Source organism: Leptidea sinapis, chromosome 2, assembly GCF_905404315.1.
Source record: "Leptidea sinapis chromosome 2, ilLepSina1.1, whole genome shotgun sequence".
Lineage (NCBI taxonomy): Eukaryota > Metazoa > Arthropoda > Insecta > Lepidoptera > Pieridae > Leptidea > Leptidea sinapis.
The window spans coordinates 3,675,440-3,963,797 of record NC_066266.1 but is presented as its reverse complement, the minus strand read 5'-3'; the positions used below and the strand labels follow the sequence as shown (position 1 = coordinate 3,963,797).

General features: G+C 35.5%; 8 protein-coding genes and 1 long non-coding RNA gene across 18 annotated transcripts; 4 read left to right on the top strand and 5 right to left on the bottom strand.

The window, feature by feature from the left end:
• The first annotated feature begins 18,330 nt into the window (after window positions 1–18,330).
• LOC126975590 (uncharacterized) lies at window positions 18,331–23,751 on the top strand. 3 transcript variants are annotated; one of them, XM_050823565.1, is made up of 3 exons: window positions 18,331–18,412; window positions 21,813–21,988; window positions 22,194–23,751. In XM_050823565.1, the coding sequence occupies exon 3, from the start codon at window positions 22,335–22,337 to the stop codon at window positions 23,742–23,744; it is 1,410 nt and encodes a 469-aa protein (XP_050679522.1). In that variant the 5' UTR covers window positions 18,331–18,412; window positions 21,813–21,988; window positions 22,194–22,334; the 3' UTR covers window positions 23,745–23,751. The 3 variants fall into 3 exon arrangements, with proteins under 3 accessions (XP_050679522.1, XP_050679514.1, XP_050679504.1); XM_050823557.1 differs by having other exon boundaries at window positions 21,813–23,751; XM_050823547.1 differs by lacking the exons at window positions 21,813–21,988; window positions 22,194–23,751 and adding an exon at window positions 18,958–21,656 and having other exon boundaries at window positions 18,333–18,412.
• A 17,751-nt stretch (window positions 23,752–41,502) lies between these two features.
• On the bottom strand, window positions 41,503–60,284 carry LOC126975753 (uncharacterized). Of its 2 annotated transcripts, XM_050823793.1 has the most exons (8): window positions 60,249–60,284; window positions 54,231–54,347; window positions 51,777–51,992; window positions 50,590–51,484; window positions 50,049–50,475; window positions 49,350–49,428; window positions 47,276–47,349; window positions 41,503–43,861 (listed from the first exon to the last, which is right to left on the bottom strand). In XM_050823793.1, the coding sequence occupies exons 1-8, from the start codon at window positions 60,258–60,260 to the stop codon at window positions 43,792–43,794; spliced, it is 1,890 nt and encodes a 629-aa protein (XP_050679750.1). In that variant the 5' UTR covers window positions 60,261–60,284; the 3' UTR covers window positions 41,503–43,791. The 2 variants fall into 2 exon arrangements, with proteins under 2 accessions (XP_050679750.1, XP_050679741.1); XM_050823784.1 differs by having other exon boundaries at window positions 50,049–51,484.
• Window positions 60,285–81,474: 21,190 nt separating this feature from the next.
• LOC126976577 (prostamide/prostaglandin F synthase-like) lies at window positions 81,475–102,745 on the bottom strand. Its single transcript, XM_050824971.1, has 7 exons — window positions 102,527–102,745; window positions 93,865–93,960; window positions 91,416–91,524; window positions 90,076–90,204; window positions 87,088–87,221; window positions 85,469–85,540; window positions 81,475–83,863 (listed from the first exon to the last, which is right to left on the bottom strand). Exons 1-7 carry the CDS (start codon window positions 102,584–102,586, stop codon window positions 83,846–83,848), a joined length of 618 nt encoding a protein of 205 aa, XP_050680928.1. The 5' UTR covers window positions 102,587–102,745; the 3' UTR covers window positions 81,475–83,845.
• A 2,043-nt stretch (window positions 102,746–104,788) lies between these two features.
• LOC126976696 (thioredoxin-2) lies at window positions 104,789–123,281 on the top strand. Of its 2 annotated transcripts, none has more exons than XM_050825205.1 (3): window positions 104,789–104,957; window positions 120,294–120,471; window positions 122,452–123,281. In XM_050825205.1, exons 2-3 carry the CDS (start codon window positions 120,301–120,303, stop codon window positions 122,599–122,601), a joined length of 321 nt encoding a protein of 106 aa, XP_050681162.1. In that variant the 5' UTR covers window positions 104,789–104,957; window positions 120,294–120,300; the 3' UTR covers window positions 122,602–123,281. The 2 variants fall into 2 exon arrangements, with proteins under 2 accessions (XP_050681162.1, XP_050681170.1); XM_050825213.1 differs by lacking the exon at window positions 104,789–104,957 and adding an exon at window positions 113,435–113,594.
• A 1,186-nt stretch (window positions 123,282–124,467) lies between these two features.
• On the bottom strand, window positions 124,468–213,125 carry LOC126975477 (serine/threonine-protein kinase Genghis Khan). Its single transcript, XM_050823398.1, has 47 exons — window positions 212,938–213,125; window positions 212,063–212,273; window positions 204,388–204,567; window positions 202,838–202,959; window positions 201,143–201,229; window positions 199,155–199,259; window positions 197,612–197,760; window positions 196,407–196,500; window positions 195,371–195,427; window positions 194,623–194,677; window positions 192,471–192,601; window positions 191,113–191,199; window positions 189,294–189,415; window positions 188,087–188,237; window positions 183,403–183,514; window positions 183,074–183,183; window positions 181,937–182,059; window positions 180,943–181,056; window positions 179,674–179,808; window positions 179,183–179,311; window positions 178,143–178,256; window positions 177,250–177,363; window positions 176,318–176,422; window positions 169,638–169,740; window positions 168,946–169,150; window positions 168,174–168,283; window positions 159,585–159,632; window positions 157,635–157,744; window positions 156,079–156,126; window positions 154,621–154,737; window positions 152,884–152,988; window positions 150,401–150,571; window positions 149,126–149,347; window positions 147,676–147,816; window positions 147,224–147,431; window positions 146,048–146,214; window positions 145,122–145,308; window positions 142,358–142,543; window positions 141,421–141,513; window positions 140,703–140,828; window positions 138,622–138,721; window positions 137,980–138,124; window positions 137,076–137,148; window positions 133,722–133,803; window positions 132,335–132,434; window positions 131,389–131,501; window positions 124,468–129,634 (listed from the first exon to the last, which is right to left on the bottom strand). Exons 2-46 carry the CDS (start codon window positions 212,121–212,123, stop codon window positions 131,391–131,393), a joined length of 5,415 nt encoding a protein of 1,804 aa, XP_050679355.1. The 5' UTR covers window positions 212,124–212,273; window positions 212,938–213,125; the 3' UTR covers window positions 124,468–129,634; window positions 131,389–131,390.
• Window positions 213,126–217,457: 4,332 nt separating this feature from the next.
• LOC126975697 (protein lines) lies at window positions 217,458–222,787 on the top strand. Its single transcript, XM_050823704.1, has 2 exons — window positions 217,458–217,627; window positions 217,856–222,787. Exon 2 carries the CDS (start codon window positions 217,938–217,940, stop codon window positions 220,362–220,364), a length of 2,427 nt encoding a protein of 808 aa, XP_050679661.1. The 5' UTR covers window positions 217,458–217,627; window positions 217,856–217,937; the 3' UTR covers window positions 220,365–222,787.
• A 6,705-nt stretch (window positions 222,788–229,492) lies between these two features.
• LOC126973033 (dr1-associated corepressor) lies at window positions 229,493–233,858 on the bottom strand (the record flags this gene model as incomplete). The annotated part of the gene is made up of 3 exons (XM_050820164.1): window positions 229,493–231,036; window positions 232,792–232,865; window positions 233,691–233,858. Coding segments are annotated over 3 exons (861 nt in total), but the record flags the coding sequence as incomplete, so codon positions are not given.
• Window positions 233,859–246,201: 12,343 nt separating this feature from the next.
• On the top strand, window positions 246,202–270,236 carry LOC126975921 (puff-specific protein Bx42). 2 transcript variants are annotated; one of them, XM_050824038.1, is made up of 13 exons: window positions 246,202–246,251; window positions 246,571–246,722; window positions 249,556–249,713; window positions 250,617–250,799; window positions 251,893–251,972; window positions 252,798–252,979; window positions 259,111–259,344; window positions 260,843–260,978; window positions 263,286–263,419; window positions 264,137–264,275; window positions 267,114–267,207; window positions 268,522–268,662; window positions 270,127–270,236. In XM_050824038.1, the coding sequence occupies exons 1-12, from the start codon at window positions 246,235–246,237 to the stop codon at window positions 268,660–268,662; spliced, it is 1,650 nt and encodes a 549-aa protein (XP_050679995.1). In that variant the 5' UTR covers window positions 246,202–246,234; the 3' UTR covers window positions 270,127–270,236. The 2 variants fall into 2 exon arrangements, with proteins under 2 accessions (XP_050679995.1, XP_050680002.1); XM_050824045.1 differs by having other exon boundaries at window positions 268,522–268,667.
• A 4,840-nt stretch (window positions 270,237–275,076) lies between these two features.
• Window positions 275,077–281,608, bottom strand: LOC126976749 (uncharacterized). 5 transcript variants are annotated; one of them, XR_007731975.1, is made up of 7 exons: window positions 281,410–281,449; window positions 280,485–280,771; window positions 279,989–280,069; window positions 278,346–278,494; window positions 277,978–278,105; window positions 276,818–276,938; window positions 275,077–276,146 (listed from the first exon to the last, which is right to left on the bottom strand). It is a non-coding gene; the product is annotated as an uncharacterized LOC126976749 (long non-coding RNA). The 5 variants fall into 5 exon arrangements; XR_007731973.1 differs by lacking the exon at window positions 281,410–281,449 and having other exon boundaries at window positions 280,485–281,125; XR_007731972.1 differs by lacking the exons at window positions 279,989–280,069; window positions 280,485–280,771; window positions 281,410–281,449 and adding an exon at window positions 281,511–281,608.
• Window positions 281,609–288,358: the final 6,750 nt, after the last annotated feature.

The following is a 288,358-nucleotide window of genomic DNA, read 5'->3' as shown; positions in this document are numbered from 1 at the left end:
TACTGGGCAAATGAGACTTAACATCTTGTGTCTCAAGGTGATGAGCGCAATTGTAGTGCCACTCAGAATTTTTGGGCTTTTCAATAATCCGGAGCGGCACTACATTGCAATTGACATCGCGTATCGATTACCATCAGCGTAACGTCCTGCTCGTCTCGTCAAGTATTTTCATAAATAAAAAAAAAAAGTTAATCGTTGATCATCCTGTAAGCATCCACACGATCGTTCGAGATCATTTATTGAGCGGCAGTCCTTCAAGATGGACGTAGATTTTATAGCTGCTGCTACCATTCATTTCATTTCAGTATACAATTTTTATGTTAGGGATTCCATGTTTTTGGGTAGATCTGATAAAGTTCTATGAATTTAAATGTTTCTTCATTTGATCACCCATTAGTCATTGTATCGTACTCGCACTATGACATAAAAGGTAAGAATGTTTAGATTTGCAAGAGCGACATCTCAAGTCAATAGACTAATATGCAACTTTTGGTGTTGAGCAGGTTATCAACTGTAAAGTAGATCCTGTAGATGTAGCCACAACTTGAGAGTTGAACAAAGCAAACAAGATTTTATAACGATACGTCACACGAACGGTTAACTCAGTTGGAAGAGCATTTGCACGAAACGCGAAAGGGCGTGGGTTCGAGTCCCGCATCGTTCATAAAATTTTATTTGTGTGTTAATCCCAGAAGTGAGGGTTATCGCTTTAAAAAAACATAACAAATTGTTTAATAAAAAGAAAACATAACAACACCGCGACGACGAGGCGAAGAACGTACGGCTTCGCTCACTGTGACCGGCGATCGTGTGGGTAGTTAATTCCCTTTGATGCGTGCCAGAAAAACCAACAAGTCACCGATCGCCGCTCATTATAAAGATTATAGACAATGATAAAATTAAAGGCGAATACAGGCGAGCACAATCGTGTGCAGGGCTTGTTCGCTTCTAGTCGCCGATTGTGAAGAGGCGCCATTAAGCGCTTTTTTTCATATAATACGCAAGATGTCTACTGCGCGGTCACATTATCTCTGGACTGTGAAGGAATTTGAAGTCCCCTCCCGTTCCCCTTTTACCTCTCGTTGTCGTCCTGTTGCGTCAGTACTGTTTGCAGTTTCAGTCCTGTTACGTCATGATGTGATATTTTCGTGCTTCGTCCTGTTGGAATGATCTTGGTGGCTTAGGCACGGGGAAGGACGCTGGTGTGGGACGTTATTGCGTCAACACTTTGGTTCCTTTTCATGTCCAAGTCACGTCAGCTGGTGCTGGATCTACTGCTTCGACTGCCGAAGACAGCAAGCGTAGCAAATATGTCTCAGTGAGTCATACATCTTTGTACAGTTTGGTGTCGGTACACTTGGGCCGTGGGGCCCAGGGGCTCGGATAATGTACAAAATACTATCTACGCGCATCAATAAGGCTACTGGAAAACCAAGCGCTGGCAGCTATACTTAAAAGATTTGTTTTGTTTGAATAAAAAATATATATAAAAAATCTAACTCGCTGTAAAGCATTACGCATCAATATTAGGACTATATTAACGCTGGTTGTGAAGTATACGATCTGGCCCGTGATGTCACCGCAACAGATAAACATTTTGCGGTATTTCCTGACTTCTGAATGTATTTATTACATTCGTTTTTCTTATGTAAGTTATGTTGTAATAATACACTGTAATCCAAGGGTGGAAGTATGTAATTAAACAAGTTATTTAGTTATCATTCTTTTCAAAAACGTTACTATTACAATATCATAACATAGATCACAAATGCATTGTAAAAGGTTTGTTTCAGTGAATTTCAGTCTCGTGCCAGAATTTGGCAGGTCAACAACCCCTGAGGATGCCTCGTGTTGATTAAAGACAAATCTTAGCGCAATTTACACTGAAGAAAACTCGGATATTATCGAAATTTGGTTTTCCGCAAAATAACGCCCGATTCAATAAATTGTCTTTCAGTGAGCTTTTGCTGGACCCAAATATAGAGCTAAGTGAAAGTCAAAGTTTTATTTTGCATAAACATATTAAATTAATGATTGATAAATGTATCTATGGTTCGCCATATTTATGACTTGCACATGTTAAAAAATGCATTATATATTACTAAATCATTAGTTAGACATTGATATTCAGGATTTAAATTAATATATTATATTATTTTTATTATTAGTAGCAGTATTTTTTACTTTTATGTTTTTATTTTTATATTATTACTAGCTGACCCGGCAGACTTCGTACTGCCTCAATCAATAAATAAAAGAACTAAACTTTTGTATGTACGTCAAATAATGTTGATTGCGTTCAGAAATTTAATTTGTGACTTAAGATATATCAATCTACATAAACATAATCTGATAGATAGTTAACAACCAAATAGTCAAAACCAAGTAGTTAATCTACCAACTATAGTTAGCTAAAATTAAGTTTATTTTTTACCTCCTGAGAAAGTTAGAAATATATAAAAATTCTAATTAGTTATTCATTTTTAACTATTCTTTCAATTTGATTTGATTTTTCAATTTCAATTGAGGAAAAACAAAATTGTTGGTTTTATTTAAGTCCGAGCATTTTCATATTTATGCCAAATCGGTCCAGCCGTTCTCGAGTTTTAGCGAGACTAACGAACAGCAATTCGTTTTTATATATACAGGTGTCCCAAAGTTATGGGACATGAAGGGAAAGTACCTTAAATATCGTAGATAGGTATTTTACTGAAAGTCGACTTTATATTATTTTTAAAAGTTAGTAATTCTGCATTCAAAGATTTTCTAAAAATTACTTGCCTCATCTGGGAATCGAACCCACTTAAATATAAAACATAATATCCCTACTTTTATGATATTTAGATATGAGAAAGTAGTCAATTAAGTGGGCATTTCTTTGTAAATTAATTAATAAAATGCTCAAAATGTGATCCCTCCTGTCTTACGCAAATCGCCAATCTTGGAATGAGTCCACTGCCTTTTGATTTTCTTATCATTGTATGGTGAATACTCAATATGATATGGCACAATTCTGTTTATAACTCGCCCAAGTTCTCGTATCGCTTTTAAACTAAAAAAAACTATGCTATAAAGTGTTTTAATTATGAAGTGGGTACTTATTTACGAATAATCAATGCTATCTATGGAATGATAATATCTCTACTTTTCGGACGTCGTCGTCGGCAATAAATAACTTTCTTGAAATTCGACTCAATTATTTTACGTTGCTCCTTTCTTTTAAAATACTATGTTACTTAAGAAAAGTTATTAGTTTTTGGCCATTCTTGCGATTGGCATCATAAAACTAAGGGTGTTTTTTTTTTACATTTAAGTCGGATCGATTCCCAGACGAGGCAAATAATTTTTAGAAAATCTTTGAATGCAGAATTACTAACTTTTATAAATAATATAAAGTCTTCTTTCAGTAAAATACCCTTTCTACGATATTTAAGGTACTTTCCCTTCACGTCCCATAACTTTGGGACATCCTGTACACTAGCTGACGCGGCAGACTTCGTACTGCATCAATCCGTAAAAAAAATGCCTAAACTTTTGTTTAAAATAAACGTAAAACAAACAAAAGGAATCCTTTTTTATAAAAACAAATAAAAATAATGCTCGGTAAGAATGAAATTTTATTATTATTTTCCAATTTATTTTCGATTAATTACACATGATATTCCTTACTTACATAACAGAGTTTTCCTGAAATACTGGCTATTTATAAGGTTTCAATTTGATATTGATAGACACACACAGTTATGATACAGTCTGTTAATCAATTTAAAGCTTTCTGGTAAACTTTATTTTTGTTTTGTTTTGTTGGTGCGGTTAGGTTCAGAAATTTTATTTTTGGACAAAACTTAAGATATATCAATCTACATAAAAGTAATTTGATGTATAGTTAACTGAGAAAGTTCATTCATTATTCATTTTAAACTATTGTTATAATTTGATTTCTGAACGACGGGGGACATATCAAATGAAAAACAAAGTTGTTGTTTCTATTTAATTCCGAGCATTTTCATATTTATTAACCTTTTGAACCTTCTCTGGACTTCCAAACATAGTTCAAGACCAAAATTAGCCAAATCGGTCCAGCCGTTCTCGAGTTTTAGCGAGACTAACGAACAGCAATTCATTTATATAAATATATAGATAGATTATTTTTATTATTAGTAGCAGTTTTATTAATTTTTATATTATTAATATTGCTATTTCGTGTAACTTCAATCTGTTATCAAATATGTCCAAACTGTTTATAAATTAATTTCCTGTTCTACAGCTTTGTAGTTACTCCTGATATACCGATCAAACTCCACTTTTTCCAAAATAGCCAGAAAATAGACATTTTATCCATAACAAAGTTATCTTTGACATTAATCCCAGAACGAAAACGTTTTAACCAAGTTTGTGCTTCTCAAACGGTCTTACAAATAAACTAGGCATAAAGTTTTACCTAAAATAAACCAAGTATAATGTGCAAAATGTTTACAAATTAACATTATGCTTATGATTGGTTTATTCAGACTTATTACGTTTCCAGCGTTTATTTGGAAGGCTGCTTGACATTCGGGAAACTTCAGAATTATCATTGTATTGGCAGTTTTGTCAGCAATATAATGAATATTTTGCATATTCTTCGATTATTCTAAGCCATAACTTTATACCAAGTTTATTTGTAAGAACTTTAATGGCAAAGCAGTAACCTCCTTTTTTACCCTTTTTGTAATCAAATTTCAAAAACAACATTTAAGGAATGTCATTTTTTTAATGTCATGAAATCCAGCCAATAACAAATAGTACAGCCACAAAACATATTTAATTACAAATTCATACATTCAATTTGCTAAGAGACTTTCTCCGACCTTGTTATATGTATTTCACGCCAGATGTGACGTACATCTCCCGGATATGACGTCAGCACCATAGGAAAAACGTATCATTGCGCTTTTCCTCAGTTTATGAATAGATTTATTACATCCCTATGTAAGTTATGTAGTTAACGTAGTACTTGTACCAGTGGCTCTCCCCTATTTTATTCAGATTAAAATTGCTACATTACCCACAACGCTAAAATACAGCAAACATATTATAACAACACCTTGTGTGACAATATCCTACGAATATTATAAATGTTTATAAGAATGTATGGATGTATGTTTGTTACTCTTTCACGCAAAAACTACTGATTGGATTTTAATGAAACTTTACAATAATATAGCTTATACATCATAATAATACATAGGCTATAATTTATAATTATCGTGTGAATAGTGTGAATTATACAATATACGAAAATAGGAAGTAGGAAAAAATCTCAGCAATCTGCGAGGTATTCATTGTCGTCAGTGTAATTATTTATCACACTATTATAAATGCGAAAGTTTGTAATGTGTGTGTATGTTTGTTATTTCTTCACGCGCAAATGGCTGGACCAATTTTGATAAAATTTCTAAAATAAGACAGAGTTTTCCTGGCAAAATCTGTGAAAACAGGTCTGTATAGTACGTATTTAGAACGTAGGTAGTGTATAGTACCTGTATAGAACGATAAAATGTTGGAAGGAATTATATTTAAAAAATCTACAAAAAAATCCGCGATACACTATTTATATATAGCTATTACGGTTAAACCACAGAAACTGCTTTTAATGTTGTAAAAATTAACAAAATTCTAGGTTTGTTTAATTGGCTTTATTGACAATATCCCACTATTTTTCATTAAATTGAATTACTACATCATAGAGACCACTTAATGTAGATAATATATGTTCCTTAACGGCCGTTTTCAATAACCTATCTATCCTAGTTTAACTTACTAGAGGTAGACAAATCTATCCTTTTACGCTTACTAACATTTCAATAGCCTATCGACATAAAGCATTGGACTACAATTATATTGGACATAACTATGGATAGAATAGATCTTGTCATCAAACAGTGACAGCAATGTATCCGTAACTAGAGATACGTTATTGAAACCGTCCGTAAATCAGTAAAATCTGACCATTAATTTAGGATAAATCATAGGTAATGTGCCAAAGTTGCGTGAAACAGGCTGCTGATTAGTTTACGTACGCGGTAAAGTCCAAATGTTTGTCAATACAGTAGAACTCCTGTAATTTCGAATACTTATATTCGATTTCCCCTAATTCGACTTCTCGGAATTCTCAGTCCCATCGCCTCGAATTAATAGGAGTACTACTATAGATGGCGCGATACTAGAGAAGCCCGCGATCTTTACGCCGAGAAGATGCTTCTTCATGTGTTTCAGCGTTCATTTCCTTGGTAGCGGGGCGTTCAATTAATCAGTCACTTAATTATTTATTTTTGAATAAAGTACGCACAGATGGATAGTAAAATGGATTTAATTCAAATTTTCCATGAATGTTCACAAAAGGTCGAGAAACCTATAGGCTGGATGCGGGCATAGTATTTGTACTGCTTCATAGCGTCTACGCAGAGGACGTCACGGGTATTAGCTAGTGTAGCATATATTATATTGTGTCGACATCTTGTTAATATTCATCATAATAAATAAATAAAATAAAATAAAAAGCCTATATTGTTGTTAACAAGTTTTACACAGAGTAGTTTCGTGTGCCTAAAATTAATTTACTTATGACTACTATCTAAAAAACTGTAGACTCCACCACTGTCAAATGGGTAAGGTCAATGCTCTCAAATCGCAAAGCTCTAATCTCCCTCCATGGGACATCACTGGAGCTATACACTACGCGAGGTTGCCCACAAGGTGGCGTTCTTTCGCCACTTCTAGGGACACTAGCAGTAGACGAACTACTTAGTAAGCTGGCAGAACTCAGAATTGATGCACTAGGGTACGCAGACGACCTAGTTATTATCGTCAGAGGTTTCTGCCAAAGCTTACTAAGCTCTATACTGCAAAAGGCGCTAAACACCATCTCACAGTGGTGTACAGCCAACAAACTGTCAGTCAACGCAGGAAAGACTGTTATTGTGCCATTCACGAGGAAACGGACACTTAACAAACTGAAGTCTCCCACCTTGAACGGCTCTACTTTGGAATTCTCAGCTGAGGTTAAGTATCTGGGAGTCACATTCGACCAGAAACTCACATGGAATTCTCACATCGACAAAGCCGTGAAAAAGGCTAAAACAACCTTGGGTGTATGTCGACGTCTGGTAGCGAGACATTGGGGAATGCGCCCCAAGATCCTCCTATGGCTATTCAAAGCAATTGTGAGACCAACAATCACATACGCCTCCATTGTGTGGTGGAACAAAGCCAACCAGAAAACAACTGCAGACAGACTAAATAGCCTGCAGAGACTTGCCTGTATGTTGGTAACCGGAGCCATGACGTCTTCTCCTGCTGCGGCCATTGAAGCAATGCTAAACCTACCGCCTCTTCCACTGTTCATACAGCAAGAGGCGAAGGCAAGCATGCTGAGGGCAATCGCCCAGGGGGGTTCATGTAACTGGATGTCGCAAACGCTTAGGACCTTAGAGGACTCAGTTCTGCGAGACCACATATTAGGCATGTTACCTGATCAGATGATTCCACAATTAATCTCTGTTAAACACTATATCGTGGAACTACCTTCCAGGGACGACTGGATGAACAACAAAGTCACGTGGAAGGACGGGAGCCTCATGTGGTTCACCGATGGGTCCAAAATGGAAAATGAAGTCGGCTGTGGGGTCTATGGAGAACGCCCCAGGTTTAAATCCAGCACAAACCTGGGAAGCTTTACCTCCATATTTCAAGCAGAGGTGTACGCCATCCTGGAATGCGCGGAAACCAATATCCAAAAAGGCTACTTCAATCATAACATATACATTCACTCTGATAGTCAGGCAGCATTGTTGGCTTTAGACGCTGACTTGACGTCGTCTAAGTTAGTCAATAATTGCGTCGAATGCCTGAATTCATTAGGCATGAAAAACAGAGTGATTCTCAGATGGGTCCCAGGGCACGCCGGAATCATAGGCAATGAAATGGCCGATGAGCTCGCAAGAGCTCGGGCTAAAGCAGTCCGATATGGTCCGGAACCCATTTGTGGACTGCCAAAGAGCGCCATCCGACACGCCCTGAGTAACCAATGTAAACAAGAAGCACTTAAACGCTGGAACAACTCTTCAGGTTTAAACCACTCTAAAGCACTGATAAGGGCATTCAACAGTAGCTATGCGAATGAAGCCCTATCATTGAACAGGAAAAATCTATGCATACTCACTAGGATGCTAACCGGGCACTGTCGCCTAAACAAGCACCTCAGTGTGGTCGGCATCAGAAGCGACAAGGCTTGCAGGTTCTGCCTTGAGGATGATGAAACACCTATTCATCTACTCTGCGACTGCGGCCCACTAATGCATAAGCGTAACACAATCTTTGGCAACTACTTCGTACCACCAGATAGTGTTTGCAACACTCGCGTCAAGGAACTACTGCGGTTCGTAAAGGCGGTAGGGCTTGACGATGAGCTTTAGTATGAGTGGCGGACACAATAGTCCAATTCTGGACGCGGTGTTACTAGGAACCTTTTAGGACCAGGAAATAGCCACCCTCTTCAAATAATAATAATAATAATCTAAAAAACACATTTTGACTATTAACAAGAGTTTAACTAATATAATAACAATTTTAATATCTATTGATTATCGGCAAATCGGCTTTTGTTGTATTCTTTATATTTTTGTAATATTTGTCTAAGGGTGTGTATATGATCTATGGTTGAAAAATTTCGACGGAATCCAGCTTGTTCTTTGGGCTGATTCTCTTCAAGAATATTTGTAATCCTGAATAGTATAATATTCATCATAATTCTAATTAAATATATTTAACAGCCTTCGCATGTTGATATACATTAGTTGCTATTGTTGATGAAGTCAGTAGTAGCTTTTGCGTTCTGCCCGGACACATACAGACAAAAATTGTAGAAAGTAGTTTGAAGTGAAAACTTCATTAGCATCGTTGTGATATGAAACGAAAAAGCGATGAACAGTAAAATGAGACTGATGAGAAAATTCATAAGATTTTGTGGGAGGAAATGAGATAGCATTATACAGTATTTTGGTACCAGGCAATCATGGTTGAAGAAGAGATTGTCTTATTTATGACGCGAGTATACCTTAATATATTCTGACGTCATTTCACGACGTATTACTACTACATAGACACCAGGAGAACATAAATATGGTACCCGGTGATATTAGTGTCTTTCATAGCGGTTGAAATTATGCAAAATGTACCAGGACTTCATATGCAGTTGAGAGGTTTTTGCATCGGATACAACGATTCCGTTGATTGTGGTCTTGGACGGTAAATTTTATTTGAAAATGTGCACCAGTCGCACAGCATCAACAAAAAGATCAAAAACAAATTGACGCAGTATTTCAAAGATACATATGTGAATTGCCCACATGTTCTTTTTTTGAATTCGTATCATTTGTAGAACACACACCAAGTATTAATTAAGAAAATTTCAATAGATGTGCAGATATAACTTGTTACGATTGTATTATATGTACATAGAATATACATTAATATTCAATTATAATATTACATTATACATACAGTATATGCCGATGGAGCTCCCAAGTATGCCTATATATTTTGGTAAACATAATGGCAGCCGACACAAACCCTTAATTCGTCCATTTATTTTCAAAGGCCGCTGCGGCAAGTGTCAATAACACTTATGTGAAAGCAGTTTCCGTGTTTTACGATTATTTGATGGCTACGTGCAAACGGTTTGTCATTTACGGAGCGATTTCAGATCGACGAATTATAACTGTTATTTTCTACAATCTAATCTATACTAATACTAGCTGGCCCTACAGACGTTGTTCTGTACATAATAATAAACTAATAATAGTTCTGTAAATAATAAAATAGTGTTTTTTTATGACTTTGTCAATAATTTTTCATAACATCATGAACTTTTTCTTAACGTATGCTCCTTGTTGTTATAATGAAATTGTTTCACAGCAGAACTGTCAAATCGTGCGTCAATAAATTCTCTCACAGAAAATATGTCCATACAAAACAAGTATTGGAAATAAAAATAAGTTTCGGTCCCAAATCGAAATAAAAAGTATACTATCTCTCAAGTTGGACTATACTGCACTCCATGAAGTTATCCCCATTAAAATCCTTTCATTAGTTTAGGAGTCCATCGCGGTCAAAGAACGTGTCACGTAATTTATATTTATTAAGATTATAAAGAGGTAAGATTTGATTGTTTGTTTGTGTGTATTGAATAGGCTCCGCAACTACTGAACTGATTTGAATAATTCTTTCACTGTTGGGAAGCTACATTATCCCCGGCTGATATAGGGTTGATTAAATTTTCGAAAAAATTAGGGATCCCTACTAAAAGTCCAATAATGTAACCCAAGATGTAAATATAAAAATAATGATACGGAACTACTTGTGCGTTGCCGTACCCGTTTCGTCAATTGAGTTTTCTTGCCAACTCATGGTTCTTCGTTGCGCGAGAATTAGGTATTGTCAAGGTAAAAAATAAAAAATCGTCTATCTTTTATACTTACCTTCAGCTTCAAAGAGGATATAAATACTACGTAATAAGAGGCGAGACTGCCTAAGTAAAAATTGAAAGGAAAATGCCGGAAAATGGGCTATATTTCTCACTCTCATGCGTCTGAACCAGGTATGAATACAAAATTTTCTTTTAAATTATAATTTTGCATATATTTATTTCAGTCAGATGCAAACAGGAGTTTAAAAGTATCTTTTCGAAACAAGCGGAACTGCCATATTAGGCCAGAAACGTCACTGTCACTAAAATATTCACCGAATGATACCAGTACATTATGAACTCTCTTTTTAAAGGGAAAGGCAAGGATAACTACATATTATAGGAAATAAATCGAATGAAAACCGAAATAAACCTAACTTTTATCACACTACTGGTTGAATATTATTTGATAAAATCATATGAATATGTTCCGTTTGCCGAATATTAAAAACTGCACAATGATTAAAAATTAACAAAATGAAATTTCTAAAGAAAATGAATTTATTGTGAAAGAATAGGATAATTTAATACATGGTATGGCATCCTCTGCTACTCAGAACTTGTCGGCAATGATTATTCATTGAATTAATGAGATGTTTATGTCATCTTGCGGTATTCGCTCCCAATGGATTTGTAGCAAATCCTTCAGCTGTTGGGTTGTTGTCACCCCGTCCAAGTCCTTGAAAACACGTCTCTGGAGCATGTCCCATGCGTGCTCGATCGGGTTGAGGTCTGGCGATTGTGCAGGTCAGGGCAATACCCGGACGTTCTCCGTTGCCAAGTATTGACTGGTTCGCCGAGCTGTATGTGAACGCGCATTGTCATGCATTAACGTAAAATCGGAGCCAAAGGTTTGTGCAAATGGATGGACATAAGGTCTGAGAATATCCTCAACGTAATTTTCAGCGTTCATGTTCCCATTAACAAAAACGAGCTCATTTCGATTGTTCTTCATAATACCCGCGAATACCATAACTGTTGAGACGCTGTATGGATGAACTTCCTGAATGCACCTGAGCCTTTCAGTATTTCCGGGCCGACGGTATACTCGTACCCGTCTTGTATCAGGCCTAAACCCGAATCGCGACTCATCGGAAAAATAATTTTATCCCATTGTTCCTGGGTCCATGTTCTGCGTTCTCTACACCATTCATATCGACGAGCGCAATTCCCGTGACGTATCGGTGGGCACCTAATTGGGCGTCAAGCTCGTAGGCCGTACGCATGCAGTCGATTTCGCATAGTTTGGGGACTTACATCAACACCATTTGAATTTTGTAGCCTTTAGCGTTAACATCGGCTGGCGTCTTGCAGTCAGTTGTATGTATCGGTCTTGCCGAGTGGTTGTACTCCTTTTACGGCCTGAATGCTGTTCAGCGGGTTCCCTTATATTGTTGTAGCGCTTGCAAAGACGACAAATAATACTTCTATGAATGCCAAAATGCCGAGATACCTGAGACTGATTACTTCCCGCTTGCAACATCCCTACAGCTCTTTGCATTTCATTTGCCGTCAAATGACGTCGCTCCATGACGTAAAGAATATCTAACAATTCAATTTTGTCGCTAAATTTATTTAAATGGTTGGTAAAATTATAAAATCAAGACTAAACGTTGCTACGTTTAGTCGAATTTAAGTGCGTTTTTATTGGTATAAAAACGCACTTAAATTCAAACAAATTCCCTTCCATTTGTCTATATCTGGATGTTTTGTCATAATGACATTGTCATCAATCAACTGATCACTGATCGACAGACCGTTGGAAAAGAAAAGTATTAAATTATTAAAAGTAGAATTTCACATCTGGTAAAATCGGAAAACCTTGTGATTTTCTGGATTAACTTATTTTTGTGGCCGGTGGTTTGTGTGATGATGATGAGTCCGGCAATCCTACACTAAAACTGACAACAAGTTTGTTGTAAATTGAAATAGAAAAGATCAGATTAGGTACTACAAGTTCCCTGTTTATATCTCAATGATATTTTTTTAAATAATCCTGAGAATATTTCTAATGTTTTACCGATGATTTGTTTAAGACGCAAGAATAGTCCAATTTTTATACAAGGATCGGCATTGTCCTTTAGTTCAGCATGAAACGTACAGTCATATGACATAAGTTTGAAATAGTAGTAATTACAGTATGGGGATTGGCGACGAAGTATAATCCAGCTAAGTTTGAAAGCGAACAGTTGCTTAAAATGTAGTTAATCTCCTTTGTTTACAAGATAATAGCCGTTATCTGTCAAATTTCAATGAGACAGTCACGGCGTTTCATACAATCCAGTTAATCGCTAGACTGTTCAGCTTGGCAAAGAGATTAAAGTATATAAAATAGTAAAAAAATCTATTTGCATTATATTATTATCTTTACGACACTAAATGCCGGCGGTCTTGAGTGGTAGGAGTTTATTAAACGACCGTCCACCCGCCATCTATGTATTACTTTTACCAGTGGGAGGCTCCGTTGCACAGGATGCCGGCTAGATTATGGGTACCACAATGTTTCGGACTGAAGGGCGCCATAGCTTGTGAGATTACTGGCCAAATGAGACTTAGCATCGTAAGTCGTATCTTCGCTCGACCGGTAATCGACTTAGTTTTCTGTGGTGAACACTTAAGTCAATTTCTACATCCACATTCCGAGATCCTCTCGAGCACCAACCCGGAATTGGCCTTGATAGCAGCCCTGGAATGCGCCTCTATGAGTAGCGTAGTATTTAGACCTACGACGGCACGTTCATTTACAAGAGGTCATTAAAAAGATGTTCGCAAAAGATGTCACAGTATAGGGAAGAGCACGAAACCCTTGGGATATCCCATGGTTGAGGATTTTCAAATCGTTTCCCTCCCTGCAGACACGCCTTTAGATATACGGCGGGTAGACATTCTCTTGCGCTCTTCATCATCATCAACATCATATCATGGAGAAAGGCCTCTCCCAAAGATCCCCACGATGATCAGTCACGTCAATTTCGCAGTCTTACGGATCTCCTCATTTCTGATTCGATCTCGCAGGGAAATCTTCGTCTTCAAACACTGTGATATTGAAGACAATATGCGCTCTTATTAAAGTAAAATGAATCTAAATCTCTACAAGTCGATTATTGCAAAATCTGCCTTAAGCTAAACTCTTCATTTAAAGGTGAAAAGTCCATATTTTTCCAAATAAATTCTACTGCATAAATAAACTGAAGCTATAATAAGATAAGGTTTAAAAGTTTATGCAAAGATCGAGAACCTTCAAAACCAGTCAACAACCATTAATCTACGAACCCCTTTTTGCCATGATAAATGTTGGTTTTCCTCATATCACAAAACACAACTCCTTGTATATCAGGAATCGATATTTCGACCGCACATATAAAGGGTTATTTGCACGCCGGATGTGCCGTATATCTCCAGGATATGACGTCACCGCAATAGATAAACATATTGCGCTATTCCTTGGCTTATGAATGGATTTATTGCATTCCTTTCTGAATAAGGTGATGAAATACTTTATGAAATTGTCTATTCTTAGCAATGACGATTTTCTGTCGGAATTTCGATGAATAATTCTATGACTGATTTTATTGTTTATTTTTTTATTAACTACTCTGATAGTTAATAACCAGGGAGACTTCTTTGCACAGGATGCCGGCTAGACAATGGGTACCACACCGGCGCCTATTTCTGTCGTGAAGCAGTAATGTGTGAGGATTATTGTGTTTCGGTCTGAAGGGCGCCGTATAGCTAGTGAAATTACTGGGCAAATGAGACTTAACATCTTTTGTCTCAAGGTGACGAGCGTAATCGTAGTGTCGCTCAGAATATTTGGGTTTTTCTAGAATCCATAGCGGCACTGCATGGTAATGAGCAGGGCGTATCAATTACCATCAGCTGAACGTCCTGCTCGTCTCGTCCCTTATGGTCATAAAAAAATGTTTATATTCTAAGTATTTATTATTTATTATTTTTTTTTATTAATTCAATTATGTTTTGCATCTTCTCTCCTAACTTTGATAGTACGATTTACGATATAAGAGCGAAATTCAGGATTCTTTCGGTCGTCCTCCGTACTATAAGAACAGAACAGGGGTGAAATTATTAGCTTTGTTGAGTTGGTGAGAAAAGTAGATAGTTAGATGGATTTTAGGAATCACTAACAATACTGGGCGAATGTACATGAGCTGGAAATGACTGCGTGGTATGTCTCGCTGGCTTTTCAACTGTTTGGCTATCAAGCGCCACACGCTATAGCTATGTCATTCACGGATCTGTTTTGTCGCGGTGTCACTATATTTGGCTTACCTATTGCAGTGGTCGTAAATACTTTACGGTCGGCTTTCGTTGGCGCGTTGGTAGGCTTTCCATAAATTTTTCTCAACGTTTCGTTGACTTTACAATTAACATGTTTACGGGAGACTGTTGATGTGTGATTCTCTAAAAATTCTACCCTTCTACAAGTTGAAACTATTTGAGTTATGCTGACTAACTAGGTATTAAATATTGGATTTGTGCGAAATTTTTATGATTTCATAGACATAAAGTAAACAGAATGAGGTTTGGTGTCACATATAGCGACAATTAAAAATAATAAAATTCGAACGGGCTCCCGTGACTTATACCAAGTAGGTTTCATTAATGAAAGAATTGTATCATTGAAACTGGATGAAAATGTGATTAGGATATGATTGCGCCATAACCCGACATTTTAACTAACGTAACTTACTGATCGCCCCACTAGGGGAGGGTTGGAGTTGAAGAAGAAGTTGAGAAGTTGAAGAGAAGCACGGGTTTGAATCCCAATCCATCCCTAAAATTTGGTAGAAATTAAATTTATATATTTTATACATTGAGAGTGATCACTTAAAAATAACACATTGTTTAAATTTTGAAAAAGCGACATCTCAAGTCCGTTTGCTAGTAGGCAATTATTGGGGTTGAGCAGGTCATCAACTGTAAACTAAGTGTAAGAGATATAATATAAATCTCATGATGTTGATGATTCATGCAACCGGTTAGAAATATTAGCTACAAGTATTTCCAAGACTATCGCACCGAGGGTCTTGTACTGATGAAATAAAGTAATTGCTCTTGGCAAACCGATATATTATAACTTCAGAATAGAACCCTAAACTTGCACAAGAACATCGATGACAATTGTTTTAACAAATGATTACTTTTTCAATATGGCGCACGGCAAGAACTGTTATGTTCCCGCTCACTTATTTGTAAATCTTTGCATAGTGTTTTTGAATCTATCTGTTCAAAACTATACCTATATTATTCGCCTTCATTCTATTATAGGTTCTAAGGGAAATAGCACGTCATAACAATAAAGTCATTAAGTCGATCGACTAACTCGGTACGCAAGGGGTAAGTTACCAAGCATTTGACGCTGAAAATGCAAAAAATTTGTGAAATGATCAGAACAAACAAATTTTATCAGCATGAATGATACCGTCAAACTAAGCGGTCACTACTAATCAATCGTAGCGGACAGGCAACTGAGATTCCTTTGCTAAAAAATTGCCTCTGACAATAGGACCCAACCCACATTTCTCATTGCCAACCCATTTGTTGTGTTATATTGATCATTACCTGTATTTTATTGTGTCAGTAAACGAATCGGACGGATTTTACCTCTCGTATTTTATTTGTTTAGTGAAATGGCCCGTGCTATTTTTATTACTTGCCAGTTTGTTGGCAAAACTTGGTATATTATCGGGTGCAGTTCAGCTTATTCAAGGATTTTTTTGGGTTAGGATCATAAACAGATTTATATTGGATGTTAGGTCACCGTATGGTACAACACTAATAATAGTCATACAAAATTTACTTTACTATGTGTATATTGGTTCTACTCCAACAGATCCTCCACGTTTCGCAGTGTTAAGAAACCTTTTGTATAAATCAAATCCAAAACCAAAATTAATTTATTCATGTAGGTCAAGGAAATGACACTTATGAATGTGATTCTCTTCTTTTTACATTTTCCGCCACTTCGTAAAAGTTGAGTTTTAATGAGAAGAAGTAACAAGTAACTTATTGCCAGCTTCTTCTTCAGCTGATCAGCGATTGCCAGTACGGTATCGTCTGGGTCACTCAGCTATTGATCTTCTTGGATACCTCACCCATAAATGGGCGCAATCAGTTGAGTTAAAATCGAGTTCAGTTCCGTGGATACTTGAAAGAGAAGGCCAAATTGGCCTTTAAAAAAATTGGTGCACTCAGTAAGGTAGGACAGTACTTCACTACAAGCCACCGCCAGCAACAATATAAGGCACAAATTGGCCTCACATGCAGTACTGTTCTCATCTCTGGGCGAGCGCTCCCGAGTACCAGCTTCTTCCTATGAGCACACACAACGAAGAGCGGATCGAATCATCGACGTTCAAGTCGTCTCCGATCAGCTTGATTCTTTGGCATTATACAGTGGCGTGTTTTGCGAGAAATTTCTCGCCTCGTATAGCCTCTTTGTGGAAGCTATTACCGATTGCAGCTTTCCTGAACAGATACGACTTAGGGACATTCAAGTTAGGAGAGCATACTCTCAATTTAGAAGCTGGCAACGCATCTTTTGACTCCTGGTGTTGTAGATGTTCATTGGCAGTTGCCTTACCATTTTCCATCACTTGAACCTCTTGCCCGTTTGTCCCCTCATAAGTAACATTACAAAAGAAAAAATAATTGAAATATGAGAAGAATTTAGGTGGTGTAATAGGTAGAACCATTGCTTCTCATCACGGAGCCGCCGGTTCGACCATCACCCACCCGGAATCATAGTATCATCATATCATCACCTCATTCGAAGCTTTAGTTGGCAACACTCTTGATTCCTCTGGTGTTACAAGAGAGGTGATGGGCTGCGGTGATCACTCTCTCTCACTCTTTCTCTCTCTCAACTAGTAAGTATAATCGTCGATCTTGCTCAGCATGACCAAACTTGGTATATTTCTTCCTTTTCGGTAGATTTTGAGTAACAGTTGATAGTAGGGAAAATATCAGTATATTTTGGTAGAATTTGATTTTTTTTTGGTATATTGGTGCTATTTTTTCGAAAGAAGATGGCAGCGCTCTCCTAAATTCTATTTTTACGGGAATTTCCCATTCATGGATTTCTCTGTGCGTGGGAAACTCTTCCTAAACACACGTATAAAAAGAACAAACATTCGTAGCCGGCTGGTGCAGCCCCTTAAGTAAATAAACACAAATTTATTTTCTTTCATTACGAAATTTTCTTCAGTAATTAGATCTGAATAAGATTTGGTCTTTGTTGAGCTCTAACTAAATACCGCACTACCTAAGAACAATAGCTTTTTTATTACGCTAACTATTATATGCCTGTGTGCGTGGCACTCAATGGCATCTGTCAAATGTTGTAACATACGCTTTGTTTTATTTTAAACTGAAATAAATAAAATACAAAATTCTAACTGATGCTTTGTAATCCCAGTGTCTTTCTTATTTCTTGTAGTATAACCCGGCATTTTAGTTTCAATTATTAGCAAAGTTTAACAGAACATGACACGTCAACGTCACACATTGTTCGAGACTGGCTCGAGTACGTCCACTTGGGCATTGTATAAGTTGCCGCATTTTTCGACTACGCCTGATACCGCAGGCGTAGTTTGAGCGCAGCGGAGTCCAATCCTAAATATTAGTTAATTGGTTTAACGTTGTAGTTCGACTGGGTTAAACTTCAATATAGACTCTTGCTCTTTCATAATAAACGTCTTCGAATGATTGGAGAAATACTCTATGGTACATTTAAATATTACTTATAACTGGCTGAAGACTACCTAAACTCGATCTTTGACCAAAAATATATTCAACGCCATTATGTCAATTGAGTAAAATTAATCAAGTGATTTTTGTGTTTTTTGTATATATTTTGTGGATGACTAAAATTTAATTTATTTTGTAAGTATCTACCATTAATACCATAATTTATAACATTTTGCATGTTAACTTATTTCTTGATATAATTAGACATACTTCATCAGTAATACTTTATTCAAATTCATAACCTTACGCAATTACAATGTTCTCTAAGCTTCAAAGTATAGTGAGGTGGTAGTTTAAAAGTGCAATATTTATATATCAAGAAAATATATTCATTAAAACACTTTCAAAATCAAACAAAAATAACTTTTCAAACACATTAGTGAAACTTAGATCAGGAGTTTTTTTTGTTATCTTAAACTAAGTTGGTACTCTACATTTATTATACAATTCAGTTTAAGTAGAAATAATACCGCATTATACCTTTTTGTGGTAAGATATATACTAAGACAGTTGTTTAAACTCAATCGTATTACTTTAAGTGCGAAATGATTTAAGCAATTCAAGAAATGTATTCAGATGATGAATACTAGGTAATGATATCAGTAATGCTATTTTTATAAAAAGATATAACAAAGCAGAACGCGAATAATTTGAATGGAATAGAAATATTTTTATTACAGAATACAAGAACGCTGTTTTTAGAAGGCCTTGAAAATCATGGTGAAATGCGCAAGTAATAGAAGTGATAAGACAAAGATTGTATATGAAAATTCTTTCGACACTCTCAAAACTAATTCAAAAACATTGTCAGAATGGTCACAGTATTGCACGAAAGGTATAACAACGCAGTTCAAAAAACAGACAGCTTACAGTCATTACTATGAAGATAATGGTAAACTCAAAAGAGACTTGAGCATTGAAACAGATATATGTATTCTCAGATCGTATTATAGAAATAATAGAAAGAGACATTGCATTATAAATACAATTTCAACAAGATCAAATAATACAATTAATGATTCACAAAACAAAAGTATTGGAAAGCTGGAGGATGCCAGTGCTTGCGGTGATAATTTCCTTGAAAATCATTTGAACATAGATATAACAAACATGGTGGTTGAAAATCTTAAGAAATTATTAAATGAATGGATAAAAAGATATTTACTCGACAAAAAGAACACAAAACAAGAAATTGAAACGGTTCTTGACTCCATTCTTCATCAAGTAAATTTAACAAAATCATCATCGTCTTACACGTCATGTACTTTAGACGTGGAGATATTAAGTGAAACATTAACTGAGAATACAAATGCCGTAGACACACAGGAAGTGTACAATAACGCATTTAAACACATAAGAACATCATATTTGTCCATACCTTTAACGAATAAGAAATTAAAACTAGTTTCAACACTAAGTGTTCCAAAGAACTTAAGTCGTCCAAAAAGGAAAATTAAGAAATTGAGAAACAGGGCTAAACATCACAAAAATAAGATTTATTTTCCAATGGATTCATCGGAACTGAGCAATATATTCGCAATCTCCCCAAAAGTTTTGACTGAAAAATGTGCAACATACAAGGAGCAAAGTGTTGAAGTTAATAATCACTGCACATTTGATTTTGAGAAGAAATCTCAATATGATATTTATCACGTAAAGGATAGTAACAAAAATTTTTATACAGAAATAAATCCACTTAAAAATGAAGATGATAATGCTGAAGACTATACAAACCTGAAGCAAAAATACTATGGAAAGAATATAGAACATAAAGAAATTGATGCATCTGATTATAATAATCAAATGTTGAAAACTTCAAAGGTTCACCAGAATCGTTCTGTAAATATGAAAAACAGCAAAAGAAAACCCCCTGAAAGCAAGGCTAGAAAAAATAGAGCTTATCCCTCATTTCAGTATGTAAAATCAAACAAAAAATACAGTGTCAATACAGCTAACACACATTCAAAAAAATCTGATATTTTACAATCCTTACAGCACATTATCAAATGTATTGAAAAAAGTAAAAACGTAATGAAGGTAGACGTAAAGTTAAATGTATTCCCTATAGTGAAAGAAGATAAGAAATCTATTCCAAACCATTCAAAAACTAATAAAACAAAAAATACATCTCATTTATTTCATAAAGTAGAACCAACTTTTACATGCACAAAATTCAATAAAAAGCATAATGTTAAACGCTTACATAAATGTACTTCTAACAAAGTTCATACAAATTTTCCACTTTGTGGTTCGGGTTTCGAGAAAACAAAATACTTGATAAATAGGCAAACATCCACAAGTAATATTCATGAATATGAATCAAATATTAAATTAAAAAATTTCAATAATAGGGGTACCTGTACTTCAAAATGTTTTGAAATTAAAAATGAAATAGGTGAAATTGGCAGCTTAATAAAATATATTAATAATTTAGCGAAAAACATTCACCAAGATTCTATAGTTGTTGATAAAATTCATAGCAAAATATTGTATATCACGCCAGTTACATTAGAAGTGAAACAAGAAGATGAAAACCCTCATTGTTTCAAAACAAAAAAAAATATAACCAGTCCAATAAAGTCAACGGAACCACAATGCAAAAGCTGTAATACGAGGACTCATTTAATACCAGGACATGAACTTTCCATGGAGCTGAGAGATTATATTGAATTTAATTCAGATCAAGACAAAAAAAGTACCTCGTATCGAATCATTGATAGCGAATGTATACTTAGAGTGACGGACATGACCACAGTTCCATGTGACTTCCCACGACAAATTGCCAATGAGGAAATGAAATGGTCTTTGCACAAATCAAAATCCTTAATTGAATTGACTAGCGAACAAGATACTGGGAATATATTAACGTTTTATTGTGACGACCTAATTCTTCCACATCATCATGGCTGCAAGATGCAAAGTGTACCATGTTCATCCAAAATTTGTCATAATTCCACTGCCTATCCCATCGATTCGTGCATAGCTAATACATGTTCGTATAACTACGTTGAGGAATGCTATAACACAAAAAACTCACAATCACGCTTAAGTTGCGAATACAATCCAATTAAAGAAACACTAGAAAATCACCATACTTGTTCTTCAGTTTGTGTAAATATGGAAGATGAAAGGCTTTGCGAAAATAAGCTTGTATTGTGTAAACGTGAAATGAGTTTTAATGAAGGCTGTTTCTACTGTGTGTTGCTATGGATTCCAAGTTTAATCATATTGTGGTTATTGTATGTTAATATTATTAGGGACCGTATAAAGCCATTACAAAATTTGGGGGAACCTAACACAGAATTAAATACTACACACAATTCAATAATGCTCCATGATTTGGGTTTCTGATATGAAATAAAATTGGATTATAAATTTATATTATTTGTTTGATTAACGTTTATTTTTTATACTCATACAAATAAATTAAACTTCTAAAAACAAAATCAAAGGAACTTAAAGTTATTGGCTGATCGCTAGATACTAACTTAAAAATGTATTTCAGTAATTTTACTTATTGAATATTTTGTTACAGATAGTAAAAGCTAAATCCAGGAAAATGCAAGACAACGAAAATCATTTAAGTTTAGAAAATAGCTCGGGAGAAAAGATGAATTGGAAAGTAGTTCCAAAGTATACTGTGGGGTTCTCAGTAAACGATAATAGCCATGCACATGCTATCGCTGACCAAAGTTCAACGAATGAAATAATGTATGAATATGATGCAAGCGAAGTTCTTGACACTATTTTAAATAAATTTCTAGAAAATGATACAGATTTACAAACGATAAATTTTCAAAGTAATCAAAAGCTATCTCAGGATGCTCTCTCTGGCTCAAATGAGATCATAATCTCTGAGGATGACAGTATAAGTAATAAAAGCAATGATACTTTAGTATTCCAAAATTCATTTCAGATTCAACTGCCTAGCAATGTTATAGTAACTGAAGATAACTCTGAAATTTTAACAAATAGCACATCAAATACATCAAATTTACTTACTGCAACAGCTGAGACTAACATAAAAGATTATGATATAATAATCCAAAGTAATTCAATGACAACAAATAATATCAATATAAATGACTCAACATCCCAGATAACTGATCATGAAAAAGGTTCAAGTTTTGAAAGCTTAGAATCCAAAACTTGCACATCTGAAAATTTGTCATTTTATTCGGAGGGTCACGGTTTAAATACAATTCAGTATAATAACGATGTCATTAATGTAGCCATGGCTCGTATAGATCCATTGATATCCTCACGTGTTAATGAAAAAAATATTTTAAACGCAGAAAGCTTTTTATTACGTGAAAATTTAACTAGCTCAGAATCACTTGCTAGAGACACATTAACAACAATATCGGACGTTTTTGGAGAAGATAATTCCCCATTAAAAACATCGAATGCTGAAATTATGCAGGATGATAGTAATATTACACTTGTTGCTAATATTTCACAATTATCGAGTGGTAATGAGACTTTTACAGTTTCAAAAATGAATTGTGATGATTGTTGTACAAAGGAATCTATTTCTAATTTAACATCTCAATCTGAATTTAATGTAAATATGAATAATACAGTCCAGCAACACAGTACAAAATTGCTTTCAAAAAGTAACATTGATAAGGACAGTGACTATTTAAGTGCTGTATTAATAGCTGATAATATACATACATTAGGGACATTAACAAATAATTGGAAAGAACTGCCCCCACAGGAACTTTCAAGCCCACTTAAAAAAATGTTTGACACCGAAAAGAGAGATATTTCCGTTAAAGGCGTCTCTCTGCCAGATGAAAACACAATTAAAGCAATATTGACAGAAAAAGAAAACGCTCACAAAATGACATGCGTTGTAGAATCTAGGAATGTCCAGTCAAGTTCTGAGTGTTGGGATAAAATAAGTACAACACTTGATTTGGCCATGAGAAAATTAGGAGTGTCATTAAGCGATAAAATTTTAGGAGAACTTAAAAAAACTCTAGCCAATTTCGAAAAGTTTATGCCAAAGCAAATAAAATCCAGCAAGGCTTTATCAGTAGATATGAATCAACTGGAATTAGGATTTATAAAGCTGGCTTCACAAGAAAATTTCGCTCAGTGCGACCTCATTCATAAGCAAGTTATTGACGATTTGATGCTCAAATTAAGCTTAACTCGCAATAAATCTGAAAAAAGCAGTAAAGTCAAGGTGGTTAGTAAAGTGATGAGTTCAAAGAATTCAAGCATTAAAATTCTCAAAGCTTATGAAGATCCTCATAATTCTAAGGTCGGCGAAGGTGACTCGATAAAAATATCAACAACCGAAGCAATTCCAACTAGTACAAGAACAAAAAAGGCTTTGTTCGATTTACCTTTGAGATTTATGAAAGAAAATTCATTTGTTCTTAGTGGCGTGCCGGCTTTTTTCTTGTGCTTGATTCTAATATACGGTTTTATTGTGTTTTTAATAAAGTCTTGGTGAAATACGTTGTGTGGCTTTAAAGTATGAAAATTAGCGTGACCTATATTTCTTTTAGATGGGAATTCCAACGCTATTTAATAAGAACGCTTGAGAATGGAGGAACGTACGTAAGCGGGGTTAATTTCGTCTGTATAATTATTTAAATGCAGTCTGAATGTAGGTTTTATACGGCTGTAATTATAATTATTAACGCACTCAACGCTTAAGAAGTGTGCAATGCCGTACACTATTTAAATTAATTTGCCCAGCGCTTCAAAACATTATTCGTTTGTAAAACTCTTACAGAATTGTTTACTTACTAACTTCTGTTTTTACAACATAATATATTTAAATGGCGTGAGAGTGAGTGTACATATTATTGTTATTCCACGTGCAGGACGCAAAGAGAGAGCCATAAAAAATGTTTAACTGAAATAGCTTAGGCAATAAGTAGTCGGAATTTTATGATCTATTTCAAATTTACTCAAAACGATTGTCACCATGAAATAACGTCAAACCGTGAGCTGCAAACAGGGAGCCTCACAGGATGTGGGGTTGTGAGGGGATTGCCCATGGACATCCGCAACAACAGCTGTCAAGAGATGCATTGCCGGCCTTTAAGGTAAGAGTATGCTCTTTACTTGAATGTTCCTAAGTCGTATTGGTTCGGGAAAAAATCATCAGCCGGAAGACGTCCACTGCTGGACAAAGGTATCCGCTAACATTTATATGACGATCGGTCCTGCGCTGCCCTCATCCGACGTATTCCGACGTTTGTGTACGGATGCTTCGTGAACATGATGGTCATGATTACTGTCACAATTAGTAATTGTATCGAACAAATACAACGACAGTAGCTATAAAGTCGGAGTGCCACCACAAGCAGCACCCGTTCACGTTAATGCATGGAACAGTTGTCGTTCCCGTCGCACATATTTGAAGGAAGGAGACGACACGACACACGACGCCACCGCAAGAAAAAGTATAACAACTTACATCTACATCATCATCAATTAAACTTTTTACGTGATCGCTAATGCCGCTGAAAGAGATACAACAATGAGCGGCAAATAAAATATACTTTTCTTTGATAACTACAAGAAGGAGGTTGAGCTCTTGTAAACAGTATTAGCTCTAAAGTTAAATCCATTACAGGAAATTTGAAGCAGAAAATTCGAATACAATTATGATAGTAAAATTTCAAAGTCAAAGTCAAATAAACTTCTTTCAATTAGGCATAAACTAAGCACTTTGAAACGTCACCATAAATATTTCTTTTTAATTACTGAATCTAGCATCAGGTCGGAAAAAGTAGAGCTCGTAAGAAGAACATAGAAAATACTCAACGGCCATTCTTTTAAATCAAATAGAGTATTTTACAATGGCTTTAAAATAAAAAATAAGTTTATAAGTTATTTAATTATTGGTAACGCCAGTTGTCCAAATAACATACAACCTTTTCTTTAACCCCTTACACCTTTATCCTAGCAACTTAGCCGGTACAAGTTATGAACTAACCGCGAGCCGCGACATCTATGGTCGTATGGCGTAACACACATTTCCGTCAAGTAACCGCACGCGAAGGTTGAGCATCGCAACATTTAATTATAAATCCAGGAAATTCTCGTTCAAAGTGATTTCTTCGTTAACTGTCTCGCAAAATATTTTAATGTCGTTTGCCAACACACACTCAGTCGAATATAGAAGAACCCAGGATCTTTTAGAAGAGGTGAGTACAGTCTACCCTTATTCCAATTCTTCCTGTTCTGTTCACCTGAGTACCCCTTTAATACAGTCCAATTTAGATTCCCTGGCGCAACCAGCCATCAGATCAAAAAAAAGTAATAATAAAATTTAATTAAGTTCAAGGGTAAATTAAATAAATTGAAAAATCGTGAACGTACACTAGTTCGAACAATCCAATTATCCTCCTTGGTCGGAGACTCTCTTCAATATTTCTATCACGTCTTCGTTCTAACGAGACGTCCTAACTCCATTCGGCACCAAACAAATTCTATTCGCAGATTTAATGCTCAGATGAATAGAGAATCTTGTAAAATGTAAAGAACAGCCTTAAGGCATTAAGGAATGCCTTTAGTGCTTTAAGTCGAAGTAGAGTTAGCTGTATGTGCAATGCTGCCTCCACTTTAACTTAGAATAATATCTATTCTGAGCTATAATATTATTTCATGAGAAGCCGCCAATGAGTACAGTCAATAGATGCATCATCCACACATACCGTAAATAAATTATTATAAGTATTTTGCGAGAATTTTCTTTAATTATTAATAATAATAATATATTATCACTGAGAATATACAAGCCTACTGGCTGCCCCGACAGACGTTGTTCTGTAGATAATAAAAAAATACTGTTTTATAGGAATTTGCCACTAAAATTTCTAAACATCAAGAAATATTTCGTAAAGAATGCTCCCTGTTGTTAGAATGAAATTGTTTCACAGCGGAACTGTCAAACCGTGCGTCACTAAATTCTCTCATAGAAAATATGTCCATACAAAACAAATATTGAAAATAAAAATATTTATGGGTCCCAAATCGAAATAAAAACTACCCTATATCTCAAGTTGGACCAAACTGCACTCCATGAAGTAATCACCATTAAAATCCGTTCATTAGTTTAGGAGTCCATTGAGGACAAACATTGTGACACGACACGATTTATATATATTAAGATTGAACACATGACAGCCCGCATAAAATATCTGGAGGTACCAAGGAGGTACGGTAATATTATTTCCTCTATAAAACTTTGGAGTTCGGATCCTTTGTGTCCAGATGCCAAAATGGTTAAATACGCTTAAATACGCAATAATAATAATTCGCGCCTATTTCTGCCGTGAAGCAGTAAAGTGTAAGCATTATTGTGTTTCGGTCTGAATTGTCATTGCGACACATTTAAATTTTTTAAGCTTCCTAAATATGCTGAAATAAACTAATTTAAAGTGATTATTATTATAATGAAATTACCATTCATGATAGCTACCTATTTAATTCCTATATACTGAATAGGTTTGACTATGTCGAGTCTTCCAACGCGTATTCTGCAACTAATGTAGGTTTGACAGCGAAAGAATATTGATTAAAATTACGATTACACACCTATTTATATTATAGAAAAAACTGAGCTATTTTTATAATATGACCTTATACTGGTAGGTACAGTTTTAGGTAAAGAAGTCAACCCTAATGTTGTCAGAAGAGGTAAGTGTCACGCGATAGAAAGAGAGGCAACTTCTAGGTGAATAAAAATGTTGGTTAGTAGCGCTGTGCGATCTGAAGTACACCTTATTGTATGGCCGCGAGAGTCCCTATTTCTTTAAGTGATTTTGCGGAGTCAGGCTCTTTCTTGTACTATTATATATTATTTGGCCTTAGAGTTAAGAATTCTAAAACAATATACTTTCTTATTAACATGAGAGATTCAATCATCAGTGTGATAAGGACAACTGCAACTCCGAATTGTGAGTAAAAAATTCAAATACCATGGTTTCGTTCTTGGTATTTTTCTCCTCCACGAACTACCCAATCGTAACATAAATTTGGAAACTGAATGGGAAGCAAACATTCTACGTCGGATTGTTTTGATTTTTTCGCTTATTGTTTTCGGTTTGAATACGTTAAGGTTGCTATCCCAAGAAATCGCAAAGAGATATATATATATATATATATATATATATATATATTTACAAAAAATATTTATATATCTACAGAATATGAGAAGAAAATTTATTTTTTCATTTCATTTCTATTTTTTATAGACAGTGCGAAAAAAAATCACCAAAATACCCCGAACTTTTACAGCTATGCTAATCATCCAATCTTGTTAAAAAGTGTAGGAAAATTTATTAATTGTTCACCAATACAATTTAACATGCCATAGTTTTGTTAGTTCTGTAAAGAAAATTGTATTATGTTCTAATTCTGAATTATAACTATGGCTATCTTGTGCGAGAGAGGTAACCTTCTCGTAGCAGTATACAAGCTGTAATCGTTAAATGTGACCAGGCGATTATTATACTATATACACTATAAGAGCGCTTTTGCACTACGTCTGATCCGAATCCGATCCGTACCCGTGAAAACACGGTCCGAAGTAGTCGTAGAACAATTTGTATGGTAGTTTACGTACTAGATCCGGCTTCCGTTACCGGATTTCTTTCCGACAACCGTTAGAAATAGTTCTACGACTTGCCCGGACCGTATTTTCTTCAAATATACCAAAAAACTTTCAAGCGATATAGAAAGTACATTTTGTATGAGATTAGCAGATAGATCATTGTATCGTACAATATGGAGGTCACTTCAATTCAAAAATGCTTAAGTATTTATTTAAATTTCAAACAAAAATTTAGTTCTAGACAAAAAAATATTTTTGTCGTATTATGTACTTCAGTAGTTGTATATTATTATGTGTTCAATCTTTTACAGTCCTTAAGCTATGCCTTCAAATTATCGCTTCCCATACCAATATTAAACACTTTTTGCAGACAAGTCACAAAAAAGGAAATTTGCGCCTGTTGATAAATTTACGGCAATTAACATTTGTACAAATTTTGCTATTACATCGAAAAGGGGTTTTATGCTTCAATAATTTGAAAGATTCTATTTTAACAGCTTATTAAACACAATACTTGCTTTGTTATAGTTAATACTTTGTTAACCGACTTCAAAAAAGGAGGAGGTTCTCAATTCGTCGGTTATTTCTTTTTTTTATGTTTGTTACCTCAAAACTTTCGACTGGGTGAACCGATTTTAATAATTCTTTTTTTATCTAAAAGCTGGTGCTTCTCATGTGGTCCTGGTGTCCAGTTTTTTGATATTGGTCCAGGCCCGACAGTGGCATAAATGAGAAAACCATAAAAGTCTTAAATTTGCTATTACATACGTATGGCAAAGTGGATGATTTTACGAATAACTCAAATAATATATTCAAAGTCTATGATTAATCGCTACTTATTTTAATGACCTGACCCAGCAAACGTTGTTTTGCCGCGGACTAGTAAAAAAAAGGACTCCGTTTCAACTAACATAACAGTCTAGCACCAAAACAAGCTGATTAACTTGTAAATACATAGCCCCACGCACACACTTACACTACTACAGGCCGATAGGCGGCCCTTATGAGAATTGTCATCGTCTGTGACAGATCAGTTTGCGTCTTAGTAAAATATTTTAAAAACGCCGTCATGCGTTGTGAAAAAGTGTAAAAACTATACTAACTAGTATCCCCCGTTACCGCACACACACTAGCATACCGGTCGCGGTGCTTCACTTGCTAATATCACGGAGTCCTTCTTTTTTACTCGTCCGTGTGTATTGCCAAATAAGGTAACAAAATAAACTCAATGATTATAATTTTTGGGGTATAAAAAATAGATGACGACCGATTCTCAGACCTACCAAATATATCGTACATAAATTGCCATCTTGCAACCCTATTGCGAATCTGTAGACGGAACAGAATAATATAAAAATAGCGATACAAAAATAGGTGTTGATCGCAGGCGGGTGAAAGTTTTAAGTTGTATGTATTTTTTTATGCTGACTCATATTAAAATAAAATAAAATAATAAAAATAATATATTTAAGTGTGGGTCACCCTTATCATTTAAGGATATGAAAAATAGATGTTGGCCGATTCTCAGACCTACCCTGTGCATATCACACAAAATTTCATACATATCGGTTTAGCCGTTTTGGAAGAGTTTGGTAATACCGGGATTCGAGAATTTTTATAGATAAGAAGACTAGTGGACCCGACAGACGTTGTCCTGTACACAAGTCTGAAATTTGAATAATCGGTCCAGCCGTTAGGAGGAGTTCACTAACATAACCATGAGCAGGAGAATTATATTATATGTACGGAATTGAAAATCTTAACCAATCTCAAATTCACTGGAAGGCTCAAAAAAATCATCAAAATCGGTCCAGTGTGCATGTAAACCATTCTCGAATCCACCTAAAGACACACAGAAAGTTTCATTAAAATCGGTTCAGCCGTTTAGGAGGAGTTCAGTTACAACAGACTATTAAGATAAATGCGAATGTAACTTTGTTTGTTACACTTTTACGCCGGAGCTACTGAACCGATATTGATGAAATTTGGTACAGCGATAGACTAGAGCTTGGGAAAGAACATAGGCATTTTATCCCGGTAAAATCGATGCTTCCCTCGGGAATTGTGAAAAACTAAAATTCACGTGGATGAGCAATTTTGCTCGAAATAAGATTCATTAAATATGTTGGGAATGGGTGCGAAAACAGGAACCGGAACTGGAATAGGACATTAGATAATCTTCAATTCCAAACTTGCTTAATTTATTTATAAACCCTTTATCTACGCGGACGAAGTCGCGGGCATAAGCTAGTAAAATACACGATAAAAAATGACATAATTTCATGCAACAAAAACGGTCCGATCGCCAATTTAAGTTGTACTACAGTGCTGGGAATTTTCAATTTCCTCAATATCGCAACAAACGCCAAAGTATATTGTTTCGAAAACAATACAATATTTTAGAGTTAGCTCTGAAACGAGTCCAACAAGGAACTCAATAATTGTGGACTCACAATTTGTTTTCGAACATAATTGAATTTGTTTAATTCGCCGTATTATTTATTCCTACGAAACAAATTTTATTATTAAGTAAAAGCAAGACGCATCGACCATCTAGACATAACCATCTGAAAACTGATACTAAGCTAGAGGTCCCGGGTTCGAATTCCGGTAGGTGCAAGCATTTATATGATGAATATAGATGTTTGTTTCCGAGTCATGGATGTTTAAATGTATTTATGTATGTTTTTATGAATATATGTATGTTTAAGTAAGTATATTGTATTAAATATGTCATTGTCTTGTAACCCATAACACAGGCTATATATGCTTAACTTGGGGCAAGATAATTTGTGTAAAAAGTCAATATTTGTGTCAATATTATTATTATTATCTACCACTTGCCTCAAGCATCATTATCTATACATATAAATAAAATTGGAGTGTCTGTTTGTAATATTGAAATAACCGTTTTTTACTACATGTACATGAATATATAAACGGTACATACATTTTTTACAATTTTTGTCAGTCAGTCTGTTTGTTAGTAATCTCTTAAATGGTTGGACCGATTTTGACGGGAATATTTTTGACAGGTAGCTGATGTAATAATGAGTAACTTAGTCTGCGTTTTTTTTAGAAAAATCCTTTATTTTAGAACAATAAAGTAATGTTGCAATGTCCTAGAAACGGTCTTATTCTAAAAATAATTTATATGGCAAATAACGTTTGCCGGTCAGCTAGTCTTTAATATTATTAAAGTGATAAATTCTTATGTTTGGGAAAAACCGCTTCGTAACGTAACGCGTAACGGCGCAAGGCTTTCTGGATCGCTTTCTCAATACAAGATTTAATTTATAACAACCTTTCCTTACATATTCGTATTAATATACTTTAAATATAAGTAATAACCTAAGCTTTTATCAAGTAACAATATTAATTAGTTCAACTTATATGAATTTATTCCTTGTGGACAACATTCATATTTTATAAGGTGTCCACAAGGAATAAATCAGATATCAGTAGACTTGCCAGATTTCGATATATTCAATACGTTACCAAACGCGTTAAGAGGTACATTGACGAGGCTATGGATGAGTGTGTGTTCTCTTGATTGCTAAATACCTGAATACTATAATATCCATTCAATTTGTCTTCGTGTATTTATATCTATATATTTTTATTGTATTACTTTTTGATCTTTTTTTTGTATTTTTGTTAATTATTTGTAACACGCATATAGTCTCTTATATGTGAAAACTGTAAATGGTTAATAGATGTACATTTTTTGTAACTTATTTATGTCATGTAATACTGTTTGTTTTCCTAATAAAAAAAAATAAATAAAATAAAATAAATAAAATAAAATAAAATAAAATAAAATAAAATAAAATAAAATAAATAAAATAAAATAAATAAAACTTGCATTAGTTTAAGTTATTACTTAAAAAAATTATACTGTATTATTGGACCAATGGACCAGAAAAATCTTTATTTTTCATAATCGAGGTAACTACAGGAATTTCTTATTGCTATATTAACCGTGAGTGGATTTTATGTTCAAAAGAAAGAAAAGAAAAGATTACTTGCTTGCTTGGCTCTCGTCTAAGTATACTAGTTTTCTCAGAAAAGCTTGGCTTTGACTAAAAATATTAAACAAAGTTTTAATGGAATAACAGAAGTCAAGACATGTATTAGCGCACCGTACGTGCGTTTAAGGTGATTGTACACTCCGTTTTATAAATACTGTGCGTCGTTGACAAAGACATTTTTAAGCACTGCCCATCAATGCTTACCATTACTAACATTGATTTACTCGATTTTTATCCGTTTTATACTAAGATCACTTATCCGTCTAGATAGCCTATGACAGCTGTAAAAGTCGAAAAAAATTGAGTTTGGAGTTAACCTCAATTTTTTTGAAGTTAACGCATTTATCACGCACTTGTTCCGAAGAGCTGTTTAACCTGATTCTTGCCGCCGAATTCCACCTACGCACGACACGCCACAAGTTAGGATATCATCCCCACCATCTGGATGTGTGGCAGTCCTCCACAGTGCGGTTTTCAAGGAGCTTTCTTCCACGTACTACAAAGCTGTGGAATGAGCTTCCTTGTGCGGTGTTTCCGGGACGATACGACATGGGTACCTTCAAAAAAAGCGCGTACACCTTCCTTAAAGGCCGGCAACGCTCCAGTGATTCCTCTGGTGTTGCAAGAGCTTGTGGGCGGCGGTAATCACTTAACAACAGGTGACCCGTACGCTCGTTTGTCCTCCTATTCCATATAACGTCTATTTTGAGCAATGCACGCACACTAACACTAACAAAGTGTCATACAAATCGCGAATGTAAGACGTAGCTTGTCACTCACACTAAAATAATATACCTGGCCTGTTTTTATCGGTTATCTAACAGCAAGAGACTCTATCTAGACGTATACATTATCTAAGTTTTTATATTTGTCTGATCTGTATCTTTCTGTACCACTCTATTATTATAAAGGAATATTTAATGTTATATTCATCACATTAAAGGCATCTGCTTTACATAAATGAAAAAAATAAAAGATTACATAATATTGGTCTTATATAATGACCAGGATAGAAAAAATGGTATACATACGATATAATTACCAATATAGAATTTCAATTGATAATTTTATGTATCTATGGGAACATTAGCGATTTTATTAGAAACTGTTAAAATCATTATGTTAACTCTAGGAACAACCATAAACTTGTTATTCCTTCCACTCGGTTAAGTAAAGATAGTAAATATGTTGTTGGGCGATATATAATTATGCCTTTACAATATCCTGAAAATCTACCAAACAAATGTGTTACGAAATTCAAAATGATTGTTAAAAGATGCTTACGTGGAAAGGTTACTATAACCACGGTATAGAGATGGATACATTCGTATTAACTATATATTATATGACTTTAGAAAATTTATTGAAGTGCGCGCGGAAATCCATAATTATCCAAATGTTTTGAGTATTTCTTTATTGTTATTTCCGCCAATATTTGTCTTTTAAACAATTCGACGCGTGTTTCGCCTCTACACGAGGCATCTTCAGGACATGTTGACTCGCCAAAATCTGGTACGAGACTGAATCAAATGAGACGGAAACCGCTCTTTTACACCCTCGTCCCATGAAATGACGCGCTGTGATTGGTCGGCTGTTGTGACGTATTACCCCCGGAAGAGATACGTAACAATGGTGAATGGACCACAACAAATTTTTTTGTTCATTCAACAATGTAAACATGTTATTTTTATGTTTTACTATTTCCAATTGCTCTAACACATTCATGCGAAATCCTTTTTCACATGTATGTAAAATATATTATAATTATTTTAATATTATATTTTATTATATTGTTAAACGAACAAACTATCTACAGATAGAGTTAAATTACTACCTTCTTCTGTCAGTAATTAGCTGTCAATAATCTGAAGCTGACCCAATATACCCGATAAGTCATTCTAATCGCCTTCGGACGCGGGAATTGCAATTCCATACAAACTTCTATCGCTGGTAAGCTATACGTCGCGACGTATTGACAGACAGCGTGTACGGATAAGGTGAGTTACCGTCGATAAGTTTATAGGGACAGAAAAGTCAACCTTTATCTCAAGTAAGAGATATGAATAATGGGAACGGCCGTTAAAGAACAGAGCATATTTCCTTTGTTAGAAAACCACTGACATCGTAAATTCTGTCAACTTCAATTTATCGTTCAAATAATTATTATCAGTCAAATTCAGTTCATAATCATGCTGAATGTGTCCGTGTGATTAATTTCTGTGGATGAAAAGAATGAATTCAATACCTACAGACTGGAAAAGGTTATGAAAAAGATTTTCCATCGCTAGGAAAAGGAAAGTGCTGGAAAGTACACATATATTGACATGCCATATTACTGTCACCAATTAGATTACTTGGTGACTACCTACGTCTTGTATGAATCTATAGAGAAACCCGAAAATGTAATATATAAAATTCTCATGTCGCGGTGTTTGTAGTTAAACTCCTTCGAAACGGCTTGACCGATTCTCATGAGATTTTGAGTGCATATTGGGTAGGTCTGAGAATCGGACCTATTTTTCATCCCCGTAAATGTTAAGGGTGGTCCACGGCAATTTTTTTTTGTTTGATTATGAGTCAGCATTAAAAAATACATACAACTTCAAATTTTCACCCATCTACGATCAACAGTTACATTTGTATCGCGATTTTAATATCGGCAATACAATGTTTGCTGGGTCAGCTAGTATTTAAATAAAAACACATGTACCTAAAATAATATGATCTATATTTTCATACATAGAACAAGCAAATTAGATTCAATGAATAATTATCAAACTCATGAGTGAGGGTCTAAATAATCTAAATTTTAAAACAAAAATATACAAACTTTCCTCTTAACAATTATTATCCAAATATTTTGTGTACTTGATTATCAAAACAGTATTTTAAATAGTTATTAATATTATAGGTAAAATATTAATAAATAGGTATTTTCCTGATGGAATGACGCTGGTGGCTTGGGGACGGGGAAGGGCGCTGGTGTGGGACGCCACTTGCGTCGACACTCTGGCTCCTTCTCATGTCCAAGTTACGTCAGTTGGTGCTGGGGCTACTGCTTCGACTGCCGAAGACAGCAAGCGTCGCAAATGTGTTGGTCTCAGTGAGTCATACATCCTTGTGCCGTTTGGTGTCGAGACACTTGGCCCGTGGGGCCCAGAGGCGCGGAGAATGTTCAAAATACTCAATAAGGCTACTGGAAACCCAAGCGCTGGCAGCTATTTCGGTACACGGATCAGTCTTGCTATCCAACGCGGTAATGCTGCCAGTATTCTTGGTACGCTTCCACGTAATGATAGTTTTAATTTTATGTAGTCGTAGTATTGTAAATATAGTTATAAGATAGGTAAACTAAATATGACTATAATGAACACCAATATTTTTTCACACTATTTTTAATCGAAGAAAATCTATAGCAGTAATGTTTCGTAACAAATTAATGGCATCTCAAACAAATTATTTTCTTTGATAAACGCGGGTGGTTATTTAAATAAAACATTTTATAACGCAGTCCTCCTCAAAACGTGTTCTGCAAAGGTCACGAAACGTAACTAAAACAATATCTAATAATAAAAATGTAACTTTTACGCAAATCTAAGGAAAAAAACAACAAAAACTTTAAAAAGTATTATTTTTTATTTAAATAAATTATTTGTTTATTTAGTGGTATTAAATTTATGAAATGCAAACTTGAAGAGGAATTCTGATTACGAGTGTCTTGACTACTTACGGACAAGCCTCAACAGATATCTGTAAGGCTTTAAATGAAGGAACACGAAACACACATATGAAAAAGCACGATGAACAATGAAGAGGGAAAACAATATATTTTATTTTATTAATAGCAATTTATGATGTCGAAATAGTAAAAGTTCAGGACGGTGAGATAGAAGATCGATCTGGAGAAGATATCTGAGCTTTAAACGCCCGTAACGTCATCAAAATAAACCGAAACCAATGCTCAACTTAGTTGACTCAACAACGAAACCCATAGTCTGCACATTTCTATTCAACAGTCCTAGAGTGGATCTACCAGTTAAAATTTAGAAAATAGTAGAGCTTTGATTTTAATATCCTCATATTCAGGGAGACTTCCTTTCTGTCAAAATCAGAATTACCTTTTTTTATTTATGACATTAAAGGACGAGACGAGCATGACGTTCAACTGATGGTAATTGAGCTCAAGAAAGTTAGCCCCCCAGATTTTTTTATTTTTTAATTTTTTTTTATTACATCGTTAGTTCGCCATTTGTTCTTGATTGTTCTCTATAAAAATTTGTTTGTTCTCGATTTTTTTTTTAAATTTGCAATTCATTAAAATTGGTTAGGTTAGGTTATGTTAGAACAGTTAAAATAACGCACGAGCCGAGCGTAGCGTGCCGCGGCAGCGGCCGGCGAGTGGCAGAACCAAATAGTAGGCGTTTCCCCCCATTTTCAATTAATTGTTTTTAAATAAACAACAAAAGAACAAACAATTATTTACAGCGAACAATTAAGAACAAACTACGAACTAACGATATGCGATATTGAAAATTCAAAAACAGAAAAAAATTTTTTTTGGGGGGCTAAGTTTGATGAGCCTGGTAATTGATACGCCGTGCCCATCACAATGAAGTGCTCAGGATTCTTGCAAAACCCAAAAGTTCTGAGCAGCACTACAATTGCGCTCGTCACCTTGAGATATAAGATGTTAAGTCTAATTTGCCCAGTAATTTCACTAGCTATGACGCCCTTCAGACCGAAACACAATAATGATTACACATTACTGCTTCACGGCAGATAAAGTCGCCGTTGTGGTACCCATAATCTAGACGGCATCCTGTGCAAAAGAGCGTCTCACCTTCGATCTCTTATACGAATTACTAAATTATTCAATTAAAAAAAATCTTTTAATATTAAAACACTTCACTTAATAGAAAAAAAAACAAACGATTTATGATTGGTCATAATTTATTTGATGTAATAAGAGGAACTGTCTCCCACAATAGGATTGCAGATGTCAATATCTGTAACAATGATGTTAGCAGTAGGTATTATCTATTTGTCAGCAATAATCCCCTACAGAGGTAGGTATAACAGAATAGTTAAAGCGTTTTAAATATTTAGTAACGTTTTCACTGCCGTGCGTGCGTTTAGAGCCAATCTACCACCTCCTTTAAATGTGACGCTTAAAAGACGAGACAAAAGCGACAAAGTTATCCGGCATAGTTTCTCGCGAAGCTCAAACATTCCATACCAACTTAAATTAACGCCATTTTTCAGTTTTTCACGGCACAGAGAGCCCGGTATTCGTCGGTTCAGAATCACCGAAAACTAAGAAGTTGCTGAACTAAAATTTTCCGCTCCAGATATTTTGGTGGAGTAAAATGTTTGAGGCATATTAAAATAGGAATGTGACATCTATTTTTACCGAGGGCTTTGAGTACTCGTATTCTATGCATATTCAAGTGCTCCCCGTATTAGGAGTTGGCTTTTCAATCTATTTGTGAAGGTCGACTGATGTAAATTCCAAACATAAATTTGAAAGTATGATGTAAAGCTGAAATTGAGTATGTCGTGGAATGTTTCGTTCCCTTTCCTAAAATATGGCAAGAGATATGTTATATTTGTATGTGTGGCGTTCCTCCACAGTGCGGTTTTCAAGGAACTTTCTTCCACTTACAACCAAGCTGTGGATTAAATTTCCGTGTGCGGTATTTGCAGGACGATACGATATGAGTACCGTCATAAAATGGGCAGCGTTCCTGCGATTCCTCTGATGTTAGTACTTAAGATCAGGTAACCCGCTTGTTTGTCCTACTCTTCCATGAAAAAAGTTTTTAACAAAAAAACAACCGCCTTCAAAAACGCAATTCCAAAACAATAGATATAATGTCCACTAAAAAGTATAAAAATAATTGCGTATTTTTATACAATCTAATTAATTAATGTTATTCTAGTTACGATTATTGTTTTTTTTTGGAATCAGTATCCTTCCGCCGCGACCCGCTCTCGCCTCTCTCCTCCTCACGACTCAAGCACATCTCACCTATAACTATGTATGAAGTAACAAACCTATCTTGGATGACACCCACTCCAAAAATTACAATAATCGTAACTAGAATAACATTAATTAATTAGATTGTATAAAAATACGCAATTATTTCTACACTTTTTAGTGCACATTATATCTAGTGTTTTTGAATGCGGTTGTTTTTTTGTAAAATTTCTTTTTAATTTATGATTTTTAGTGAATTTGAAGTATACTAACTAACAATTTGTCTAAATATGTGTAAATATACTGAATTTTTCAATGCAAAAATGAACGTAAGTACTTTGCAATTTGATTACAGACAGTGTTCCGTTACTTTGTCATGGATCCCGTGATCAGAACCTAACCAAATTCTCACCAAACTATCTTTGAAGTATATGCTTTTTTCGATGATTCTTTTTTTCCAATAAAAAAAGAAAGTTTTGAGGTGACAAACATTTAAAAAAATACCGACGTATTGATAACCTCCTCCGTTTTTGAAGTCGATTAAAAAAAGGGAAGCGATGGTTAGTCCATACTCTTGAACGGGTTTGTTGGGTAGACGATTCTTTCTCTAAAGTTACTTCACGTGTTGATAATATTTTTGTACAATAAATAGCACACAGATGTAACAAAACAGGTTCTCACACCATGGAGAAAGTAGCAATTTACTTTTAAACAATGTGCACACTGTACAAGTCCCTCAATATCCGGGGCGTTGCAAGCGTACGTTGGTATGAAAATGAAAATGAAAAATATTTATTTCAGTAAGAAAAATGGTACAAACATAATAGTGGATGTGACCTTCTATTAAGTGAGAAACACCCGTGCCAGAAGGCCACGCTCTTCCATATCTAAAAATATAATGTAACAAAAGAAAAATATTATACAAACAGGATGTCTGTCTGTGTGTGTGTGTGTGTGTGTGTGTGTGTGTGTGTGTGTGTTTAGGTGTGCGTGTGTGTGGTGTGTGTCATTGTTACTTTTCGTAAAACACTACTTATTGTACTATTAAGAAGGTATACCTAAAATTTACTACGTGTAGTTAAATAATGGTATAGTATGTTTATATAATGTTCACAAATCTAGCACGGCAGCAGCCAGCAATTTAAATTTGTGACTTTGTAAAATTATACAATATGTGCCTCAAATAAACATTTATTATTACAATTATTAAATTGCTTTTTTAGGCTCAGATCTATAAAGCGTACTTAGACTATGCTTAGACTTTACTTACGTAAAACTTTGCTGAGGGTAATAAAACACGAAATTGACTTTCGCATTGAACTGTCTCAGCTTAGCTCAACATTACAAGACAGGAAGAAGTAATTTTAATCTTGAAGTAACTTTACACTACGTTTAATTTAAGGAGACATAAAGCCTAATGTGTGTCGTGTTTGCTCGCGGAAATTTTATTTAGAGTCTAAGGTGCGAAAACATATGAAACTGAAACATGGCGGAAAATTTTGTTGTAGAGTCTGCAGAAAAGTCGTTGATGGTATACTGTACACCGTCAACCCGCACGAGGCACACGAATCTACTATATGAACCACTACACTATACAAAACTATTCCAAAAACACTTTCATATCACGGGCAATACATACTTACAACACAACCTTCAGTCACGTAGATCTTTTCAGCATAAATAAATCTAAATTCAAATCAGAACTCATAGCTACTTTCAATAATACATCTAAGTAACTGATGCACTAACATAATATATTAATATGTTTATTTATTTTACCACATATAGTATACATATTACCTTTTATGTATATATTTAGTAACAGTTTTTTTTTATGTAATGAAACGACCTATATAATCTCAAGATAAATCTCATTTTTGTTTAGTAGGTATCGCACCATGTTGAAATTTTTCGGAAACCGTAATTTAATATAATATAATATAAGGGAAACCTGTTATTGGCATTATTATTGTAAAATATTATTTATTTATCTAATCTGTTATATGCTGTTGGTTTTCTTAATAAAATAAAATAAAATAGTAATAGCGATTTAAAACAACATAATAAAGTTAGTTTATATGTAGAATTTATTAAATATTGTTTATGAAATGAATTTGTAGTTTTATTGACATTTTGAATTAAAAATACCAAGAGATTTCTAATTGTTTACACATCAGTACAATATGTTTTTTTATGGAAAGGAGGACAAACAAACTACAGTTCACCAAAATATGTTAATAATACAGAGATAAGTTTAATAAAGCCTGAGAATAGCAAGTATCAGATTAACATAAAACTCAACTAATTGTAAACTTAGCGTAATCTTTGATTTGATGACTATTTGTATTCATTTAAGGCGACACTAAATGCCAGCGACCTTGAGCGATATGAGTTCACGGCTGCCAGCGCGCCATCTATGCAGCGAAGCCAATATTTTCAAAATTCTTGCGTGGAAAACAGTTTATATGCTTACAATCCTCGTTATTAACTACTAATACCTACACAAAAAAGTACAAGCTATTAGAATAACTTTTCTGAGAGAAGTACCAAAAAATGCGTCACGCCATGCCAAAAAACTTGTTTAACTTCAAAGAAAGGTGGTGGTTCAAAAAGGCTCGGCAGTGTTAACTATAACCAACAACAAGCATTAGCAACCTACAAATAAGACTTAAGGATATGTGTAACAGGATTAAGTATTGTTCAAATCTCGAAATGCTATACTTTCACAACAAAACTTGTCTAAAAACACCATGTTTTCTTGTTTTCTGCTTACTCATCGCCTTAATCAGATTGTGCTGAGCTTAAGGCTAGAGACCGAGCCTATGGCCTTGAGGAATCTAGCGGAGCTAGGTTACCTCTCTCGCACAAGACGCCATTTTTTTTAATTCAGTATTAGAAGCATATTTATTTTATTACAAACATAATACAATTTTCTTTACAAAACTAACAAAACTATGTCATGTTTATTCTATTTTTTATAGACATTGCGAAAAAAAAATCACCTAAATTCCCCTAACTTTTACAGTTGGAGTCATGCTACTCAATCAATCTAGATAAAAATTGTACATAAATTTATTAATTGTTCAACAATACTATTTAACGTGACAATTTTGTTATTCTTGTAAAGACAATTGTATTCTGTTTGTAATAAATTAAAAATGCTTCTAATTCTGAATTAAGACTATTTCGATCTTGTTCGTGAGAGGTAATCTAGCTCCGCTCGATTGCTCAAGGCCGTTGGCTCAGTCCCCAGCCTTAAAGCGATGTTTTTAAATATGTTCTACTTAACTCGCTAGAACTAAAGTTAACGACATCGCCCAAATGATTGCGAAACTGAAGTGGCAGTGGGCAGGGCACAAAGTTCGACGGACAGATGGCCATTGGGGCAGTAAAGTCCTCGAATGGAGACCACGTACCGGAAGACGCAGTGTTGGTTGTTGGCCACCCACAAGATGGACCGACAATCTGGTCAAGATCGCCGGAATACTTTGGATGAGTGCAGCGTAAGACCGATCGTCGTGGAAATCTTTGGGGGAGGCCTTTGTCCAGCAGTGAATGTCTTCCGGCTGATGATGCCCTACTTGTCCTGTCACCTTTGATCATAAAGAACCTTCTAAATAAAACAAATAACTCAGAATAACTGTTTGACACCTTTATTAAAATTTACAAATTTTGCGGATTGTCGGATTTGACAATTATTAATTAACGTTTAATATGACTTTATTATAAATTGTTACATTAATAAGACATTTAGGTAAAAATCGATTAAGTAAGGGTAGTCTATGAGATATATGATATAATACATGAATATGACGACAATGTTTTTTTTATGTTTCTTACAAATACACAATATTTTGATGAAACAGAACCTTTGAAAGTCCTTTTAAAAATAAATTACCATCATAATTATGAGATATATATATACATACCTAACAATTTATAAATTTACAATAATATCTACTTAAAACAAAAATTATATTAGTAGGTATTCGGTGTTAAATATTAGAGAGAGTAATAAGTTTTCTGTTTTTTTAATAAGAATTTGATATCCTTTTGAAATATCTTTCGGAAATAATTTTTTTTTATCTACAGTCATAATATGTAGTAGTATAGATAAATTGTTAACATTATAATAAAAATACATAAATAATATTAAATAATACAATATGTAAATTTTTTAATGAAACTGAAATTCTAATAACAATATTTGTATTTTATGTGGTATAGTTAAATGAAGTTAAATTTATAGTAAACTAGCTGACCCAGTAAACGTTGTATTGTCATTTAAGTAATAAAAAAAAATCAATAATTAAAATTTTTGGTGTACAAAAAATAGATGACGACCGATTCTCAGACCTAACAAATATATCGTACTACAATAATTATTGTATTAGATTGCCAGCTTGCAACTCTATAGCAGTTTTGTGGAAATAACAGAATAATAAAAAAATTGCGATACAAAAATTTTTAAGGTTTTATGTATTTTTCAATACTGAATCATAATAAAATAAAAAATAAAAAAAATTGTCAAAAAATTTAAGAAATATGTTGAATATGGGTCAGATTTTGACCGATTCTCAGGCCTACCCGATATGCACACAAAATTTCATAGAAATCGGTTCAGTCGTTTCGGAGGAGTTTGGTAACAAGAGACACACCGAGACACGAGAATTTTATATACAGGGTGGCCGAGAAGTTGACATCCAAAGTTAAAATTTTAATTTGGTTCATTTTACTGGCCAATATTCTGGGAAGTTTTTAAAAATAGTTAGAAGCCATAGGCTCCCCATTTTATTTTATTTTTTTGATACCTTGAAAATTTTCATGAATTTAGCTGGAGCAGTTATCTTGAACTTATGACTCAATTCTAAACTAGTTCCGCATTGTCTAAACTATTCACAGTTTCTTATGTGGTTATTGCAACTGTAGTTAATAATTATCAACAATAAAATTAACTAAAAGTGTTTAAAAAAATAGAAAAACGTCCTAAACCACAATTAGGTGAAAAAAGCGGGTAAAAAGGGAAAACAAATATTATCTCCTAAACTACGCAAAATCTTAGAACATACATAGGGGTGATTCGGATACTCATCACCATGAGGCTTTCAAATTTTAGCTTTGGACGTCAACTTCTCGGACAACCTGTATAAGCAATAGTGACAGACTACATACATACAAAAACATAGTAAAACTACTTAATTAGAAAAGAATAAATTTGAATATTATATTAAATAATTGAAATTTTGTACAGACATACACAAGAGCTTGAGAAAGGAAATTGGCTTTTACCGCGAACCTTTTATCGGCAATAAAAGGCTTGGTGGGATAAAATGGGGCTGGAAGTTTGTATGAAAGTTCGATTATCGAAGATAACACAATGAAACTTTGTATTTAGGCAAATGATAAGAAATAAATAAATATCTGTTCTCGCGTTTTTAAAATTTAGACCTGTGTGGGTATGAAAAAGGTGGATGAAAGTTCCATAGTTGGTAATATATATTGGCAAAGTGAGTACATCAGAAAATATAAGATACTGCCCAAAGTAACTTGTTACGGGTAAAAGCTAGTATGTATAAATATATTATGATGTTATTAATTTATTTAGTTCAATTGTGTATTTGTTTTAATATTTTTATAATTATCATGGTTAAGTAGGTTTACCAGTGCGTTCAATTTATGTCGAGATTCTAGTTTGTAGTTTTAGATTAGCAGACATTATATGAAACAGAATCTTTGTACATTATAGAAAACCCTTACTTAAGTAAGATAATAACCGATAATAAAAAAAAACTAGAGACTAATTGAATCAACGTATGTCCAAAAAAGTAAAAATAAAATAGAATTTTGATATAATTTTTCCTGGTAATTCCAAATATTTACAGCGTGTTAGATATTTTATCATTAATTTTTAAATCACTTCTTATTGCTCCTGAGCTAGTACGAGATGTCCTGATCTGTCTACGGTGAACACTGGTCTAATACGTCTTTGTCTGAAAAAAAAAATAATTAAATTACTATCATACATTTGTCAAAAATTTGTTGTCTATCTAATTTTCCATCTAATAATCAAACAATATGAGCACAAGTAATAAGTTCCACCTCCCAACGAGCTCAAGAAAGTTAGCCCCCCAGTTTTTTTTTTATTACATCGTTAGTTCGCCATTTGTTCTTGATTGTTCTCTATAAACATTTGTTTGTTCTCGATTTATTTATTTAAAAAAAATGTGCAATTCATTAAAATTGGTTAGGTTAGGTTATGTTAGAACAGTTAAAACAACGCACGAGCCGAGCGTAGCGTGCCGCGGCAGCGGCCGGCGAGTGCCAGAACCAAATAATAGGCGTTTCCCCCCATTAACAGGGGGAGGCGGCTTACTAAAGGGTATGTTCTTAATTAATTGTTTTTAAATAAACAACAAAAGAACAAACAATTATTTATAGAGAACAATTAAGAACAAACTATGAACTAACGATATGCGATATTGAAAATTCAAAAATAGAAAAAAAATTTTTTTTTGAGGTCTAAGTTTGATGAGCCCTCCCAACTCTAGAGAACACTTTAATTTTTTTCCATTTATTGTTCAAGACCTTAGATCATTTAAATACCTCTAGATAAACTGTGACAGCTGTTAGAACGTCGAAAAAAAAATGAGGTTGACAGTTTGGAGGATAGAGGTAACGAGAATCATCTGTGTTTATGAAAAAGTGTCCGTCAAAATGCATTAAATTAGGGTGGCGCTACAGTGGCATCAGGGTATAAAATAAAAATAATACTAATCACTCTACATGCATGTTTACCTATAATAATTATTTAAGGTTATATTTACTACATTATTTTGTACAACGTAATTTGTTGAAATTTTCAATAATTAACTACTTTAGTCGACAATAATTAACCTGATTCCTGCCGCCGAATTCCACCTTCGCACGACATGCCATAAGTTAGGATATCTTCCCCACCATCTGGATATGTGGCGGTCCTCCACAATGCGGCTTTCAAGGAGCTTTCTTCAACGTACTACAAAGCTATGGAATGAGCTTCCTTGTGCGGTGTTTCCGGGACGATACGACATGGGTACCTTCAAAAAAAGCGCGTACACCTTCCTTAAAAACCGGCAACGCTCTTGTGATTCCTCTGGTGTTGCAAGAGAACGTGGGCGCTCGTTTGTCCTCCTATTCCATAAAAAAAAATCTCGGCATACTTCATTTTCTTTACAATTGATACATTCACCATACTTCATACCCTACCCTGTGCCTACTTCAGCGCCAAGGTGGAAGCTTTTTGAACTGCTATTTACACCATAAGCTGGACACGTTTCAACATTTCTCCCTTTAGAGATGATTCTCTTTGCCTCTACCCTCCATAAAAAGGCATAAAAGGCATTTATTTTCTCAAAATTTATTGCTTTAGAATTCTTTTTGATGTCATTTCTAATAACTACTAGATACTACTACTCCTTCGGAAACAAATGGCGCTCTGTGAGAGAAGGAGCGGCGCAAGAAACTCTCCCAGCATTATTTTTTGCGCTCTTTTCAATAAAAATATACAATATTGCACTTTCACTTTCTACACGTACATTTCTATGGCTATAAAATAATCACAATCTAGTCCCAGGCTGTCCGATGTTTTAGATATTCAGCAGTGGAGTAATAGGATATACGACAGAGCCATTTTTTTATAATAGTTGACAGTAAACCTCTCTTTTGAGCAATGCACACACTAACACAAAGTGACACACTTGTCTAGCAGCAAGAGGCTTTTTCTAGGCTTATAGAAATAAAATTGGTTTCCGTACAAAATAAAAAAGTATAAAACGTGAAGAAATTCTATTTCAACAGTCAGATTGTCTCGTAAGCGAAGACTACGCGGGAAAAGTAGCAAACGCTCTTTCGTAAATAATAAAATACCTCTCGCAAGCTTGAAACTCAAAGAATACTTAAACAAAAGATATAATTCAGAAATAAAACCAACTTAACGATGACCGTTGTTGTTTTTAAAAATTTCGCCAAAAACGATTCATAATTTGATTTTCGCGGAGCCAACTTGTTTTCGTCTTGGCAAGCGTGCGAGGAAGTTATTCACTTAAAAATTAATACTGCGGTACTTGGGCGAATTTCCCCATTGTTTCTTCTGTATATATTTGAAATCATTAAAAGTTAAAACATAAGAAACATAATATTTAAACTTTCAAGTAGGTTGTATGCACTAATTTGAATTATGTTTAACATTTCTGATAACTATAACTAAATTAATTTGTTAACTAACACAAATTAAATTTGAAAACAAATTTTATGAACCATGTGGGACCCGAACCCGTGCCTCTCGGGTGCCGTCCGAGTGCTCTTACCAACTAAGCCAACCGTTCGAGTGACGCATCGAACGTAATTCTTAGTATATCTTGTTCAACTCTCAGGTTGAAACGCGGGTTCTTGTCCCAATTGTGCTCGTCACCTTAATAAGATGATATGTCTTATTTGCCCAGTAATTTCACTAGCTACGGCGCCCTTCACACCGAAACACAGTAATACTTGCACATCACTGCTTCACGGCAGAAATAGGCGCCATTGTGGAACCCAAAATCAAGCTGGCATCCTGTTCAAACGAGCCTCCCACTGGTAGATGTTTTTTAAAAATAATTAAAATAATGAAAATTTTTTGATGTCAGCGAATTTACGACTAAAAAAGATCGATCGAAGATTTGTGCATAGATGCGCTGTCGACATCCCTTCTACTCGCTGGTATGGAAGATGTTCTTCTTATTCAAGGCCGCACGCTACAAATACTTAAGTATTGGTGTTACGGTGAGTCAAGAGCGAGTCTGCTAAGTAAGTATGATTAGAATACTGCATAGATGGTATTCAGTAAAACAAAATGTAAAAATGCTGCACAAAATGTACTTTTAAATAGTTTTGTTAAGGAATCGTTTTTTTTTAATTTTGCATAGAAATGTGGGGATTTGCATCTTCTACAATCTAAAGCATATATTATGCGAGTTGATTACTGTTCGAAGTGTCGGGGATCCAGTACTCTGTGAATGACATTCAGTGTCTTCTACTGCATTTATCACGGGGAGCGTTCCGAAGAGCTGTTTCACCTGATTCCTGCCACCGAATTCCACCGTCTCACGACACGCAAGAAATAAGAACATCCCCACCATCTGGATGTGTGGCATTTCTCCACAGTGCGGTTTGCAAGAAATTTTCTGCCACGTCCAAATATACTATGGAACGGGCTTCCTTGTACAGTGTTTCCAGAATGATGCAACGTGGGTATCTTCAAAAAAGTGCGTATCCTTTGCGCTCCTGTCATTCCTCGAGGTTTGCGAGAGAATTTGAGGTGATAACTTAACATAAGACCATTAGCCTCACTGCTCCTAATCTAACAAGATATACTGATAATTATTTACCTCAACTTGGCACTTTTCCTTCTACCATTTGCAACTGCAGTAGCTTGAGCGACCGCGACGCTATCCTCAGTATTCTAGACAGATAAAACAATCAATTAATTTTCCCAAGTGTCATTACTGATAACAGAAATATCAAATGCCATCTATTAAATTTTAGCTTTTCATTTTTTCCATTATAGATGTAAATGAAGAAGCGCTACTATCCAAGAGACGGCGTAAATCAACTTAATATCTCACATCAGCTATACTCTATACACATACATATAAATAAAATTGGAGTGTCTGTTTGTAATATTGAAATAACATTTACTACATGTATATGAATAAATATAAGGAACATACAACAAAATAATATTTTTTTAAATTTTTGTCTCTCTGTCTTTCTGTCTGTTTGTTCCAGCTAATCTCTGAAACGGCTGGAGCGATTTTGACGGGACTTTTAGTGGGAGGTAGCTGATGTAATAAGGAGTAACTTAGGCTACGTTTATCTTAGGAAAATTCTTTTATTTTATAAAAATTAAATTATTTGGAATGTCCAACAAACTTAAACTCTAACTCTAAAAATAATTTATATGGCAAAACAACGTTTGCCGGGTCAGCTAGTTTTATATAAATTAGTTAATGGGTTGATCGATAGTCCTTATTTATTGAAATAAATCAAATATATAGTACCAAAACCCTTAAAGTGAAAGTGTCGGCAGCTGTACACATTTCATCTTTCACAAGTTAATCGTAACTACTGCAGAAATAAATTTCTCAAAACGTATGTGACAGGTATAACAATAAATACCAACATATTAATGTATTCTTTCATAAATACGGGAGTACGAAATGAGAAAATGGGTCAAAGAGTGTAACCAAACGTGTTGCGAAATTGAAATGGGAGTGGGCTGGCCATGTCGCCCGCAAGCATGGCTCGTGGTGCAAGGCAGTGATACAATGGAGACCGTGGGGTGAGAAACGCCCGAGAGGAAGACCGCAGATATCAAAGGCTGGCGGGAACAAAGTGGTTGGAAACTACTCAAGACCGGAAAAGATGACATAAGCTGAAGGAGACATCTTAGCGGTTGAGAACGGCTAAAGAAGAAGAAAGAAGAAGAAGAAGAAGTACGGGAGTATTGTATCTGAAATCAGGAAATGTGTCTAATTCGTTCCCTGATTGCAGCTGCAACCCTTACCTATAACTCTAACGTTACTGTTGTATGCAAGCCGAGTTGTACCCGATCGAGAATTTAATCTAGTAATTATGAATCTACACGTTTGTAAAATCTTTGCTGGCTTATTGTTATTATATAAATTAAGCTTTAGACTATGTATATAGTATAGCAGTTCATTTTCCAAATAAAAAAAAAATGTCATCAAAGGCATACTAAAATACTACTCGCACGTCTTCGACGATATACGACGCACAGACATGGATTTTCAAGGCCGCAGATAGAGTGATTCTCTTGTGTTGTGACGCCCTTGAAATATCGTCTTGGCGTCGAATGTTCCGCATATATACTTCTTTATACAAATATACTTACTTTACTTTGAACAGAATACTTTATAAAAAAGCTTACAATAAAATAACGGAGTACTTAGATGATATAATAAGCGTGTAATAAAAATGCTTGGGAATGAACTTGCTCTAACTCTGTTTTGATAAAACAAAACATTATAATTTTCTAGAGTAATATAACATTTTAAGTTAGGATATCATCCCCACCATCTGGATGTGTGGCGGTCCTCCACTGTGCGGTTTTCAAGGAGCTTTCTTCCACGTACTACAAAGCTGTAGAATGAGCTTCCTTGTGCGGTGTTTCCGGGACGATACGACATGGGTACCTTCAAAAAAAGCGCGTACACCTTCCTGAAAGGCCGGCAACGCTCTTGTGATTCCTCTCGTGTTGCAAGAGAATGTGGGCGGCGGTGATCACTTAACACCAGGTGACCGTACGCTCGTTTGTCCTCCAATTTCATAAAAAAAAAAAAATGTTATTTAAGAAACCAGAATATTGACGATTTAAAATGATCAAATATGATTTCAATGAATTAAGATACTTTGGGGTAGAGAAATAATACTTTAACTTACATTATCCTGGGCTTGTTCTGTCGTAGTTTGGTAAGCAGGAACTGGTACGCCATACTGGGATATAACGCGCGGTTGTGTCCTGGGTATCAAATAAAAACAACCACAATAATTTTCAACACTCCTAAGACCTCCTCTTAAAGTGTAGGAAATATGGATCACTCGGTGATGGATATATGTTTGTTCCCTATTTTTATGACACTAAGGGACGAGACGAGCAGTACGTTCAGCTGATGGTAAAGGTGACAAGCGCAATTGTAATGGGCAGGGCGTATCAATTATCATCAGCTGAACGTCCTGCTCGTATCGTCCCTTATTGTCATAAAAAAGGATCAAATTTGACATATTGAACACAGAAAAATACTTTAATCTATGTATTTGAAAAAGATTATATATTATATGTCCTGTATGATCGTAGTGCATCTAATAATTCTATAACCACGCAGAAAAAAAGAAATGAATAACACTTAATATTAAGCATTGAGTACGTAGCCAAGATCTATTATTCGTCCCATTACTTTAATTACCGCTATTACAAGCACATGATTCTTACACAACAACCCAATAAGAAATTAAACTGCAATGACTCAACACTTAAAATATGTTTAATATGAACCTCACGTAGTTTATAACAATACTTATTTAGGCCGATACTTACCCATTCAAAACACATGCAAATTACTATTCAATCTATACACTGACCTTGTCCCAAAAGCTGTTGCCACTGCAGTTGCTTTTGTACCTTCATCTTCTTCTCTTTCATCATCATTATCACCATCATCAATCCCGTTATGCTGTGGATCATTCAGGCCACTTTGTAACGCGTCCGGGTTTTGGAACTGGCTTGTCTCAGCTTGGTATTGGTTTGGGTCTTGGTTGAAGTGTCCAGCTTGGTATGGGTTAGGCTGGTAGTATTGAGGCTGATAGGTTTGATACACAATTTGCGGTTGTGCTGGTTGAACAGGCTGAATATTTTCTGTATCAGTTTGGGGATTTGGTTGTGCAACTTGGGAGGGTTGATAACTTCCTTGCGCTGCGAATCCTGGCTGCGCATATTGATTTGATTGGTAGTCAGCTGGAGCTACGTAGCTTGGTTGCGAGAGCTGATTTGGTTGTGCGAATTGAGAAGGTTGATAACTAGCTTCCGGCGTAAGTCCAGGTTGCGCAAATTGAGCTGGTTGATAGCTAGCTGGAGCTATGTAGCTTGGTTCCGGGAGCTGATTTGGTTGTGCGAATTGGGAAGGTTGATAGCTACCTTCCGCTGTTAGTCCAGGTTGCGCAAATTGAGCTGGTTGATAGCTAGCTGGAGCAACGTAGCTTGGTTGCGGGAGCTGATTTGGTTGTGCGAATTGGGAAGGTTGATAGCTAGCTTGCACTGCAAGCCCTGGTTGTGCAAATTGAGCTGGTTGATAGGTAGCTGGGGCAACGTAGCTTGATTGCGGGAACTGATTTGGTTGTGCCAGCTGATTAGGTTGAACAAGAACTTGTTGATCTGGCTTAGATTGGGCGTATTGATTTGCTGGAGCCAATTGGATATAATTAGGTTGCGCTTGGCTTATGGGTTGGGGTTGAAGAGCTACTGGTTGCGCTGATTGAGGATAGGCTTGCTCTGGTTGATATTGATTCACTGGTTCTTGAACAATAATGGGAGCTTGAGGATATTGGTTCTGTACAGCAGATTGCTGTTGGGCTAATACTGATGGAAGGGCGTTAAGATGTGCTGGGCCATCAAAGCCTTGACCAGCCGCAGGTTGGTAATATATTTGGGCTTGCAGCTGTCCAAATCGAAGAGGCACGAGCTGTTGTTGTACCTTCAATTGAGTTAATGGACTTAAGAAAAGTTCTGGCGGATATTCTTGGATATTCTGCTTCGATACTTCAACTGATACTTTTTCTGCATTTTCTTTAGGTTCCTCGTCTAATTCTTCTCCCTGGTTAAGATCAAGGGGTTCAATGGTTGAGTCTGGTGAAGAGTATTTGTATTCAGGTTGATTTGTTTTTTGTTCAGGTTTTTGAGTTGTTGGAACGAATTGTCGTGGGGACTGGTTGGTGGGTAGGCCGTTCCACGGTTGTTTCTGGTGGGCATCGTACTCCCTCTGTCTTGCGAACTCTTGGGCTTTTTGCAGTTGCTGCTGGTACTGCAATCAAAGAGCTAGTATTATTTACGTATACAGAAGGAATATAAAGCAACGCGGTACTAAAATGCGCTGGAGCGCTGAAACAGTAATTATTTATCGTCTAACCAGACAGAACAGTAAATTTTATGGTACCTGTGTTTTTTAAATAAGCTTGTACACACACACATATATTCTCGAAAAGAAAAAAAATCGAGAACGCGATTAATTATTTATTAGTATAAAAGATTATTCACTAATATTGAACTTTTAAGGCCCCATACGGCCTTAAATAAAAATTCGTTCCACTGCTAACCTGAACCTGCTGCAAGCTCGGATCCAAATTCCTTATGTCGGAATTTACTCTGGGTCCATTATATTGCTGTCCATTGACCGGTGACAATTGGAAGATTGGCTGTTGTTCCTGTGTTGGCAAGCCTTGGACGGATACATCGGCGCCGTCATCGTAGTTACGGTTTGTGGGGCGACGGGGATCAACGGGTGGCGGTAGGTATTCTTGTTTTTGTGGCACCTGTGAGGAATTTAAATATGAAGTTTACTGCAACATCTACAACATTTTAAGAACGTTAAACTGCCATTAAATAGTCTGCTAACTTGGGTTCTCTGCCATGTTGGATTTAGAATGTCATCTCACGATAATCATGCATTGTCATACAAACTAAAGGAGTTTACAAGAGTTCGTCCCAATCGGTTGAAGATATATGCTTCAAAATTGGGTTGTAAGATTCCACCCAAACAAACATACATTGCAAATAATATATTAGCTTGTACTCGTACAATGTATAGCCATATTTATTTCTATCTATGTCACAGCTTGTGGCAACTCCTGTTTAAGTTCATGAAAATCTTTAGTACATTTACAGGTTTTAAAACTACACCCAAAAAATGGGGGATTACAATTGGACCATGCCTTGTAAATTGCCAAAATAAAAATTATGCGGTGCAGATTACATTATTTTTTTTTTACAATAAAAATGCAATGCAGTCCGTTTATGACAAACAATAACCAAATAATGTCTATTAATAGCCACTAAAATTATAAAAAAAAAAAAACAAAAGCAGAAATGTATTTCGCCGCAACAGCTGACAGTATTAGAAAAGTTGTTCATGTGACTTTGACCCTTATTGCGTACTGTACATTGCATTGAAATGAAATAAAAACGATTGATTAACAATGGCTTAAGTTCAGTCATACACTTAATATCATATCAATAATTACATAATATCAAACAGATAGAATTAATATCAAACAAATCAATTAAAATAAAATAAATCAAACAATTAAAATCACATAAAAACAAATCATACTAAGGAGAGCAATTCAATTCCAGGCTATTTTATCATTTAAATAATCTTGGATATTGTAATAGCCACTTTTGCTACATAATTTACTTTTTGTGAAGGCTTTGAATTTGTTTATAGACAAACTTGCTATCTGTTCGTGAAGTTTATTATAGAAACGAATACACTGATACTTAAAATAATTACTGACTTTATGGAGTCTTGTGGCAGGTATGGCAAGTTTACCCTTATTTCTAGTATTAATACTATGTAAATCACTTAGTTTTGTAAATTTATTTTTATTCCTTTGCAACATCATTATTACAATGCTGTCTAAAATGTTTACAATAAACTTTAAAACAAATCTGCAACTACAAAATGTTCTGTCTAAAATGCTATGATTCAGTTATCTCAGGGAGCTCTACGGAACTCTTCTGTATTCGGAGGTTGTCTAGTTACAGCCTGTATATATTTTTTATAATATTTGCTCATTTCTAGATTAAGCTTTATAGTCGTACGTAATATTTATTTTTTCTTTATCTTAGGAATAAAATAAGAATTAGATAAAAAACTCCTTCATTTTCTTCCAACTTTTCCATGTCGTCCGCTTTTTCCAGCAAATATTACGAGCGACTCTTATGATACTGCCCAATTGTTTTTTGTCTTAAAGTTTTTCAAACCTGGCAATTCAAGTAATAAGTATTACTGTGTACGAGTTTAACCTACTTTTTGGAAGTCGTTAATCTTCCACTCATTTATTTAAGTTTCATAGAACAAAGACGGTAGTTAGAAACTTTCCTACTTAAATGTTTCACGCTATTATGAGGGTAGTTTTAAAATGACTAATGATTTTAATATCGCTGACTCCGACATCGCAGCACCATTTTTCTGTCTTAAGCCGTTAATTTAAAATCTTATTACGGTTAAACACATGATACTTATAACCTCTGCTCGAAAAATGGGGGTCAGATCCAGATTTTACAAATCTACTCTCTACTAATATTTGTGTTTTACGATTCTGCTTATTACCAACATAAATAGCACTTTTGATTTTTCGTTCGATGTAACAATAAAATACTTCAGTCTTTAATTATCTAATATTTACAATGGTTCAATTATATACATCAGCAAACGACTAAAACATGATTTCAAGTTTATGTAAATGTAATATAAAAAAATTATGAAGGCGTAATTCTGTAGTAAGTCTGATTCAAATCTATACATACACAAATATATAATATATCCCACCACAGAGCCCTTGGTTCGATGCTCGCCCGCCACATTTTCAATTCATATGTATGTTCATTCGACGATTTATAAAGTTGGCAACGTTCTTGTGATTCCTCTGGTCTTACGAAAGAGTACAGGCTGTGGTGATCACTTACGATCAGGTTACCTGTATGCTCGTGTCCTCCTATTACGTAAAAAATTACCAGTTCCAGTTTTAAAACAGTTAAATCCAACTTACCTGAGACGGTACTCTCTGAGGCAGGTCGAAAGCTGGTCCATTGGGTCTCCATCCACTGGGAGGGTATGGAGCCTCTGCTAGCACGCTCCCAACAGCAAATATAGTCACAAGTAATACCTGTGAATTATAATTATTACAGATTTTCCTATGGACTTTCACTCTTATTATCACAAAATTACGCATAGCCACACACAAGCGTCTACACCTTCCTTAAAGGCCGGCAACGCTCCTGTCATTCCTCTGGTGTTGCAAGAAAATGTGCCTCGTTTATCCTCCTTTTCCATAAAATAAAAGCCAATTCAAAACGGCTTTTCATATAGTATTTTCTTTCATTAACGCGAGTGTTACACATTTAAATAAAACACTTTCTAAAGGATTAAAACGTGTGTAATTGTGTTCTTACATTAGATTTTTGCGTAAATGTAACATTATTATTTTAGTTGACCCGATGTTTCGTGATCTTTCCTGAGCACCACCCCCTGAAAACCGGACGTTTGGGTTAACAATCCTTAAAAATAATAATCCCTAATCCTAAAAGTGTTTTATTTAAACATTTTCACAGACAGAGGCTGGAATACCCAGGAATACCTAGTTTAGTAGGTAGAGTCAACAACTTACCAAATTTATTGTTTTCATAAAAATAATCAATATTACGAGATTAGAAATCTAATTAGAACGAGAATTTATTCTTGTTGCAACGTTCAGCGAATCAACAGTCCCTGACGATGCTTCGGGTAGAGATTTCACACACAAACACTTTTCGAAGTGATTTTGTGAAAGTTAGCGGGATTAACACGAAATAACAATTATTATTGCTTCTTTTTGTTGCTATTTAAAATAATATTTTAAATAGAAACAAAAACAATTAATATTGCAGAATAGTGGCTAAAAACTTTTTTTTTTATGAAAATAATGGATGAGACGAGCAGGACGTTCAGCTGATGGTAATTGATACGCCCTGCCCATTAAAATGTAGTACCGCTCAGGATTCTTAAATAACCCAAAACTTCTGAGCGGTACTACAACTGCGCTTGTCACCTTGAGCCATAAGATGTTAAGTCTCATTTGCCCAGTTTGCACTAACTACGGCGCCCTTCAGACCGGAACACAGTAATGTTTACTGCTTTACGGCAGAAAAAGGCGCCGTTGAGGTACCCATAATCTAGCCGGCATCCTGCGCAACTCCTTTGCGCACTCCTCCCACTGGTAAAATATATTATCAATAACTATTTTGTTAGTTTTGTTAATAAGGTCGAACAGCTCTTTTGGTTGAGTCGTATAAAGTTTTCTTTTTCAGGATTAAATGTTACATAGAGTAGACAATCCACCTAATATTAACCAGCATTATCTGCTCATAACACTGTCAATATGAACTGAGTTGTAACGAAATACAAAACTCTCTCTGCTTATAACCCTGAGGCTTACGATGGAATGTGTCTTAAGCTAAAGACGTTTATAAAGAAAGACAAATAATAAGACAATATCTACCAAAGCGGAGAGGAGAGGAGACGAGTGGAGATAAGCGGTGAAGATGTCAGATAATTTCCACCAAATCGGAGAGGAGATGTGAGATGTGCTTATAACAACGCTTTTGCGTGTGCGAGGCGCGATACAAAATTCTATAGACAAATGAGACATCTCCTCTCCTCTCCCGAGACGTGGAAATAACTAAATTTGATTGGTTATCAAAATATATCTCCTCTTCTCTCCGTTTTGGTGGATTCCGGGCCTAAGCTTCCCCCTTCAACCGCACAGCGGTCAAGTGACGGTATTTAGACGAGAACGTGCAACGCTAGACGAAAACCGACAAAAAATGCCGATTTTTTCCATATTATTGCTGCTACGAAATAACATGTATGAATTCTCTATGAAACGCCTTTTGTTGGGCTTAAATTCTCCGAACATTTACCATTGTAATTTATAGTTTTTTACACTATCGGAAAGTAGAGATTTTAACACACAGAAAACAGACCATTTTTTTGAAAAAATCGGATTTCATTCATTTTCGATATTTGAGTCAAAATAAATATTTCAATTCTAATAAATTACAGTGTATTTGGGACATAAAAAGGTAAATTTTCACCAAATTTTGTGAAAAGAAATTGAGGTTAGGTATGTGAAAAGTTGTAAAAACAAAAGATGTAGATCTTTTTATTACCTAAAACATTGCTATTTGACTTATTTCCATAGGATTTGCAGTTTTGCCGGAAACCGAGATAAACCGTTTTTTACTTAATTAAAAACTTAATCCCCCCCCCCCTTTTCCACTTCCCGATCTCAGATCGTAATTTATGTTTCCTTTCATTTTTGTTATATTTTCTTCAATTTCCAAGTAATCGACACTGGTCTAGTATCACATAAAATAGTAAAAATGTCCTAGTGTGTCCTCCTCTTCAATAAAAACTTATTTAGATAGATTTCTATAGTGCATCATATTGGTGTTTAAATGCTATGCGGAACCCGACGAGCGAAGCTCGCTTCGATAAAGGCTTTGCAGACAGAATTCTGCATTCACACTTTTATATAATTTACACACCGATACTAGCAGAGTTAGCGTTGTCAACTAAAATTCAACTGAATTTTTTAAAAGGCAAAATTTAAAAGTATAACGAACTTGGGCCTTTCATAAAATATTCCTTTTTACGATTTCATGCGTTCTTTTTGATTTATTTTCAAATTTCAAATAACCATATTAATCATTAATCGAGCCTTTGATTTACAATATTTTGATGAACAAATACTACACAGATACATTATCTATGGATCTCACTGGAACGTGAAGCACCCTCCCGTTCCCCTTTCACCACCTCGCGCTCCTGTTCCGTCAGTACGGTTTGCAGTTTCATAACCGTTAGGTACATGTCGTGATATTTTCGTGCTATCACTGCTCTGTTTTTTAAGTTTTCATATTTTGACTTTTGTTTTTAATAGTTCTGTAGTTTCTGTTCTTCTGTTAATACAGCCAGAAAATTAAATACTTTTTTTTACTTTACCCAAATTCTTTCACAGATTTTTCGTCATTATAATAATAATCAGCATCACAACACAACACTTTAACATCTATCTATAATACTGACAAAATAAATCGTAGTTTATTTATTAATAAAAATATCCTAGTGATGCTTGTTTTGCGCACCGTAACAAAGCGACGATGTGACGTTATAGACGTCACTAGCTTATAAAGCGCAACCAAAAAGTGTCGAAAGTGAGTTACCATACGAGCATAGCTAATATTATAATACAGTCTAGTTTAGACTCTGTCTCTTCAAATTTAAAGTGCAATGTCGCAGGCACTCACGCATCGTTAGACTATACTGATATACGTCAATATCTCATAACAAGCCTGACTAACTCAAAACTGTTTAATCGACTTGAACACATTTTTGTCGACACACTTTGATTGGGGTATATTGAATCAAAATCAAATATTTTTCTTTTCAAAATAGGATATGATATCACTTCTTGAAAGTCAAAAACTACCACCCATTCCAAAAAGTATGCCTCAGACCTGAGAAGAACGGGCGCAACAAACTCAATAGTCTTCTTTTTGAAGTTATACTTCTTTAGGCACTTTATGAAAAAATGATGAGAGTGAAATTTTAAGATGCGCGCGAATCACTGTGACACAAAATTAACAGGGTGAAGTTGGTACCAAAAATTTTCTGACGTTTGCGACATTCGTTTTTTTTTTTGGTTTCTTCGTCCATTATTAGGATACGTAAAGGTTTCGAGCCCGTACAGCAATATTCGTTACTAAATAATTAATTGTCAAAGCCATCGTTGCAAGATTTTTACAATATTGTTATTTCTACAAACGTAGAATAGCACGAGAAATAAATAATTTTAAGGATTTTGCCATGTTAGGCCAATGTATAACAACTTGCGTGGATACATAAGTACACACTTTTTATTTTTACACGCTTTTTATTACCTTCACCTGGCTTTTTGTATGTGGTCCTGTCCTGATCGTATGTATGTTTGTTTACAATCGACTAATTTGGGCGCGATTTTACCCACTTCAAATGGCCAGATTACGTTCCGATGACAATACACAGTTTTTACACAAATTATCTTGCCCCAAAATAGGCATATACTCTGTGCTATGGGTTGCAAGACAACGATATATTTAATACGATATACTTAAACATGCATAAATACACATAAACATCCATTACTCGAAACATACATTCATATTCATTATATAAATGCTTGCACCTACCGGGATTCGAACCCGGGACCTCTAGCTTAGAAGGTTTAGTTTTTATAGAGCTAACCGTTACATTTTTTACTTCTTAACTTCGGCCACAAGAGGTCAGGTCGAGTGACTAAAAGTATCTAATAAATGTACGAATGCCACTTCGGTAGCAAGGAACTCGTATAAAACCAAACTTTAGTAATTAACGGAACCATATAACGGATAGGAAATGTAATTTCATATATTTTACGAGCTCAGTTGTAACACAGTAATAAAATTATGAGTTTCGATATGATAATAATAATTACTTTGACTTTTTTAGATGTAGAATAATCTAGGTCGCCCTAATTTCACTCGTGTAGGGTTTTTTAGGTATAGTTGGCCAACTTGTATTATATTGATTTTATATGTTAGTTTATAATAGTATTACAGTAATCGCGCCTATAACGCGCTATCCTAATAACGCGTTTGAAAACACGGGAATTGGTCCATATAACGCGGGGATATCCCACATAGCTATTTCTGTACTGTGCAATTTATAATGATTGGTACAGTTCATAATTGTTAGCGCGTGTGTCTATTGTGTTATTACAAAATTAAATTATTCTATTAATTTGTGTACTAAAAACCTTAATAAAATAGTAAACTTTGCAAACAATTGGAAATACTTGTTACGATTTGTGATTTATTATTATTATTATTACGAATTATGAAGACGTAAAAACAATTATACAGTAACCCGTATAACGTTGACATTAACGCAAAACGACTCTATCGCGTTATAGAGAGAGTTACATGTAATTATAAAATGTAACCACTGGAACATTTCATGTCTGTCAAGACGAAACAAGTGCCTAGTCTTAAATGGTTAACAACTTTAGCTATATAAGTTTCTTGCAAATAAATAACTTTGACTTTGACTTTAGAGCTTGATCGATAAAAAATACAATAAACAATGTATGAACAGTTTTTAGGACAAATGCGAAATACAGTCAATGAGCCTGGTAACGTTATTCCCACTAACTTAGACCTGTTCCAGTGTCCCTAAACCCTAAAATCAATTTTCAAGCAATCTAGCCGGTCCCAAAGAATAAATAATAGTCCATTAATAAGTACTGGTGCGATGCATAGAATGATATACTAGCGCATAGACGAACTGACAGTCCGATAAAGCATCAGCTAACTGATTTGATTTGATTTCTAAATAATAAGGAGCTAAGCGTGGCTGTTTACGATTGACCCACAGATGAAAACCAAAGAGGATGTAAATGCTATGTAATAAAATGCGAGACTACCTAAGTAAAAATTGAAATTTAGTTAAGTATGAAACGTGCAGTGATTTGACATAAGTTTGAAATAGTAGTAATGCGACGAAGTATTATCCGGCTAAGATTAAAAGCGAACAATTGCTTGAAACGTAGTGGATTTCGGCCATCTCCGTTTTTTTACAAGATTATAGCCGTCATCTGTCAATCTATCAATGACTGCACGTTTTATACAATTGAGTGAATCGCTTTTTTCTTAGAGAGTTTCGCTAGGCTGATGATCTAGTTGACGACCTAACGTCAGGGTGTCGAATTAGCGTGACGGTGTGCGCGCGCGTCGTAAAAATTCATTCTGTTAAATTTTTCCTAACGCGTCAAAAGTTAATTTCCGAACACAGATCGAATTCGATAGACACTTATACCTACCAGTCAACCAAAAGCGCTGTTCAAATATTAGTAAACAAATTAATAAATATAGAAATAATTTAAAGGTAAATTATTATTAATATGTTACTTCTCAAAAGCACAGACACAAACACAAATAAAACGTGTTATCACCTTCATTTTCATTCACTTTCGCTGATTGTCCTGCGCAGGCGCCGCTTTTATAGACAATACATTTGATAAATTTGCATTCGGTGCGCATCCGTAACGACCTTTGTGGACATTTCATGCGACGCGTGATTCTCAAATCAATTGTCAAATTTATCCTGATTTTACTTCAATCGATTACCGAATACATCGACGAATGCTTGCTAGAATGATACATCCTTTGATGAAGGATTGGTCTCCGCTGTGCTCCAACTACATAAGAACAATAGCTTTTTTATTACGGCAACTATTAGATGCTTGTATGTGTGGCATCTTGACACTCAATGAGATCTTTCAAATTTTGTAACATACGCTTCGTGTTATTTTACATTCAAATTAATAAAATACTTACGGGTGATATGTTCTCCCAGTGTCTTTCTTATTTCTTGTAATATTATATTTACAAAGTTTTACTTCGCATCTATATAAGTATTATATTATAGAAAGAAAGAAAGAAAAAATGTTTATTGACGTCATTATACATTCTGATAATAGTTCTTAAAGTTATACTAATCTAATTATGATCTAATGACGCCAATGGGCCCCCAACTCAGCATAGTTGTGGTTTCGAAATAATCCACAACGTTGGTCTTCCGTGGAAACCCAGTATACCTATTTTTATTATATTCAACAAGTTTAACAAAACATGTGGCACGTTAACGACACACATTGTTCAAGACTGACTCGAGTACGCCCAGTTGGGCGTAGTTTGTGACACTTTTGGTTGTAACCACATTTTGCGACTACGCCTGCGGTATCTAGTTCGAGATCGAGAGTAGCCAAGACCAATCCTTAATCTAATGATACGTTATGAATATGCAGTATAAATAGTATGTTTTACTTTAGTTTCGGCTGTGGGCTTTTACATAAAACTAATTTTTCTCATAAGAAGATTTACTGATTAGCAACGCCACAGTTGAAACCAAAATTCAGTTAAGTAGACTTGTTTTGTATTGTAGCAAAACTGTATAAAAATTCATAATTTAAGTTATCACATATTTATCACGGCGCCTATTTCTACCGTGAAGCAGTAATATGTAAACTTTGCTGTGTTTCAGTCTGAAGGGCGCCGCAGCTAGTGAAATTACTGGGCAAATGAGACTTAACATCTTAAGTCATCTCTCATCTTAAATCACATTACTGCTTCACGGTAGAAATAGGCGCCGTTGTGGTACCCATAATCTAGTCAGCATCCTGTGTAAAGGAGCCTTTAGGATGGTTGTGTAGTGATGAATATTATTGTAATGATGAAAAATCAATGAAAATATCTGAGTTATGAAAAAAAAGTGTTAATTTTCTGGCTGTACTATTACAGCGACACAGAACAACAGAAACTACAGAACTATTATCAACAAAAGTCAAAACGTAACAATGAAAACTTCAATAACAGAGCAGTGATAACGGTAATAGAACCGTACTGACGCAACAGGACGAGCCCGAGGGGGTAAAAGGGGAACGGGAGTAGGCTTCATGTTCCAGCGATGTACAGAGATAATATGGCCGTGTAGTATAAAATAATCATATACACATCATCGTTAAGGCAGCGTTCGTAAGATACTTTTTTTTCCACTGTTTTGTCTCACTTTGCAAGTCCAGCTAACGTAAAGGTGTTTTCGATTTGGAGTTAGTATAGAGCCTATGACACTCACAAGTAATGTAGCTTTCTATTGGTAATAGAATTTTCAGTAGTATTATTTTCAATAGAAGGTTCAGTATATCCGGAGATCATCCCCACAGCCCTACAAACTTAACCTTATTATAATATTGGTATAGATGAAATTAAAAATCATTTTCGCCGTTATCTCGTGATGAGAGTAACACAATTTTAAAGGTTCCCGAATATTTTAAGAAAAGCAGACAAAGAAAGATGTGGCGGTTGCGAAACAACCATAAGAAATATACTTAGTAAAAACGGGTAATTCATCACATGATAATTTTAATAATTTTAGGCTTTACACGCCGTCGTACCTTAAGACTGATAAATAATAATAATGCATTTCGGAAAATTAAATATAATTATATCTTAAAATCCGTCCGGCAATATCAATCTCATGTGTTCTTTCTTACCCGTACCCCACGTTCGCCACGTGTTCCTAGGGCGCGGTACAGCGGGTGCACTTATATCAATGCGGTAATTACTTGCATTTGTCGGTAGTGTGGCTAATGTTTAAGGAGTTATAAATCTTACTTAAAACTAAGATTTCATAAAACCACCATCAGAAAAGGATCGAATCAATTTATGGAAATTATAGAAAGCACTCTAGGCATAAAATTTCTCGACCGAGCTGTCGTGAACAACTAAGCTAAAATGCGATCGTAAAAATATTTTCCACAAGAAAGGTTCAACTGAATAGAATACGACATTGACGAGATTTATGCCTTTGAAGGCGCGATTTTACGGAAAATATCGTTTTCGTGGGAGTGCAAAAAACACCAAGAATTCCGTACAAAGGTACAAAATGTATATGTGTACTATTCAAAAAAGTTTTATAAAGAAACAAGAGAGATATTATAACAGTGTAAAATTTTTTGTAGAAATTCAAAAAGCTTTATTCAATTTCGAAATTATTCGAAAATTATGTTCAGCTGATGGTAATTGACACACCCTGCCCATTTCAACGCAGTGCCGCTCCGGATTTTGAAAAGCCCAAAAATTCTGAGCGGCACTACAGTTGTGCCCATCACCTAGAGACATAAGATGTTAAGCCTCATTTGCCCAGTAATTTCACTATCTACGGCGCCCTTCACATCGAAACACAGTAATGTTAACACATTACTGCTTCACGGCAGGAATAGGCGCCGTTGTGATACCCATGATCTAGCCGGCATTCTGTGCAAAGGAGCCTCCCTGGTAAAATAAGAATAATAAGTAATTAATTGTATTCACTTATTTCCTAAAGTAACAATAATAATTGTAATTACATTATATTGTAGTAATAATGTGATTAAATTTTAAGGTAGTATAACATTTTTCATTTCATTTTAGAAAGGAGAACTATAAAATTAAATTCTTAAATTAAATAAGTTGATTATTAAGTTATAGAAGAATACGCAATTATTTTTTAACTTTGTAGTGCATGTTATATTCTTTCTTCCACGTGAACTTCCTTGTGCGGTGTTTCCGGGACGATACGACATGGGCACCTTCAAAACAAGCGCGTACACCTTCCTTCAAGGCCGGCAACGCTTCTGTGATTCCTCTGGTGTTGCAAGAGATTGTGGGCCGCGGTGATCACTTAATTTTAGGTGACCCGTACGCTCGTTTGTCTTCCTATTCCATGAAAAAAAAATGTATGCAGAATTGTTTCTTTTTTGAAGTCGGTTGTTTTTTTTTTGTTGTAATTTCTCTCTCAGAATCTGAAGTATAACTAAATACTTTTTCTGAATTTGTGTAGACCTACTAAACGGGCTGCTCATATGAGACAGCACCGTTGAAATAAAACAAATGTAGGCAGGGAGAAACGCCTATCTCAACACAGGCAATCTACCTCGAAGGCAATTTCAAAAGAGACTTACGAAGAGCGTACTATAGATGGATCGCTTCCGTCATGTTGTAATGCAGCAACGAACGGAAGGCCATTGAATTTGATTATAGGCAAAAACTCTCCTACAAATCGCACCCTCACAGCCTGTAAGGAGTTCTATTCGAGTGCTAGAAACTGTGATAATCATAATGTTAACACGAGGAACAAACATAAACTTGTTAATGCCTACTACTCGGCTAAGTCGAGTTAGTAAGTCTTTCAAAGGGCGATGTATATGATTTTGCAACAAGATCCCAGAATATGTTCAAAACAAAAGTATTACGATATTCAAAATAATTCTTAAGAAATGTTTGTGTGGTAAAGGTTACTATAACATAGATGACTTTCTTAAGGATTCCACAGATTGGGAATGGAGTTTAATAGTACAACATTACTTTGAAAGCATGTTTTGTTGATGAAAAAAAAGCTCGCTGAGTTTGTTGCGCACGTTGTTCTCAGGTCTGAGGCATTCTTTTTGGAATGGGTGGTAGTTTTTGACTTTTAATAAGTGATGTCAAATCCAATTTTGAATACGAATATTTGAATTAGAATTTCAATTGAACATCATATTTGACTACGACAATTACTTGACCATAACAACGTTACGATAGATGACCCAAATGTCCGGATAGCATAAAAAGATTCGGCTAAGTATCGTTAATTTGCTCCTAAGAATTGAAGAGTTGCGTTACTTTGTCATAGATCCCACAACTAATCAGAACCTAAACAAACTCTCATTGAAGTATATCCTTTCCAATAAAAAAAGAATCATCTACGTCAGTTGGCGTTATATTAAGTTATTAATCCACTTGTCACGCACATACTTATTGCAAATTTAAGACTTACACGATTTTCTCGTGGATTCCCTTGTCCGAACTGGACCAAATAGCACCACATGGGATGCACCAGCTTTCAAATGAAAAAAAAAATCATCAAAATCACTTCATCCAGTCGAAACTTCTGAGGTAACAAACATAACAAAAAAACTACGTTTAAAAAAACCGACTTCAAAAACTCAAAAGTATAAAATACTTTAATAGTGATTTGATTTAATACACCTCTTATACCTTTAATATTAATAAACTACTGTTATTTGTATGTGCTACCTATTGATAAGGTTTAAAGCAACATAAAATACCAATCCAGTGGGAGGCTCCTTTGCGCAGGATGCCGGCTAGATTATGGGTACCACCACGGTGCCTATTTCTGCCGTGAAGCAGGAATCTGTAACCATTACTGTGTTTTTTTACAGGTCTGAAGGGCGCCGTAGCTACTGAAATTACTGGGCAAATGAGACTTAACATCTTATGTCTCAAGGTGATTAGCGCAGTTGTATTGCGCCCCTCAGAATTTTTGGGGTTTTTCAAGAATCCTGAGCGGCACTACATTGTAATGGGCAGGGCGTATCAATTATCATCAGATGAACGTTCTGCTCGTCTCTTCTCTTATTTTCATAAAAAAAAACCTCCTCCTTGTCGAAGTCGGTTATAAAATACAGTTGAATTGAGAACCTCATCCTTTTTTGAAGTCGGTTTAAATTCGGTCCAAATAACTCCATATACAAACTTTAAAAGTATGCAGTGTCGTATTTCAAGTAAGTGCCTCTATAAATTAACAATTATTGCTAGAACACAATATTCTTGCCTCATGTTCGCGTCCGAGCTTCTAATGAGCGTATATGTAATGAATGTTTTAATGGCAATGCTGCCGATGTAAATACAATATTTGTGCTGTAGAAAAGGGCTGTTCCCGCTATTTAGAACCTAGGTCGTAAAGAATCATTGAGAGCAAAATTTAAAGAAATTAACATCTTGACTGTTGCTTCTCAATATAAGTATTCTTGATAAAATCATTTTCAAAAATAACGCTAGGTGGCCGACAGGAAATTACAATGCTCATTGGTGCCTTATTTGTAAGCAAACAGTCTGTTTTTATTTAAATGAGAAAATCGTTACTATTCCACTTTATGAGTAGATTTTACTCTCCATATTTTTCTCATACCGGGCGCTTTATATGAAAATCGGAGTAAACTCCAATAATGTAATGTATGTTCATAGGCACATAAGTATATTTGCTAGAAACTGTCATAGCCACAATGTTAACTCCAGAAACAGACATAAACTTATAATGCCTACTACTCGGCTAAGTCGTTTGTGGGGCGATGTATATGCTTTTACAACAAGATCCCAGAAAAATTTCAAAACAAAAGTACCTAATACGTTATACAAAAGAATTGTTAAAAAACGTTTGTGTGGTAAAGTTTACTAAATAATAATTATAACATAAATGACTTCCTTAATGATACCACAGATTAGGAATGGAGCGACCGCCCTCAGGCTATTAAATAATAAGTTTAATTGTATAATATTACTTTGTAAACACATATTTTGATGAAAAAAAAAGTTTTGCTGAGTTTTTTGCGCCCATTCGTCTCAGGTCTGAGGCATTCGTTTTGGAATGGGTGGTAGTTTTTGATGTCACATCCTATTTTGAAAAAAAATATTTGAATTTGAATGTTATCTGTATAATTTAATGTACAAGTATACACAACGCCGCCCGTCTCTTATTCTCATAATAATAGAAAGTGGTTTTGAAAATATTCATCATAACTTCGCCCATAATTATAATCCTATTGATAATTTACAGAGACAGATTCCAGCTTATGAAATATATACCATAAACATTACCGTACCGGTCCATTGTACCGAACTAATTGCTAAAGTTCTGCTTTATTCGAGTTTCTTACTTACAAACTGTGGCACTAAGACATTGCCTTTTTGTTAATCAATTTTGAAATTACCCTCTTCTTGGAAAGTTTCGAATCTTTCGATACTTGCAGCATTTGTTTTATAAATTTGAAACCTAAAGTTATATTGATTAGCAGTTCTTGCAAATTATCTAGTTTTACTAAGTTTTAGAGCACAGAACCTTACAAAAGATACCTTATATAAATCTATACTAATAAATGGAGATCCTGTGCTTTTCTTCGGTCCTACTTCGAAAACTACTGAAGCGATCTGAATAATACTTATACCATAAGATGCAGCGTGTTTTGGAGAAGGTTGTACTATATAAAACTAACTGATGCCCGTGACTTCGTCCGCTTAGATGAAAGGTTATTAAAAATAATAAGCAAGTTTGGTATTTAAGATTATCTCATGTCCTATTCCAGTTCCGGTTCCCGTTTTCGCTCCCGTGCCCAACATATGAATCTTATTTCGAGGAAGATTGCAATAGCAAACTAAACCTACTATTGATATAGTTTTAGCTCCTCGAAGTGAATTTCAGTTTTTCACAAAGCCCGCGGGAAGCATGGATTTTTCCGGGATAAAATGTCCTCCAGTCTATCGCTGTACCTTTCATAAAAAACGGTTGAGTAGCTCCGAAACCACAAAACAAACAAACTTACCTTCACATTTGTAATATTAAGAAGGATATGGTGATAATTTTTTCGGAACCTATATTTATTTCCTAGCAAATGCCTATATATGCGCAATGCAAAATCTTCAGCATCGCTCCCGGATGGCTTTAGCATTCTGCAAAGCTATGCTATCTTTCTGGAACGGCCTGGGCTGGTAAAAGAAAGAAGATTAGCTGACACGCACAATGGCCCAATCAAAAGGCTAACGGCCGTTCCCAATATTCAGTCTATCTCTTACTTGAAATAAAAATCGTAATTATCGTTAACTTTTCTGTCCCAATAAGCTTATCGACGGTAACTCACCTTATCCGTACACGCTCGTATAGCTTATAAGTGATAGAAGTTTGTATGGAAATTGAAATTCACGCGTCCCAATATAAGGTGTCGGCTAATGACTTATCGGGTATAACCCGTCGGGTTATACCCGATAAGTCATTCTTATCACAATATATTGGGGCAGCTTCAGAATATTTACAGCTAATTAATGACAGTAGAAGGTAGTAATTTATCTCTATCTGTAGATAGTATATTGGGAACGGCCGTAAGTGTGTAAATAGCCCAAACTTAACTAAACACCATATCGCGGACTCCTTTTAAAGGTCGACAATTACATCGGCAACTCTTAGGGAGATGCGTAAAATGTTACAACCGCTTAAGTCTTTATTTGTGTCAAATATGGAAATTTTTATATGGAAAAGGAGGACAAATGAACATACGCGTCATCTGATGTTAAGCGATCACCTCCGCCCACATTCTCTTGCAACACCAGAGGAATCACGCTTTTTTTGAGGGTACTTATATCGTATCGTCCCGGAAAAGAAAGTTCATTCCACAGCTTTGTTGTACGTGGAAGAAACTTCCTTGAAAACCGCACTGTGAAGCTTTTTTTTAAATGAAAATAAGGGATGAGACGAGCAGGACGTTCACCTGATGGTAATTGATACGCCCTACCCATTACAATTCAGTGCCGGTCAGGATTCTTGAAAAACCCAAAAACTACTACTGCTTCACGGCAGAAATATGTAAACATTCCTTTATAAGGTTCTGTGCTCTATAACTTAGTAAAACTAGATAATTTGCAAGACCTGCTAATTAATATAACTTTAAGTTTCAAATTAATATAACAAATGCTGCAAGTACCTAAAGATTCGAAACTTTCCAAGAAGAGGGTAATTTGAAAATTGATTAACAAAAAGGCAATGTCTCAGTGCCACAGTTTGTAAGTAAGAAACTCGAATAAAGCAGAACTTTAGCAATTAGTTCGGTACAATGGACCAGTACGGTAATGTTTATGGTATATATTTCATGAGCTGGAATCTGTCTCTGTAAATTATCAATAGGATTATAATTATGGGCGAAGTTATGATGAATATTTTCAAAACCACTTTCTGTTATTATGAGAATAAGAGACGGGCGGCAGCAATAGGCGCCGTTTTTAAGTAATTAATTAATTACTTATAATGAAATAATACTGATAATTTGTTTGATGTTAGTTAGTCGTTGTTTCATGCTTTTTTTTAAGGAACCCATATCGTATTGTCCCGGACACCGCACAAGAAAGTTCATTCCACAGCATTGCTTGAAAACCTCACTGAGGAGGGATAATTATAATGAAATAATATAGAAAATTAGTTTTTATGTTAGTTAGTAATTGTTGTTATTCTTAATTATTATTTTGGTGAAGGCCTCCATTTTCCTCCCCGTCTTTGCCCAACATGGTAAATATTATTCCTATTGATTTTATGCGTCGTATATGTTAAGCCAATTCTTTATTATTTTCAAATATAACTCACAATAATAATTTTACCATAATTTTAATTCAATTCTCCCATTTTATAAAATATCTTGTAGTCATTCAACTTATGTTGTGCCTAAGGCTTCTGAAACATGTTTACGTAAGAACAATTTCTTATAAGATGTCTTAATATAATAAATAACAATGAAATCCTGTCTAGAATTTCTATTGTGTCGCCAAATGTGACATCATATGTCTGGATCATGGCCAAACATATATGCTCACTAGTTTAACCCGTGACTTTGCATCCTAATTCCATTTTTGGACAGCAAACCGCCAAAATAATATCCAGGAGGAATTTTAAAGTAAATAAATTATTTAAAAGAGTCATTTCTTACAACAATAGAATAGTTTTAACTTATTTCTAGTATTATTAATTATCAATATGTTAGTGTTGTCAAAATTCAAATATTTTTATTCAAAATAGCCATCCGAAAAAGTATGCCTCAGTCCTGATAAGAACGGGCGCAAGAAACTCAGGGGGCTTCTTTAGTTTTATACACAAATTAATTAACAATATAACAACCGATTTAAAAAATCTATTCCAAAACAATAAGTTTAATATGCATTAAAACTATAAATATAATTGCGTATTTTACCTTGAAGTACCTACTTTTCAATAAAAAAAGAATAACGGAAATCTGTTGCTTTAATATGTAGTTATTCATCCATTTGTCGTGCACATACTAAATGCAAACTTAAGACTTTTATAGTTTTTTCATGTATGCCACAGTCAGATCTGGTACAAATTGCAATGGGACCACCAATCACCAGCTTACAAACCCAAAAAGAATCATCAAAATCGGTTCACACTGTCGAAAGTTCTGCAGTAACAAAGATATTTTTTTTTTATGGAATAGGAGAACAAACGAGCGTACGAGGTCACCTGGTGTTAAGTATGAAGTAAACTCTTGGAACACCAGAGGAATTACAGGAGCGTTGCTGGCCTTTAAGGAAGGTGTACGCGCTTTTTTGAAGGTACCCATGTCATATCGTTCCGGAAACACCGCACAAGGAAGCTCATTCCACAGCTTTGTAGTACGTGGAAGAAAGCTACTTGAAAACCAAAAATAAAAAATACAGCCGTATTGAGAACCTCCTCCTTTTTTTAAGTAGGTTAAAAAATATGGTAATAGTGTACATAATATCGTACAACAAAACTTATAATTTAATAGCCTGACGGTAAATTTGAATTTGTTTTGAACACTTTCTGGGATCTTGTTGTAATAGCATATATATCGCCCCACAAGATTTACTAACTCTACTTAGCCGAGTAGTAGGCATAATAACTTTATGTCTATTCCTGGTGTTAACATAATGGTTAAGAGAGTTTCAAGCAAATTCACTTATGTGCCTACGAACATACATAACATTATCAAGAATATATTGAGAAGCAACAGTTAAGATGTTAATTTCTTTATTATTTGCTCTAAATGATTCATTAGGACCTAGGTTTTTTTTTTTTATTTACTGTTCAAAATTTACAAGAATCAAACTTCTAAACAATTTAAGCCATCCTCATGAAACTTAAGTGTTTATGTGAGGGATAGCGAGTTCACTTATTCTAAACTTAAAATATTTTAATATTAAATAAAGTACAAAAAAATTTTTGTACGTACAATAACATAGGTAGACAAAACAAAATAAAAATAATGATAAACAATAAAAATAATGAAACATTGAGACACCCAGGCTATGCTCATTAGTAATAGGCATTTCCTAGAGTATGTAGCCATGATCCACATATATATCCACATATATTTATAAACAGCGTTAATAGCCCTCTCCTGCAGCACAAAGATGGTATTTATATCAGCAGGTTTGCTCCATAGCATAAACCTTCTTAAGCGATCTAATCTCCCTCGCGAATCTATCTTTAATACAATAATCCCCAATCTTGTATTGACCTAAATGCACTCACTGTCCTTAGACAGGCTTATCTTAATAAGGGTTATTTTCCTCAACACAATATCACTTAACAATGTTAGCAATATAGTCGGACAAGGTTCAGCCGATTTATTATTCTGAGCTCGATGAGGCCAATATCCAAAACGTTCAAATTACGTCAGGTGTTATGCAGAGAATACTGTAGAGGTGCCATTTTATAGTGTATATTCTTGACATCGTTAAAAGAAACATCTCGAAAAAGAAAAGGATTGCGTGGTTTTATGAAACACGGTAAAAGTTAAACTATTTTTCACACTATAGACATGTAATTAATAATTTTTTGGAATAATATTCCATTAAGGGTATAAAAATCGCTTTATCAATTTTAATTTTATACTTGGAAAATTGAAATGATAATGGGAAATAATAAAAGTAGACTAAGTCTCCAACTAATATTTTTATTGAACTCTGTGTTAAAAATATTGATTGAAAATGTTTAAAAATGATGAAATTTCAATACTTTTGAATACTTTCAATTCTTTTTCATGCATATATAGATATACAGTTTACATGGGGTGACTGCTTCCCAATACTTTTCATTCAATATTTTTAACAATTATTTAGATTATATATACACTGCACTGGCACAAATGAGTAATAGTCTATACACTACACGGTCAGCTGCTGTGAACTATAGGCGCCGCCCGACCGTCACGCGAAATGCGACACACAGACGAAAAAGTTTGAGACGATGTGTGTAATTCACACGTGGTATTCACAAGTGAAACCTTCAAAAATTTTGGCTCAAGATGAGACGAATGAAAAATTTCGGAAAGAGGATAATTGTAGGTTTTAGTAATGATCATAGTGATACCAAGTTTGATATTTATTTTAAATTTTATTCTCATATGTTATCGCATAGATATATTCAGACTCAGAGCTTAAATTTTCGATAAATGATGCAAGAGGCTTTTGGTAACTAAAGTATGAAATAAATACTTTGATCTTAATATGGTCAATAAATCTTTGGAATACTGCGTTAACTACTGTTTTTGATTTTGTTGTTGATACAGTGCGACTGCTGCACATTTTCAAATTTAATTAGGCGTCCAAAAACTCAATCAACGGAATCGCTGTATCCGATGCAAAATTTACATTAAACCTCTAAACTGCATATGAAGTCCTGGTACATGTTGCTAGGATTATACATGATTTCAACCGGTATGAAAGACATTACTATAACCATATATTTTATGTTTTCTTGGTGTCTATGTAGTAATACGTCGAGCGCATGACGTCAGAATATATTAAGGTATACTCGCGTCATACATAAGACAATCTCTTCTTCAACAATGATCGCCTGGTACCAAAACACTGTATAATGCTTCCTATCCCATTCTTTTGCCGGCTAAATCCTTTACATATACCTGTTGGTGTCTCTATCGTCTCGCTTTTTCGTTTCATTGAGTTTCATATCACGATTTTAAAGCAATTTCACTTCAAAAACCGTTTATGGCAACATAAATAGGATTACCATCCGTCCGTCTGGATTTTGTCCAGCTCTTCCCACTTGTCCGGATTTTACTTTTAATTAGATGAAATATTGTTTGATCCCTCAGTTCCAAAGTTAGAAAAGTCGATGAGTGAATGCAGTTTAATTATTACCTACAATATTTCTTCATAAGTCTAGGGTATATTTTCACTTCATATAGTAACAACTCGACTTGATGGTAAATTTAATTTGAGAACCCTTTTCTGAATTGTTTCTCTTTGGAATTGTGGTATGGAATTATAAAAACGTTTGTTAACGAATATCAAATAAGACTGGGTTGCATGACATTTACTGTTGTAGTTAAGGTTTAAGTCATATTAAACGTTAGCAGTAACGCTGACTTTAACAGAGACTGAGGAATGTGTTCCATATGGTATTCCTTGGCATAGTTAAAAAATGTAATATCAAATAAGTCTCGAATAAACTCTTGACAGGTCGCTATTTAGCTTTTGTCATTAACAATAGCTTTAATCGGCGAAGATTGGACGGTTACAGTTAACAGTTTAAGTTATGACGTCATCCGAGGTGGATTTGTTCAAAAGTCAAGGTTTTTTATTTGAATAAAAATGTTAGATTAATGTTACATAAATATTATAAAGTACATGTTTGCCACATTTATGACGTGCAGATTTTACAAAATACATTTCTAAATCATTAGTTACAATAATATCAATTTAACAAAAGATTAGTAGCAGTATTATACAGTCAAGATTTTAATTGAAATTATTCGTCTAATAAATATAAGCTGTTTTTAATAAGGTATATTTTCAATTAAGATGAGAAATTCCTATTTAACGATACCTCTTTTATTATCTTTGGGATGCGATTGTAGATTTATATGCACATACAACAGTTTCTCTGAAATAATGTAGTTCTACAGCAAGGTACTTGTAGTTTTGTGGGGTCCCTGTATGGGAAAAGAGAAGTGTTATCATGTTTACTGAATTCGCTAAATTTTTTTCAAAACAAACATACATGACTCAAATTTGTATAATTCAACTATTGATAAAAGGTTATATTTTTTAAATACGGGTCTTCAGCTTTCAAGGGGTCCTTTTCCCGCTGCAGCCCTCAAACATGTTTTTTTGCGCTATTAAATCTCTATTTATTACTGTTGAGTAACCCCATATTATGATACCATACCTAATTATAGACTCCACGTAAGCGTGGTAAGCCGTTATAGCCGCTTTTTCCGATATAGTTTTTTTTATTCTCCTTAATGCAAAAACAAACTTATTAAGACGTTTGCATAATGATTCAACGTGAGCTTTCCAATTACAATTATTATCCATTATTATGCCTAAGATATTGGTATTTTCAACCTCATCAATTTTAATTTTATTGTATGTGATATTTCTAAGGGGTCTATAAATGGTATTATAATTTTTAAATTGTATAAGTTTTGTTTTTATTATATTTATATTTAAATTGTTACTTTCTAACCATTTGCCAATTTTAATGATTTCATCATTTATGACCGAGTCGTATGGTCTTTTTGAGTTTGTATCAGTGATAATTATTGTAATGTCATCAGCATTTAACACAGAGTTATTGTGGGTTCGAATAGAATTGGAGTGCAGGACCGGTGTCGTTGCAGATTTCATTGCATCTCCTTTAGTTATTTACCCAAAGATCACTATTGATTTTATTTATTTATTTAGATTCACCAGTGGTAATTACAATAATACATTTATAATTATTATGCAAATTTACAAGGGTCTTATAACTAAATGCATTACCTTTTAATATGAATACCGCATGCTAAATTATGTGTGAAATAGTTACACAAAATAAGTATGTATAAGTTATAAAACAACCATTCTGTAATGTAATGAAATTAAGAAATTAACAAAATCTACTAAACAAGTCAAGATAAACGTATTAAACAAATCAAGAATACTTATTAATTATTTTTTTACAATACATCTTTTTACATTTTTGCGAAACCTTGGCAACTAATCACTGAATGGGTGTAAGCATTTATAATCGTTTATAATTTTGCATAATCGCGACACAGGTGAATTGATCCCCAAAATAGTCTGCGAGAAGGTTTTTCAGATAATCATACTATTAATCTCGCACCATCTAAATAAACTATTTAGGTCTGACTGCAATGCGCTAACATCATCGGGATCATTGATGATCTTATGAATTTTTAGGTCATCAGCAAACATAAATGGTGTGCAGTATTTAAGGCAGTTTGGAAGGTCGCTGATAAATATGCTAAATAGGAGGGGACCTAAATGCGATCCTTGGGGTACTCCTAATATTATTTCGTATTTTACAGATTCAAATCCAAATAACAAATTTAAAATTGATCCAGCAATGCCATATACAGATATTCTCAAGAGTAAGGTGGAAATTGGCACTAGATCGAATGCTTTACTTAAATCAGTGTAGATAACATCTACTCTTTTCCTCTTGTCAACCGCGTCTATAAATAATTCTGAAAAATTTACCAAGTTTGTGCAAGTCGACCTACCATTTATAAAGCCATGCTGGTAAACACTAAACGTATTTTTCAAGTAGCCATAAAGTCGTAAATAAATTATGGCCTCAAATACCTTACCAAACAAAGAAAGCATGGAAATTGGTCTGTAATTTGTAACACTTTTTTTATCGCCACTTTTGAATACTGGTACCAGCTTGGCAATTTTCCACTTTTTAGGAAATACTTCCGTTTTTAATGAATTATTAAATAATACTTGTAGTGGTAGAGCAAGTGTCTCAGGACAGTTGATTAGGTACACAGGTGATATTTGATTAGGTCCAGCACCCTTATTACGATCGAGATGTTTAAGTTTCCGAATTATCTCATCTCGATCAAACTGTATAGACGATAGACACTGACAATTGAATTTAATATTGTTTAGATTATTTAGAATTTAATTTTTTTCATATGGATTGATTGATAAGGTCAAAAAAATAAAGTTTGGTTGACCTTGACCAAACTACGGTATACTTCAATTTAATGTAAATTCTTCTTCTTCTTTAGCCGTTCTCAACCTCTAAGGTGTAGGCCTCCTTCAATCTTCATTGTTCATCTTTTCCGGTCTTGAGTAGTTTCCAACTTTGTTCCCGCCAGTCTTTTGATATCGTCGTACCAACGCATTTGCGGTCTTCCTCTCGGGCGTTTCTCACTTCACTCCCTTCAGTAAATTAATGTAAATAGTATAACATCCTTAACAAAGATTGTACACTGAAAAATAAAATATTTTTCTTTCTATATTGACCAACAATCGCGAGACCTTGACGATGTCAAAAACACCAATACACATTGGTAATTTCCCACACGGTAAGTAAACAAATTATATCTATCCCCAAGTCAAAGGTCGCGTAAATAAAGATTGATTACATATTAATATGTACCTAGTCATAAACACGACAGCTTCATAACTCAATTATATTTATTGTGACAGTTTGTTATATTTTCTGTTTTTACTCTGTGAAATTATGTTTGGAGATGTTAAATTACATGAAGGTAAATGCGTTTTATTCTTTAATCTTAATTACTTGCGGTGGGTAGTTCGTAGTCCATCGCGATTTTTTTACTAATAAAGTATTTGGAGTTTTCTTTGTTTTGCGGGTGGAATACTCACTTAGTAAAACTCATCGGGGCAGCGAAACATTTTAAACATAAATTCGCGTTTCATGGCTCCGGTTTCAAAGCCTATACAGACCTTATTTTAATTATTAAATCTATTATATTTTCTGAAAAAGTAGAGATATTGTTAAGAGCATACAAGAAACTCAACTGTCAATGTTTTAATCAATGATTATTCTACAATAATAAAACACTAATAACGTTTTAAATATCAAAATCAATAAACTGTACGTATTATCGTATATTAGATACAACTTAGGGACCTTCAAGAAAAAAGCATACTCCTACCTTAAAGGCCGGCAACGTATTTCTTGACACACCTGTTGTTGCTGATGTCCATGGGCGGTTGCCTCACCTCTCCCCATTCCCTAAGCCTCTTGCCCGTTTGCCCCCTCTTATATAAAAAAATTGGATGCATCAACATTTAGCACTTGAATTCTTTGTGTGTGTAAGGATGCTTCGTAAGCATGATAGTGGCGATTACTGTCTTTAGTAATCATATCAAAAACAATTAACAGGCACAACAATCAGCACTCGTTCACGAGATGACGCATGGACCAGCCATCGTTCATTCTAGGTATATAGAAATTCTGAAATCATGAACTCTTTTGCAACAAAATAACACCTAAGAAAATAAAAAGAACACCAAAAAAAATTTATATATTTTCCTCAATTTTTATCAGGGTCCAACTGAAAAATTTTGGGTATATTGGTGATTAATTGCACTGTCTGTAAGGAATAGATATGTAAAGAAAACATGAATTTTCTTCAGACATTCTGTAGATACATAATTATTATTTTTGGCGATTTCTTGAGATAACGGCCTTAAAGACCTGTCTCCAAATATACTGTATTGGCTGACATAGGTTTAAAATAACACGAAATGATTGTAATTGTATCACTGACCTCTACTATATACACTGATATTCGCCATTTTGGCGCTGTTGGCCATGTAGCGAGAGTGCAGTACTTAAACTAGTGATGCCAATCTCAGCAACAACGATAGATGTTGGGAAACTATGTACAAAAAATGTATACTTTATAACGTTGATTCTTGAAGTATAAATAACATGGAAAACGAACGAAATTAATTCAAAATCCAAAAATACTTCAGAATATTCAACGTCAAAATTTGTTCTCTGGACGCTCGCGATTGGCGCTTCAAACAGGCACAAAAAAATTGCTGTCAAACATATTATGGAACAGCTCGTCCAGTGGTATTTAAATTACAAACTATATAATTCACAGGTCAGTGAATTATATAGTTTGTAATTTACAAAACCTTTGGAAGAAAATATTTTCACTTTTATAAAAATTATCACAAATTGCTTTGGGATGGTTTTGACGCTGTCGCTTTCTCTTTCACCTGGTATTGGAGTGAAATCACGCGATCAAGACAGGTTCATGCCGTTTTAAATGTATTTATTATTATAGAGTTAAGGCGAAGGGTAAACAGAAAACATGCAAACATGCAAACAAGGTGTTTTTAGACAAGTTTTGTGGTGAAAATATAAGATTTGGAGCTATGAACAGTACTTTATCCTGTTACATATACCCTTAAGTCTTACTTGTAGGTTGCTAATGCTTATTGTTGGTTAAAGTTAGCACTCCAGAGCTATTATGAACTACCAGTTTTTTTTGCAGTTAAAAAATTTTTTTCTCGGCATCATGCATTTGTTTAGTAAACTACTATCATAAAAGTTGTTCTTATAGATTTTACATTTTTATGTAGGTACATTTATTCAGATTAGTAATCAATAATGAGGATTGTAAGCAATTAAGCAGTTTGCGCCTGTTTACCCAAGAATTTTGAAAATATTGGCTTTGTTACATAGGAGCCGTGAACTCATATCGCTCAAGTTTGCCGGCTAGTAGTGTCGCCTTAAGGGCTTCTTCATATGTTATGGTATTCAATTTAACAATAAAATACCATAAAGTATACTTGGAGTTACTGAGTACAACTTCAAGAAATATATTAAAATATATAGTTATAAAGAGCATAATGTTGCATGCTTCTTATTTGGTTCTGCGCAGGCCACCTAAAATTGAATAATTTTATATTAAGTACTTAAGCTAAGTTGTTAGGGGCGTCCATAAATTACGTGAGGTGTTTTTTTTTTAAATTTCTGTACCTCCCTCCCCCCCTAGTGAGGTGTCGTGAGATTTTATTCAAGCCCCTCCCCAATCTCACGTGAAATTTTTCAAAATCTTACGTAAACGCGTTGGATTGTTATTGTAAAAAGAAAAGAACAATGGCGAAATTTTACCTGACTATAGGAATAACCGTCTAAGGTTAGGATAGTTACAAAAAAAAACTTCGTAGATAAATTGACTTGTTAGATAAAATTGTATTGCAAAAGGAACCGGGGAAATAAATAAAATATTTATTTCATTTTCACATTATATGCTGTCACGACTATGAAATCACATCCATTTTAGGTTAGATCAAGGAAAGCTATCTGTCAATATGACTGACAGCGATGAGCGAGTGATCAATGAGTTTCTAATTTCTATACCTGTCACCTATGATCTACCTAATGCTAATAATACCTATCAATTATAGTTACCGCTGTTGTGTTGTTTTGTGCTTTCTTTATTTTAATAAGTAGTTTCTATTTTACATGGCTTGGTTTTGGACTTGAATAATATCTTTCTCTCGTTTTAAACTCTGAACCTCATTTTGAACTACTTCTGCTCTCCATTACCGGACTATGATATGCCCCACGATTTGGTCTAACGTACGCTGTTTATATAACAATAAACAAAATAAAATATTTTGCTTGTTTAATTTACTGCTACCTACTTCTACAATATAAGATCTTGGATTGAGAATAAGACATTAGAAAACTAGGTACTTATTTTACCAGTTTTTTAAGATTATAAAAATGGAAGTACTTAGTTTAAAAGTCGACCCGAGCCTTAAATTCGGGCGTAGGTTAGGCACACTTTAGAAGTACCTACGACTATGGATTGCGCATTTGACTTCCCTCTTATAAAATTACTTATAAAGCTATGGACAACCAACTCTGGTTTGTTGCAAATAAACTGTTATTACCATTGCATCAAGTAACAAATTTCCATTTTATCATAATATAATACTCAGAGTTGTTGACCGTAGACAGTAGTACCGTAGACGTTAGTAATTAGGTAGGTATTTATTAACTATTTGCCTATGGTTACTAGTTCCTATCCATAAAGATTTTTGGAATTGGTGTTATTGTTGTTGGAACATGTTAGTTGGAATATAATAGATAAGTATAATATAGTTAGAACGGTAAAGTAATTAAAATAAAAACCTAACCTAAAAACTCAAACAAAATAATCATTTATTTCTCCATTATCCCGGTTCCAAATTAAAAATGAATAATGTCAGTAGATGCAGAAAATTATAGAGAATTAATTAGTACACGTCAGTTCTTGAGACGCTTTATTCAATTTCAAATATTTTGCAGTATGAAACTTCGCCATTGTTCTTTGCTTCGTGCTTTTATTTACGACTAGTTAAGACTAGTAATCAATATTGCTGAGAGTTATAAGTGTAATAAAAATTTAACAATAGAATACTTACTTAAATCGTAATTACTATGATTAAAAAAAGAATATCTACTCTAATTCAGTCCATGGAGAATCATGCACGGTCTCAAGAGAGACTATTAGATCCAACATGTCCATATGATAAAGTGGATCAAAATAGCATATTTTTTTTTTGTTTCAATTAGAAAAACATTGCGTGATATTTGCCGAGACCTCCCCGTCAACGTAAGATTAGATGAGATTTGACTCGACCCCCTCCCCCCATTAAACGCCCCCTTAGATCATTAAAAGATGGGCTGGGAGTTTCTTATCAGTTCTTCTCCCCATGTCAAAGCCTCTTTACGAACTGATGTAGCTTAGTGATGTTTACCAAGTGTTGTGGCAGTATGTTATGTTATTGTCACTCCCAATGGTTAATGTTTCTATTTGCAATGTACGCCGCCGACCGAGCCTTGCTCGGATTTTTAAGAATGTACAAAAATTTAACAAAAAAAACCTAATTGGATATCTGGATTCGAACCGGAGTCTTCTGCTTTCCAGATCACCCAATGTCCCATCTGAGCTATTATAGTCTTGTATATAGTGGCGAAATTAACATTTGTATTCTTATGTGACAGTAGCTGTTTCTCATTAAAATACGGATAAACTATTTTTTTTTTTTAAATTGAAATTTAGATCGATTTGTCGCCCCCGAAACTCAGGTAGTTTCGGGGGCGACAAATCGATCTAGGTTTCAATACTAAATTTTATGAAAATCGTACGAGCCGTTTCCGAGTTTCAGATTATACATATACAAGAATTGCTCGTTTAAAGATATACAAGTATATTGTGCCATTGCGTTATTTCAATCAAACAATTAAATGCCTTATAATATTTTTCAGGAAAATTATGAAAGCAGTATTATTAGCACTCGTAATATATTTGGGAACTACAAAAGCAAAACTCAAGTCATGCCAAGCTTGCCTCAACAGTGTTTGCTACAGTAGAAGTAGAATTGTTGACGGTATAAAATTTTCGGGCCAACTTGCAATCGACAGATCTTCAAACATCCTATACTTTCACTACAAAAATAGATCAATCGATTTCACTTTTTCTAACATCAACTTCAGCTTTGGACACGCAGTTGATCAAAAAACAAACGAATTGTTTATGACTGGAGCTAAAGGTTTGTACCGATATTACCCGACGCAAAACGTCATTAAACTCTATGGTTTGACAGATAAAACAATATGGCACCTACAGTACGAAGACAAGCTTTATTATTCTGAGTTTCAAAAGAAGGGAATCTATACTTATGTTGATAAAAAGTCTAAAATAATACAAGGAACTAATTATCAAATAGATGATTTTATTATAGACAAAAGAGGTGACATATACTTCATGCATAACTACACTACGTATCTGTTGAAAAATGGCTCCCAATCAGCTGAGATATTTGAGGACGAGATATACTCTCTGACCATAGATAAAAATGGCGATGCTTATTTCATACAGCCATTTACGCGAGCTATTTATAAGATGATTTACAATACAGAGAGACGAGTATTGAAGGAATTTGGTGCGTTCAGGAGTGGATCTGCATTTAAAGTGATATTTGACGGCGATAACGATATAATATATTACGATGGGACAGATAAAAAATTATATTATCTATCGCCGACTATGAATCGATGTGTAGTCCGAACGAAAAGTATTGGAAGGAATATGAAGAAACGCATAAGAATGTTCTGAAATTTTTTTCTGATTTAAAGGCCAACTTATTATAGAAGTTTTACCCGCATTTAAGTTTACACATTAAACTTAATAGCTGGCACTAACTCACACCATTTCAATGATAGATATAACTTATTCATCACAATGAAATAAAACTAGAAACAAGGATTAAAACTTTATTAAGAATAAACATTAAAAAATATACATAATAAAAAATTAAAAAAATAAGCAGTGTCATGCCCCAATATTAACAGAGTGTATTTTTACGAAACATCAAAATTCTTAAATCGAAGGAAGAAAGACCAGTGCTTACTGAACTTTTAAAAAAAGAAACTGTATCTGCTCCAGTCGCGAAGAAGAGTTAATATCGGTCATTGACCTATTACTTGTCCCTCTTGCTTCCATTCACATATCTTTCTGTCTCGCTTACACATTGTAATTAGGTGACAAACTAAGGTCATAGTTAAAAAGACCACTGGATACAATATCTAAAAGTATTGAAATCTTTTTTCATTTCAGTCTTGTAGTAGACAATTGTTCAACAATGTTGATTGTTATTACAAGTCGGTCAAGATATCTCCGGACCTGAGTCGAGAAGCGACCATTCCCCATCTCCGTATTCTCCACCCAGCCGTCGCCCTTTTCGATAGCACACTGAACACCCATACATTATTATGCGTATATACTGTTTACATTTTTTTCTAGCATCTGAATATAACATAATTACTAATAATTACTAAATCTTTTTAATGTACAAATATAATAATAAAATATAAAAAAGGTACTATTGCAGGTACGGTAATAAACTATTAATTTTTAAGGACATAACCAGCCTAACGAAATTCTTAACAAAAAAGCGATTCACTCGGTTGTATGAAACGTGCAGCCATTGATAATATATTGACAGATGACGGCTATAATCTTGTAAAAACGTAGATAGCCGAAATCCACTACGTTTTAAAAGCAACTGTACGCTTTTAAACTTAGCCGGATTATACTTCGTCGCAATCGCATAACTGTCATTACTGCTATTTCAAACTTATGTCAAATGACTGCACGTTTCACAGTAAACTAAATTCTTACGTAGTATTTACATCATCTTTGGACAAAGCAACCGGGATATTTCTTAAATTTGTAAGTTGAATAGGTGTGTTTACTAGGACCACAGTTTCTCAGCAATATTATTTGTTTTAAATGAAAATTATTTAAGAATATTATTAATATAAAAAATGGTAATACATACAAACATTAAATAAAACGTATTATTAGTAACTTATTTGATTATTCAACATTAATTCTGTTTATAATATTATAATATTTCTTATTTAAAAAAAGACGATTCGAATGTTTTAAAATCGACCAATATAATATTGACCAACCTCTATAAAATAGATTGCTTTTAAATTCCGTTTGCAATTTTTATGTAAAATTTTTATTTGTTCCTCACTGTGCCATCTACAGCCAGTGTCAAAAAGATAGCGTCACCATTCAAAAACATGGCAGGTTCTATTGTTACCATATACATCGATTAAACTGAATCACCTTTGGTTTATTTTTCACAGATGTACGCATATTTTTGAACACTTTCGAAGTTGTACGCATATTTGGTGCTTTGAATGTAATGTAAGCTATGTTAATGACTTTTATGATGTCCAGATGTATTTGACCACTTTGGATGACGCTATTTGGTCACCTTCGGTGAATGTATATATGTGGTAACGATGGGTATTGGCATGTGTTTGAATAAAATGGGTGATGCTATCTTTTTGATGCTGACTGTACAATTATTTTTAACATTTATTAAATTAAAATATGCAGAATCTATTCTTCATACATCATTAATTAAAAATCCCATAGGATCTATCAATATGATATGTTACATACTAATCATGTATGATATTTCATACCATTTAGAATTAATTAATTAGTACTTGAAAGGGCCGATCCCTTTTAAATTTTTATTTAATTTTACTTTAGGTGTTTCACTGTTTATATGTTTAGGTCATTGTAACAATTTAATACAAAGTCATTTCTTTTATCAAAAGAAATGACTTTGATCTTTTATAAAAGAAAAGAAGAAGATAATTATTATCTTTCAAATCAACCATTTTAATTACAGTTTACAACCTGTCTCAAAATAAGTACGTTTAAAACGATTAACTTCTATAAATACAATATATTATCATTATTTACAAACAATAATATACATAGATACATAGTGCAAAAAACTATAAATAAATATAACAACATCTATTTTGTCTATAAATATAATAAAACCGCAACATAGTTAAAATTTTACATTCAATATATTTAAAGAGTACTTGCCGTGTACTCTACAAACGATAACGTGTAAGATAAGATAAATAAGGGTAAGGTAAGATAGACAAGGGTAAGGTAAGATAGACAAGGGTAAGGTAAGATAGAAAGGGTAAGGTAAGGTAAAATCCTAAACTTTACTCTGTTTACATTTACGTTCAGCCCATATGGAGTGTATGGGTGCCAGCGCGCATTTGGAGAAGGTCTTCGTCCACGGCTTAGGGTTCCCCTTCTGTCTGAGGAGTGGATAGTTATAAACACCTTAATTAGTTGCTCTAACTACAGTTCTTGCGGGTTTGATTCCCGCTTGTGAAACTAAGTACTATTCACAAAATTGAATTGTGACCCACCTTAATGTAATTTTCTTACCGTCATAATAAACAAGTAGGTGGAAATTCGCTTGAACAAACATTTCCTTGGAAACTGTTATCATTTAATTGGACTCTGTCAGTCCATCAATTGTCATACAATATTTTTCGTGCAAATATAAACCATTTTTTGTATTAATAAGGGACGAGACGAGCGGCACTTTCGGCTGATTGTAACTCAGGATTCTTGAAAAACCAAAAAATTCTGAGTGGCACTACAATAATTGCACTAGTCACCTTGAGACAAGATTTTTAAGTCTCATTTGGCCAGTAATTACTCTAGCTACGGCGCCCTTCAGACCGAAACACAATCAATGCTTACACATTATTGCTTCACGGCAGAAATAAGCGCCGTTGTGGTACCCATAATCTAGCAGGCATCCTGTGCAAAGGAGCCTCCCACTGATAAAACCTGTTTCTATGACTTTAAAATTATTATCAGCATAGTGGATCATGAATAAATTTTGTCGATGGTACATTCCGAGCGGACCCAACTAATAAACCACCATTCAAATATAGTAATGCCTGGTTAATAGTGTACGGGTGGTCTCATTGGGTTTCATTGTTAATAATAATATTACTTTGGTCTATTTATAGTTTTTTTAAATTAACCAAATTGTTATGTTTTAATGTGATAACCCTCACTTCTGGGATTAATTACACAAATAAAACTGAAAAGAAGATAAAAGACGAAGCCACAACCTGAGAGATGAAGAAAGCATACAAGATTTTATCAACGATACGTCACTCGAACGGTTGGCTAGTTGGAAAGAGCGCTCGCACGGAACGCGAGAGTTAGCGAGAGGTCCCGCATCGATGATAAAATTTTGTTTTCGGTTTTATTTGTGCAATTTTTAAATTACAAATTAATATAATTACTATTATTATTTTTAATTAAAAATTCAAGTAACTTTAATATTTTTTATATTTTTTTATGGAAGAGGAAGACATACTGCTGTCTGCGAAATACTAGTTGATGGGGTTTTTACTCAAAACAGCAATATTGGACAGTGTAACAGCGTACGGGTCACCCGATGTTAAGTGATCACCGCTGCCAATATTCTCTAGCAACACCAGAGGTCTTACAGGACCCTCGCCGGCCTTTAAGGAAGGTGTACGCAGTTTATTTTAGGGTACCGAAGTCGAAAACACCGCACACGGAAGCTGATTCCACAGCTTTGTAGTACGTGGAAGAAAGCTCCTTGAAAACCGCACTGTGGAGGACCGCCACACATCCAGATGGTGGGGATGATATCGTCATTTGCGGCGTCTCGTGCGAAGGTGGAATTCGGCGGCAGGAATCATGTGAAACAGCTCTTCGGAACACTCCCCGTGATTAATACAATCGAACACATACACAATGAAGAGATGTCTCTACGCATTGGCAAGTGATCTAGCCTTAATAATTTTTAATAAGTTTCTTCGCTTTCACCCCCCTGTTAAGCCCATGGGTGACAACATAAATATACGTACCGAGCATGCTGCCTCCTCCCTTTTCTTGTTTGCCATTGTCTCTGCTTTGTATTCGCTCTCCAGTCCAAAGCACTGAAAATTTTAATTGGTGTTAAATGTACAATTTTCTTTTTCATATTTCATATTTATGGGAATTTCTCAATTATTCTCATTAATTAATAAACTCAGAACATTCCATCACAATCAATAGTAAAAGGCCATCCTTAAAAACAAAATTTCATACAAAGGAGATGGACGAAAAATGTAAATCTATATATACAAGGTGTCCCAAAGTTATGGGACATGAAGGGAAAGTACCTTAAATATCGTAGATAGGCTATTTTACTGAAAGAAGACTTTATGTTATTTTTAAAACTTAGCACTTCTGCATTCAAAGATTTTCTAAAAATTACTTGCCTCGTCTGGGAATCGAACCGACTGAAATGTAAAAAAAAACACCCCTACTTTTATAATGCCAATCAAAAGAACGTACGTCTCGTATCGTTTTTTGTATAGCTTATCTTTCACGTATCCCCAAAAGAAGAAATCTAATGATGTAAGGTCCGGGGATCTGGCCGGCCATCTAATCGGTCCATTCGTACCAATCCAAGTAGGAAAATTTTTGGCCATTCTTTCGATTGGCATTATAAAAGTAGGGGTTTTTTTTACATTGCAGCCGGTTCGATTCCCAGACGAGGCAAGTAATTTTTAGAAAATCTTTGAATGCAGAAGTACTAACTTTTAAAAATAACATAAAGTCTTCTTTCAGTAAAATAGCCTATCTTCGATATTTAATGTACTTTCCCTTCATGTCCCATAACTTTGGGACACCCTGTACATATGTAGAAGAGGAGTTTGAGGCTACACATTTGTTCTATATTCATATTAGACTAGCCGCTAGCTGCCCGCCCACTAAGCTGGGCGAATTTAAAAGTAAATAAATTAATCAAGGAACGTTGGAATTTGAAAAATAAATAAGTTAAATTCTATTGATCTTCTTACAAATGCAATAAAAAAGTAAGTAGCCATAAACCATCTAGGATAAATTTCCCATCGAATGGTGGTAGTTTCATGTTGATACGATCAGTAGTTTAGGCGTGATTGAGCTTCACACAAAGACCGTTTTCACTTCTGCCGGCACTAACACGTATTTTTTTGTATGTCGGTCTGAAGGGCGCCGTAGTTAGTGAAATTACTGGGCAAACGAGACTTTACATTTTATGTCTCAAGGTGACGAGAGCAAATGTAGTACCGCTCAGAATTTTCGAATTATTCAAGAATCCTTAGCGGCACTGCATTTTAATGGGCAGGGCGTATTAATCATCATCAGCTGAACGTCCTTCTAGTCTCGTCCATTATTGTCACAAAAAAAATCCTGAGGCCTACTTTTTTGAATAGTAGTTTTTTTTACTTTCATCAAGTGATATCATAAATCCTATGTTGAATAAATATATATTTGAATTTGAAATTTTAATAACCACTTATAAAGAAGGGCTACTCGCTAGACACAAATAGAAAAGAAATAGTGACACACATTTCTGTGAAGTCATATTTTCCAGCCATTTTTAAAACCGTCACTTTTGAACTAGAACATAATATTTAATCAACAAATTTATTTTTATTCAATTTGCAGTAATTACCTTAAGAATCTCCTCATTAGATAGGTGATCACTCGGCCCAGTCTGTTTGAAGTGATTTAACAGTTTCCCGCCCTTTTCGACCAGCGTAGCTCCTCCCGTCTGCATCCAATCTCCCTTTGCATCCCCGCCTAGACCTAATTAGAAACAAAAAAAAACCTTGCATATCTCCAGACTTGTCATCCAATCGCTTGGCGCTAGTTGCGCAAAATGACAGATGACATTCCCGCCTTTTTTCAATAACATGACTCCGCCATTTTGCAAGCCGTCACCATATAAATCGTTGTACAGACCTGCCGTTATGATAGTACTATGAGTTCTTGAAATTGCGCTAGGCACTTCTGTGACCAGAAGGCCTACCATTAAATCTTAATTAGCGATTTAATTCCGATGCATATCAGTTTAGGTACCTAATAAATAAGTTTTTTTGTAAGACGAGCACAAACGAACATACGGGTCACCTGATATTAAGTGATCACCGCCACCCACATTCTCTTGCTACATCCATTTAAGAATTGTGTTATATAAGTTTTTTTTTAACTTCACACTAAGAAAATTGAATATTTTCGAAAAAATTAAGTAAGTACTGAGGTTAATAATAATCATATTGACACATTCTTACACAAATTATCTTGCCCCAAACTAGGCATAACCTGTACTATGGGTACAAGACAATGATATATTTAATACAATACTTACTTAAACGTACATAAATACAAATAAACATCCATAACTCGAGAACAAACTTTCATATTAATCATATAAATGATTGCACCTATCGGTATTTGAATCCGGGACCTCTAGTAACCTCAGTAAGCAGGGTCACCACTGAGCTATAGGGGTCCTCGTGTATGTATGTATGTATGTTTATAGTACATTTGTAGTGCATTCAATTTGTTGCAGATATATTATAGGTTTTATAATATTTATTTATTTATTTATTAAAGCACACCACATCATATACCATACAATTTTCTTAATCTTATCTTACAATTAGTAGTGCTAAAGTATAGGACAATTATTAATTAACATAAAAATTACAAAAATTCTCCCTAATTACTTCTGAAAGAAAATCTTCCAAAACTAATACAATCGCTACAATAAAAAAAATATAAAATGAAAGTACAAATTATAAATTTAAATTATTAATTTAAATAATGGAAGCGATGTATGTATGTTTAATGTACAGCGAATTAAATATATCATTGTCTTTGCGCCCAGCGTACAGGTTATGCCTAGTGTAGGGCAAGATGATAATTTGTGTAAGTGTGTAAAAAATTCTAACTGTAAACCACCATCCTTATTGGCGTCTGACCGAAAATGTAACTTAACTATAAACCTATATCGTGTACCTATAAAGTACATACGTGACTGCCGCGTGACTGACACGTGGCGTGTCTTGAAGTCAGCCTTTCACCATAGAATATGTAAATGTAATTGATACCTAGGATGAAGTCTCAACTGGATTTGCCGTATACATCCGGATAAATTAAAAATAAGTAGAACATGATAGACAAGCCTCGCCTATGTTGCGAGAATGATAATTTTGACTTACTTAAGAACTGATCAAAAGCGGAAATGGCAATGGGCTGGACATGTAGCGAGAATGGCTGATAACCATAAGAGTTACCCAGTGGAAAGGACCTACAGGCACGAGGAGAAGGGGAAAACCCTTAGACCGCTGGGAAAATGATCTGAAAAGATTAGCTGGCATAGTACTCCATATTACAAGCCCGACAAGAATGGTCATCTTTGGAGGAGGCCTATACTCATGCAGGGGTTCTTGTTAACCCACAAATTGTTTATATTTTAATTTAATCTTACACATTACTAAAATAAACCAAAGCTAAATTACAAATACAATGTAAATTTGTGTTTACTGTAAAAAAAACTATTGTTAACAAGAAATGAAAAGGATTATTATTATTATTATAACTACTGATTATTTGAATAATATCGTAATTATGGTAATATTTTTACACATTACTTCAAATGTTGGGGAATTTTCTATGACGTGTTAATATGTTATTCTATCAATCTTCCCACAAAACGAGGATTTTTTTCTATAAATCATATTTACTTACGAAACGTAATGTTTTCTGATTTCCATCCGGTACGGCTTTTGCAACTTTACATGTAATATATCAGATATTATCTGTTATATACAACATTCAATTACCAATCAAATAATATTAACAAATAAATTATGATCCCAGCTGACGCGTTGGTCGCAATTGAAATTTACGACCACAAAGACACAAATAGGTGTTCCGTCCTTCTTATACATGTACGATTTTATCATTTGCTTATCACATCCAGTTACATACTTCATCCTAGTAACACACTAGTATTGAATTAGTTTACACTTGACAAAATGCAACAAGGTCTTCGTATTTATATAAAAACAAACAAACGAAGGTTATCCTATATAAACAATAAAGGTTATCTATAACAGCAAACAAATAAAATTGAAGAGTCTGTCAGTTGATAATAACAGCAATCAACAAAATAGTCGCTATCAATGTATACATTTCACGCAGTACTTTTACCAGACAATATTTAAATATGTACCTATTATACTTTTTCAAAATTAAATAGGTGAAGGATTTGTTATTATTAAAGTGATATTCCTCACTTCGGAACTAAAACCCTCGGGACCTCTCGAGTTCCGTCAGAGTGCTCTTACAAACTGAGCCAACCGTTCGGAATTGTTTAGATTTGAAAGAGCGACATCTCAAGACAAATTACTTATATGCAATTATTGGGGTTGAGCAAGTTATCAACTGTAAAGTAGATCCTGTAGCCCTGAAAGATCCTAGAGCCACAACCTGAGAGTTTGAAAAAGACATACCAAGATTTACGATCCATGAGTCACTCGGTCAAGAATTTGTATGATTAAATTTGTAATTGTGTGTTGCTAACAAGTTGCAAATTACTTTACTTCTAAAATTATCATCAGCATGAGGGAAGTAATTTCCATAATATACGTACCCATTCGTCGTCCCTTCGCAATAGCCTCCCGTGATTGCTTCCATAGCAGTGAAGAGAGTATCGTAATCAGATTGAACCGCTTAAAACCCAACTTTTGATACGTAGCTGTGTCCTCTACGTAGTATAGATCTGTAACATTCAATAACATTTTTTCATTGAAGGTTTTCCCAAAACCAGCTTGAATTAACTTCGTTGTTCAGTACATTAAAGAAGGCACGAACAAGAGGTGGCTGAAAAGTAATCTATCTTGCTATGAAAGAGAAGACAGATTGATTATTTATTTCTTTGATTATTCATACGTCTAGATAGAAAGAATAGAGAAGTCCCAGGCCCAAGGGTCGTAGGAGGTGACTTAGGGCATTTACCAATGGGAGGCTCCTTTGCACATAATGCCGGCTATATTGTGGGTACCATAACGGCGCCTTTTTCTGCTGGGAAGCAGTAATATTTAAGCATTGTTGTGTTTCGACCTAAGGGCGCCGTAACTAGTGAAAATAGTGGGCGAAAGAGATTTAACATCTTATGTAACAAGGTGACGGGCGCAATTATTGTATTGTCGCTCAGAATTTATGGGTTTTCTCAAGAATCATGAGTGGCACTGCATTATAATGGGAAGGGCGTATCCATTACCATCAGAGCTTTTGTCTCCCTACGCAATCAATATGACATCAACTGATTAGTTGCTTTGAGGTACAGAAGTGGTGAACCAATTTATAAATTTTGTGCATACAATTTCATTTTCAGACTTTTCAAAAGAGTGTGTTCCTTCACCTTCGTAAAAGGCCGGCAATTGTTGTCGCGGTAGATTATTCTGTTGTTCTCAAGCGTTGCGTGAATAATGTGGGAATCGGTGATCACATAACATCAGGTGACACGTACGCTTGTAACAAATATGCATTTGAGGTTAGGCTAGAGCGAACCGTTCGAGAATTCGGATAGGATTGTTTTTTTTTTCACAGTGCAGTTTTAAAGGAAACAAAGATCTCCTGTCAATTACCATGCAGTGCCGTTCAGTATTCTTGAAAAACCCTAAAAATTCTGAGTGACACTACAAATGCGCTCGTCACCTTCAGACATAAGATGTTAAGTCTCATTTGCCCAGTAATTTCACTAGCTACGGCGTCCTTCAGAACGAATCACAGTAATGCTAACACATTACTGCTTCACGGCAGAAATAGGCGCCGTTGTGGTACCCATAATCTAGCCGGCATCCTGTGCAAAGGAGCCTCCCACTGGTCTGTCTAGCTCCTAGGAATGCACACAGACCGAGAGAACTCGAAAAGTATAAACGCCCCCTAAGCTTGCGTATAGTACTTATATAAATAGTAATCTCCACTTACCCCCATTGAAGTATTCTCCCTGGATGAAATCCTGGGCGCCAACTTCTTCAACGCCAATACCGATGAGTTTTATGTTGTGCTCTTTAAGCACTGGAGCTATATCGCTGAGCTGTTATATAAAAAATAATATATATATAAATACAAAAGCTCATTTACCAAATTTGAATACTATCAACGGTGACAAAGGCCTCCCCCATAGATCTCCACGTCGATCGCTCCTGCGTTGCCCTGATCTTTTAAAAGTGATAAAACCGCTTCGTAACGTAACGCGTTACGCCACCAGTCTGTCTAGATTCCCTTTCTCTCACGCATAGACCGTACGACAGCGGTAGGCAGGCTCCTCCCCTCTCGCTCTAACCAATTGTTAGGCATTATTACAAGATTCTAATGTAGGTACATATTCAATATTAAAATGTATTTTATAATCAATAAAGCATAACTAAACAGATTTTAAAAATTATTTCATCAGTTGAATGTAACGTTAATATCATTAAGTATCACAAAAGATTACTTAAATAATGACAAGATTGTCTGTCCTCAACTTAATAAAAATGAATAAAATTAATTTTCGTGTCCCTAGTAGGTATCCCCGGAAGCTAGTTCCGCCGGTTCGAAGATTTATGTTTGGAACGAACTCTCCTATTCCTAGGCTGTGCAAGATGGTAAACACATCAAGTGCTTACATCGATATTAATTTCACATCTTCTGTCCATACAGTTCATATATTATTTGTATGTAAGTTTAGTGAATAAAATGTAGTCATAATAATTGTATTTCTTAGTCTTTAACAATAATTTAATACCAAATCATTTAACCATTATTACAAGCTTTTTTTTTTCCTCTTAAACTTATATTTACTTTGTGAAAATGATTAAAGCATGTGGTAGATACCTGTAATTGTTTGTTACATTAAGTACATTATATTAAGTCTGTATTATGAATACTTAACGCATCAATGTAAACAAATGTGGATATTTTTAAATAAATAAATAAGGGAACAATGTAAAAGATAGGTAAGCATCGTAGCCAAACTGGTTTGCAAGAACAAAGTCGGAGCGAGGAACTAGTGCCAATTACATTTAAAGACTTCCTGTTGTTGTCGTAACGACAAATGGAAACTTTTCCATCAATACCTCATTGTAAACCTTCTCGTATAGTAGCTGCATTCTCGAATAAACATTTAAATAACTGTTATGCTTCAACGCTTGCACGCAAACCTACATTCCTACTTCGTTCAATTGTAATAGATCTATTTAGACGCATATAATATGACAGACAGACTTATCGCATTTACTAGTAATGTGTAAATATCACTGTGTTTCGACCTAAAGGCGTGGCTAGTGAATGTCTCAAGATGACAAGCGCAGTTGTAGTACCGCTCAGAGTTTTTGGGGTTTTCAAGAATCCTGAGCGGCACTGCATTGTAATGGGCAGGGTGTATCAATTACCATCAGCTGAATGTCCTAGTCGTCTCATCCCTTAGTCTTTAAAAAAAAACGCAGTGTTCCGAAGCTGTTTGACCTGATTCCTGCCGCTACATTACATTAGGATATCATCCCCACCATCTGGATGTGTGGCGTTCCTCCACAGTGAGGTTCTATAGAAGCTTTATTACACGTACAACCAAGCTGTGGAAAGGACATCGTCATCCCTTTTATGTTACCAAAGACTGTGGGCGACGGTGATCACTTAACAACAGGTGGCCCGAACGCTCATTTGTCCTCCTCCACCATATAAAAACATATGACAGAAACTACCACGCTTCACTTTGGCTTTCTTCTTGACTGGCACTTCCTTCGAAATTGACGAACTACCTATATTTTTTTAATAAGAAAAAGAGACGTGATTCGCATTGGCAAATAGAACATTTTCAAACGTTTTCCCAGTTGAAATTCAATAAGCCTCAGTAAATTTTCCTTATTTTTTTTTATTGACACACTTTTACACAAATTATCTTGCCCCAAACTAGGCATAGTTTCGGGTATGGGTTGCACGAAAACAATATATTTTATATGATATACTTATTTTTTATACACATAAATACAAAAGAAAATCCATGACTCGGAAACAAAGATCCATATTCATCATATAATGTTTGCACCTTCCGAGATTCGAACCCGGGACCTCTAGCTCAGTGGGCAGAGTCACTAACCACTGGGCTATATGAAGATCAAGTGGTGTCAATTCTTTCATACACGTGCATATAGTGTCTTGACATCTAGTCTGAATAAAATATGAGTTTACAATAATTGTCACTGTCAATGTCATGAGATTGACATTAAGTACTATAAAAGAATGCACAGCACAACCGGAACGCCACTTACAATCGGACTTTGGTCGGTAGTGGACGTCCCCGGGTGCTACTCACTAAACAATAGCAGTTTCACCCGAGATACAGCAGTGCATAAAAGAGAGACCCTTAAAGTAGATATTAATATAATAAGCTTACCTCTTTAGCCCAAAGTCGACAAAACATGCAGCCCCATCGGCGAAAGAAGATAATTGCCACACTTTGGTCCTGCCAAAAACTTTTTAACTCAACTGTCTGAAAAGAATAGTAAATAATTATGTCTTTCCATATCAAATTCGGCAGGATTGATTGAAAAGCCGGCAGTTACACTACTGGGCAAATAAGACTTAACATCTTATGTCTTAAGATGACGAGCGCAATAATTTGTAGTGCCGCTCAGAATTTTTCAAGAATCCTGAGCGGTCCTTCATTGTAATGGGCAGGACGTATCAATTACCATCAGCAGAACGTCCTGCTCGCCTCGTCCCTTATTTATCATTAAAAAAAAATATTCGAAAAAAATACAGATACATCATTAAACATAAAATAGACATAAACACACATCCTTAAACAGTTTCAATGAGTACACCCATAATTTAAATTGAAACTTAGTAGCAAACAACTTGTTAACAAAATTGAAGAACTTAAAATTATAAAAAACTAGCTGACCAGACAGACGTTGTTCTGTACATAATAAATAAAATACCGTTTTTGATGAATTTGTCAATAATTTTTCATTGTAACATAATAATATGCTCCTTGTTGTTATAATGAAATTGTTTCACAGCAGAACTGTCAAACCGCGCGTCAAAAATACTCTCACAGAAAATATGTCCAAACAAAACAAATATTGGAAATAAAAATAATTATGGGTACCAAATCGAAATAAAAACTATCCTATCTCTTAAGTTGGACTAAACTGCACTCCATGAAGTAATCCCCATTGAAATCCGTTCATTAGTTTAGGAGTCCATTTAGGACAAACATTGTGACACGAGATTTATATATATTAAGATTATAAATAAATCTGTCAAATTGCAATTGTACGTTTTTACAATATAGGAGAAATTTGGTGACTTCAAATTTACTTTGTTTGTGCTAAGATTTGTTATATTATGAATTTTTAAGTTTTAGATGAACATGAAAATATATCTTCATTTTGGTATATGTTCAACCCTCAGGTTGTAGCTCCATTTGTAGTTGTGGATCTACAGGATCTACTTTACAGTTGATAACCTGCTCAAACCCAATAAGTGCATATTAGGAAATCGACTTGAGATGTCGCTCTTTCAAATGTAAAGTATTTGTAACTTTACAGTGATAGCCCTCACTTTTGTGATTAATAAGCCACAACCTGAGAGTTGAACAAAACGTACCAAGATTTACGAACCATGCGTCGCTCGAACGGTTGGCTCACTTGGTAAGAGAGCTCGGACGGAACGCGAGAGGTCGCGGGTTCGAGTACCACATCGTTCATAAATTTTGGTTACAATTTTAATATGTAATTTAATTTGGTTTATTATTAATTGTTGACACACAACTTATGATATTTAGTCTAGCTATGATATTGAGATGACATTTTAGCAGCTGGCAGTCAGACCGAGGGCTGGGCCTGAGTAATATGTAGATAAATAGTCCCGGTTACCCTTTAAGTTAAGCAATGACGCAGTATTGTACAAGTTGTGATATCTTATTATATCTAGATTCGTTTATCAACCAATAAACTATTAGATAATATTTCTAATGAGCTATTATGACCACATAAGTGAATATTTTAATATTGTTGTGTTATGGGCAAACAGCAGAAATATAGTTTAGAAACAATTAAGGGCCTATAATTGATCTCGGGGTATGCTTGTACTGCGCAGTAACCATTTATTAGGTACTTAAATATTACGATTGTCTGTTTTAAGTATTTACTTAACCTCTGCATTACACGAGGTCAAATACTTTGAGCTGATACTGGGGTGCAACAGACCAGGGATTAGTTCAATGGTCCATAATAATATGTGGGTCTCTGCTTTTATATATTGTTCTGTATGTTCATAAGCACATTGAGGAATTTTCTAGAAACTGTGACATTCATAATGTTAACACGAGGAACAAACATATACTTGTTATGCCTACTACTCGGTTGGGTCGAGTTAGTAAGTCTTTTGTTGGGCGATGTATATGCTTCTACCCAGAAAATGTACAAAACAAATGTGTTAAGAAATTTAAAAGAATTGTTAAAAACGTTTGTGTGGGAAAGGTTATTATAGCATAAACGATTTTCTTAATGACACCACGGACTGGGAATAAAGCGAACACCCTCAGCCTCTCTAATTATAAATGTTTACTGTACGATATCACATTGTAATCCATATTTTATATTTAAAAAAAAGCCAGCTGAATTTCTTGCGCTCATTCTTCTCAGGTCTGAGGCAGTCTCTTTTGAATGGGTGGTAGTTTTTGACGTTCAATAAGTAATTTTATATCCTATTTTGAATAAAAATATTTGAATTTCAATATAACATTAGAATGTGATCACGATATCAACGTATCCACCTCAGTATTAAGAAATGGTAGCGAGACCGACTATCAGATACCCTTCGTTGGCTGTTGGCCCACAACCAAACAAACAGACCTACTTTCAGTCCATCGGAAATTATCAATATTAGTGTGTATCGTAGAAAAATACCACTTACTTTGACAAACGATAAGATAAAACACGAATATATTGATTACTATGATAACCATGTGCAATGTGTCATGGACTTATGAAGAATTCTCATTTCACATTTTTAACATAAAAATGTATTTAAGGATAACCTAAATGTACCCATGGCAGTTAAAAAACAAAAAACAAACCGGTTAATTGCGAATTCGTGTCAATTATTAACGTTACACTTAAAAATTAAGTATTTAAAACACGAAATTTGAACTATTATTGATAATCTTTAAATATTTCCATTTTTAAATATATCTATTAGCCCCAGTGTCAACTCCCAATGCATAAGTTTAACAGATCGTGTAGGAACTTATTTTGCTTCAAAGAAAACAGACCAGCACACCAAAATATCTTGCACTTCAACATGCCAGAAAAATGTGGACAAAAAAGATGTTGACACAAATTAAAAACTCCCTGACATTAACAATGCAAATACCAAACCATAACGAAGTTGCTGCACCTGCCATACCTGTTTAAAGTGGGTACGAAGTCCAAGGACGCAGGTCGTTTTCCGTTTTGTTTATTTCAAATGTATCAAATATTGATCGGCTGTCCCAAACAAAACCTAGTATGATTCTTTTCAGACTTTTATTGGATCAATCGTAGTAGAATTTTAGGCTGCGTATTTCGTCAAAACACCCGTGTTCCTGCTCCATTTGGAACCAGAAATAGTGACCCATTAAACCTTGTAACTCCAATTGCTATATAGTACATACGAAACCAAAATCATAGTATATGACATTTCCAATTACAAATACCTCGTAAATGGTGGATTTTTGAGTTTGTAATTTCGACATACTAGGTTTTTCAATTTGGAATTAGCCTTAACTATGTTTTTGAATTGGAAAACGACGTTATACTGTATCTATAAATACCAAAAATGCTCGCAAGAAAAACAGCAAGTCGACAAGTAGTGCGAGATAGAGATTGATTATTTGTAGTATGTACGAGAAAGAGATTGATTTTTTGTATGGTGGTGATGATGATTCAGTTCCAGATCCAGATAATGCCCCATTTGTTTACTTTTTGTGATGAGATTGATATCATCGTTCAAGACTTAGATAATTTATACGTCTAGATAGCTGAGCCTCTTGCTGTGCTAGACCACAGATGGAGACAGGCCACTTTTATTACTTTAGTATGTGTGACAAGCTAAATCTTATACCCGGATTTGTATGTCAGGTTAACAGTCAATGTCAATTTTTTTTCAACTTCTTCTGATCTTAAGGGTCGAGATATAAAAAATACAACATTATAACTACTAATAAACTTTATAAAAATTTAACGTTTTTTTAATTCGCATTGCGGCAATATTGGATTTCGCAAATTTACAGGTCGCTATTGAGTATTCTGAGACTAAAAAAAAGAAATCTTTTAAATACATATAATAAAACAGTGGAAATTATATTATTGAACGAAATAACATGATAGCTCGCTCGATCTTTACAGTCGCCTTGCGAGGGCAGTAGCGATAGCAGAGTTGGCCGTTCCCAATATTCAGTCTATCTCCGGTTGTGGCCTACTTGAGATAAAAATCGTAACTATCATTGACTTTTCTGTCCCAATAAACTTATCGACGGTAACTCACCTTCTCCGTACACGCTGTCTGTCAATGGGAGGACGAATAGCTTACCAGCGATAGAAGTTTGTATGGAAATTGCATATCACGCGTCCCATATAAGGCGATAAGAATGACTTATCGGATATATTGGGACAGCTTCAGATTATTGACAGCTGATTACTGACAGTAGAAGGTAGTAATTAATCTCTATCTGTAGATAGTACATTGGGAACGCCCGTTAGTTGTTAAAATTGTTAACTTAAAACGTTTATTATTATAACACTGTTACAAATTAAAAGTAACTACAGCGTTACATTTTATAGCGAGGTTTTATGTCACCATTAGTTAATTTAACATTAGCACAAAATTTTATTTATGTTAACAAATTTAAACTACAATCCACATAGGTTTTTGTCGTGTTAATCGATCCATTAACACGACAAATTCCTGGGAGATGTGCAAGTCCCTACCTAGCTTCAACGTGTTGAATACTAAATTATCGTATATGTGTAAGTCATGTGCATGTGTATTGGTGCACTAATATGAAATTAAAGTACTGTTTAAAGTACTGTTGTATTACTGTATTGTTTTTTTTTTATATAAAATTAAGGCACGAGAGAGGGCAGGACGTTCAGCTGATGGTCATTGATGCGCCCTGCCCATAACAATGCAGTGCCACTCAGGACTCTTGAAAAAGCCCAAAAAATTCTGAGCGGCACTACAACTGCGCTCGTAACCTTGAGACATAAGATGTTAATTCTCATATGCCCAATAATTTCACTAGCTACGGCGCCCTTTAGACCGAAACACAGTAATGCTGAGACATTACTGCTTCACGGCAGGAATAGGCGCCGTTGTGGTACCCATAATCTAGCCGGCATCCTGTGTTTAGTTACCACTGGTGTCTAGTGTCACTTTCATAAAGTATTTAGTCATTTATTATTTACATATTATTTATATATTTTTCTATTTATTTTAAAACATTCATTTACATATTTTTCGTTAATTTTATTTCCAAATTGAACATCTATGAGTTTATTACTAAGGGATATCGGTTTTTAATAAATGTTACTGATCACCGATCACACTTAAATAATTATAATTAACTTTGAAGTTAAATTTATTCCTTTAGAGCATTAAATACTAACATGGTTAAAGTTTTTTATGAGTAACAGTTTAAATTAACTATTATAACTTTTAGCACACTAAGTAGTTTCGCAGTTACCGTTGCACGCGTCTTTGCGCTCTAAAATAATCGGGTTATTCTTTTGCTGTTATTGCTATTAGATATTTTTTAAGTTCTTGATTAATTAAAATACTTTTTAAAGGATTACAACACACATAATTGTACTATTTATGTTCTAAGTGACCTGTTATCTTCAGAAAATCCACCAGCTAGAAAACGTGCATTAGACTGTGGAACTGGTATCGGCAGAAAAGCGAAGAACCTTCTCCTATATTCAAAAAAGTCGATTTAGTCGAACAAGACGAGAAGTTCACTATCACGGCAAAACAATGGATTAGTGAAGGTAATGCAAAATGAGGCAGAGGTTTTCAAATTGGACTGGATGATATTGTTACCGGGAGGTCTGCTTGGTGTGTTTTTTATTATTATTATTTCCTTTAAAGTTATTATATATTTTATTTTATGAAATGTTCACATAATGCCTCTATTTATTTACGGTATGTGTGGATTAATGCACCTACTATACTCAATAACTCTTTAAGTATTAATTTACTTTTTTTGATTTACTCATGTAAGCCTTTCAGTTTTTGACATTTGAGTATTTTTGTTGCGTCACTTTGCATATATTGTAATTGAAATGATTTGTAAAACAATTCAAATGTAAATCTTGACTTAAAAGAGTGGCAATGAGTTTCTTGTTACTTCTTCTCATTAGCTCAACCCTTTATTCGTAAAGGTAAATTCAATGAGAAACAATATTTTCATTTTTTTTTTGACATTCATAAGTGTCATTTCCGTGACCTACATGAATAAAGTGTTTTTTAATTTGGACTGCAAAACTTTGTACCGCAAAAACCATACGATGTTATCTGGTGCCAGTGGGTACTTGGGCAACTCAATGACTACGATTTTGTAGAATTTATTGAACGATGTTGCGAAGCTCTTAATGAAAACGGTGTTATTGTTATAAAAGAAAATGTAGCCACCTCCGACTATATAGAATATGATGACGTGGATTCGTCTTTTACATAACGATATAAATTCTTCCAAAAAATATTGAAAGCAGCTAATGTTGAGGTAATTCGAAGTGAAGAGCAATTCAATTTCCCTGACGACATATTGCAATTAAACGAATTGAAATTTTTTTTTGTTGTCAGTGTAATGTTTGAACGTTTTTTCTTGAAATATATATTTTTAATAGATGAGTGTGATAGCAATATATTATCTGGAATAGTACGAATTCCTGAAAATGACGATTCAGCGTGATAGTGAAAAAATAACTTTTCAACTACGGTAAAAAAATAAATTAAAAAAAAAAACATATAAATCGAATGACAACTATAAGTTACTACCAAAAACCGATACGTTTATGTAGTTTAATAATATAATTAATGCATAAGATGTATAAAATATAAAAATATTTTTCGTATTCGTACGAGAAAATGAAATGAAGACAAACTTTTTTGCACACTGTACAGTGCAAGTACAAACAAAATTTGAGCCAGGTGTTTTTAGCTTTATATTCCACTATTTAAACACCTGAAGGAACTCCTTCACATGTAGCTGAACTTTCGAGAATTTGTTTGAAAACATGATATTAGAGTACCTGTCTCTACGAACAGTATTTCAATATTTGCTTAGTAGAGATTGTTCGTCAACATATTTAGTGTGAAAAAACTTAACCATTCATTTTTTTTTCGTCGACTAGTCAATGGACTAGTTCAAATCATGGACTGTAGTTCACCTTCGATTATAGTGTAGATGCTAGAGAAGGCAGTCTATAAGTTAAAAGTTGCGAGACAGAACAACCGAAACGACTGTATGGGTTTGTTAGGTAATTAGTAATAATGACATTAATTTATACTGAATAAATAAGTATTATTAAAATTTGTTTGTTATAATAATGTAAAATTTTCTGAAGATTTTATTAGCTAAATTAAATAAAAGCATAACTTATTTACATACATATAAAATAATCTTTTGGATTACTTAAAATATCAACTTATTTTTGGTAGATACTCTGTAAAAGGCCGGCAGTGTGAAGCTATAAATAAAGTTGTGAAAATGAGTTCATAATTTACATTCTGTTTTACATGGTCACTAAACAAACACCTTGTTTACGTCTGTCTTATGTCTACACTCTATGAATTGAACTAGTTCATTTGACATAATATGTGAACCGTCAACACATAGTGGACTGGTTAATTGAACTGGTTTCGTTCATTCAACCATTGCTATTGCTAAGTAAAGCTGGGTCTGCTGGGCCAATTTTTTAACATAACATGTTAGCAAAACAGTCCATCCTACACTACCTGTGTCTGCACCTGCTTTTGTTTCTTATTTATGAGTTATTTTACTTCCTCACAGGCAAAAGCGGGTGATGTGTCATGTCAGCCATTTCTCATGGTAAAAATGTTATGATGTTTTTATTTGCCTTTTAAGCCACACCCCAAATCTTAATATCTTAATATATATAAATCTCGTGTCACAATGTTTGTCCTCAATGGACTCCTAAACTAATGAACGGATTTCAATGGGGATTACTTCATGGAGTGCAGTTTAGTCCAACTTAAGAGATAGGATAGTTTTTATTTCGATTTGGGACCCATAATTATTTTTATTTCCAATATTTGTTTTGTTTGGACATATTTTCTGTGAGAGTATTTTTGATGCGCGGTTTGACAGTTCTGCTGTGAAACAATTTCATTATAACAACAAGGAGCATATTATGTTACAATGAAAAATTATTAACAAATTCATCAAAAACGGTATTTTATTTATTATGTACAGAACAACGTCTGTCTGGTCAGCTAGTATTATATAAAATGCTAATGTCCGTACATATCTCCACAGTGTTCTCTATTATACTTCTATCAATTTTGATCAAATTCCCGTTGGGGTGGCAAATACCCATTGGTCCCCCGGTGTGCATAAGGAAATTTGGTTGGGATGGGTGGTTGTGGGTGGCAAAAATGTGAAATTATATACATCTGTCCTTCTCCAACTTCGGGAATGATCTAGAAAGTTCTAGAATGGGTGCAACTGATGTAACCAATCTAGATAGTTCTAAGACTTTCTGGAATGATCTAGAAAGTTCCAAAAAGGGTAAAATTGATGCGAAACGGTCTAGTAAAATCTAATAATTTCCCGAGCAACGCCAGGTTTCGCTGCTAGCCTGTTTATAAAACGTGGTTTTATGTTAACAAACATGAAAACACGGCATCAATACATAAATGCTAAATCACATTACAATACTTGTAGGTAATATAACTATTGTACTTCTTGTTTACTTCTAAGCCTTATTAGAAATATAAAATCATCCGTAATGCGAGGAACAAAATTATATTTTCAGGTGTGTACTTACATCTCCACTAGGAATATTTTTAACTTTGAAAGATCCAATGGTATCAATATCAATCGACATTTTGGAAAACAACTTTTAGCAGTAAATGTAATTAGTAAAATTCAAATAATTGCGCAAAAACACACTCGCACAATGAACATCAAAGAATTTATTTACAGGATAAATAAATTATCAAACAATACGCAGTTATTGTGACAGACAGTAATCAGATTGATTATTGATTATGTAGCATTTGCCATTTAGCATCAACATGACATGGTGAGTGACAACAGACATTTTTTTTTTAATTTCATTATAGCTTTGGAGACTAGGTAAATGCCAGTAAGTAATGTGAGTTGAACAGTTCAGTTTCACGGCTGTAAAGAATGCTTTTGCAATGGCCTATCTGAACACTACGAGATAGATCAAAATAATGCACTAAACTATTGTACACCTTACTTAAGTCTACAAAAAAAAACTGCGATGGTATATAGCTATCTCTTAGGGATAACCCACAATAATCATTTAAGTAAGCGCAAAAAAAATGTGTTTATCACATCATAGTAGAAACCTCTAAAATTATGAGTGTTTCTCTATTAAATTATGCATGAATTGTACATGTAAACTTTCCTCTTAAAAACCTTTAGGTTTAAACGCATTCGTAAAGGAAACTTTGATTTGAACGAACCACGTGGAAGACCACTCACACAGGTGAATAACAATAAATTGAAAACGGTGGTGGAAGCCGATGTGAGCCAGACTACCCAAAAATTAGCAACATGATTTGACGTTACCTTACCAAAAATATTGACTCATTTGCGTGAAATCAATAAAATAAAAATATATAAAAATGGGTGCCTCATGATTTGACTGATCTGCAGAAAGAAACGCGTGTTGAAACTTGTGTTGCCTTGTTGAATCTATACAGAAATAAAGTAATATTGGATTAAATTGTGACATGCGATGAAAAGTGAATTCTTTACGATAACCGTAAAAAATGCCATGGCTGACCCCAGGTCAAATACCGCAACAGTGTCCTAAAGCAAAGCTTAGCAATAAAAAGCTAATAGTAACTGTTAGGTGGTCTCAACACGATGTCATTCACCATAGCGTTCTCCAATCTGGTCAAGCAATAACGGCAAAAATCTATTGTGCTGAACTCCGAACAATGATAGCAAAACTAACAGTGAAACAGCCCCGACTCATGAATCGATCTTTACCATTGTTGCTCCATGATAACGCGAGACCTTATACAGCACGAGAAACCGTTTTAACTCTACAGGAACTGCATTTGGAAACCATTCGTCACCCTGAGTATTCGCCAGGCCTTGCTCCAACGGGCTACTGGTCAGTTCTATAGTAAAGTCATAAATGATTCCTATTATATGGCGGCAACGTTATAGATAATTATGTTAATTATTTTGATTAAATAAATATGTTAAATGAAAAATATGTTTAATTTTGCACATTGTAAATTTGGCAGATTGTTAAAAATAATAATCTGCGTGTATACTTATGTACAGACACACACACATACGTACGGACCTTATAACGTTGGGATCTGATAATAACTCGATTATGGAAAAAAGGGGTAAAACCATAATTTTGAAAAAAATTAAATTTTCTTATTGGGAAGTTAAAAAAGCGACCCTACTGACAATGACTTTCCGTATAGAAAATACAATTTTGCTAATCATTGTTCACTGGGCCTTTTAAAAAAGAGCGACTCTATAGTTTTCAATCCTGACTGTGTGCTTATAGCGTCCTTTCATAATTCATCTGTCTCATTCTGACATGGGGGAGAGAAAGAGATGTGAATACTTGTCAATAATTATACCATATTAAATGAAAAAATTTTCGTTTTACTACTTACTTACACTTTTTGCCAATCCATAAGTAAAGAATAAACTTACCTGTCATAAGTCACACCGTTATTTTGTTTTGTTAACGTATTATTTGAGCACTTTTTTGAGACTCACTTACACTTGGTGATTGACACACAGCTGACACACGACTAAGGCGAAAAGTGTGCTTACATTGTCTTTAAGCACACTTTTGCCGTTCCACTGTCAGACTGCAAATGATATGTCCATAATATGTATACATACGTTGTATACAACGTCATTGCTTAAACCTTAGAATATTAACACTAATATTCTAGGGTCAAACACTCAGCGCGCGGAGCCAATAAACCACTAAGAAGAACAGGAAGAAGTTTGACATTTAAATTAATGACAATTTTGATGTCTTTATTGACACTTGACAATTGACTTTTCAGTTTTTACTATTCTCATTTGTCAATAGCTATTCTTTGGTCATTAAATCATTAGTCATTTCAAAGTGAGTCATTTCTTCGTTGACGTTTGCTACCGCTTGGTTTTACGACTTGCGTCGCGTGTTGGGCTGGTTCCTGAATTCTTTCTGATTCTAGAAAATCGTCGCATTGCTATCGGTGAGTTCATCTTATTTTTATTCATAAACTACTTCTATTTATTATGACTACATTAATCATTAAGTTTTGCTATCTGGTTTATCCTATAGTATTCTAATTTGTATACCTACTCATGATGAAGCGTCATATTTTAATGACCTTGTTTCAACATAATCTATTGAGTATGACTATTAATATTCACTACTTTGGTATTAGTAATTCTATTCAAATAATTAATAAGATTTGTAACTAGTTTTTATATCAGAGTGTTTTTTATTCAATTTCCACAGAGGGTAGATTTGAGTAGGTGTGGTCAGATTAGATACTGCAATGTTAGAGATTAAACAAGTAATCAGTTTTAAATTGGTCCACCTATGTCACGTAAATCACAAGGTTTTACTTAACAGGGGCAATTTTCTCAAATGTATTTTTCTGCTTCAGTTAAGCATTAAAAAAATTTCTATACTGCTAAAAAAAACTATCACCCATTCAAAAATGTACAAGGTGGCATACTGAGAAGAACAGGTGTAACAAACTGCATTGAGTTTTGTCCCTTTTTTTTATAAAATAAGGGATGAGACGAGCAGGACATTAGCTGATGGTAATTGATATGCACTGAACACTTCAATGCAGTTCCACTCAGGATTATTGAAAAACCTAAAAATCCTGAGTGGCATTACAACTGCGCTCGTCATCTTGAGACATATCTGATCTGTTACACACATATCATCCCTACAACTAAATGTGTAGTGTTCCCTAGACTTAAATGGCATAAAAGGCATTTATTTTCTCAAGATTGATTCCTTTAAAATTATTTTTGACTTACTTAAAATATACTATTGTATAGACAAAAATGGGCGCAGGCGAGAATATCTCTAATGGAGATATTGTAAGATAGATAAGGAAAGTGAAAAAATTGTTACTGTAACCTTTTGATTGACAACTCTTAAACAGTCAGCCACACTTGGAATTAGCTCTGTAGTAATTACTAGCTAAATACCAGTGGGAGGCTCCTTTGCACTGGCTTGATTATGGGTAGGTGCCCTAGCTAGTGAAATTACTGGGCAAATGGGACTTAAAATCTTATGTCTCAAGGTGACAACCCCAATTGTGGCACTGCAAGTTCAGAATTTTTGGGTTTTTCAAGAATCCTGAGTGTATCAATTGCCATCAGCTGAACATCCTGCTCGTCTCATTCCTTATTATCATAACAAAAATAGTAACACAACTTTGACAATTTGAAATTGTTCACACATTATTCGGCAGCCATGTGGTCACTTGGATATTGGGGCATTGATACACAAAGTTGCCTAATGATATATTATACCAGTGGGAGGCTCCTTTGCACAGGAGGCCGGCTAGATTATGGGTACCTTAATGGCGCCTACTTTTGCCATGAAGCAGTAATGTGTAAACATTACTGTGTTTCGGCCTGAAGGGCGCCATAGCTATTGAAATTATTGGGCAAGTGAGATTTAACATCTTATTTCTCAAGGTGACAAGCGCAATTGTGGTGTTGCTCAGAATTTTTGGGTTTTTCAAGAATCCTGAGTGGCACTGCATTGTAATGGAGTTAGGGAGTATCAATTACCATCAGCTGATTGTCCTGCTTGTCTCATCCCTTATTTTCATAAAGAATAAAATGAAGTGCCAATACTTTCAGATACCACATTAGCAATACAGATCAATTAACATTCTAATCTATGGTTTACCAATAAGATGTGTATAATTATGTAATTTTAGGAATAATTAACAGATACATAAATACATTATAAATATATATATTAATTAAAGCCATGTTGCCAACTAAGCACTCACAAATTGCTGAAGAGCTAGGAGCTAGCTTTTTTTATTCTAGGAAACATTGACTATATAACCTCACCTCATCTTTTGAGCAAAGTTGGCATTGAGAGTGAGATTTTATTTAAAAAAAGATGATATAGAGTTATAATGATATTATTCATTAGAAAATATCAGGTTCTAGATTTTCTGTTTTATTATTATTTCAATTCAATTGACTGAATTTTATTTTCATTTTATATTCTATTTATAATTCATTAGCACACTTAAAAAATATTCACTCATCAAATAAAATAATTGAAAATAAAGTATTGAAGGTTTAGATTATTAATTACCACATACCAATATGAGGTGTTATTTAATATTAACGAATATGGCTGTATGGGCTCGAACCCTTTGCCTGTCCTAATAATGGATGAAGAAACCAATTACGGGATGGTACAGAAACGTGACGTCATCTTGCCGTAACTAACTTTCATTGCATTGTCGTCCAGCTACCCGTAGTCGCGTGTAAATAAGTTTTACTTCAAAAAAAAAAAACAATCAATAAAAACCAAGAGGGCAAATTCTTAGAATGGATTAATTACGGCTGTGAATCCTACTAATATTATAAAATATGTGAAAGTTTGTATGTCTGGATGTATGTTTGAACTTCTTTAACGCAAAATCTACTGAATAGATTTTGATGAAACTTTACAATAATATAGCTTACACAGCAGAATAACAAATAGGCTATAATTTATAAAACTATAGTGTGAATTATACAAAATATAAAAGAAGTGTGATTGTTACTAATGAATACAACTAGCGCCATCTCTTATCAACTAGCAAGGAAAAGATCAAACAATTTATATGGCAAAACAACGTTTGCCAGGTCAGCTAGTACTCACATACTTATCACACATTCTATGAGGCAATCAAAAGGAAGGGCTACAAAAATAAGCTTAGTTATTACTTTGTACATTATTTTGCAATGACATTTTAATTTGTATGTGTTTGATACTTATTGTAGATGCTGGTATAGTATTTTTGCTGTTTTAAAAGGCATGAAAGGCATTTATTTTTTCAAAATGGATTCCTTTACAATTCTTTTTGATGTCATTTCTAATAACTACTAGATACAAGTACCGCTTCGGAAACAAATGGCGCTCTGAGAGAGAAGAAGCGGCGCAAGAAACTCTCCCAGCATTCTTTTTCTGCGCTCTTTTCAATAAAAATATACAATATTGTACAGTCATTTCTATCGCTATAAAATAATCACAATCTAGTCCCAGGCTGTCCGATCATTTAGGTATTCAGCAGTGGAGTAATAGGATTTACGACAGAGCCATTTTTTTATAAAACATTTAAATTTAGTTATAGATAATACCTGAACAGTGGCTGGGACTTTATTATAGAAATGTATACCCTTAAAGCTATTATGTATCTAATGAAGATTATGTATCTTATGAAGCCTACTAGAATTAGTTTCAAGCAATCCCTTATTTCTAGTGTTATAATAATGAAAATTACTGTTAAGAGCAAAAAGGTGACTATTTTTGTGAACATATATTAAATTATCATAAATGACTATACTGAAAATGAACAGTCATAATATTCATTTATTTATTAGTTATTATTATATTTATAGTGTCTACACTAGTAATTAAAAACCGCTAAGTGTGATTTATTAAACAAATGAGATCAATCACTATTTTTTGACACCATTATCAAGACAAAGTGAAAATGCAACCTAGCTTAAAACTCACTAAGAATAAAGAGATTCACTCGATTGTATGAAATGTGCAGTCATAGCCCAGTCATATTAGGGCTTTCACCTCGGAATGAAAGATAATAAGCTGCAAATTGGTATGAACCTTTGTTTTGTCATTCTAAATGTTGTCTCAAAAGTCACAATCGTTATCGTGTCCGCGTCTCAAGATATTCAAGGTCAAAGGTCACAAAAATCGGTTTTTCGCGAATATCTGGCTTCCTATCGGTTAAATGAGATTTGCATTTATTATAAAAGTTGTAGGCTATAAAATTCCCTACAACTTTTGTTTAAACTTTTTTTTGCATACGACCAACCGTTTTGAAGGTAGAGCGCGAAGTGCACATCGTACAGTCATATACGGCCTAATGCAAGGTTAAGCGTGAGTTATGGTTATCAGTACGTTATAAAGTCAATTATTTACTTGGAAATTATAATTATTAAACAATGCCTATTATTTATGTACTAACTATTAATTATTTATATTTAATTAAAGTAAGTAACTTGATTATTTATATATAATTATTCATATTTAACTATTTAAGTATAAAATATTTTTAATTCTGGATTATATATTTTAGTTTTATTTTAAGTTAAAATGATAGTAAGAGTATATATTTTACACATATTTTTATTTATTATTAAATACGGCATAATATACATTTATCAAAATGTGAGTTCAAATATCAAAAGTATCTTTGTTGATTTTAATTGTAATGAAATTGGAAATGGAAGCTAATTATCTTCTTCTTCTTCGTCTTCTTCTTCTTCTTGTCGCTCAAAAATGTTCGATTCATTGTCATCATCCTCATTATCTGTCATGTTCATCTCCAAACCTTCCAGAATATCGGGATCATATGTATTTTCTTCATCGGGATTACTTGGATACAGTGAAGCGTTGAGGCAAGCTTGTCCGTTGCACTGGCCGCAAGCTAAAGAACATTGTAGCCCTGATTTTCTGCATCCACAGCGGGAACCACAACCATTTTTGCAATTGCAAAATATTACGTTTAGTAGTTCGGCTGGTGCTGGAGGTAATAACGTTCGTATGGGCTCCAGGATTTCATTTTCAAGCATCCAGCCCCATTCTTGAGGTTCTAAGTCCTTCCCTAACCACGTTTGAATCTGGTAGTAGACACGTTTTATGTGTTGATGAGCTGCTACACTTGTTGGTGGAAGTGTTGACAGTTGTACAGGTTTATTTAGTTTTGTAAATTTGATGAATTGCGTGTAGCGGAAATGATCAATGTTGTCCTCAGATTTTGGAGCATTATATAATGCCAACAAGATGCGCACTCCATTTTCTAATAATGTTTGTTTTGGGCAGTTTTCTTGTTGAAATACTTCCACCAGTTTATCTAAATCAGGAATTTTTTCCAATGCTCTAGTAACAGTTTTTTTTCCTTTTTTAAATAGCGCAGAAGTCGTGTCACAGCCACTGAATGCGTGTAAACATCTGTCCTGGCAATGAATAGAAAAGGGCATAGGGTAGGGACAAGTATTTCCAGGTATATAAGTATTGAGAAATTTACGCGTTTTAAAGAAAAGATATATAATGTCGTGTTAACTTAAAATAAAACTAAAATATATAATCCAGAATTAAAAATATTTTATACTTAAATAGTTAAATATGAATAATTATATATAAATAATCAAGTTACTTACTTTAATTAAATATAAATAATTAATAGTTAGTACATAAATAATAGGCATTGTTTAATAATTATAATTTCCAAGTAAATAATTGACTTTATAACGTACTGATAACCATAACTCACGCTTGACCTTGCATTAGGCCGTATATGACTGTACGATGTGCACTTCGCGCTCTACCTTCAAAACGGTTGGTCGTATGAAAAAAAAGTTTAAACAAAAGTTGTAGGGAATTTTATAGCCTACAACTTTTATAATAAATGCAAATCTCATTTAACCGATAGGAAGCCAGATATTCGCGAAAAACCGATTTTTGTGACCTTTGACCTTGAATATCTTGAGACGCGGACACGATAACGATTGTGACTTTTGAGACAACATTTAGAATGACAAAACAAAGGTTCATACCAATTTGCAGCTTATTATCTTTCATTCCGAGGTTGACCCCTTTTTTTACCTAATATGACTGGGCTATCATTGATAGATTGACAGATGACGGCTTTAATCTTGAAAAAAATCCGAGATTACTGAAATCCACCACATCTTAAGCAATTGTTCGCTTTGAAACTTAGCCGGATTATACATTGTCGCCAATTGCCGTACTGTAATCACTACTATTTCAAACTTATGTCAAATGACTGCATGTTTCATACTAAACTAAATTTAGATTTTTACTTTGGCAGTCTCGTCTCTTATTACGTATTACATCCTCTTTTTGAAAATGCGCCATTTTAAATTTTTTATTATTTTATGTTTGTTTTTTACGGAATTTTTACGATATTATTTACCAAATAATGTTAAGTACAAATTAGTAGCTCAGGGTTAGAATTAAATTCTGTCCTTGCTCTCGAACTAACTTTTGAAGTAAATAGCAAAAAAAATGCCTCATAATTAATTGGTAGTATATAAAATATGGCGTAATAGGTAATTCATAAGTCACTGATGGCAATGAGCCAGTCATGGTGATAATTATTGTGGTTCTAACGTCACAACTCACACCAAACATCAGTACATACATACATAGGGTATTTTCCGATATGCACTGCAACCACTGTACGAGGGCTGCACAAAAAGTATCGGGAATGGAATATTTCCGCTGTTCCTGTCATATTAAAATCTTTTTAATTGAAAACTCCTTGGTTTTAAAAAGCAAATACAATTTATTTATTTAAAAAAAGATTCTCGGTCTTGTCACAAGATCTTTTCAAACTTGTTTAGTCGTTGAGAAAATTGAATTGACTCGAGAAAATTCTAGAGCGATGATTTATTATGACTTTATGTATTATGACTGTATGTATGTAATGTTGTGTCACTTCCTTGACTCCCGATACTTTTAGTGCAGCCCTTGTACAGTGACGTCAAATTGTATACTGTGAAGCCGTTCCTTTATAGCCAGTTATACTGGTTACTATTTAAAACGGAACGCAGTCGCGTATACTGTCAGCCGCATTTTTTGACGCAGCATTCAAATGAGTGTATAAAAGTTTTCTAGTTCATTAAAAAAAACTGTTGTTGGAGTACTATCAAATTAAAATTATTTGGGATTAAACTGTAGGTATTGTTAATAAAACGTTAGGCTCTCGAGTGGTTTTGTCTGATCACGTGATCAAAGTACTGCGAGTACCGTAGTACCATGGTATAGTAATATACTCACATAGAACTACTCTTAGTTCTATGTGAGTATATTATTTTTTTTTATCTAAAAAAAAACGGTCATAAATATGTGTGTAAGTAATTATGGGCATACATTGATAAAATGCCCTATATTTTGTTTTCTCATTATGCGAACTCCTGACACTTGTTTGGTAATTTGATATATTATTTTTAAATATAATTAAAAGACCGAAACACGAATAATATAGTTTTTTTTTTGGTAAAAAAAAAGTTTGAAGTAATGTTTTTGTTGTTATTTACTAAAACCTTAGATAGTTTATACCTCTAGATACAGTCTCTTGCTGTTAGACAACCGATGAAAACAGACCAGGTTTATTACTTTAGTGTGCGTGACAAACTGTCTTACACTCGCGATTTGTATGTCACTAGTGTGCGTGCGTTGCTCAATATAGAGGTTCACTCACTAAATTTTTTCGACGTTTTCACATTCGTCTATTTAGACGTATAAATGATCTAAGAAATTCTTTTTTTCTATTTCTTATTATCAAGTGATCTCCTGAGTTCTGACACAGGTCTGGTATTTTGATATATTATTTTAAACTGTATTATAATTCCGTAAAACGATTATAATATTATTAATGGTAGAAAAAAAACCGTTTTGAAAAAATATGATTTTGTCGACTTGCAATGACTCTTTACCAACAATTTTAAGTCTGTATCTTACTAATGTTTGTCTGTTGGTATGTTCTAAAATTCTTAAATCTATAAAAGGCTTCACCTAATGTTACCTTCTAACATCTTATTACTCATAGTGACGAGCGCAATTATTGCGATACCCCGTAAAATTTTGCGTTTAATCAATAATTCTGAGCGGCACTGCCAGGGCGTATCACGTACCATCAGCTGAAAGTCTTGCTCGACTCGATACATTTCCCCATATAAAGAAACGTACAACCCTAAATGTTAAGAGACCCCCGCAAACTGCAGACTTTCGATCGGCCGATAGTTTGGTTGAGTTCGGCTGTTAAGTGCGCACAATGGCCCGACTAAACTGTGTGCATCACACACCCAACTGGGTCTGTGATGAGTGCGCACACTAGACAACTATCGGTCGACAGTTTTAGGGACGATTCGTTATTAGTTTTAAATCGGCTATTGATGAGTCTGGCCGACTAAACAATCGGTGGTGTGCGCGCCTAGAAGAGCGCTGTACTGATTTCTCAGTCGGCCGATAGTTTGCTGACGATTCAGTTTGAACGCAATCGTGTAGGCCATCAATCTTTTTTGTCGGCCAATACCGAATCGTTATAATGTGCGCACTCTCATACATCTTCATACTGATTAAGAAACCAACCAAACTATCGGCCGATCAAAAGTCTGCAGTTTGCGGGGTCTCTTAATGACCTATAGCACATCACTATGCGGTATGAAGTAACGCAAGTTATAAAGTCTTCTTGTCTTACCATCTCGTGGCCACTTGTATTCCATAAAAAAATATATTGATTATTAACCCTTCTAAATACCTACTATATTAATTTATGCAAAAGGAAAACGTGATAAAACCGTTTAAGCTTGATACAAATTACAAATTCCCAGTACCAATGACTAAACAACAATTTGTCATCAACATTCATCGCCAATCATTGCTCTTGCAACGGATGACGCAATTCGGAGCTATCAACTTTTGAATTTAGAAGTTGGAACATTGACTAGGTACTCGTTCAGTAATCAATTCACGCTTCACAGTTTTGATCGAGACACCGTGCGGAGTAGACGTGTGTATTGTGTTAATTTAATTTATATAAGTGTTTTTAAGACTGATTTATTTATTACAATCCTAGGTAAGTTAACATCACCTGAGTCCTTTATATATAGATGTAAATAATAAGGACTATAACTGCAGATCCGAATAAAACAAGGGCTTCGTACTCGCCAATTTCCTCTTTAAAAACGAACTAATCTTAACGAATTGTTTGACTTTTTTTTTTATTTTTTTTTCGCTTATTGCTGTCATATTTCTATACTAGGCTTCTGTTTTATTTGATACTTTTTAGTTCGCTCAGAATTTTTGAGTTTTTCAAGAATCCTGAGCAGCACTGCATTGTAATGGGCAGGGTGTATCAATTACCATCAGCTGAACGTCCCACTCGTCTCATCACTTATTGTCATAAAAAAACTGTTATCGTAAGTACGTTACCTAATCAGTAAAATAATTAATAATCTTTTAAAATAAGAAATACTTAACTATTTCTACAAATCTCAGGAGTATTTGTAGACCAGTGCTGATGCCTTTCAAAATGATACAATTTACCTTTTTATGTCCCAAATACACTAATTTATTAGAATTGAAATATTTATTATTTCTCCTTACTTTGACTCAAATATCGAAAAAGAAACCCTTATTTTTCAATCAACAATTCACCCGTGAAAATATCAGTTTTTTTTAAAAGCATGTTCTGTATTCTTTTCGTCAAAATCTCTACTTTCTTATAGTGTAGAAAAAAATATAAATTACAATGGTAAATATTCGGAAAATATTAGCCAATCAAAAGGCGTTTCATAGAGAATTCGTACATGTTATTTCGTAGCAGAAATAATATGAATTACAATTAATCAATAATAATGAAAAAAATGGATAGCATAACATTAAATTATTATCCTTTAAGGAAAACGAACGAAATAAATTCAAAATGCAAAAATACTTCAGAGTATTGTACGTTCCTTCGCAGCCATTTGTATTATACGTCAAAATTAGTTCTCTGGACACTCGCGAGTGGCGCTGCAGATAGGCACAAAAAATTGCTGTCAGACATATGGAATAGCCTGTCCAGTGGTATTTATACAGATCAGTGCATTATACTGATTAGATAAGGTACTTTCGATATCAGTTTTAATATTTTTGATATCTCTAATAGTTAACGAATAATCGCCTGGTCACTTAACGATTACACCCTGTATACTCGTAAATTACATACATTTATTTTACTGCAAGGGCCGGTAATAGTGTTGGTGCGAATATGTTGTCTATAACCGGTTTTATATCATTCTCGAGGAATGCTTATGTGTATGATGTCCCTGGGACGCAACTCCGCCATATATTCGTCCAAATATGCGGCCAGTAAATGTTGCTGTATAAAAATGTTGAATTTTTTGTTCGCGTCTTCAATATGTCGATTGAAATGATGCTGTTCAGTTGCAATTTATATGCGAACGAGATAATAAGTAATATTTTATACAAATTTAATTTAACGATGTGGGACTCCGACCCGCGACCTATCGATCCTGTATATGGAGCCACAACCTGAGAGTTGAAAAAAATATACTAAAATCTTCGATCCATGCGTCACTCCAACGGTTGGCTCAGTTGGTATGAGCGCTCAGACGGAATCTCAAATGTGAGGGATATTACGTCGTAAAAAATAACAAATTGTTAATTAATATTTTGAAATGGCATCACGGCATTACTTTGTAAACTCTCTGCCTTTGTAAAATTTTTCCTTAAATTACAATTAATTCGTTTTTATTTTTCTCGTAGGTGTAATTTGAAACATATGTATGGTTCTGTAGACAAATTACCCTATTTGAGTGTATTGAAGACTTCTCTTCTTGGCTTCGCCATACAGATTCACAATCGCAGGAGTCAAAAACATTATCCCTTTTAATGCACTGACTACTTATAATTTTAATTTATCATTGTTACATCTTTGATACGTCTAGATAGTTTAGAATTTATCTCTATTTTGAGTAATACACGCACACTAACACAAAGTGTCATTCAAATGGCAAGTGTAGGACGGAGGTTGTCACGCGTAATAAACCTGGTCTGTTTTTATCTAGACGTATAAATTATCTAAGAGTTATTTATATATATTACAAGCTGATACTCGTGACTTCGTCCGTGTACACACACATGACTAAGAACGTAGTACTAATAAAAATCTTTATTTTTTAACAAAACTTAAGATTTATCGTTCATAAAAATTTTGATTTCAAATTTTATTTGAGCTAAAATTATGTTTATATTTCACCTGCTGTGAAAGTTGGAAAGATATAAAAATTCTAATTAGTTATTCATTTTAAACTATTATTTCAATTTGATTTCTGAACGACGGGGGACACATCAAAGGAAAAACAAAATTGTTGGTTTTATTTAATTCCGAGCATTTTCATATTTATTTACCTTTTAAACCTACCCTGGACTGGACAAATAATTCAAGACCAAAATTAGCCAAATTGGTAGAGCCTTTCTCGAGTTTTAGCGAGACTAACGAACAGCAATTCATTTTTATATATATAGATGTACATGTCGCGGGTATATTGTCGTCATTAAGCCGTGACATTACAATAATTTCACTAGTGATATATATTATAATAAAACGGTAGATTGTCAATCGACTTCATTTCTTACATTTACAAATTTAACGGCCTGGTTTTAGTGACATTGTAATGTCGCGGGTACACTATAGTGATATTTTGACAATTTTATTTCAATAACCTATCGACATAAAGCATTGGACTATAACTATATTGGATATAACTATGGATAGATAAGATCTTGTCATTAAACGGTGACAGAAATGTATCCGTAACTAGAGATACGTTGTTAAAACGGTCGTAAGTCGGTAGTTTATGAGGCCACCTCTGATTGATCTGTTTCTTGTATGGCAACTATTTTGTAGTTAGTACATTACTGTAATCAACTAAATGCTATATATCTAAGCGAATCGGCCTTTGTTCACTTCTTTACCTTGTGCCTCTCCACAACAGGAGGTTAGCCGTCAGCTCAGCGAATTTTTCTCAGCCTTGCGCCAAGCGAAATAGAATTTCTAATCTTTCTCGTTTTCATCAGTCCATTTATCTGTCCCATTAAAAGTACGCTAAGACCGGGGCCGGCGAGTGCCAGAACCTAATCGGACCTTGTTCCCGACTATTTCAACAATAATTTCAGATGGAAATATACATACACGCTCTAATGTTTACTGTTATTGTGTTGCAAATTGCGAATGAAAAAAAAAAACAACCAGAACGCTCCACGTCTCATACTAAATTTGTAATATACCAACGACATAAATATACCAGTGGGATGCTCGTTTGCACCGGCTAGATTATGGGTACCACAATGGCGCCTAGTTCCGCCGTGAAACAGTAATGTGTAAACATTACTGTGTTTCGTTCTGAAGGGCGCCGCAGTTAGTGAAATTAATGGGCAAATGAGACTTGAAATCTTATGTCTCATGGTGACGAGCGCAATTGTATTGCCGCTCAGAATTTTCGAATTTTTCAAGAATCCTGAGCGGCACTGCATTGTAATGGGCAGGGCGTATCAATTACCATCAGCTGAACGTCCTGCTCGTCTCCCTTATTATCTTAAAAAAATATATAACTTAAAGGTATGCACAGCGTTAGACCATATAATGAATTACTAGTGTACTACTTTCGTGTAATTCAGAATGCAATTACCATATAATTTATGTATATTTATAAACCTTTATTACCAAAAAAATTGTCAGTTACTATTACCAAACGAATGAAAAAAAAATGGTAAATAAGTATCTCACGATAATAGCAAATCGTTAATTAGTTTCGTTCAATTCACAATCTTAGTCATAAATCGCCTAGATCCTTGAGCCACACTCTTACTCCCCGCAACAGTTATAGGGCTCCCACATCGATAAACTAAGTATTATACATTAATTTATTTTAGGCAGGGTTTTTGAATACTTTAATATTATATTATAATCATTCTGCTATTTTACAGTACAAAACAACTGAGTACATATTGACGACCAAATTCAAATATTTTTATTCAAAATAGGTCTTTTCAATCTCTCATTGATTATTACTTAAGTCGGCAGATGACAACCCTAGTTTCAAGGTAACATGACAATTATCACAATAATTTGTGCTTGTCACGCTGCAACTCGTAATTTAACATCGACAATATTATCTATTAGCACAGATAAAACTGTTGTTCACACAGAACGTTACCGAAACTATTCCCATGTATGTTTTCCGGTAGTGTTATTACGTCACCCGTCTATGGCCAGGGTAGGGTTGGCAAAAAAAGATGTTTTTATTTTGGTCAGTCTGACCACACAGTGTAGTTGCTAGATTAAGATACAGGTTAGGTTACAAGCTTTTTTGAAGGTGTTCAAGACGTGTCGTAAGGTAGACTTATTTCATTCATTTTAATTTTAAAATAATTGTTAATAAACGTTTGAACGGGAATGAAGCGAACACCCTCAGGCCTTTTAATTATAAATGTTTATAGTACTATTTTACATTGTAATCCATACTTTTATTTAAAAAAACCTCTGTGTTTCTTGCGCCGTTCTTCTCAGATCTGAGGCATACTATTTCGAATGGGTGGTAGTTTTTGACGTTCAATAAGTTATTTTAAATCCTATTTTGAATAGTATCTGGAACTCAATATTAAGAAATGGATATAGCTAGGTGTTGATGTTATATTAATAATATTAATGGAGTTAAACTACGAGCATAGCCCAGTCACCCAAGAACTAGTTATGAAAACGGATAACGCTCCAGTGATTCCTCTGGTATTGTAAGATAATGTGGGTGACCCGTTTATCCTCTAACAAATAACTAACTAAGAATTGTAGGGTATTTATTGCCCCTTAACTTATCATAATATCTTAAAATTTCTAACTACCCACGGTTTTATCCTTGCCCGCCACGTATAAATATGTTTTCCAATTCTATGTCGTTTAATCGACGGTTCATAAGTTCGCCAAAGTTTTTGTGATTCCTCTGGTCACATACCATCACCATATGCTCGTTAGTCCTCCTCTTAATAATAAAAGGCATCTATTTTGATTGACTCCTTTACAATTCTTTTGATGTCATTTCTAATATACGAGACACTGCTACCGCTTCGGAAACTGCGGCGCAAGAAACTCTTCCAGCATTCATTTTTTGCGCTCTTTTTAATCAAATATACAATATTGTACTGCCATTGCTATTGCTATAAAATAATCATAATCTAGTCCCAGGCTGTGATATTCAACTGTGAAGTAGTAGGATTCACGATAAAAGCCATTTTTTAATAAAACATTTAAATTTATTTATAGATAATGATCAGTCAACTGTGTATACATTTTTACCCTTAAAGCTATTATGTATCGTATGAAGCTTACTAGAATTAGTTACAAGTAATCCCTTATTTCTAGTGTTATAATAATGAAAATCACTATTAAAGCTATAGAAAATAAACTACATTGTTATAAAGCAGGTGTTAAGTTACGAATCGTATATCTATACATCTTATTACATATAAGTATATTGTTGACTTGTACCGAGCGGCCAGTCCGGTTTTCAGAAGGTCGCACATAAGTACCTTCACGATAATAAACATTTTATTGTGTTCGTTTTAGTGGCTAGAGTACTTATTTTAAAACTTTGTTTAATAAGCGATTCTTTTACATCCCTGCTAATATTATAAATTTGAATGTAAGTTTCTTTGTTACGCTTTCACGCCGGAGCTACTGAAACGATTTCGATGAAATTTTATTTCAGCGATAGAATAGAGCTTGGGAAAGGACATAGGCTACATTTCATCCCGGAAAAATTCATGATTCCCGCGGATTTTGAGAAAAATTTAAATTTCATGTCGATGAGCTATAACTATTCCAATAGTAGGTTTAGTTTGCCATAGAAATCTTCCTCGAAATACGATTCATATAATATATTGGGAAAGGGGCGAAAACGGGAACCAGGTCTGGACACGAGATTATCATCACTTCCAAACTTGCTTATTATTCTTAAAATCCCTTTATATATGCGGAAGAAGTCACGGGTATCAGGTATATTTCTGTCTATATTTTGCGTACAACAGTTCTTAACGTTTTGGATGAAATGTACAAACTATGAAACTATACATATTGGGGCGAAAAACAGCTAGCTAGCTTTGTCACGCAGTTCGACTCTCAAATCATGTTTATTACTATTGACCGAAATAAGTATGGCGCCGGACGACTATATCACATTCTATATTTAGAAATTATTACGTAATAGTCTATTATCAAAAATTAAGTTATACTACCCGCTTAAATTATCTTTCGACGTGACGTCGGTGATTTGTTACGGTGTGCAAAACAAGCATCATTTGGATTTTAATAAATTAACAACGATTTATTTTGTCTGTATTATAGATTGATGTAAAGGTGTTGTGATGTGATGCTCATTATTATTATAATGATGAAAAATCAATGTAAATCATAAATCTGAGTTAAGTAAAAAAAAAGTATTTATTTTTCTAGCAAGTACTATTATAGCCACACAGAACAACAGACACTACAGAACTGTTAACAACAAAACTTAAATTGAACTCTTTTAAAACAAAGCAGTGATAGCTCGAAAATATCACGACATGTGCCTAACGTTAATGAATCTGCAAACCGTACTGACGCTACACGACGGGCGCGAGGGGCTGAAAAGGGAACAGGAGGGGACTTTCTAGCGAGTTCCGAGTGTCTGTGTATTACTTTGGATATGTATATATAATTTAATGTATTTGTCCACAGCTACAAAATGGCAATCCACATCAAGGACGCTGATGACCTGAAGACCAGGCTGAACGAGGCTGGAGATAAGCTGGTGGTGATTGACTTCATGGCCACCTGGTGCGGACCCTGCAAGGTCATCGGGCCCAAGCTAGAGGAGATCGCCAACGAGATGGCTGACTCCATTGTCGTTCTCAAGGTCGGTGGATACCTACATGAACAGTTTTTTTTATGACATTAAGGGACGAGTCGAGCAGGAGTTTCATTCTGATGGATTATTGTCATTATTTGTAATCGCATCAATATACCTACAATTCGGATGCGAAACTCTAAAAAGTAACTGAATATTCTCGACATTAATGATAACTTAACAATATACCTTTGCCGGCTACATTATGGGTACCACAACGGTGCCTTTTCTGCCGTGAAGCAGTAATGTGTTTCAGTCTGAAGGGCGCCGTATTTAGTGTAATTACTGCTCAAAATGAAACTAGTATCTAATTTCTCAAGGTGACGAGCGCAATTGTAGTGCCGCTCAGAATTTTTATGGTTTTTCAAGAATCCTGAGCACGTTTTAGGCAGGATAGCCCGTGTATAATATAAGTCTCTAGTTAATAGTTTTATTTGCACGCAATCGGAGTTGTTAGAAAACACTTTCATTATTTGTGTCGATGGAAATAATGGGACCCTCACACGAAGTAGGTCGCGTATAATTGATTTGTTGTTGACACTTGATAGAGTTCTATAATCGATAACACCCATTTGTATTGTATGCTAACAAACAGAAGGATATTTGTACGCATATAATTTAAAGAAAATAGCAGATTATTCACCAAGGTAAAGTACTTGGGGCACAAGGCCCTGAGTAAGTAGAACATCATACATACTGGCGATGATTCACGAAAGGCGCGCGTGGGTGTGTATGTCGACATCGCATCTACGAATAATAATTTTTGACTCCCTCTTTAAAAAGTCACGTATCTTACCGTATATTCGATTTTAACATGAACGCTACTCACCCACACAATTTTTTTTTGAATAGTTAAGTTTATAGAAGATACATTTTTACACGGTAGTAGATATATATATATAACTGAAACGGTACGGGAATTATATCTAAGGTACGAAGGACTTTTAATGTCATTTTTTTTTTAATTAATTTGTATTAGTTTAGAGCATTATGAATAGTATTATACAACCTATATGAAGGATACACAAACGTATCGAATTACTTGAGTTAATATGAAAATCATAAAGAACCTCAAAGAGGTTATTCGAGCTAAGCAGCCCTGCTTCCTACCCTGTGGGGCCCATCTATCCGCCATCCCATACAAAGAACTGAGCCTCATATGGGCTATTTGGGTCGTCATAATATGATAAGTATTAAATATTTATAATGAGTATTTTTTGTTATCAAAAAATTTATAACGCCATAATCTCGATAACGCTCAACTTCAACTGTGCTCGAATGATAAGAAGAAAAAAGCAGGTATTTGTGTTCTATCTGTTTTTATGTTTGCTTAATTCTAATAATTGTTTATTTAATTTAAAAAAGAACTCAAAAAGCGAATGAAACACTCTGTTTTTCAGTATCCAAAGTTTATAATTACTTTCTTTTTAATATGGAATGATAGTGAACAAACAAATTTGATCTCTTCGCCATTGTTACGTATTTATTCTGAGTAATATGTCTTACGTCACAGCAGCCGGCCAATCACAGCGCGCCAATTCATGCTATGGGGTTTTACATAAGGGCGGTGTTCAGCTTATACAATTCACTCTCGTTCCCTGGAACGAGCTCGGTGAGTCATCATATCCTGATGGTTCCTCGTGTATCGGCGAAATACGTGTCGAAGTGGTTGTAAAAACAAACCCAACAAAGACAACTCAAAATATTTGGATTATTATGCCAAATTCAATAAATTTTCTACAAATATAATAAAATCGTAACAAATTAATAACTATACATTGAATTGCTTTTTATCATAATAATAATCACTTTAAATTAGTCGGACGGTGAAGTAGGTGAACAGAACTCGTGCGTGCGTCATTGCTCGCTCTTGAGTCCCTACTGGCTGGCATACTCTGTAGAGGCCGCCGCACATACTTACGATCTCGATTCCTACACGGGAGTGAGACAGGTCTACAAACAAATAAGCATCGCTCTGTTTATTTCCAGATCGACGTCGACGAGTGCGAAGACATTACGTCAGAGTACGAGATCACTTCGATGCCCACATTCGTCTTCGTCAAGAACACGAAGAAGCTCGAGGAGTTCTCGGGCGCGAACGTCGACAAACTCAGAAACACTATTCTGAAGCATAAGTAACTCCATTAACCACGACAAATAACTTATGGGACGCTTTTTAAATTCTTCGTTGTCCCGCGTAACGCATGCAAACCTATGAGGCAGTGCCCCAAGTTTTTAATACAAATTTTTATTTAAAAAGTTTTAGGCCAAAATAAGTTTTGTTTATTTGTTTGAATTGTCATTATATTTATTTACTACTCTTCTATAACCAATCTTTCATAACTTGTAATTTAAATGCAGATAGTAAAACCTCCTTTCTAGAATAACTCTTATGAAACGGCGTTGCTTCATTTGATTATGTGCGTTTCCCCCAGTGCTTACATCACTAAAATAAGTATTAAGTTTTGCACTTGAACAAACAATATTAGCATTACAGCGATTTTTATTAGTTTTTCTTCGTATGAATGAATACAAGTAGATATAAAGTTTAAACTATTTAAATGTTGGCTTGTTTCGAATTGTAGTTTCATTGAAAACAGACCTTTGAAAGGTTTATATTTTGTTAAGCATTTATTTGTGGAAGCTTTTAAAGACCTTGCTTTTTAGGATTGAAGTGAAGTGGCCAGGTAGAAGTGATCACTTCACGCCAATGTGTGATATCGATTGTATACAATAGCGAACAGTGCACATAATATTGAGGCTGGTCTCGTGTTATTTTCATTGCGTTAAATGTTACTTAATAAATATTATGAAATGTATATTATTGTTTTAATTTTTGTTTCCTTCTTTTGTTATGGAAGAGGAGGAGTAACGACCTTATGGGTCAACAGATTTTCAGTGCACCGCCGCCCACATTCTCTTGCAACACCAGAGAAATGACAGGTGTGTGTTGCCGGCCTTTAAAGGAAGGTGTACAAGCTTTTTTTGAAGGTACCCATGTCGTATCGCCCCGGAAAAACCTCAATGTGACATCTAGATCGTGTGGATGATATCCTAATTTGTGGATGAAAGCGAAGGTGGAATTCGGCAGCAGGGATCAGCTGAAACAGCTCTTGGGAACACTCCCTGTGATGATGCGGTAGAAGACACACAGTGAAGCGACATCTCTTTGTCCTTAATCCATATTAAGATTCTTTGCTAAGGAACATTGTAAGTTTTCTGGATCATACTTTTGGCAAGAAGTAAAGAGAAGAGTTCTATTTGTTTCAATTACGTCCTGTCCGCGAAGGTGTTTCCCAAGATTTTTGAATGCCCTAAATTGTTAGTGTTACGACACACTGAATTTAGCTGGTCAACTAGACCATATGTATTACACTTCAGACACCAAGCCTCTTGTAACACATAATATGTCTACTGAACCACAACCAATAGACGAAATTAATATACAAGTGTTTCAATAAATAAATAAAAATTATCTCTAATTTTATAAAAAAATTATTAAATTAAATTTGATTACACTACTAAATTATGCGGTATAATTATATTTTCATTGGTTGTACATACATTCTTTATTACAATAATTTTTTTCTACAAACGTAAAATTGCACGAGAATTCTTGTTTTATTACGCCAAAGAGTAACTTTCTGCGTGCATTCATGAGTACATTCACTCTTTTAAAACTATATCAATAAATTCTGAAGTTATCTTTTTGAGAACTTACGGGAAGAACACGGATAGTGTTATGCATCGTTTCCATTTGAGGGGTATCTCGTAATTTAACAGATTCACTGCTAATCTCAGAGGGAAATCACTGTTGTGCGGCATATCGTAAATGTCTTACCGATAGTGCGGTAACACGTCTAGCGCGTTATTTTTGGAATGTCTATTAATCTAGTGTCAGAGGCGATAATTTCCTTTAATATTACACCATATCAAATCCAAAACCAAATTTTCTCACACATAGGTACACCTATGTGTAACAAAAGTACAAAAAAAACACGGGCGAACCTTCTTTGTTTATTATTTATTTCATGAAATTCTTATAGAAAGCAATAAATATATAATTGATATAATCTTAGACGAAGAGAATAGGGGACCGTTGCTTTTTACTAGTCTGTATAATTCAGGCAACTTTGTAAACAGAAAGCATTATACATATTATTAAAACATTCGGGTATTTTTGACAATAGTTTCATACATAATCATTGTCGTTATTATAAACAACTAGATTCCCAATCGCCTATTAAAAGGTCGTCAAAAATGTCCGAGCGCCGTTATATATAACATAGCATTCATTCAATTTTGGATTAAGGGACATAGCGGTTCGTTGGGTAATGACGCAGCGGATGAACTTGCAGGGCGGGCATCGGCAACCCAAGTGACTGGTCCATTGCCAGTTCTGCCACTGGCCTTCAGCCAAATGCGTTCATGGATACGCTCTTTCACCAACAACCTACACAACACCCGATGGATGAAAATCTCAAGCTGTACAGTCGAAAGAAACGATGCCTGCACTGTCGCCCAAACTGACACGTAGACTTATCAGCCTCAACAGACATGACATCCGTATAATGGTGGGCACCCTAACGGGTCATCACATCACTAAACAAGCACCTTTTCACAATCGGCATAACGGACAGTCCTAAGTGCAGAGGCTGTCTAGCCGAGGACGAAACGGTCACTCACGTAATCCTGGAATGTGTGAGGGTGGCCAACCAACGGGCAAAAAGCTTTACTAATACGAGGTCGCTCCAGGAAGTCTGCGAACACCCCAGGAATATTCTGAACTTCTGGATGAAGCTGGGCTGGTTGGAGTAACTGCCCAATAATGCACGCAAAATGGACCCATTCTTGTGGTTTAATTGCGGAAACAGGAACCCCTATCCCATACCATTCATTCAAATTAAAACCTTATATCGTGGCACTAAAGTTTGAACAAAAATTTGGTGATTTTCGGCGATGTATTTTGTTTTAGCATTTTGTTGATTTAAACGGCCACTTACATGAAATACGAATAATTACTGCATCCTTTTTTAAATTAGGATATGCAGTTATTTGGACAGTTTTTCACTAAACACATTGTCGTTGCGTGGCGTTGTATTCAAAGCGCGGTCAAAACACAACTGAACATTTGCCTTATAGACACATAGTCAGAGTTTTGATTCAGACAATATTCGAGCGTGATTGTGAGTCTAGTTGTTTATTTTTAAATACAATTGTTATGAGGTCAAAAGCACAGTCCGTAAGATACATTGATAAATAAAATCGCAAGTACAATCAATATAGCACTTTATCTTATCGCTATAAGGTATAGTAATGAAACACTAGCTAAAATAATATATAGTCAAACGAGGGTAGATTTGAAATAGAGAAAAGAAAGTTTTTTTCAGTAGATAAAAATGGGCCCTTTGTTAATAATAGTTATTAAAACAATTATAATTAACACAAATTTTTCATCTTAAAATCAATTCAATTTAGTATAATTATCATCATTTAAACTATAATAACTTCGAGTATACAATAATACTTATAAATGCCAATCTATAAACATTTCCGAGTGATAAAAATCAAAAATCCCAAAGGACCCTCTTTACGGAATGTCCGAACACATTAAACACACAAATTACAATACCAAATACAAAATCAGTTCTTTTCTCCGTACAATTTGTTATTTCAGTATATACCTATACATTTTACCGATACGATTAATATATTTTAGTTCATTAATTATGACAGATCTTTGGATACACAATTATTTGTCGACGTGTAAAAATCATAAAAAAGAATATAAAAAGAAGCCCACGCTTCAGCGTCCGCCATCTTGTGAAGCGCTACACAAAATGGCCGTCGTAATCATTAAACTGTTACCTGCAATAACTACGCAACTAAATTAAAAATAAAACGACAAATACATAAAAGTTTCAATTCGCTTACGTCAAGTATTAAAAAAAGACTAGATTGTTAAATAATAATTATTTATATAGCCTATTTTTATTCATATTTTTCATTACAGAGCAATAACATTAATGAGATATTATTCGTTTTGTGATATTCGAATACATTGGATAAATAAAATCGCGATTGGGTAGATTATAATAAAAAGCGTTTACGGTTGCCGATATATTATGGTTATAGCATCAACCCAACTCGTCAGATACCTATATTCTGGGGAGCATTAGGCCGGATGTGCGCTCTGATTGGCTGAACGAATCTCGCGAAACCTAAATGGCGCATGTGATTGGTCGACCAGGTTACTAGTCCGTTAAGCAATGGCCTCCAATTTTATATTCGTATATTTCGACCATTATTAGGTATCTAAGAAGTTGATTTGCTTTACCTTAATCGAATCTACCCAAAACTTAGAATAGTAGCACATTATATACACTTAAACATTTCCTATTACATATAAACGATGACATAAGTGCTTTTATATATTCACGGCAACGACACGATGGGCTATCGGTTATATTATGATGGGAATAATAATTAAATAAGGGTAATTAATTATTGGAGTATATGAAACTATGGATAGTATTTCATTTAATAAAAATGGAGGATAAAAGCGCTTCAATATTTCTACAAGTTTTCAGCCGTGTGAATAATATAAAAGCCTCATAAAATTACTTCAATTTCATAAATAATCTCTCGAAGCCGACATCATTTCGACTATTTGTACTAAGCGTTCAAAAGACACGTACGCTGGCAGTGTATACACTCCTTTAGGCAGACTGTCTATTAGAGCGAGAAGGAAAAGTGATCAGAGGGAGTGATGCAATTATTTTTGCATCGCTTCTCCGTGGTATGAATTTTTAAAGTGAGACTTACAGGCCGCCGCTGAGTAGCGGTCAATTCATTCGTTTCAAAAGAGAAAAAAGGTTTCACTTGAATCGTGGTTTCATAAAATCACACAATTTCTTTTTTACTCTTCTTCGCAATCTATTTCCGCTTCTTTTTCGTCTTCTACGCTTCAATAGACAGGCACCTTCACAGTCCGTAAATATTAACTTGACTACTCGTTGTGATGACGTCATAGCTAAGCATTCCCGGAAGTGTTAAGTTTATGCTTATAATAAATATTCAGTTTTATGGAAAGGGGTAGCTATAGATTGAACTGATTGGTGTACAATTAATTTTTGTTTTTTTTATAAGTATTTTGAGTAAATTAAAATTTATCTACTCAGCTGAGGTGAGGTGAAAACCCCAAATGCCAAACCCCAAAAACCCCCCAGTTTGTGACAAGTAAGTACAACGGAACACTGAAAAGATTAACCCTTTCAACAAAACTGTATTAGAAATCCTAGTAGTAATATTAATATAATACCATAACACATTTAATATTAGTGTAACAATTTATATAATATACCTAAGCAGGTCGATCCGTTCATTGCGTATTGGCGCGATTCCAAGCCGAGTTACACAAAGCTTAACTAGCGATTAAACTCTCACATTAACCCGACGTGTAAGAAATTGTAGACGCAGTCGGCCCATCAACATCTTAAAGATAATTTAAGTAAGTAATTTATTAATTTCCTAAGAATTCTAGCGTGTTATTACGTTTAAAATATAATACAAAAACTTTAGCCTCGTACGATGCACGGATTTCTAGTATGAGTATAGTCTTACATTTATAGGATCGTTTTGGTAAAATTACGATTAAATCGTCTTTATTGCTATCGTGAATTACTGTCGTTGCTGATACCAACAAAAAATCCGCTTGTTTACAGTCAAATAAGCTTACTTCTTGTCTTAAAACACCGTGCACTAATATGAACTTATTTAAATTCCGCTGTGTCAAAGTTACTTTTAACATACTTGGTTACTTTTACCATATCTGAAATAAACGGACAATGGTAACTTTTATTGAAAAGAAATAATTTATGAGAATTTTTTATTAATTAAATTATTTCACGTGATTACGTGAATATATAATATGATTATATTATTAATATTTGATTAAATATATGATTAAACAGTAGCTTTAACACAATGAAAGTATGATAAATATTTCAGTACAATATACTTTTATATTTCATCATATACCTAGACTAATTGACCTAAAAGCCACATTCGATCATTAATAATATAATATACATTATTATCGAGTAACATGGAAGGAGATACTGTTTTTAACCGGCGCGACATTGCAACAATCAGTTAACGAATGGTTTATTAGTGATTAAACTTTCTTGTGAAACTTGCCTGATATAAAATTGTTTTAGGCATTATATTCAGCAAATTAAATTAAAATCTAAGCTTTACACACCATATAGTGTGTAAGAACTGATGAAGCAGAAAACGTAAGATGAACTTAGACTAGTATTTCTGCCAATTTTTCTTATCATTGGTCTTTCTGGAAATGATAATTAAATATGCCCGCTAGGTAAGTACCACAGCGGCGCCACTTTCTGTCGTGAAAAAGTAATGTGCAGGCCTTATTATTAATTAAGATATTATATAATAGGTGAATTTCTCCCACCGTTAAACAGTTTGTTTATAAATGTAGTCAAGATCAAAACCTTCGATATAACTGGTAATATAAACCAGCATACAATGTTGTATATCTAGACGATATCTTTAATTCATTATGAATTCATTACGAAAAACACATAAAAGCCTACATGAGGTTAAATTAATAAGTAAACCGAAGGTATGTATATTATTCTCACTAAAACATTACCGCTAAATTAATATTTCAGATATCAACCAGGCATAAGTAACTTTTTAAAACCATTAAATTACGTAAAATATAGACACAGCACATAAAACATGTCACATAATATATATCCGACAAGTATAACTGTATACTTTTAAATGTATATTTACCAAAAAGGAACCAAAAATGTTCGCAAATAAATAGATAATAATATATAATATCAATGGCGAAACTGAATTAAATATAATTACACATAATATCAATAAAACATTCTACAGCAATATACATCTGCCAATGAGATGGAGTTTTCTTAAATAAAATTATTCTTTGTAATTTCGATTCATACGCCGACCGTACTCACTCACTGTTAAACGGCTAAGCGTAAAGTTCGTTATGGCGCGAGGTGACGTCGGCGCTCGCGACTGGCTAGGCGCGGGTGACGTCACGCGCATGGACCGTCAGCAAAAACATGCATAGAGCTTAGACAAGTCTATGGTCCAATACGCGTCCAACTGACCCCTATAAATAATTAAAAAATAAATTTTATAATCCAATTATTTATTTATGTTAGTAGCACAAATTATAATATGAACAAATGTTTAGACTTTAAAGCACCATGTTTCAACTTTCATGTCAATTTCCTATTTTACTTTAATGGGGGAAAATTACCCTGAAGATGGAGCTTCATCATGATAAGACGAACGAACATACAAATATTAAAAAATTATGCGTCATAAAAACGGTTATCTCAGCGGTAAAACCTGTTGGATGAGAGGGCCAGACATGACACCCTGGAAGCGCATATTTTAAAATTTGTCAACTAAACAGAATTAAAAACATTTTTTTCATAATCAACGATTAATGAAATGCGCAAAATTTGTGTTTCATTCTAATACATCTAGACTATATTTCTAAGACATTAGCATAATGATAAAAGTATGATATATTTAGTATTTTCTTCTATAAATTTGACTTGAAAAAGCATCCATTCCAATTTAATAATGACTTTTAAGCATCGTTTCCTTTGTCTTTTTTTTATTATTTATTTATTTTGGAATATGTTTACTTTACTTAAAAAAATATTGTAAAATATATTTCAGTATTTATTTTAACCCAATATAGCATATTTACATTTTATATCGTACGGATGTCCATGGGCGGTTGTCTCACCGGTAAAGTGATGCAAAAAATACTCAAACGTCAAATACTCAACGCTTTACCGTTACCGTAAATAAATAGAGGTAATTTGTGAACATTTTATTAGCGATTATAAAAAATATAATAACGTTTTATTTTTAAAAAAACATGAAGCAGTTTCCGGTAATAGGATCATCCTACCACCACAAGTAGCGCCCGTTCACGAACATGACGCTTGGGCCACCCATCGCCTCCCTCGATTATATTTTGGGGAAGACAGGACCTTCCTACGTCACCGCCAGTAACATTTATTCGCGCATGACGAAGCCTGTCACGAGAACTCAACCAATAACACAATAGAATGTTTATCTACATATTATGCCATACTCACTAAATACCTATATTTACAGTTTGACCATCTTGTTTGTGGTAAATGAACTTCAATCAAATCAAATCAAAATCACTATTCATGTATATATATAATGACACTTATGAATGTTAAAAAAATACTCTTATAACAAGATTTACATTTTCATCGCTTTACAAATCATTTCAATTACAATGTAATATGTAAAGTGATGCAACAAACATACTCAAACGTCAAATAGTCAATGCCTTACACAAGGAAGTCAAAAAAGTAAATGTAAATTAATAGAAAACAAAAATTATTGAGTACAGGTAGCTGCATCATTCACACAAACAGTAAATAAATAAAGATATTCTGTCAGCATTTTATAAGCGATTATATTATATATATACTAGCTTAGCCGACATTACTTTGTTCTGTAAAAAATGCTCCCTGTTATTATAATGAAATTGTTTCACAGTGGAACTGTCAAACCGTGCGTCACTAAATTCTCCCACGGAAAATATGTCCATACAAAACAAATATAGACAAAAAAAATATGGGTCCCAAATCGAAATAAAAACTATCCTATCTCTCAAGTTGCACTAAACTGCACTCCATGAAGTAATCCCCATTAAAATCAGTTTAGGAGTCCATCGCGGACAAAGAACGTGACATGTAATTTATATATATTAAGATTATATATATTTATATATATATATATTATATAATCGGTAATACAATTTCCGCGCGTTGTCTACGATATAAACGTTATGTTCACCATACGTACGATCATGTATCGTCCGTGTGCTCGTATGTGTGGGCGTGTTCGTCCGCATGTGCGTGTGTGTGCGTCGGCGACGGCCCGCAGCTACTGCTCGACTGTGAGCACTCCACGCCCACCTGTCCACAGCAAAATATAAAATATATCGCGTTGAAATAGAGACGGAACCCAGTCATTTTAATATTGCACGACGTCAGTTAAACAGTCTTCAAACACTACATGTGATTTTTGAAGTGTATGCTTCGACTAGCGGTTGGTCCCCATCTAAACGTGCGGAGATCATTAAACAATTTTTTTTTTAATGAAAATAAGGGCCGAGACGAGCAGGACGTCCAGCTGACGGTAATTGACACGCCCTGCTCATTACAATGCAGTGCCGCTCAGGATTCTTGAAAAACCCCAAAAATTCTGAGCGGTACTACAACTGCGCTCGTCACCTTGAGACATGAGATGTTAAGTCTCGTTTGGCCAGTAATTTCACTAGCTACGGCACCCTTCAGATCGAAACACAGTAATGCTGACACAATACTGCTTCACGGTAGAAATAGGCACCGTTGTGGTACCCATAATCTAGCCGGCATCCTGTGCAAAGAAGATAATATGGTAGTACTATATATATTGTTATTGAAAGAGCGACATTTCTAGTTAATTTCTTAATATGCAATTATTGGGGTTGAGCAGGTTATAAACTGTAAAGTATATCCTTTAGATGGAGCCACATCCTGCGAGTTGAACAAGACATACTAAGATTTACGAATCATGCGTACTCGAACGATTGGCTCAGTCGAAGAGCTCTCGGACGGAACCCAAGTGATCGCGGGACAAGTACCGCATCGTTCATAAATCATGGTTTCAAATTTAATTGGTTTCTTAGTTCATTATACATATTTTGTTCTATGATTTTATCTTTCATTATCATACAAAATCGTACATATGTCTTTAACTTACGTACCTTAAGTACATCATGCAAGGAGCTCATGCTGCCCAGACTGAGCGGGGTAATTGATCGTTCCAATAGCGAGCCGCTGCCTGCCGACCCGCCGCCTATCGACCTAAAACATCCGAATTTTATAGATAATATTAATAATACTAATACACTCTTACACAAATTATCTTGTCCCGAACTAGGCATAGCCGGTATATGGGGTACAAGACAACGTTATATTTAATACAACATACTTACTTAAACATACATAAATACATAAAAACATCTTTAACTCGGAAACAAACATTCGTCATATAAATGACTACCGTGAATCGAACCCGGGACCTCTTGCTCAGGGGGCAGGTTAACTAACCACTGGGCTACGGGGGTCGTCGATGAAAGTAGATTCCACAAACAATCACGACAAATTAAACAAATCAAATCAAATGAAACTCACTTTATTCATGCAAGTGAAGGAAATGACATTTATGAATGTCAAATTCTCTTTTTACATACATTTAAAGCCAAGTGGCGAGAAATTCATAGCCACTCTTTTAAATCAAGTTTTCCAGCTTCATAATCTTACAAATCATTTCAATCAGTCTACTAGGCTTCCTATGATACTTAATACCTTTAACGGTAAATGTATACACTTTAATAATAAAGTCCCAGTCACTTTTCAAGCATTATTTAAGAATATATTAAAATAATTTCAAGTCAATTTCTTAATATGCAATTATTGGGGTTAAGCAGGCTATCAACTGTGTAGATCCTGTTGATGAAGCCACAACCTGAGAGTTGAACAACACATACCCAGATTTACAAACCATGAGTCACTGGAAGTATTAAATCTGGTAAATGTTATAACCTAGACTTAAGTGTGAAGCATTGTAATTTTTCAGTTGATTTTTTTCTTGTGGATTGTCATAAATGGCCTTTACTTACAATTTGCCTTTATCTTAGTTTTGTTACGTTCTACTATTATTAATATTAAGTTTCCATGATGGACATGGTCACATCCTAATTTGGCCTGTGTGTAAAATTGTGTGCACAAATTACACATCCGAATTTGAATGGTTAACCAAATTATATAAATGAGATTCCTAATGAAAGAGAAATACCTACATAAAGTAATTGATAGATGGCTAATTGTACTTGTAAAATATAAGTGAATAATCCTAAAAAAAATATTAAATAAGATATAGGGAAATAAAAGTACCTAGATTTTTTATTATTTCTAATTAAAAGTTTAAATGGAGTATTAACTGATTCAAGACCATTGACCAAGACCATCTTATATTTCTTCTTTATGAAATTTTGGATCCTGGGAACGCATTACGCATAACATTTACATTTAACTACCAAATATTAATAAATAAATGAAGCGCACGAAAAGAATAAATACGCAAATTACCTGTCCATCGGTCTGTGAGACCTTGGTGGAGAAGGCGGAGCCTCGGTGGGCGGTTCCCGCGACCGACCCGACCGCCACGACCCTGCAAACATTACAATATTATTAGTTCGGTATGCTAATTACCAGTGGGAGGCTCCATTGCACAGGAAGCCGGCTAGATTATGTGTACCACAACGGCGCCTATTTCTGCCGTGAAACAGTCATGTGTTAACATTACTGTGTTTCAGTCTGAAGCGCGCCGTAGCCAGTGAAATTACTGGGCAAATGAGACTTAACACCTTACGTCTCAAGGTGACGAGCGCAATTGTAGTGCCGCTCAGAATTTATGGGTTATTCAAGAATCCTGAGCGGCACTGCATTGTAATGGGCATGGCGTATCAATTATCATCGGCTGATCCTCCTGCTCGTCTCGTCGTTTATTTTGAATCATCAATAATTTTTTTTTGTCCATAAAGCGTTTTTCTTTTAATCGAGTATATTGAAAAAAATATTTAAATATTCTTCTTTTATTGTATGTTGGTTTGAGCTGACGGTATGTTACCAATGCTCTAAATAAACAAAACAAACAAAAAAAAACATTGATATGTCATGCCTATAATGTGTATTGTAAAATATGCCGACTTTATTATATAGAAGTGGGTGAAGTGAAGGTGATTTTTGGAAAAGCGAACAATTACATTACACTACTCTCACATGCACACACACACTTATACACACCCACACATACGCGATAGTACGCGAGTTAATCTAGATGATAAGTAAGATTTTCATGGAAGCATAAATATATTAGGAATACTAATATTTAAAAAAAGTAATAAACTGACCGAGTAACTTATATTGTTATCATTTTAAAAAAAAATAGAACATAGACCACTGGCGTGTATAAATACCACTGGACAGGCTGTTCCATATGTTTGACAGTAAATTTGAAGCGCAACTCGCGAGCGTCCAGAGAACTAATTTTGACGTATAATACAAGTGGCTGCGAGAGAAGCCTATAGTACTCTGAAGTGTTTATACATTTTGAATTATTTATACTTCAAGAATCAACGTAATAAAGTCCCCTTTTTTTATAAATCCATGTTTATTTAGCTGAGGTTGTCATCACTACTTTTAGTAACTACGACGAGGCGACTAAGGGCTTTTTAGAAGTGGGAGAGTCACGCTGCCGTCTTTTGACGTCAGCACAATCGGGCCAGACTCGTCCGGGTTAATTACCACCCTCGCACAGAATACCGGCGTGAAGTAGCGGCCTAGTGCCGCTATATTTCGCATAGGTTAGTGTCGAGGACCGGCGGTCATTCACATTCTTGGTAACTTCAGCCAGCCGTCCATGCCGCCGTTGCACATGAGGAATGACACCCTGGCCCATACGCCAAAAGAGAAAGCCGATCTCTTGTGCACTCTTTTCGCCTCCAACTCGACTCTTGACGACAACGGAAAAACACCGCCGACCATCCCGCGGTGTCAGAGCTCTATGCCTGAAGTACAGTTCAGACAGAAAACTGTTAGGCTAGCTCTGTTTTCGTTGGACGTCAGGAAGTCGAGCGGGCCGGATGGCATTTCTCCAATCGTGCTTAGAACGTGTGCCCCTGAGTTGACGCCGGTGCTAACGCGTTTATTCCGGCACTCTTATTCTTAAGGCGTAGTCCCTGACTCATGGAAGTCAGCCCTTGTCCATCCGATCCAAAAAAAAGGAGACAGTTCGGATCCGGCAAACTACAGGCGTATTGCTATTACCTCCCTGCTCTCCAAAATCATGGAGAGCATAATTAGCCGTTAGCTCTTGGTATACCTTGAGGGTCACCAGTTGATCAACGACCGACAATACGGGTTTCGCCATGGTCGGTCGGCAGGTGATCTTCTGGTATACCTGACACATAGATGGGCTGCGGCTATTGAAAGCAAGGGGGAAGGCCTGGCAGTTAGCCTGGATATAGCGAAGGCCTTTGATCGTGTATGGCACAAGGCGCTCCTCTCCAAACTTCCATCATTTGGGCTTCCCGAGAGCTTGTGCAAGTGGACCTCCAGCTTCCTCACTGGGCGTAGCATACAGGTCGTTGTCGACGGACATTGCTCGAACCCGAAACCCGTGAATGCTGGAGTGCCCCAAGGTTGTGTGCTGTCTCCCACGCTGTTTCTTCTGCATATCAATGATATGTTGGACACCTCCAACATTCATTGCTATGCAGACGACAGCACTGGTGATGCCATATACACAGGCCATGCAGGTCTCTCTCGGGAAATCGTCGACCAGTGCCGGGAGAAACTTGTGTCTTCTATCGAGTCCTCTCTTGAGAAGGTCCCGGAATGGGGAAAATTGAACCTTGTCCAATTGAACCCCCAGAAGACTCAAGTTTGCGCGTTTACTACTAAAAAAACCCCATTTGTCGTATCACCGCTCTTCGACAACACTTCCCTCAAAGCCTCGCCTAGTATCGGAATACTGGGTCTCGAAATCTCGAGCGATTGCCAATTTCGTGGTCATCTGGAAAGCAAAGCCAAATTGGCTTCAAAGAAACTGGGCGTCATTAATAGAGCACGGCAATACTTCAAGCCGGCCCACATACTAGCGCTCTACAAAGCGCAGGTCCGGCCACACATGGAGTATTGGTGTCATCTCTGGTCTGGCGCACCCCAGTATCAGCTCGATCCATTTGACCGCGTGCAACGCAGAGCAGCTCGAATTGTCGGGAACCCAGTACTCTGTGAACGGCTGGATCACTTGGCGTTGCGTAGAGACGTCGCTTCATTGTGTGTCTTCTACCGCATTTATCATCATATATCAACACGGGGAGTGTTCCGAAGAGCTGTTTAACCTGATTCCTGCCGCCGAATTCCACCTTCGCACGACACGCCACAAGTTAGGATATCATCCTCACCATCTGGATGTGTGGCGGTCCTCCACAGTGCGGTTTTCAAGGAGCTTTCTTCCACGTACTACAAAGCTGTGGAATGAGCCTCCTTGTGCGGTGTTTCCGGGACGATACGACATGGGTACCTTCAAAAAAAGCGCGTACACCTTCCTTAAAGGCCGGCAACGCTCCTGTGATTTCTCTGGTATTGCAAGAGATTGTGGGCGGCGGTGATCACTTAACAACAGGTGACCCGTAAGCTCGTTTGTCCTCCTATTCCATAAAAAAGAAAAATAGTACCGCAGACTCTCGCTACATAGCCATCAGCGTTAAAATGGCAAATATCAAACAGGCAGAAAAGCATTTTGACAGCCGCCAGTCCAGTGGTAAATATTAGAGGTCAGTGACATGAACTATATGCAAACACCTTTTATTTTTTGTATCTTTAACTTAATATGAACCAAGACAAAAATGTAGAAAAAATATTGTCGCAACATACCGTTATATGATCCAGTTGGGTGCGATATTGTGAGTGGGGAAGTACGTTTGCTGCTATCCCGACTGCTGTACATCTGGAATAAAAAAAGTGGTTACAATTAAATCTTTTTTATTATAAACGAATACTTCTTGTATAACAAGATTCTGAAACAGTAAGCTTATATTAAGAAAAAGTAACCATTACATCATCAAAACGAGGTTTGTAATGAAAACGGATGATATAATGTTGTACTGAATTTCATTACAACACTCGTTTGGATGGTTTGTTAGGACATTGGGTGTTTTAATGTTGATAATAACCTGTTTTAGAATCTTTAATAGAGAATTGAAAGCATAAGTGTAGATAAAAGCAGAATTAACGCAGTTGAGATGCGATCATTGTGTAGTGTCTGTGGGGTCAGACTGATTGATAGAATTACGAATGCGGTAATACGAGCGCGCTGTGGTCTGAAATAAGAAGGTGTGACAAGGAATGAGAGACGAATGCTGAAATGGTTTGGTCACGTGGAGAATGAGTGAAGAAATAATGACTTATCAAATATATAAGGCAAGTCTGTGTGGGCAAGTCGGTCGCGGGAGTGCCGTAGAACATTCGTCGACCAAATTGGGGACGTTTTGAGAAAAGGAAAGGTCCGAAGCACCCGCAACCGGCGAGCATGTATGAAAAGAGTAATCAATGTAGAGGAAGAGCGTGAGGTTTGTAAGGATAGAAGCAAGTGGCATTATGTTGTCTCTGCCTATCCCGACGGTAAACAGGCGTGTGTATGTGTGTGTGTTGTTATGTGTGTGAGTATGTGTATTTGTGTGTGTGTAAGTAGGTGTGCGTGGGTGTGTTCAATAACATGATCATGAAAGTTCAGTTTATGATCAAATGTGGCAAATATATACATGTCGTTTTGAAGTACCTGATGGTGATCGTGGTCATCAGCCGTCTCCACGGTGGTGGGCAGGTCCAACAGCCGCTGTGAGCGGATACCGTCCCCCGGCCCCATGTGCGACACGTGCGCGAAGTTCGTTGGCGCAGATATCAGCCGCGACCGGCGCTCCGCCCTTACATCAAACAGTACCAGTTCACATTTCAAATAAATATAATTCAGTCAAAATCGCTATTCATCTTAGGTGAAAGACTTATGAATGTTAATTTTTTTGAAGTGAAAACTTCTTTAGCCCCTTTGGGCACTTTTTGGTAGGGGAAAATCTTATGGGCTCGCATCACCAACATGCTCAAGAGTGGCGCACGCGATAAATAAATAATTAAAAAATATATCATGTATACTTAGACACTTATAACAGTATATCTGTAGCTATACAGCTGACGTATTATGCAACATTATTGCTGTGTATATCTTGTAAGTAAAATTGAATAGAGTTAGTGAAAAAATCAATGTGTTTATACTGTGCATTGTTTTGTGTATTGAAAAAACAACTATTAATGGGTCACGAAGGTACAGTGCCAAAATATACCGGGCCACAGCAGAAAAATGTTTGAGAAACACTGACCTAGACGAATATAGTGATTTTAATTAAATTAGATATAATAATCTTACAATCTGTTATGAGCCTCGATTGCCTGGTGCGACTGCTCTCGGACCGAGAACCGCCGCTTGTTGGACCCGTATGTCACCATGTCCACGTTCAACGGGCCCTCTGGAAACAAATAAGCACATATTAACTAATCATTGATGTACCTATACTATCATCATCATCAGCCGGAAGACGTCCACTACTGGACAAAGGCCTCCCCCAAAGATTTCCCCCACGACAATCGGTCCTGCGCTGCCCTCATCCAACGTATTTCGGCGATCTTGACAAGATCGTCGGTCCATCTTGTGGGGGACCTACCATCACTGGGTCTTCCGGTACGTGGTCGCCATACGAAGACTTTACTGGCCCAACGGCCATCTGTCCGTCGAACTACGTGCCTTGCCCACTGCCATAGTCTTAGATAATTTATACGGTTAGATAAAGCCTTTTGCTATTAGACAATCGTGAAAACAGGCCTGGCTTATTACGTAAGTGTGCGTGACAAGCTACGTCTTACACTCGCGATTTCAACGACACGTCAACCTCATTTTTTTTTGACGTTTTCACACAGCCAATCCAGATTTTGCGACAATTTATTAAACTCGAACGCGTATCCCAAAGTGCATACAAATGATACAACTGTTCATTGTTTGTAAGTCAACCTCTTTGTGAAAACAATAACGTGATAATTGCAAAGAGTTTTATGTTATTATGGTGTTAAAAGGGCATTAGGGTCACGTGATATCAATAAAGGTGCTACTCCAGATAGAAATTGAACTCCTATATATTTATTTATTAATTAAGGAAACAAACAAAGTACTTTTACTTTTCTTTGTAAAATTATAATGTATTGATAAGTTTCTAACGATTGTGAACAATTTTTTCTTTTATTATTTTAACTCTGTTGGTATAGACTTAATTTAGCAATTGTACAAACCTCAGATACCTAACTATAGTAAATAAGATGTCAAATCTTATATATAAAATTCTCGTGTCACAATGTTAGTTACCTTTACTCCCCCGAAACTGCTTTACTGATTTTTACCAAATTTTATATGAATTTCAGTAAGTAGGTCTGAGAATCGGCTACTATCTATTTTTCATACCCTTAAGTGATAAGGGTGGTCCACCCTTAACATTTAGGGGGTGGTGGTTTTTATTTTCTTGGACGTAATTTTTTGGTTTTACTTTTTATGATACAAAACTAAAAAATACATACAACCCAAAATTTTCAACCCTCTACGATCATCCCCTATTTTTGTATCGCGATTTTTACATTATTCTGTTCCATCCACAAATCCGCTATAGGGTTGCAAGATGGCAATGGATCAATACTTACAATAATTGTAGTATGATAAATTTGGTAGGTCTGAGAATCAGTTGCATCTAATTTTTACACCCCAATTTTTTTTTTATTACTTTATATGGCGATACAACGTTTGCTGGGTCAGCTAGTAAAATATAAAAAGTAAAATTTTGGATATATCCTCGAATAGGTTTTCTGATAACACAGAAGAATACAGATATACAGACATGACAACAGAACGTTAAGATAAGTAAAAAATAGATTATTTAGAGAATACACAATATTTAAATCAAGAGAAGATAGACATTGACAAGTATGGGTGTGAGACTTGGAAGGACACCATCTCTATTAACTTCAGGTTACTGGCCCGCAAAATTTCCAACGATATTTTTTTGCAACCAATCGACTAACAGATAAAACGCCGCAAATGTATCTGGGTAGGTCACACACTCCGGAGGGATCCCAACCATATACCGAGGCAAATACTAGACTGGAACCCTCAAGCAAAACGCAAACGTGGCCGTCCAAAACAAACCTGGCAGCGGACTGCCAATGAAGAAGCGAAACACATCTGAAAGACCTGGAGTGAAATCAAGAGAGATTCTCAGGACCGAAGAAAGGAAACAGGAACAAAACAGGAACTTAAATGAATGAAGGAAGACAGACATACTAGTGGACATAATAATGAAATGATACAAAGCTTAAGGTTAGGATAATAATTGTTGTTTTAACCAATTGCAATCATATTACTATAGTCAGCCTTTCTATATGGAATTATTTTCCATGATGTACACTTACGCGTAAGCAACGGGCGCAGGTACACGATGTAGGGGGTGGGATCTGCAGAGAAGGGGAACCCGTTACCACCCCCCGCGCCACCCACACTGCACAGCCACCCGCTTTCATCCAGAGGCCGGGCGTTCGCTGAAACGGAAACAGAATATAACAAAAATATTTTATTGTATTATTCAGTAGCTTACATCGCTTGATAATAAAAAATATCGCTATCGATTGACAAGTGGAAACATTAATGTTTAACGGCCGTTCCCAATATTCAGTCTATCTCTTACTTGAGATAAAAATCGTAACTATCGATGACTAAAAATGTCCCAATAAACTTATCGACGGTTGCACACCTTATCCGTACACGCTGTCTGTCAATGGGACGACGTATAGCTTACCAGCGATGGAAGTTTGTATGGAAAGTGCATTTCACGAGTCCCAAAGGCGATAAGAATGACTTATCAGCTATATTGGGACAGTTTCAGATTATTGAGAGTGAAAGGTAGTAATTTACCTCTATCTATAGTATATTGGGAACGGCCGTAACTATGATGACTTTGACACAGCCAACAACTAACTAAAATTTAACAATTTAAATTTATCGACACACTCGTGACTATGGTCATCAATTAAAATTAAGGCCACAGCACTATCGCATTCCTAAACTCTGCATTCAACTCGTGCGTTATCTGTAGTTGGATCTCCTTAAAAAAATATTGAGGTGATAGCTCACGTATATTGATGGTTTGCACCCACTCTCCAGACTCTAGGTCGTAGACATCGACGTGGGACGTTGTGAATATCAGCAGATGTGTGTCGTTCACGGCTGTTGACAAACATTTAATAAAAATATATACTATTACATAATCAATAGATTTAAATACAACACTTTCTAAAGGATTAAAACGTGTGTAATTGTAACTTTGTGATATTTACGTTTGATTCCATTCAACAGCAGTCTCCCTGAAAATGTGCTCTGAAACGGCGGGCACACATGCGTTTCAATCCTTTAAAAAGTGTTTTATTTAAATGTGTTACACACGCGCGTTTACAAAGAAAATACTTATGATCAATAGATATAAACATATAATACCAAATACGACAAATAACTTTCAGCTCATTAATAATAACTAACCAAATATTACGTCACAATAATTTTATCGAAAACTAATTCGGTTTAGTTATAGACCGGATTATATGCTACAAAAAAGCCCAAAATATGCATGCAAATATGCAAGTTAATAACTAAAATCTGTAGACAAATTGTGTCTATGATCGCTTAATAAATTTGGTAAGCGGAAAAGGAGCGTTCTACGTCTACTGAAGTTCCTGGGCAGAATTTTTGATTGCAATATTTAGGCGTACTATGAAAAGCATCGAACAATGGGCGAGATTGAGCGTAAATATGCATAATAATTATAATTTTTTTCTTAAAAATGCAACTACCGCTGAAAAGGTACTAAATATTCAAAAGAATATGCAATATGGATTTGCATATAATCCGGTCTCTAGTTATAACAATATTACGGCCAGACAAGTTCTACACAGTAATATGTATGCAATGTGTAAACGTGTCGTACCTCGATGAAGAAGGAAAAAGTGGAGTTTAAGGAAAAGTCCAAAAAGTTTGGGGATAAGAAAACTTTATCACGTATACATTACATACTGACCGTGGTACAGCGGTTGCGCGGTGTACATAATCTCTGCGTCGCGGGCCCGCATCCCCACTTTGTCCACGTATAGCGCGAGTGCGCCAAACACCAGTAGCCAGTCCGAGCCCACGGCGCGTGCGCACAGAGGCCGAGCGCCTGAGTTAGCCAGGAACACGTTCACGTGGTTCTCGGGGTGTACCAGCGCTGGAATAGTATAACATTATACAAGTGTGCTAAGTTTCATCTATCATTCTACACGGGGCTGTGGGTTGCAGTAATCGTAAATCAGCCGAGTGTGTGAGTGAGCAAGTTGCTCACGAGTTTAATACGCACTTTCTCAACACACTTGTAAAAAATGTATTGCGTAAATCGTCCAAATAAAAAATGAAAATTATGGAAAATGTTGCGCAAGTTCTTTTTTGCACACTCCAAATGTAGGGTGATTCATTACACATGGAGCTATATATAATTTTAGTTATAAACAATTAATAAGAAATTATTGTGAATTATAAATAATTTAATAATAATAGTGTTTTTGGACTTAATTAGGGACACATTAATTTATTCCAGAAGTGTGAATGGATTTAGAGCGGCAAAAACCCTCTTAGTTGTTACAAAACAAACTGTATTACCCGGTTAAATTGAAAATGCTATGTTTACTCTCAACTTTATAGGGATAATCCTACTATGCCCTAGTGTGTAATAATATTATTATGCACATGTGTGTTATAGTTCGGTTTAGGCCCTACGTAGTAAGGCTCACTTTACAAGCAAGTGTGTTGAAAATAAATTTAGTAAATTTTGATATTTAATTAGATTGCAAGGGAATGCACAGCTACTACTCATACATGAAGATTTCATATAATTGGGTTTTTGAAAAAAAAAAATGATTTGTTTTATGTATTTTAAAACTTTATTATTAATAATATTGATATTTAATGCAAAAAAATTCAAAAAAAAATTTTTTCAATTAATTATAAACAATTAAAAATTGATGAAATTTAAATAAAAATCACGTGACTATAAACGCGCCATGATTGGTCACCATAGTTGTGACGTCATAATGTTATAGCTATTTAATAACAGTACAGCGTTTACGGCTATTACACGTGTCTAGACAATAATATTAAAAATTTATTGCTAAAATACGAGTTGTTAGTTGGTTTCGATTAGCTATGTGTGATAAAGGATTTATTAAGGCAAAGTCTGATAATATTCCTGATGTTGATATATTTATGATCGCCGATTTTTTAAAAAATGACGTTCGGTTTAATTCTGCTGAAGTTCGAGGTGCCAAGGCATCAAGGTAAGTTTGTTAAAAAATAATATAATAAATGAAAATATTTAATTATTTATTCTCCATTACATTAAATATAATTATTTATTTCATAAATTGCAGAGCATCGCGTGAGAGTTACGGCGACAAAGCTATAGGTTATGTTCAACTAAGTCGTAAAAATAATATTTGTATTGTGAAAGGTCGGGTATGTCCAGAACACCGAGTTCGGAGTAAAGCTTATTCAGTTACTTTAATTATTAATGAAAAGTCAAAAAAAAATCGATTTTGTTTGGGGATTATCACGGTGCATTGCTTGAAACCATTTATTTCGACGTTTGTCATCTTGGGGAACATTTAAAAACATTTTATCAGGAGTTGCCTTTGTAGTATTCTTACATAATGGTACAAAACAAGAACGATAACTTTTGAGGTTCGACATTTTTAATATAAATTTAAATATTTAATAATGACAACAAAATTAAATAGATCAAAACACTGTATTTATTATTTTTCTATCAACTGCAATGAGTGAAAACTAACATTATGACGTCACACGCGCTCGGGTTTGTTCGGGAGATGTCGGCGTGTCTTCGGTACTGGATTCAAAAAATTTTTTTTATTTTGAAATAACTTTTGAATTATTGCGAAAAAAAAAAATAGTTTTGTTATAAAACTAATATATAATCTTTCCATTTATCACAAAAAAAATTTTTTTTCAAAAACCCAATTTAAGGACGCAGTAAAGCAACGTTGTATTGTTGCGATTCCGAGAAGTTTTTTTAAACATTTTTCGAGCAAATGGGAAAGTGGCTTAACCGATGGGAAGAGAAAAACAGCCCCTGTACAGTAGCAGAAGGCCGGCAAATGGCACGACAAGATGGGGATACGAAATATAAGGTTGTGGATTTCAGAATTTTCATTTCTACGTAATGTCCCGGCGATGAAGATCACATGCTGGTATTCTACCGTGTAAATACGTATATACGTATTTACACGGTAGAAGCGCAGAAAGATGTCGTCATGCCAATCGGAAGTGACATGATCGTTATGATTCGAACCTTTTGACAGTAGACAACGAAGACCGTTGTCTAGGGTCATTTGACCCTAGACGATGATGATCTAAATGTTGTGAGTTTTCTTGCATATAAATTCCGATAAGATATGTCTTTTATGAATTTGACGTGGGTTTCACCTCTACACGAGGCATCCTCAGGATATGTTGACTCGCCAAATTGCCACGAGACTGAAATGAATGAGCCGGAAACCGTTCTTTTATAGACTAGTCGCATGAATTGGTCAGTTGTTGTGACGTATCTCTTCCGGAAGACATACGTAACAATGGTGAAGAGACCTTTGTTCATTCAACAATGTAAACATATTATTTCATATTTTATTTATTTTTTTAGTGTAAAAGCATTTCGGTTAAATGTTTAAGCGAAATTCTTTTTCACGGCGATGGAAGAAGATGAACCCAGAAGTTGTTAGTAAGTGTAGCGGACTCACAGATAGCGCCAGGTCTGTCGACGTCGGCTCGCAGCGTGTGCGACACGAGACTGCCTCGGTAGCCCAGGATCAGGCGTCCCTTGAGCAGCTGCACGCTCAGCACGGGCGCTGTCGCACGCAGCTCTGCCACGCGGTATCTTCGCGCAGCCGTGCGGGTAATCTCGTACACCAGCACAACCCACAAGTTCTGGATACAAATATTACAATCATAAAAAGGCCCATGGCCCAATGTAGGTCAAGGAAATGACACTTATGAATGTCCAGTTTTCTTTTCTTTTTACATTCACCGCCACTTCGCAAAAGGTTGAGCTTGAGGTTCGTTTCATGAAAAGAAGAGGCAATAAAGTCGTTGCCAGTCTTATAAAACAACATGTACAATTTTATCGTTTTACAAATAATTTCAAAGTGACGCAACAAAAATACTGAAACGTCAAATACTTAAAAGTAATGCTTTACACGAGTAAGTCAAAAAGTAAATATAAATTAATCCGTAAAAACTAAAGTTATTGAGTACATATATCTAATAGTCTCGATTGTATGATAATGATAATACAAATTTAAACAAATCTTATTTCTTACTTTTATTGGAATATTGGTAAATTTAAACTAAACATACATTAAAAACTGGTAAACTTAATTTAATTCAAACGAGTACCTATCGCTTTAATACTAAAGTTGCGACCATGTGTTAATTTTTTTTACACAGTAGACGTTCGATAACTGTAAACGACGACACATCACTACATTGAAGGCGGGGGAGATGCTGCCGCACTTTACCCGAGTGCATTCAACTCACGCGCTAACTGTAGAATATATTTGATCAAAGCCTTTTAATGAGCAACGTCCTGTCTTTTGAGACGAAACTTCTACCTATCGCCTTGCGAAATTTCTCTATTTGTTCCGCTGTAATGTAAACCATATCTCACCTGTCGTTTGCACACAACTGCTATCCCGTGCGCGGTGTTACTGAGCTCCCCGACCGCTACATCCACGGCCCCCTTGGCGTCACCTAGCTTGACACTCTCCACCTCCGGACACTCTAGGGCTCGGATCGGCACCAGTCGCACGTATCTGCCGCGACCAGCTATCACAACTAGAATAAATAATAATTATCGAATAAGGAAATTGTAACATATAGTGTATATTCAATTGAAGAATTAACAAGTAAAAACAATCTTAATTCTAATTATTTTAGTCACTTTTAATTTTATATTATAATCTTATATATAAAATTCCCGTTTCCCGGTGTTTGTTATCAAATTTCTCCGAAACAACTTAACCAATTTGTTTGAAATTTTGTGTGTATATCGGGTAGGTCTGAGAACGACCAACATCTAATCAACAACCTTAATGATAAGGGTCACACAGCCCTAAATATTTTTTTTATTTTTTAGTCATTTTTATTTTATTAGGATTCAACATTAAAAAAATACATCAACTTCAAATTTTGCCCTGTCTACGATTAACACCTATTTTTGTATGGCGATTATTATAATATTCCGTTCCTTCCACAAATCCGCTATAGGGTTGCAAGATGGCAATCAAATACAATAATTGCTATATAATATCTTCGGTAGGTCTGAGAATAGATTGCATATATTTTTTATACCCCATAAATTTTAAATATTGATTTTTTTTTACTACCTTATATGGCAATACAACGTTTGCTGGGTCAACCAGTATTTTAATATAATTTGCAATACATACAAAAAGTAGATCCCGAATATTTGTAACCGCTTCTTTCAGAAATAAATAAAAGAAATTTTATTATTACATAATAATATAAAAAAAGCAAACCCATTAACTTCTTTATCATAACATGCCACTAGACCGCGAAACAAAGATTTTTACATCGATTATTCAATCGTCATGAAAACTGGTATAGGTATGTAATAAAAATATTGTTTTAGTACTATGCAATTTCGCTACAAGTTGTCACCAATGGCGATACAAATGCATCCAAAAATTATTACCTGTAAAATAAATCTCAGTGACACAGCAATCTTTGATATACTAGAAAATTTTTTAAACATAATAAATTGCCACCCCCAACTAAACAGATACGCATCGTACGCACGTACAGAAACGCATCAGTCACGTACCCAGAAGATGTTCTGCGGGCACGTAGTGTAAACGGGCGACGGGCGCATGCGCTCTGCGCGGCACTATCTCCCCGCGCTCGAGGTCGAGTAACGCGAGCCCGAAGTCTCCGCCCACACACACGCGACTTCGCTCCACCACGCACGCACACTGCACGCTGCGCACGCCAGCCCACGACGACGAGTCAACCAACGCAGCGGCACTGTACACCTGCAGATTACATTACATTTATGAGAATAAGAAACGAGACGAGCAATATTATTCTTTTCTGAGCGGATCTACAAGTGCGCTCGTCACCTCAAGACATAAGTTGTCAAGTTTCCTTTACCCAGTATTTTCACTAGCTACGGCGCCCTTCAGACTGAAACACTGTAATGGCAGAAATAAATAAATAGCTTCCTGTGCAAAGAAGCCTCCCACTGGCATTTATCTGTATAATGTAGTATAAACTCACACATTTATCCGGCAGGTTGTTCCGCTTGAGTATCCGGTGCAACTCACTGAGCGCAACAACCCACTTCGTCTTCTCCGACTCGGACTCGGCTAACATGAGCGTGTGGAAACGTTTGCCCCCCTCCAATTGAGACGTCGATATCTGAAACGGGTGTGACACATTTGATATTTGTATGCAAGGACAGACTCACTTGCTACAATAGAAACAACATTGCACGTCATTATTCCTATCACTGGTACCGTAGATATTTTTTCATGACAGTAAAAGCGCATTCGCACTACGTCCGATCTGTATCCATAACACAATCCGACATAGTCGCAGAACTATTTCTATAGTAGACTGCTACGGTTGACAGAAGGATATCGGATGACGGAAGCCGGATCTAGTACGCAAACTAGCACTCTAAAGGACGAGACTAGTCGGATGTTCAGCTGATGGTAATTGTTACGCCCTGCACATTACAATGCAGTACCCGCTCAGGATTCATTAATAATAATAAAATAACCCAAAAATTCTAAGCAGTACTACAGAGACATAAAATCTTAAGTCTTATTTGCCCAGTAATCTCACTAGTTACGGCGCCCTTCAAACCGAAACACAATAATGCTTACACGTTACTGCTTCACGGCACAAAAAGACGCCATTGTGATACCCATAATCTAGCCGGCATCCTGTGCAAAGGAGCCTACCACTGGTAAACTGTCTACTTTTAATCTAACGATTTTACTTGTACATACTTTGGAAGCATTTGAGAGATGAAAAAACGGCGCAAAAAACTCTCCCAGGATACATTTTTTGCGATCTTTTTAATAAAATATACAATATTGCACTGTCAGTATAAAGTAATCATAATCTTGTCCCAGGCTGTCCGATCGCTTAGATATTCAGGAGTAGTAGAATTTACGACAGAGCTATTTTTAACCGACTTCCAAAAGGAGGATGTTATCAATTCGATCGGTATTTTTTTTAATGTATGTTTACCGATTACTCTGAGATTTATGAACCGATTTACGTAATTCTTGGCACTGACTTAAAACCTATCAATAGGTAGCACATATAAATAATAATATTTTATTAATATTAAAGGTAAAGGTTTGCATAAGAGGTGTATTAAGTTAAATTTTTAGTTATTTGATACTTTTCAGTTTTTGAAGTCGATTTTTTTTAAACGTAGTTTATTTTTTATTAAATAAAACATTTGAATTTATTTATGGATAATGCCTGAACAGTGGCTGGGATTTTTTTATAAAAGTGTATACATTTACGCTTAAAGCTATTAGGTATCTTATGAAGTCTACTAGAATTAGTTACAAGCAATCTTTTATTTCTAGAGTTATAATAATGAAAATCACTATTTAGACATATACCAAATGTTTTGAGTTTTCTTGAGTGTGATTTTTGAAACTTAAAAAATGAATAATAAAAATAGTGGATACTACACGAAACTCACTCTAAATATACAAGGTATGTCTCGTTTGCTCGCATGTATGACGTCGGAATCCTTCACTGACGTCACGCTGAACTCGGGGTCCCGCATGTCTAGCACCTGGCTCACACAGACGGACGGCAGTGCGTTTCTATCTTGTGATATGTCATACAGGAACAGTTTGAAGTCGCACACGACCACGAATTGCCGCATCCAACCTTTCTTAACACCGCCGGGTTTTGGTACCTGCGAATATACATACATATCATCATACGTTGACAGACTTCTAAACTCTATATGGTATTGGCATACTTATTGAAAGATGAACTAGGCCCCTTTTATGATTTAATGACGCTTTACGGTTTATCTAGCATGGTGACCCGGCAAACGTTGTTTTCCCGTATCTATGAAGAACCCCGCGCCTGCTCATTGTAGGAAATATCATATTATGTTATGAAATGTCAATGACTGAATATTTGTAGTGCGAATATAGAGGTAGCTATAGGCCAATAAAATATAGATTCCGGACGAGTAATCATCTTACAATATAAATAATATTTCGATCGATTCAGTAGTATTCGCAGAATAACCGGGTCTCCATTTATTAGTATAGATCCAAAATACAACGGTTTTCTCGAGAGAGCCGGATATGTTTAAGATTTTCGGTGAAAGAATACACCTGCCAAGAAACACCTGGAAGAAAGCACTGAGACAGCGTGGTTGACTACAAAAAAAACAGGGTTTGGATCCCGCTTTAATGGAAAATATGCGCGCAATAAACGTCTAGTTGTGGTAAAACAAAAGGCGTGAGGCACTCGAGGACTGCCGCGGTAAAGCTATTGCATAGCATTTCTTATCAATTTTTGCAATTATAATTGTTTATTTATGCAGTATTTTTTTAATAAAATTAATTTTAAAAGAAGCAAACGGGAAGTGAGTAAAATTTAACTTGCAAGATTTGATTACAGACAGACAACGGGACAGGTGAAACTAAATAAAAATGCTTGTCATAATAATAAAAATTAAAAAAACGTGTTAAAAAAAATAAAGAAATTAAAAAAAATCAATTTGTACCCCAGGCTCGAACCTGGGATCTACTGCACAAAAAGCATATGTGATAACCGCTGTTCCACGGCAACTGTAATAAGCGTGCCCCCTGTAAATATCTATATGCATCTAGTAAGTGTTAGGTTATTTTCGTTACGGAATTTCTGGATTCGGTCTCCACGCTCAAGGCCCGCGATAGAAGCTATGCAATAACTTAATAACCCGAGGATATGAAGGTGTTTTAACGCTTACCTTAACGTAGCCCTCGTAGGCAGTGCCCTGGCCTCGCGCGGGGTCGATGCCGAGCGGGCGACGACAGCGCTCGGCCGGCAGCGGACATCGCGGAGCCACGCGGGCACAGCACGCGGTATGCACGGCCACGCCGCACCGCTCACAGACCACGCCCTGCCGCGTCACGCCTATCTGGAGACGCCATTACGAACACTTCAATTTATATTGAGAAAGAAAGAAATATTTTTATTTTCAAACTTGAACTCAAATATTCAATAAAATTTTTACTATATACGATTCCAAAAATGGTCCCAACTCAGCATGTTTGCTGGTTTGAAAACCAGCGCTGGTCTTCCGTTGGGCCATATTGTTACACGAAAATTATTTAGATATTAAATAAAAGCAAAACTTATTACTGGTAGGAAACTAAAAGTAACGTGGTATAAAAACTAAATCTTATAAACTTACATAATATAACCTAATTTAAAATTATTTTCTTAAGTGTTTCGATCAGATATAATTAACGATGGGCAATGAATGAGTTAGAACGTTCTACTTATATACTCAGTGGCCGCATGTAAACAAATAGGTAACTTCTGTTTGTTGCTTGTTACGTCAACTGTCAATTAAAATTAATCACAAAAACAATGCAAATGTATAACAAAACAAATAACAATCAATATTAATAGTTCATAAAACTGCCAACAGCCAAGTATAAATAACTGACAACTGCCTATATTATATATTTATAGATCTAATTAGAATTAAGAGGAATATTGGACACAATTTGTTATGTTTTTAAAGTGATAACCCCACTTCTAGGATTATTACACAAATATAATTTGAAAACGAAATTTTATGAACGATACGGGACTCGAACTCACGACCTCTGGCGTTCTGTACCAGTGCTCTCCCAACTAAGCTAACCGTTCGAGTGGTAAAAAATGCGTTATAAAATCTGGTAAAAACAACAACGATGAGAGTTGAACAAAGCATACAAGATGTCTCAAGGTGACGAACGCAGTTGTAGTGCCGCTCAGAATTATTGGGTTTTTCAAGAATCCTGAGTGGCACTGCATTGTAATGGGCAGGGCGTATCAATTACCATCAAATGAACGTCCTGCTCGTCTCGTCCCTTATTTTTATTTAAAAAAAAATAATCTTTAACTAACAGCACAGTAACTTTATCCCCGATATTTATTAAACTTTATACAAGTAACTACGGTATAAACTTTCCCATACAACATATAGGTATGTGTAAGGTATAATAAAATATTTAATTTAGATCATAATATTGACATTTTTTAAATTTAAACTTTTATAAAAAAAAAAAAAACAGGTGTCCTTCATTAAAAAGCTTAAATATAAATTAGTAAGTAAATAATTAGTAGTAAATTAATTATTTTTATTTTACTAATTTGTTTTATCGTTAGTTTTTTAGTTTAATAACGTTGTGCATACCTTGAAGTTAGATATGTAAATAGTAACACTTAGTAATCTTTATCTTATTCGTATAATATGTTAAATTATGTATCTAGTTGGTAAGCAATAAAAAAAACAGTTGATTCTTTACACACTTATGTTTTACGTACTTTATTATATTTAGTGAAAAATTACGTAAGTTTTTATGTAACTTTTTCGTTACCGTAAATCTGTGTTCAATGATCTTTGTATAGAATTGTCAAATCTTGACGTTTGCTTGTCCGTGAAAATGACAGATCATCGCCAAAGTGAATCTGAATTATGATAAACTAGCGGAAAGACAGACGTTGTTCTGTTATAAAATAAAAAACTCTTGCCGATAGAAATTCTTTAAATCCGTTCTTAGCTGATCTCTACTCGGCGAAAGGAATATTTCTACCAAATTTCAAGTCTCTACTATGATCTACTCTCTCTTATGATTCCAGAGATATCGTGATGGGTGACTTTATACGTGGAAATCTCTTATATATATATATATATATATATAGAGATTGAAAAGTTGAACCAGATAGAGAATTAAAGTTTTGATATAATAATATAAAAAATTATGACAAATTTTGGATGCTATACTTCTTTAGGCGCGTTATGAAAAAATGATGAGAGTGAAATTTTAAGATGCATCAGATCACTGTAACACAAAAGTAAGGGAGTGAAGTTGGTTCCTAAAATGTTCTGATGTTTGCGACATTCATTTTTTTTTTTGGTTTCTTCGTCCATTATGAGGACAGGCAAAGGGTTCAAGCCCGTACAGCCGTATTCGTTATTTAATAATTAATTGTCGAAGCCATCGTTGCAAGATTTTTACAATATTGTTATTTCTACAAACGTAGAGTAGCAGGAGGAATAAATAATTTTAGGAATTTTTGCTTTGTTACGCCAAAGTGTAACTTCTTTCGTGCATACATAAGTACACACACACTTTTTACATCATATCACAACTTATTACATTTTGGCCCACAGATTTCCATTTCCTTTTGTGGGTACCCTCCCGAAGTAAGTGTAACACAGATGTGTATACTCACCATGAGCGAGGTGCAGTGGTTGCACTTGGTGGGGCTGCTGAAGGTCCTCACGAGGAACTGGTGGAGTTTCTGCTTGCCCGGCACCGATGGACCCACCGTCGGCTCCTGCAATGAGTACTGAATACATCCGTCAAGTTGCTCTAAATTTTATTAATCAGTTATATTTTATGAGAATTTATTGCTTCTGAACTATCACACCATTGTAAGAATAAATATAATAATAATATTGACACATTTTTACACAAATTATCTTGCCCCAAACTAGGCTTAGCCTGTACTATGGGTACAAGACAACGATATATTTAATACAATATACTTACTTAAACATACATAAATACATATAAACATCCATGGCTCGGAAATAAACATCCATATTGATCATATAAATGACTGCAGGTACCGGGACCTCTAGCTTAGTAGTCAGGGTCACTAACCATTCGGCTATATCGGTCGTCAGAATACAAAATATACAAGAATAGCATTTATAAAAATAGAATTAAAACAATAATATGAAGATTAATATGGCAGTAAGATTTTCTATAATCCCCGCGCAATGAAATGTGGACCGCCCGCCATCTTACTGACGTCATATAAAGAATTCAAGGCATACTACACGGCCACATAATCTCTGGACCTCAATGGAACGTAATGCTCGCTCCCGTTACCCTTTCACACCCTTTCACTATTTTCATGATATGTGATATTTTCGTGCTATCACTGCTGTGTTTCTGAAGTTTTCATTGTTAAGTTTTGTTGTTAATAGTTCTGTAGTTTCTAATGTTCTGTTGTCGCTATAATAATATAGTATTGCCAGAGAAATAAATACTTTTTTTTACTTAACCCACATTCTTTCATTGATTTTTCATCATTATAATAATAATAATCGGCATCACAGCACAACATTTAACAATAATCAATAATACAGAAAAAATAAATAGTAGTTTATTTATTATTAGGATATTATTTAGGGATTCTTGTTTTGCACACCGTAATACAAAAAGGCCGAAACACATGACCGCGTTGCGTCACCGCTGTAATCGGCAGTTTGCGTTGCGGCGTCGCGAAAAAGAGCGTTTTAGTATCGTATGGTAGGGTAACCAGTTTTTCATTATTTTTTATTGTGAATGGACGTGTCTCTGGCATGGATCGTCGTAAAAAACTTATTGCTTATTTGTTATTAAGCAGACATTACTCTGTTTTAAATATACGACACAGAAGGTACCTGGATACATCCATTTAATAAGGCTATGAATTCCGATGGCGAGTACTTTTCTCGAGTATACAAAGCATTAAAGATAGACGATAAATAATTTTTCGCCTACTTTAGAATGAGTATATCAATATTTCAAGACCTATTAATCAAAATATATGCAGAAAAATAATGACAGGAAGGAAACATGTTCCTGCTTTGGAAATGCTGGGCTTAACTAAAACTGCTTCCGGATTACGCGTGTTGTTTGCAAGTGTGATAGAAACAAACTGAATCATTGTCAAGAAGTATGACGTCATAACGCCTAGAATTTGAGCAGCGTTGTTATGAGTTTCAGCCCTTAGCGACAATGTAACCGGGTAGTACATTTAAAAAGTCAATAATAAGTATGGTTTGCATACGGCTTTTACTTAATCTGATCAGTTTCCGTCCTTGTTCTAACGCGCGAGGGTTATATAAATTGTATTATCCTGCATGATTTTATCACCATTTATGTCTGAGAAGAGATCGTGAGAGAATGCACTCACATTGGAAATCTCCGTGGGCGAACTGTTACAGGATACAGGCGAAGCTCGCTGTTCCAACTCGTCTTGAGACTCGACAGACCCGCTGAGCGCCGCCGACTGCTGCGATCCATACATCATCTATATACAACGAAAATATTAACATCATGGTCAACTGGCCCGATAAAACATTTTTATTATGACAATAAGGGACGACACAAGCAGGACGTTCTGCTGATGGTAATAAATAAGCCCTGCCCAATAGAATGTAGTGTCGCTTAGGATTCTTGAAAAACCCAAATATTATGTGCGGCACTTACAATTGCGCTCGTCACCTTGAGACATAAGATGTTAAGTCTCATTTGCCCATTAATTTCACTAGCTACAGCACACTTCACACCAAAATACAATAATGCTTACATATTCAGTGTAAAAAAGGCGCCGTTGTGGTACCCATAACATATGTAGCCGGCATCCTATGTAAAGGAGCCTCCCACTGGTGTACATATACACTAATGAAGACCCCTTGTCTCCGGTGCAATAAGCCATCGTTGAGTACATTGAGTACGTTGAGTACATTACATTTGTTTAATTTAGGGTTTCTGCTCGGAAACCAACGGGAGCCATATTATTCAGGCTTAACTAACTGTACGTTCACCCGTCAGTCTATTTATCTATACTATTCTTCCTACTGTGGCTTCTGTGGAAGATATACCACAAGTTAGCCTATGTCATGTTAAAGTAGACCACTAAGCTTAGAGTTGTTGTATTCTAATTTTAATATTTTCTTATTTTATACCTGAAACAAACAGACATGCTGTTAAGACTATATTGATATATGATGTATATAAAATATACATACACAAATATAATTTCTTAAATTATTTAATTACTTAGTGATATTTTTATCATCGGGTTGCTTCGCATAAGTCGCAATTGACGCGTCCCATGCGTTATGTCAAAACAACCAACATGGCGAATTCTAAAATGGCCGCCGTGAAAATTATTTTGTCTTGAACAAAAGCATTTCAATAAGTATTTAATGTTATATCTTGTAACGATGGTATAAAACGTTTCGTGTCTTAGTCAGACTCAAACTTGACCGGTTTTTGTTATTAAATTAACATCGACATAACTACGGTACATCACAATGCCTTCTTTAAGACCTATTCGTAAAACATTTATTGTTATAACAAGCGTGCGTGCAGATAATGCTATTCACTAGATTAGTACAAGTTTTAAGATGGATGGATGGATGATTTTCACAAATTACAATATCAATTTACTACTGATAAAAAAGTTTCACAAAAACATCATTTTACTATGAATATGATATAGTTGATAATATTTAAGATGCCTTATAAACGTACAATCTTACAAGGTTTAGTATTAACAAATAAATTAATGTTTATTACATTAACAAAAAGTAACAATACATACACAATTAATTAAATAAAAAGAAAGCAAACAAAAAATATATACCTTACAACAATGCTCCGGCGCATTTCTGTAACGGTACTGCGGCGACATCTGTGGCACGAATTAACATATATAAAGCAAAGCAACACAAAATAAAAAGCATCTAGTAAAGCAAAATAATTAATTAGTGATGTGCTGTGCGATCGATAATTGCAATTAATTATGAGATAATAATTATTATCTTTATACGAGCAATTCTTGTTAGTTCTCTAGAGGTTATTATACGGGGGTTTTGTCGGCGAAGTCTAAAGTGTTGTTTTCACTATCCGTGTAAATATGTCGGTCCAGATTGGTGTAGTCACTCCAATAGTACTTAGTTCGTACGAGTGCAGTCGGATGACTACTCTTGTACTATTTAGTTCGTACGAGTGCACTCGGCTGACTACTCCAATACTATTTAGTTCGTACGAGTACACTCGGATGACTACTCCAAAACTATTTAGTTCGAACGAGTGCAGTCGGATGACTACTCTTGTACTATTTAGTTCGTACGAGTGCACTCGGCCGACTACTCCAATACTATTTACTTCGTACGAGTGCACTCAGGTGAATACTCCAATACTATGTAGTTCGTACGAGTACACTCGGATGACTACTCCAACACTATTTAGTTCGTACGAGTGCAGTCGGATGACTACTCTTGTACTATTTAGTTCGTACGAGTGCACTCAGGTGACTACTCCAATACTATTTAGTTCGTACGAGTGCACTCAGGTGAGTACTCCAATACTATGTAGTTCGTACGAGTGCACTCGGATGACTACTCCAGTACTATTTAGTTCGTACGAGTGCACACAGCCCGGAACTAATGTTTACTGTGAATCAACTGTAACAGAAAGAGACATGCCAGAGCTACATACATACATCATTTTTATGAGCACCGCCTGCTCCACTCGACTGTCGGTTATTTTAGCGAATCCCTTTGAGTGTTACATTACAAGTCAGTCAGTGCACGTCGCGTCATCAGGAGAGCAAGCGCAATCCATCTCGTTTTTCACTTACGATTTTCAATAAGTAAAATACAGTGGGACAACGAAAGAACCTTTTATTCATCGACAATTACAAAGAAAAACCGTTTTTTTTTTTCAACCAAAAAGCCTCTGACAAGATATGGAGCACACTTAAGCTAAGAACTCGAATGATAACACTACAAACATACGTTACAGACCAGTGTCCACCTTAAGGCAGCGTTTCCACCAGAGATGTGCGAGGGAAATGTGTCGTGCAAAGTTGTCTAGCTGTGCTGTGATAATTTGTGGAGGTTTTCACTAAAGTTGCGAGCGGCCGTAGTGCGCACCATAATAATATTAATAACTTTACAACTGGGTTAAGGGGCAGTATTACTGAAAGCAGCTGTTTTGGGAAAGGCACGCACCGTGCGGAAGTTTCTCAGTCTGTCGCCCTAACCACCGGCGGAATTGTCGAGAATCAACGAAGGCGGGATTTATTTTTTATATTTATATTCATAATATTGGTTTTTTAAATATGTTGTATATATAAATGTAGAAAATAAGACTAAATAAAAATAAATTAGAATAACAATAATAATAATTAAATACCTTCTGTTCATTAATGTTCATAGAGGCAACGTTGTCGTAGTGTCTCTCGGTCGGCGCGTCCTTGAGGAACTGTTCCAAGTAACTCATCTGCGACGGAGGCCGATCCAGAACTGTAAAGCCAAAATATCATGTATCCCGTGCAGCAATACGGTTCGAAGCGTTAAAACATTAATCACAAATGTAACGGGTGAACAAAAACCAAGAAACCAATCCCAACCGCAACCATAAAACGGCACAATTACCTTTAAATATATAGTATAGTCGAGTACAAAAGTGCAATATACAAATATTATATACTATTAAAATATAAAAATATATTAGGACAGTGCTAAAGGTTATTTAAAGGATTATTTATGTTGATATAAGTTATGTACCCGACTGTACACCTAAAGTTTTAGTCAACAAATTTGGGTCTTCATGCAAAGTGGACGCTTACAATAGACGTTTTACAAAACTATAAACTCTTAACACAACGAATCAATTCCTAATTTTTCTCAAGATATATTATATCATTTTCCCTCATCTCTGTTATATTTAAGCAGACAAGGGGAAAACATACTTTACCGGTTTTTAGCTAAACATTCAATTGTTGTAAATTGCGGGGACGAAAACGTACGTAAGTACTATTGCATAAATTATCAATTTACAAAACAAAATATATCTATCATGTATGTATAATAAGAAAAAGTTATGATTCGTATTTACAAAGAGGATATATTACAATAAAACTGATTAGTCATGTCTATATACGTACAAACAAGTGTTAAAGAAAATAAAACCAAATCGCTCAATGCGTTATGCAATGTTATGAACGAATAAGTCCTTACAAATAAAAACCTTGTTTCAATCTGATAGGTTACTAAATTGCTTAAAGAATACAAACTGTTATTATTGTACTATATTTTTGATTTTCTGAGGACTGTGACGTCCATAACGCGGCAACAAGCTCAAGCAAAAGCGAAGCTATTCACAATTAAGGGGTAAAATCGTTTCTGACATACGAAATTGGCCGAATCTTAAATAAATACTATCACTGTTTTGGAGTCGCTAACCACACCAAAAAAATTAGCCATGAACAATATATCTTAAACTAGATTTATTTATGTTTTATAACAATAAGTTAAATAATTCATTTTCAATATAGTAGTAAATTTTACCGTAAAATAATTACATAATATTGAAGTAATATAGACCCACAAAAAAGTGATAAAAACAAAATTTTTCCTTGACACTTGCTCGTACTTACAATGAAACGACACAGGACATAATGATATGTATGATTTACTGAAAACGCAGCACAGGAACAAATAAAGTCATTAAAAAGTCAGTACAATGTCTGCTGGTAAAATATATTTAATCATATTACTCAACTAGAATTGTGCTAATACACTTACTATAATGACAAAATAGTGAACTAATAAATATAATGTACCTGGAAATAATTTCAGTTTAAAGACCTTATTTCTCATTAAGACAGTCGTCGCTTACATGAGAACATAAAATCGGTGAATGAGAGGCGAATCTGCTCATTACTGCTCTCCGATTTTAAGGCGGTGGTCAAAGTTACAAATAATTTACTAGGGAGAACCGCAATTTTTTTTTAAATTATTTACGTAAGCTCTACGTAAGCTAGTTTTTTGTTTACGTTCACGTTCGATATTTAAATGACGTATGGATTTAGTTAGGTTACAGTAAAAACTTAATAGATCTTAAATTTAACAACAGACACTGCGGACAAAACCTCATATACAAAGTATCAGATAAACAAAATAAAAGCACCTAAACAGTAACTTCTAAATTCAAAATAATCTTTTGATTATTAAATCAGTTTTTTTTTTCAATTGCACTCCACTTATCTGATACTTATAGCATAAGACAAACACAATCACATACAAAATGAACTACTACTCTAAGGGACGCATAAATGTTAGATTAGAGAAAAACACGAACCATTCTCTTCTTTGCCGCTCCAATAGGACTTCGTAGATCCCTGCCTGGCTGCTTGCACAATTAGCAACTTTATTACCTAAGTCTTGTGGTCTATAATACCAATATTCAGAAAAACGCTTGCCATCAAATAGATGTAAAAATTTAAAAAACGAATACCCCAACTTATTTGGAAAAAGGTCATAAATGCATATTGCTTTAAAAGAAGTACGGTTTAATTAAAAACATTCTTGAGAATTGTAGAAGAGTAAAAAAGCAAAGTAACAGCCAACAGTACTTTAATATCAAAAATGCTATGTACACTGTATAGCACGAGGCCATATGTAATACATTAGACGTATCTGTTGTATAAATAACAAAAATGTAAATGCAATTTAACAATAATAATTATAAAAACACAGAGTATAGAACCAAATAAAATATGTTATCGAAATTATACTTCTTTGTATCCGTAACTAAGGATATATTACACTAGATGAGTGATGTTACACGAAGCTTTAAATTTTCCGAATTTACCTTTTAAAAATTCATTCGTTTTTCCAATATTAGGACTACTCTAGAATACCGAAGTTACTACGAAGTGAGTAGTCAGCTTTTTTGAAAAAAACACCTGTCACGTCAAATTCAAATGTGTATGAATTTCCGTGAAAATTAAAAAAAAAAAGTATATCTTCAATAAAATATTCTTAACAAAAAAATGCTTCAAAGAATTATGTTTGACGTCATAAACGACCGATGGTTTATTTATAGAAAATATATTTAAACATTTGTCTGTGAGTGTACATTGTTTAATTTTGGACAAAATTGATTGAAGATCATATATGAAGTAAAGTACCAACGAGAAAACATAGAGCCGTTGATTATTATTGAATTTTAGCAAATTTGAACACTTAAGTCAATAATGTATATTAAACACATCTAGACAATGCTTTTATTTTTCCATACAATTAGGAAATTAGTACCAATTTTGGTAGGCAAAAGTTTATTAAAGGTATTACTATTTTATTTGTCGAATTTATATATTCATACCCCCTTATTCATAATAGTCTGCTAACTTAAAGCATTGCTAATTCTCACTCTGTCTTCTTCTATTGACCTAAGTCAGAATGAGAAAAAACACTCCTATGCGGCTATTTAAAGTTAGCGAACCATAATGAATAAGGGGGATAATCTTTACAATGAAAAATACAAAATAAAAAATACAAAATTAGCCAAGCGATGCACCAGGGGTGCTATCATATGAAAAAAAAAATATTCAAACAAATGTTATGTAAAGTTTAATAGTTTGAAAAGAATTCCTTGCGCTCTGATCAACAAAAACATCTAGAACTTGTTTTCATTTTCTTTGCGATGTTGAAGCCTATAAAGGCCTACGTTCATGACGCCAAACACAATAAATAATTAAGTACACATAAATATTGAGATTCTAATTACCGTCTAATAATAACTACACTACAGTCTGCATTGTGCTGTCATGGATATAAAATGTCCCTTGATAAGCTATCCGCCAAATGCGTGCGCGGCCGTAAAATGCGTATAAAAATCTACAGACTATTTTCAGCTATCAAGGAAAATTGAAACAAGGAGAGGTATTGTACATTTCAGTTCTTGTTTCGATATAGTGCTAAATATCATTAAAAATAACAAATTTTATTAAGTATGATTTCTACTTTTAATATCAGTTACCTGTTTTATATTTGTTAGCTGTATTATTTTAAACATCGGTGGATAAACATAATATTTATTTTCATAATTATGCGTCATTTTGTTATCAAAATTATATATACCAACATCATTTTATTTTCTACCCTCGTAGTATAAATATTAGCTTATTATCAAATCATTTAAATTGCACTCTGACAAATACTTATAAGGGACATAATATTATCGTATATAAATATATACACAAAATTGACTAGTTCGTCCGATTAGGAAATATCTTTGGTATTATTTGCTCTATGACTAGGTTTCAAATATTGAAGACTAGAATTATAATAATCAAATTTATCTCAATTACGATAGTAAGGATTTCAATAATATTCTATTATAAGAGAGAAAAACATTTTTAAACGCAAGGGATTATTATTATGTGTTCCGTCTGACGTCTGAAATCCTTTATGAGAGTACATCGCTCCTTTCGACGTTCCGTCACTAGATGTCGCTACTAGTTTCCGCGCCGAGCAGTGCTGAGAGTCACTCTATCCATTGCTTCCGGTTTCAAATGGTACCAACCGATGCCAATGTTAAGCAAGCCACCATATCAGTTCGTCATTGTTGCGTCGTTCTTCGATCCGAACGGACCGATCCTAGATTCACTGAATAATTTTTAGAATTTTCGAGAAGTAAAGTAGAAAATTCATTTAATGTACAATTTTTAAATAAATTACTTCTTTATATATTTTTAGTGAGTTTCTGTGCCGTGCTTCTAGAATGGAAAATTTAGGTGAAGATTCCTCTAGAGCCTTGGAGGACAATAATTGTGAGGATTTTCTGATCCTACTGCTGATAAGGTTCTCGTTGAAAATACCGTACCTATCGGTTCAAGGAGAAAGCGGGCAAGCGAACAGCAATCATCGGAGGGTAGTTCATCATCGCAAGACTCATCAGATAACGAGGGTAGTAATGCCTCTAAGCGGCGTAAAACCTGTGACGATTTAGGAGTAAATCAAAGGTTTGAAATGTTATCCTATCAGCTGATGAGATATTTAAACAATATTATGCATGAAAAATTTAAATTGCCGAGCCCTTCATGTAATCAAACCACTGTTACATCAAACGCTGTTAATCAGGAACAGTTTTTGCGTCCTCCAATCGGCAGTAAACATAAATTTGACATATCTGATCTTAGTGTATCTGTTAAAGAGCCTACCTTGCCAAAGGCAAGTTCAGATAGGGTCACTAAACTCAGTGCCTTACAGCGTTTCGATATCTGCGAATGGAATTCAGTTCGTTATACCGACGTGCAAAAGAAATACGTTGCATGTCCTGGTTTTATGGAACTGAGAGTAAACGAAGAGTTGAGGCGGTTTGAAGAGCAGGGTAGCGCCTCGAGAAATGTGCACAATGAAGGCAGTTTTGCGGCTATTTCAAATGCTATTATAGCTCAAAATGAGTCCTTGAATACTGCACTTCAAACTCTTGTAGACTGGTCGGATAAACCAGAGACCACCCTAACGCCCTTAGCGTTATACGATAAACTGAAAGAACTGTTTGGTAACCAGTCTAGTTACAAATAATTTGTGGTAAACGAGCAGAAGCTTTGGAAATGCGACGGCGGTCTCTCCTGGCTGCAATTATATGAGAGAGGATATACAAAAGATACCACCGAGTGCCGAATATATGTTTAGTCCTGAAGCGTTGCGTCAGTCTACATACAAAAAATCGGGGGTGTAGATAAACTTAATATAAAACCGTTGCAGCAGGCCAATAAAGCTCGTGCGAAGTCGCCCACTCCCTCAACGTCATATCAGGACAAATCATTTCAGCCTCGCACTAATAAAACAAAAGGAGACAAGAAGTTTTTCAACAAAAGAAACCAAGACAACTCATCTAAAAAAAGTGGGGGGCGAAAGTTTAGCAATAGCAAAAAGCTAACCGGCCACAGTAAGTGACTCGGTGTTTTCGGGGGGTTGCCTAGCGCTCCATCGCAATTGATTACACTACGTGTTTTGGAACTGGCCCCCTTATCTCCAAGTTTTATATGTCCAATGTTTCTAATCAGAAAATTAAACGGAAAGAACCGAACGATCTTGAATTTGAAGCCGCTAAACCAATACATGAAACCGAAGCTTTTCAAGCTTTTCAATCACTATCAGATGCACATGTTTTTACAGCCACACGACTGGATGGCAAAAATCAATATAAGCCAGGCTTATTACCACGTGCCAATCATAAACTCCCACAGGCGGTACCTTCGCATCAGCTATCAAAACCAACTGCTTCAATTGACATGTCTGCCTTTTGGTCTTTCGGCAGCGCCGAAAATGTTCTCCTCCATAACAAATTGGATCGCAGAAATCCTGCGAGCGAAAGGAATACGTCTGATTGTATACCTGGACGATTTTTGCCTAGTACACCAGTCCCGAGAGCAGCTTCGACTACATGTCGAGATTGCACTAGAACTTCTGAGCAACCTCGGATGGTATGTCAATTTCGAAAAGTCTGTAGTTACTCCGACACAGACGATGGAATTTTTGGGCATAACGTGGGACACACGGAGCAATTCCAAGTCCTTGCCAAGCGAAAAGGTGCAAAAAATTCGACATTTCCTTCAACAGCGGTTGGAGATCGACAGTTTGACCCTCAAGCAGGCGCAACGCCTCTTAGGGTATTTCAACTTCGCAACCTTCATCACCCACCGGGGAAGGTTGCATTGCCGCAGTCTTCAACGTCACTGCCACCTACTGAAAAAGACTCCATTAACAAACGCCAAGTATCCAGAAGAGGTTCAAATAGACATGAGTTGGTGCATGGAAAACTTGACATTGAGAACTCCGATTCACGTGAAAATGACACGCACCAACTTTATTACAAACGATGCCTCCGATTACAAGTGGGGAGCACTAGCCAACAACAAAATGGTAGAAGGCAGGTGGCAAGCTCACCAGACAAAATGGCACTGCAATTAAAAAGAGATGTTTGCAGTAAAAGCAGCAATATTGTGCGAAAAGGACAAACTAAGAAACTCCAGAGCCATTCTTCTGAGCGACAACAAGACTGTTATAGCTTACATAAAAATCGAAGGGGGGGCGAGGTCACAACATTTACTAGAGATGGCGAAGGATCTTCTAAAGCTGATAGACAGGCTAAATATTCTGTTAGTGCCGCATTTCCTGACCGGGAAATACAATGTTGAAGCGGATCATTTATGCCACTCGGCAACTTTCCTGTTTCGGGATAATGAGTTGTCAGGACAAGAGAGGCTGTAAAACCCATCTTCGCCAAATGGGGAATTCCAGAGTTCGATCTGTTTGCCTCCGCCAACGCCCATGTTGTTCAAAATTATGCTACTCTAGACTTACTAGACTTGAGCGCCTGCTTTCAGGACGCATTCAGCAGGCCTTGGCGCTTCGAGTTGGCTTGGGTGTTTCCTCCACCCAGTCTCCTACCGAGAGTTCTACAACAGATGAACACGGCCACCGGACAGTACATAACAATAGCACCGAAGTGGGAAAAGTGTTTTTGGAAGCCCGATCTGAAGATCAGAGCAGTAACCCGTCCAATGAAAATCTTGAATTTAGACACGTGTCTTATAGACACGGTGACAGGGAAAGCTCCAGCACAGGTTCACAGCCTGCAGTTGGAAGCTTGGCTTCTTTCGGGTGGGATACATTAATAGAAAACTGGTCACAACAGGAAAAAGACCTTACATCTAAATGCTGGCGAGATTCTACATTAAAAACTTACACACCAATCTGGAATAAATGTATTCAATGGTGTTTACAAAACCAAATTAAGCACCAAAAACTGCCAGCGAAGTTGCTCGATATTTAGCAAAATTACATATCATGGACAAATTAGCTTATCGAACGATTCTGGTTCATAAATCCGTTATTGCTTCGGTCTGTGAAACTACATCTGAGATGAAATTTCTTCACATCCTCTAGTAAAGCATATTCTAAAAGCTATATCAATATCAAATCCATGTCCACCAAGGGCAATATGGGATGCAAGAGTTCTAATTGCTCATTTGAAGAACACAAATCCCAACCTAGACAGTTTGTTTGAGGTTTCTCAGCGAGCAGCGGCAATTCTACTGCTACTGTGTGGACGTAGAGTGCATGACTTAGCATTATTACATTGCGATTCCAGCCGATTTATAGAAGAATGAGATAAAATTACGTTACGTCCCGAATTTGGATCTAAAACAGATACTGTACACCACCAGCAATCGGATTGGATACTATCACCGCATCCTGACCTCCATATAAACCCAATATTTTGGGTGCGTCGATTACTGGAGCTCTCCAGCGCAGTTAGGGGCTCATTTACTAACCTTTTTATAACCACAAGAGCTGCGTATAAACCAGCATCACGAACTATTATAGGCGGTTGGCTAAAACGTCTGTTATTAGATGCAGGAATTAACGCTTCTCCTGGTAGTTTCAGGTCGGCTGTAGCCTCGTTAAACTGGATAGAAAACTATCCTATTGATGAGATTTTGGCAAAAGCAAATTGGCAACACGAAACAACTTTTAGAAAACATTATTTCAGAACAATGCAATCTTCATCGCATTCAAACGAAAAATCACTGTCGGAATTATTTTCTGTTAAATAATATTAATTAATTGTCCCATCACATTGTTGCATTTATTCAAGCCACCAGGTGATAAAAAACACGTCTCTCATAAAGGACTTCAGACGTCAGACGGAACACATAATATACTAATTTTACCTTACAATAAAATTGTTATTATGTTTCCTTAGACGTCTGAAGTCCTAGTGATGCCTACCTGGTGCATCTACATCATTTATGATCCTTACAATGACGAACTGACATGGTGGCTTGCTTAACATTGGCATCGGTTGGTACCATTTTAAACCGGAAGCAATGGATAAAGTGACTCTCAGCACTGCTCGGCGCGGAAACTAGTAGCGACATCTAGTGACGGAACGTCGAAAGGAGCGATGTACTCTCATAAAGGACTTCAGACGTCTAAGGAAACATAATAACAATTTTATTGTAAGGTAAAATTAGTATATTATACCACAATTTTGATTGTAAAATATTTTTTGTAATCAAACTTTGTAATATAATTGTAATATATTTTTTGCGAAGTAAATTTCGTCTTAATGTTATTTACAATCTGTAAATAAAGTTTAATAATGTGAAATAAAAACTGGTATCAAAGATAACCGAGTGTATCAAGAGTTAAATTAAATCGGCTGCAAAGATTAATGTATACATTTTTAGCAAATCTAGCAAGATTAGTCATAAGTCTGATGATAAACCAAAATGGCGACGCCCCATATACAAGACGTAACGCCTAAAAACAGTGGCAAATAAGGCCTGAACCACTTGCGAACTGTCATCACAACAGCACAAAGCAGAGACAATAGAATACAGGTTAAAACAAAAAATTATAATTAAAATAAATGCCGATATAATTAAAATAAATGCCCATACAATTAACATAAATGCATTTAATGGCCCCATAAAATAATTTTGTTATAATAACAGCACAGCGTCCAATAGAATCACAGTTCCAATTTCAAATTTCACAGAATACATTGCACCACAGAGTTCGTATTGATCAGAGACAGCACGATAGAGTTCGAATAGCACAGAGACATGTTATTTCCGTTTTTTCCGTCGCGGACGACGTTGGGCTTTGTGGATTCCAATATTCCATTTGTCATTAGATGGGGTTGCCAGGTTATATTCACGTTTCGTGTGTGTATTGGATGGGATTGTGCGGTAACATGTAACGAAAACAAAAAGAAACGGTGCACTAAATAAACATAATATAATCTATACACTGAAATATATTAAAAATAGTTATATTAAATAAATATTAACAGATACGTTATAAATATTTTACATAGATGATATATGTGCATAAAAATATAAATCTAATAAACAGATTCATAAAATTAGAACAAATATATTTGTAATGGTAATAAACTAATAGGCAGTCAATGTTTTGTCTGTTTTGAAGCTGTCGCATTCAATGAGGCAATATTTTATAGAATTATAACGGCGAATTGGCAACAACCAAGGTGTCTTGCAAAAAAGGGGCAGATCCCCGATAAGAATCTCGTCTTTTTCTCTCTCTCTTGTATACCACATAACCAAAACAGATCGAATTTTAAGGTGAAGAGTTCCTGCGATGTTCTCAGTCATAGACTTGGAAAGACAGACCGAAAATTCGTGATATCGTCTCTTTTGATATATCAATGTGTGCGATAGCTAGTTCAATAATCAAAATGTCACTAGCTACGGCGCCCTTCATAACACAACACAAATAATATTTGCACAGAAAGAGGATCCGCTGTTATACACATCTACCTAAATGCTACACAAAGGATTTCACCAATGGAGACTCCATTGGTGAAACTTCAATTGTGTAAGTGCGCCCGTGAAACAACAGGCACATGAAATATTCGATCTTTGACTCATAGTGAAGGGCAATCTCGTATTGGTGAAACTTCAATTGTGTAAGTGTGACCGTGAAATATCAGGCACATGAAATATTCGATCTTTGACTCATAGTGAAGGGCAATCTCGTATTGATGAAACTTCAATTGTGTAAGTGTGACCGTGAAATAACAGGCACATGAAATATTCGATCTTTGACACACAGTGAAGGGCATTATCGTATTGGTGAACCTTCAATTGTCTAAGTTTACCCGTGAAATAACAGGCACATGAAACATTTGATAGTGAAAGGCATAGTGCGATATAATCTGTATATCGTAACCAGCCTTATAACTAAATATGCTATGACATAACACGAAAAAGTGTATATAAACGGAAGAAACAGATGACCAGTTACATCGCAATGCGTTCGCCACACTCAACCTGTCACATAATACGATCTCTAATAAGACCTGTACGTGTATACTTGCGTGTACGTGCGTGTTTATACTCACAGGAGTTGTGCGTGTGGTCTAATTTCGTCTGAATGTCTCGGATGTGTTGCTCTTTGCGTTTCATGTCGTGCGCCAGTGTATCGAGCCGCTGTCGAGTCTCCACTAATTCCCTGCAATCATCAGAAATAGTATTTCATAAGCGTGTTTGACTTGACAAATCAGGCACTGTAACATATTACATTACTGTCACTGTCATAACATGGACAGTGACATTAAGTGCTATATAAAGAATGCACAGCACAACGGTGCGTTTGCGCCTCTCTCTACCCAAGAGAAGGTCGCTTTCGATGAAGGCTTAGAGGGCATTTGGCCAAAGCCAACCTCAGGTGGTGGTGAGTTGCAGGCAATTAGGTTTATACGTGAGTTATTATTGACCACATAACCAACGCAGACATAGGCTGCGTTTGTATGCATGAGCATTCACCCACCACCTCCCTCCCGTCGTTATCCCTGAGGGTAGCCATTTCCCTTTGTCAGGGCGCAAAAAAATACGGTGCGGAAGTTCCAGCCGGTCATCGATCGGGAGCGGGTCGTCCCAGAGTGCAGTTGTAATTCCTAAACAATAGTGAACATAGAAGACGCATCTCACAACGTGCAAACACGTGAACGTAGCGCACTCGTAACACGACACTCAATCAGAGTGGACTCGGTACTATTCTTATGGAATCAGTTGAAACATTTTATAAAAACAAAGACGCTGGACAGATGGCCGGTTGGGCAGAAAAGTTATTTTTTTGAGATATTGTAATCACCATTAACTAGTCGTTCTTACCTTTGACTGGCCACCAGCTCGGCTCTGGTTCTGCTCAGCTCCTCGCCGACCGCCTGCTTGGCCTGTATCTCGGAGTGGAGCGAGGACTGCAGCGTGAGGATCTCCATCTTGTCCACCTTCTGCGAGCGCCGGTTCCTCCAACCCGAGCCGGGAGTAGAGTTCGGGTTGTTCGGGGACGCCGGCCCAGATTGACGTGATGCTGTAGCTATTCGTAAAATTATTCAAATTTTAATCAAATGAGTAACAATTTATAATAAAATTATGGAGGACAACCAGATCTTTTTTTATGACAATAAGGGACGAGACGAGCAGGTCGTTCAACTGATAGTAATTGATACACCATGCCCGTTACAATTCAGTGCCGCTCAGGATTCTTGAAAAACCAAAAAGTTCTGAGCGGCACTACATCTGCGCTCGTCAACTTGAGACTTATGATGTTAAGTCTCATTTGCCCAGTAATTTTGATAGCTACGGCGCCCTCCAGACCGAAACACAGCAATACTCACACATTACTGCTTCACGGCAGAAATAGGCGCCGTTGTGGTACCCATAATCTAGCCGGCATCCTGTGCAAAGGAGCCTCCCACTGATGGCGCCGTTGTGGTACCGTATCGTATAATTGTAAGGGAGTATCAATTACCATCAACTGCTCGACTCGTCTCTTATTTTCATAAAATAAAAAAATGGCTCACCGTGTTTGAGAAAGTCCAGTTCCTCCGTCATCTTAGTGGCCAACGCCTGCAGGTAACCGCGAGCCTCCTTCTCATCAGACACCCATCTGATTATATCCGCTATCTGTAACGCAATACATAATTTTGACGGACTGAGCTTTTATTGACATTAAATGAAATTTTTATTGAAGTAGGCATTATTTTGCGGAAGTCCATAAATATCCAAATGTTTTGAATTTTCTTGAGTGTTAATTCCGCCAATATTCGTTTTCAAACAATCCGACACGTGTTTTGCCTCTACACGAGGCATTCTCAGAAGATATTGACTCGCCAAACTCTGGCACGAAACTAATTCGTGTAATAGCACGTGTCTAATTATTTGAAGACTAATATTGGCGGAATTAACACTCAAGAAAACTCAAAACTGAGCTGACACGCTCGATCGGGTAAAGTCAAATCGACTAGAGGAGTCCGATCAGTACGAGCAAATTTTACCAGAGAACATTTTACGCACGAGTTGAATGCAGAGTACAGGAATGCGATAGTGCTGTGACCAAATTATAATTGATGACAATAGTCACGAGTGTGTCGATAAATTTAACAATGCTTTAAGTTAATCATTTTAACCTAATAATTAAATCTTAAATTTTTGATCTGCTCTTCTTCAACACACATGTCTATAAAAAAAAATTCCAATCCTGCTTGAATAAAAACTCGTTTTATTGGAATGGACTCGGATCAGTGATTATGAAAATAAAAACAATAATATATAATAATAATAATTTATTTCTCTTAAAATCATAGTTTACAGCAGCTAGTGGCCGGAGTCACCTTTTAAGCAAATAATGCCTGTACCAGGTGTCTCCGCTCTTCCAATTCAGCAATGTGTTATATTTAACAAAAGTTTTATTGACATGGTGGTGAAATAATAATAAAGTTATGAAATGAATATAAATTTAAAAAGCTTATGAAATGAATATAAATTAACAATTTAAATATTTGGAAAGTTACTTTTGAACACCTTAACAATTACAGCGACAAAGATTTAGAATTACGATTTTTAATTCTTATCGAACATGTAAGTCACTTTTTATTATTATAAACATAAATGATAAATATGTGTAACTATGTGTGAGTGTGTGTGTGCGTGCGATACTGTGTGTTTTTGTGAGTGTTGTGTGCGTGTATATATGTTAAGTGCGTGTGGAATATTTTCTGTCTGATCTATGTAAACATTGGATAAGTTATTTTACTCTGTACATTATTTAAGTTGTTTAAGTAAAATCTCCGTTGCCTCATAGTCGAGAGACTTTAACCACTTCTCTACGATTTTTTTACAATCGTTATATTGTTTTGAGTGGATATGTAGTTTTTTATTTATTTTATTGTAAATTTGAGCTGAGAGACTATTGTATTGTGCGCTAGCAAACTTTGTTTTTGTTCGAGGGACTTTAGTTACGTTAGGTTGCCTCCTACTTTGTTTATTATTTACGAGATATGGTACTTCTTTATGTTTTTTGATTAAAACATATTTCAGAAACAGTTTCCTCACAGAGAGTAAACCGCACTCAAGGTAAAGTTGTTCTGTAGAATATCTTTGAAATACATGGCCTTAATCAATGCTCGTTGCGAGCGCTCAATGTCTAAAAACTTTATTTTTGCAGCACCTCCCCACACTGGAATGCAGTAGGTTAGGATGGATTCAACTAGTGCAGTATATATTCTCTTTAGCAGAGTGTTAGAGGAATCACTATCGTTCTCAGATTTGTCATTCTTTGGGACCACGTACCTCAGCGAGCGAAAAACCCATATTAATTTTCTGACTCTTTCAGCCAGTTGCTCAAGGTGAGGGTACCAGGAGAGCCTCTGATCAAGTATGACTCCTAGATATTTGAAATTATCTACTTTATTGATTTGGGGACAGTTACAGTTATTATGTTTGCTAAGTTTACACTTATGAACTTTCACATTAAAGTTGCCATCGGGCTGATTATTATTATAAATACTGAAGCATATATAATTTGTTTTAGAAGTATTTAATGATAGTAAATTAGACTTCAGCCAAGCAGATATTTGAGCCATTCCTTTTTCAGCGCTATTTTTTACATCTGCCCAGGTACTTCCAGAAAAGACAACGGCTGTATCATCAGCGTACGAAAAAATTTTAGCATTATCGATTGTAAGATTGCACAGTTCGTTTATATATATTAGGAATAAAGTAGGGCCTAATATGCTGCCCTGAGGTACACCATATGTTACCTCTGTAGCTTCGCTGGAATACTGTTCTAATTTTACTTTTTGTTTTCTTTGAGAAAGATAATCTTTAAAAAGAGTTAAAGGCATACCTCTGATTCCAATATTTTCCAGCTTGTTCACAAGAATAGGGACAGAAACCGTGTCAAAGGCTTTTTTTAAGTCTAGAAATACTGTTATACACTTTGAATTTTGATCAAGATGTTCGGTTACTAATGAAGATAGCGCAGTTACAGCATCTTCTGTGGATATACCTTTTCTGAATCCAAATTGCGAGGGAGATATTATATTAAATCTATTAAGAAAGTTAAGAAGGCGAGAATTTATTAGCTTTTCTAAAATTTTAGAAATTCAAGGCAAGATAGATATAGGTCTGTAATTATTAACGTCATTTCTGTCCCCATTCTTGTATACTGGGGTAATAATTGACTGTTTTAAGGAGGAAGGGAAGATTCCCTTACTTAATTCGTTTGCTCTTTGGTATTTTTACTGTTACAATATTATTTTTTATAGAATCTGATAATTTTTGCAGTAGCTGCTCACTCAAAACATTCGGATCAGTGCAGTTAAATAATTCAAGTAATCCTAAGTCTTGTAAATAATTTCGAGCCTTTTCATAGTCTATTGTACTTTTTATCTTATTGGCTCTCATAAAATGTTTAATTTTAGACAGGCATAAAAATGTAGTGTAGTGGTCCGTTGTAGTTGTATGTAATATGGCGATAAAAGCCGAGATTTTTTGTTTATTTATTTTTAACATAATATGATCCAAGCATGAATTTTCCCTAGTTCCCAGCGTGTGACCTGGAAGTATCCCATAATCTGAGAGTGTATTGAGATAATTTACTCTATTCCTGTATTCTTGAGAGAGATCGTTTTTTGGTATAAGATTTATATTCAAGTCTCCGGTAATAACTATGCTGTTTTTTGTTTTAATTTTACTAAGCTGACAGCATAACGAATTTAAAAACGGTTCAATGTTCTATATTGATGGGGAACGATAGATACATAGTAATGAGTTATTTAAAATATCAATTTGTATACAAGACGCATGTGTCAATCTAATCTCCTTTACTTTAGCTTTTATGGATGACTTTATATAGACGGTAACCCCATCATTTTGATTCAGTTGTTGAGTAGTGAAGTAAGAGTCGTAATTAGGAAGTTGAGGTATGGGCTTGTTAGTACTCAGTCTGCATTCTGTTAAAACAAGTATATCTGGATCAAAATTGAAGTGAGACATAGTTAATAAGAAGTCGTCAAAGTTAGAGTAGATACTTCGTATATTTTGAGAAACAATAGTCAGATCACTCTGCTTCACATTTATGTAGTTACTAAGTTTAATGGGATCACACTCAACAGACCGCGCTAGTTCTAAAGTGTCTATTTCTTTTATAGTTTTTAAGGACTCAACCATTATTAAAGGTCATATAAATAATACGTCCTAGAAGCGCGTCTCTGTTTTCAAGGGTTACATGCATATAAAATGTACATGTATATAGAAAAATAATATTCATTTTAGAACCTTCCATAAATTCCATAGCAAAGTTGCAGCAGTGCGAGAAAGCTATGTGAGTGCCTCCAGACAGTACCGATTTACATTGTTGAGTAAAAATAATAAGGCATTTAACTATACAATATGCTAAATAAAAAGCCCGTGTATAAAGACTATCAGTATTTAGTGTAATATAGTATTGAGTGTTAGTTAAGTTGTGTGTAAGTATTAAAGGTGTGTATGTAATATGGATTGAAAGTAACAAAAGTAACGTATTATAATTTAAGTAAAGTCGAAATAGGTAGCTTAAAAATATTTTAGTAAACTCTATATATAGTCATGTATTACGTAATTGTTGTACTTGAGACTCACTGTTCACTGTAATAATCTGCGAATTATCATCCCGGCGAAGGAATACTTTTCCGAAGTTTGGCCAGCAATATTTATATTTATGTGACAATTTTAAATCTCTAGCTAGAAAATACAGCCTGGCTCCTTTCGGTGTGAGGTTTTCCGATATGAAAATCGGTATATCTGTGTTTGTTTGAAGACCTAGATGTTTTGCACATAGTTTCTTGCTTTTGTTTCTGTTGTTATATAATTTAGCCGATTTAATGAGTTCAGTTTTTGTGAAAGTATTAGTAAATTCAACAATCATAGTACTGTTATTTGCCTTTTTATTTTTAATATTTATAATATCCTTTATTTCGGCTTGTGTAATACTCATATCTAAATTATTAGCCAAATTTTGTACCATCTTTATGAGATGCTGTTTATTTTCAGCCCCTTTGAGAGGCACGTTTTTTATTTCAATATTATTCTTCCTTTCAGTTCTTTGACTCTCTTCAAGCATGTTTTCTAGAAGAGTGATGTATTCCATGTCCCTTTTGACTTGAGTTTCGAGAGACGCTATCTTTTTTTGGAAGTCTGAATTTTGGTCGCTTAGGAATGTAATACTTTTTTGAATACCTTCGTTTACTTGTTGTATATCCTTCAATGCAGTTAAAATGGATTTTATTTGTTCATTATTATTTTTTTGTGAGTCGAGAAACAGCTCTTTCATTTCTTTCATCTCATTTTTAATATCCTTCCTTAGTTCTAATAGCTCGACATTTATCTCTTCATTTTGATAGTTTTCTCGCTTTCTCTTACTCCAGTTACCCCTGGCACTGACATATGAGAGTGAGGTGATATCGCTAGCTGCGGAAGCTTGATTCAATTCCGGCACAGAGCTAGACCTTTCAGGCGATCTATGTAGTGGCATGTTTAACTTTTTGTTATAATATAATGATAAGTAATTAAGCAATGAAATATGATTTTCCGAATAAGTAACATATAAATTATTATTATTTTCTTCTTAAAATTATTTAAGCACTATTTTACTCAAATTGGATACGGAATAACTAAGTGATTATTGATAATACAAATTATAATAATATAAACTAACAGAATATCTTCCCAGGAAATGAACCTTTTATCAATATTTTACGATTACGTCTCTTTGCCACAGAATATTTATTAATAAGCTCGAAGTACCTGTACAGATTATGAATAATCCTAACGATGGCACATCGGTACAAAGTTATTTATAGTTTACACTTTTAAAAGTACCCTCCACTGAATACGGCTCACTAGAGTTTTTGTACACAAAACTGAGAAAGTATTTTACAGTAACGTATTATGCACTGTGACTATTGTAACAAAATAACTTCCAAGCGTGTATTCGAATGTATCTCTTTACAAAGTTCAAGTCTTCTTCTTTAATCACACAACATACCTGTAGGCTTAATAGTGAGGTATTATTTTGATTGTGCTTTGTGCTAGATCCACTGGTAAATCTGGGTCAACATCAATGAATGTTGAAACAAGGACACCAATCAACGTTTTGAAAACTGAGGTAACATTAATTTAACAATAGTTATAATTTTAAATTTAAATTTTAGCGGAGGCTCACTTTCACATCAATAATGGCGGTAACGAAGAGGATATGGTATCGCAACTTTAGTATTAACGCGATAACACGGTAAACGATGACTACAGCACATCACTACACTGTAGACGCGCGAGGCGAGGAGTGCGGACAGCGGGGGGAGATGCTTCCGCACTTAACCTCAGGCCCCGACTGCATTCAACTTGCGCGATAATTGTAATTAATACAGTTATAATGTATATTAATAGCTTACATGTCTTTAGCACACATACACACTTTTGTTATTTAACATAGTATAGCATTGCTTGATTTATGAATATTATCAACTAGCATTACGCTCCGCTTTCGTTTAGCTTTAAATAGTGATTTAATTGAAGTAAGTCGGAAGAAAAACGTGCTCTCGAAACGGCTTTAGCCGTTTACGCTACCCTTGTGGTTAGTGATATATAAATACAACATTCTACAATGATAATGATGTCTGTTTGCCATTATGGGTATACATTAGCACCTTTATAGGTATATTAACAAAAACTTATTATTCACAGGTAAATCAGCAGGACATGGCTCGTTTCAGGAATAAAATGATTTTAGTTTATATTTTTTACGTATTTACGAACTGGCAACAATACTAACGTCAAAGTTATTGCATAGTCCAACATAGAAGGTTGACTTTTACAACCCGCATATAGCGCTAGATACTAAAAGTTATAAATCTTTGATGATTTAAAAGAGAGGCAATGATTTGGTCAAATGTATAACTGTGATAATCATTTGTGTCAATAATTTATAACTTAAAAGATCCGCTCCGATCAGATTCCTTCGACAAGGAAAACGCATGGGTCGATGTCTATTTTTATCCTAAACGTACAATTGGAGGGTATTGCATCGATTGTCGGAGATCAATTGACCATAAAAATGTCAACATCCGTTCGTTCCCTGGCTGCCGCGACAGGCTCCTTTGGCTGTATTTGACTTTTTCACAAACCGCGATGTGTTAGCTCAACGGCTTGCTACGAATAATACCTGCGTCTCCCAATGCTGCATGGTGTCCCGCTTAGCTCTAAGCTCGTCCAGCTCCATCTCTAGTTGTCGCCTTTCCGCTTGCCAGCGTCTGCCGTTCTCTGCCATCTATTAGCATCATAAATTTTTAAAAATTAAATAATTAAAATAAAATAAATAAAAACGCATATATACATAATTGTATTAAAGTAGTGCATAGTAACTTTATATTGAACTTAAAACAGTAGCAATTAACATCTCAAACCGAGTACATGTAATTCATTACCTTCAAGCTATTAAAGTCCTACCACTACCACTCTTACAATATAAATATATAATAGTACACAGTGGTCCTTCGAGCCGAGTGACCGATATTGAGTTTCTCATCTCTTACGTCAGTGCACAATAATTATTAGTGGCGAAATACTCTGTTTGAGCAATAAAAATAATGTCTAATGCAATTATGTATTTTTATGAAATTTCCTAGTCTCGAGCGAAAACGCGTCACGTCACGCCTCAGAAAACAAAAATTACAATCAAAACTTCAAGCGACACGGCGATGATTATTGAGCTGTGACCTCATTTATACTTATTTTTACATTATTGATATCTTAATATCAATGTTAAAATCGAAATTGATCAAAACCATTAATTTTCTTTAATTTATTCATGCTGTCGACATGCCCACTAATGCCAACAGCCTTCAGATCGAAACACAGTAATGCTTAGACATTACTGCTTTACTGCAGAAAAAGGCGCCCATGATCTAGCCGGCATCCTGTGCAAAGCAGAAAAATGCTCTCAGTCGCCTCTTGCCCTTGAGCCTGGGACTTCCCTATCCTTTTTATGCCCTGGGGAAGCATAGGGCAAATGCCAGTCACAGGTAATATGGTTCTGAACTATATTGTAACTTAAACAATACATTACCTGCACTAAATAACTGAGGTGAAACTTACCGCATCCAAGTCTTTGGCCAATTTCCTGTTTTCATTGATCAGCATCTGTTTGTCCTCACTGTCGGTCAGTTGCTCGAGACGACGATTCTCCAGTTTGTCCTTGGACGATTGTAACTGCGAAACGATTAATATTTTTCAATTAATATTTTTTAAGTCTTTAGTTCTGGGAATAAAGCTAAATTTTTATTACTGCTAAAAGCTTCAGACGTGCAACACTTCATGTTGAACAAAGCCGAAAAGTGGGCTTCGACGAAACTGGACGTCATAAATATAGCACGACAATTCTTCAAGCCGGCCCACATTGTAGCGCTCTACAAAGTGCAGGTCCGGTTACACATGGAGTATTGCTGTCATCTCTGGTCTGGCGTACCCCAGTATCAGCTCGATGTATTTGACCGCGTGTGACGAGAGCAGCAGAATTGTCTAACCACCCAGGGCCTAATACTCTGTGAATGGTTTAATAACTTTGCGTAGTGTAGAGACGTCGCTTCATTGTGTCTTCTACCGCATTGGTTGGGAGTGTTCCGAAGAGCTGTTTCACCTGATTCCTGTCGCCGAATTCCACCTTCGTACGACACGCCACAAATTAGGATATCAACCAATATCAGGATGTGTGGCCGTTCTCCACAGTGCGGTTTTCAAGGAGCTTTCTTCCACGTACTACAAAGCTGTGGAATTAGCTTCCTTGTGCGGTGTTTCCGGGACGATACGACATGTGCACCTTCAAAAAAAAACGTACACCTTCCTCAAAGACCAGCAGCGCTCCTCTTGTGTTGCAAGATAATGTAGGCGGCATCTCGTGGAAATTACCATTACGATAAAGGGGCTATTATTGTGTTATAGTAACATTTTTAGTTAAATATTATATATTAATGTATGTGGGCTGATTTCACCTCTCTAGATAGCCTGTCCCTCATGGCGTCGGTTTCGTGCAGCTGTTCGCGCAGAGCCGACAGCTCGGCCGTGTACCGCGCCTGTTGTTGTGCCACTGACTCTGCATATTGAGCCTACAAACATATTGAAGTCAAACATCCATTATTATTAAAACAAGGCTTTTTATATCTTATGTTATGGTAATGTATTTTATCTACACCCATTCTTTAAATCCTCTATTAAAGATTCTGAAACAGTTAGCTTATTGCCCAAATTAAAACACCCAATGTCCTAATAACCATTACATCATCCAAATGAGTGTTGTAATATTGTACTGAATTTCATAACAACAATCCTATGTTTTTTTTTCGATCCCTTCATGCGCAAAGAGTTTCAACAGTCAGATACATACATTCTTATTGCTCGATGCGTGGTATCTGTATGAATTTAAAAAAAAAGAACCTTTTCGTTTACGCGCGTTCCACACTATCAGAACGTCGCGCCGTAAAAAAATTAGGTCATTCGAAGCCCCGCCATTTTACATCGATATATTGTTTTCTTTACAAAAAAATAGGCAATACAAGTTTTGACAGCACACCGCCAGATATTTTAAACGCTGCAAAAGAACATAATTTTCAAGTGAATTTTAATAATTGCACTATACAAAATGTAAATTACTACTTAAAATAAATAATTCTTTCATTAATGCTTAGTTTATTTGTCAGTTATGGATGATATTAGGTTACTACTACGACAGGCTGTTTTAATGTTAGCAGTAAACAAACTGTTCTAGAATATTTTAGAGGATTCATATTCTGGATGTAGATAAAGTCTTGTATGCAACTGTTGTTAATTAGGTATTAAAACACTCATGTGATACTATTATCACAGTCGGCTTCGCCCCGTGTGATAAACCCACATTCGAGTTTTAATACCCCTTATTACACAACAGTTGCATATATAACAAAGAGTCATCTCCGTTTCTTCTCCCACATATTTACAAATACCCACGCAAATAAAGAAATGTTTTCTTTTTATAATATAGCATGAGATAGTGTACCTCAAGGGCTTCAATGTCAGCCTGCAGTTTGGCCACGTCTGCCGCAGTAGACGAGGGAGACACGGCCAGGGGCGAAGCGCCCGCCTCGACACGTTGAAGCCGAAGAGACTCCTCGCGAAGTTTTCTTTCCTGCAAATGCGTATTCGGTTCAAACTCATGAATGAATATTTTTTATCCATCAGACTAATGACCCGAATTCGGGGGCTCGGAAGAATTCGACCTGCGCCCTGTGCTTCTTCGGGGCATAAAAATAATAGGGAAGTCCCAGACCCAATGGTGTGGATAGAGGCGAATAAGGGCATTTACTAGTAGGAGGCTCTTTTACACAGGATGCCGGTTAGATTATAGGTGTCACAACGGCGCCTTTTTGACTGCACTCAACTTACTGTATGTATATTGTACAGAAATTATTGTTGGCCGCAACTGGTCATGCCTTTGGGCTAGATAGCTTGCGTAAACATATGCCAATAAAAAAAAATAAGCACACGCACCTTGGTGGCCTCAGCCAGAGCGGTGTCTAGTCTCGCCTCAAGTTCACGTCGCATCTTGTCCGCCCGTCTTATATCCTGCCGCAATGAGTCTATCTTCTGCATCGCCACTTCCAATTCTTCCTCTTTATCGCGTACCTACAATTGTAATTATTAAAGTCTTCCTCTTTATCGCGTGCCTACAATTGTAATTATTAAAGTATTCGACTTTATCGCGTACCTACAATTGTACCTAATTATTAAAGTATTACACTTTACCACATGCCTACAATTGTAATTATTAAAGTATTCGACTTTATCGCGTACCTACAATTGTACCTAATTATTAAAGTATTACACTTTACCACATGCCTACAATTGTAATTATTAAAGTCTTCCTCTTTATCGCGTGCCTACAATTGTAATTATTAAAGTCTTCCTCTTTATCGCGTGCCTACAATTGTAATTATTAAAGTATTCGACTTTATCGCGTACCTACAATTGTACCTAATTATTAAAGTATTACACTTTACCACATGCCTACAATTGTAATTATTAAAGTCTTCCTCTTTATCGCGTGCCTACAATTGTAATTATTAAAGTCTTCCTCTTTATCGCGTGCCTACAATTGTAATTATTAAAGTATTCGACTTTATCGCGTACCTACAATTGTACCTAATTATTAAAGTATTACACTTTACCACATGCCTACAATTGTAATTATTAAAGTCTTCCTCTTTATCGCGTGCCTACAATTGTAATTAATAAGGTCTTAATCATTATCGTGTGCCTAATATTGTAATTATTAAAGTCTTCCTCGTTATCGCGTGCCTACAATTGTAATCATTAAAGTATTCGTCATTATCGCGTACCTAAAATTGTAACTAATTATTAAAGTATTCCACTTTATCACATGCCTACAATTGTAATTATTAAAGTCTTCCTCTTTATCGCGTGCCTACAATTGTTATTATTAAAGTATTCGACTTTATCGCGTAGGTACCTACAATTGTACCTAATTATTAAAATATTCCACTTTATCGCGTGCTTACAATTATAATTATTAAAGTCTTCCTATTTATTGCGTGCCTACAATTGTAATTATTAAAGTATTCGACTTTATCGCGTAGGTACCTACAATTGTACCTAATTATTAAAATATTCCACTTTATCGCGTGCTTACAATTATAATTATTAAAGTCTTCCTATTTATTGCGTGCCTATAATTGTAATTATTAAAGTATTCCTCTTTATTGTGTACCTACAATTGTCCCAACTGTAACAATCATTTACCTGTCGCGACAGCTTCTGTTTCTGTTGCCTCAGCTCCGACAATTTGTCCGTCACCTCGTTGTACTCCGTCATCGCGAGCTTGCGCTGTGACACCGCGTCCTTCAACTCTTTATCCTGTCACGAAATATAGCAGATTAATAGACGAGTTAGCGCCTTTTCATACGTCCCGATTGCCTTGTTTGCGGTGCTGCAAACGGTCGTCAGTAACCCTATTGTTATAACAAACCGAGAATAGGTTCGAAGCGATCATAGTTCAAAAAGCTAAACCCTTTCTTGTAGCACAAATTGACGGTTCAGTTCCGATTCTCGTGAAGTTACGTTCCGATTTAGGGAAATTGCACGATGCGTACTCTCGTAACAAGATCGAAAGTCAACTGTTGGGAGATACGTATTCTGCAAAAATTTTTGAATTGTTTTGGTTGAGTTGACAACTTAAAACTTTATATTATAATAGTGTATACAATAACCCTTTTAATAATAGTAGAAATACCTTGAGGATATGAAAGCAGCATTAGTAATTATTAGTTTTTTTTTATAGAATAGGAGGACAAACGAGCGTACGGGTCATCTGTTGTTAAGTGATCACCGCCGCCCACAATCTCTTGCAACACCAGAGGTGTTGCACACCTTTAAGGAAGGTGTACGCGCTTTTTTTGAAGGTACCCATGTCGTATCGTCCCGGAAACACCGCACAAGGAAGCTCATTTCACAGCTTTGTAGTACGTGGAAGAAAGCTCCTTGAAAACCGCACTGTGGAGGACCGCCACACATCCAGATAGTGGGGATGATATCCTAACTTGTGATACGACAAATAGGGTTTTTTTAGTGGTAAACGCGCAAACTTGAGTCTTGGACAAGGTTCAATTTATCCCCCAGATAATTTATTCCGCGACCTTCTCAAGAGAGGACTCGATAGAAGACACAAGTTTCTCCCGGCACTGGTCGATATTTGTTCGAAAATTATTACTAAAAAATTCAAAAAAATAAGGCTTACTTGCAACCGGAGCTTCTCGAGCGAGTCCATTTTATCCTTCAACAATTCCTCCTTTTCCAGATTTATGTTTTCAATTGTGCTCTCCAGATCTCGCAATTTCACAACCAAATCCTGAGATGCGTCCTAAATTTAAAAAAAAATATATTGATATATAACCAAAGTTAAATTATGCATTTCAATTTCTTACAAAATATGCACTTTCTTGTTTGGATTTTCTTATAGATGATGAAACTCTTGCCATCGTTTATTCGAGACTGAACTGGATGTAGTTCCTAAAAACGTTCCAAGCCACATGCATCACATTTTAAGGAATTCGTGTTTAAAGTTTAATCAATATTAGTGTATTCCATACATTTGGGTTGGGCTACTAAGTCATGATTTCATTTAAAGAGTGACAGCAGGGCTGCTATGTTTTAACAGTCCGTTAATATGAATCACGTGACCAGTTGTGTGTTCTTAACTCAATTTGGACATGATTGTGGTTTGGAACGTTTTTCTGGAATTACGTCCAATTCAATTCAAGAATTTAATTCGATTTACTGAGCGAGTAGTACGGGACATCACTCCACTCATCCTGATGCAGGAACTCTGAATGGTCCGAAATTAGTTGGTAATGCCGACACCTACCAACACCGACAAACCTTTTAGTTTTTTAGTTTTAGACAAACAAAGTTTATAATGTCCCAAGTAAGTTTTAATAATTTATCAGTATGTTTGATTGATTATTCCATATGAAATTTTAACGTTTAATGAGTTTTCAATAAATTTCAATTTATGCAAAGACTGTGACAGATAATAAGTGTTTTTATATGAAAATAAGGGATGTGCCGAGCAGGACGTTCAGCTGATGCTCATTAATACGCCCTGCAAATTACAATGCAGTGCCGCTTAGGATTATTGAAAACCCCAAAAATTCACATAAGACATAAGAATTTAAGTAACTTCACTAGCTTCGGCGCCCTTCAGACCGAAACACAAAAATGCATACACATTACTGTTTCACGGCAGAAAATGGCGCCATTGTGGTACCCACAATCTAGCCGGCTTCCTGTGTAAAGGCTCCTCTCGCTAGTGCTCCACTTGATTGTTCCGTTTTGAAGCTTTAGGAATCAAAGTGTTATGTAGATGTGGCTATACCTGCGCAATAGACGATGTGTTCGAAGTGTCGTATCGTTTGAGCTGGGCCTCCAACTCCGCATTCCTCTTCTTGATCGTCGAAAGCTCTTCACGGAGTTGTATTGATTCATCTTGACAACAAATTTAATAATTAGATATAATGTTCGTATTCCAACAATACACAAACACCTTTCCTATTCCAATCCTCGCGCGTTGTAATAGGGATTTGCCAGTATCTGACGTCACTAAGATGGCGGCCCGTCCCCATTCCAGCGCGCGTTATATTTAGCGCAAATCATTGTACAGCGATCGGAAACAGCTCTTGTGTAACGTCAATGTAATGGACTCACCGTTTCCAGGCTCATGCTGCGAGGCCCTCAGCTCCGCGATGGTCTGCGCCAGGAGAGCGTTCTCTCGCTCCAGGGCTTTCAAAGCCACGCGGTCACTGGCGTTCGACGGTGCCTATTACATACATTAAACATTTAATAAATACTGTTCACGAATTAAAAACGCAACCTCTCGTGTTCCGTCCGAGTGCTCTTACCAACTGAGCCAACCGTTCGAGTGACGCATGGTTCGTAAGTATTGGTATATCTTGTTTTACTCTCAGGTTATCTCTACATCTACCTTTACGAACCACGGACGGTTGGCTCAGTTGGTAAGACGTGTCAAAGTTATATAAATAAACACAACAGTCGCAATTCGCTGTTCCTTCGCGTCTCGCATTCGCTCTCTGCTTGACGTCATACATACAAAGCCAGCTAATACAAATATTTCGCTCGCGTTAGGTTTGTACTGGTGTGACACGCTTTTAGGTTCGCCACGTATTCGGTTGTTTTCACTTTTCTATGTGACTAGATTCAAACGATACTATACATTACAAAATAAAAACGCTTCGCCACGCTTTCGGTTCGCTGTCTGTTTGACAATAGCTGTACGTAGAAAAAATACTCGATATTGTCACGAATATTACAGGTAAAATAAATAATATGCGCCTACATACATATTCGTTATCGCTATAAACACTAATTCCATCAAAAATATTACTAGTAAACCAAGTCTCACAACTCAGTTCTTCTAGCGTAAGAGGTTTCGACATCTATGTAATACCAAGTCGGGTCAACTTATTAAGTCCCTACAGGGGTCTTTCTTTATTCATAGTATTATGTCCTATGGTATATTGCTATGGGGCAACGCTGCCGATATGAATACAATATTTGTGCTGCAGAAGAGGGCTATTCGCGCTATTTATAACCTAGGTCCTAGAAAATCATTGAGAGCAAAATTCAAAGAAATTAACATCTTGACTGTTGCTTCTCAATATATTTTTGATAATGTAATGTATGGTCATAACCATAATGTTAACACCAGGAACAGACATAAACTGATGATTCCTACTACTCGGCTAAGTCGAGTTAGTAAGTCTTTTGTGGGGCGATGTATATGCTTTTACAACAAGATCCCAGAAAATGTTCAAAACAAAGGTGTTACGTTATTCAAAGAATTGTTAAAAAACGTTTGTGTGGTAAAGGTTACTATAACATAAATGACTTTCTTAATGATACCACAGATTGGGAATGGAGCGACCGCTTCAGGCTATTAAATAATAAGTTTAATTGTACAATGTTACTTTAATTGTAAAACATATTTTTGATGAAAAAAAAAAGCCCGCTGAGTTTGTTGCGCCCATTCTTCTCAGGCCTGAGGCATTCACTTTGGAATGGGTGGTAGTTTTTTTGACTTTCACATCCTATTTTGAATAAAAATATTTGAATTTGAATTCGGTTATTACTGACATCATCTTATAGTGACCATATCAATATTGAAAATCTTTTGTGATCTAAGTAAATAGATTAACTTGGCCATCTCATGCAAACACACTGTATCTTTTTATTTTTTATTATATACAAAATGTATCTCACAAGTAATACATATAATTTAAATTAGATTGTTGAGTGCAATTGAAAATTTGTTAATAAATTTGAAGATCTATGTCTGCTAGAAGTGCCTTAAGAGTTTTGATGATCAGTTGAAATTGAATGAAATTTGAAATATACCGTGTTTATTCAATGCCTAGTTGGTTAATGAATATTCAGGCTTCAAGCTATATCCACAACGCTGTTAAGCGGGTCGAAAATTGCCTGAACTGCTGCGAGAAAAGTATTGTAAGACTTGACGGGGGCAATGCCGTTAACACAGATTACTTAGGGTATGTTCCGATATGCACTGCGACCACTGTACAGTGTGACGTCAATTTAGTATACTGTGAAGCCTTTCCTTTATAGTTAGTTATACTGGTTACTATTTAAAACGGAACGCAATCCCGTATACTGTCACCCGCATTTTTTGACACAGTTTAAAAGTTTTAAAAGTTTACTAGTTCATTAAAAAAACTGTTGTTGGAGTACTGTCAAATTAAAATTATTTGGGATTAAACTGTAGGTATTGTTTATAACACGTTAGGACTGATCACGTGATCAAAGTACTGCGAGTACCTTACCTCGAAAACGCCAGTACTCACAGTAGAATATGGCGGCGATTTATGACGTCATATATTTCCCTAGTGTACTGCGGCAGTATACTGTCAGTCCATAACGGAACGACTTTTCTACAGTGATAGCACTGTGCAGTGCTTGCAGTGCAAATCGGAACTTACCGTTAATATTTTGGATCACATGCGTAAACGCGACGTTGCAAAGCAAAATTGACAAAAACAAGATCAGATTTGGTATCATTGGTGGTGAAAATATAGGTGTAGTCATATTAATTAAATTAATTTTAATACTACTTTTTATTTTAAAGTATCTATGTATTCTATTATCGACCATTATATGAGACCTATGCATATACAATATTTAAAAATAACTTTTTAAAGGATTAAAACGCGTTTAATTGTAATCATGCTTTTACATTAGATTTTTGCGTAAATTGACATTTTTATTATTATTAAAACTGCGGTTTTTTAATATCTGGAAAGAACTCGAAACGTCGGGTTAACGAAAATGTATGTCTAATGTAAAAACACAGTTATAATTACACGCGTTTAAAATGTGGAAAAGTGTTTAATTTAAATGTGAAAACTCGCATTGTTCAAAGAAATTGTTATATATACATTATGATAATGAATTGTTTATTATATGTAGAATCCACTGTATCTCCAGACTTAAACGGGCACAGCTGAAAATCAGTGCCGGAGGTCTTTTACCAATCGGAAGCCAAAGTTTCGTCCGAAACGAAAGAACGACAAACTTCAAATTAAATCCTATTACCAAAGAACTTTGGATCCGTATAGTGCGGACGGATTTCGTTTTGGAAACATACACATAACCATAAAAAATTAAGTCCTAGTTACGACCTTGTTAATCTCAAACAACGAAAAAGTTAATGTCAAGTGAATTTGGGAATAAGGTAAACGAAAGACAAAATGTATAATCGCGAACCTCGTATCGATCTTCGGATCCGGAACACTTTTGTAATTGAAAAATAAACGATCCGTCAATGGAAAGTTCGTATTTCGATTTTGGTAATAGGGCTGCTGTTTCATAGCCACGGCCGTGTCATAGATAATTCTCCGTGATCCATTTCCAGCATTGCACAGGAAATCTCCAATGTTAAATCAATCACTATTTAAATACGTTCTTTTTCGGTTTATCTTATTCTTATTATTAAATGCATCCTGTGAGTATTTTGAGAAATAAATGTTTTTCTTTCTTTCTTCCTTTCACTGAAGAATGTTAATGGGTATGCGAAATTGTATACACTGGTCATTGTTTCATTTCAAAATACCTATTAGTTTAGATTTTACACACATTTGCCGTGCGGGCACGCAGCCGCTGTGTGACGTCACAGGTCAACATTCACTCTTTTATTTCCTTATTTAGTGGTTGCGTTTTTACACTTCGGCACAACACATGACTTTCTTATATTTAAATTAAACATTTCAAACAATATTTGCGTAATGTCCTAGTGACCTGTACCGGAGCGCGCAAAGTACTATGCGAGTGTTGGACTTATGACGTCACATGTAACGAGCACCGGCCGGTTGAAACTTTTGCCATGCGCATGTGTTTACAATTTTTTTTATGAAAATAAGAAACAAGACGAGCAGGACGTTCAGCCAATGGTTATTGATACGCCCTGCCGATAACGATGCAATGCCGCTCAGGATTTTTAAAAAATCCAAAAATTCTGAGCGGCACTACAATTGCACTAAGTCTCATTTGCCCAGTAATTTCACTAGCTACGACGCCCTTCAGGCCGGAATACAGTAATGTTTACACATTACTGCTTCACGGCAAAATAGGCGCCGTTGTGGTACTCATAATCTAGCTGGCATCCTGTGCAAAGGAGCCTCCCACTGGTAAACATATTGTGGTATTTCATAACTCGGAAACTAATTGGAGTATCGAAATAATTTTTACATACCATTTTTATATTTTTTATAGAGAATACGAAACGCTTGAGTGAACATTTTTCAACATTTATTTTTGTTCAGAAAACATTATTATTACAACTATTACTTACTATACAACTTATTTTTAAGATACTTAAGTAGTTTTTAGTCAACTTAAATGCAATTACAGTCACTGTTATTGGTATGGAATGATGTGTTCTCCTATAATTGGTAGTACATACAAATGTTAAAATATGATGCCGCAGTTGCTCGTCGCACCACTTCGCTGCGGCGTATATTTGAGCGAAGCGAGGTAAACTAAGTCGTGTTCTAATGTAGAATAATTTGTAAAATATGTTTGTTTTTAATTATAATAATTGAATCAAGTCGAAATTCAAAATTCTGTCTCGACGGTTATGACCTAGAAATTTTGAGACTTTCTATGCGTTCAATTTTTTTTTAAATCGGTCCAGAAATGGCCGAGAAACAATTAAACACAGATATCAATTGGAGTCAACCGGCGAGAGCTCCGCTTAGCTTCGCTTCGCTCAATAAAGCATGTGTTAGATGTAAGTTAATACATACAACTTTTGGAGATCCATACAAATAAATAAATAAATTATTATTCGCTATGCAGTTACCTGATTGATGGCATTTTTGGCAGGGCTGAGTGGCGTTGGAGCCCCCAGATCGGACAGCGGCGATCCAGCCGTGAATGTGAATCCCACAAACGGCAGGTGGAGACCGGAAAACGCACCCGACGCCCGCGGTGGTGGAACTGCTTCTGATAATCTACACATACATACAAAAAGTTGAATTTTAAATTTTAAAATCATATTAATACTAGCCGTTCCCAACCGCTTCGCTGGGCGAATTTTAATAGGAAGGAACGTTGGAATTCGAAAAATAAGTATCCATAAACCATCAAGGATAAATTCCGCATCGAATGGTGGTAGTTTCATGTCGTTACGATCAGTGGTTTAGGCGTGATTGAGCCTCAAACAAGGACCATTTTCATTATATATATATATATATATATATATTTAGATAGAACATGTATATATTTGTATAGAGTATATAGATTGAGTACGAAGATGTTTGTGTGTGTTGTGTTGGCTCGGGTGTAATCGGCGTGAGGTGCGAGTGCGGTCGAGATAGGGCGCCGGGCTACCACGGAGCGGGGAGTCGAAGAAGAACAATCGAGCAAGTCTATATTTTGGCACTCTTAAACCTACTTATCGTAAGGTATCCGCGACTACAGACATCAAGGTCAAAGGTCAAAAAAAAATTATTTCACACATTTATTGCCAATATCTCGTTTCCTATGGGTATTTACGGTATTTGTAGTTGTATTATAAATATTGTAGAGGATTAAATTCCCCACAAATTTTGTCTAAACATTTATTTTTTTATCTTGACCACTATTTCGAGGTGAACTTTTAGTCCCGATAAAAAATACGCCGTTTAATGTTTATAAAATTATTGACAAAGATATAATTCTAAATAAAATAAAGGTTTATACAACCTTATACTTGACTACCCGAAATACTTCGCTCATTTTTCTAATATTCTCGGAATATACTTTTTTTTTTCAATAGAAGAGGATAAAAAATCAGAGCACACCAGAAGAGCTGCCAGCTATTTATGAACGTGGGATTCGATCTATTACAGTAACAGCTGACGGTCCTGATACCATAAGTATATGATAATAATGAAATTGAGTGGAATAAAAAGAGTCGACATCTGCAATAACTATCAACTTCAGAACCTCTGTTATCCGCGGGCAAAACATTTGGGATATCGTAGAAGCTCAAATAATTCTTGAACTCAATACATTGTGAGGCTCACCTTATATCTGTATCATCGACGTCAAAGTTGGAAGTGTCTGTGGGGCTGGCGACATCGGGAACGAACGGCGCGCTAGCTTCCCGTATACTCTCCCAATCCACGCCACTGAACCAGGGGTGACTCTGTCGACATGACGCGTACATAGTCAAAATGCCAATTAAAAGGTCGTCAAAAATCTCCGAGCGGTGTTCTATATACGTATACATTAACTTATACAGATAACATTAAAACGTTCATACAAATTTAAACCTTATTGCGTAGCAGTATTGTTTAAAGTCTATTGTAAACGCTCATAAGAAACTCATTGATAGTGGTGCGAAATAGGCGGACGTCTCTTTCGAACATATCGTCGGCGATGTATTTTTTTTTTTATATAATTATTGAACAAAATGATTAAAAACGTCAACTTAGGTACATAATTTTGTTAATTTAAAAGGGCACTTATCTGAAATACGACACTCCATTCTTTTAAAGTTTGGCTATGCTGTTATTTGGACCGCTTTTCACTGAACACTGTCATTGCGTGGCGCTGTATTCAAAGCGCTGTCAAAACATTACTTTATTTTTATCAAAATATGGGACGAGACGAGCAGGACGTTCAACTGGTGGTAATGGTGATACGCCTTGGCCATTACAATTCTTGACTATTGAATTTTTTTTTTAGTGAATAAGTGAAGCTAAGCATACCGCTGAACTGTCTGTGAGTAACGTCTGCTCGTAATAATGACTATAAGATCAGAGTAACGTATCACAAAACGACTTAATTCGTAGCGTTGTGCGATATTAAGAGACAGTAAGAGATTTGGGAATATACTTAGATTATAAAATGACTTTAACTCATCATATGGAAATAATTAAAGATAAGGCCCTTAAGCAATTGGGCTTTGTTAAACGTACCTGCAAAACTTTTTATAATATCAAATAAATTTTATATTTCGCACTTGTTAGAAGTCTACTAGAATATGCATCCAATATCAGGTCTCCACGCTATACAACTTACATACAAAAAATTAAAAACCGTACAAAAAAAAATCCTAAAATATTTATGTTACAAAGCATATCATCCCTACACGTCATACGATGAAGCATGTAGATATTTTAATATAGACCCATTGCAACACCGCCAAAACCAACAAGACGTAATGTTTCTAGATTATTTATTGTCAGTCAATACAAAATGTTCTGAATTATTAAGTGCCCTATCGTTTAATGTACCACAATATAGAACACGTCATACGAAATTCCTGGTTGCACCACGTACCATAAACAAATATTATAAAAACTCCATTATTTGCAGGATTCAAAATAATTACAATAATTATTATGATATTCTAGGTATCTTCATGTTAGAAAAGGATAAATTGAAGCGTGAAATTATTAAATTACACCAGTCTAAGGCACTGCCTTACGCATTTGTTTAAAATATATACATATTGTTATCTACTAACCACACACATACGCTTTCACACCCACACACAAACATACACACACTAAATACGGAACACAAGAGGCAGTTGTTCTGTAATATATCTTGTTATAAAACTATTGTAAAATAATATTGTCAATATGAGTAATCTAAAATGGCCTTAAGAATTATGTTTTATATTATTGTTTATAAACGTTTACTGTAACGCTGTTGATTACCATTAAATAAATAAATAAAAAAAATGAATATAACACTGATCACCCTGAACATAAAATTGGAAGATTTCATGTAGCTGTTACTAACAGGTTCACAACAGCTCAAATACACTGCTTTTCCTCAGAGTTATGTGCGACATTACCTACTACAAAACTTATGTTTGAGTAAAATTCTTACCTTAAAATCTTGAATGCCATTCTTGCCCAGTCTCGTCTCTGACGCACAGATCAATCGGCGTATCAGATCCATAGCTTCTTCAGATACCTGAAAATATATAGGAAATTGTCGTATCACATGACGTCATAATAGCCAGACACTCTTAAGCTATTGTCAAACAGACAGCGAACCGTAAGCGTGGCGAAACGTTTTCATTTTGTTATGTAAAGTATCGTTTGAATCTAGTCACATAGAAAAGCGAAAACAAACCGAATACGTGACGAACCGAAAGGCGTGTCACACGAGAACGTTCAGCTGATTATTGAAAAACCCAAAAATTCTGAGCGGCACTACAACTGCGCTCATCACCTTGACACATAAGATGTCAAGTCTCATTTGCCCAGTAATTTCACTACGGCGCCCTTCAGACCTAAACACAGTAATGCTTACACATTACTGCTTCACGGCATAATTAGGCACCGCTGTCGTAACCCACCGGCTGTGTGACCCATAATCTAGCCGGCATCCGGTGCAAAGGTGCCTCCCACTGGTGTAGCTGGCTTTGTATGCATCACGTCAAATACAGAGCGAAAGTGAGACGCGAAGCAAGAGCGTAGCACGACGGCTGTGTTTATTTACAAAACTTTGACAAAATTATGTTACCCAGTCTCGTCTCTGACGCAAATCAACCGGCGTACCAGGTCTATAGCTTCTTCAGGTACCTGAACATAAATAGGAAATGGCACGGGCGTCCCATAACGCTTCGCTTTCGGTTTGCTGTGCCTACTTTGTAGTTCGAAGCCTTCGCTTCGGTTCTCATTCTTCATACTTTCAGTTCGGTTCGGTTCGCATTTATGTTTGACAATATCTTAATGGGCCCTGGCCAGTTCAGCCAGCCAATACAAGCAAAAGTTTCCTGGGAAGGTCACAGACTTGACTGCAGCATTCGCTACGTGAACAGCTTGCTTCTTATAGAGGAGTGTCTATGGCATTTATTCACTGTGAATTTTGCAGGCAGAGAAGTTGTACGAAAATCTATTTTTATGAAAATAAGGGACGAGACGAGCAGGACGTTTAGTTGATGGTAATTGATACGCCCTGCCCATTACAATGCAGTGCCGCTGAGGATTCTTAAAAAACCCCAAAAATTCTGAGCGGCACTACAACTTGCACTCGTCACCTTGAGACATAAGATGTTAAGTCTCATTACTGCTTCACATCAGAAGTAGGCGCCGTTGTTGTACCCATAATCTGGCCGGCATCCTGTGCATAGGAGCCTCCCGCTAGTATACTAGAACTCACATCAAAACGAATTGTAAAGGAATCAATTTTGAGAAAATAAATGCCTTTTATGCCTTCTTATCTATAAGGTCACTCACTTGCGGCGCATGTTCATCAGGCGGAGGACAGTGGAAGCTGCGCGCGTGGTTCATAATCTTGCCGTAGGTCTCCACGAGAGACTCCGCGTAGAACGGCGTCTCCCCGAACAGCATCTCGTACATACAAACACCTGCAATACATTTTTATTCGTCACCGAGGATCGCACATTTAAAAAAAAATATGAGTAATATACATATACATACATACATTAACTAATTGACCCGGCAAACGTTGTTTTACCATATATATTATTTTAAGAGTTATACCGTTTCTTAGACATTGCAACATCACTTTCTTTTTCTACAATAAAAGATTTTTCTAAAATTAACTTAGTTTCTCCTTATTACATCAGCTACCTGCCAATAAAAGTCCCGTCAAAATCGGTCAAGCCATTTCAGCGATTAGCCGTAACATACAGACAGACTATGTTATTTGGTGTACTGTATATAGTATATTCATATAAATTTATTTTAAAGTTATTTCAATATTACAAACAGACACTCCAATTTAATTATATGTATAGATTAATAAGAATATATAGCGGATAAAGAAGTACGGAAAATAGGTACTCCTGGTCCAACTACTAATAATTCTTCATAATATTAAGATTGCCTAATCTTAAGAATGTAACATATTATATATTCTTTTGGTTTATATAGAATCCACTGTAATTGCAATATATGGAATCACTAGCTGACCCGACCGACGTTGTTCTGTAGATAATAAAAAGAAAATACTGTTCTAAAGCAATTTGCCAATAATATTTCAAAACATCAAGTATTATTTCGTAACGTATGCTCCCTGTTGTTATAATTAAATTGTTTCCAGCAGAGCTGTCAAAGCGTGCGTCACTAAAATCTCTCATAGAAAATATGTCCGTACAAAACAATTTTTGGAAATAAAAATAATTATGTGTCCCAAATCAAAATAAAAAGTATCCTATCTCTCAAGTTGGACTAAACTGCAATCCATGAAGTAATCCCCATGAACGGGTTGTTAGTATTTAGGAGTCCATCGCGGACAAAAAACGTGTCACGCAATTTATATATATGAGGATTTGCGGGCCTGCTTAGTGAGCATTAAATTTGTAATTTTTAGTTATAATGCGTAGGTATGCTATAACATGGTTTGAACACTAAATCGCATTGCTTGCGGCGGCGTCATGTGACGGGTAATCTCCTTCCGTCAAATATCTGCAAAGGGATCGATGGCTGGTCCATGCGTCAACTCGTGAACGGATGCTACTTGTGGTGTCAGGTCAACCTGTTATAGTTAACGAAACATTGTATTTGTTGGATGCAATTATTAATTGTGACAGTAATCACGACCATCATGTTCACGAAGCATCCTTACACAAACAATTGCATATAAACATTAATGATACGGAAACAAACATCCATGTTCATTATATAAATGTTTGCACCTACCGGGATTCGAACCCGGGACCTCTAGCTTAGTAGGTAGGATCGCTAACCACTGCGCTATAGGGGTCGTCAATATAGAATGTCGTGAACATATTGGTCGTGATTACCGTCATAATTAGTAATCGCGCATCCAACACACTTACATCCAACTAAAAGGTCGGCAACGCTCCTGTGATTCCTCTGGTGATACAAAAAATCCTAAAAATGTCCTCCTATTCATTTAAAAAAAAACAATATTTTTTATACGATACACACAATAGATATTAGCAATGAACAGGGGACCCAGTGCTCTATGAACTTCGCTTCATTGTGTCTTCTACCGCATTTATCACAGGGTATGTTCCGAAGAGCTGTTTAACCTGATTCCTGCCGCCGAATTCCACCTTCGCACGACACGCCACAAATTAGTAGATCATCCCCACCATATGGATGTGTGGCGGTCTTCCACAGTGCGGTTTACGAGGAGGTTTCTTCCACGCACTACAAAGCTGTGGAATGAGCTTCCTTGTGCGGTGTTTCCGGGACGATACGACATGGGTACCTTTAAAATAAGCGCGTACACCTTCTTTAAAGGCCGGCAACGCTCCTATGATTCCCTGGTGTTGCAAGATAATGTGGGCGGCGGTGATGATTTAATTCATTTAACCAGGTGACCCGTACGATCGTTTGCCCTCCTTTCCCATAGAAAAAAAGAACAGGATATCCACTAATAGGAAGCTTTACTTACCGAGTGACCACCAATCGCATTCCGGTCCATACCTCCCTTGACCATCCTCCATCGCCTGGAAAAAATTTCTATCTTAGACCTCTTAGATAATATCATTTATTGAAAGTAAAAAACCACAACTCATTCGAAAAATTATGCCTCAGACCTGAGAACATTTCATAAAAATATAGTTACAATCATAATAATAATATTTTTTTTTCCCGGGACAAAAGTCATCTTGCCGGAAGAGAAACGGCCACTTTTGTGCCTCGTACCAGGGACTAAAAGTGGCCGATTTAGTGGTCTAGTTTGCAAATTGTAATAACAAGTATGGATGTAACCTCATGTATGGATGAATCTGAAATAAATTATTATTATAAAAGACGGCTTTTCATACAGGTGTGAAAAATAATCGTATCGTAATCTTAGGCTGCACCGGAAGCCGGCTAGATTATGGATACCACAAGGGCGCCTATTTCTGCCGTGAAACAGTAATGTGTAAACATTTCTGTGTATCAGTCTGAAGGGCGCCATAGCTAGTGAAATTACTGGGCAAATGGGCAATCTAGGTGACGAGCGCAATTGTACTGCCGCTCAGCATTTTTGGGTTTTTCAAGTATGCTGAGCGGCACTACATTGTAATGGGTAGGGCGTATCAATATCAACAGCTGAATGTTCTGCTCGTCTCGTCTCTCATTTTCATAAATATATATAATTCTAATCTGTTTCTCACTTGGTTTGAAAGTTACAACAAACAGACGTCACTCACCCGTAATATTTCCGGCGATATATAGTCTGGTGTCCCGACGGCCACGTTGCTTTGTACCTACAAAATTGTAATTAAACCATATCAAATCAAATCACCTTTATTTGCAAGATAAAGTAATAATAAGGTGTTGTTGCTTTATAATTAACAGGTGCTCTTATCCTAACCCATAAGGCATGCAAACTTACAGTGGAATACATAGTCAGTTCACGTTTTAATTTCTGTAACAATTATAATATACTGTACTATACGAAAAAACATACACATCCCAAGCGAACTTGAATTTCACAGGCTTATTCATTTTATATTTATAATAAAATGTCATTAGTTAGTTACACAATGATATTGATTTCAGTCGAAGTAAATTTTTATTATTTACTATTTTATCGTCAAGAAAATTTTTTAATGAGTAGTATGTTTTTTTTATTAAGTAATATTTGAGTGACTTTATATATATAAAGTCACTATATATATATATATATATATATATATATATATATATATATATATATATATATATATATATATATATATATTTTACACCTTTAAACTAGCAATTCTTGTTTTTAATGAACAACGATTAGTATGCAGGTAGTTTCAGGGGCGAGAAAACGATCTAGCTAGGTTTCAATTTTAAAAAATGTGGTTTTTATCCATGTTTTAATTAGAAACTGCTACAATAATATTAGAATACAATGGTAAATTTTGCCACTTTTTCATCATCATCAGCCGGAAGACGTCCACTGCTGGAAAAAGGCCTCCCCCAAAGATTTCCACGACGATCGGTCCTGCGCTGCCCTCATCTAGCGTATTCCGGCGATTTTGACCATATGGCCGTTGGGGCAGTAAAGTCCTCGAATGGCGTCCACGTACTGGAAGACGCAGAGTTGGTAGGCCCCCCACAAGATGGACCGATCTAGTCAAGATCGCCAGAATACGTTGGATGAGGGCAGCGCAGGACTATCGACGTTATTACCCATTCCAAAAGGTATGCCACAGACCTGAGAAGAACGGGCGCAACAAACTCGTCGTTAATTACCTTTCCATCATCTCCAAGTCGCAGACAGGATCCGAAGTCAGCAAGTCTTATGTGTCCGCTAGCATCCAACAGCACATTGTCAGGCTTGATATCCCTAGAGACAAGCCAGTGTGTAAAACTCACAGTAATTTCAATACACAATCTATTAAATTAATATTTCCGCCTTATTATTTCTCGGATGAAGTCCACGGTGAACCTGAAGAGGATTGTTAAAACTCCTACCTGAGTTTGTTTCAAGAAGGTAGTTTTGTCCTCTTCAGACTGCATTTGATTTTTTTTATGAAAATAAGGGACAAGACGACCAGGCCATTCAAGTGTTCATTCACAATGCAGTGCCACTCAGCATTTTTGAAAAACTCAAAAATTCACAGTGGCACTACATTGTAATGGATAGGGTGTACCAGTAGCGACGAGGTGAACTTCTCGCTCGTTGTCTGTTGGTAGGGGCCATCCATAGTATATGTGTGATATGGGTGTGATAGTATTTAGAAATGTTATTATGATTTATATATATTTATTAAGATGTTTTATTGTATTAATTTCTAGGTCTCATGGAATATATTTTACATACTTCACTTTTATTTCGTTTCAGAATAGATCATGTCAGGGACGTGCATATCATATAGGCAATTAGCCAGTGCCTACCTCGCTATGAACCTAAATAAATATAACACTAGTGTTAAAGTTAATTTACTACCGACATTAGGCAGTCTACAGATTACATTTACGAAGCAAGCAGCGTTTCATGCTACTTATGTCGTACTGTCGGACTAACGGCCGTTCCCAATATTCAGTCTATTTCTTACTTGAGATAATCGTAACTATCGTTGACTTTACTGTCCTACTAAACTTATAGACGGTAACTCACCTTATCTGTACGCGCTGTCTATCAATGGGACGACATAAAGCTTACCAGCGATTGAAGTTTGCATGGAAATTTCAATTCACGCGTCCCAATATAAGGCGATAAGAATGACTTATCGGGTATATTGGGACAGCTTCAGATTATTGACAGCTAATTACTGACAGTAGTAGGTAGTAACTTATCTCTATCTGTAGATAGTATATTGGGAACGGCCGTAAAGCGCAACTACGACTAGTTAGATCTACAGTGCCTACCTTACTAGAAAACCAATGCACGCCCCTGGGTGTATCTCTAGCCATAACATCTCTCTTATTGTCACTTGGTATCAGGCGGGCCTCACCTGTGGACGTATCGCAGCTCATGAACACTCTGTATGGCCAGCACCATCTCGCTGATGTAGAAGCGAGCCATGTCCTCCGGCAGTCGATCCTCAAACTTGGATAGCAGCGTGAGTAGATCGCCGCCGCAGTAGTAGTCCATCACCAGATACTGAAGATCGTAAATATTTATAATAATCTATTATATATGACTAACACCACAAAACTCTATATAAAGATCAAAGACGAATTTCTAGAAAATGTAGAAGATTACATATATCTAGGTCAAGTCATCTCTATGGAAGCTCAAATGACGAAAGAATTCAATCTAAGGATCGCAACGAGTTGGAAAAAATACTGGTCGTTAAAATGAAATTACGAAGTCAAAATACGTATGTATATAAATACGAAAAGTTTCAATACCTGCATACTACCTTGCCTGACATATGGCTGCGAAACTTGGACCCTAACCAAAGGATTGAGAGAGAAGCTTGCCGTAACGCGGAGATCAATGGAGAGGAGTATGGCCGGTTATAAAGTATAGGAAACACTGACCTAAGGAAAATTACGAATCTTACCGACATACTCAAACGAATCGCCAAGAAAAGCGGAGATGGGCAGGTGATATGATGCGAGATAAAGTGGGAAAATAGAGCAAAAGAGTTATTTTTTAGGACGAAATAAAATGACTTCATTATTATCATTATTATTAATCTATTACTGAGCACCGTGACGTCAAGCGTCAAACGGGAGCTACTGAAAATCAGTCCTGTGACCAATAGTCACAGGTAGACGTGAGTAGTATCCCTCTCAAAACACTCTGAAACACAGCTGCTATATATATTTAGGGAAACTTATTTATGCATTTTTTGTAAAATATTTTCTAGGTTAGTTTTAAATATAACTGTTCTGTAATGTTTAATATTTTAACAGATTTTTTTTTAAGTAAGTAGGTCCCACATACAAGCAAGCCTGCAGTTCTTGACCCAAATTAAGATGGCGAATTCCAACTTGGCCGCCACGCAAACTAAATAAGATGTCTTTTAGAAAAGTATTATATTTTGTGCTCCGGTAAGGAATCATGTATATATAAAATAAGGAATGTACAAGTTGAACTTGGAGTTGCTATTTTTATGTAAATTTTTTCATCAACTTGAAAATATTTTAGGAAATAACATATTTTTTATGACAATAAGGGACCAGGCGTCCAGCTGATGGTAATTGATACGCCCTGCCCATCACAATGCAGTGCCGCTCAGGATTCTAAAAATCCCCAAAAATTACTACAATTGCGCTCGTCACCTTGAGACATAAGATGTAAAGTCTCATTTGCCCAGTCATTTCACTAGCTACGGCGCCCTTCGGACCGTAAAAAAGTAATGTTTACATAATATTACCTATTGCTTCACGTTAAAAAAAACAGGCGCCGTTGTGGTACCATAATCTGCCATCATTTCATTTGAAATTGCTGCATACATTTATTTTCATATACTTAATGTTAATGAAATGTTTTATATCGTCTTTCCACATTATTCTGCTTTAGAAATTAAATAAACAGAATCTTACCAAGTTATGATCATCCTGGAAGGCGTAGTGCAAGTTCGTTATCCATCTTCTGTCACCAAACACCAGTACGTCTCTTTCTTCTTGGAAGCACGCTGTGTCCGCTCGCTGTAAAACCACACGTTTTATTATATTTCTAGCCAGAGCAATGGGTACTCTTCGTAGACATATGCTATTATATCAATGACTCAGTACCAAAATGTAACAAGCCTGAAATTCAGAAAGTTTGGAATAAGTATGAGAAATTGTTCCATACACGATAACACACCATTACCACAGAGAAACAAGTTGCTAACGGCCGTTCCCAATATACTATCAGATAGAGATAAATGTCTACCTTCTACTGTCAGTAATTAGCTGTCAATAATCTGAAGCTGTCCCAATATACCAGATAAGTCATTCTTATCGCCTTATATTGGGACCCGTCGATTGCAATTTCCATACAAACTTCTATCGCTGGTAAGCTATACGTGTCGCCCCATTGACAGACAGAGTGTACGGATAAGGTGAATTGCCGTCGATAAGTTAAGAAAGAAGAAACTGAAGAAAAGAAAAAACTGAGCTATTTAATTTAATAATTTTAAATAGCTATAAGATGACCTTATACTAGGTAATATACAGTATTAGGTAAAGAAGTCAACCCTAATGTCGTCAGAAGAGGTAAGAGTCACGCGATAGAAAGAGAGGCAACTTCTAGGTGAATAGAAATGTAGTTTTCAAGCCCTGTGCGATCTGAATTACACCTTATTGTACGAGCGCTAGAGTTCCTTATTCTTTAACTGATTTTGCAGAGTGAGACTTCCGTACTTGTACTATTATACATAATTTGATGCAGGTTAGTTGTAGACAATATATCTTCATAAGTAATGTGCAAGCATTATTGTATTTCAAGTTGAAGGGTGTCATAGCATGTGACATTACGGAGCTTATCACACTTATGTCTCAAAATAATGACTGCAATAATCCTCAGCGGCACTGCATTGTAATGGGCAGTGTGTATCACATACCGTAAAGTAAAAAGTATTGCTGGTTTCGCCACTTATACTCATACATATAAAAAACGATGGTAACCAGTACTTAAAAGAAATCGAGCAACCTGTTATCAGCTACATCATGGGTGAGGTGACATGAACCTTAATAAGATACATAATAGCTTTAATGGTAAATGTATACACTTTTATAATAAGGTCCCAGCCACTGTTCAGGCATTATCTATAAATAAATTTAATGTTTTTTAAAAAAATGGCTCTGTCGTAAATCCTACTACTCCACAGCTGAATATCTAAGTGACCGGACAGCCTGGAACTAGATTATGATTGTTTTATGGCGATAGGTATGACTGTACAATATTGTATATTTTTATTGAAAAGAGCGCAAAAAAATAGAATGCCGGGAGAGTGTCTCGCGCCGCTTCTTCTCTCTCAGAGCGCCATTTGTTTCCGAAGCGGTAGTAGTATCTAGTAAATTAGAAATGACATCAAAAAGAATTCTAAAGGAATCAATTTTGAGTAAATAAATGTGCAGTTTATGCCTTTTTATGCCTTTTAATCGAATGCAAGCAAATGAGCCATGTGGTCGTCCATTGCTACATGAATCCACTTAATATAATATTTTATTAGCCACTTTATATATATGCAATGTTACGGCGCTAGTTACGGTTGGCAAGTCCATATATCTTCGAATTCTCGGCATAACTTTTTTTTAAATGTTAATTCAGCCTAGTCAAACAAAACTTACAAGTGTTCGTGAGAGAATCGTCAATTTGACTGAGTTGAAATCCGTCTTAAAATCGGGTAGTATCAAGTGGTTACAATAAATTATCTAAAACTACCCACATTAAACAATTATGCAGGTGGAATGCTCAAAAAAGGTGTGTAAACAAATAAGGTAACACCACAATAAATTATCAGCTACTTGAGAATGCATAAAAAATAAATTATCGCTAGCGAGGCCAAAAAAGGCCCTTATTTTGTTTTGACTAGTATATATACCTTTAACATTTCCCATTTGTTGAGTATTTTCATGGCGTAAACTCGTTCACTGCTGGCTGTACTCGACGCACCATTGCCTTCACCACTCTGAAACAATCACTTCTTTATATTAACCGTGTCTTACTGCAAGACATCTCGCAAAACGGAAAACCCACCTAACAGAATGGAGAAACAATTGTGAAACTTGCAAGCAAATTACAATGCAGTTTTTATTAAGAGCGCGATTTTTTGGTAGGATAAAATCTAATGGGTTTGCGTCAACGACATGCTCATGACTGGCGCACGCGGTAAATAAATAATCAAAAAAATATATAAATACTAGCTGACCCAGCAAACGTTGTATTGCCGATATTAAAATCGCGATACAAAAGGAACTGTTGATCGTAGATGGGTGAAAATTTGAAGTTGTTTGTATTTTTAATGCTGACTCATAATCAAACAAATTTAAAAAAAATGTCAAAAAAATTCAAATAAAAATGGCGTGGATCACTCTTAACATTTAGGGGGATGAAAAATAGATGTTGTCCGATTCTCAGACCTACCCAATATACACTCAAAATTTCATGAGAATCGCTCAAGCCGTTTCGAAGGAGTTTAACTACAAACACCGCGACATGAGAATTTTATATATTAGATATATAGTTAGACACTTTTTGGATGAGTAAAATCTCGAGAGTTCGCGTCACCGAAATGCTTATATCTGTAGCTACACAGCTGACGTATTGTGCAACATTAGTACTGTGTATATCTTATAAGTGAAATTGAATGGATTTAGTGAAAATTACAACTTTTATATACTGTGCATTGTTGAAATGGTGTTTTTGTTTGATTAATATATTATTGCAAATAAGTTTTAAGAATAAATTGAAATTAGTAATTTAATTGTTTTTAAGCATTATGAAATTTCAAATTTTAATACTAAAATTTCTAAATTTTTACTTCTATCGGCAGTCTCTACAACTGCAAATTATTATTTTGTTATACACTCTTACTTGAGTAGACATGGCACGATTATTTAACTAACAAATTCCATCGGGCTAACATCTACACGAATGTAAGGGCGCTAATTAAGCGTTGCAGTATGTGTTGGTGAGATAGCCCATTAAAAAATCGATAGGCTACACATTAATATAATCCTGCCTCTTCTTCTCATTAAAGTTCTACCTTTTCCGAAGTGGTGGTAACTGGTAAAAGGAAGGAACATTTGAGGTTCATATCAGACTCATTTCCTTGACTTATACGAATAGAGTAATAATAATAACTTTTATTTCTCACCAACAACCAAAATTACAATATAGCGAAAACTTAGAAATACAAGGGATACAAAAGTTTTGGTCGTGGATCGCTGGTGCCTGTGGTAGGTAGTAAAATACCACTATTACTGGTCACCAGGATTCCACTTTTACACAGTGACTAAAAAGCTTGAAATTCCAAAGGATAGAGGTAAATGTGTGTGTGTGAGTGTGTGTATGTGTGTGAGAGAGAGAGAGAGAGATAGTGTATGTGCAAACATGCGTAGTGAGTATGATTTGATTTTATATAAATGATAGTGGGGTTAAACGCATTTTTCATTTTTCATTTCATTTCTCGCTTTCATCAAGTGAGCCTTAATATATAACATACGGTCGCGGAAAGAATCCTCAATACAAGTATTTATTTATTTTTATCCTTAACAAAAAAAACAACAACACAAACCTGCATAAAGGACGCTCGCACAACACACACTTCGCCAAAAGCGCCGCGTCCGATAACCTTGACCAGTTCGAAGTCGTCGCGCGACAGACGCAGACGCTTCAACGCGCTCGCCACCGGCTTGACTGCAATTCAATGTCACATTTTAGAAACATTATTATAAAATTGTGGGAAAACATGTATCCCCAGTACCGGTTTCATCCATTTGACGCATACAACGAATAGCGGCTCGAATCATCGACAATCAGGTCCTTGATTTTTTGGCATTGCGTAGAGTTCTCTTTGGATCATCTACCGCATTTATCATGTGGAGTGCTCAGAGGAGGTGTTCGGGTTGATTCCAGCGGCCGAATTTCACCACCGGACATTACGTCAAAATGCTAAATACCACCCGCATCACGTTTACAACTGGCATTTTAAAACCACGCGATTTGCAAGAAATTTTTTGCCTCGCACAGCCACTTTGTAGAATTGCTGCTTTCCCAAATCGATACGACTTAGGGACCTTCGAGAAAAGAGCATACTACCACCTGAAACGACGGCAATGTATCACTTAACACCTGTTGTTGCAGATGTCCATGGGCGGTTGCATCACTTCTCCCCATCCCGAGAGCCTCCTGCTCGTTTGCCCCCTCTTATATATAAAAAAATAACCCCTCTCATTAAGAATACGACGGGCTGCCATCTTAGAGGAGTTAGGTTTCAGACACATCAAAAACGTCACGCAGCCGGGCGTAAATTGTGACAGATCCCCTCCCAGTACCAACGCATGAGGAATACGATGGGGGGGATTTCGCCATCCGCTAAGCCTTATATCGGATGATACACCTTTCATTCTGTCACTTATTCTCATGAAAAAAGACGTCAAGAGGCAATCTATATAAACGCCGTATAAGATATTTTTCAATTTGTGGTAATAAATACCAACTGAAAATCTGGTTATGTAAGGTTTATAACATCACTTTCGCAAAATGACCACCACCGGACATTACGGCAAAATGCGAAATTCCATCACCATGATGTTGACGTCTACAAACAATACGAGGAACCTCTCGCCACACATAGCTACATTGTGGAATCAAGAATCGGCTTCAGTTATCTCGACCCGATACGACTTACGGCAGTTCCCAATATTCAGTCTTTCTCTTACTTGAGATAAAAATCGTAACTATCGTTGACTTTTCTGTCCCACTATCGACGGTAACACACCTTATCCGTACACGCTGTCTCTCAATGGGACGACGTATAGCTTACCAGCGATAGAAGTTTGTATGGAAATTTCAATTCACGCCTCCCAATATAAGGCTATAAGAATGACTTTTCGGGTATATTGGGACAGCTTCAGATTACTGATAGCTAATTACTGAAAGTAGAAGGTAGTAATTTATCTCTATCTGTAGATAGTATGTTGGGTTCGGCCGTTAGGGACCTCCAAAAAAGTCGAAAGTAGGTGCCGTTGTTTCGAGGGTCTAATGACGTCACGCAGGTGGTACAACGACCAGGTTCCGGCCCTGTCACCACACGCGGGATTATAAGTGTAGTTCAACACTCACCATAGTTCAGAAAGTCCGCAACCGTCTTCTCCCTTCGCAGGCTGCTGTTGCAGCACTCATCATACAGCACCAGCAGCACGTCGATGAGCGTCTCAACGCTCAGTCCGTGACTCCTGGGCCCCTGAAGACGCCGGGACACGAACATACTCTCAATGTGCTTCAGACGTTTTATGCCCACCACTGGAAAAGAAGATTATATTTTAAAGATGCTTGACTTTTTTACATCTTAAGTCGGGTCAACCTGTAGCGAACGACGATACTATACAGAAAGGGTATGTGGCGTGACGGTAAAATGAATTGAGGTCTTTGGCCATCTTTTATGCTCGATTACGACATTGCATGTGGTGGGATCGTGGTGCGGATCGTTCCCTTCCCTAAAATATGTCGCGGCAGGTGATGGCTGGTCTATATGTCATGCCCGTGAACGGGAGACTGGATTGATCCTGTCATTGGAAGCCTGTTTCATGTTGCTCAAATTAATTCTTATATATTTATAGTAATATAGGTACATCTTTATAATAGGTAATATAATGCTGTGTTATAGATGCGGATTAATGCACCTACTGTACTCAATATCTCTCGTGGTTTTATTAGAATAGAATAGAATAGATATACTTTATTAGCAATAAAAAAACACTCACACAAAAACACAACAATTTACAATATTAATTAAAATCTTAAAATTCTAAATTAAATACCGTATTAATTTTAGTAATTTTATTATAAAGATTAAAAATAAAGTATTAAAAATAACAGTGTGAGCGTGATTCCCTGCTAAAAGGAACTGACTCAGTATATTGTTGGTCAGTGTAGAAGACACCAACACAACACTGGTTTTCAGCAGCCCTTTAAGTATTATTAATTTACATTTATTTTATTAATTTTCTCGTTTATTTCATTCAGCATTTGATGTTTGAATATATCTATTGCATCACTTTATAGCGATAATTATAAAAATAAAAGTATATACAAGTTTATGTTTGCCATTGTTCTTCGTATGTGGACAAGGCTGTCTCATTCTCCACAACTCACTGAGATGCAGACAACGTGTTACCAATTTAGGCGATACCTACTTGATAATATCAAGTCGGGAACGTTTTAGGCCGAGTACGTATGGCGATTTTTATTCGCGCTTTTAGAGACCCCGCAAACTGCAGACTTTTGATCGGCCGATAGTTTGGTTGGTTTCTTAATCAGTATGAAGATGTATGGGAGTGCGCACATTATAACGATTCGGTATTGGCCGACAAAAAAGTTTGATGGCCTACACGATTGCCTTCAAACTGAACCGTCAGCAAACTATCGGCCGACTGTTAAATCAGTACAGCGCTCTTCTAGGCGCGCACACCACCGATTGTTTAGTCGGCCAGACTCATCAATAGCCGATTTAAAACTAATAGCGAATCGTCCCTAAAACTGTCGGCCGATAGTTGTCTAGTGTGCGCACTCATCACAGACCCAACTGTTTAGTCGGGCCAGTGTGCGCACTTAACAGCCGAACTCAACCAAACTATCGGCCGATCGAAAGTCTGCAGTTTGCGGGGTCTCTAACTCTCGCAAAACTCTGCGATGTCATATGGACGCACAAGACGCACTTAGGAAGAAAAATTAGCAATCAAATCTATGTTTATGTTGTTATATGATTTAAAAGATGGGCTGGGAGTTTCTTATCAGTTCTTCTCCCCTTTACCAACTGATTTAGCTTCACGACGTTTACCAAGTGTTGTTGCAATATATATGAAAATAAAATGCATAATATGTAGATGAACATTGTTTTGTTATTCGGTAGATTTCTCGTGACAGGCATCGTCATGCTCGCCTAAATGCCTCTGCTTGTAGCGGCGACGTGGGGCGGGTTGTTCCCTAAAATATGGTCGAGGGAGGCGATGGCTGGTCCATGCGTCATGCTCGTGAACGGGCGCTACTCGTAGTGGCTGGATGATGATGTTACCGGGAGGTCTGCTTGATGTGTTTTTTTATTATTATTATTTCCATTACTTAGTTATCGTAAAGTTATTATATATTTTATTTTATGAAATGCTCACATAATGCCTCCATTTATTTACTGTTTGTGTGGATTGATGCATCAACTATACTCAATAACTCTTGTGTTTATAAGTATTAATTTACTTTTTTTTTCTTTTATGACTTACTCGTGTAAGCCTTTCAGTTTTTGACATTTGTTTTGTTGCGTCACTTTGCATAATATATTGTAATTGAAATGATTTGTAAACCAATTAAAATGTAAATCTTGACTTAAAAGTGTGGCAATGAGTTTCTTGCTACTTCTTATCATTAGCTTAACCCTTTACGAAGTAGCGGCAAATTCAATAAGAAAAAATATTTTTATTTTTTGACATTCATAAGTGTCATTTCCGTGACCTTCATGAATAAAGTGATTTTGATTTTGAATTTCTATTAAGTTGGGACCTTTATTCGCCTCGCATTTAAGTTGAGGTTCAAAATGAGATGATGATTAAAATGAGAGAGACAATGACGCCCGCGACATTGTCTTTTTAAGTAATAAAAATACTATGCCTGCATCTAGCATGATAATCTGCAGCCTAAATGTTGTCCCGAGCTCTTGTCAATATACAAGCAAAATTTTAATAAAATCTATTCTGTAGGTTATGCGTTTTGGCCGGATGCATGTCCGTAAAATATCGTCCATAAAATAATAATAATAATATAAGCCTTTATTCAGATAGTATTATTAATATACATACTTACAAACTATCCTTAACTAAGTATCTATCACTATCTGGTTGTCTATTGACAAAGGCCTCTTCCAACTTTCTATCTTTAGCCAACCTATACCATGTCTTGCCTGCTATCGTCCTAAGTTCGTCTGACCATCTCTTGTATTGTCCCCCCGGTTTCCTTTTTAAGTTTCTGGGATACCAGTCTGTGATACATTTGCTCCATTTGTCTATACCCCGAAGGGTGTGTCCCGTCCAGCGCCATTTAAATTTTCTTATAGCATTAGTGATTTTTGTTTTCTGTATTAAGTCTGTGTTTCGAACTTTATGTGTTTTATAAATATTCAGCATATATGTCCATAAAATAAAATTCTTTAGGTATTGTGTGTAGAACAATGTGCAGTTTTACTTTGTTACGATGTTACTATAAGTAGGTAATATAGATTACTGCCGCGCGAATTTTTATTTTATAAATATTCACCATGCGTGCTTGACCTAAGAAAAAATATATCGCGCGGTGACAATTCGCAGTGTGTGCAGGGCCTTATATCCATATCACTTGTGAGTTATGAACCTGGCACGACGCCAGCTCATTTAAAATAAATATTTTATTGTTATCTCCGCGATACATTTTACTTGACCCTATTTACGTTTGAAACAGATTTCGGCTCAGACTTTTGCGCTGTAGTGAAGTTGTGATAGTTTAGCACTTTAAAATAAATTTCAGGGACTCTATACATCCGAGTACTGAAATCGCGACTTCCCCCGAGAGATACATATTACACCTACGGAGAAAATGCAAACAAATATTATAATTTTGGCAAATAATGAATGCAGAAAGCTATTTAAAGTCTTTTTGACAGCTCACATTTCAATTATTTCTAAAAGAAAATGTTCCTGCCTCGTGTTTGCGTCCACACCCGTGTTTCTAACGCATAACGTAGTGTCTAGCTCTAATGAGCGCATACAATAGACTTTGAACATTACTGCCAAGAAATAAGGTGTTAATTTGTGTGAATGTTTTAATGTTAACTTTATAAGTTAACTAGCTGACCCGAGAGACGTTGTTCTGTAGATAATAAAAAGAAATACTGTTTTATAGGAATTTGCCAATAATATTTCAAAACATCAAGAATTATTTCGTAAAAAATGCTCCCTGTTGTTATAATGGAATTGTTTCACAGTGGAACTGTCAAACCGTGCGTCACTAAATTCTCTCATAGAAAATATGTCCATACAAAACAAATATTGAAAATAAAAATTATTATGGGTCCCAGATCGAAATAAAAACTATCCTATCTCTCAAGTTGGACTAAACTGCAATCCATGAAGTCCATCCCATTAAAATCCGTTCATTAGTTTAGGAGTCCATCGCGGACAAACAACGTGACACGTAATTTATATATATTAAGATGTATACGTGTATACAGCGCCGCTCGGACATTTTTTGATGACCTCTTAATAGGCGATTGGGAATGTAGTTCTTTATATTATTTTGAATAAATATTTCAATATCCTGAGCGGCACTGCATTCTAAGTGGTAGAGCGAAATATCCAACATCACACGTCGGCTTGTCGGTTTCTTATAGAAAAAAATGGATTACTTTTGGTATCCTGCCTTTTGGATACGGAACCCTTAACATACCCAAGGCAGGTGTTCCGCAGAACCAACTAATACAATGGAAGGAATTGTTGCTAATATGCCATGAGCTAATCAACGCCCGTGCTAATTGGGCACGAGAGCAAAATTACTAATATTAACACGCAACACAGCCTTGTGTTTGTTCGTTCAAATTATGTTCGTTATGATGTTGCAATTATTTATAAACAGAGGCTTATTTTTTTTTTTGAAGTAAACCTACTTTAGGCGCGACTTGGGGTAACATTCAGAAAAAAGTCACTCAGTTAAACAATTTTTTAACTGTTAAAATTGAATGGCTTTAAAAAAGTTTTATTTGCAAATAAAAATTAATCACTCGTAAATAATTTTTGAAAATCTCCAAGTGTTTAATTGTTTTTTACATATTAGTACTCTTGTAATCTATTATGAATAAAAATTATTAGAAATTTTTCGACGTTTGCGACATTCGTAATTTTCTTTTTTTGGTTTCTTCATCCATTTTTAGCATGGGCAAAGGGATCGCGCCCATATTCATTAATATTCAAAAACAACAGTATAATATATTGGCATGTGCTAAAATCTAACCTCTAATTTATTATTCTCAATTATTTTCTTTCCTTTAAAAGTCATTAAGACATTTAAAATTACTGAGCATATTAAAATGTGAAAGTTGTATATTGAATTTTATATACAACATAAAGCGAACATAATAATCAGATAAATGAAATAGGGGAGTCCCAGAATCATTTTATTAAGTTTTACTTCAATTGCGCATATAGAGTACACACACACACACACTTTTTTTTCTACAAAACTAACAATTACAGTTTATATTTGTTAAGTAATAGACAAATAATGATATTGGTGTTACATCTAATAGTTTTATTTTTTTATTTTTATTGAATAGGAGGACAAACGAGCGTACAGGTCACCTGGCGTTAAGTGATCACCACCACTCACATTCTCTTGCAACACCAGAGGAATCACAAGAGCGTTGCCAGCCTTTAAGGTAGGTGTACGCGCTTTTTTGAAGGTACCCATGTCGTATCGTCCCGGAAACACCGCACAAGGAAGCTCATTCCACAGCTTTGTAGTACATGGAAGAAAGCTCCTTGAAAACCGCACTGTAGAGGAACGCCACACATCCAGATGGTGGGGATGATATCCTAACTTGTGGTGTGTCGTGCGAAGGTGGAAGACATCAGTTTAAGACATCTGATGGTAAAGCATATTCAAAATACCAAGGAGTTAATGGCAAGCGTGGCTTTCTATTTAAAACTTATTAACACAAAATCTTTTAAAAAATTGTTGCATCTCTGTTAGTTCTGTTCTTAACTCTCGAACAGGTAGTCTGTCTATATGTAGATAGTATATTGCAAGTCTATGATGTTCTCTTATTTTGGTGATTATTATTATTATCATTGTTCAACCTGACTTCTGTTTTGAAATTATATGTGGATGTTTATTTGACAAAGCTATGGAACAAAATTTGTATGATTGTAAGGAAACCTAAGCACACACACCTGCAAAGCAATTCATAAGGATGTCTGCTAAGTGCATTTAGTGGCTCTAAGCTCAATAGGGTTTATTCACAGAAAAAGCTTCACAGTAGATGTCAAGTTGTCAATATTCGCCAGTAAATGCTAATACATACAACCACAACTAAGTACTAAATATAATAATAATATTGACACAATCTTAGCCTGCACTATGGGTACAAGACAATGATATATTTAATACAATATCTTATATCTTTAAACAAGCAATTCTTGTATATATATAATCTGAATCTCGGAAACGGCTCCAAAGATTTTCATAAAATTAAGTATGCAGGGGATTTCGGGGGTGATAAATCGATCTAGCTAGGTTTCAATTTAAAAAAAATGGTTTTATCCATGTTTGAATGAGAAACAGCTACAATAACATTAGAATACAAAGGTAAATTTCGCCACTATATACAAGACTATTATAGCTCAGATGGGACATTGGGTGATCCGGAAAGCAGAAGACCCCGGTTCGAATCCAGATGTCCTATTAGTTTTTTTTTTTTCAAGTTTTGTACATTCTTAAAAATCCCAGCAAGGCTCGGTCGTCCGGATATTACTTACTTAAACATACATAAATACATATAAACATCCATGACTCGGAAACTAACATCCATATTTATCATATAAAAATGAATTGCTGTTTGTTAGTGTTGTTAAAACTCGAGAACGGCTGGACCGATTTGGCTAATTTTAGTCTTGAATTATTTGTGGAAGTCCAGAGAAGGTTTAAAAGGTGAATAAATAGGAAAATGCTGCTAAATTTAATAAAAACAACAAATTTGTTTTTCCTTTGATGTGTTCATACATAATTTCTATGAGAGAATTTATTGACGCACGGTTTGACAGTTCTGTTGTGAAACAATTTCATTACAACAGCAGGGTGCATATTTTACGAAGTAATTGTTGATGTTATGATATATTATTGACAAATTCATAAAAAAAAAACATTACTTTATTTATTATATACAGAACAACATCTGTCGGGTCAACTAGTTTATCATAAAAATGTTAGCACCTATGGGAATTGAACCCGGGAGCTTTAGCTTGTACGTATTGTGAGCTTAAGTATAACCTTTTTTCATTATGTTGAACAAAATGATAGGGATGTAAATGGGCTGTTGTTCCCCAAGCAATCATTTGTATGTTGTCACAGAGCAGTCCTCTATGTAGAGAAAACATTGTCAGTGTAGTCTACAACCTTAAGGTTATTAATTAATGTGAAGAAAAGTTATTCCAGTTTAAAACTTTTTATCTTAATCTTACCTTTCTCATGACAGAATTAAATTTTTTTGGCAATAAGGGACTACACATGCAGGACTTTCAGCTGATGGTAAAAGACACACTCTGCCCATTAAAATGCAGTGCCACTCAGGATTCTTGATAAGCCCAATTATTCTGAGCTGCACTACAAGTGCACCCGTAACCTTGAGACAAGATATTGTCTCATTTGCCCAGTTATTTCAATAGCGACGGCCCCCTTCAGACCGGAACACAGTAATGCTTACACATTACTGCTTCACAGCAGAAATAGGTGCCTCTGTGGTACCCATAATCTAGCCGGCATCGTGTGCCTCCCTCTGGTAAGGGAGACATGACTGGTAGAAGTAATTATTTAATTAATTTTAACTTAGAGTATTTATACACTGTGTTTATTAATAAGACAGTAACTGTGTGCTTGCTGAACTAGCCAGGATTCACAAGGATGCACAAAGGACTAAAAGATAGTCTAAATAAGTAACGGACATGAGCAGGAGTCCATTATAAATCACATTCATAGTAAAATAATTATAATTAGGTCATAATTTTACCTGGTAGATTGTTGCTGGGTGCCAGTGCCCAGTCTGGTGAGGAGTCTTCTTCATCCGACATTTTCACTTTATTAAAATTTCATTCACCATTCATGTCCAGTTCCAATTTTATAATTTAATACAAATACACAGCACAACTTGAACATCTTCATTTAACGCTGTTTTTTTCCATTTTAACTAGAAATTAATGTTTACTTTTTTTAAACAAAACCTAATAATTTATAAAAAAAAAATGATAACTTAAAATTTAAGAACATTAGCAATATTAGACAAAAACATATTTATTGGTATTAAAATTATTTCTTAAATATTTGAACTTGTATTTTAAATGTTTTAAAATATGTACTTTTTTATACTGAACATCAATTATCACCAAAGCCTTTTTATTTATTAATATATATATAATGTGTGGGTGTTGTCCTATTGGCATCAAAAAGATATTGCAACAGTTGTTATAATATAGAGAATCGAATTACATAATTCCTTATTTATATACCATGGCATAAGCCAAAAGGCTACCAGGAAGGATATAATAAAAGCATATTGATAACACCCAACAGGAAACTGATTTTCACCATTGTCTAACATTGAAAGCTTTCTACGCAATTATTACAAGGTTACAAGCGTCAGTGAGTTTATTCGCTTTCGCAATATGTACTACGATTTGGTCTATATTTTAGACGGCATTGCGTTTTATACACAAAAAAACCAAAGCTACTACTCGATGACATATTGATAGAGTATCGTTACTCTACTTAAAATATATAAGAATTTACTAAAGATGCTCGCATGATAAAAGAATCAGGCTACATTTGCAGCAAAATGCATCGTTCAATACCGTATATAATACCATAGATCAAAGCACTAATCTTAACCTAAATTAATTCAATCGATTGTTATGCAAAACACACAAACATCTTATCAAGTTCACTTAAACTTCCAATTAATTTTAATTCACTTTATAAGAGTCACCCGATGGATACCCGAACTTCACAAATAAATACTGTCTACAATTAATGTAAATAAAGAATTTAAAGGCAATGCAAATCCATCAACCAAGCAGACATTTTTCTCAGGGGCGGGGGCCGGGGATTTAGAGATTGCGGGTTGGGAGGGGCAGATGTCAAAAAACAAAGAGCGTATAATAAAATGAAATTATGTAACTAAAATCAAAGAGTAGACTATTATAGACAATCGGAATAGAACTGCCATTTACACTAGAAACCAACGGAGCACACTGTCTCACAGAAGAAGAAAATTTCAGAAATGAACCTGAGTTTTGTAAGTTGAAATTTTTATTCCTAACAAACAACTTCTCTCGCGTTGCGTCACGTGCTTGAAGTGTAGCATGCGGTTGGCTGGCCAAGTCGAGCATGGGGACCTTAACCAAGCCTCGGCCTATAAGGTTTTTCAACCATGTTGGTGTTGAATTTGGTGGACTCTTTAACGTAAAAGAGCATAAGAGGCATAATGCTAAGTTATACAAGATATACGTTCCTATTAATTTATTGTCTAGGTGGCAATATAATGTAAATATAAATGTTGACAATAAATTTGGAAATTTTGGTCACATGATTACTTACACACATTACAACAACGGGCAAAATGTCACATAATTTGAAGGTTGGTGACCTACTTTTAATTAAGTCAGACTTAACTCGCCCTTTGCAATGGCCATTAGGTTGAGATATTGAAAAGTTTCCTGGTGGTGACGGCAACGTTCGCGTAGTCAGTGTCCGGACAACCAGTCGTTGTTTTAGGCGTCCAGGTAATAAATTATGTCCGCTACCATTTTCTCATTAAATACTTAGAACCTAATGCGAGACACGCCGCGCTTGGGTTGACAAGTGGGCAGAGGCTTTTAAGCTTTGCTATGAAGAATTTTACAAACCAAATAAGTCGAGTGTAATTTGCTCGAATCATTTCCTTGATGCTGATTTATATATAAATGCATGCTCAAAAGGTAAGATAAACTTGTGAACATTTAAGAATATTGAAATCTTTTTTAAAGTTAATATATTATTTACTTAGTCAAATTGATACACACACAAAAATCTAATTTAGCTTCAGTTCTAATATTTTGATGTCAGCTTATACAAAAAAGATATCCTGGAAATGATGTCTAACTCTAAAAGACTAATTTCAACAATTTTACTCAGGGAACTTAACATTAAATTATTTATGCAAGTACCTAAATGTACATTAAATTTCATGTAAATTAAAATATTACATTTGAGTGTTTGTTTCACTCATTATAGTTTACCTTAACTTATTAGATCCATTAAGAACGTCAGGGGGTAACAAATACACACAAACCAATACATAAACATACAAACTTTCCCCTTTATGATATGAGTGTAATTTTTGATTAAAATCATAAAAAACCTCTGACTGAACAGATCTTGATCAATAAATAGGGACAGGCTGATATACGAGAAACTTATAGCCACTCTCTTTTTCGTCAGGGCTTAAAACAATACCTAACTGGTAGTCCACTGAATTTACTGTTCAAATCGGGTTCTAAATTCAAAATACGCAGCATAAACTGGAATAATGTTTACATAGCTGCCAATTGACAATAATATTTTAAGCAACTGGAGTAAACGCAGAAATTTATAGATATGGCAGTCGAAGCTTATTATGTATGGAAGATAGCTCAGGCATTATTATGGTGTAATGGTGCATACGACACATTTCGGCTTTGATTTTGTATGGCGTGAATTGTCTTTATGTATAGAACGTCATTGGAACATTTAACGTTATACAGGTACGTAATGATAAAATGAATTGAGTTGTGATGGTGAAATAAGTAATTAATTAATGCAATAATTTCGGTTAAATATCATTATAAGCCATGGTAATGCAATAAATTTAAAAATCAACTAATGGAAACAATGACGTTCTAAACATATAGACATATAAATCGCAGTCTTCAGACAGGCTTTCAAGCGGAACGACAAAAGTGTGCTTACATTGTCTTTAAGCACACTTTTCTCCTTAGTCGTGTGTCCACTGTGTGTCAATCACCAAGTCTAAGTGTGCTATAAAAAATTGCTCAAATAATGGGTAGCCTCAGTGTTCAAAGTGCTCCAATAACCGGTAAGATTATTTTATTTATATAGGATGGGCTGGCAAAAAGCGGGAATAATTTAGTAAAACAAATATTTTTTGTTTAAATATGGTACAATTTTTGACAAGTTTTTACATCCCATCCATCCCGCTTGTCAGAATGAGACGGATAAAGCACACTAGCACACAGTAAGAAATGAAAACTATAGAGTCGCTTTTTTTTAAAGGCCCAGTGAACAATGATAAGCAATCCCACATTTGCGTGCATACGGAGGAAGTCATCACCGATATATCCCGCGTAGGGAATGACATGTTCCAGCAGAATATTGGAGATGTACCGGTCTGAAGTTAGACCGTCTCCTCGTCCCCCACCAGGCACGAAAACAAGCTCGTTTTTACGGTCGAAGGAAATGCTGGCCCACGTCATTTAAGAGCCGCCCCCCATAAGCCACTGTTCCAGCGAAACAGCACTGCGCAAATCACTCCCCAGGCCGCCTGTAGACCCGACCTCTTCGGTCGCCACCGTGCAACCACATCCTGTTCTCGTCGGAGAACAGGAGTTGCCTCCATTGCTCAACATCCCAATCAAGATGGGGCAAATTGAAGGCGTGCTTGTAGGTGAGCTGCCGTGAGTTTCGAGCTCGTGGCAGGCCTTTTTGGAGTCAGATTCGCTTGCTTGAGTCGTCGACGAACTGTCCACTAGTTGGCTGCTACCCCACGAACATCTCGGAGCTCCTGTTGGACGTCAACACCAGTTAATTGCCGATTTCGGAGAGAGGTTGACTCGATAAAACGGTCATAACTCTCCGACGTGCACCGGCGCAGTCCAGATCTTGATCTCGGGATAAAGCCACCAGTCTCCCGAAAGCGCTTGTAAACTTTCAAAACACAGGACTGGCTTGTGTGGAACCAATGAGCGACAAACCGCTGGCTGAGCACTTCTTGCAATAGGGCTACGATTTGTGCTGCTTCTGTGTTGTCTCCATTGTCGTACAAGGTCAAAAGTAGCGGATGTGTACTGGTCAACGTGTGAAAGTCGACTAATAAAGAAAAACCGATAACAGGTGCTTTTATAAGGGGTCAATTGAAACACGTCTTTTTCGTGCTTCTTAAGTATTGGCTTGATTTCTATGAATTCAGCATCAGTTAAAAATTAAGAGTTTAACCTTTAAAATGATGTTATTTATATGACAATTAAAAATTTATTTAGTAAGCAAGATCGCGCGGAACCAATTTCAAGTAAGTGACTCCAAACTTTTGCTCGCGACTGTATTTAGTCAAATTGACACACATTCAAAAGACCAATTTAGCCACATTTATGATTTGACAAAAGCTCTCATACAAAGATATGTTGATGTCCACTTACAGTACATACGCCAAAACCAGATACCAAGGGAAAAACAAATTTTTGCAAATAAATTTTATTTCAGGAAAGTTAACATTTTAATAACCAGTTAACCGATTTATTTTATGTAGATAAAAATAATATATTTGAGTATTTGTTTCTCTCATTATATGTTACCTTAACTTATAAGATCTAAATTCATTTAATTAGAGCGTTAAGTAGTAACAAATATACACACAGTCTAGTAAATTAACATACAAACTTTCGCATTTACATTATGAGTGTGATTTTTAAAAAAAAACGTAAAAAACCTCCGACTGAACAGATTTTAAATACAAAATAAATAGACTGACAAACGTAAACCTTATAGCAACACTCTTTTTCGTCAGGTCAATACCTAACTGCTACTCCACTGATGTTACTGTACAAACAAAAAAAAATGTTTACTTTGCTGCCTATTAATATACCAATAATACTTTTAGCAACTGGAGTAAACGCAGAAATATATAAATATGGCAGTCGAAGCTTATTATGGTGTCATTTGTGGCAACTGCCATATTTTGGCTTTGTTTTTGTATGACGTGAATTGCCTATAATATGTATAGAACGTCATGAATGGAAACATATACTTTATTCAAATAATATAGACTTAACTATACTTTATTCTATACTATATATATATATATAGTATACAGACGCAGACATGCCTTAGACCTATATAGATTGAAGGAATAGTACCCATTGTCATGCAATAAATTAAAAAAATACAGGCCGGAATAGGAAATGTCGTTGATGATTTGTTTAACATTATACAATTTATATTATTATAGCCCAAAAACATTTAATAATAATCACTTCACAAAAATATTAATATTTTAGCTATTGTTAAAATTGTTTTAATTTTTACTTATATCTGACATTTTTTCCATAAATTCCTAAGTGAAAAAGCGCATTATTGATTAAGCATCATTGAGTTAATGGAGTCGATCTTCTGAGTGATGTTGTTTTAATTTCAGCAAATAGTAAAGTTTTGTTATAATAGTGTATTTTGTAGCTAAATTTTTGAATGGTTTAGTGAAGAAGATCCTGTTTTATTTATTACTAGATTTTTCATCTACAAAAATACAACGTCCAACCTCGTTACTAAAATGGTATGTGTGCCATCAAAATATTTTGGAAAGTTTACTGCAAATCAATGCGCTTTTACCCGTATTACTGTGATCCATAGTGCAAATTCCACAGTGGAAGTTTCTTCAATATAATTATGCATTTAATTGACTCAGAGTCTAATTCATTACTTCAATAATGCATCGCTTTGTCGTCTGCGTAACTGAGTAGCAAATTAAAGGTCACTGAATAAGCATCATTTTTGGTTTCAGATTCATAAGATCTTTGTGAATAACGTAATAGTATTAGCAAGCCCGTAACGGATAATTGAAATTGAAATATTGAAGTGGTTTCATGGTATTACGCGCGCAAGTGGATTGTTCAAGGGCTGATGAAGGGATGGCTTCTGATCAACCCGTAAAGAAAAAACAGCGAATTGACGGTCCGGATATTGAAGATGGGAGTGATAAATCCGCGGAAGACATTGTTGCGGACATCTACGATTTGGAAACACCTCAAGCAGAACATTCCGGTAACTTCATAGTAAGGAATGGTGAATCTCCTGACAGCGGTACAGTAAGTGAAGATGCAGTGGATTGTTCTTCAATATTGAGACTTCCAAGTGATACTATAGATATTTTACCATCTTCTAGTAATATCCCCAGTTGGACTGTTGCTGATGAAAAGTTGCTCAGTGAGTTACGTTCCTTCCAAAATGCTCTGGTTGGCCATTGCTTATGTGGCTTAGATGAAAACAGTGTTCTGCAATTATTTGATAGAAGATTACACATATCCAATTGGCCTTTAAAATGTTCTCTTACATATCTTTCAATAATGCAGTTACTATTTGATATATATTTGAAACAAAATAACACTGGCACAATATGCTCAAGACTAATGCATACATGTGATATATTTGTTAGAAACAGGCACGACTGGATTACTGAAGTTGTAGAATTATCTGAGCACAAAAGCAAATATGTTACTTTTGTTGCAAGCAGGTTGTTGGCTAGCTTCCTTATTGTATCTAAAGATACTGTAGATGAGAATTGGCTTCAGCAGATTGTTGAAAATATTTACTTATTTGACAGAATTAATAGAATAACTGTGCAAAAGATAAATTTCAGCTTAGACATAATTAAAAGGATAGTTGAATGGAAAGATGTTGAGCAACACCCTCTGGAAGAAAATAGTAACATAAGTAGTTCTACCACGGTGCAGGAAGACAATCCATTCAGAAGTAGTTCAGGATATGGACATAGTTCTAGTTCAAATTTACCCATAAGTTCCAGGAATGAGAACCTGCACAGTTCATTCTCTAACTCACAAAGTCAGAATACACCCTCAACATCAAACAGTGATAGTTCAACAGCAAGTAAGCAAACAACGTTTAAACTGCATGAGCCGGTTTTAAAGTTATCAACTGATGAGCCAACTGAAAGAGAGGACTCGCCTGAACCCCAACCAGCAAGAATAGAAAGGGTTAACGAACGTGGTTGTGTTACTGTAGTCCTTACTGATTCTGAATCTTTTGATACATCACACATTAAGTGCTTGACGATAAAAACATTGGAGCACCACTGGCCAGTCTTAGTGAAAAATATGAAGCTACTTCTGCTAAGGTACCTGAATTTAAGTAATGCTGAAAACTGCTTACTTACATTTTTCTCCCTGTGGGAGAACATAATAAGTGTTAAGGCGAATCTCTCGATCATAGATACAAAGCCATTTTATGCAGATTTACAAAGTTTTGTTGATCTGTTACGAAATACAGTGCTACCACCACTGATATACTCACACTTATTGAGTTTATTTAACGAGGTTTTGTGTTATGGTTCGACATTAGCTTTACAAGATATCTTGCCAGAAGAAATTTGTAGCCTAGCACACTCTATTGTAAGATATGTGAAAGATTTTAGGCTCCTTAGTGATGTCCAAGTTCAGACTAGTAGAAGTGGATTTGGATTCCTTGGCTATGACTGCGCAGAAATAAGAGAATATTCATTAGGACCTGAAGTTTCCCCAATATCTACATCAATACACTTAGTGGATCAAAGTTATGGTGAAGAAGAGAATGACAATAATCCAAGAAATGAAGTTGATAAGACAATGCTACAGAGAATGTCCTTGTTGGTACTTAAGTCTGTGGCTGTGACAGTCAAAGAAATGAGGTGTGATTCTTCAGACAGTTCAATAGATTCATCTGATTATAATGCCATACAAGACATGCAAATTGTTGAAAGATCTATCCGTGATGTATTGAAGAAACTGGATCTTTTCATAAGAAATCGCTTAGAATTCCATCCAGAAACACCTTTCACTAAAATGTTGATTCACTTATTTAGTGAACAGGATGACTATCTAATTGAATCAATGGTGTGCACATTGGATATAACTGTCGGAATTGTTTACAGAAATTCTGTGTATCCAGATTTGATTCCAATGCTGAATCCATTAAAATCTTTCATGGAGTTCCTCAATGTAGTATCACATGACAGTGATGTGCTGCTAGACTATCTGGTAAGCAATGAAACATGTTTCCTATTGTACCTTTTGCGGTTTTTAAAGTATGTTAGACGCAACTGGCCCAAGTTCTTGGAAACATGCCAACAATCTGATGGTAGTACAAGAAGTCTTGATGACACAATGAGAGTGCTCATAAGGCTACGGCTACAAATAAGCAGGCTTGTATCAAAGTCCTTGTTTCCATATAATATAAGTCCTGTACTGCGATTACTGGAGGTTTGTGAAAGCTTATATGAAGGGAATGAGTTCAGTTGAAATATGATTGAGGAAATATTGTCGATAGGAGCGAATGTTTATTTATAATAAACTGTATGACCAGAATAATTCAGGAATTTATCTTAGATTGAGATCTTAACTATTTATTGGTTTGTAATAAAAAACCAACACCATTTCTTATTGGTGAATTGAAAGAAAATAAAGGTCCTTGAGGTTTTTTGTTTTAATGGCACCAATTAGAGTTTATATACAACAGTTTTATTTTTGTATTCTCTCTGAAACAAATATAATTTATAAGAAATTAATTAACAGAAAGTTCAATTAAAAGAGTTCTTGTTGTTTAGATGCACTGGGTTAATGATATAAAAAACAGGTTTAATATTTAGTGAAGAAAACTAATTTAGCAGCAAGGTGGTCTTGTTTTGTTTATGTAAATGATAATAAACAGTAATACCCTCTATAAACTATAATAAATTATAGGCACCCTTATAAAGAATTTTTACATTACGCTATTTCAGCCATGTAACGCGGGGATTTTCTCACATCCATATTTGAGTTCTGTGAAATTTATAATGATTTGTATAGTTCATAATTCGCTTCGCGTACCTTGGCACATGTGTCAATTGTGTTCTTACAAAATTAAATAATATTTATTAAATTTGTTGCAATTGCAAATACTTGCTATGCGAATTGTGATTAATTATTATTATTATTAGGAATTATGAAATCGTAAAAACGCGTCATATGAGAATAGCCCTATAAAGCGGAACCACTGTACCGCGTTATTACCTGTACTTCTAAATAGACATTGTTTTTCTTTAATTAAGCATTTTATTGGTATAGAAGTCAATTTAAGGTAATGTTTGCCCTGATCAAACAAATATGAAATACCACAAAGACTGCATTTTAGACTAACATTCCATAACTTGTTGTTTGTCTTTTATAACTAGGATGTAATTATTTAATTTATACTAACTGTAGTTGTATAGAAATAGTTTAGATTTGTCTTCCAATTTGTGTAATATAAAGGGACTATGTACTAGAATCCCAAGTCTGAAGAACACTTCTGAGTGCCTTGCTCTGCCACTTGTTGGACTGGGCACCCCCACAGTGAAACCTAGATATTATGAAGTTAATGCAAATATTTTTATATATAAGAAACTACAAGAAGCTTCAATGACATTAAAGCAATCAAAATTGTTGAGCTGAAAAATTTTTGAAACTTGCAAAAGATCAAAGTTCCAAATTATTTTATGTAGGTAGTGTTAAATCATGATACTATTAATGTATATATTAAATTAATACATCTAATATAAATAATACATGCAAGTTCTTTAATGATAACATATTGCCTTAGTTACCATGGTTTAACATTATATATATTAATATGTCATTTATTGATACAGCCTTACGATTTATTAGTGTGGGCACCAACTAGTTTCTGACCATTCGGAGGTCAGCAGTATGAGATGGGATACCACTACACTGGTAAATCGTGAGTAAAGCTATATCAATAAATAACGTAAAAATGTCTCACGAAAGTTTTAATAATTTAATTATATACATTCACAACATGTGCCCTAAATGTAAAAGAAGGTGCTTAAAATATATGAAACCTCTAAAATTTTGTATAATATGCATTTTAGTTTAATGTTTAGTGTAAATTAATTAATTAGTTGTATGCATATGAAATGCGGGTAGTTCATTATTCATAGTTCTTATGTTAAATTATATCAATTGCCACTGTAAATATGCCATGAATTACATATTTAAATAGGACATAATCAGTATTACTGTAAATTTGTGTGAACCAGATTATGAAAATAATTAGTTTTGTACTTTCATTAGTGTAATTTTATTATTTCACTATAAACCAATAGAATTCAAATCAAATGTTGAAAAACGCAAAAGGAAAATGGTATAATGTTTAGGAGTTTTAAATATTTATTAATTTTGGCTATTTCTGTAAAATTTTCTGTTTAGGATAATTAATTTTTTAACTCAAAATCTAATTATGTAATGTATAGGTGTTATTTTTTAATACTAAATAAATGTAATAGCCGAGCATTGAATCTCAAAAATATTGAGCATATCATATTATATACATCAAAAACATAATTCTATTTTATAAACACTAAAAAGGCCCGTCTCACAAAGTTTAAATGTGTCCAAACTCCACTTAAATATAACAAACTGTATGGAGTCTAGTGTTGAATATTGGTAAATTGTTCAAGTTCAAAATACTATAAGTCTTGCCATATCATTTTAAATAAGAGACCTCAATACTGCAGATTAAACGCATATTGCCATTTTAGTATCTAATTGGGAAGCTGGCAGTATTGTACCAATTTAAAATTATCATTTATAGATTAATAAATGTATTGCTTTAGGTATAATCTAAGTATCTATTTGTTATGTTTAGATAATTTAACATAAATAAAATGAAATGTTTTTCTACATTACTCTTGAATTTTTATTATTTCCCTATTATTATATTTAAAATCAATTAAAGTAAAAAATATAAGTATTATGAAATGTTTTGTACCTACCTACCTCTAACTCTCGGTAGGTTTTTATGGTTTGTCTCATACCTAGTATATCTATACATATATATAAAATTGGAGTGTCTGTTTGTAATATCTAAATAACCGTGTTTTACTACATGTATATAAATATATATTCGGTACATACACCAAAACATTTTTTTTACAATTTTTGTCTGTCTGTCTGTTTGTTTCAGTCATTTCAGAGATTGGCTAATCTCTATCCGCTATATATCGCTAACCGATTTTGACGGGACTTTTATTGGCAGGTAGCCGATGTAATAAGGAGTAACTTAGGCTACTTTAGAAAAATAAAGTAATGTTGCAATATCCAAGAAACGGTCCAACTCTAAAAATTATTTATATGGCAAAACAACATTCGTCTGGTCAGGCAGTAGTAAGTATGCATAGTCGATGGTTAGTCGCTGCTTTCACTTGGCAAACTGGTGATTGGGTATACTGTCCTGTTTCAAGTATGTTACATTATGTGGCAGTTTCAATTGCTGCCAAAATAGCATAATTGAAACCATTTTTTAACGGTTTATATGAAGCTTTAATGTATACAAAAAATAGTTATATGTCTGCAGTGTGAGCAGAGAATTAATTTTTTCTTTACTATTTGACGACCTGTATAGCAGAGTGGTTAGCGATCCTACCTACTATGCTAGAGTGCAATCATTTATATGAAGAATATGGATGTTTGTTTCCGAGTCATGGATGTTTATATGTATTTATGTATGTTTAAGTAAGTATATTGTATTAAATATATGGTTGTCTTGCAACCCATAACACATGCTATATATGCCTAATTTGGGGCAAGATAATTAGTGTAAAAAGTGTGTATATATTATTATTAATTCTATCTTTGCATTGCGAAAAAACATCACCAAAGTACTAACATTTACGGTTGGAGCCATGTTAATCATTCAATCTAGATAAAAAATGTACGATAATTATTACCTGTTTAGCAAAACTATTTAACATGCTTATGTTATTTTTGTAAAGAAAATTGTATTATGTTTGTAATAAATAAATAATGCTTCTTATTCGGTAATAATAATAGCGATCTTGTGCGAGAGGGGTAACCTAGCTCCGCTCGATTCCTGAAGGCCGCGGGCTAGGTCCCCAGCCTTAAGACACTTATTTATGCCATCGTCGCTTAGATTGTCTCGCAAAAAAATACAGGAGTGTTGCCGGCCTTTTGGGTAACCATTATTTTGATGGTAGGTGGTACTCATGTTGTAACGTCCAGGAAACACCGTACATGAGACTTCAATTTCATAATATTGTTGCAGGAGTTGCTTTACCAGTGTGGGAGGCTCCTTTGCACAGGATGCCGGCTAGATGATGGGTACTACAGCGGCGCCTATTTCTGCCGTGAATCAGTAATGTGTAAGCATTACTGTGTTTTGGTCTGAAGGGCACCGTAGCTAGTGAAATTACTGGGCAAATGAGACTTAACATCTTATGTCTCAAGGTGACGAGCGCGTGACGGTGAACATTCATTTTTGGGGTTTTTCAAGAATCCTGAGCGGCACTGCATTGTAATGGGCAGGGCGCATCAATTACCATTATCTGAACGTCCTGCTCGTCTCGTCCCTTAATGAAAAAAGGAGATTTTTTCTTGAAAGCCGCACCTTGAAGTAACGCCATAGATATGCACAAATTCATGGATGTGACATCACTTATTGATAGTCAAAGACTACCACCCATTCCAAAATGAATGCTTCAGACCTGAGAAGAACGGGCGCAGCAAACACAGCGAGCTTTTTTTTTCCTCGAAAAAATATGTTTACGAAGTAATATTGTACAATTAAACGTATTATTTAATAGCCTGAGGGCGGTCAATCTATTCCAAATCTGTGGTATCATTAAGAAAGTCATTTATGTTACAGTAACCTTTACCGAACAAACGTTTATTAATAATTCTTTTGAATAACGTTATACTTTTGTTTTGAAAATTATCTGGGATCTTGTTGTAAAAGCATATAGGTACCCTACAAAAGACTAACTGGACTTAGCCGAGTCGTAGGCATTATAAGTTTACAAATCGCGATAACACTTTATATATTACTTACCTACCGTAGTTTGAGTCATGTAATGGAATGGTGAGATTCGGCAGCAGGGACCAGCAGTGTACACAGAAATAAGCGACGAGACGAATGAACGAACTATGCATAGACTTCCTGATCTCCTTTGATTCTACTAGATCTGTATTGTAGGTACGTGGTCAAGTGGTTCGATCTGGTACTGGGGTGTGGTAACACTAGAGAGCAATACTCCAGATGTGGCCGCACCTGTGCCATACAGAGCTGTATGTGACCCGGCTTCAAGTATTATCTGGCTACGCACCAGCTTAGCTTAGATGACCACAAATGTCGGCAATCTAGTTACAACTACAATCGGGATTTTTTCTTTGATTCTTAGAAGAGGAGATAAATTGAGCGTAACCTGTTGTAAAATTATGTCTTGTAACACCAGAGGAATTACAGGTGCGTTGCCGGCCTTTTAGAAAAGTGCACGCGCTTTTTTGATGGTTATACATGTTACATTGGAAACACCTCACAATCAAGCTCATTCCGTATGTTGGATGTACATGGAAGAAAATTCCTTGCAAACCGCTCTGTTAAGGAACGCTACACATCCAGATGGTGGGGATGATATCCTAATTTGTGGCGAGTCGTACGAAGCGTTTAAAGTTCAGTCTTCTGGGGGTTAAATTGAACAACAGTTCAATTTATCTCATTTTGCAACTTGCGTAGGGCCTTCGTGATTTTAAAGAGCAACAGTTTATAGCAAATAGGCCTGTAGTTGACAGTTGTCACTTTAAAAAATAAAACAATATAATTTGTGTCACAACATTTATTTTTTATATGCACTCAGCAAACTACCAATTATTCTTATTACAACGTAAACGCACATACAATAAAATCTATATCACTTAATGTATTTATACAAGACACATTTAAATATAAGGTAGGTATACTTTACTGACTAAATTGGTAAACACAAAACAAGAAAACAATTATCCAAACTAATTTAAAAGTAGGTAAATCAGCTAAAACATATTGCACCTCGTTGATAAGGCTGGTTAAACACAACGCGCAAATTAAATCTATATTATTCCGCCAATATGTAACAATACTATAATTATGAAAATGGAAGCAAAACCGGTTTTAAAATCGGTCACTATTTTTTCACTCAGAGAAACGTTCGGTAAACATTAACGGAGTGTTTTAAAAAGCTTATTAACCGGTTATTTCCGCATGAATCGAAACGATACGAGCGTATCTACATAATGGTAGAAAAAATGGTCTAAACTCGAGTTATACTCTAAGCGGGCTACGCTAAACAAGTGTTATTTTATTAAATTTTTAGTTTTAAAGCAATTTCAATTTTAGTGATATTTGCACTAACATTGAAACTTTCCTCTGTCAAGTCATATGGCGATATAGGTAGGCAGGAAAACCCGCTCTAAATTGGTTTATGCAACAAAAACTATAAATCACCAGAAACCCTATAAATTTGGTTAAAGATTAAACAAAAACGAGTAACTACTTTGGACTTAAACAGTCAGCAATTTGATTTTTTTAGCTTTATCTCTACACCTACTTATAACCTGCTACTACAGACCTAATTTAAACACGTAAAAATTAATGCAATTTATAGAAAATTGCAAACATTGTCTTAAAGCTAAATCTCGGTCACGAAGCAAGGAGTTTCGGACATTGAACTCTTACCACTTATAAGTGGCGAACATCGTAGTACCTTGTAGTCCCTAAACCGTACCATACCATGATTGTATCGGGTAAGGAAATAGTACATACCTTCAAGGAAGTAGGCACGACACCAAGTCGAGGGACTCAATACAGGAGAGTAGGGGAATCACACTTTCACTAGAGTAGTGCTTACCTACGAGGAAACAACAAACGAAAAAATTGAACTTTTAGCAAATAAATTAGATACATTATATCTAAAATAGCACGCTGAGATCTTTTTATTTTATTTAATTACAGCATTAGCAACAAGACTATCAGCTTATACCATAATTCAATACATATACTCGATCACAAGTAACACTCCCTTTAGGTTTAAGGGAAGAAAATTGAAATAAAAGTTAGACTTCCATAACTAAAAAAAATATAAAAGATACAGACACATGGTTTCTATTTAGGTAAGTTGTAAGTAGCCAGAATTATATTTCGGCGAGATACTAAATAGCCAAACAAAATACAAGCACACAATAATCCGCTATATCATTTCTCATCATCATATCATTGAAAAACTAAATTACTGTACTTCTTTTGAAACTTTCCTTACGTTGGTATGATAACAATGTAATGGGTAGACTTCTTCAAAGCAATGACTGAAATGTTCACTATGTAATTTTTTTTTATTTTACTGGTATAAAATAAATAAAAATTAGCAAACACTACATCTTGTCAATAAATCTACGATTGCACAGTTTCGGTGCGAAGTAGTTTCTACCAATGCCAATAGTGGTGCCGAAATTAGATTTTTTATAAACCGAATCTCCGGTCTCTCATCAGTAATTTTTGTTCGGTTTCCAAGTCTTGCTATTAAACTAAATATTGATACATAAAATGATGTTCGGTGGAGATATTCGATCAAAATGGCGTCAAATTTAAAGCGCGCTACAACCGAAATCTTGAATAGACAAAAAAAAACTGTTATAGTTTATAAACTTTTCCTCACTAATATTACAAGCGCAAAAGTATGTATGGATGCTTGTTACTCTTTCACACAAAAACTTCTAAATGGTTTTTAATGAAACTTTACATGAATATAGCATTAGATATAGGTACACCAGAATAACACATATAAGCAATAATTTATAAATATACTATGAGAATTCTCCAAACAAGTCGTCGCGAGCAGCATCTAGTAGAGAATTAATTTCATAATACTTTTTATTTCTAAGAGATTGATAATAGCTAATTCTTAACCCCAAGTACACTACTTCTACTACAACAATATACTTTTCGTACACTGGAAATACCTTATTAGAAAGTTCATGGTCGCTCAGAGGGCAATGAAGAGGGCTATATCTGCAGAATATCCACTCAGAAATAGATCCACGGGAGAACCAAAGTCACCGACATAGCCTAGTTAATTGCGAAACTGAAGTGGCAGTGAGCTGGGCACATAGCTCGACGGACAGATGGCCGTTGGGGCAGTAAAGTCCTTGAATACCGACCGCGTACCGGAAGACATAGTGATGACTTACGGTACACAGAAGTGGTCGATAACTATGGGCCTGATGAAAAAGCTCATGGTCGCTCAGAGGGCAATGGAGAGGACTATGCTCGGAGTTTCCCTGCGAGATCGAATCAGGAATGAGGAGATTCGTAGGAGAACCAATGTCACTGACATAGCCCAAGCTATTGCAAAACTGAAGTCACAGTGGGCAGGGCACATAGCTCGACGGACAGATCATGTCCTCGAATGGCGACCACGTACCGGAAGACGGACCGTTGATCGGATCAAGATCGCCGGTATAGTCTGGATGACTGGAGGACCGACCGACGTGGAGATCTTTGGCCTTTCTCCAGCAGTGGACGTCTTCCGGCGGAAATGATGATGAAACTGGAAATACTACTAAATTGAGTAACTCTTATGCTATAACTCTACATCTTATTTTAATAATATATTCCCTTATATTTAGAAATGTTTTGGCAAATACGTGAAGCACGAGTTTTTCTTTCTCGTTAGACCTAGAGAATGTACTACTAACTATATTTAGCTACATAAGTAAATATATAAATAATTGACATTTTTTTATTTAACTCATATCGGCACAGTAGCCTCGTCTCTTCTAGAGAGTAGAAAATGACTTGTTCCAAATGAACATAGACTTGGCCTAGGTCATTGTACGGGACAGTGAGATCAGCTCAAACCTGAATGTAAAGTACTTAAAATTATATGTTATTAGGTACTAGAAGTTTATATGCTCAAAATTGATGAATATCCATACATCCATTAACATTGTACACAAAAAATATCAAAATAACAGTGTTCATAAATGGTGCGTATTTTGGAGCAAGTTTGCGTGCATTGCCGAGTTGTTTGTCTATAGTTCCGACTGGCAATTTAGCGACAACTTCAATGTCTACAGAAATTAGTTCAAAACTTAACCACTGGGGTGTCATTTTTCTTGGCCACGTCAGTGTATAGTATGAATAATACTCGACGGGAGAAATCAACAGGTAACAATTAAATTGATTTGTTTAATTGCACACAGAACACAGTGAATATGGTGACTGACATTTTTTTGACGTCTGTGAAGCATTGCATATTATATCCGTAATTTTTACACCTATATCTCTAACACCTAAGACAATTTATACGTCTAGATGGAGCCTCTTACTGCTAGACTACCGATGAAAACAGGCCAGATTTATAACTTTAGAGTGCGTGACAAGCAACGTCTAACACTCGCGATTTGTATGTCACTTTGTGTTAGCGTGCGTCCATTGCTCAAAATAGAGGTTAACTGCCAACCTCAGTTTATTTCGACGTTTTCACAGCTATCACAATTATCTTGACGTATAAATGATCTGAGTTTTACGCAATCGACATGAAACAACAATAAAAAATACGCCATAATGTCCATTATGTAATTATAACATACTATCTTCATTCCAAATCATCAAACCTAAAAATGCCACAGTGGTCAAGAAATAAGTAGTCAATCAAGGTCTTGTTTTAATCAAATAAACTATATTTTTACGAATCAACCCAATATAAGCTTTACTGTACACTTAGGAGACGATTTTTGAGAATCGAACACTCAAACTCAAAGGCGATTCGTGGGAAGATCGGGAATAAGTGACGAGGCAAATCTTCACGATTATTATTGAATTATTTATTCTTGAATAGTCTGTGGCTCTTACCTACTGGCAACGGGACAAGTAGAAGTGGAGAAAAAGTGATACTTATTAAAAAAAGATAAACTGTCCCATTTAAAGGCTAATAATAATAATATTATCAGTGATTATTTTTAATTATGCGAGAAATAGTGCTGTGTGATAGTTAGGACTCTTTCACACCACGTTAAGGTGCTGTTGTCACTTTGCTGCTAAACATGAAAAAGGCCAATTTAGTTATTTAGGTATATTAAATCTCCTTCCAGAGTAAATGCTATTAACGAGCATGTTTCGTGCTGGAAGCGTGAGAGTTTAGTAAATTACTAAAGAACACCGTAAGAAGTCCGCGTCGATAGCGAAGGAAGAAATTGTCATCTACATCAATTTATTACCTGCACCTACAATTTTATGATCGTATGAAAGGGTTGATAGAATAAATCGTAGTGTCTAAGGTCCCTTAATTTCGACCATACGTCCCTAAATAAGTGTGTTCGAAACTCAAAAATCGCCTCCTTGCGCCAGGGTTCCTTTGACGTAGCCGCATGCATTTTTCCGAGAAATTCATGTTGAAACGTTACGTTTTTAACCAGCCTTACGGTGCGATTCGGATAAAAGTTATCATGCAATACTAGACACAGCACAACAATAACAAAAAAAACACATCATGTGTCATAGTCCTCGTCAAGCTGGAGATGGACACAAGTGAACGTCGTCTGTGTCGCCTGCGTCATAACCGGTTTCTCGATCTTCTTAACCTTTGAGTTCGAGTTCCGCCGACGGACCTTCCGATCAACTTTGACACCAACAGTATTTGCCACCCCACTGTCCAATATTTTAATCTCCGGCTTCAAACTCTTCACAACAGGTGTGAGCGGGGTTGTACTTAAATCTATTTCGAACAGTGGTTCTGGCTTTGGGTAATCGCGTAAAATGTGATCAATGGCTTCACTGGTCAGTCTGGGCAGATCTTCTGCGAGACTAGACGTCGAAGGCTGTGGGCTCGCGAATATCGGATTGACTGCTATAACACTTGTATGTGACATTTCATCTGGCAGGGTTTCTTGATAGAAATTTGCGGGTATTATTGGTTTGTCATTCTTTATTACTGTCAAGTCAATAGCCTGAGAAGTAACCGTCTCGATCTTGGGTTTGGCATCGGCGTCCACAGAAAGACATCTAACTTTGTTCAGAGGTACACATTGTTGTATTTTAACATCAGAACTGCTTGAGCTGTTCGAATCTTGTCTGACTACCCTCTGTTGACTTGAGACATCTGAAAACCTGTAAGAAGATTGTATTATTTTTATGTCACGGACTTATATCATACAGAATCTTCTGTAAAATCTCTGGCACGTCATAATTTATTTTGTTTTTAACTTCTTAATTTTTTTTAACGTTTCGCGCTTAATCTAAAGAACTTATCTAAAATAAAGATAGCCTTAGTTAATTACATAGACTTACAATATTATAAGGTATTCAAACAAAAGCGTATTGGAGAAATACAGTAACATAGAAATGGAAAGCGAATCTATGGTTACTGTAACTGTTACAAGATCTAGTCCAGAGACTGTTTCCAGATCGAAAACCGAATTATCCAACCAGAGTGGGATGTGTGGCGAGTGCCCCTTTCTCACCAATCAATCTGTGTGAAGTTGTCGGGTCCCTCAGGGTAGAAAAGGCTCCTAGTCCTATCGGAATCCCCATCGAGGCCTATAAGTTCCTTATAAAAATCATAAAATACTGCCTGCTCCTTGAGACCTACATCGACTGGGATTTTTTCGAAAAGATGGAAACTACAAAGCTTGGACCTGTTGGATAAAGGTAAATGTCCTGCATACACGCCTACAGCCTACGTGCCACTTTATATGCTAGACGTAGCAGGAACGGTCTTGGGGGACCTAGCTAGGAATCGGCTACGACTAAAACTACTTTAGGGGAGATCACGAAGGAGCCTTGTGGGCGAGCAGCCATGGCTCAGTTTTAGGACCGGAGCTTCGGATAATCTTTTACTATACGCTTGATCTTAAGCACGATGTGGGGTATTAATCCTCCCGAAGAGCTATAGAGAAGCTCAGGGATTGGCAAGCCTTGAGCCTGGTATCAAGTTAGCCGTATATAACAGGACATGGTGCATACAGCGGTGGTTTCCAGGGCCTCATCGTACTCTTGTTGTGGATCGACATTTAAGACATAGACAATCAGGGATCCCTGAAATATGTCGAGGTGTTGATCAACTCGAAATAAATATTTCGAGAACAGATCGTTAGTGGCCACAAAACCGGCCGCGACGGTAGCAAGTATCTCTCGGCAATTATATTATATTGGGAACAAGGAGCGGCCGCAGACGAGCTCACGTGATTGTCTCCAACTACATCATGCTCTACGAAGTGGAGATCAGGGTGGAGACAATCAGAGTAGTTAGAAATCAGCAGCGACTGGCAACAATACAAAGTAGGGGCGTACTGAGGATTACCTGCGCCTATCGCATGTTATCTGAGCCGTACAGGTCATTTCGGATACAATTGTAAACAACCTATTGGGTTTCACGTCTAGGCGTATCTGGCACGCTCGAAGAGCTGTCTACGGACCTTGGATAGGAAACCCATTCAAATACATAGGTAAGTACTTTCGTTAAGGTTACCTCATAGCTTAAAATAAAAATGCACCGTCTAGACTGAATGATACCCTAACTAGAAATTCTATACATAAAGTTATTTACAATGCAAATGAGGAAACTAGTTAGTATCATTATCAGCACCAAATTAACTCGACAAAGCAATCATTTTGTAATTTTTTATTAGAAGACAGCGTGTAGTTGCTCAATTCATAATAAATTTCAAGGTCATTATGAAATAGCAATAGTAGGAGTCCATGAGGAGGAGGAAGTGGTAAATGGTCACCATGCCCAAACTGTCTTCAAACACCGGAACAATCACAGGTACCAGGGCATCTGATGTGTACTCCGCATCCGAAAATAACAAGTCTTATATTAAATTTTAGGACATAGATGCAACATGATTAAAACACGGAACATACCTCGAGTTCGGCGAACTTTCACCGCTCTGCATCTCCTTCTCTTCTGCTGCGGTGACATCAGGTATATTCTTCACCTGATGAAAAATTTAAATCGGGACACTTAATAAACGAGCTGTCAGTCGGTCAGGGATTATCTCAACTGCCTGGGACGGGCTTATCGCTGTGTTTGCAAAGGTTCAGACAAAACATTCAGAGGTCCACAAAAAAATCCAGGGATGTAGGGACGACTTGACTGCAAATTAGTAATCTGAGAATAGTCTTTCATTTTCGCACATTTTCAAGTATAGGTAATACAATTGGTTGTGAGTTTCAAGTACCATTCGGTTGTGAACCCAAAATATTTGGCTTGATGAAGAATGGAATAACATCATGTTATTATATTTGACTTTCTTTGATACACAGACATATAACGTATGTGTCTTCTATCGCATTTATAACGGGGAGTGTTCCGTGTTTAGCTTGATTCCTGCCGCCGGATTCCACCTTCGCACGACAGGCCACAGATTAGAATATCATCCCCAACATGGATGTGTGGCGTTCCTCCACAGTGTGGTTTTCAAGGAAACTTCTTCCATGTACAAGAAAGCTGTGGAATGTGCTTCCTAGTGCGGTGTTTCCGGTACAATACGACATGGGTATGTTCAAAAAAAGCGCGTACACCTTCCTTAAAGGTCGGTAAAGCTCTATTGATTTCTCTGGTGTTGCAAGAGAATGTAGGCAGCGGCAATTACTTAACACCAGGTGACCCGTACAGTCGTTTGTCGTCCTTTTCCATTGAAAAAACATCTACTAAACCACTAGATAACACACACGCATTATCTGGCTGTTAGGTCGTCTATACTAACTCTATGGTAGATACTATCTCTTCTAACTAATCAGTGAAATTATTTAGAACTTACTAAGTCTCGTAGGAAATCAAATCTCGACTCGGCCAGTATACACTGCTTGATATGTGAAGGGCTGAGGGTCTTCGCGTTCCGCTGCATTGTGACCTGCATGGCCTTGTTGAGTAGGGACTCCACGAACAGCTCCAGCGTGCGAGGTGTTGTTTGAAGATAACAAGTCAAGGAATTGTTTTGTACAGACGAAATAAATCAATAGAAACCCATTGTAGACAAGCATTGGACACCGAAAACGAGATTAAGAACCTAATATCCGGACCACAAAGCCTTGCTCGGATTTTTAATAATGTTCTAAACTTGAACAAAAAAAACTATAAGGGCATCTGGTCCGTGTCCGATCTGAGCTATTATAGTCTTGTATATAGTGGCGAATTTTACCTTTGTATTTTAATGCTATTGTAGCTGTTTCTCATTAAAAGACGGAAAAAACTACATTTTTTAAAATTTTAATAAAATTCAAATAATTTTATTCAAAATAGGATGTGACATAACTTATTGAAAACAAAAACTACCACCCAAAATGAATGCCTCAGACCTGAGAAGAACAGGCGATCAAACTCAGCGGGCTTTTTTGTCGAAAAAATATGTTTACAAAATAATATTGTACAATTAAACTTATTATTTAATAGCCTGAGGGTGGTCACTCCATTCACAATCTGTGGTATCATTAATAAAGGCATTTATGTTATAGTAACCTTCACCACACAAAAGTTTTTTGAATAATAATGAATTTTGTTTTGAACATGTTCTGGGATCTTGTTGTAAAAGCATATACATGACATACACATTTATCGTCCCTGAAATCCCCTATATACTAAATTTCTTTATAGTCGTTGCAGCCGTTTCCGAGATTCAAATTATATATATACTTATTTAAATTGCTTGTTTAAAGATATAAGATTTTTGGTTAAACTCAACACCTGGAGGTGTTGCAATGAACTTTTTTTCTAGAAGGTTTTGGAACATTTTGGACCAAATATGTTTTTTTTTATCTCACTCTTGCAATTAGTCTTGTGATGCAACAACATCATGGGTAGTGGTGATAGATTTCCATCAGTTGATCTACAAGATTTTTGCTGCTGCCTGCAACTATAGTTGTTTGTTTTGCTATAGCCACACTTAGTCTCTTACTTAGATCATTTATACATCTAGATAGACTATGACAGCTGTGAAAACGTCTAAAAAAAAGACTTTAGAACTAACCTCTATTTTGTGCAATTCACACACAAAGTGTTATATGACACAAAGTGTTATACAAATCGCGAGTGTAAGACATAGTTTGTCACACACACTAAACTTATATTCCTTGCCTGTTTTTATCGGTTGTCTAACAGCAAGAGTCTATCTAGATTTTAACACTGGGAGGCTCCTTTGCACAGGATGCCAGCTAGATTATGGGTACAATAACGGCGCCTATTTCTGCCGTGAAGCAGTAATGTGTAAGCATTACTGTGTCTGAAGGGCGCCGTAGCTAGTGAAATTACTGGGCAAATGAGACATATAGACAATACATCTTGTCTCAAGGTGACGAGCGCAGTTGTAGTGCGGCTAAGAATTTTTGGGGTTTATCAAGAATCCTGAGTGGCACTGCATTGTAATGGGCAAGGCGTATCAATTACCATCAGCAGAACGTCCTGCTCGTCTCGTGCCTTATTTTCATGAAAAAAAACGTATATATATTATCTAAGGCCTCTTGATTGGGCCAATGGTGCAGTTAAGGCAGGTATAAGATTACTTACATGTTATAAATGATGATATTTAGGTGTAAGCATTACAAATTTATACAATTAAAAGTGTTTATAATGAATTACAATGTATTGTTACTTTAAATCTATGGAGTATATGTTTGTATATTTGTGCGAGAAATTAATTATATTATATAATTTCCATTTGAGGTTTTGTAGACTTGTGTTTAACACTTCTTATACGAAGATTGCATCTTATGGATGTTTGTTTATATTAAAAACCTTTACAGCATCACCACCAAATATTAAAAACTTTTTATGTTGTTTATAAAATATGATAAAATCATTAATTAAAAACAATATAGGACCCAGGTGGGAACCTTGTAGAACTCCTGATTTGGCAGTAATTGTGTAAGATTCTTCCCCATTCACTACTACTATCTGCGGCCTCCCAGTAATGTAAGAATGAAACCACCAACAACAACCGTAACAACAGGTTGAGGTTGATCTTGTTGAAGACATGTGAAATACTAAATACAACTAGAGGACCCGACAGATGTTGTCCTGTACACACATCTTAAATTTGAAAAATTGGTCCAGGCGTTAGTAAGATTTCACTAACATACACATGGGCAGGAGAATAGTACATGGACTTAATTGAGAATCTTAACTGAAGTCTAAACCTTCCGCAAATCCACTTGAACACACAAAAAAAATTCACTCAAATCACTCTAGCCGTTTAGGAGGTTGTCAACACATGTACAGAAGAATTATATATATAAAGATAAGCACTAATTTAATGAATTGGGTGTATAAGTTAAATACACAAGTTCATCTGGCAGCTCCAGTGGTGGTGTCGGATTATATGTGGCATCGCAAGCTTGCACATCAAAATAGGAGTTACTTGAATATGATGAATAATGCTAGAGGGTTCCATTAATGGGAAGACACATACAACTAAAACTTCTTCTTCTGTTGTGCAGAGTTGATTGCCATTTCCAAGCAATGGCAATAGAAGTACTTAACCACTTGACATTGTTCATACAGATGTATGTGGACAAATGTTTTCACTGTGTGGAAAAAAATACTTCATACTGTTTATAGATGATTTTAGCACATGACTTATGTATATTTCATGAAAAGTGAGGCTTTTGAATCTTTTAAAAATCATGCAGGCAGAGTAGAAAACTTACTTGATAAAAAAATCTAGGTGCTGCACAGTGACAATGGCTGTGAGTTTTGTAGTAATGAATTTGAAAATTTTCTAAAAACAAAACAGCATAATACACCAAAAGTCAACTCCTCAAAGGAATGGACTGTACCATTGCTAACTGTTTGATGCTGATTTAAAGAAATAATTCGGATAGAGGCCACTAACACTGCTGTTTATTTACAAAACTGACTAACTAACATAAAAAAACCTTATGAGTTGTGGACTAATACTAAACCTAATATTAGTCATCTTAGAATGTGGTATAGTAATGAAACATGTACCTAAAAAATTAATAAAGAAAATGGAACAAAAATCCATCATCAGAAAGGTGTATCTTATTGGGTTATGCTGAAGATGTTAAAGTGTATATAATTTATAATCCCAATACTAAATTAATTACAACAAGTCGAGATGTTCTTATTATTGAAAAAGACTCAGATTTCATATGTGTTACAGTCACAGATAAGAGTTCAGAACCTTACATACATGAGTATCAGAAGAGTTTAGCTTCAGCGGGGTAAAATTTTCAGTCAGATGACTCATTTATCTCTGCAGATAATGCATCTGATTCTACCTATGTACCAAGTGACAATAAACACTCCAATAGCTCTCCAGCACCTCTGGAAGTACTGACAGTGTGATAAAGTGAATACCTACTTGGAGAAAGATGTTAACCAGAATTATATGAGTTCTCAATCGTGTACTGAAAGCTAGGCTGTAGATGTCAGTGAAAAATCTCTACAAGGTCAAGAGAACAACCATTGGATTAGAGCTATTCATGAAGAAATAAAATGTTTTTATGACAGTAATGCTTGGGAACTAGCAGAAGCGCCTGAAGGTACTACCATAGTGAAAAGTAAGTGAGTGTTAAAAAAGAAAAGTGATAGTGATCACAACATTACTTATAGTGCCAGGTAAGTTATACAATTATAATTAAACTTTTTCACCTGTTGTATGGCATACAACTTTACACCTATTGTTTGCTCTGGCAGTGCAATAAGATCTGGATACTGCTTATTCAGATGTGAAAACTGCATTTCTCAATGGAGAATTGGATGTTTTGATATATATGCAATTACCAGATTTTGGGTGTTCGGATAAAAAGGCAATATATGGCCTCAAACAGTCTTCTAGGGCATGACATAACAAAGTTGATAATACTATATAAGCCATTAGTTATAAGTCTAAATTAGAACATTAATTAGTATACAAAAATAAAAATGGTCTTAGAACAATTATAACTTTGATTTTTTTTTGATTTGATTAACGATGAAAAAGAAATGAATTTGTAAAACAGATTTTAAGTAGTTAATTTAAAATTAAAGATTTAGGGCCACTCAAAATTGCCTTGGTATTAATACTGATAAAGAAAATAATGTTATCACTCTTAACCAAGAAAAGTATATTAAACAATTACTATGTGAATTCAATATGGCTGACTGTAATAATGTTGATACACCTATGAAGGTTAGATTTAATGTAGTGAAAATTAAAAATGTAAAAAAAAATAACCCATATTAACAACTTATCGGCAGTTTGATGTATTTAGCCATACTTACGAGGAAAGATATATCCTATGCTTTATCTTAGTCAATTTAATAATTGTCATAGTAATGAATATTGGTTGTTTGCAATAAGAAGTCTCAAATACTTAAAACGAATAGGATAAGAATGGGAATGATAATATTGAAGGTAAAATTTATTGAAGTAGGTGTTACTTTGCGGAAATCCATAAATGATTTGAGTTTTCTTTAGTGTTAATTGCGCAAATATTTGTCTTTAAACAATTCGACACGTGTTTCGCCTCTACACGAGGCATCCTCAGGACGTGTTGTCTCACCATGTGTCAAATTGTTTAAAGACAAATATTGGCGGAATTAACATTAAAGAAAACTCAAATCATTTGTATAATATTGAAGCTTATTGTGATGCTGATTCGGCAAATAATACAACAGATAGAAGGTCATATACAGGCTTTTGTTTTATGTGATCAGGTACTGTTATATCAAAAAACAACAAACTGGAGCTCTCTCGGGCACAGATGCTGAATATATGGCAATTACAGAGGATTGTAGAGAAGCTGTATATCGTTTAAACTTGCAATATGAGAAACTAGTTAAATGTATACATCAGTAGGTATGTACAATGACAGTTAAAGTGCTAACAAATTATCAGAAAATGCCATGTTTCATAGCAGAACCAAACATTTAGTTGATGATTGATGATGGTATCATTATTGTAGAGATATCTAACAAAATTGTTAAAATTTATGATTTACCCTCAGGAGATATGCAGCATCACAAATTTGCTAAAATGTCAGGTATTGTAAATGTTAAGTTTTAATATGTAAAGCTGTATTTTGAGAGTGGCGGTGTACGATTATTCTCAAAATAATCTAGTTCATGTACTTCCTAGTACTGTCTGTCTATTTCAATGTAAACCGCTCTAATGGTTATCCGTATTAATAGTCTGTGACAATAAATATAGTTCCTCTCTTCAGTTTGCAAAGTTAAGCAGTAAGCATGCTGTTTAATTTCATGAACCTTAGAATTGCTTCATTCATAATAACTAAAACTTGTTATGCCTACTACTTGGTTGGGTCGAGTTAGTAAGTCTTTTGTTGGGTGATGTATATGCTTTTACAATATGATCCCAGAAAATGTACAAAACAAATGTGTTACGAAATTTAAAAGAATTGTTAAAAAACGTTTGTGTGGGAAAGGTTATTATAGCATATACAATTTTCTTAATGACATACAGACTGGGAATAAAGTGAACACCCTCAGGCTCTTTAATTATAAATGTTTATTGAACGATATTACATTGTTATCCATATTTTATATTAAAAAAAGGCTCACTGAGTTTCTTGTGCCCATTCTTCTTAGGTCTGCGGCAGTCTCTTTTGAATTGGTGGCAGTTTTTGATGTTCAATAAGTGATTTTAAAAATATTTGAATTTGAATTGAATAAATCACTACAGACTGTAATAATTTCAAACTATCTATTGATATCAGTGGAAAAACGAGTACTATATACACGTAAATTTGTTAGTGTTGACATACTTCTACTAAAGAAATGTTAATTAACTAACACACCTTGTGTGCATGTCACAGAAGCCAATTTACTGGACACAATTTCAATTCAAAAAAATGTTATATAAAACCGCAAGTTAGAAACAGTAAGAAGCTGCCAGTAATCAGCCAGGTAGTTTATGAGAAAGTCCTGGCCATTTTGGTGTTTAATCTTTTAAGCATAATGTTATACTTTAAACCGAAACACAATAATGTTTGCACATTACTGGTTCATGGCAGTAAGATCGTCGAAAGTTTCTGTGGCGTCAACTTGGTCACTGTGACATCCTTTGCAGATAAGATTTCCACTGTTTTACTATAATCAATAATAAAAGTTTCAAATCATAAAGTTATGAATTTAAAAATAATTTATAAATCAACCCAAATACCACATAATACCTTATTAATAATTATGTATCATTGCTTACTAAATACTAATCCAAATTGGACCTGTTCAGATGTACAGTGAGTAAACTTAATCATAATTTAGGTCATATTAATAAACATGTTTTAAACAACACAATATGTTACATAAAAGCATAGGTCAGTGCCAAAATAAAAAATAAATATTTAAGTTGATGGACTATTGTGTTGATTATTTATAAATAATATCAAGCGAAAACTGCGACAATGGTCCTTGATTGTTCTGATTAAGTGCCAAAAATAACATAATTACTCACTGAAAATAAATCGATCCCGTAATTATTACTTGTAGGCTTTAATATAAATCTAATCTATTATAAAGGATATAAATTATAATTGGCACCGCCTGTGCCACCTTTCCCACGTCTTCATCTGTCTGCATGATCTTCTTAATTCGCCCCTACAATCAAACAATGCCATGATTACTAGTTCCACAAAAATATCGACAAAAACAATCACAATTGTATTATGTTTGTAATGTATTTCTGATTATTGAAGACTTACAGCTGGAAATCTCGCATTATATTTTCGTTTCTTGGAGGGCATTTTGGTAAACAGTTCACTTTTTCACAATTTTTATGTTATTTTAATTCTCACTTCGCCAATTCACTTGATTCTTCTCGCGCATTTTTAAGGTTATAAAGGAGAGACGTTCGCTACCTACTTCATTTATATACAAATCTGACAGATTTTCCACCTCTTATCAATAATTCGGCGCATCCAGTTTCTTTTTACGTAACATATGTGTGTTTAGGAAAATATTTATTATCATTGTTAGGAATATTTTTAAAAATTTAGTAAATTAATTGAGACTACCATTTACGGAAATTTATAAGGAGCCTGGAAATACTATAAACAAAGAGAATAGGTTATGGGCAAAAGGTAAGTACTGTAAACCATATTTTTACCACTATATTTATATAAATATGTATATATTTATAATACCTACAATCGAACTACTTAAGTTCACGTTTGCATTAAATGCAAACTGAGTATAAACCACCCAGAACTCTCCAATCCAGAATGCGTAAAAATAATAAATGGGAACGTCCCCGCACAACCGCTGTCGTGAGGGTTTGTCAAATTTCAATGAGAGAAAGTCACACTGCCCGATTAGTACCATATTCGTTAACACAACCACCCCAGAAAGTCACCGACTTTACCAGAGTCAGAGAATCCCTGGCCGAACGTATTCGCCTGGATCGCTCTTCATCAAGGGAGATCCTCAGCGATACTGGCTCCCGCTTCACACATTACGTGGAATTTTGTAAGATTAGGGGAATCTATTCAGACATAATGCCTTCAGGAACAATTTGAAACGGCACAGCCAACTCATCAATCCCGACAGGTTGATAAAGCGAATTTAACATACCTACCCCGGGTTAAAAATTAATCATACCTAGTTTTTTCCTCACTGTCTTGACAATTTTGAGGATAGGAAATCTATGATTGCATGTAGATTTTGAAGACCGTGTTCGCATCTACGCGTATATCATGGGTCCTATATTGGTAACGCAGAAACGGTTCGTCGTGCTTTTATAGATTTCCTCTGCTGAAGTCGTAGTCGGTAACCGGTCATATTACGAAGATTGTCTTCGTCGCAAGGCGGTCATTTAATATTTTTGCATTAGCGAATGGCCAGTCCCCATTGATAGAGTCACCGACGCTCCTAGATCTAGTAGAATATAGATCTTCTGTTGACTATCTAGTCTATAAACAAAATTTCTAAATTTAAGAATAGGTTAATTAATGAATGAGGTGAATTTAATAAGTATTTTTTAATTCACCCAAGGTGATAATTTTTTATTCGTAAGATATACCAAATATATGTTATATACAACGTGAATCAAAAAGGGTATAACATCCCTTCAATGCTAAGTTATATAAGTCATATACAATAGTATTGTGAGGTTTAAATTTGAATAAATAAAATAAATAAGATAAAAAAAAGCCCCTACAAAATAAAAATATTATTTTTCAATTTCTTTTCTCAGACAACACTAACTTTTAAAGAGACCGCCATTTAATATGGGCAGAGCCGTTGTTTGTAAACAAAATTAGGTAACCTACCTACGGACTCAAACATTAGGTATTCGATAATAATAGTACATACCAATCTTCCTGCGCAGCTTTGTAACACTCCTTGAGTTTCACAATAAATACACAGAAAACACCACATCAAGTCATGTTGATTATGTTTTAAGTAGTTAGGTACCTAAGTAGATACCTAGTTATTTCATCACTAGTACATTCAAAACAGCCCAGGTACATCACACATGATACAGTTATAAGGAGGTACGTAGGTTTTGCAGCAACACCACTAAAGGAAGGGTTCAATGTTCCCTTCTCCCCTTTCAATACATAATTCGGCTCGGCGAATTACTATTCCGGTACCGACGGTGGTACAATTCGCGAGCTGCGACCAGATTATTATTTGTCACCGCACCAACACATAATATCATGTCGTAATATTCATTGTTCCCATAATCTGCCATGATTATCATACGAAAATACTGCAATCCAAAAGTCCAACGCGACGATCTAACATACATGAATGTCGGAACATAGCTAAAGTATAAAAATTATTAAATAATATGTCCAATGAATTTGGTATGATTAAGGGGTATGCACACTCGCCGAAATAACACGTGGCTTGTATTTTTTATGGAAAGGGAAGACAAACGAACGTACGGGTCACCTAGTGTTAAGTGATCACCGCCGCTCAATGTGAGCTCTTGCAACACCAGAGGAATCACAGGAGCGTTGCCGGTCTTTAATTAAGGTGTATGCGCTTTTATTGAAGGTACCCATGTCGTATCATCCCGGAAACACCGCACAAGAAAGTTCATTCATAAGAAAGCTCTTTGAAAACCGCACTGTCGAGGACCGAGTTCGGCGGCAGAAATCAGTTGAAACAGCTCTTCGGAACACTCCCCATGATAAATACGGTAGAAGACACACAATGAGGCGATGTTTCTACGCAACGCCAAGTGATCCAGTCGTTCACAGAGCACTGGGTCCCCGACAATTCGAGCTGCTCTGCGTTGCGCGCGGCCAACTTGATCGAGCTTATACTGGTGTGCGCCAGACCAGAGATGACAGCCTATTTGGCTTTGCTCTCCAGATGGCCTCGAAATTGACAATCACACAAGATTTCGAGACCCAGTATTCGATACTAGGCGAGGATGTAAAGGAAGTGTTGTCAAAGAGCGGTGATACGACAAATGGGGTTTTATTAGTGGTATACGCGCAAACTTGAGTCTTCTGGGAGTTAAATTGGACGAGGTTCATATTTACCCACATAATAGGGGCAAACCTCCACATTTCTAAACTCTGGTCTGCTACTCAGAAATTTCTTACTAAAACCCCAATGCTTTGCAAATGCCCGGCCCGGGAATGCAATACCTACCTATCTATTATTAATACAATAATGGTCAAAGACATCCATTTTTGACTAAAGTTATCCGTGAAGAACAATTTATTAATAGGAGCCTATTAGAATTATCTTTTTTCGATAATACATTTTTTTATGTTAAGAAGGGACAAGACGAGTTGAAGAACATTCAGCGAATGGTAATTGATACGCCCTGCCCATTACAATGCAGTGCCGATCAAGAGTTATGAAAAACACAAAAACGCGTGTGGAACTACATTTGCGCTCGTCACCTTGAGACATCAATCATTCAAATAATCCTACATTAAAGTGCTTAGGTAATAACTTATCAAAAGTGTGAACTCATTTAATTTCCAACACAACAAAAGAACCTTGAATTAAAAATAGTCCAGCGTGTAGGTTCCTTTATAATCGGCAATCCCTTTGATTTTACAAACACATAAACATTCTCCAATCACAGAGCTGTAATCATGATATTCACATTCACACAATTCAAAGAGTAAAAATGCCGATAGGCCGAACTTTTTAATCTAAAAATATGCATTACAGAGTTTCATAATTGGATTAGAATTACCTATCTTTATTGGTAATTAAAGTAAATACAAATTTAGAATGATTTCAATGTCAGCTAAAGAAAATGCACATACAAAATAACTTCGTCTTCATGGCAAAATGAGATTATAATTTTCCTCACAGGTGCAATGAGCTGTAGGCATTTTACTATTATATGATATTATGTCACATCTACGTTATTCATCTGTTCTAGGTGAAAGAGAGTTCAGAAAAACAGCTGATGGGTTGCGGGATGCATAGTTTTTGCGAAAACTGTGGACTTTAAATATTGTATTCAAATATAACGCTAATTCATTTCTGACTTCACATACCCTTTTTGATTCATGTTGTATATATAGTATCTTTAGATTTAGAAGAGTAACTAAGTATCCCACAAACAGACACCAAAATACTAGGTAGTTAAACTGATAATACTTCTTTAATGCTTCGGAGTAAGCTTATCCTCCGATACGCTCGAATGCAAAAGCGTACATGGCAAGCGTTTCTATGGTCATAATTAGATCATGTTATAACGTATCCACTTAAGGTAAAAATAATACAAAGAATTCAATTGCAATATTTTTATTTTGACGTGTTTGGCAAAATAGTCAATTTCTCGTACAACTCTGAAAGAGAGGCGTCACTCACAGCACAAATCCTACTTTAATATTAATATTATAAATGTGAAAGTTTATATGTCTGGATGTATGTTTGAACTTCTTTAACGCAAAAACTACTGAATGGATTTTGATGAAACGTTACAATAATATAGCTTACCCACCAGTATAACACATAGGCTATTATTTATAAAACTATCGCGTGAATTATACTTTATATGGCAAAACAACGTTTCCTGGGTCAGCTAGTCTATCATAAATCACGTTTTTTGTTTAAAATATCCAAGCTTATTTATCTAGCAACCCGTAACATAAACCGCATAATGATACCTCGAGTATTATAAACACAAATGGGTATCAAGTTTCAAGTGGTACCGCAGGGCTTGGCGCCAAAAAAGCTCAGCAGGCGGCTTCAGCGGGCGCCCGGGACGTGTGGGCATATCATTGAAAAGTGGTAACGATAACTTCTTGCGAGTTATATCTATCACGTTAAGAATAAAGGCGACAGTGTGTCAGCCAAAAGTATAGGTATCAAGTCACTCCAGTTAACAATCCCAATTTGCACAGCTAGTTTGAACAAATATTGATATGCATTTGTTTTTATCGCATAAATCTATTTTAAGCTCTTGAAAATAATATGTATGCAGTATTCTATATTCTAGATCATGTCAAATGTCCATGTCGCACTTACTCCCGTAACAATTGGGAACTGTACTCTCGAAATTGTCGACGAGTACGTCTACCTCGGACAAAAAATCCAGTTAGGCAGGTCCAATTTCGCGAATGAGGTCACTCGTCGAATCCTATAATATAATCGGTCGGGCAGCGTTCCGAAAGTTCTGTAAAATTTTCTCGTCCCAATTTGCGAAACTGCCGTGGCAGTGGGCAGATCACATAGGTTGACGGCCATATGGCGACGACGTACCGGAAGACGCAGTGTTGGTAGGCCCCCCACAAGATGGACCGACGATCTTGTCAAGATCGCCGACATACGTTGGATGAGGGCAGCGCAGGACCGATCATCGTGGAAATCTTTGGGGGAGGCCTTTGTCCAGCAGTGGACGTCTTCCAGCTGATGATTATTATTATTATTATTTGAAGAGGGTGGCTATTTCCTAGTCCTAAAGATTCCTAGTAACACCGCGTCCAAAATTGAACTATTGTGTTCGCCACTCATACTAAAGCTCGTCGTCAAGCCCTGCCGCCTTTACGAAACGCAGTAGTTCCTTGACGCGAGTGTTGCAAACACTACCTGGTGGCACGAAGTAGTCGCCAAAGATTGTGTTACGCTTATGCATTAGTGGGCCGCAGTCGCAGCTGATGATGATAATGATTGTAGTAAACTTGCTTATGAATAAAAATCAGTGTTTGTATTTTTGTTCCCGGAATTCGGAATATGTATACTATATACTTAACGAGAAATTAAAAATTGCTGGGCTACTAAAATCTATTGCGTCTACTCGATTCTTATAAATAAACACAATAGGCCAATAATCAGTATAAATGAATTTCTAATTAACTTGTATCCCGTACCGTTAGATGCTTCATGCTACATCAGATAAAAAAAAAAAATTCATTTACTTCAAAATGGCGTCGTTGTCCAGGTGAGTGGTTATAATTATTTTCTTTATCAATTATAATAATTAATTTTAATAATTATCCAATTTGTATACAATTTTACGATAGGAAATGTGATTTTGTGACCAATTTCTTCTTATGAAATGTCTGATGTAAGATTGTGAAGGTAACCATGCAGAGTCTGAGTTGGGATCATTATGTTTACTTACAATAATGAGCTGACTTGCTTCTTTGTTCTTTTAATATCTATTAGTATCGGAAAACTAAGACTATAATCATTACAAAATGATTTGAGTCGAAAGGCCACTAATATAGAATTGTTATTATCTTGAAACATTGTTTTAGTTTGCTACCAGCTCCTGTACAGCAAGTATGGGACAGAGATGATGAACTAAAAGCTAAGCGTGTTGGAAGCGCACTTGTTGTTTCAAGAACTAGTGTGCCTCCTTATGGACAAAGAAAAGGATGGGTACCAAGGGCAGAAGACGACTTTGCAGGTACATACAAAACATTAAAATGGATTTGACCTTTAGTTTATGTAATCAATAGTATACATTTATAGAAGTATAATGATATAATTAAAAAAAGCAATTGATAAGGTAAGGTAAGGTAATGGTAGAGGCTTCTTACCATAAGCATCTTTATACCGGGTCCGAGCATCTTTATAAAGAAACATAGAGGATACATGCACATGGGTTCTGTCACATACACTTCACAAGTATTACTTTAATTAATAGTAAAATAATATAAATGACATTATATTTGTGTAATGATAAATAATCTAGCGCAGAGCGAAATGTATGCTGTTATGAACAGAGGATAACTGCGTATGGGTATGTACTGTTGCGAACTTAATAATATTTAATAATTGTGTGTATTAATTGTGAAAGTGTTAAGTACTTCTGTGTAAAGTTCATTATGTGCCAGAGTTGTCAAATTCTAATTTATTTTCTCAACAATAGAATACATGTGTGTGTGTCTGAGTGTATGTGTTATACCATGCTTGTCTTCTCAAAACAGTATGTCTTCCGAGCATATATATATTTTTATGTCGCAAAAAACCAAAATATAAACAACATTTAACAGTCAAACTCAAACTTAACAATAAACAACAAAAAAATGCTGCCATCTATACACAACCTCTGAATACAGAAATGTTCTGTAGACCTCTCTATAACTGAATAATACCTATTGGCATTTTAGCAAGAAACAATAATTGATTTCATCTATTTTAGAATTGGATGTAATTCCAGAAAAACATTCCAAACCACAATGATATCTAAATTGAGCTAAGAAGACAAAACTGGTCAAGTGATTCACACTAACAGACTGACAAAAAATGGCAGCCCTACTGTCACTTTAAATTATATCATTTAGTAGCCCAAACCATCTGTATGGAATACACTAATATTTGTTTAACTTTAAACATGAATTCCTTAAGATGTGATGTTTCCGGCTTGGATAGTTTTTCAGGAGCTACATCCAATTTAGAATAAGTAATTTCTATAGTTGCATGTTAATGCAATGTACGGTACTTATGTTATAAAGAGTCAATGGCAATTATACGTAGTTTCAAATGCTGTCAGCGGCGAAATACATTTCTGCTTTTTTTTTTAATTTTATTAAGATAATTAGATCATAATGATTAAAAAATGGATTGCGCTGCATTTTTATTCTAAATAAAGATATTTTCCTTAGCCATACAATTTTTTTATATTTTTGAAATTTTCTGTGCCATATCTCCCCACTTTTACGCCTTGTTAACACCAAGGTATTATACATGTATTTGACAAGTTTCAGGTAAATTTCAAATACAATATTTATCAAAACTGTAAAACTTGTTGTAGAAAAAATTTGTATGAAAATTGTTGGATAAAATTGTTTCTGAACTACTAGTTGTCCACATTTTTATGATCTCATGTTTTATACTTGTTGTGGGCTTGTAGCTAAATTTGTAGAATTAAGACATGTCAGTCCTAAAGTTTAATATGAATATAGCCCAATTGACGACTGATGTGTACAAAATGAAGCAAATGCAAGAAAAACATGCGTACAGATCGAGATCATACCATATTGAATGATATAAAAATAGAAGACAGAAGTGAATTCAGAATAAAACCAGTAAATTCCGAGAATTTCCTTAAAAAATTTGCTCTATACATTTCAAAGCAGAATACACATTAACCTAGATGCCATCACTCCATCAGAGCAATTTTTTTTTTACGGAAAAGGACAAACAAGTGTAAGGGTCACCTGGTGTATAGTGGTCACTGCCGCTGCACACATTCTCTTGCAAAACCGGAGGAATCACAGGATCGTTGCTGGCCTTTAATAAAGGCGTACACGTTTTTATTTTGTTGGCTGTTTACTTAAGATTGCACATTCATATTCTTCTTTGTATTTGCATCGGATATCAATGGCTTAAAATAGTCAATGCATGACTATGCTTGCGAGATGATTGTAAAAGTATTGAAAGAATATAATATATTAAGAAAAATAAGCTGAGATAAATATTGCTAAGAAAGTTTGCTTCTTTGACCACTCTATTCATATAAGTTTTTCATAAAAATTATCAATACTTGTTAAAACCATGTATGTTTTATGTTTGTGTGAACACATAGTGTTTTATACCTACATAAAGACTTGTTGGCAACAAAGTGTGAACGAAAGTATTTTTCAGACAATTGCAATACATGTTGTAAACAAATTTTTTAAACAAAATTATTTTTTGACAGGTTTTGTATAAAACAAGTTTATAACTTGTATCTTGTTGTAATAAGGGGTTAGAATGTTGTTGTTTTACACCATGTATATAGAAAGGTAAAGATTATTAAGATGAGCTTTACTCCAATGGACTAGTGGATTGGTGCACTCTGCTGACACAAACTTGGATGGAAGTAATCACTTCCAAATGTCCAAAATTTCCATCTATACTCAAACCTATGTTTTCAGTGTTGTCGGAAATATGCCTGCCTATTATCTATTTTTATTACTAGCTGACCTGGCAAACATTGTTTTGCCATATAAATTGTATATGTAATCTATTACAAAAGATTTCATTGAGATTGGTCGAATAGTTTAGGGGTTATTAGGGAACATACAAACATACATTCTCTTTTTATATATATATAGATATTTTGAATGTGAATTCCGGGTGGCCATATGCTGTTATTCAAGATTATAGTTATGTACATTGCCCATAAAAAAGATTTAGTTTACTTAGAAGGCCTTGATTTTGATTTGAATAAGGTAACTTTGCAAAAGGATGAGCCATAATGTTAGTTTCAATTGTATTTTCTCTGTTTTTTCAATAGCCTTGGATGTTTTTAGATGGTGGGGCTTTCCCCGAGATCCATGTGGCCCAATATCCCTTGGGTATGGGAGTCAGAGGCAAAGAGAGCACATCAAATGCTTTGGCAGTGCAATTAGATGAAACAGGTCGTGTCAAATACTCTGCAATTGCCAGACAGGGCCATGGGGCTGATAAGGTATGAACAATATAACTATATAAGATAGACTAAGACTATAACTATATAGGATTGATGATAGCTCACTATTGAGTCCACAGATACAAACTTCTTATCATTCTATGAATTCACACTGTGATGCACTAATGTGTAAGCATTTTCGTTTTTTGGTCTGAAATTTCTGGGCAAATGAGACTTAACATTTTATGTCCCAGGTGACAAGCGCAATTGTAGTGCCACTCAGAATTTTAGGGTTTTTCAATAATCCTGATTGGCACTGCATTGTAATGGGCAGGGTCGATTACCATCAACTGCTCACCTTGTCCCTCAATATCAATAAAAATATCTGAACAATAATAGAAATATTCAAACATATTCAATTCAATGTTATTTATAATTCAGTTAATGTGATATTGTTCTGTATATTATTAGAAATATCAAAATTTTGCATAGACAATATATATATATGATACACAAATAAAGGTGTAAAAGGCATATATTTTTTCAAAATTGATTCCATTAGAATTCTGTTTGATGTAAATTCTAATATACTAGATACTACTACCGCTTCGGAAACTAATGGCGCACTGAGAGAGAAGGAGCGGCGCAAGAAACTCTCCCAACATTCTTTTTTTTGCTCTTTTTAATGAAATATTACAGTATTGTACTGTCATTGCTATTGGTATAAAATAATCATAATCTAGTCCCAGGCTGTTGAATCACTTAAATATTCAGCCGTGGAGTAGTGTAGTAGTAGGATTTACGACAGAGCCATATTTTAATAAAACATTAAATTTATGTATAGATAATGCCTGAGTACCTACTACAACCTTAACATAAAAACTTTCAAAGAAATATTAAAGTTCTTAACAATATTGCATAAATACAGTTAAATTTTACAAATGTTCCCAATTTTTTTTTCAGATTATTTATTCTAAACTCAGTGACCTGCTACCGTCAGAAGTATTGGCAGAGGATGATCAAACCTTACAGAAACCCTGTGATGATGACATACAGGACATTACAGAGAAAACAAAACTGGCTCTGGAGAAACTGACAAACGCCAAGATTTCTGCAGCTATGCCAGTTAAAGCCGCACCCAAAGCCGTTAGTTGACTTCCTTCTTTAATAAAACAGTTGAATTTTCAGAATTTCGTTTATTCAAAACCTGTATGTTACAATACAGTATTTGTCTTATTTGATTTGGCTGATAGCACTAACAGTACCCACATCTGTTGCTCTATCCCAGGTTCACGACTGGAAGCAACATGAAAATTAGAACCCAGTTTTGGTCCCATGATACTTCTGAGGCTTTCTTTTATCAGAGTGGGGATATATATTCATTTGGAGGCATGAGTTTTTACTCAAACATAATATCTTATTATATTACTACTGGTGGTAGGAATGTGAATTAATAATAAGAGATGGACCCATGGTTTATGAATATAAAATGTATAAATTTTTATGGAAATGAAAATGAGCGAACATTTGTATCACCTGATAGTAGGTGATCAACAGGTTCCATACTCTTTTGTAACATAAGAGGAATAACTAGGAAGAAACAAATGTATAAACCATTCAAAAACTGAAATTAGATTGCTTTGTGTCGGGCAAGGATCTAAACATGGTGCCACTGTCACATCTAAATAAGAGAGTGTCTAGATCTTTGGAGGAGCAAGGGCCGTTTTTCAATAATTCATATATGTAATCGACACTCTTACAGTGAACCGATTAAGTATGGTGTGCATGGTTCTGTTTTCGCAATATAACCCCTTTACAGACACAAAAACATTCCTGGGATGCTCACAGACTTCTAAGAGTGTCCTAGTATTTTCAATGGTTTTTGCCCATTTGTTGGCCTGTACATTCCAGAATTATGTGAGTGAGAACAAACAGAAATTCAAAAGGTTGTGCCTCAAGTGGACCAACGCACACTTGGCCAGCATGCTTTTTTATAACTACAGGCTCATAAGGGTTTTATGCCTGTGTTGTTTTCACGCAAAATAGGATCACAATAGATGCCAAGTGGCGGAAAATAGCTGGTAAACTTTTTACATTGGAATTCAGCATTCCTTGTGAAGTTTTTTAGTTTTTAAAAACACAAAATCATTTCAGCGAGCACCCCAACCATTCCTCAATGGTGTAGTAAACTTCCAGAACACGTCTTACGAAGTACATTGATAGTGCCTTATATTTTCAGGGACCAGCTCAGTACATTAGGTACACTCCAGCCCAACAGGGTGGTACATTCAACTCAGGTGCCAAGCAGAGGGTCATAAGGTAAGCATTAAAGTTCTAATGCACTGTAAGCCCTCGTTGCATTATGTGTGTCATTGAATGGAATTATTTCTAACTAATGCTTTTATGATCCCCGTTTTTTTTTAATGAACTCAGCATTATGAAGCACTTTGTGGTCACTAACACTGGTCTTTATGAGGGCAATGTAGACCTGCATTTTTACCTGCGTTCGTTACCTGTATTTAAAAAAAATGTTATGAGATTGTTGAGAGAGAGGGGCACTAAATGACTTATGTTCTTCTTTTTTTTTCTTTTCAAATTCACATGTATCTTGATTTTGTCATTTTTGGTTTATTTTATATTATTGTGTTCTTGGTGTCACTAAAGTAAAGACTTTACATGCTGTGACACCTTCATTTGTTATACACTCAACTCATATTTTGTTAATATTCAATATATTTAAGCGTATAAGAATGTAGGAACTACTGGTTGTCCTATAAATAAATAAATACATGGTCAACATCTTATGTCTCAAGGTGACGGTCACAATAATGGTAGTGCGAAGAATCATGAGCAGCACTGCATGGTAATGGGAAGGGCATATCAATTACCATTGCCTGAAGGTCCTGCTCATATTGTCCCTTATTGTCATAACAATAACAGTCAGGTCCGCCCGATGCACAGGAAATGTACAGGGAATTTTGCTGATGTAGGGGTTTATAAATGTATCACTATGGTCATAGTATCTTTGGATACTCTGTTGATTTTATATTCTAGCATTAAGAGAACTGTAATAACTATAAGAAGGCCACTCCACAAAAATAGAACACAGACTCCGTGTCATGTATCAGATATCTGTTATTGCAGGATGGTTGAGGCTCAAGTAGACCCGATGGAACCCCCGCGGTTCCAGATCAACCGCAAGATCCCACGTGCAGCGCCTTCGCCCCCGGCCCCTGTACTGCACTCGCCTCCTCGCCGCGTATCCGTGAAACAGCAGCGAGATTGGAAGGTGCCGCCTTGCGTCTCACACTGGAAGAACGCCAAAGGTAGCATGATACATCCACACAAAGACAACCAAGTGTGCAAATCAAATTATTTTTCAAACGAAATTACTTATTTTGCCTTGAAATAGGTCTTTAATATTACAATGTGTCCTGTATCCAGATTATATTAAAAGCATGCAAAAACTATTGAAAGAATATGTTATGTTTTTAAAGTGATAACCCACACTTCTAGGATTAATACACAAATAAAATTTTAAAAACAAAATTTTATGAACGATGCAGGATTCGAACCCACGACCTCCGGCGTTCCGTGCCGGTGCTCTAACCAACTGAGCTAACCGTTCGAGTACCGGCGCGTTATAAAATTCTGTTTGCTTTGTTCAACTCTCAGGTTGTGGCTTCATCTACAGGATCTACTTTACAGTTGATAACCTGCTCAACCCCAATATCTGCATATTAGGAAATTGACTTGAGATATCGCTCTTGTAAATCTAAACAATATGTTATGTTTTTAAAGTGATAACCCTCACTTCTAGGATTAATACACAAATAACTCAGTTGGTTAGAGCACCGGCACGGAACGCCGGAGGTCGTGGGTTCGAATCCCGCATCGTTCATAAAATTTTGTTTATCAAATTTTATTTGTGTATTAATCTGTATGTATTCTATTCTAATCTCTTTTTCCTACTGTGGCTTCTGCGGAAGTTATACCACAGGTATGCCAATGTCACGTTAAGGTAGATCACCAAGCTTAGAGTATTTGTTTACTAATTTTAATGGTAATGATCGGTGCTAAAGATTGAAACAAGTTTTAGTTTCTTATACCTGAAACAAATATACATGCTGTTAGACTATAAAGGCAAAGCCAAATTGGCTTCAAAGAAACTGGGTGTCATTAATAGAGCACGGCAATACTTCAAGCCGGCCTACATTCTAGCGCTCTACAAAGCGCAGGTCCGGTCACACATGGAGTATTGCTGTCATCTCTGATCTGGCGCACCCCAGTATCAGCTCGATCCATTTGACCGCGTGCAACGTAGAGCAGCTCGAATTGTCAAAGACCCAGTGCTCTGTGAACGGCTGGATCACTTGGCGTTGCGTAGAGACGTCGCTTCATTGTGTGTCTTCTACCGCCGAATTCCACCTTCGCACGACATGCCACAAGTTAGGATATCATCCCCACCATCTGGATGTGTGGCGGTCCTCCACAGTGCGGTTTTCAAGGAGCTTTCTTCCACGTACTGCAAAGCTGTGGAATGAACTTCCTTGTGCGGTGTTTCCGGGACGATACGACATGGGTAGCTACTTTCAAAAAAAGCGCGTACACCTTCCTTAAAGGCCGGCAACGCTCATGTGATTCCTCTGGTGTTACAAGAGATTGTGGGCGGCGGTGATCACTTAACAACAGGTGACCCGTACGCTCGTTTGTCCTCCTATTCCATAAAAAAAGGACATACACAAATATAATATACTTAAATTTTGAAATATAAGTACTTAGTGATATTTACAACTTAATCCTCTTTATTTTAATATATTTACACAAAATATATACAAAAAGAGTGAAAACTAGGGAGAGGAGACATTTAAAGGTTGTTTGGCGGGAAACTTCAACCTTGTACTAAGAAGGTTGTATTAAAGGGTAATTGAAGAATAAAGGATCCACTTTTCCCTCATCTAAACCACATTCACATAGGGAATTGTCCCTAATTCTTAGTTTAGCTAAAATACTGGAGTACGCAATGGTGAGAGAGAAAGACAGCACGCGCGCTGTCTCTGTTTCGTTTCAGTTATAAAATTTTTTACGTGTGTTATATTAGATGTAACTTACATTTTTTAAATCAAAAGCACCAAATTCTGTTACAACTATGCACGTAATATCTGTTTCCAAACCTAACTTAATTTGAAGTTCACCAAAAATACAAGATGGCGTTCATTTACATTTAAATAACCTACTTCTGGCAATTGGGAATGGCGTAAGGCGGTAATTGGAATCCCAATTACCCCTAGCGTTCTTAATTATTTACCCCTAGTGCTGCTTCATGATTATGGGTAAATGTTTCAAAAACTTAGTAGTAAGAGATATACTCAGGTTTTATCCAGCATAACAATAAAAATCAACTCGATGAAAACCAGAAAAGACAAAGTGAGAGAAAATCTAGACAAATTTCCAAATAAAGAACCAAAAAACAATAACATTACAAATTAAGCCACAAGTCAAGGGTAATGCAGTAAGATATTTAAAGAAGGCTTTAGAAGAAAATGAAAACGAAGAAGTGTGCAACGAAAATTATGAATCCCCACCGACAGAGGATTAAATCCTATGCACCGCGCCATTTGTAAGCTCTGTGCACATGAAAAATACACTGCTGGCAATACTAGTAAACATTACGTGTGTGATATGTGTCAACCAAAACAACTATAGTGTATTTATAAAGATTTTAATGTGCGTTCCTAATCACCCCATACCGTTTCCATTTACCCCGCGGGATGATGTCAATTACCCCAAAGGGTATCGGGTAAAAAGGAATGGCAATATTTTTTGTTTTAATTCATATTTATAATTAAAAAAAAACAGGTTGTTTTTTATTTTTTTTTGTTACATATAAGGAGATAAATAGGCAAAGTTTATGTTTCAATAAGAGTTGATTATCTCATTGACTTTTTTCTATTATTTTTGAGCGTTGAAAGTTAAGTGTTCCCAATTCCCCCACTTTCCCCTACAGAACGTCACTGGCGTACATAAGCACGTAGTGCTTATAAAAATCGTTGTTTCTTAAAACTTTGATAACTTTTATGTTAAACGAAGATATCGCAATAATTTTAAATAAGGGCCAAGGGTGAATGGAATAAAACTTAGAAGAGTTATATTGAAATCTATTCAGTAGTTTTCCGTGATGCGCGCACATATGAAAACCTCTATCATTTTATATATTATATAGACTAGCCGTTCCCACCGCTGGGCGTATTTTAAATGGAAATATATTAATAAAGGGACGTTGGAAATCGAAAAATAATAAACCATCTAGGATATATTTCGGATCGAATGGTGATAGTTTTATGTCGATTCGATCAGTAGTTTAGGCGTGATTGAGCCTCAAACAAAGACCTTTTTCCCGAAATTGCGACTTCTGAGATTACGCCTCCAGCGCGCTAACCCATCGGATGTTACCGATAAACTAAGCATCCTTATTACATATCATGCATCAATCCTAGGTATGTTTGGAACTTTTCAGTTGTGGCGTCCATAATGTTGGGTACCAGTATAAATTGATACTTGACTTATGCTGCGGCCTCATTGTCGCAATAAGTTTGCGCTAACACGTTGAGCTTGACATTTTTTATTTTATTATTATGGAGGACTTACAGTCTTAATTTAAAACTATAATATAAATAATAATAATAGTAAACTACAACCTAAAAGACCAATTACAGGTCATCGCTATTAGAAATAAATTAGAGGTAGACATACAACTAATTTTTTTTGAAAATGGTTAAGAAAAACTTGGAACTTAACTAACTAGGAACAAAGAAGAAGAAGTAGAATTTTATTGAAGGTATTACTCGCCTGTCTGTAGTTAGTGTTCCCACGCGAAATGAAAAGCGGAACATACGTACGCGATGAAATTGTATAAGAGGGACCAACGGGCAATTATATCATATGGTATGTTACTGTGGGGATCAGCAACTGATTATCAGGACATTTTTGTACTACAAAAGAGAGCTATACGCGCCATTTATAAATTAAAACCTCGAGATTCGCTTAGAGATTTATTTAAAGAAATCCATATTTTGACAGTTGCTTCCCAATATATTCCCTACCTTATCGAGAATGGTATCTTGATACATTTGTGCCTATGTTTTGATACCTTTTTCACAAAAGTATGGCTCAGTCACTCCTTCATAGCTAATACCCCACCAAACCATCACATCACTGAAGTCGGATATCTAATTGGAAAGCTTCCTTAGAGCTTTGAAAATAAATACGGTCATTTTGTTTCTTAAAATGTTGCTCAATTGTAAAGAATTTCTCATCCGTAAACAAAAATGTTCTGTGACCTCCCTTTGCGTACCGCTTCAGTAGTTGTTTCGATTTTACCACCCAATTCTTTTTTAAATTATCAGTTAAGTAATGACCAGTACGTCTCTTATAGGCTGCAAGTCCTAATTCATCTTTTCAAATACGCGACATGGTTCTAGGTGCTAACTTCATCTCCCGAGATAAAATCTTTTGCTTTCGGACAGGATTTCTTCGAATTCCCTTACTGCCTTGACAACCTTTTTCGTTGGAACTCTACGTAGACAGCCAGATCTTTTTCTGTCACAAACAGATGTCTCATTGTACCTATTAATAGCCCGGTACACAAACATTTTACTAACACCAAGTGTATGGAGAGTTTTAAAAATTACATTTGGCTCCATATTTACTTTGTCTGATGCAATCACAGCGATTCGATTCTCTTTATCACCCCACTCCATTTTAATATCGCAAAATGTTGTACATGAACAATCCTATAAAAATGACACGATTCCAAATTCAAATGTAATATTTTATTTTTAATTGTAACAGTATTTATGGCTAGACTAACCCCCTTAGTCATAATAGTCTGCTAACTTAAAGCATTGCTAATTCTCACTCTGTCTTTTTCTATTGACCTAAGTCAGTGAAGCTAAGTGAGAAAAAACACTCCTAAGCAGATGTTTAAAGTTAGCGGACCATTATGAATAAGGGGGTAGGTATATACAGGTAATGAACACCTATTTCTGTTTAAAATTGTCATCAAAACTTTAACTTATTAAGCAAAATAAACTGATTAACATATTTTTTCAAGTATATTACAAGATCTTTTTTATCCTTTCGTTGAAAGGTCTTTGACTAATAATGTCCCTAAATTTAGTGTCATCCTTCCAATATATTTGAAAAGTAATTAACAGTTCGTAAATATATTCTTTATAAAATATAATTGCCATTTTACATACCGTTTTTTCCCTATGTCTGTAAATAGTTTATTAAATGTCACCAGTTCTTTAATGTCGGTGGCATATTATTGATTCGCTCTATCAGACACAGTGAGCAGGCACTCTACAAAAGAACTAACAATTAGTTTCACCACTGACATTAAAATTAAACTTTTTTATTTATACCGCGAATGATTTGTTGATTTGAGCTTTGTCTTGTCCTTGACATATGTAAATATCAGCTTCCTGGAGCATGCTCTGCACCGGCGACAGTAACTCTGGCGTGATTTCGTATAAAAAGGGATCTCCAAGTTGTTGGGGCATCAGTCGGTCTTCATCCGTGCAACGTTAACCAATTCAATCAACATGTTCAAGCTAGTGGCTCTATGTGCTCTTGTGGCTGTGGCAGCGGCTACGCCGGCTCCGGACACTGTCATCAGCTCTCACCTGTCGCACCCTGGCCTGTCGTTCTCTAGTCCGCTGTACAACACCGCCGCATCGCCTCTATGGTACTCCCCTTCCATCTTCTCCAACGACTACGCTCACCTCATCAAGAAGCGCTCCGTTCCCCTCATCGACACCTTCTACGGGGCGTCTCCATTGACCACCTACTCCGCTGGCATCGGCTCCCCCTACATCATGTCTGCTTACGGCGCTCCCCTCTACTCTCCAGGACCTCTCGCTTACTCCACTTTCATCAAGAAGTAAATAAAGAGTTTCAAAGACGATAACCCAGAACAAGATCATGAAAAAATTCGGTTTCCAAAGTGATAAATATATTCTGTAATTTGAACTTGTATAAATACATCATTGATTGGCATTTGAATAAAATTTTCATACGAATTGAATATTATTAAATAGTAATAAGTGAATATTATATAATCGATACCTTTAGATCATTTATACGTCTAGATAGACTATGACAGCTGAGAAAACTTCGAAAACAATTGAGTTTACAACTAACCTCTATTTTGAGCAATTCGAGCACACGACACAAAGTGTCATACGAATCAATTGATTCCACAAAGTCGCTGTGCGAGGTAAAAAGTTTCTTGCATAACATGCAGCTATGAAATAATAATAATCTATGACATAAAAGTCAACGATAGTTACGATTTTTATATCAAGTAAGAGGTAGACTGAATATTGGGAACGGCCGTTAATGTCTATGTTTAAAATGAACTACGTCCAATTATCTTTTTGTTTTCTGCCCGCAGGTTACACCATACCACTTGACAAGCGTCTGGCAGCTGACGGCCGCGGTCTGCAACAGGTGCACATCAACGAGAACTTCTCCAAGCTGGCCGAGGCGTTGTACATAGCTGACAGGAAGGCGAGAGAGGCCGTGGAAGCGCGTGCGCAGCTCGAGAGGAGATTGGCGCAGAGGGAGAAGGAGAAGAAGGAGGAGCATCTGAGGATACTGGCGCAGAGGGCCAGAGATCACAGAGCGGGTGAGTGACAAACAAGACATAACAAACCAGGCGTGAGTCAAATCACGCGTGCGTTTTTATTCCATACAATTGCATATTTTTTTAACTTTTTGAGAAAAAAAACACAAATAAGATTGCTTAAACTTATACTTACCGTATTCCCAATTATGAAAACTATTAAGAAGGTCAGCATAGTTGGTAAGAGTGCCGGGGCGTGGCCTTGGTAGTGGCGTAGTTTTGAATTCGGCATAGAAATTAGATTTGTCTATTTTATCCCAAAACTAAGAATTTGCCTTGATTATTCTTCTCTAATCCTCCTCGATACTGGAGTTTATTATAAACATTATGCTTACTATAATAAACTTATTTGTCTACTTTGTTCTGACATCAAGCAAAACTCTGCCTACGCGTCTATTATGCAGAGTTTTTGTTCAGTTGTGTTTCGACGCGCGGTTTGAATACAACGCCACGCAATGACAAAGTGTTCAGTGAAAAACTAAGTAACAGCATGCCCTATATGTAAATAAAATTATGTAACTAACTTGACGTTTGTAATCGACGAAATATGCGAAAGAGACTTTCGTCTATTTCACACCACCATCAATGAGCGTATACAATAGACTTTGAACATTGCTGCTACGACTTAAGATGTTAATTTGAATCAACGTTTTAATGTTATTTGTATAACTTAATGTATACGTATATACAACGCTACTGGGACATTTTTAACGATCTTTTATTAGGCGATTGGGAGATTAGTTGTTCATTGTACGTAAATGTCGGCCATAGGTACAGCCACAGCTAAGTAAATAGCTACTTAGTGTAAAAATGTCGCATGCTATCTCTTTCGCGTAAGCGAAGCAGCCTCAGCCCTAAGTAACCAATAAGTATAAGTAGATTGTAGTAACTTTTTTTTAAGACAGTAAGGGACAAGACAAGCAGGACGTTCAGCTGATGGTTGATACGCCCTGCCCATTATAATAATAATAAACTTTATTAGCAACATAATTACACTGCAGGACACTTTAGGTCGAAATTTATATCATTAAGCAATGGAACCTTTAATAAAATGAGTAATTTGAACATAAGGTGTAACAATAATAAAGAATAATTAATACAGACCTAGTGGAATTTAAAAAGGAATATAAAAACAATAACATTAAGGAGCAGTGCAATCACTATAGTGTTGCCAATCGGCGGCCCACTCAGTATACGTCGAGCCGTCTGAGGCTTGACACAGATTTTCAGTTAGCACCGTGTTTACAATGCAGTACCGCTCAGGATTCTTAAGAAACCCAAAAAATTCTGAGCGGCACCACAATTTCGCTTGTCACCTTGAGACATAAGATCTCATTTGCCCAGTAATTTCACTGGCTACGGCGCCCTTCAGACCGAAACACTATAATGATTCACGGTAGAAATAGGCGCTGTTGTGGTACCCATAATTTAGCTGGCATCCTGTGCAAAGGAGCCTCCCACGGGCTGATGATTCTTTTAAATGAAATGTTTCAATATTAAGGTATAAGAGCACCTGATGAAGAAGGCCTACCAATGGAAGAGGACGGTGAGTCGGCGGAGAGAGATAAACTGAGAGCCGAGCGACACAAGGAGAGGCAGAGAGACCGCAACTTGGCTAGAGCTGCACCAGACAAGCGGTAGGTTGGATAATTACTCTGTGATTTTTGTTGGAACTAATCTAAAACAGGTGTTGAATATAATATAAATATATTTATTTACCATTGGGAGTGACAATCACATAATATATTGCAACAACACTTGGTAAACGTCATGAAACTACATCAGTACGTAAATTTGATATGGGGAGAAGAACTTCTTAGCTACTTGCTACTTTATATTGCTAGAAAGCTTGTTTACTGTATTAATTATAAACTGTCATTTTGTTATTGTATTACGGCCGTTCCCAATCTAATGTTCCCAACTATCTACAGATAGAGATAATAAATAACTACATTCTACTGTCAGTAATAAGCTGTCAAAAATCTTTTTAAGGAATAGGAGGACAAACGAGCGTACGGGTCACCTGGTGTTAAGTGATCACCGCCGCCCACAATCTCTTGCAACACCAGAGGAATCACAGGAGCGTTGCCGGCCTTTAAGGAATGAGTATGCGCTTTTTTTGAAGGTACCCATGACGTATCGTCGCGGAAACACCGCATAAGGAAGCTCATTCCACAGCTTTGTAGTTCGTGGAAGAAAGCTCCTTGAAAACCGCACTGTGGAGGACCACCACACATCCAGATGGTGGGGATGATATCCTAACTTGTGGCGTGTCGTGCGAAGGTGGAAGCTGTCCTAATATACCTTTCTTATCGCCTTATATTGGGACGCGTGAATTGTAATTTCCATACAAACTTGTATCGCTGGTAAGCTATATGTCGTCCCATTGACAGACAGCGTGTACGGATAAGGTGAGTTACCGTCGATAAGTTTATTGGGAAGGAAAGTCAACGATAGTTTCGATTTTTATCTCAGATAGACTGAATATTGGGAACGGCCGTTAGTAAACACCCATTCTCAGTAATAACCACATTCATCTGGATAATTTAATATTATTAACTTTTTTATTTAACAAATCTCATCTGTAAGTGTAAGTGATATTTTATCGTAATGCGACTTAAAGAAATCTATAAACCGACTCATATATTGTATGTAGCAAATTACAAACTAATTTGTTATATATATTACAGCCATTGCAAAATACTCTATTTGATTGAAAAGAGTGGCCGTTGAGTTTCTTATATGTTCTTCTCACGAGCTCAGCTTTTTACGAACATATGATTATTATTATTCAGTAATTTAAAAGAAATATTTGTGATGACTATTCAAAAGCGCCTAGTTAATAGTTTAAGCCTGATTGCATAAAGTTTTTTGACTTTGAAATGGAATTTAGATGTTCCATTTTTTTCAAAAGTATCATAAAAAAATTAAATGCTTGTCGTACCGTAATTTGAAATTATTGTTATTTTTCAAAGTTCAGTTTCCATCCTCGATAATTCATTCTTAATGATCCATCTCTATGATTCCAAGACATAGTTACGGAAGGTTAAAATCTTTTGTCATAATTACACGTTAAGGCGAAGAGTAAGCAGAAAACACGCAAACATGGTGTTTTTAGACAAGTTTTGTGGTGAAAGTATAGCATTTCGAGCTATGAACACTACTTAATCCTGTTACACATATCCTTAAGTCTTATTTGTAGGTTGCTAATTCTTGCTGTCGGTTATAGTTAACACTGCCGAGCCTTTTTGAAGTACCACTTTTCTTTGAAGTTAATCAAGTTTTTTTGGCATGGCGTGACGCATTTTTTTGGTACTTCTCTCAGAAAAGTTATTCTTATAGCTTGTACTTTTTTGTGTAGGTTAATTTATTCAGATTAGGATTGTAAGCATTTGAATTGTTTTCCACGCAATAATTTTGAAAATATTGGCTTTGTTACATAGATGGCGGGCCGGCAGCATATCGCTCAAGGTCGCTGGCATTTAGTGTCGCCTTAATTGGCTCGGTGGTGCTACACTGTTATGTAAGGTGACACGGAGTCCTTATTTTTTTACTAGTCCGTGGTCATAATATGTAATGTGTGAAAGTTGGCTCTCAAAATTTTTAAATTTTATCAAAAATAATGCATTTAAATTATTAATTAATAGCTTTTATAGGTGTAATTCATATCGTGTGTGTTCTAGAAATAGTTATAAATGATGAAAACAAATCTAAAATGTGTGATTGTCCGAAAATAAGCGAATTTCATTCAAGGTCGTGTTTGTTTACTATTTTTTTTTTATGAAAATAAGGGACGAGTCGAGCAGGGGCCCTTCAGACCAAAACACAGTAATGTTTACACATTAATTACTGCTTCACGGCAGAAATAGGCGCCGTTGTGGTGGCCTCCCACTGGTAATTTTAGACAAGTAAGGAAAAATAGACTGTATATGATATTTTTTCAGTTCCAAGTTGGTGAAGGAGAGAGAACGCGACATATCGGAGCAGATAGCGCTGGGACTTCCGGCTAAGACCAGCCAGGGCGGTGAAGCAATGTTCGACCAGAGATTATTTAACAACAGCAAGGGAATGGACAGCGGTGAGTGCACCACCAACATCATTGTTGTAGCCGTTACTGACTTTAATGATACCACGGATTGGGAATGGAGCGACTGCCCTCAGGCTGTTAAAACATAATTTTTAATGTACATTGTAATTTAGATCATTTATACGTCTAGATTATCACAGCTGTGAAACCATTCACGTGATTGTGAAGTCTATGTCGATGAGTTTCAGTGTATTTTTGTATTACTTTGCTAACGAGCTCGATATTAAGGTCTCAATGGATATCTCTGTTTCGAATGTACCAAGGTGCGTTCACAAAGTCCCTTAATTTTTTATTCTGGAAACTCCTCCGAAACGGCTGAACCGATTTTAATGACATTTTCTGCCTGAGAATCGGCCAAGGGTGACGGCTAAATATATTTTTTGACATTTTTATTTTAATTTTATTGTGATTCAAAATACATACAACTTCAAATTTTCGCCCTTCTACGATCTACAACTATTTTTGTACTGCGATTTTTATATTATTCTGTTCCATCCACAAATCCGCTATTGAGTTGCAAAATGACGATATTTGTATTCTGATATTTGTGAATTGTACGATATATCTGGTAGGTCTGAGAATCGGTTGCGCCTACTTTTTATACCCCAAAAATTTTTTGAACTACTTTATATTATGGCAATACAACGTTTGCCGGGTCAGCTAGTAATTTATATTATATATAATTTTACTTAAATGTGTTCTATTCAGGTTATGGTGACGAGGAGGGCTACAATGTGTACGACAAGCCGTGGCGCAACCAGGACGGTGTGGGCGCACATATCTACCGACCCACGCGGGGCGACGCCGACACGTACGGACACTCGGACACCGCTACGAACAACAGACGGTATGGATCACATCTAATACGTCTAACATATAATGATAATAACATTGATACACTTTTTACATAAATTATCTTGCCCCAAATTTGGCATATACTATGGGTATAAGACAACCATATATTTAATACAATATACCTACATAAATACATATAAACATCCATAAATACATGTAACTACTGGTACGGACCCTAGTCTTCTCGATATTTTCGTATGGCGTTGAGATTTCACTGATAGCTGCAGACTGCAAACACATTGACCCCTTTGAGATGTGGTGCTAGAGAAAGATGCTCCGTATCCCCTGGACAGCATTTCGATTTAATCTCTCCATACTGCGTGAACTTAGGATCTTCTCGCGATTGTTTTCCGAATACCGACGTATTCTAAAACTCTGCCTGTCTAGGCAGAGTTTTAGATTTCATATCGCAAGGAAGGACGATGGAAACCTTGAGAGGCTCATTGTGGTCGGCAAAATAGATGGGAAGATTCCTCGTGGACGCAGTCCAATACGATGGTCCGACCAGATTTGCTCCGCCCTCGACTCTACGGTTCACAATGCCTTTCACACCGCCAGAGACAGGAATAGATGGAGAGCGATCATATGAGAGAAAGTGATACAGAAGGGTGGTCACGACCCTCAGTACTGAGGATTACGACGCAGGGAAGAGGAAATACATATAAACATCCAAAAATACATATAAACATCCATGACTCGGAAACAAACATCCATATTCATCATATCAATGCTTGCATCTACCGGGATTCGAACCCGAATCTCTAGCTTAGTCGGCAGGGTCGCTAATCACTTGGCTATTCTTCTCAATCGTTCACTCTTGTCAGAGTGGTCGTGGTTGCCAAGATGACGCAACATTAGTCGCCGTTGGTCTCCACAGTTATGGGTCGCACTGCCTCCCTCGCGATGCTCCTCCACTTTTGACGGTTTGCAGCATTGCGGGAGCACTCCACAACAGGTGTGTGGGTCACTGTTTTGATCAGGTCCGTCCATCGTGTGGGTGAACGTCCTCTCGCTCTTTTCCCCTCCACCTTCCCCTGCACTATCAACCGCTCAATCGATCCTTCATTTCTGGAGATGTGACCAAAGAACTTCAGAATTCGTAGTTGCACAGTCGACGATAGCCTTTCTTTTATCTTCAGTTCTTTTAAGATGGAATTGTCGGTTGGCTATACAGGTCGTCAAATAAATATAAAGCTTGAGTTTTAGTTATTTATGAAACTGTTGTGTAATAAGGGGTATTAAAACAATAATGTGAGTTAATAGCATCACATGAGTGTTTTAATACCTAATTATCAACAGTTGCATACAAGACGTTATCTAAACCCATAATTTGAATCCTCTATAAAATATTCTGTAGCAGAAAGATTACTGCTAACATTAAAAGAGCCAGTCCTAGTAACCATAATTGTTGTAATGAAAACGGATGATATAATGTTGTACTGAATTTCATTACAACACTCGTTTGGATGATGTAATGGTTATTAGAACATTGGGTGTTTTAATGTTGATTTATTTATACCAACAATATATATAAATGACATTTGCTTACAAATTAATTAGATTCTATATAGTATATCTATTAATTAAAAGCATTCACAGCATTTCATAATAGATATTTAAAAATTAAAACAAAATACTAGTAAATTAAATTTAACTTTTTACAAAATATGAATGCTTGGCAGCATTCGCATACGCTTAATAAGGTTTAGAATATAGAGGATTTAGAGTATGGGTGTAGATAAACTTACTTTCAACACACTTGCTCATAAAGTGAGCCTTATTACCATAGTACTTAGGGCCATAAACCGAATTATAACACACACGTGCATAATAATATTACACACTAATGCATAATAGAATTATCCCTACAAAGTTAAGTTAAGTACCTAACTGTTAATCATATGAGAGTAAAAATAGCATTTTCAATTTAACCGGGTAATACAATTTTTTATTGTAACAACAAAGATGTTTTAAGCCGCTGGAAAATCCATAACATTTTGGGAATAATTTGTTATGAAATATAAGCATTTTATCACTCAAATTATGACTTTAAAGTAGGCTCTATAGCTAAATGTAAGGGACGAGACGCCCTGCCCATTACATTGCAGGGCCGCTCAGAATTCTTGAAAAACCCAAACATTCTGAGCGGCACTACAATTACGCTCGTCACCTTGAGTCATAAGATGTTATGTCATTTCTCTAGCTTCGGCGCCATCCAGAATAAAACACAATAATGGTTACACATTACTGCTTCACGGCAGAAATAGGCGCCGTTTAAGTGACCGTGGCCGGTATTACCTACAGTTTTCCGTATTTTCTGCCTGTGTATTCTGATAAGTTTCGCTGTTTTGTGTGGTGTGGGTTTTTCAGACCTTTTATTCACCCATATTTTAATTTGTGAATGAGGTTTGTACTCGGCCATCTGACCGCGACTTTGGTCAGTTTTTATGAAAATCAGGGACGAGACTAGCAGGACGTTCAGCTGATGGTAATTGGTACGCCCTACCCTTTACAATGCAGTGCCACTCAGGATTCTTGTAAAATCGAAATATTCTGAGCGGCACTAAAATTGCGATTGTCACCTTGAGACATAAGATGTCAAGTCTCATTTACCCAGCAATTTCAGTAGCTACGATTCACTTCAGACCGAAAGAAAGTAATGTTTACACATTGCTTCACGGCAGAAATAGGCGCTGTTGTGATACCCATAATCAAACCGGCTTCCTGTGCAAAGGAGCCTCCCACTGGTTACATAATATGTGTTACAAATCTTTATTAGGGACTACACAATGTACTACACAGATAATTTCATAAAATAATTTACACACAGGTTCGTTGCTGACAAGGAGTTTGCAGGAACTAGCAGTACGAACACACGATCCGGTCCGGTGCAGTTTGAGAAGAACTCGAACCGCTCTGAATCGGTTAGTATATTTATTTTTTTATACATTCACGTATAATCTATAAATAATGTGGAAGCAGGTCAGAAATTTAAAATTAAGTTGAGAAAAGTTGCACTTACTGGATGGTTGTTCAAGGAAACGACACTGATTAATGTCAAAATTTTCTTTTCTTTTTACATTTACCTCCACTTCGGAAAAGGTTAAACTTTAATGAGAAGAATTGTTGATGAATTCATGTTTAAAGTTCTATATATATTAGTGTAATCCATACATGAGGGTTGGGCTACTAAGTCATGATGCCATTTAAAGAGTAGAGGTAGTAAGAGGGCTGCCATTTTTTGTCAGTCCGATAATTTGAATCACGTGACCAGTTTTCTGTTCTTAACTCAATTTCGACATGATTGTGGTTTGGAACGTTTTTCTGGAATTACGAACAATTATACAAATTAAATTTGTAACCAAAATGACGAACCATGCGGGACTCGAACCCGCGACATTAAAATAACAATTTGCTTAGATTTGAAAGAGCGAGATCTCAAGTCAATTTCCAAATATGCAATTATTGGGGTTGAGCAGGTTATCAACCTGTAAAGTAGATCCTGTAGATGAAGCCACAACCTGAGAGTTGAACAACACATACCAAGATTTACATTCCATGCGTTACTCGGATAGTTGGCTCAGTTGGTATGAGCGCTCGGACAGAACCCGATAGGTCGCGGGTTCGAGTACTGCATCGTTCATAAATTTTGTTTAAAAATTCAATTTGTATTTTATTAATGCTGATCGTCTCGTCGTAGCGTGCATATACTCAGTTGAAAATAGTTGCATACTAATCGTTGTTGATGTTGTAGATGTGTGGAATTATATGACTTATCGCCACTGACCTGTATAAATACCACTGGACAGGCTGTTCCATAAGTTTGACAACAAATTTATTGTGCCTATTTGAAGCGCCACTCGCGAGCGTCCAGAGAACTAATTTTGACGTATAATACAAATGGCTGCGAGAGAAGCGTATAGTACTCTGAAGTATTATTGCATTTTGAATTAATTTAGGTCGTTTTCCGTGTTATTTATACTTCAAGAATCAACATTATAAAGTACCCAATTTCTTTTGTAAATAGTTTCCCACCATGTATCGATGATTGTTTTGCTGAGGTTGTCATCACTAGTTCTAGTACCGCAGACTCTCGTTACAGGGCCAACAGCGCCAAAATGGCGAATATCAAACAGGCACAAAAGTACTTTGACAGCCGCCAGTCCAGTGCTTACCGATCAAGATCATTGCTGGTGGCTTTCTTTCTATATTAATTTTAACCGAATATTGTATTGCAGTCAAGACGCAATCAGCCTGACGCAGACTTTGATCCGTTCGGTCTGGATCGGTTCTTGAGCGAGGCCAAGCAAGCTGACAAGTCTTCCAGGAAACGGGACCATCACGAGCCACATGCACATGCTAAGAAACGCAGGGACTAGGTGAGGTGTGTAATGGGAATATTTGTTTTCACAATTAGAATAGAATAGAAAACACTTTATCTATCTATATATATAAAAATGAATTGCTGTTCTTTAGTCTCGCTAAAACTCTCAAACTCAAGAACGGCTGGACCGATTTGGCTAATTTTGGTCTTGAATTATTTGTGGAAGTCCAGAGAAGGTTTAAAAGGTGAATATATAGGAAAATTAAATAAAAACAACAAATTTGTTTTTCCTTTGATGTGTCCATACATAATTTCTATGAGAGAATTTATTGACGCACGGTTTGACAGTTCTGCTGTGAAACAACTTTAGTACGACAGCAGGGTGCATATTTTACGAAGTAATTTTTGATGTTATGATATATTATTGACAAATTCATATAAAAACAATATTTTATTTATTATATACAGAACAACGTTAGGTCAGCTAGTTAGCAATAAAAAACACACACCTTAATAAATTTAAGTATAACATCATATCTTAAAATACTAAATTAAATGAAACAGGTATATGAAATAGGTTTGGACACGTGGAGTGAATGAGTGAAGAAAGAATGACTCATCAAATATATAAGGCAAGTGTGTGTGTGGGCAAGTCGGTCACGGGAGTGCCGAACATTCATTGACTAAAATTGGGGACGTTTTGAGAAAAGGAAAGGTCCGAAGCACCCGCAAGCGGCCAGCATGTATGAAATGAAATGAAATTTTATTTGCAAGAAACATTGTACTTAAGATGTTAACATAATATTATTGATAATCCAATATGTTTCGTCAAATGACCTCCAAAATATGTTATAAAATTGTCTAAATACTCACACACTACTGTTATACTGAAACATGCCGGATTTTACAATATTATCATTAATATTTATGAAATTAAAATTTAAAGATATTATGATATTAGACGTAAGTAATTTAATAAGCCATTTAGTACCAATGTATAATGTTAACAAATTGAATGTCATAAAAGTAAATAATTTACATATAGTATTATCAAATAGACTAATTAATTGTAATACCTAATAATTAATTTTATATTAAAAAATTCATTTAAAGAAGCACTTATTTATTAACCACTGATGCAGTTCTTTTAAAAACTTTGAAGGGTAAATCTTTAAATTCATTTGGCAAGAAAAGAGCAATGAATGTAGAGGAAGCGCGTGAGGTTTGTAAGGATAGAAGCTAGTGGCGTTCTGTTGTCTCTGCCTACCTCGACGGCAACAAGGCGTGAGTGTATGTATGTATATAAATGAAATAGGTAACAAAAATTATTAAAATACAAAATTAAAATTAAAGCCCGCTGACTTTGTTGCGCCCATTCTTCTCAGGTCTGTTGCATTCGTTTTGGAATGGGTGGTAGTTTTTGACGAATAAGTGGTGTCACATCTTATTTTTGAATTAAAAAATTTAATTTTGAATATAATTATCACTTAATTATCAGCAATCTATTGAATTATTTCAGATAAGCTGTGTCGTCTCAAGTTGCAACATTGATTGTGAGATAAGGACATGTAAATTGTGAAGTAGTCTATAAGTGATGTTTTTTTTAATTAAATAAATATTTACATAGAATGTTGTGTTATTATTTTGTAGCTTTTTTACTGTTAATCAGATAGCCATTACGAGGATGTGCTATGAAAGTTAATTAATCGACTCTTGTTGTACAAATCCTGTTGTAACATGCGTTCATATTTAACTAATTTACCAGTCTAGCGAAACTCTAAGAAATAAATAATAGTTTAAAAAACACGCTTTTTATAGAAATAAAATAGAAATTAAAATGTTAACAATACACACAACACCTGCCTCATCCATGACAGGTGAAAATTATATAAATTAATAGAAAACTTATTTTGCAAATTGAAAAATGGAATAATTTAATCAAATTAATTTATTGTCATTGGTCCTCGATAAATCTACGAAGCTTGAAAGAAATCAGGCCGTTTAAAGTGGGTCAAAATCACAAGTGACAAAGAAACATACATACAGGTGAAGCTAATAAAAAGCGTGTAGAAAAGATTGACAGATGACGGATATAATCTTGTAAAAAAACGGAGATGGCCAAAATCAACTACGTATTAAGCAAATGTTCGCTTTCAAACTTAGCTGGATTATACTTCATCGCCAATCGCCATACTGTAATTACTGCTATTTCAAACATGTCACAAATGTCTCACAGTAGACTAAATTTCAATTTTTACTTAGGCAGTCCCGCCCCTTAATACTTGCCAACTTACACTCAAGGTGCGGAGCGCGTCGACACTCGACAGGGCGGCTATCACTGGTGGTCTACTCGCAAAATCGACAACGATATATTCGGAACGATACGATAATACTCCGAGTATATCGCACCTACCCTACTCTAACAAATGTTCGTATTCCATATCGTTTATCGCAACAACATCGTAACCATAGACTAATATTTTGATTTTTTTTACGATGTTAGAGAGAATGAAATATGCGCAAACCTTGAAAAACCTAATATTATCTGTGCCATGTCGCTATGTGTGCTAAGTGTCAAAAGTCAAAACATAGTTTAGGCGCTAAGGACCATGCCAGACTCTGCACCACCAATTTGGTAACATTTACACAAAATATAAATATTAAAAAATTATGTAATGAATATAATATGACCATTTAAAATTGAATAAATAATACAAAACTTGCGGATAATAAAATGTAAAAAAAGTAACTTAGCCCTTCTCCTCAACTTCCTATTTCTCAGGCGGTCATTTGCATTATTTCTACGCATAAACGATCAACAAAATGACTTAAATTACTTGGTAGTAAAAAAATCCTGTTGAATAGTAAATCACATATAATTATTTTAATAATATTTATTAATTATGTATATTGTATGGCAAATATATCTATACAACTTGAAACGATAAAAGCAACGACAGCCTAGGTGTCGTTGAAATTATCGTAAAAGTGACTTTTGATTATTTGTTAAATTCGAATATTCGTCTCTGACATTTTCAACTAAGAGTAGGGTTAGGACCGATAATACCGAAAAATGTTTCGTTCGTTCAATTATCGTTTCGACATTGAATACGATGTAACTAAGAGTAGGATTCGACACGACTAATGCCGCGATATATCGATTATAGGAGTAGGCCCCCTGGTGCGGACAGTATACGTATTGAGCGACGTGCGCGCGGTACGGTTCTCGGAACATATCAGACGTCCCAACTGTACAATTTGTGTTTTATGATGGCTTCTTTAATTGTCCAGTGGGAGGCTCCTTTGCACAGGATGCCGGCTAGATTATGGGTACGACAACGGCGCCTATTTCTTCCGTGAAGCAGTAATGTTTAAGTATTATTGTGTTTCGGTATGAAGGGCGCCGTAGCTAATGAAATTACTGGGCAAATAATACTTAACATCTTATGTCTCAAGGTGACGAGGCACAAGCAAATGTTTGGGTTTTTCAAGAATCAATTACCATCAGTTTAACGTCCTGCTCGTCTCATCCCTCATGTTCATAAAAAAAATTGTCTCCATGCTTACTTCGTTACTAAAAGTGATTAATCTCCCATGTTGGTAACTACGGCTGGCTTAAAATAAACCTTTTCTTCCACTGGAAAAGAAAGGCAAACCAGGATTAGGGGAAAGTGGGGGCAAAGCGAACGCGGGTTAGTGCCGAATTCAATGGTTCTAATAAGCTAGAAAGAGAGCCATTTTATACTTGTCGCCATATAGTCCGGTCAATTTAGACATAAAAATAGTGATCAAATAAAGAAAATTCCGACAGAGCCAAATCTTCGTAGAGACCTTTGGTTTATCACAAGGAATAAATTGTCAAAAGTCCCAATCAGTCCCATGTGCGCTAAGGGACTTATTCGGGGCCCAAGGTCAAAATTTTAGGTTTTTTGGATTTTTCTCGAAAACGGTAAGTTTTATCGAAAAAGTACTTCAGAGCAAAGTTATAGATCTTAAAATTCTCTATAAAAGTCCCTATGATTTTTTCTCTAAGACCCACTATTTCCCAGATATTGCGCTTGCAAGAATCACGTTCTACATAATGTGCACACATTTCCACACCACCTGTGAAGTAGTTGTACTCGGCGCGTTTTTTTTAACGTGGTATCCCCGGTAGGCCTATTCCACGAACCTTTATGACGTTATTTTCAGGAACAATAATTATTTAATAGTATGAAAATTATTATTGATATGGGTTACTGAGTTTAACTGTCGTTCTAACTTTTTTTTATTACTTTAATCTGACTCATACTCTTCATATTCAACTTCAACAATCATGTTCTTTCTATCTATCTAATAATTTCTTCTTCTTCTCATTCCTGTTGATGAATGCTTAGAAATTGTTTAAATGAAGATGAATCAGTTGTCTCTTCATCAAAATCACATGAGTCTTCCTCTCTTGTATTTAATTGAACATTTGAGCAAGACACACCTCGGCAATTGGTACACGCTGGAGAACACTGCAACCCTACTTTTTACAGCCACATTTGGCACTAGAACCTTTCTTGCAATTGCAAAAAATAGTGTAAAGAAGTTTTTCTGGAGCAGGGGGCAGTAAAGTTCGAATCGGTTCCAAAGTATTATTTATCAATTTCCAACCCCAGTCTTCAGGGTTCAGTTCATTGCCTTGCCATGTCTGAACTTGATAGTAGGTATACACGAAACAAAAAGCAAGTACAACTATCTTGTCTTCCTCCAACATCGGCATCTGCTACTCAACATTTGTTTCGAGTATACTACGGTCATCAGATGCCGAATTGCACTAGGTTTAGTTAAAAATGTGTCAATTTCGGGGTTTTTCAAGCATTTACCAGTTCATTACATTTGATACTTGTACGGACGAAGAAGGAATTACGGCGATAGAAAGTTTTATAAATTGGGATATGAAAGGGGAAGGGATTACGCAGATGTTTTTTAGGAACACATAACTTAATTTGACTTAGTAAAGGGGGAACATCTACTTATTTGTTAATTATTTTACTGAAGTATGCCATGTCAGAAATGTTTCTACGCAATTTTAGTGGAAGAATGTATGTTACTTTTATACTGTAGGTATCTTAAAAATCGCTTTTGAATAGATTCAATTCTATCAATGTATATATTATAACTTGGGTTCCAAATTTCGGAGCAATATTCTAATATGCTACGGACATAAGAGCAATACAGGACTTTAATCGGTTTAAGTGTTTTAAACTTGCTACATGTTCTTATAACAATACCAAGAGCTTTAGAGGCCTTTTTATTATAAACTCTATCCCCCTTATTCATAATAGTCTGCTAACTTAAAGCATTGCTAATTCGCACTCTGTCTTCTTTAATTGACCTAAGTCAGAATGAGAACAAACACTCCTAAGCGGCTGTTTAAAGTTAGCGGACCATTATGAATAAGGGGGTATATGTTCACTAAAGGTCAATTTTGGGTCCATGATAACACCTAGGTCTTTCATTCTATTAGTAAAGACAAGAATTTTATTTTTAAGATTGTAATTGAATTTAATCAGATTCGTTTTGCGAGAAAAGGTTATTGCAAAGCACTTAGAGACGTTCAGATCTAAGTTATTAATATATTATACCCAAAGTAATTTGTTTTTTGGCATTTTTTCATTTTCTCCTGGTTAAGACGAACATCCCATTGTTGTGAGCCTTCTTGAGAATAAATTAAGCTAAGAATCGTCTTCAATCAATTCGACACCTGTTTCGCCTCTACGTGGACAAGCTTTCAACAGTCCTTAGTACTTTGTACAGTCATCTTAGGCCCGGTATCCACCAAAGCAGAGAGGAGAGGAGATATTGTATTATGATAACCAATCAGATTTCGTTATTAGAACTCCTCTCCGCTTAGCTTCGGTGGAAATGGATCGAGCGGAGAGGAGAGGAGAGGAGATGTCTTATTTGTATATAGAATTATGTGCCGAGTCGAGCGAGCAGCGACCGGGCGGCCCGCGCTCGCAGACCCGAAAGCGTTGCTATAAACACAGCTGACATATCTGCTCCGTTCTGGTGGAAATAAACTGACAGCTTCGCGACTTCCGGTGGTCTTTGGTGGACATCGGGCCTCACGTCTGGTGCCGAAATAATCAGCTCGAACCAATTGACAGCAACGCAGAGCTGTCCGAATTGTCGGGATCCAGTACTCTGTATATGGGCAGATTACTTGGAGCTGCGTTGATCCCTCGCTTCATTATGTGTCTTCTACTACACACGCCACTAACTTAACACTCATTTTACCCTCAATACCTGCGTGAGTGGCAGAGCTCCAAGTGCCATTTTCAAGGAATAAACTACTTGGAAAATAAACGTGTAGTTAATCTCTTGTGTTGTTGTTTTGCGTATTTCTCTGGTTTTTCAAGACAGTTTGGGTGCTTATGTGAACTTACCATTGGTTGATTCGTGTTCAATGTTCTTCTTTTCTATAAAAAAATCCACCAAATAGGTCATCAACCTAAGCCAGGTCCTTTATTTGCATACTCATACATTTACATACACACATCTTACATCTAGAAAATTAGATACAACCAGTGCCTCTAAACTTTTACGTCTACATTGAAGGTAAACATGTTCTTGATGAAGTAATAGTAATCGAAATTCGAATTTCCAATGTCGAACCGAGTTACTAGTAATGTAGTTACTCTAGAAAAATCGATTATGTCCTGACGCGGACATACTTAATTTAATAATCATTTTGAACTGCTGGGTGAAACAAACAACATAATCGGATATATATGGCCCCCTTACACCGCAATCGAAATGCAGATGACCAATACGAGAACCACACTGAAATGATACGAGTTACAATAAAATCTTTTTTAGAATTTGGATACTGGCCTCATAGAATTTTAATGACATTCATACAATTAAAAAAAAAAGTTCAAAAACAAAAACTATGTTGGTTTAAATTTGACACGTCGCGTCGTTAACAGAAACGGAGCTCAAGCGTGAACACTTCCGTGCCATAAATTCGCCCAAGAACAGCGTATTAGATGATCGTCATGTGACATACGAGCAGATTCAGGCTGTTATCAGTATCGGAATGAGTGCAATTCGGTCGATATTACATAATGAGCTACACGTAAGATTTATTACGCGGTCAATAGTTTGAAGACCCCGAAGCAGCTGTGGAAGCGTACAAATCAGCCATTTTGTCAACATCAACTTCAGACTGGAATTACTGTTTTAATGATTGGTTTTCACGAATGTAAAAGTGCATTAAGTTGAACGGCGAATACTTCGAAAAACAATAAAATACAATTTAGCTAAACCGTGCATGTGGTTTTTCTCATTCCCGATCATTCTTCAGTGTGCCCCTCGTATCCAGTCAGCACCACTACTTTTCTAATCAATTAAAGAAAGATGAGCAAAGTCAATCACGACTGAGTTGTGGAAATGATCCATAGCTATTCTAGAGTCATTTTTCAACTCTTTGGAAAGTTTCATCAGTAAATCACAGTCTATTTTCTCACTGTCCGCCGTATCAAGAAAACGTCTTATTAGGTCCAGCAACTGAAATGAAAAAAATATCTGAGATAAAGTTTTTTTTTAAATACAAATAGGTGAAGCATATCTTGTGATGATGTCTAGTTATGTCTTTACAATCATAATAATATGATTTTTTTACATAGCAGACAGTTGATCGACCGTACCAATTACCCGCTACAAAATACGAGTAGCGAAACCTCTGGATGAATTCACTGTTACCTAACAAAACTCTCTAACAAAAAAAGCGATTCACTCGATTGTAGGACACGAGCAGTCATTGATAGATTGAAAGATGACGGCTATAATCTTGTAAAAAACGGAGATAGACGAAAGTGTTCGCTTTCAAACTTAGCCAGATAATACTTCGTCGCCAATCACCATACATAAGTAGAAGGACTTTTCGTCTGCGTGCAACTAATCTACTTAATTCGAAATTTGAATCACGTAAAACCAACTTGGTCTGACAGCTGTCATAGTTTTTTATTAAGTGGGGTTTTCGGTATCCGAGTGCACTGCTCGGTACTCGAAAAGTATACTAGGGTGACTACTCCAGTACTATTTAGAACAGTGAAAATCCTGCTTTAGTTTTGAGTCTTAATATGTCAAGGTGCTTTACATTTTGAAATTTAACAATCCTAAGGGAGATCGCATTATAGTAGACATTGGGCATTCTTTTTAATCACAAAAAAACTTACTTTCCCGGGTATAAAGCAGCACTTATTCTTCTTTATATACTCGTTGTATGTCACTCCGAGAAAACATATTGTCATACCGCATAGCATTACCACCATATATTCTATGAACAATGGATGATTACTGTAACCAATAATTAAATATATGATTCTGCTGGATTCTCCAGAAATAGTGTCCCGGTTGAAGCCCAGGTACAGCGCAGCCTGTGGGGTACCGAAACAATCCTATGTATGATCTGCGATTTATTGTAATTATTGAGTTCTGAATTTATATCGACTTCATTCGAAAAAATTTACTCTTGAGACGTATATGTACACAGTGATTTAAGTATTTAGGTACATTATTGTGATCAATAATTTTAATACTTACTATAATAAAATTTTAGAGTCGATATGTCTGTAATTTGGAGATTTTTTCCCAAAACCGATTGTAGTTGAGCTGAATACAAAAATACAGATTTTGTAAATGTTTGTCCGTCTCTTTGTCTGTTTTTTTGTTTCTGTACAATTATCTTTGGAACTACCGGACAGACATTTATGAAACTTTCACGAGTGCCTTCAACGTAGCCTGTAGCAACATTTACTATGTCATTGATCAAAATCGGTGCACGATGAAAACGTAATGTTTTTGTTTTCACGGTCTACATTAAAATAAGCATTCATACAAAAGCACGCTAATTTACGAGAACGAAACGACGGCAACAGATAGTCTTATAACCACAAGATATTATCAGTAATCGTGGATAACGGACGGTTGGCAGTCGACCGTTGACCTATGCCATATCTTTGCGCTGTATTCATATGAAACTCTCAAAATCCTATTACAATTTAATCGAAGATTTAAACTGAACTTGGCGTAATTGCATAAAAGGCATTTATTTTCTCAAAATTGATTCCTTTAGAATTCTTTTTGATGTCATTTCTAATATACTAGACACTACTACCGCTTTGGAAACAAATGGCGCTCTGAGAGAGAAGAAGCGGCGCAAGAGTCCTTCCCAAATGTGGAGTGAGCCTAAAGAATACAATAAATAATATTGGCACATTTTTATTATTATGGGCGAGAGTGAAGCAAAAAAAGAATGCTTAAAATGATCTACTTACATACGCTCTATTCACTGCGGTGTATATATTATTTAAAATTAAAAATAAAATATACTTACTTGAGGTCGTTGTCGGACGAAGGTCCTTGTGAAATAATTTTATTTTGAACACGAATACGTCGCTCTTCTAGTTGTATAAACCCACGGTTTAGGAGACCTTGACATATTTTATCGAGTTCTCTTGAAACCTTAAAAAAATTACTGTAAGTATATTTCCACTGCAGAGTTTAAAATTAAAATTGCCACAATGAACACATCAGATTACGTACGACAAAGTACTGAACTTAAATTATAAAATCATTTAAGTATTATTAAATCTCGATTTTTACCTTACCTCGCTTGGCTACCTACTTTATTTATTGAAACTGACGAAGTTAATTTTTAAGGTTAGTACTAACATCAAATAAATTAAAAAAAATAAAACATACCTCTCTTATTTTTGCTACTTCTTCATATGATAGAAAACTGAATATATGTTCAATGAGCTCCTTTGGAAGTTGTAATAACGCCATGTTTACCTCATACCATTTTATGATTAGTAATAGTGGTATGTAGTCTGTGTCGGATATTGTAAAACCTAAAATAAAACACTTGATTGACATAATTTAATAGCTACACCACAAAATTGTAATTGTTTTATTTTATTTAAATTTTATTTTACATATTTTTATAACTAGGAAATATTTAAAATTACTCCCAGGTACAGTCACCAACACAATCAGGTTTGAATAGAATAGAAAAAACTTTATTAGTGCCAACAAATACATTACATGTTCCATTTACAATAATAATAATAAAAATGGAGCTGACTCAGTAGCAGTAAATTGTTGTGTTAACGCAGAACACAACAACACTACACTGTTTTTCTGCAGCCTGACCTGACCCTTCTAGTTGACAGTTGCTGTAGCCTTCCTTGTAATTGTATAGTGATACAGAATTTAAATTATAAATAAATAATTCTATTAAATACTAGCTGACCCGGCAAACATTGTTTTGCCATATAAATTGTATTGATCTTTTTCTTGCTAGATGATAAGAGATGGCGCTAGTTGTATTCATTAGTAACAATCACACTTCTTTTATATCTTGTATAATTCACACTATAGTTTTAAAAATTATAGCCTATTTGTTATTGTGGTGTAAAGTAGCTATATTATTGTAAAGTTTCATCAAAATCTATTCAGTAGATTTTGCGTTAAAGAAGTTCAAACATACATCCAGACATACAAACTTTCACATTTATAATATTAGTAGGATTAAAATTAAATCATATTACAATTTGTACGTAAATGAATATACCTGAGATATAAATATATTGGTGAACTTTAACAGCTGTTTTCAATAACAAATCTCTAGTTACGGAAACATTGCTATCACCGTTTAATGACAAGATCTTATCTATCCATACTTATGTCCAATATATTTATATTATTAGTTATAGTACAATGCCATCTGTCGATAGGTTAATGAAATGTAAGTGAGCGTAAAAGGATAGATCTCTACCTCTAGTAAGTAAAACTAAGGATAGATAGGTTATTGAAAACGGCCGTAAATATACATAACTAGCGGACCCGACAGACGTTGTCCTGTAAATGCGTGTTAAATTTGAAAAATCGATCCAGACAATAGGAGGAGATCACTAACATATGTAGGAGAATTATATGTCAACTGTAATGAGAATCTATACCAATCTCAAATTCACTGGAACACTAAAAGAATTATCAAAATCGGTTCAGCCATTTAGGAGGTTGTTCAATTGTGAATCTAAGCCATCCTCAAATCCACTTGAACACACACAGAAAATTCAATCAAATTGGTCCAGCTGTTTAGGAGTTCACTGTCAACACATGTACAGAAAAATTATATATACAAAGATAAATAATATAGACTTGTATTAATGTATAAGATACATTTGAATATCAAGGTTTATTATTGTATGTATGTAAATTGGCAGATTTTTTATATTCAACAATGTTGATGTACCTATTGCTCTTTTGTAACAAAAGTCCTTTATAATCCATACACACACTCTAGCACATTAAAACCAAATCTTGTATGGTTTATCACTTACATGTGGCTCCGGATGTAAGTCATCACAATCAGTATCACAGAAAGCACATTTGAAGTAACAAGAAAAGATGGAAATAGCGTCCTGAGAAACACAGTCAAAAACATTGGTCAACTTCTGTGTTCTGAATCATATTGAATGGGGCTAAATTATACATACATAATTCAAACTGAATTTGACAACTAGAAAGTTTAAATTAATGTTCAATCGAAGCAAGAAAAGTATGTTTGAAAGTTGCAAAACTCGATATTCTGATCTTTAAAAGTAAACATATTAATGTGTAACTGGAGCACCCAACTACACAGACTATGAAAAACTTACTGATTCGAGTTCCTATTAAATTGGTTATTGTAAACTTAGGCTCTTTGGAATCTGTGGAGAGCTACTCCAATGAATATCTGGCTTTCTAACATATAGGTAATTTAAGGTATAAATGGGAGATACACTCTCGGGACCCAGAAATGTTCACAGTGGAGTGTTGGGAATCCTAGTTACTGACCTGAAAATGTGTGTTTTGCAACACTTTTCAATGCACAAAGGACTGGCTCACACAACTAAATGCAACAAAATGGTCACTATTACATATAATCAGCAGCAACCAAATGATTCAATACTAGATGAGTTCAGTGCCAAGCAGTAAGAACCCAACAAGATCTCGGAGAAATCATTACATTAAACCAGAAATAGGATGTACACATCACAAATATTGAAAAGAAGGCTAATTCTATGCTGTATAATGTGGTAAGAAAAGCTTTGCAATGCAATATCATTAAATTATAATTTCATCTGCGATACATAAACACAAATAAAATATAGTCATATCTGTTTTATGAAATATGATTCCCTATATATTATTATACATTATTATACTCTTTGAAATGGACATAGTTAAGCAGAAAGGACTCAAACCACACTTTTAGTCAAAGTAGAGATAAGTAAGCTTCTGAAGGTCGAATCTGTCATATAGTAAAAACTGAAAACCCTATTTTAAACTGTTTTTTTTTTATATTTAAACTAGCTGACCCAGCAAACGTTGTATTGCCGATATTAAAATCGCGAAACCAAAGTAACTGTTGATCGTAGAACAGTGAAAATTTGAAGTTGTACGTATTTTTAATGCTGATTCATAATCAAACAAATTAAAAAAAATTGTCAAAAAAATAAAAAAATAAAATTTGGCGTGGACCACCCTTAACATTTAGGGGGATGAAAAATAGATGTTGTCCGATTCTCAGACCTACCCAATATGCACTCAAAATTTCATGAGAATCGGTCAAGCCGTAGGGTGACCGGTACGCTCGTTTGTCCTCCTATTCCATAAAAAAAAAACCGTTTCGAAGGAGTTTAACTACAAACACCGCGACATGAGAATTTTATATATTAAATAGAACATTATTTCTTCCGATTATTGAAACTTCGAATACTTATAACTCAAAAGTGTATTTGTGTGGTTTGAGTCCTTTCTACATAACTATGTCAAAATATGAATAAACATCAATTCACAATAATGATCAAAAAAGCGTACCTGAACGAAGTGTTTAAATTCTCTTTGAGCGTACCTAGACCGGCTATAAATTCTCTTTGAAAATCAATAAAGCTCAAGCCAAGCTCAAGCCAGTGTTGCCAGATACAAAAGTTGAAAATGCGGTAGCGGTACTTTAAAAATGCGGATTTTCAACAAAAAAAGCGGAACTTCTTGTATATTATATATACATTATATATTATAGGTACATTATCGATTATTCTTTCTCCATAAGCTTTATTTTTTTATATGTTTATTTATACCAGGACAAGAGATTTTATAAATTAAAGGGAATTTGTCAGTGTTCATAAAAATGTGAGTGTTTAAAAGGAATTTTATTCTTATTCCTTATTCGATGGAAAACGCATCCTCAGCATTGTCTCTTGACCTCTGCCTTTAGAATTTTGTAAATCTGTTTGACAGTCATCTTTGCCAACATGTTTGGAGAAGCTTTGAAATTTTTGGAAGAGCCTTCCTTTTTTGTTATAGCCTGGTCCGCCAAATGTACTCCATTGACTGTTGGTGTAATTAGACGATTTCGCTTGTCAGTTTTTATATTATTTATTTTTGAGGATTTCCTCTCATAATCTGCATTTGAAATAGGAACTGACAGAGCTGTGAGCGCGAAGTAAGCAAGATTTGTGAACGGCCGTTCACCAATTTCGTCTTTCACCATTCATTCCATAAGTCACCATTTTTACTACTGTTACAACAATCTTTTCAGATTGGAAGTAATCATTCAATCGAATAAATTTTCAACTTGTTCAATGTTGAACATGACATGGATCTAACTAGTCTCAAAAAAAGCGGAACCGCGTCAGTTAAAAGCGGAAGGTGGACCATTATCAAGAAAGGCGGTGTAAAAAGCGGTACACCTGGCAACGCTGGCTCAAGCTAAACCAAAATATATTTTTTTATAATTTATTTAGTGGCACGGGATGCAAGTCCAAAGGCCAATACCCTGATAAAATTAGAATAATTCCATTTGAACAAAACAAGAGCAAAATTACTTAGAATAATATTATGAAATAGGTACAATATTTTTAATTTTACTGTAGTCCTAGATGTATCGGTTATAAGCAGTAACTTGAAGTTGTCATTCGATTTGGAAATAAAACAAAAGTAAATAGTTATTCCTATTTTTGCATTAGATTTATTTATTTAGTATAGTTAAAAAGTTTTATTTTTACTCTCACGCTGAATAGTCATCCTTATTAATTTCTACTATTCCAGATATTATAGGCTTATCATTGTCATCTATTAAAAATAGCTATTTCGAGAAAAAACATTCAAACGTAACAATAACAATAAAAACTTTTAAAAGTATAATTAGATGCGTTGTAATCCTTTATAAAGTATTTTATTTAAACATTATTAATAATAATTATATTATAACAATAACACGCAACGGGAAGAGAATAACTCGTATCTTTTAAGGCGAAAGACACGTGCAACGGTTAAATGTTAACCATGTTAAAAGCTCTAAAGGAATAAATTTAACTTCAAATTTAATTATAATTAAAGTGTGTTCTGTGATATCTATTAAAAACCGATAAAACGTAGTTCTTTTTAGTGTATCTGGTGATTAGTTAAACATGCAGTATTAATAGTGCACTCATATGTAATAATTTATTAGCCGTTTTACATTTTTTATCTAGCAGTAAGTAACAAGTTCGTCCACAGTGCAAGGTTTCTCGCAGCACTCGGAGACAATCTGCCGTTTACTCTTATTCATTGATCGAGCGGTGCTTCTGTCCATCCACGGGAGCTGATGATAGATCATGTTGTCCATGGCGACTCCTGCCCGTTTCTCAATAGAACCCTCATAGCACAACATTGCTAATGCTGACGCCAATCTTCTGCCACAGTAATATTCCTGTCCTGATGTATTTGTAACAAGGGATATTAATCCCAAAGAAATCAGAAGAATAAGACACAAGGATCTCATGTTAGCAGATTGAAAAAAAAATACTATCCTCAATGTTGTCTCTGAGGAGCCAAAGGGATGAATGTACTTTGAAGGAATGTTTCCCCCGTTTTATACTGTGGAAAACTCATTAATATTCAAATTTGCCGCGAATCACTGATTTGTCTCGAATATTCCTACAGACCACTCTGTCTTACATACTTTTATATATGTTTTGCACAGATTTGAATAATTATAGTCCTTAGGACAATATTCTATCAAAGTGCCATGAACTTCTAACATTCCAAAATAATCTTTTATATTATCATTTAGGAAACGAAGATTTTAGTGTGGTACTCCACTACGGTGATATGAAAAGGAGGATTATGATTTTGTCCAGTATATAACTATTTATCATTCTCTGACTAATGAGGTATCGTCGGACGCATCTCGCTGGTAACTGTACTCCTCTAAAACTGATTTTAATGATTTACTCACTTTTATATTGAACTTACCTATTCTAGTTCACACGTCCGAGTATTTCTGTTTCAGACGTTCAGTGAGTTTTTGCCATTTTTTCTCTTCAAATTTCAACTTTTTCGAAGTTGAGTTCAATGCAAAATTATATTGACATTCTTGAGTATAATTTTATTATTATTCTAAATTATATTTGAATTTGTATTCGAGTTTAACGTAGTCAGGAGTTCTCTGATGTTGCAAGAATCCACGTTAGCTGCAGAACGGAATGCAACGATGCCATTGCCTCGTTGAACATTCTTTGACACGGTATTCTCACCAGTTACGGCAGCCTATTGCAGAGACGCCAGTTACTATACCTATGGCTCTGGCGCCTCCGCCTCTGCAGAAAAGAATCTAGGCAATTGAGGCACAGTATGGTGAACCATGCTGTAGCTGACGCAGCGTTAGGTAGAGTACTAGAGACTACCATGCTAAAGATTATTAGTTCAAAATGTGCAGCAATATCGCAACGAAATTACCAGAACGCGTCTCTTTCGATATAAACTTTGTCATATAAGAAACAAAATGACATAAATAGAATATTACATATAACTTTAAATAGTTATAGCTTAAGACGTTCTAGTCTTGTTCCAGTTTACATTTCGCTTAACAATTATGTATATGAAGTAATCACGACACGCTTGATCGCCTGTCGCAACGCCTGAACCATTCAGGTCTCATTAGGATCATGCGTGCTATATTTAAATATTATTGATGCACCCCGGTATATAAAGGCTCCAACTTTCCCCGTAAAATCATTCTAAACTCGCCACACGAACGTGAAACTAGCAGTGCTCGTATTCTTCGTGGTTGCCGTTGTGTTGCTGAAAGTAACTTCTGAACGAAATATCTACTGCGGCAGACGTCAATGACAATAGCGATACTGCGTGAGAATAGCCCTTCAGTTAAGCGGTCTAATTCTATGCTTAACTTCGTATATAATATTACTAGCAGTTGCCCGCGACTTCGTCCGCGCATATTTTCTGATTTCCTATGAAATTATTTTCCTGCTGGAAGGGCAATCAAACTTATCAATAAAAGTCATAGTTACCCGCTAGTGAAAAACGCACTTCATAGTTTATACCTAAAGAGGTCGCAATTTACAGTCCTTTTTTGAATTTGTTTTATGTGATTTTATTTGTTTGATGTTATTTATATTACTTATTTGATTTGTTTGATTTTAATTTTATCTGTTTGATATTATTTATTTATTATTATGAAATTTAGTGTATGAATGAACTTAAGCCATTGTAAATCAATGTTAAGTATGAGTTCAATAAACGTTTTGATTTTGAATAAAGAGCTGACAGTTCTATTTTTCCAAACTTCCCCGTAAACAAAATTTCAATTTACATGGTCGTGAAACAAACAATTTCTGAGATGTACACCGGCTGTTTTCAAAGTTTGGTTCCAGAATCCAATAAAGCCAGCTTTATTATAATAATAAGATTATCGAGTAGCATAATTTCTTAACTAGAAATTGTTGCTATGTTTAAATTGCATTTGGTAATCCGATGCAATGGAAAAAAATAATTGACATTTCTTGTTCTTCTTTCGGGTTGAAGAAAAATCTGGTGAAGTGACTCTGGAGCACGCCACATACAACTTGCCATGCAAGAAACAATCAGTTCTAAGATCTATACCGGCTAGTTTCAAAGTTTCGCCCTATACCTACTTCATTAATTGTCATCGCGTAGCATAACTTAACCGGAAATTGCAGACGTTTCAATTCAAATTGATAATCCGATGGTATTGAAGGAATCCTGGGGAAAAAATCCACTAAAAATGGTGGCTTCGATCACATGTTTATGAAATACTTGACCTGAAGTTCTATTTCAAAGATTTGGAGGGTTTAGATTGCGCAATAAAATAATTGGAGCGCCAACATTGAGGTATAGGATGTGAGGTGGTATTCCTGGTGGCTCAAGAGTGTGAAGAAACTCTACAGGATAATGTACAGCATCATCGACCTCCAATACAGTGTCTAAAGAATCATATTTTATTTGAACTAACTGAAAAGTTATTAATACTGTTGGCTGAGTCGTTTCTTGGAGAAAGAATAGCTCTTTCTCTCAGCCATCCTATTAAGAGCTTCAATGCCTTTCTTATGGGCCATAGTACACTCATCCCATACCTTCAATAATTTTGGCTTCTCGAAGCACTTGTGCCGTGTAGAGATAAATAAGGTATTAAGTAAGTATATACACCAGTAGGAGGCTCCTTTGCACAGGATGCCGGCCATATTATGGGTATCACAACGGCGCCTATTTCTGCCGTGAAGCATTAATGTGTAAGCATTACTGTGTTTCGGCCTGAAGGGCGCCATAGCTAGTGAAATTACTGGGCAAATGAGACTTCACCATTTATGTCTCAAGGTCACGAGCGCAGTTGTAGTGCCATTCAGAATTTTTGGGGTTGTTCAAGAATCCTGAGCGGCACTGCATTGAAATGGGGAGGGCGTATTAATTACCATCAGCTAAACGTCCTGCTCGTCTTGTCCCTTATTTTCATTATAAGAAAAGGTAATTTGGACGCAGAATGAGCCGTATTGCCTCCATCAAGCAATCCCTCTGAAGACTAAGTATAACATTTTTTTTTATATTTAATAATTTTATCATCGAAAGGCGTAGGTGTCAAAGGTATTTCAATTATATAGGTACCTATACAAAAAATAACACTACGGCCAAACTTCATAAGACTTTTATCCAACATTTCAAACCCAATTTCACCCCTTTAGGAGGGTTTTCATAAAATATTTTCTTAGCTGATATCTACCTACTTCCTAAAAAGACCTACTAAACATCAATTTAACAATAATTAAAACTTTTCCATACAAAATTGCATACCCTATTTAACGACCCTTAAGGGGAGATTTTCCAAGATAACGTATATTTTCATTATTTATAGCGAGTAACCTAAAAAACGATTTTTACGTCTCTAACTTCAAAAACATACGAATTTCATACAATTTTCCAACCCCTACATCACCCCGTTTGGGTTGGGGATTTTCATATCATCCTTTTTCCCGGCACTTCCCCATATAAAAGAACCTACATTAAAAATTTCAAGTTAAAATAACTATAGTTAAAACTTTTCTATACAAACTTTACCCCTTATTTTACCACCCTTAAAAAGGGTTTCCCAAAATAACTTACACAGATTTTTATTGTTTAAAGCTAATCACCTAAATGTCGATTTTCACGTCTGTAACTTTAAAAACAAAGGACTTTCATAGTACCTTCGCCCCCCCTGTCACCCCCTTAAGTTTTTTTTAAAAATCCGATTCTTAGCTGACACCTACGTCTTATAAAGATCCTACCTTCCAAATTCCAAGCTAGTAGACTTTGTAGTTTCTGAAATTTCGTGATGAGTCAATTACCGGTGGAAATCTCTTATCTTAATATATTTCTTTTGTGCGTCTGTTGTAACTGAACTCTTCCTAAACGGCTGGACCGATTATAATGAAACTTTCTGTGTCTTCAGATGGATTCGAGAATGGCTTAGATTCACAATTGAACAACTTCCTCAAAGTCTGGCCAATTTTGATGATTTTTTGTGTGTTTCAGTGAATTTGTGATTGGTTAAGATTCTCAATTCCGTCCATATAATATAATTCTGCTCATGAGTATGTTAGTGAACTCCTCCTAACGACTGGACCGATTTTTCAAATTTAAGATGAGTGTACAGGACAACGTCTGTAGGGTCCACTTGTATATATATATATAAGTAGACTAGTTTATCAGACTCTAATGGCTCTCTCTTTCAGACAGGTTAATGGATAAGGTTTTTTCGCTATGGTGGTAGAATTGTGCTGAAGTTTACTAACAAAGTGATATTACAAATTACAATGCATTATTGTAAATGTATCATATTATTTTTTGTTTAAACAACAATATTGTTATTGTTGTTGCATTAGCTATAGTACTTCCTTTTACACTACATTAGTGGCTCTGCCTTGAGGTGCTAGCATGACCAAACTGCTCGGCGAACTTTCTCTAGAACAAGTCACGTAAAGCTACCCGTGTGAGAAGCAGTCCCCCCTTAGGTTAGTAATCCCTGCCGTTTTTAACTGACCCTGTGATTTATTAATGGTCATTGCAAAACAGACCTTAAGGGGGAACCTTTTAAATTCAAACGGGTAGTCAGATGGTATTAGAGGTATGCTTGGTATATACATGGATTCACCTCTAGCGCAACCAGTAATGACAGTGGCCTCTACCACATTGTTATGTAACAACTTTTAACTTTTATACGCAGCCTAGTCCCGTTGTACAACTTGGGAGGGTTCAGATTACGCGGTAACATTACCTACTGGAGCACCCACTTTAAGGACAAGTTTATGAGTTGGTAGTCCAGGCGGGTTGAGTGCATTCAAGAATTCCACAGGATACTGAACAGCATCATCCGTATTTACTACAGAGTCCAC

What these genes read in the sequence shown, in the direction of transcription:
- LOC126975590 (XM_050823547.1), top strand. Translation starts at nt 18,995, where the DNA reads ATGGTGAAATGCGCAAGTAATAGAAGTGATAAGACAAAGATTGTATAT.
- LOC126975753 (XM_050823784.1), bottom strand. An exon ending in CTCAGAGAGTACCGTCTCAG is followed by an intron (nt 51,993 to 54,230) that starts GTAAGTTGGATT and finishes AATTCCTCACAG; the next exon opens with GTGCCACAAAAACAAGAATA. An exon ending in CAGAACAAGCCCAGGATAAT is followed by an intron (nt 47,350 to 49,349) that starts GTAAGTTAAAGT and finishes TTATCTGTCTAG; the next exon opens with AATACTGAGGATAGCGTCGC.
- LOC126976577 (XM_050824971.1), bottom strand. Translation starts at nt 102,586, where the DNA reads ATGTCGATTGATATTGATACCATTGGATCTTTCAAAGTTAAAAATATT. An exon ending in AAAATATTCCTAGTGGAGAT is followed by an intron (nt 93,961 to 102,526) that starts GTAAGTACACAC and finishes TATTCTTTTCAG; the next exon opens with ACAGTTGAGTTAAAAAGTTT. An exon ending in GTCGACTTTGGGCTAAAGAG is followed by an intron (nt 91,525 to 93,864) that starts GTAAGCTTATTA and finishes TTTATATAACAG; the next exon opens with CTCAGCGATATAGCTCCAGT.
- LOC126976696 (XM_050825205.1), top strand. Translation starts at nt 120,301, where the DNA reads ATGGCAATCCACATCAAGGACGCTGATGACCTGAAGACCAGGCTGAAC. An exon ending in ACTCCATTGTCGTTCTCAAG is followed by an intron (nt 120,472 to 122,451) that starts GTCGGTGGATAC and finishes GTTTATTTCCAG; the next exon opens with ATCGACGTCGACGAGTGCGA.
- LOC126975477 (XM_050823398.1), bottom strand. Translation starts at nt 212,123, where the DNA reads ATGTCGGATGAAGAAGACTCCTCACCAGACTGGGCACTGGCACCCAGC. An exon ending in CTGACATTGAAGCCCTTGAG is followed by an intron (nt 178,257 to 179,182) that starts GTACACTATCTC and finishes ATATGTTTGTAG; the next exon opens with GCTCAATATGCAGAGTCAGT. An exon ending in GCCCGCAGAACATCTTCTGG is followed by an intron (nt 146,215 to 147,223) that starts GTACGTGACTGA and finishes TATTTATTCTAG; the next exon opens with TTGTGATAGCTGGTCGCGGC.
- LOC126975697 (XM_050823704.1), top strand. Translation starts at nt 217,938, where the DNA reads ATGGTATTACGCGCGCAAGTGGATTGTTCAAGGGCTGATGAAGGGATG.
- LOC126975921 (XM_050824038.1), top strand. An exon ending in GGCAGAAGACGACTTTGCAG is followed by an intron (nt 246,723 to 249,555) that starts GTACATACAAAA and finishes GGATGTTTTTAG; the next exon opens with ATGGTGGGGCTTTCCCCGAG. An exon ending in AGAGCTGCACCAGACAAGCG is followed by an intron (nt 260,979 to 263,285) that starts GTAGGTTGGATA and finishes ATATTTTTTCAG; the next exon opens with TTCCAAGTTGGTGAAGGAGA.